General features: G+C 38.1%; 6 protein-coding genes, 4 non-coding genes and 1 pseudogene across 13 annotated transcripts; 4 read left to right on the forward strand and 7 right to left on the reverse strand.

Annotated features, from left to right (window-relative positions):
- The first annotated feature begins 10,330 nt into the window (after positions 1 to 10,330).
- LOC149817932 (NAC domain-containing protein 45-like) lies at positions 10,331 to 12,633 on the forward strand. Its single transcript, XM_089986121.1, has 3 exons — positions 10,331 to 10,487; positions 10,838 to 11,115; positions 12,367 to 12,633. Exons 1-3 carry the CDS (start codon positions 10,331 to 10,333, stop codon positions 12,631 to 12,633), a joined length of 702 nt encoding a protein of 233 aa, XP_089842247.1.
- Positions 12,634 to 16,887: 4,254 nt separating this feature from the next.
- On the reverse strand, positions 16,888 to 16,968 carry TRNAL-AAG (transfer RNA leucine (anticodon AAG)). The gene has a single exon. It is a non-coding gene; the product is annotated as a tRNA-Leu (tRNA).
- Positions 16,969 to 17,055: 87 nt separating this feature from the next.
- Positions 17,056 to 17,136, reverse strand: TRNAL-AAG (transfer RNA leucine (anticodon AAG)). The gene has a single exon. It is a non-coding gene; the product is annotated as a tRNA-Leu (tRNA).
- Positions 17,137 to 17,199: 63 nt separating this feature from the next.
- On the reverse strand, positions 17,200 to 17,280 carry TRNAL-AAG (transfer RNA leucine (anticodon AAG)). The gene has a single exon. It is a non-coding gene; the product is annotated as a tRNA-Leu (tRNA).
- Positions 17,281 to 25,569: 8,289 nt separating this feature from the next.
- Positions 25,570 to 25,650, reverse strand: TRNAL-AAG (transfer RNA leucine (anticodon AAG)). Its single transcript has one exon. It is a non-coding gene; the product is annotated as a tRNA-Leu (tRNA).
- Positions 25,651 to 26,113: 463 nt separating this feature from the next.
- On the reverse strand, positions 26,114 to 28,452 carry LOC149817937 (expansin-A13 pseudogene; annotated as a pseudogene).
- A 1,228-nt stretch (positions 28,453 to 29,680) lies between these two features.
- LOC149817938 (autophagy protein 5-like) lies at positions 29,681 to 122,783 on the forward strand. Of its 3 annotated transcripts, XM_089984592.1 has the most exons (10): positions 29,681 to 29,722; positions 30,147 to 30,323; positions 31,800 to 31,924; positions 58,949 to 59,015; positions 74,317 to 74,406; positions 75,265 to 75,352; positions 75,724 to 75,861; positions 121,065 to 121,196; positions 121,683 to 122,099; positions 122,251 to 122,783. In XM_089984592.1, the coding sequence occupies exons 2-9, from the start codon at positions 30,216 to 30,218 to the stop codon at positions 122,048 to 122,050; spliced, it is 1,116 nt and encodes a 371-aa protein (XP_089840718.1). In that variant the 5' UTR covers positions 29,681 to 29,722; positions 30,147 to 30,215; the 3' UTR covers positions 122,051 to 122,099; positions 122,251 to 122,783. The 3 variants fall into 3 exon arrangements, with proteins under 3 accessions (XP_089840718.1, XP_089840716.1, XP_089840717.1); XM_089984590.1 differs by lacking the exon at positions 122,251 to 122,783 and having other exon boundaries at positions 121,683 to 122,159; XM_089984591.1 differs by lacking the exon at positions 122,251 to 122,783 and having other exon boundaries at positions 29,717 to 29,776; positions 121,683 to 122,159.
- LOC149817939 (putative transcriptional regulator tpeD) lies at positions 62,162 to 64,541 on the reverse strand. The gene is made up of 2 exons (XM_089984958.1): positions 62,479 to 64,541; positions 62,162 to 62,380 (listed from the first exon to the last, which is right to left on the reverse strand). The coding sequence occupies exons 1-2, from the start codon at positions 64,488 to 64,490 to the stop codon at positions 62,236 to 62,238; spliced, it is 2,157 nt and encodes a 718-aa protein (XP_089841084.1). The 5' UTR covers positions 64,491 to 64,541; the 3' UTR covers positions 62,162 to 62,235.
- Positions 122,784 to 144,246: 21,463 nt separating the features above from the next.
- On the forward strand, positions 144,247 to 152,494 carry LOC149817940 (PH, RCC1 and FYVE domains-containing protein 1-like). Its single transcript, XM_089986122.1, has 8 exons — positions 144,247 to 144,342; positions 144,395 to 144,478; positions 144,602 to 144,688; positions 148,749 to 148,943; positions 149,033 to 151,144; positions 151,416 to 151,562; positions 151,633 to 151,697; positions 152,416 to 152,494. The coding sequence occupies exons 1-8, from the start codon at positions 144,247 to 144,249 to the stop codon at positions 152,492 to 152,494; spliced, it is 2,865 nt and encodes a 954-aa protein (XP_089842248.1).
- Positions 152,495 to 152,535: 41 nt separating this feature from the next.
- On the forward strand, positions 152,536 to 153,581 carry LOC149817941 (uncharacterized). The gene is made up of 2 exons (XM_089984593.1): positions 152,536 to 152,927; positions 153,104 to 153,581. The coding sequence occupies exons 1-2, from the start codon at positions 152,539 to 152,541 to the stop codon at positions 153,201 to 153,203; spliced, it is 489 nt and encodes a 162-aa protein (XP_089840719.1). The 5' UTR covers positions 152,536 to 152,538; the 3' UTR covers positions 153,204 to 153,581.
- Positions 153,582 to 196,316: 42,735 nt separating this feature from the next.
- LOC149817942 (uncharacterized) lies at positions 196,317 to 200,711 on the reverse strand. 2 transcript variants are annotated; one of them, XM_089984502.1, is made up of 7 exons: positions 200,534 to 200,711; positions 199,311 to 199,793; positions 198,716 to 198,853; positions 198,495 to 198,606; positions 198,365 to 198,426; positions 197,687 to 198,166; positions 196,317 to 197,583 (listed from the first exon to the last, which is right to left on the reverse strand). In XM_089984502.1, the coding sequence occupies exons 2-7, from the start codon at positions 199,323 to 199,325 to the stop codon at positions 196,711 to 196,713; spliced, it is 1,680 nt and encodes a 559-aa protein (XP_089840628.1). In that variant the 5' UTR covers positions 199,326 to 199,793; positions 200,534 to 200,711; the 3' UTR covers positions 196,317 to 196,710. The 2 variants fall into 2 exon arrangements, with proteins under 2 accessions (XP_089840628.1, XP_089840627.1); XM_089984501.1 differs by having other exon boundaries at positions 196,317 to 197,592; positions 200,534 to 200,710.
- Between the last annotated feature and the right edge of the window lie 30,301 nt (positions 200,712 to 231,012).

The raw sequence follows: 231,012 nt of genomic DNA on the forward strand, positions 1-231,012 counted from the left end.
AAAACAATAGAGTTCGTGAACTTGGTCATGTTTACCTTGACGCCAAACGCACTTACGAGACAGTGGCTCACGTACCACTGCTTTCAGAGAGTCGGTTTGTTTCTTCTAAGTATATATATGGATTTATGATTTTCGGGGCGAGAATGGATCAGGTTTGTCGGTTCCCCACTAGACCAGTTGGAAGCATACTTGAAATGGGTCACAGGTAGGCTTGAATGAAACTACAGGTTTAGGTTTATTTGGGCTTGGGTTGGACAGAGGTGCGCTCTTGAACCATCCAATCTCATGTTATAGTGACAAATATAGCGAGATTTATGAAAATCTTGCGATAATATAGAAAGAAATTGCCTGAAAGTTTAAAACTGCAATTTCTCGGGAGATTTTCAAAATATCATGAGATTTATGAAAAAAACATAAATACAGCAATTTAAATGCGATATTTATGTTTTAAACGGCTATTTATCATGAAAAATCATGTATTTTTATTTTTTAATATTTGTTATTAATATAATTTTATAAAAATAGTTTTTATATTTTTTAATTAATTTTTTATTGCTGAGATTTTGCTAAAAAATGAGAGATTTATGAAAAAAATTCAAATTCTCGTGAGTTTTCAAAAAACTAGATTTTTGTCATTTTTAACATTTGTCACTATGATCTCAATTAGATTATATATATATATATATATATATATCTATATATATAGATAGATAGATAGATAGATAGAGAGAGAGAGAGAGAGAGAGAGAGAGAGAGATTGGTTGCTCCTAATGGTAAGAGGGTGCACAGTCTTCAATTTCAACTTTGAGTTCTTTTTTTAAAATCTGGCCTACTAGATTATGATCTACATGGTACGTTTAGTATAAATAGGCTTTTATGATATGTGGGTAGACTTTATAAGACTTCAAAAATTCATGGCTTCGAATTTTTATAAATTTAATGAATCATAAAAAATCATATTTTTCATCAAAAAATATGATTCAACAGTCAGATTCCTAGAAAATGCAACACATTGAACAAAATTGCACATTAGGATTTGCCAAACATGGCTTAAAAAATTGAAAATTAGCACTATCCACACAATATATAGACAATTAGGAGGAACCAATTCTCTCTCTCTCTCTCTCTCTCTCTCTCTCTCTCTCTATATATATATATATATATATATATATATATATATATATATATATATATATATATATATATATATATGCAGGGTCAGCTGAACTCTTTGATACTTTAGGCCACCATCTAGGGCCTCAAATGCAAAAAATATATAAGGCTTATATTTCACATGATGAAGGCCTTCAATGAAACATGGCCTTCAATGAAAAAAAAAATACAGAAATATGCCTAGGGCCTCAACTTCTCTTGCGCTGCCCTGCCGGAACTTCTCTTGAGATGCCCCTTATATACGGAAGAAATTATATGATGGTTTTGTACCACGATACCAAACGGTGGTACACACTTATTTGCATAAATTTAACCACCAAATGATAAATCTAACTGCATAGATGTGATTAGCATGATTATTAAGTATATTAGAAGGTTTTAACATAGTTAATACACCATAAAATTTTATTTTGAAAATCAACTTCTCACAATTTATAAAAATAAGGGTGGTTTAAAATTGGTATAAAATATTATATTTGAGTCAACTTTAACACACAGTACAAGAAAAACTTTAATTAGTGACAGAAAATTATGATCAAACTTTTTCGTCGTAAATTTGCGACGGATTAGCTAGAGAAAACTATATGTCGCTAACATTCGAATTATTTGCAGAATTAGCGACGGAAAAAATTCCGTCGCAAATTAGTGATAGATTCGCAATAGAACAATTATGTTTCAAACTTCATCGCAAAATCGCGATGGCTCAACAGCAGAAATTTTCTGTCGCTACTCCGTCACACATTTGCGATGGTGTTTGTGACAGGATATTACCGTCGCTAATCCGTCATTAAATTTCTCGTAAATCCCTAAAGCGAGCCTCTTTTCCCTTCCTGTTTCATCAGTCGCCCGCCCACCCGCCCGTCGCCCGCGCACCCGCCCACCTCCCGACGACCTCTCATCGCCCGCCCGCCGCCTATCGACCTCCTGGTGACCTCCTCTCTCTTTCTCCTCTCGTTCTCTTTCTCTCGTTTCACCCCCTCTGTGTTTTCCAGCGAGCCCCCTTCCAGGTACACCCTCCATCTCTCAGGTCTTCTTCCTCCCTAAGACTGGCAGACTCCCCAATGACCCCCCTTTCATCGTGTTCGGCAACCCCTTCATCCCCTTCCTTTTTCTTTTTCGGCAGCCCTTGTCGTCGGTGCTCCTCTTATAGAGGGTTGGCAGGGGCAAGACCCTACCGTCGGCTGGCTCGAGCAGGACGACAGGGGCCAAGCCTCTGCTGCCCCCTCTCCTTTCTAGCAGGCGGCAAGGCTGTCGCCTGCGTTGCCTCTTCTATCAGGTAGAGGACTCCCAGGGGAGGGGCTGCTCGTGCCTTGGTCGGTAGGGTGGCTGGGCCCCCTGCCTGCCTCTTGTTCAGGCAGGTTGGCAGGGGCTGAGCCCCTGCCACCTTCCTTTTTCTCGGTAGATTGGCAGGGGTCGAGCCCCTGCCACCTCCTTGTGTCAGTGAGCAATGGCAGGGGCTGAGCCTTGTGGTTGTCTCCCTCTCTTTTTTCTCTTTTGGTGGACAGGGATCGAGCCCTGACACATCCTCAGGTTTTTTCGGTGAGTCGGCAGGACGCAGCTAAGCCATGTCGCCTCCTTGTTTGCCTGGGTAGGTCGGTAGGGGTCAAGCTCTGCCAACTTTGACCATTTTTTTTGACAGGTTGGCTGGGGTAAGGCCCTTGCCGCCTTTAGTTTTGGGGCTCGTTTCCGACAGGGGGCGTTACCCTCATTGTCATCGGGTAATAAACTTCATTTTAACACAGTGTCTCTTGCAGATTTCTCAACGAATCCCGCTTGTGGCCCGCCACCTGTGGTAAGTAAGTGACAAAAGCAATGCAAATTGGGTAAATACTCGTGGTGTGTAAGTGATGCATGTGCATCACAGGTTATTTAATTTCTTGGATGCAACATTTTTCTGTTTTCACACTCACTTAGTTGTGGATATGTAGGACTACTTTGATGGAGTTCGGAGATCATGCTAAGCATGATTTTAATGTATAAAAATAGAAGTATTTATATTTTTGGAGTTCGGATTTCATGCTAGTCATGGTAGTAGTTAGCGGGATATTGGAGTGTGTTTGTTGCAGGTACATGTTTGACATTGTTTTGATATGAATGATTTGAATGTATTGCAATGTTTGATGTGATTGTATCCATGCTTACATGAAGTTACTTTCAATTTGATTATGACTTTCATGTAAAATTGTATCATGAAAACATGCTTCAAATGAATGTATCGTGTTATGAATGTTTGCACATGAAAATGAATGATAAGTTATCAATGCTTCAAACATACTTCAAATGAATGGTTTTGCACATGAAAATATTAAGTTATCAATGCATGCATCATAGTTCTTGTGATTGTATGACATTATATATATATATATATGTGTGTGTGTGTGTGTGATATATATCAAATCATTACATCTACCACGAATGCATGATGAATTTGACATTTTCTTCATCATAGCATTCTGATGATTCTCTTTTAACTAGTTAGGATAATATCCGTAACATCATACGATAAAATGACTGCAAACCGTGTATTCCATGACGTTTTTTATTCTTTGATTATATATCTTCGATATGTATAGAGTTATGATTTGAATGTATTGTAACGTGTTTGAATGATTTGAATGTATTGCAATATTTGATGTGAATGATTTGAATTATTTGAATGTATTGAAATGTATTGCAATGGTTTGAATGATTTGAAGGTATTGCAATGTTTGAGTGTATTGCATGATATTTTTTATTCTTTGATTATGTATCTTCGATACGTATAGAGTTATGATTTGAATATATTGTAACATGTTTGAATGATTTGAATATATTACAATATTTGATGTGAATGATTTGAATTATTTAAATATATTGCAATGGTTTGAATGATTTGAAGGTATTGCAATGTTTGAATGTATTGCATGACATTTTTTATTCTTTGATTATGTATCTTCTATACGTATAGAGTTATGATTTGAATGTATTGTAACGTGTTTGAATGATTTGAATGTATTACAATATTTGTTTTGAATTATTTGAATATATTGAAATGTATTATAATGATTTGAATGATTTAAGGTATTGTAATGTTTAAATGTATTGCACGACATTTTTTATTTGTTAGAATATGCTTCGTGGAGGTTACAGTGGTCGATCACCAAGTGGTAACCAGTCTCAACCTTTATCTTCACGGGCTGCTTCGATAGGTATATCATTTAACTAATTGTATACTTAATTAGTTTAAATGCGCATTGTGTGAATTTTTAACTCATTTTTTTACAGATGATGTTTTGCCTGCACATGACTCACCTACACCAGCTGTTTATACAAGTCATGAGACAATGCTGGATGCAGGGTCTTCTTAGTCTGACATAAGAAGACTCATTCAAATAATGTATATCGATAATCGACCGTAAGTATTTCATTTTCACTTATCCTAACTTATAACTATTGTATATTGATAGTTAATGTGTATCAATTCATGTGCAGTGCGAGGTTCGAGCCACAAGAAGTAATACGAGAGATTAAACATTTACTAGTTCAACATCTACCAGGACCAGTTGTTCAATGGAAAGAGTACCCGAAGGAGATGTTGGACAGATTGTGGTCTTCATTCATGGTATATAATTGTTTCTCATAGTTAATGTGTTTCATATTTAATTTTTTATTATAGTCATGTCTACTAACTTTCTGAAAGTATTTGTAGGCTTCAAATCGCTTTGCGACTACGATGGAGAAGAAGGATACGAAGAAAGTGTGGCAGAATGTGGTTGTCAGTCGATTTGCAGACATGTTAAACAATATGATGACTGCAGCAAGAAAAGTATCTGACGGGATAGATAATCCACTGCAGTGGAAGGGCCATGGACCACCTACTATCAGGTCAGATGTTTGGGATGCAATGTGAGACAAGTGGGCGGAGCATGAATTTTGAAACCGTTCAGTAAAGGCTGCACAAAACTAAGCGAAGATGCTCGATGCCCATCTACACACAAGTGGATCTATAACTTTTGGGAGCCACCTGAAGAAAATGGTAGCTCATCAATTTATATATTGTCAATTTTATAAGTATTGTTGCATACCTGTTAAATAAAATTTTTATTATTTAACTTGACAAGAAGCAGAAAAATGCGGCATTGTGTCATACAAGGACGTGTTTGTTGAAACACATAAACATAAGACCACGGGAGAGTTTCTATCAGAGAAGGCAAGAATGACAACGGTATGTATTTATTATATTAATAAACATTATAATATACAAGTTATCATAAACATTGTAATTCTTAATTATTAATTCATACTGTAATCATTACTTTATAGGAGTCATATGAGCAACAGATGGTAGAGCGATATGGCGATGACTCCACTCAGCATCCACCTTTTAATCCTGCAGCATGGGTGACTGCAGCAGGTGAACCCAAAAAGGGTCGTGTGTTCGGGTTTGGGAGTAATATGAACACCTTACCAGTAGTTGCCTCCTCCAGTCACGGCTCACAGAGTTCTCCCGCCAGCATCAGTTCCAAGCATCCGACTGACCCGTCTAATTCTTGGGATGGTGTCCGCCAGCTTGTTAAAGACACAATGTGTGACTATTTACATGAAGCAATTTTCGACGTTGTTCGTAATGAGTTGTGCAACTTTTTTCAGAACAGAGGAACTTCGTCTGCAGGTGCCTCTCGGGTATGAAAGTTTCATGTCGTTAGATTTCAAGCTAGTATATGCATGATTAGAACACATATTTGCATGATTGAATCATTATGAATTTTTTATGTCAGCCTTAGAACACACCTAAATTCTGTTAATATCCTTCACTTTATTGCTAGCTAAATTATGTGTAATTCACTCATGTTACTTTGATTGTCTTAACTTAGGTGCATTGCATATAATTTATTTCATTATATTTTGTATCAATACTAACCTTTTTTTTTCTCTTGTAGGATGCTCGAGATAATCAGCGTAGAGGAGCTGAAGGGGCAGATCGAGACAATGAAGAAGATGACTCATAGAATCTTGGCGATGATTAGATTCATGTGTTGAATTTGTTGTACCTTCTTGTTGTTTCAAAATAAAATCTTTGTAAATGTTCACTTGTAAATAATTAGAACTTGGTGAGGATTATAGTGGATCGATAAATTGTTTTAGTTGCTTTTTATATATATATTTTATATGTATTTTATTTTTTATACACAGGAAATATAAATTGTATCACGAGAAATTTTTCTCGGTATTTATGTTTTGAACAATTTTTTAATTTTTTTTTTATTGTTTGCGATGGATTAGCGACGGGTATTATCTATCGCTATTTACTATCGATGTCCAATTTAGCGATGAATTAGGGCTGAATATTTATATGTCGCAAAAGTGAATCGGCCAATGTTTTTGCGATGAATTTTAATTCGTCGCTACAATAGCGACAGAATTAGCGACGAATTTTAATCCGTCGCCAAACCAAATCTCTGCATATTAACGATGGCCTTCCGCCGAATCATGGCATTCGCTAATTCATCATAAATTAGTGACAGAACTTGCGACAGATAGTTTCCATCGTTAATTAGTGACTAGAATTTGACGATAAAAGTTATCCATCGCTAAGTCAATGCTAATTTGTCGTTAAACTGTTTAACGATGGATTAACGGTGGATTAAGGTCGTCGCTAATCCACAAATTTCTTGTAGTGACATGAAATGATAAATAGAATGTGCTAAACAATATATATCTGATGGTTAGATTTTGCTTTTGGAACTTAGATTTATGTAAATCAAGTGTATACCACCATAGAAGCAACGCATATGCATATAGAGTAGAAGGCAGCTGCCTACACTGATTCGTGCCTATTGCAGCCTACGGGCTTTTAACAGATTAATTTTCAGGTTTTTCTCGAATCTGATCATATAGATGCATTATACACATAATTGATTTTATAGGAATTGACTTGCATCATCCAATTCCGACACATGGGTAGGATTTTTGAGGTTTGAAAATCAATGATGTATAATTTTTATAAATACCATAATATTTGAGGCTCAAAATTTATTTATTTTTTTATCAAAAAACATGATCCACGTATAGTTTTCTAGCAAATCAAGCATGTCGAACATATCTGCAGGGTTAGATTTTCAAAAAAACAACCTAAAAACTCTTCATTTGCTCACGGAAGACTAGGGTAGGCACATAATAAAGTAGGCAGCTGCCCTCTCTCTCTCTAGAGAGAGAGAGAGAGAGAGAGACTGGGGCACGTTAGATGCTAAATGAGCGTTCTCAATGGGGTTTTCAGTTTTTTTTTTCAATTTATTTATAAACTCTGACCGTGCAGCTGTGATCTATGTACTTGATTTTATAGGGATCAGCGTTTGAAGCGTTTAATTCCGTCGGTGAGTTTTTGCAAAGTTCAAAAAATTATCGGTCTAAAATCTTTGTAAATTTTTGAAACTCTAAATATCATTTTTTTTATCAAAAACACATGATCCAGGTGTGAATTCCTCTTAAATCAACCATGCCCAACACATTTATGGGGTCGAACTGTGAAAAAAAATATCGAAAAACCCATTTAGTAACCAACTTTCCAATGTATGTGACATCTCTCTCTCTCTAAAATGTCATGGCTTCTTGAGGAAATATTAGAAAAAACTAAAAAGTCGGAGTTGATGTTTTCACTTCACCACGAATACAACATTTGCATAATTTTTAAAATAAAAAGGTAGTAAACAAAATTACCTGCTTGTCCCTATTGTCTTTACCACTACCTCTGATTATCGTGTGCCTGGCCTCACTTTTGAGAAAAGCGACCCTCTTTCGACCTGTAAAAAGGAAACAAACCAGACTTATTAGAGTTAAGATGCAGATCTTGAACGTTATTTTTTTGTTTGTTAGAATTGTTTTTTGCATAATAACAATTTAAAACCTGTAATTATTACGCAGAGAAAAATGAGAAAAGAAAAAGTTTGGATTCAAAAGAAAAGTGACCAAATCTCATCATGCTTCTCTTCTCAATGAAGAGTTCATCTTTATAACCAGAAACGGCGTCTTTGAGCGCTTTTCTATACAGTGTCTTTATAACCCAGAAACATAAGCTGATTTAGAAGCAACGTTACAAAATACAGAGATATTTTAAAAAATTACTTGGTTTACATGCGGTGTATTTTTTAAAGTTTTATAGTCTCAAAAAGCATAATATTTACATATATAGTATCACTTATTTTGAAAATATCATATTTTCATCTAAATATGAACTCAATAAAACAAGTTTTAATATTTTTATGTAATCTTAATACTTTTCTGACAGGTTTATACACATTTTACGTCTTTATATATATATATATATATATATACGGATATTTTTTCTTGATTTACCCAACAAGAGCAAAAAAATTTAAATTATCATGAGATTTTTTCAAGAACGATATATGTGACACTGTTTAGGACTTATTATGGGACCAATCTCTTAATTAGTTGTAGGTTTTCAGACGAGAACAGTGAAGGATGGAAAAACCACCACCACCACCAGAATCAGAAACCTAGTCGCTGGTTAAGCTTGCCATACTTACGGTCGCTGTGTCGAGGGTGCAAACCCATGGTGCACCCCTTGCCTCCAGAGAGCTTCAACTGAGCAAGGTCTTATCCCTTGCCCTCATTAATGCAAGGAGCTAACACTCACGAAAATGAAACCCTAACCACACATCTAGCTAGTGGCCAACTCCCCTTCCACTGTACTGCCAAACCCCCAGGGACAATTGAATCAAACAAAACGATGAGTGTTTAAAATGGGTAAAAGCTCTTTCCTTAAAAAAAGAAAAGAAAATAGCTCTTAGAACCCGCTTCTTTGATTTCAGCGAGTAGCAATTCACTGGACATCTAGGGATAAAGCACTGTTTCGGTGTGGGCCGCGAAAGGGATAGTCCCAACTCAAAGAGTGATCCAACTGTTGTTTTTCTCTTAGTCTTAAAATATAACAATTTATCTAGACTCTCTGACATGTCATGTGGCATGGCTATGGATCCAAACTCTTGAGGGAAAATCAACTTTCACATGCTACCAAATTTTCAATACATGTATGGGGAAGGTGGTATGCTTTCAAAGTTTCAATACATGGTTGAGACAGTAAGTTTCTTACCTTTTCTTTTATTACAAATTTCTTACTTCATTGTCTACTTTTGCAAAGTAAGGCAGTGCTTTGTGTTCTACAGAGTTAGTTGAACAAAGGAAGGCTACTCGGTACTATTGGCCACTGCCACCACTGAGTTTTCTTAGTATAATCTGCTGTAGCTGTATTTTGGAAAAGAGAAAAAGGGGTCCCCCTCAAGGAGCCCTTTGCTCTTACTCAGTACCATTGGCCCTAAAAAGTTTATCATGGTAGGAGATAATAAAGAAATCGTATGTAAGACAAGGTAGTTGTTCGAATGAGACAAGGGTGGACATCCATCTATGGGGCCCACAAGAGCTCTGGTTTTGTCTTCTGTCACCCCGTTTTGACCTCATATGGGGGATCGTTTTGCTTTGCATACCAAAGTATCTTTCACAGTACGTTTTAAGCCCTGCAATAAGACGTTTCCTTTCTTTAGCCCCATAAATTAAAAAAAAAAATTAAAGCAAAAGATTGCACAAAATAACAATAGTCACCTTTAAGATTTTGCATCTGATCTTCACAAACTTTTTCCTTTAAAAATCACCTCCCGGTTTGCTGTACATTGCTGTTTCAACAACTTTGGCCAACCAAAATTCTAAAATATTATAACCCAAGTAAAATGGATATGATTAACATTATGAAAAATCTTGTTGGACTTGTCTGCCACATATTCAACCTCCAGCACTGTGTTGGAAATTTGAAGTTAAATTCTCATAAGTTTTAAGATCTAAATTGTAAGCAATCTACACACACAGATATGATTAATTGCAATGAATTTCTAGCTTGCTTATCGTACTTTCTGATAAAAAATCACCTTTCTTCAATGTAGAGAGAGAGAGAGAGAGAGAGAGAGACCACATGAACCAACTTAGCACAAGCTTGCGTATAACGTTTCTTGGAGAATCTGCAAAAGGAAAAAGCAGAAGGGCTTCCCAATATCGCTCAGACACACTACTCTGATGCTTTTCTATATCTCTCTCTCTCTCTCACACACACACACATTCTCTCTCTCTCTCTCTCTCTCTCTCTCTCTCTCTCTCTCTCTCTCTCTCGATGGCTCCCATTGGGTTGCCTCCTGGCTTTAGGTTCCATCCTACAGACGAGGAGCTCGTGAATTACTATCTCAAGAGGAAAATCCACGGCATCAAAATCGATCTTGACATCATTCCTGAAGTTGATCTCTACAAATGCGAGCCTTGGGAGCTATCAGGTCTATCTCTTTCTTCTCTACTATCAAAACCCTTCCAACTAAGATCCTGAATTCAATAATCTTGGACAAACAAGGACCATGGTCGAGCCACTTCTTGGCATATATGCTTCCTAGCTTTGAATTGGTCCAATTCACCTGGACGAGCCCAACGAGCTACTTGGCTCACCAGCTCGACCCAAATGAAATCAATACATGAGCTGGTGGCCCAGGTCTGCATCATCATGTTCATAGGGATCATGATACCAATGCCATATTATTTATTTTCCCTCAAAAAAAAAAAAGTCCATATTATTGGAACCATAATTTTCTAGATATGCGATTAGTGTACTAACATTGAAATTAATATGCAGAGAAATCGTTCCTGCCGAGTAGGGACCCGGAATGGTACTTCTTCGGGCCGAGAGACCGGAAATATCCGAATGGATTCAGAACGAACCGGGCAACGAGAGCCGGGTATTGGAAATCCACGGGTAAGGACCGGCGGGTCCGCTACCAGAACCGTGAGATCGGGATGAAGAAGACGCTTGTCTACTACAAGGGGCGGGCCCCTCAGGGGGTCCGTACGGGCTGGGTCATGCACGAGTACCGTCTCGATGAGACAGAGTGCGAGGACACGCCCGGCATCCAGGTCTCTCCCCTCACCGTTCCCTCCTCTTTGTTCATTTTGTATGGTATTTCGAAAACATTGTTTTTATCACGATATTAACACGATAAATACAATTTTTTTGCACTGAATAAATTTTTATTACACATATTTATATCTTTTATGTATTTTTATGTTTTTATATATACCAATATTTCCATGAGATTTTTTCAGCAAATATCATAATTTCTAAAATACCGCGATATTTTCCCGATAAAAGGATAATGATATTGGTTCAAGGACTTCAATTTGTGATTACGTCCAGGTGAGCCATGAGCATGAACAGGCTGTAAGAGAAATATTTTATTAGTTTTGGTAATATTTGATATTAGTCAAGGATCATGAACTAAAGGTATCCAAGTTCATGAATTTCAACACTGGCATTGGCAGTAATTAATGCAGAAAAGTTCATGAACTTGGTCATGTTTGGCATGGTACTAGACAATGCTGGCCGGGGCCCTGGTGGAGCTCTCAACGGGTCTGATATCCAAACCATTCACCGGAATCCACCAAGATGACATTTAGCTTGCTTCACGGTCATTTCGGGCCAAAACAATGGGACCGGATCGACCCAACTGTATAACTCAAGAACTGTTTAAAATATGCATTATTGGTTCACACATAAAATAGTGAGGCTAGCATCGGGTTAGGTGGAATATCTGACAAAATTCATAGCTCAAATCAGACCTTAATATTATTCAAGTGCTATGCCAAAATATAGAGACCGGATTTGGATCTCAGGTATCCAACATCGATCCAACCCAATGCATCCCTAGTTGTTGTTCACCTGCTTTTACTACTTGTAGTGATGGAATTGTCATTTTGAACGGCAATGATATTAAGAAAAAAATGTTTATTCTTTCTATTCATGACCTGGGGTATATCGGGTCAAAAAATGAATTTCAAGCTTGATATATTTACACTGAAAATAGATGCACAATACTAAAATCAACCGGGTCGGATAGAATATTCAACCAAATTTTTATCCAAAATCTGACCCACTTGTTACTTTAATAGGGTTTGGATTTAACACAAATGATTTTTAGATCAGCATTTTTTATTCCCATACCAGAATATTTGAGTTGGGGCCAAAACATTTGGATTTCTTTGCAGTAAGCATGTAAACCTTTAGCTGATTAAAAATCTGACAAGTAATTAAGGATAAGATAAGATCCTGTTGGTTTGATGCTGGAGAAAAACTAATTGACGGTGGTGATTTACTGTTGTATTTTGAAGGACTCTTACGCATTGTGTAGAGTATTCAAGAAGAATGCAGCATGCATGGACATGGAAGATCAAGGGCAATGCAGCATACAATATTTTTTGGACAACCCTCAAGATCAAGGCATCGTAATTACAACAGAGAATGAGACCATGTCGCCTGAGATTCCAGAAGCATCATCATGCGTTGATGTGGATGATGATGATGATGCATGGATGGGGTTCATCGTGGACGATGCATTGTGTTCTTCTTGTGTAAAGACAAGCGAGCTTGATGCTTAAGACAGACAAGATCTCTATTCAAAGAGCAGTCCCATGGTTTATATACATGTAAATGAAGTCATTCTTGTTTTATGTGCTTTGGTTTTCAAGGGTGATCCATTTTTTTTGGATGGTTTTGTGTATTATGGCCTATTTTTAAGTATTTTGTGAGCGTATTTATCTGCCTCTTCTCCTATAATTATGATACTGTACCTCTATTACATACAAACAGGGGAAAACAACATCTCTCTCTCTCTCTCTCTCTCTCTCTCTCTCTCTCTCTCTCTCTCTCTCTCTCTCACACACACACACACACACACACACACACACAGTTACATTGTCTTTGCCTGGTGTTAAGTGAGGAGCAACATGACAAGCATGCTACTATAATTTTCCTGTCCCAAGAACGAAATGAAGAACATGTAATTCTTTTCCTTTCCACGGGGACAAGGAGATTGGATCTAGCCATAAAATGAATGCTTGGTATAAATAACTCCCTTGTTGGTATTTAGCTCCCTCACTCACTACAAGGGTCTCTGATCAGTGCAATGGGATGTGTTTATTAATAATAAAAAGATGATTATGAATTAGATCATGAAGATGAAGCATCGAACAGCAAAGATTCAAAGAAAACCTTTTCTGTATATAAATCACAATGCCAATACTTTACATGGAAAATACTAGGAGTAATTGATGGGGAAAAGAATAACTACTTTTCGTGTCAACTTGTGCAGTTTTATTTGAAGACTAAAGTGGTGTGGATGATTGCTTTGGAGTTTGGTCTAATGCAGAACTAGTAACTAGTTCTCAAGTTTTGGATGTAATACAAACAATTAAACAATGGTTTAACATGCCAAATTTGATTTGATACTTTAACTAAAATTACGCAATTGAGGATAAGTATTTGCTAATCTTTTTTTTTGTTTTGTTGTATATAGGATTAGTAATTCTTCTATCTTGCAATCTTAATAAAATATTAACTTAGGATATTTTGTATTGTTTTACAACAATTTATCTTGAGCTTTTAAAAAATTCAACAATACCACTACGTTCCCTGGCTAATCAAAGTTGAAATATTAATCTTAATCTAAACAGCTATTTACTCACACTAACGATTTTGTGTCGAAGAATGAAAGCAGTTACATCTTGCATAAATGTAATACTTTCAAAAGGTTCTTAGAAAATCAAGATTCTTTCCTTGATTCTTTAGGTTACAAATTTTGTACGAAGAGAAAGTTCTAATGTCTAACCCCCATTGTTTAACACGTAAGGATCAAGCAATTTCCTTTTCAATAATTCTACGTTCAATTTTTGCATTGAATACACCTAATTAATCATTTCTGACACACACACACACACACACACACACACACACACACACACACACACACACACACACACACACACACATATATATATATATATAGGGGAATAAAAACCTACCCAATAAGAAACATTTATCATATTTGCGGTGTTTTTTCAAAATTCTGTCCTTAGAGATGTTATCTATGCGCTTGTTTTTATAGGAATCAATTCTTGGAGCATTTGATTCCGATGCATGGATATGTTTTTACAAGGTTTCAAAAATCAACGGCCTATAATTTCATAAAATTTTTAGGCTTCAAATACCATTATTTCCATCCAAAATGCATGATCCAAACATAGCAACAAATATCACGAGATTTATGAAAATCTCACGATAATATCGCGAGAAATTGACTGAAAGTTTAAAACGGCAATTTCTTGCAAGATTTTCAAAATATCGCGAGATTTATGGAAAAACATAAATATTGTGATTTAAACGCGATATTTACATTTTAAATGGCTATTTATCACAAAAAAAATGTGTATTTTTATTTTTAAATATTTTTTATTAATATTTTCTTATAAAAATATATTTTTATTTTTTATTTTATTTTTTTATTGTAGAGATTTTGCCAAAAAATGCGAGATTTATGAAAAAAATTTAATTTCTTGTTAGTTTTTGAAAAATGAGAAATTATCGTTTAAAACGTTTGTCACTATGGATCCAAGTATTGATTATAGTAAATCAATCATACTGAATATATATGTAAAGTCAAAATTTTGAAAAAACACCAAAAATCCGATAAAATGTTTCTTATTGGGTAGGTTTGGGAGGTTTTCTATTGGATACGTTTTCATTAATATATATATATATATATAGAGTCAAATTGACTGAATGTTCTATTCAATAAAAACTACTAATTTTCTCACAATTTTTGTTTTGATTACCACCTGAGGCTCAAAGACTTAACCGTGTTGGCTCTGCCTGCCATACTTACAATCACTGTCGTGGCAGCGTAAAACTCTATAGGCTTACCCTTTGCCCCAAGGGAGTAGCCATACTTTGGCTTACGCAAGGGATAACACCTATGGGATTTGAACCTAGACCATGGCTTAGGTCCCATCCCACTATCCCAAACCCCTTTGGGGCAATTTTCTTACGTTTTGAAATGCCTTTATGGATCAAATCCTAAAGATATGGTGTACAAAGTTTGTTTAATAGAAAGCATGCATTGGATCATGTAATTGTGACTTTTTTTTAATGACGATCATGTAATTGTGACTTCTACACAATTTTTTTTTTACAAGAGCTTGAAAACTAACGGTCCACAACAAAACAAAACTTCACAATTTTTTTTAAAAAATACACCCAAACAACATAATACAAATTGTGATTCCCATGGAGCAGTTTTGAACTGCCGCTGTAGATACCCTATAGCACCTTTTCGATCAACAGTGGCAATTTCCCAAATTGCCACTGTTTCCTTCTTTTGTTGTAGTGCCAATAAGCATGTATAACATGTTGAACGCATCTATAGGTACGTCTAAAGGTAGGGGTGGCTACAGGTTGGACCATCAACAGACTCAAGCAGGTCCAGATCCGGATCTGACTCTGAGGTGCTGATACGAGTTTGAGCCCAGGTCCCGAGCAGACCAACCATATGAAAAACCATACCCAGTAAAATAATATATTTTATGTTTTTTCACATTGAAGTGGATCTCAATTGGAACTTAGGCCGGGTCTGAAATGAAATTTCATAAACCATACCCTGGTTCATATACAGATCATACGCTATGTTTCTGATCCAAATTTTTAATTAAATTTCGTTTTTGTTATCAAAACTAGATCGTATTGGATCCAGTACAAGTTCAAATCGGGGTCATACCAGACCCATTGACACCCCTAATCTCAAGTAGTTATGTTAGGAGTAACGAGCCAAGTTTGAATCAAATGAAGATCATCACAACTGATTCACAAGCAATAGCAAGCCAATATGGCGTTCACATCATGTCATCATCTCAATTTGTGCAAGGTCTTTCAAGGCATTGCTGGGCACATTGATGTACAAAGAAGACCAATAATCAATATTTTGATAAACCCATGCTTGCATCCACATGTAAGGAATTGCTAACCCTAAAAATCTGGGAGCAAGGAAAAGGAAAAATGATGTGATAAGAAGGTGAATTTGAAAAACAAGCCTCAATTAGAAGACATCGACATTTTATCTAAATTTTTCTCACTAAATTCTCCTTCACCATTTTTTGTTTTTAAATTGGGATTATACATTTTTTTCTTGTGCTATGAGGTACAAACGCCTTGTAAAAGGATGCGGATCAGGTCATTCGTGGAGTGAGTTTCTTACTCATTCGAAGATCCTGACTTCCCACCCAAGCAAAAGGTGACCTTGTCACGCCGTTGCGTTTAATTAAAAAAAAACAATAAAAAGGGAAACAAATGAAATATAAAAGAAATCTCTCTCTCTCTCTCTCTATATATATATATATATATATATATATATATATATATATATATATATATATATATATATATATGATAGGGTTCTCCCAAAGCACCTACTCCCACCTAATAAGAAGCTTCAATTCTTTTAAAAATTTTGAGCATTGTTGTTCATCAAACCTTGTAGATATAGATATGATATACGTGGAAAATAAGTTTTGAATTATGTCGTTATATCATACATGCAGGTTTTTTAAGATATTCAAAAATTGATGATTAAAGATAACGCAAGATTTTGGTTTTTATATAATTTCATGGTTAAGACGCGGAGACGAAAAAGTAAAAACGATATCAATGTTGAGAGTAGGAATTGAACCACACGCCTTTTGGAACAGATGCTTAAACTGACGCCTTCGACCAACTCGGGTATCTGAACTTGATAAATTATATGACTGATTTATTATGAAGAAAAAAACATGATGGACGTCAGAGAAAAAATTTGCAAAAATGCGTGTTGAGAGTGGGATTTGAACCCACGCCCTTTCGGACCAGAACCTTAATCTGGCGCCTTAGACCAACTCGGCCATCTCAACATATTTGACAATATGTGCCTGATTTTTTATTTTCATAGCAAAAAAAAAAAGAGAGACGGACGTCGGAGACAAAATTGAACGAATAACTGTTGAGAGTGGGATTTGAACCCACGCCCTTTCGGACCAGAACCTTAATCTGGCGCCTTAGACCAACTCGGCCATCTCAACCTATTTGACAATAAGTGCCTGATGTTTTACGTTCATAGCAAACAAAAAAATTGAACGAATAACTGTTGAGAGTGGGATTTGAACCCACGCCCTTTCGGACCAGAACCTTAATCTGGCGCCTTAGACCAACTCGGCCATCTCAACTTATTTGACAACATGTGCCTAATTTTTTATATTTATAGCAAACAAAAAGAAAAAGAGACGGACGTGGGAGACAAAATTGAACGAATAACTGATGAGAGCGGGATTTGAACCCACGCCCTCTCTGGCGCCTTAGACCAACTCGGCCATCTCAACCTATTTGACAATAAGTGCCTGATTTTTTACCTTCATAGCAAACAAAAAAAGAGAGAGACGGACGTCGGAGACAAAATTGAACGAATAACTGATGAGAATGGGATTTGAACCCACGCCCTTTCGGACCATAACCTTAATCTGGCGCCTTAGACTAACTCGGCCATCTCAACCTATTTGACAATATGTGCCTAATTTCTTACTTTCATGGCAACACAAAAAAAAAAGACGGATGTCATAGACAAAATCGTACGATTGCGTGTTGAGAGAGGGCTTTGAACACATGCCCTTTCGGACCAGAACCTTAATTTGGTGCCTTAGACCAACTCGGTTATCTCAACCAAGGTTGTTAAATGCAATGAGGCGAAGCGAGGCGTTGAGCCGAGGCATTAGCCTTGAGCCATTGAAGCGTAAGCTTCGTGATCAAAATAATAAAATATATAATATTAATAAAATAATACAAATTTTAAATAAGAACTACTAATAAACGATAGTATAAAATAAATACTACTTTCCTATAATTAACTCGTATTATTCATTTTCTTATATCCATGCACATGTAAACCACAATTAATTTAGACTCATAGTGCAAGATAAAACAAGTTATATCTACAATCATGAAAACATATTGAATACATGTGGGGCCATCTCCAAATCGACCTGTTCTAGAAATACCTTGTATGCACAAAATTTTTGTTGTAATAATAGAGTTCAAATGCACAATTAATATAAAATAAGTTAATTCCTCCACTATTGTACAAAACTAACATTCACAGAATCACAAATGAATAAATAAAATTAAAAATATCTCTTCAAATATTTAACAAAAGTAAACAAGATACCTTTTCAAGTCAAATAACATCAAATATTTAACAAGTCATAAGTCTTAAATGTCTCCTTAAAGGCAAATAACATAAAGTCAAGTATTTTCAATGTCACAAGTCTTAAATAATATCAAATATTTAACAAGTCATAAGCCTTAAATAATATCAAATATTTTCAACAAAATTATCTTCACTAGGACTTGACAGCTCATCTTCATTTGAATCATCCATATATGGGATAGTTTCTTCTTCATCTTCATCTTCAGTTTCTTCATTATTCACTCTCATTTTTTGAATCTTCTACTTGTTTTCTTTTAACTTCATCCCAAAATATTAACAAAATTAATATTTAAAATTACAAAAGTATAAGATTTATATAATACAAGACATATCTTTATTAGCATGCATCTTGTATGAAGATGAATCCTTTTTACGTTTCTTAGTTAAGCTTGATGAAGTCTCAAAATGAGTAACATTTATATCATCCAAATTAAAAGCTAGATCCAACCAAGAATCTTCTAATGCATTTTGTGGCAAAACTGGATTTTCTTTTTCTATAATTCACTCGTCATCAGAATCAATATTTTCAAGACACAAAGGATCCTCAACTGTCTTCCTTCTTATATCTTCTTTCAACTTCACATTGTACAAGATAAACACCAAAGCATTGAGTTTTTCTTGCTCAAGGTGATTTCGCCTTTTTGTATGTACCTATAAATTAAAATTTTATATAATTACAAATCTACAATATATTATGCAACAATGAACAATCAATAATATGAAAATATCTTTATTTACCAAAGAAAAAGTGCTCCAATTACACTCACATCCTAATGCACTACATGTGAGATTCAGCACTCGCATTGCAAAGTTTTTCAATTCTTTTGTTTCATCACCAAATGTATTCCACCAATCAGCTCAGAAAATAAAATAAAAAATAATGTTAGTAAGAAAAAAAATAGATCAATTAGAATTGAAATTAAGACAATATAAAGAAAAATACATACCTGGATTTTTTCTCTTTCTTATGCCAATTGCCTCTGGTCTACCAAACAAACCAATTGCATTTTCATATGTATCAAGCTGAATCAAAATCTCACAATGTTATTCTATATTGGGAACTATCTTTTTCTAAACATTCCATAAACCCAGTTTTAATTTTTTTATCTTTTACACAATCATCATCATAATGAAAGTGTGGGTTTAGAAAATACCCTGCAGAATGTAAGCAATGATGCATTTGATTATCCTACCTCTTGTCAATAATATCCCAAATTTTTATATAGCTGCTCTTATCATTGCCTACATTATGAGATATTTCTTACTTTGCCTTTCTCATATCATTAAACAAAAATTTCATAACTGGTTTATCATCTGAATCAACCCTTCTCAATACTTTCACCAAAGGTAATGTGACGTTGATAATATAAACAATTGCTTTCCAAATTTTTTTATCTTCAATGACAATGTGTGTTACTTCTTTACCTTTTGGATTTTTGATATAATACTCACTATCTTAAAATTCTGGAGATAAGAACATATTCTTTAATGCCTTTTTGTTTACACCAATACTTTGAAGAGTAAGATAAGAAGTTTCAAAATGAGTAATAGCTGGACATAAGAGATCTTTACCATTTGTATATATTCTCATCAAATTTAAAAGTCATGCATGTCCATATATAAATATAGTTGCAATCTTTGCTTTTTCCATTACTCGTTTATGCAAATGTATCTTACCAATGTCTTCAAGTATCAAATTTATACAATGCGCTGCATAAGGTATCCAAAAAATATGTTGAAAAGCTTCAATATCTTTTAACTTCAAACTTGCAGCCTAGTAATTTGTTGCATTATCTGTAACTACTTGTACTATGTTATATTCTCCGACTTCTTTAATAACTTCACTAAATAACTTTACCACATTATCAACTGTCTTTCTTATTCCACTAATATCACAAGACTTCAAAAAGATTGTACTTGAAGGATTGTTCACAAGAAAAATAATCAAATTTCTACTTTTACCATCTACCATTATAGTACAACTAGTTCTTGCCCATGTTTTTTTGTAGTCCTCCAACATAATTTGAGTTTTATCTACTTCATATTTTAAAATCCAAGTTCTCATCTCATGATAACTTGGTGGTTTAAATCCTCAACCATAATTAGCAATAGTTTCACACATGGATTCAAAATATCGACTATTGCACAAATTAAATGATAACACATTTGCAAAAAAAATTGCCCAATAGCATAACATATTTTTTTTCTTTCTTCTTTTTTAAATGCATTATTTATCGTTGTCTGACGAGCTTCTGAACTCACAAATTGATCCATAGGGCCTCTTGTTTGTGAACTTCCAACTCTACTAGTAGTTGGAGAAGAAAGTTCACCACTCATTAGTCCCTGAGTAAAGTTTTCATTCATACCACTTTGTAATATATTTTTTTCTTGTTGTTTTTCTTCTTTCTTCTTTTGCAAGTATTTTGCAAAAAATTGTGTCACCTCATTTGGTGCACGATCACATGGTTTAGCACCCCTGTGAGTTTCAGTTAGATGTTCTTTTATTCTTGCTATACCACCTTTATAAACTACCTTACAATACTTATATACCAAATTTCCTCTTTTTTCCTTATCATTCAAATCTTCTTCAAAACAATGCTTCCAAGCTGGATATGTCCTTGTCATTGTTTTTAAGATAAACAACCACCTGCACAAAATTAGATTTTTTTTTAAACAATACAATCCACAATCAAGAAAACATATATTTAAAAGCATCTCTATCATCCAATCCAAATAGTACTCATGTATAATAATAATAAAAAAATATAAAATCACGCTCAATACGGGACTATTCTTAAGTTTCCCAAAATTTTTCATAAGAGTATTCTTAAAACATACTCTTATAAGGCAGTGGATTTCATTCAAACATTCGACGCACTAGTTCCTTTTCTTTTTCATCTCATTTCCAAATATTCTTGATTATTGAAGACTTTGGTTGAATATATGCTTAAAGGTACACCCTTTTTCTTTTTTAGCAATAATCAAGCTTTAAAAACCAACAAAATGATGTGTTAGCATCTCATCCATTAGCTAGTATTGTGGTCCCTCGCCAACAAGCCCAACTCTCCTTCCTAATCATTGGTGCTCCTCATGCGCCAAGTCTACACATTCTCACGGCCATCCACTAAGCAAAAGAACCAAACATCCATGAAATGACATCTCAAAAGATTGACTAACTAGCATTCCTACACAGTCCCATGTTAAATAATTGCCTCTTTTCCTTCTCTCGCATGCAGTCATTTACCGTCCTTTTTAGCTTTAAAAATAATTTCCTTTATATAGAAGAAAGAAGCTATCATTGGGGGCCAAGATGGTGACTGAAACTTCATCACCATAATCATAACCGTCTTGAGGTTGTGTCCTATCTCCCATGAATTAGCTAAACAATAATGCCAATTCATTTATGTCAACCACCAAAAGGAGAGTAGAAATCCCATCCAACCCAACCTTTTTGTCATAACTAACCTTGGAGCTATTGGGGTTTAGTAGCAAGGTTATATGGGTAGCTTCCCTTTCATGTGTACCCACGTTGTGGTGAATTCTACAAGCACCAAGCATGGCTGCCCAAACACCAGCTTCAGGCTGTATTGGCATTTTCTCGATGAAATCATATGCTTTAACCAGTCGACCAACACGACCAAGAAGGTCCACTATACATGTGTAGTGCTCAAGATCAGGTACAAGGCCGTGATCTCTTCTCATGCTATCAAAATGCTTTCATCCTTCTTTCACAAGACGTGCATGATTGCAAGCAGTTAAAATGATCGTGAAAGTAAAAGCATTTGTGGTGTAGAGCATCCTGAAGATCCGAGCTTTGAAGACGAATTGGATCCAAATCCAATTCTCAAGATCCAATCCAGGATGCGATTCAGAGCAGATCCAATCGAGCAGGACTATCAGAGTCTAATTGGATCTTTGACAACCCAGACCCATTTTAATTATCGTGCTATAATATCTCAGATATTTTGCATCTTTCTCAGAGATTGTATTTTTATTATTCGATTACATTTTGGCATATGAGGAATTGCATTAAATATGTTTTTATTTGTAATCTTTTTTTATTTTTTTAGGAGCCAGATTCTACAGATCTGGATAGTTCTGGTGCCCTGTAGGATCTTTTTTGTGGTACTAGAGGGTGTATGAGGAATGCGGGTAGTTTTTATTTTTTTCGCATTTGCATTTTTTAATGTGTTTTGTGCAGGATCCAGTTTGCTGCATATTTGGATCTGGATCAAGATCTGTTTCCAAAATGGGTCCTAGTTGCGCCCTTTTAGAGTGGTCCATCTTGGACCTCATTCAAAATCCATCCATGACTAGTCCAATTCAAATATGGATGTTGGTCCCTTAATAGCCTTAGCCAAAAATAGTCCAGTCAAATATTTTTTTTTAGAGCATGGCTTGAGAAGGCCAATTGTCTCTTTAATGTGGCTCTTCCACATGCTCCAGAACCTTTATGAGTGGAGGTCGACCAAGGGAGAGGGGGAGGCTTCTTCATTTTTGAAATTTGTTGTGTGACTGGTTTTAGAGAGAGGAAAAAATGTATTTTGGTGTGACTGGTTCTAGAAAGAAGACATTTTTTGTGAAAGAAGAACCAAACTTCATTTTTGGCGTTGAAGGTGCTCTTGTGAAGATCACCATTGGCGTGTTGGCACTTGGGTTCGTGGTTGCTATTTGTTTGGTCTACTGTTCGTGAATCCCCATTGGTGTCGGTTCCTTCCCAACAACACCCATTACCATATTCATCCAGATATTATTCACTGGTTCATGTGTTTTCATTTTTGTTATTTTGATCATATGTGATTTGTGTTTCTCGTTGAAGATTGCATGAAAGTTGCAATAGGTTATGTGTTGTTTTTTTAGTGAATGAATAGAAGTCTTTTATATTATGGAGTGATTCTATTGTTCACAAATATCCAATTTTATTGGTTATTATATAACTCAGATTTTTTCTGTCAAAACCCAGATTCTCGAATCTTGAGTTGTCACAAATAACTCCAAAAAATTGATCGTATCAGCCTCGATACTAGTCTGTTTCTGGCGTTCTTTAGCTTTTCGGAAAGCTAAGATATTTTCCTATAACTTTGTAGTTGAAATAATTTCATGAATCGACAATTTGAGTCCCTGAAAAGTGCTGTCAAAGTCTCAAACTGACAAAAATCCATTGTCATTTATTTGTTTCAGAACACTCCTAGTGGTATTCGGTAATTTTTAATTATCTGGAGATTCCCTATATGAAAATTTATTTTGTTTGATTTTGTAGAAAGCTAGAATCTAAATCTAAAATTTTCATGTTTTGAGTTTTAATTGATTTTTCGTTTAGATGCCTCAAAAATATCAAACTTTGTTGCTATCAAATAGTGGAATTTCTAGTTCTTTTATCAATAATTCACACCATTTTCAGAATTCAAAAATTCGTAGTGGCTCATAGAAAACTCAAAAAAATTCAAGTTTTAGTTCGTTAGAAAGGTCTGGATCTGACCTTCGATTTCTCAGTTTGAAGTTTTCATAAACTCTATTGTTTGCAGGGTCGAAAATCCCATCGAACAGACTGTTCACAGAATCCAGAAGTCTATCAAAGCCTTGTTCGTCAGTCCCAGTTTCGAGTCTGTAGAACGGTCATCGCTGATTCGAATCCAGTGATTGCAGATTCGTTGAAAAGCTGTGCAAGTTGCACAAAACTTTAATTTGGACCACATTTGTCAAAACTGAGTGTTCGGGGTCCAAAATTCTATTATCCCAGAGTCTTGTTCAGATTTATTATCGAATAAGCTTCAGCATGTGTCAAGATCCGATTGGATCTTGGGTCGTGGATCGGTGCATACCGAGTCTACATCGTGTTATTGCATCAATTTGGCTTCACTCCTTGGTTCTGCATGTCATCAAAGAGCAAAAGGCCATCCCTACCATGTCCATGTGCTCCATATGCCCCAATCATAACACTCCAAGATACAATACTTTTATGATTTAAATTATCAAATGCTTTATGTGCCAATTCTACACTACCACATTTTGCATACATGTCAAGAAGTGCATGACTAATTGAGGGGTTGGAATCAAATCCCTTCATTCCTACTAACTCATGCATCTGTCTCCCTGTGTTTAGAGCCCCTAACCTAGCACATGCGACAATTACACTAACCATTGTTATGTAATCACACTCAACACCCTCAGTCTGCATTCGTCTGAATAGCCTGATAGCTTTCCTGCCCTCATCATTGTTTTTATAAGCAGCGATTATGGCATTCCAAGAAACTAAGTTTCTAACATGCATCCTATCAAACAAAGACCTAGCAATATCAACATTCTTGCATTTTGAATACATCGAGATCAAAGCATTCACCAAAGAAATTTCTGAATCCAATCCTAACTTAAATGCATAAGCATGAATCAACATTCCTTGGTAGAGTTGATCCAAATTTGCACAGCCAGGAAGAACGCTCACCAATGTAATCGAATTTGGCCTTACTTATGATTCCAAAATTTGACTGAAAGCCTCTAAAGCATCATTAAAAAATACGTTTTGAACATAACCAGCAACCATAGCTGCCAGGATCCCATAAGCTGTAGGGAGCAAGCCCCTGCCTGCCAAAAACAGAAAGGGAGATAGAGGTGAAAGGCACGATAGGGGGCCATTGACCTCCTGCTGCCCCCCCCCCCGACGTATGCAGAGAGAGAGGGGAGGTGTGGCAGGGGGCCACAAGCCCTTTGTTGGCCTCCCAACGAACATAGAAGAAAGGGGGGAGAAGGAGAAGAAGTAGACAAAGGTAGAGAGGGTGCGTACCTTAGAGGTCGCCAGCGACAGTGTTGATCGAAACACGAGGGAGGAGGAGGCATCGACTCCCATGAGAGGCGTCGAATGCGAGGTCATCAACGCTGGGAGCGAGAGACGAGGAGAGGAGAGAAGGAGGGAGGTGCATGCTGAGAAAGCCCTCCCTCCCCTCTGCGATTTTTAAAGAGGGTTGGGGGAGGCACGAAAAGGGAAAGGGGGGGGGGGGGAATGAAGGTTTAAAAGAACCCCCTCCCTGTGTTTTTTATTTTCGTGGGTTGTACATGATGCGCACGCCTTAGAAGTGAGGCGTGCGCTTCGAGCATGCAAACGCCTCACTAGAACGCCTCAATTCTTTGAGCTTGCGCTTCACCTGTGAGGCGTACGCTTTAGGTCCTCAGGCGTTCGCCTCTCACAACACTGATCTCAACTTATATGGCAATATGTGCCTGATCTCTTACTTTCATAGCAAACGATTGATCGATTACGTGTTGAGAGTGGGATTTGAACCCATGCCCTTTCAGACCAGAACCTTAATCTGGCGCCTTAGACCAACTCGGCCATCTCAACTTATTTGGCAACATATGCCTCTGATTTATTGCTTTCATAGCAAATGCAAAAAAAAGACGGACGCTGGAGACAAAATTGTACGAATGAGTGTTGAAAGTGTAATTTGAACCCGCGCCCTATCGGACCAGAACCTTAATCTGGCGCCTTAGACCAACTCGAACATCACAAATTGCGTGTAGACTAACTCCTGGAACTTATTTATACATGTCGCTTTCCTCGTTTGGGATCTGAGAGCGAGCGAGAGAGATCATTAGGCTCGTAAAGTAACGAAAAGTGGGAGAAAGCTTAGAGTAGGCGCCACATAAAAAGATATTCCTTTCATATTAATTACTCAACATCCACCACGACAGCATGTTACACAACCTTTCTTACCCCTTTTATCTTTCTTCCATAACTAACCCTATCACCCGTAATAACGGCCACAAAAGTAAAGAAAAAAAAAAGACTACAAACATGAGATTTTTCATGAAGGGAACTGCTTCCCTTCAAACGTCTGACCAAACTCCCAAGTGGATGGCGCAACGTTATAAGAGGCAAGGGTCTTCCCATCACTAGTGGTGACCTCGAATGAGAGTGCCTGATGCTTGAGGTCCGCGTTACAATGCCAGTTTTGCCCCCAGTTCCTCCCCATGGGCAACCACCCTGTGTTGGAGCCCTTTATCTTCATGGCGACGACGTCTCAGGCACCGGCGACATTGGTGATGAGGACAGAGTAGAAGAAACCGAAGCCGTTAATGGTGAAGCGAATCCCTCCTGCCTTCACACACTTGACCCTGTTTGACATCATTCATGGCAAGGAAATTAGTCACTTTCTCACATACGCATTCTAGCATCCACACCAGGTTTTTAGCCAAAGGGCATGTTGGTCATTTAACAGGAAAATTAAAGTTATCATTGTCAAATATCTGTTTAAAGTCACAAAGACATGCATGTGCATACTCGTGTAGTTGTGTTCTTAAACTTTTTTAGTGTATTTTCTGCTTGTTAGTTGGGTAAGAACTGCGTTTTTAAGTAAGCTCACTAGGAAATTCCTGAACGCTCCGACTTTTGTCCGACTTTATTTGGAACATTTGTTAACGGTCCAAGTAACTAAGGTAGGTCCCATACATAAATGTTTGCCATTTGTCAGTCTAATCAATGGCACCTAACATTCTGGACCCATAAACATCACGATCAAAATTTTGGTTGTATTATTATAACATTTTCTTAAAAAACAAGATATTCTAAAGTAACACTATTTCGAAGATACCATCTTTTTCATGTTCGCTTCATAGTTTTAATATATATAGTTTTTAACTTTTTATATATGCAGATATTTTCCTGAGATTTTCTTGAGAAGCGCAAAAGGTTTTAATTTATCGTGACAATATCGCTTATTCAGTTTTGTCGGCATTGAGATTTGCAGCATTCGTTTAGCTTCTATAATTGTGTTAAAAATAAAAAAATTCACCTTAGAAAGTCGTCAAATCATTGATCATGAGGGTTTTGCTCATTTGATAGGGGTGACTTGTGAATCGTCACCAAGTTAAGGGGATGTCACCAACTCCAAACTCAGGGATGCACATCTTTTGCCGCCAGGCTGAAGCTGGGTGTACTATCTAATGAACAAGAACCTAGGGTTTTATGCCAATAAAATCAATAAAAAATGGTTTTTTTTATTATTCAAAAAATGGTGAAATTGTTTCCTACTATTTCTCTGTTTTTTAGCAACAATGTGAGCAGACATGGTGTCCAATCTTCATGGCAGATCATTGTAGAGAGAGTGATTGCAAATGGCACAATCAGTGTCACCACCGAGGTGGTATCCCATGTGGTAAGCGGGGTCTTGTGCCAAGCTGAAGGCTCAGGTTAGAATCCCTTTGTTACATGGGGTTTAAGAGATATCTGGTAGGGGTCTGCCTAACCCCAGCTTGCCTTTCAAAAGAAAGAGTGATTGGTCAAGAAACCCTTTTAAAAATTAGGGCACATTTATTCACTTAATAGCAAATGATCATAAATTAAAAAACAACAACCAATCATTCAAAAAATAACCGCCCGAAAATCACCACCATTCCATTTCACTCACAAAGGAGACGACAAAAGGACGTAAACATTTAGAGAGAGAGAGTTATTGGGGACAGAGCATGATTTTTTGGGGTTACCTCCGGTAGATGACGGGCATGTTTCCGGCCTTCCAGATGGCGATCTTCTGGAAGGCAGCGATGGGCATGACGAAGTGATTGTTGGGTGGGTTGCACCATCCGCCGGAGTCGACAGGCAGCGCGTAGTTGGGCGGGCAGAAGTTGGTGGCCGTCACCACGATGGACGTCCCCGGGATGCACCATTGGAGGTCCTCCACGCACCTCACCTGGTAGCAGCCCCCGCACCCTTCCCCCTTCCCGAATAGAGATCCGCTCAGCGCCACCGTGCTCAATCCGTACCCGTTCTTCCCAAGATCGCCGTACCCGCACGCGCCCTCTGCTCTTCCCGTGATTCCATTCCACAACGGCATGATCGATCGATCGATCGGTACGGTACATGTAAAGAGATGAAAAAATTAATCAGAGATTTATATTCGTTTGTGGGTAGACTCCAGAAAAAGAATCAAAAGGGGAACAGAAAACGAATCCTAATCTTTAGAGAGGGAAAGAAGAGATGGGGAGAGAGACTACCAAGGGTGTCGAGGGGATCGTTGGCCGCGTAGTACGTCGCACGTGCGTACTTCCATTCTTCCGTGTCGAGAGAGACAGAGGAGACGAGAGGAGAATATGGTGATGGGAAGAAGACGAGGAGGAGAAGTAGGGGCAAGGAGAAGAACGGCATCTCTCTCTCTCTGAGAAGTGGAGAGCAGCAGAACAGAGGAAGTGTGGGTTTTTCTCTATTTTGTTTCTTTCCCGCTTTACCGTTTGTTTAGTGGAAATTATAGAATTGCCCTTACCTTTAAAACACTGATGCTTTTGCGGTACGCATGGTGTAAACAAAGTACCTAGGCCATCAAAAACTCGGGTGTGCCATCCACCCTAAAGATGGATCTGCCATTTTGGGTCGGCATCGGGTCACCTACCCATGAGTAGTTGGGTACTCTGACAGGGTGCAATCGGGCTGCCTTGTTGACTCCAACTCAGCCCAGCTAGTAAACTGCCCAGGTCCGAGCAGGACCAAAATTAAATTGCAATGGAAACTGTCCTGACCTGAACCGTTTACTAGTCAGGGATAGAGGGCTCAAACCAGCCCAGCTGAAAATCAGCCCGAAAGATCAGTGTCTCGGCCAAACCCGATCCGCGTCTAGTCAGGCTTTTGGCATTCCTAAGTGTGGGTCGGGCTTTTGGCATGCCTGGGTCTGGGTGGGGCTTGTTGGGCCTTAATGAGCCCTGGGTCAGGCCGGTCAAATGTCAACCATTTGAACATTGGGTTGGGTATCGGATGGGTAATGGGACAAACAGCTTGATGTGAGTAGGCCCAGGCTGCATATTGCAGACCCAACCTTATAGTATTCGGGTCGGGTCCGGGCCTGCTCGACTACTAATTCGGCCTTAAACAAGTTCCAGCTCAAATATAAAAATGAATGTGCTCGAAGTGGCCCAAACCGATAAGGACCAGGTAGCCCGAGTCTGGCCCGAACCTGATAATAAGTGGGCTGGGCTTATGTCGAACTTGGGTTTGAGTGGCCCCTTATTCAAGTCTGCTCGACCCAATTTCCACCCCTACCTTCTAATTTTGACCTGTGCTAAGCAAGGTCGGGCGTAGACTTGCAGGTTGCTGCTGTTCTCGCCCGATGCAAACGAGGGACCTCTGGAACTCCTGGAACATGGAACACAGCTTCTCGCTCGTCAAACGGTATACCTTTTGAGTGTCCCGCGGTGTTCCATAGTGGTTTCTGCAACACCCGGGATGAAAACTAGACTCTTGTAGAACACTTCTAGCAATGTGCAGACAGGACGCAACCAAGGTCGTGTTCGGACCTGAACCGACTTAAGTCTGCCCGAGTCCGACTCATTGACAACCCAAGAATCCAGAACTCTCTCTCTCTTTTCTGATTCCAGATCTTATTCTTCCCTCTTATTCCTTCGAATCCAGACACCTATCGAAAAAGGTCCGCTCTCTCTCCGGTTTGCATCACCCTCGGAAAAATTGACCAACTCTTCTGGTGTTTGCCAAACTCTTTACGTTCTTGTTTTCTGAGTCGTGGGATTGGGATGCGGCCTATAATTTCTTTCCTTATTCGAAATAGTTTTGGACGATTGTATAATTTCGTCTAATTCGGAGTTATGTTTTTGGTCCAAGTGTACTCTTTATTTTCTTGGTGGTTACTACAGAGACCCTTTTCCTGGTTAGATTGCTTCTGTGATGGGATTGTTGGTTGTTTTGTGTAGTCTATTTAGTTTGGAACTTGGGTTTTCTTTGATTATTTCACTGAGAATGGAGATGGTTTTTTGTTAAACTTGTGTAGACTCTTGAGGGGACTACGTTTGCAAGAAAAGATTCTCATTCGTTTGAACTCTTTTGGTTAGCTGCAGTTCAGTTGGGGAGAGAACATGATTGGTTGTATGAGGGATCTGTTCATGAGGTCGCGTTAGGTAGGAGCCATGGATTGCAAAGAAGCCCAAAACTACGTGTGGAAAGGGGCGATTCCTCTTCAGATTCATCTCCATGAGTCTGAAGTCACGACGCTTCCGGTTCCTCCTCCTGCATTGGTATATGCCTCTGTAATCGCTTCTATCTTGATTCGCTCGCTTTGTTTTCTCCATGATTTTAGCGTATGTGCTGTTTTATTGCCTAAATTTGAACACCCAAATGACTTTTCTCTTGGTGAATGCCTTGTAGTTTTTATATACAATTAGTGGTATCGAATCATCTAGGCATCTTTTTTAAACATCCTATAGCTGGTTCTGCTGCTTGGAGTTCTAGGTTTCTGTGATTTTGTTGTAATTGTGACATATTGATATTATCGGAAATTGCTGCTCCAGTTAAAATTTTGGTGCGTTTTCTGATTGCTTCACAATTTGGGCATCATTAAGCTCATTGGATCCTATATTAGGCCTACAACATTTTTCTTGATTGTGAAGCACACTATTGTGTTCAAATTTGGGTATATTAGTGGTCTTTATTATAATTTTTTTGGTTAGAGTTTCTGTACGGTTTTCTTGTTCCCCCGTATCCATTTTTTCTGTGTTGGATTAATTTGATTTTATTTATTTTGTTTGTCTTGTATATGGTTTTCTACTTTTCCAGTAACTTGACTCAACCCACTGATGCTCAACATCTTTGCTGTTGTCTTCAATAACTTGAGATATAGATACATTGCCGACACAAGATATACTGCATTGATCAACATGGTGTCCTTGGATCCGGGACCAGGAAATATTTCACCATGTAAATTTTGGTGGATCCAGTTTGTGCCCTATGCTGTCACTGTGATCACATTCTCCAAATAAAGAGTGTTTTTTTTAAACAAGAACGCTCGGGTTTACCCCGATTTTATATTAAAAAATAAAAAAATTACAAAAGATCACCCTCGGGGGTAGCCAATCCGGCGGCTTATCTTTCCATAGCAAATTATTGCAACAGCGAAGCAAGAAAAGAGCATAACCCATGACCATCAAAGGCCCCTTACAAAAAACATCCTCACATATAAAAAGATTTGTCAGAGTAAACGCTGAATTTGAAGATCGGCATCCTTGAACAACATCCCTCACGGTTCTACACCACCGCTTGTTATTTGAAATCACACATACATGTGTACCTTGCTGAAGGGACGACAGCAGGTGCAGACACTCACCTTCAACAAAATTCGAGTGGTTGTAATCCATTTTCTGGCATTTCATGTTGCAAAAGTGCTTCCTTGAGTGTGTCCCCTTTTCTGTTGACACTTGAACCTACATAAAAATGCGGAAGCCTTCTGGCTTTCGATCCATTAGCAGACAAAAATTGGCAAGACCAAGTGCCAACACAGAAAATCCTAGCCTAATCTAAACTAAAAAAAAAACTTTATCCCACCAAGGGCTTACTTTTGTCAGATCTTTTCTCTGCTCAAAAGAGTATTATGGTAGCTCGATTTTGTATGCACTTGTGAAGATTTCTTCTGTGAACATGTTCTTCTTTTTCTTCTTGATCAATTTCTGTCTTATGCATCTTTCTGCTTCAATTATTTCCATCAATATGCTTAACAGGTGTTAGGTCCTCGAAATGGATACCTTCCTCTGTTACTGCCTCTTGTAAAGCCTCATTTCAGCAATGCTCTCCCTCCTGGTGATGATAGCATTTGGTTTGACTATAAAGGATTGCCATTGAAATGGTATGCCATATTGATTTTATATTGTTCTTTATCTTTTCTGTGCTTTTCTGTACTTATTTATATTAGACATATGTCTAATATAATTCTTATCAAAAGAATAATAACAAATATGGTTTCTTGTCACACTCCAGATGATCCTCTTGAAGATATTTTTCATGAGCTCCTGCTAAACTTTAGTTGAATGTTTAAGCTTTCATCAAGTTTTTATGGTGATGCTGTTTCCTCCTTCCACTTTCCAGATGACTTTTAGAGTCGCATTTAACCCTATCAACATGGGTCTAACTAGTTTATCATGATTATGGTGGTGTTCTCTAATTCTTGTCCAACCTATTAGAGGAGATCATATTATTGTTATTTACTTCTATGTTCTTGAGCTATTTAAATTATGCCATTTTAAATATTTTTTAATGCTTGGTGGTTATGCTTTACCATGAGTGGAACAAAGAAGTGTGCTACTAATCTTATTTGAATGGATTGGATAGACATGAAAACCTCACCAATCTTATGGGGCTTTGGGATCTTGGCCAAAGTAAATAGATAGGCAAATAGGCAGATAAAATGCACATGGTGCCAGCAGGTGATGCCAGAGACAGTAGCAGTACAATAAAATATGCTTTACCATGTTATCATATCTTTGCCAAACTTGCAAATAGCCAACAACAGGAGTCTAACCTGAGTCCTCTCAGTTAAGGTCTATGTAACATGGACACTTCTAACTGGGCAGCACACCCATGTAGCACCTGCACTGATGTAGATGTGACAGTTGGTCCTGACTTCCTTTGTGTTGGGTGAAGTCAACCGCACTGAGTTCCATTTCTGTCTAAAAGTAGATTTGGTTAACTCTAACCAAGTCCAGTTTCATTTATGTTGTATACATAATTGCACACACACACACACATATATCCGCACCCCTGCACCCAAGTTTTTTTAAATTGCCATGTCACAGCCTCCACACCTGCACCTATGTGACATAGGTTAAGGTAGCACAGCTCCTCTGATGCAGCTGTCTCATCGAACCATGACATGATATTTTATCAAAAACATAGTCAAAACCTTATTATCACATTGGAATAGCAACTATATGAAATATGAACATTCAGACAAAATAGCAACATATGAAATTGTGTTCTGGACTACTGCCGTTGTCATCATTCCATACTCACCCTCAATTCAAGATGAACAATTGCTTACTAAAGTGATGAATGCATTAGAAGAAGGCAAATAGATGTAAATCCTGCCTCTTTACCAGCCAAAAAGAAAATTATTACAAGGATTGAGAAAACTGAAAGTTGCTGATTATAAGGTACCACCAACAAATATACACATAATATGTGGCATAACTGAACAGTTTCAAACCTTTTACATATAAAAGATCCAGATTTCACTTGTTAAGATAAAATCCAAGATACATCTAGGATAAACATCTTTTCCAAACAGAAAAAGACAAATTAGTTTGAGCCATTGTTAGTAGAAGCTTATTCAGATCCTTATGCCATGATTATTAGAATCCTTTACATGCTATCGAAACTTGAAAGCCAATAGGGAAGCTAGAAACTACGTGTTTCTGAAGCTTGCTTCCCTGTCATGAGAACCACCCAAGGTTGCCAGACTAGGAAGCAGAAGCAGGAAACGATACGGGAAGCGGAAGCGGGGCATTTTAAAATTTATAGGAAGCGAGAAGCGAAGTATCAATTTCAAAGCGAAACATGAATAAAAAACTAAGTAATATGAGAACTGAATAGAAATCGAGCAAGAAGCAAATAAAAACTAAAATAAAATTGATTATTCTTATATTTCATGATTTTTCACTAAAAAAATAATTTTTTATTCAAATCTAACAATCATTACCAATCTAGAGAAAGCACATGGGGAGTGGAAGCATGAGAGAAAGCACATGGAAAACATGAAAATAAATGTGAGAAAAGCATATAGGAAACATGAACAATGCATTTGGGAAGCATAAAAGAAGTGTGGGGGGAATCGAGATTCTCATGAAGTTTCAGAAGTGAGGAGCATCGCACTTCTGAAGCGAGTTTCTGGGAAGCATGCTTCTCACCTACCTAAGAAGCTTCCGGTAACTCTGGATTCTGGAACCACCCTTCCAAGAACATGATAATTGTACTTCCATTAAACACCAACACATTTTTGCAACTAAAAAATTGCTTCATTTTAAAAATTAATGTAATGGCACAATTTTTGTTAGATTTAAATGATAATGACAACCCACATGATTTTTTATATCATAAAAAAGATTTCTTTTGAAAGGTCTTGGACAATACCTTGAAAGGGAAAATTAAAATGTTAAAAAATTTTCTTCTCATTGTGAGAACATGCACAACATTACACTCAAGTATATAATTCATAGATTTTTGTGCTAAAGTTCATTTATTATTGCCTAGATACTAGTTATTATGGTACTAATGAACAATACCTCACCACAGAAATGCCAGGTTGGTTTCGTAGGAAGGAGAATGTAGTTGGTCAATTTCTATTTTGAGTAAAGATGTTCATACAAGCTTTTGTCTTTGTATCACCTACATGCATACTAATCTATGACTATGCATCTAGAGAAAATAAGAAGTTGCTTTTAGATTCTGTTGGTGTAATATTAACATATACTCTATGTTTCTGAAGATAAAGAATTTAGTTGGTTAATATAATTATGGTTTCATACAATTTAACATTTTTGAATCCTTTTATTTCTAAATGTTTGTAATTTTGTAATTTTCTTTCTAAATGCTTACACATCAATTCTTACTTCCCACATGGCATGGACCTAAAAAACCCTCCCTTTGTGCTTTCAGTTTCCACATTGCTTCTGTAAAACCCATGAATTTTAAGAAATTTTCAATGAAATAAAAACGTGTGTTTATGTGAAATAATATGGTTTATGAAATATTCAATATGATTTTGAGGTTTGCGGGCCAGTAGAGCAAACCTGGTAATGAATACTAGAAAGGGTACTTGGATCCGAACTTTAGCGAGATCCGATGATCCGACCCGGTTCACGAGGCCAAGTGGAGAAATCCGATGGTTTCGAGATAATAGCGTGAGATCTGAAGCACATTTATGGTGAGAGAGTGCAAGTTTAGAACCAACGGGTGAAAAACCCACTTGAAAATGGAAGAAATCCATCAACAAGGTAAAACGTCCAAATATGACATTAAAGGAAATTTCCTGCAAAAGTAAACACTAAGTGATGGTGTGGTGTAGTGGTAGGGCACATGATTGTTTGGAGTCACATCTCAAGTTCAAAACTCACGGTGCGCTCACATAGAAGTGAAAAACATTACTTTTTTTATGAAATCCAGAACAAAATTGAAAGGGTTATATATAATTTAATTCACACCCTTTGCAATGAAAACAACATAGCACAAGTGGTGGGGCTCATTACCCCTTAGGTTGAAGACCCCAATTCAAAACCCCCTGTGCACAGATTTTTCCTTTTTGCACAAGAAAAGTGATAATTTTTACTTTAGTGGAAAAAAAAATGATAAATAAATAAAGAAGAGGGTAAAAACGTGGGATCTTAACCAATCCTACTACTTAGGCTTCTTCATTCCACGTTTCCACATTTGTAGTGGAATTCCACCAAATGGGATGAAGGGGTACCCATAAAGCAACATTGAAAATCAGTTTGCTAAAGAGGTAAAGGGGGGGGGCAATATTGGAAATTTATAAACAAACCACACAAAACGTGGGCTGGAGATTAGTTCTCTTTTTGAAAATCAAAACCTTCCCTAAGTAGGGAAGGAAATTAAATGGGGGAAAAAGGGAAAAACGGCTGGACTTCCCTCTCTCTTCTCTCTCTCTCTCTCTACGTGTTCTTCCTCTTTCTCCTTCTCTCCCACCATAGTGGTCGACCTCCATAGCCGAACGCGACGGTCTTCTCCCTTGTGACGAAGTGGGCTCCAACGTAAATGAAAGAGAACCACCATTATCGCCGGCAAGAAGCTCCGAAGAGGTAAGGGGTATTGCTTTTATATGTGAGTGTTTAATGCCCTGGGATATGGGTATGTTGCATCCCACTTTCTGCACTCTAGTGGAAAAAAACTTGTCTACTACGGTGGTCACGACCATTGATAGCGTTGGGTCAAATCCCCATTATGTGGCCTATTTGGAACCTTTCGTAAATGGGTTTTCGGCTTGAACCTACAGATGTTAATATGAATCCAGCCAACCACCCAGAATTTTCCCACCACACGCAGTGGATGGTGCCTACCCGTAGGTGTAAAATATGGTAGGTTACAGTCATTGTTTTAGTGTTTAGCATGAGGTTAATACACATTTCAAGTATTTGTACATTGAGTGAAGCATAGGAAAATTTTGGGGAATGACGTTACATGGTGCATGCACGGATGGGTTGCTTACATTAAGATTGCAAGTTTAAAATTTCTGTTCATGTAGTATGGTTAGCTTGCTAATTACACATACGTGTTCAGCTGTCTTATCAAATCACTGTAAAAAAAAAAATCTAGAAGGATGAAACCAAAATCGGGATTGACGGGTTCAGTTTGGACTGAACCTCAAACCGATAGGGGTTCTTATTATTATTAGGTGTATATCCTAGATGTTAAAGAAATTAGATTTTTGGTTTTTTCCTACCTTTGCATGTGTCGTTAAACATGGAGTTACACCTACATAGGTTGTTGAACATTAAACTGCAGAACAAACTAATATATTGGTTGTCTTGCATAGGTACATGCTATTAATCGTGAACCTACATCTTAGTGGTAAGTTCAAAAAAAAAAGTGGGACCTTGAATTTACGTTCTAATGGAAGTGTAAACCTTATTGACAGGTTTAGTTTATTCCATAACTAATATTGGAATTATGTTGACTGATATAAACTGCTACTTGTTGTGTCTCTTTAAAATTTTGAAAATAGATGTATGCTAGGGACCTTGAATTTAAGTCTAATGGAAGTTTAAACCTTAATGACAGATTTAGATTATTCCAGAATTAATATTGGAATTATGTTGTGACTGATATAAACTACTTCTTCCTGTGATTTCGTTGTGTATTCTGAAATGAGGATGCAAAATTTGAAACAAAATGGAAACCGTGTATTGCGTGACTCATGTTCTTGTAAGATATAATAAATGTTGATAATTGTACTCAACCTAGTACCCATTGCCTACCTTAGGTTCTTCATCAGACAGGAAGAACTTTGATAAAGCATATTTAGGTGAGTATGCAAACCGTGAACAACAAGTAGTGGCGTTAGAAACAGAAATTCATAACGAATTGTACTGTGAATATATATATATATATATATATATATATATTAATTAAGAAAAAGGGAAAACTAATGGGGCTCTGCTGGGCCAATTTGTTGCTTAGTAGCCATTCACAAGGTCTATGCAGACCTTGTTATCAACTAGTCTTAACCCGATCTGGTGGGTTCGGGTGTCGGATATCAGATCCAGGATTGTAACCTTTTTGCTGGGCAGCATATACTGTTCCCAGTGGTGCTGTAGACATCACGCATGCCAGGGGCACCGGGGCTATGTTAGGCTGGAGTTGTGGTGCGTAGCGTGTTTGCCGGCAGGGCCTGTTAATTAATCGAGTGACCTTCGCAGTTTCGACAACATGCTAGTGGTGTGGGCGCTGACGTTTTTATGTTGTTGAAGGTAACGAAGACCAACCAAACTGGGTTACCAACCTTCAAGTGCAAAGGCATGGGCAAGGGTCGGCTGGACCCAACTTGATTTTTCTATTATGATAAACTCCTAATGGATCGATCACACCTAAACTGCGTGTCACGGGTTATTGGTGATGTTGCAGCGGTGGTGGAAGCCACAGTTTGGGTCGGATGGTGGACCCATAGGGTCTGTCATGACCTGAAGGACCCGATGGTGACTGTGTACTACTGACTCAGGTTCAACATCGATAACAAAAAAAACCTTTTCAGGTGCTAGTGGGTCCCTGTTCACATGGGTACGGCAGGCAGGACCAGTGACTTGACTCTAATTGTAAAGTCTGGTGACAAGACAAGAACTACATTAATGGCCTGACTCAATATTGGGAACAAAGTGGTCGTGATTGCGTAAGGACTCGGGAAGTCGTCATGATGTGATAGGTCACTATGATTGTAGACGAAGATACGCGACAAATATACATATACATATGTATATATAAATATACATATATATAATAATAAGTGAATTAAGCCACAAGACTGGCATAGCTCATGGGTTGCGGAGGTGTACACCCTAGCTAGAGTTTAGAATATTGATTATGGCTCTAGGGTTGAGCTGAGTCCTGTGTAATATCAATTTTCGATGGTGCTATGGCACCTTGACTTGAAAGTGCATACAAGTCGTGTGAATCCAATGGCGGGTTCAGGACTTTGGGAAATCCCTATGGTGTGATGGCTCACACGGGAAAATAAACAAAAATAAAAGTGTATGCAACATCATAAAGTTTTAAGGCTCTGGGTATACCTGAAAGACGGTGTATGTTACCAGACTCCTCGTTGTGCGATGACTCACACCTGGTTTTAAAGAAATGTTAAATGTATACATAAATATAAAAACCTTTGAGAGTCTGGGCACACCTGGAAGAAGGTGTATGTTACTAGATTCTTCGGGCTCTGGGTACGCCTGAGAGAACGGTGTATGTTACCGGACCCATGATCTACCTTGGAGAGGGTCGGATACGATGTCGAATGCCTATGTGTATCTATAGGGAAATGGAAAGTTAAACATAAAAAGTTTACATTGTTTTCGTAGATGTTTGTGAGTATTTTATGTTCTAATCCATGTAGTGGATCTTGTAAATGCTAAAAACATATAATGCGTGTAATAATGAACACACACCTGGTATTTTCTTGTTTCATAGCAAAGTAGAAAGCATGCCTATTTCAGTGGAATTTTCCTTCTTAGCAAGTTATATTGCCTAGAACTTTACAATTATGATATCTGCAAATGTTGCACATATTTGTACACAGGACACTGAGCACAACATATAAATATAATACTTCTTACGCAGACAGGGGAGTCTGACCCTTCTGCATTAAAATTTTTCAGGTAATGCATAGTTGGAGCATCGTGGCGTCGTATTTGGAAGTAGTCAAGAGATCTCAGTTTTTCAGTGTTTCCTGTTTAAACTCTGAATAGTTAGATTTGTATTTCCATTAATGAGATGTACTTAATGCTTTAATAAATGAATGAAATGATTTTAGTACCTCTCTGGCTTACCTGTAACTCGCCCGACGCTTGGACTTGTCACTTCCGCTATTAAAAAAAAATTACTCCAAAATTTTTACTATAAAAAGTTGGGGCGTTACAGCTTCCTTATTCCACTTCCCTCTCTGGCAGCCTGTGTAACCATGACATAGCAGTTCGGTTGCCGTATCCGTGTCGACAGGCATTGACACAGGTATGGGTACCAAGCGCACTGCAGGTACACTATACGCCGTGGGTTGGGTCCCGCACTGCGCTGGGCAGTGTTGTGAGAGGCTTATGCCTCAGTACCTGAAGCGTACGCCTCAGAGGCGAAGCGCAAGCTCAAGGTACTGAGGCGTTTGCAGGCTTGAAGCGCACGCCTCGCATCGAGGCACACTTCGCTTCTAAGGCGTGCGCTTCAAGGTCAGACCACCGCTGCGAGGTCATCCAGTCGACGAAGATGTTGATGAGGCTGGCGAGGTCGAGCGTCTGCGAGAACGCCTGGATCCGCCCCGACAGCGTCTGGTCGATGAGTCCCAGAGGGACCAACGATTGGGACAGGAGGGTGTCCGGGTGGGGGCTGCACCAGTTCTCCTGGTACAAAGGGCTGCCTGTTGATGGGTTCAGTGAGAAAGGCATTGTTGTTGTTGTTGGTTCTTGGAGTTGCGGCTCTTGAAGGAAGAATGGGGTGGTGGTGATCCTTCTGCAGGTGGTGGTGATGATGGTGGTGTGGCTGAGGGTCTTGAGGATGAGGTGGGTTTTGGTAGCCATTCTTTTTTATGGTTTTGGTTGGTGGTGGTGTGAGGGGTTTTGGTTCAGGGGAGTTGCATAATTGGGCAAATGGGGTGGGGCTGTTTGGATGGTGAGGATTAGGGTTTTGAGGTTTGCTTGGGGTATGGGTGAAAGGCGTTTTGGGGGGCTTTTGGTGTTTGGGGTCTTGACTATTTGAGTGGTGGTTGGGGACTTGGGGGAGTATCAAGTTTGCAAATCAGGTAGTGAACTCTAGACATATTGAGGGAACTCAGAGTTGGCTCAGTTGCCAAAGAAATTGCATTGTTTCAAGACTTTAAGCAATAGGATTTGAACTTGTTGGGATGTAAAATATATTTAAGATACAATCTTTATTATTCAAGTAGCATGTAAGAGCCGAATTGAGTTCAACACCTGCTGTTCGTGTTCGGCTCACCAAACCCATTTTACTAGTTCAAACGAACTCTTTAAGAACTGAACATAAGCCCAACCACCGGTCACTAGATGTGTTAATGGAATTAGTTTCCTTCAGCTTTCATTTGGTGGCACTTGATCTTTACCACGAATTGTTGGATAAATGAGTATACGTGTGTGTGCATGTTGGAATTACACAACATTCCATTAGGTTTTGATCTCTCAACGTATTAACACATGGTGACGTGAACTAACAACTCCTACCATACGAGCGGAGCCCTCGTTGTATTCAATATGATTTCGTGATTGTAGATATAACTTGTTTTATCTTGCACTATGAGTCTAACTTAATTGTGGTTTACATGTGCATGCATATAAGAAAATGAATAATACGAGTTAATTATAGCAAAGTAGTATTTATTTTATACTGCCGTTTATTAGTAGTTTTTATTTAAATTTTTTTATTCTTTTATTAATATTATATATTTTATTATTTTGATCATGAAGCTTACGCTTCAATGCCTCGAGGCTTACGCCTCGCTTCATAACAGGCTCAACGCCTCGCTTTGCCTCATCGCATTTAACAACCTTGGCACCGGGTCCCCCCCCCCCCCCCCCCGATGCTCTCTCTCCCCCTGGTCTCGCTTCTGAAACCCTCGACTCTCTGGTCTCGCTCTTCTCCCCTCTTTGGCTCTCGTCTTTCTCTCTCTCTCTCTCTCACTCACATTTCCCCGTCTCTATCTCAACGACTGCAAGAGAGAGAGAGAGAGAGAGAGAGAGAGAGAGAGAGAGAGAGAGAGAGAGAGATTACCTACCTTGTATGGGGTCCTCCTTATTAAGTGTCGTGAAATGGGCTGGACCAGTTTGGGTCTGATCCAGACCCAAACTGGGATTGCGTGCTTGACGTGCTTACTAGGGCACGATTGTAATATTATGTTTGTTGTAGGACAATCATGCCCATAACCAAATTATTTTGTAACCTAATACATAAATATAAAGAATCAGGTCACGTATGCATTAAGAAAGTTGTGAACTTGTGCATCCCCAAAACGACTAAACGTCTTCTTCTTCTACTTTTTTCTTCTCACTTTTTCGTCCTGTTGCAGATCAGGGTGAAAACTCAAGTTTTAACATGGTATCAAAGCCAGGTTGGATCTAGGGCTCGGTATTGCTTCCAAAAGGTATGACCATAGAGAATATCTGATTTCGGTCAGTAAAATATTCTTCTCTCTCTGTTTTTTTATCTTTCCTCTCTTCCACAATCCGTGTTATCGTATTTTCTCCCAAAAGTACAATTTCTTCTTCTCGTCCCTATTTTTTCTTGAAAGTACTTTCGTGTTTTCATCTGAAACACGTCTTTTCTTCTTAAAAGTCTGTTATCTATTGCATTCTCATTTTGAAACCCTTTCTTGAAACTCGTGAATTCTGTGTTTAAATTCTCATTGTGACCCATCTTCTTGAATCACTACTATAATCCAAGCAAAACTCGTGATTTTTTTTATCCTAGAATCTGTTTTCTTATTCTTATCTGAAAACTGATCGTTGATTAATCTGAAAACACGATTTATCGTGATCATGGAATAACGATTTTTTTAGCCTATTAATGCTAATCGAACATGGCATGTTCAGGTGGCTTGATTCATGAATATTGAATTGATAATTTGAATATTCACGTGATCTGATATCTGTTAAAAAAAAAAGACAGCAGATCCGAATTCTGTTATAACCAGTTCACTTCTGGACTAAATTTAAACAGTCACATTATCTTGAAGTTTTAGTCATTCGATTGCTCCTTAGAGTATTTTCCACTTTCTATTCACGTATCTCATAATCATGGATTCTTCTTCAACCCAGTTTAGTTTGTCTTCAAACTTCCTTAGCCAACTTGTCTCTGAGAAATTAAATAATTCCAATTTCCTGACTTGGAAGAGACAGATAGTTCCTTTTATCAGGAGCCAAGATCTCTTTAGTCATTTGAATGGATCAATTCCAGCTCCACCAGAGTTCATCGCAAAGAAGGAAACAGATGCACAAGGGGCTGCATCTACTAAGCTTGTTTGCAACTCGGATTATGTCTCTTGGATGAGAAAAGATCAGGCATTAATTGCCTACATCACATCTACATTGTCTCAGGAAATATTAGTTGCTATTCCCGACGACTGCACAACGATGAAATTGTGGAACAGGTTGACACATACATACCCTTAGATATCTGAAGCCTGAGTTTTGTTCCTCAAGCGTGAATTCCAGTTTCTCAAGAAAGGCAACCTATCTATCATGGATTATTTGAATAAGGTGAAGACTATTACATATCAACTAGCCATTATTGGATGTGAAGTGCCAGACAAGGATAAAGTGCAACAAACATTGAATGGTTTGAGCCCAGATTATCATGTATTGGTGACATCATTGTTGTGCTTGCCCATGCTTTCCACATTTGAGGACCTCCGGGCAAAACTTGTACAATACAAAATGTCGTTGAAAGGCATTGCTGAAGATTCTAGTGCTCAATCTGATTCCCAAGATGTTTTAGTTACTGGGTTCTCCTTCGATCGTGGTCGTGGTAGATTTGCAGGTCCAGGTTTGCTTCCCACACCCAATATGCCATTCAACTTCAATGAGAAGAACCAAAATCAAAGAGCTGTCCTAACATGTTACCTGTGCAATAAAAATGGGCATATTAAGGCAAATTGCTGGTTTAATCCTCAAAATAAAGGAAAGTTGCAAAAGACTGAGAGCAAGAAGAAAGATAATGTTACCAAAATTGATGGGGAGGCGAAACAACTTTTGCTGGCAGCATTGTCTGGAAGCAGAATGATTAAGGATTATGGTATGTTGATTCAGGAGCAACGACTCATGTTACGGGGGATGTTGGTAAGCTCTCGAACTCGGTTCCTTACTTTGGTAAAAATAGTATTGTTACTGGAGATGGATCTCACCATCATATTTCTCATATTGGTGATGCAATCATTCCTTTGTCAAAATCTTCTCTCAATTTGTCAATTGTCATTCATGCTCCTAGTATAAAAAAGAACATTATTTCTGTGTTCAAACTTGTTGATGATACACATTCTTATGTTGAATTTGTTAAATTATGTATATATAAATATATATATATACATATACTTATATATATACATTCGTATATATATATATATATATATATATATATATATAAGTATATATACGTATATATGTATATATACATAATAATATAGCTTTTTCCTGTTTTGTATAAACCAAAAACCCGATAGGGGTGTTTTGGTAATTCCACATGTACTTTTTTCTTTTTTACCTTTTTTCCTTTTTCCCCTTTTTCTTTTTCCTTTTTTATTTTTCTGTTTTTACTTTTTGGAACCATAAAGGGGCCCCACCTATCTAGTCGTTGGGGCCCCAACAGTCATATTTATGACCGTTGGGGCTCCCAACGACTAGAAGGGAGCCCCCTTTATGGTCCTCCTTTAATGCTTTCCTCCTCTATATAAAGAGGAGGTTCTCCCTTGTAAAAGTATGGGTTTTTCACCCTTCTCTTCTTTTCTTCAATAATATCCAACTTATGACTTTAAGTCATTTTCTATTTTTGAGAGTTTTGTGTGTGCACATTTGATGTTTGTGTGCTTGGCTCTAGTGGTCACTCTTAAAGAGTGCCTTTTGCTCTATTGGTGCTTCCGCCTCTTTTCATTACATGGTATCAGAGCTCGGTTGGTGATTGGGCTTTTCTTTTGTCACCTTGGAACGCGTGCCTCTCAAAGTTTTGAAGAAAGAAAGTATATTTGGTGCTGATGGAACGTGACTCTAAAGTGGAGCTTTCTTTTAAGCTAAATGGGTCCAACTATCTCATGTGGGCCTCCGCTATGGAAAATCATCTAAGAGGTAAGAAACTTTGGGGTTTTGTTATGGGAACTACTCCCGAACCCTCTCTTGTTCTCACCAAAATCGAAAATGAGGTTGAAAAAGCTTTAGATGGCGATGAGCGCATCAAAGCCATTAATGACCATCAATCCAAAATTGAGGATTGGGAAAGTAACCATGCCAAAATTTTGGCATGGTTTATGAACAATGTTGACCTTAAAAATTGTGCGAATATTGCCAAATTTAGAAGGGCCAATGAGGCTTGGTTTTTCCTTAAGGGTATGTATACCCAAAAGGATCTTGCTCGACAATTTTTTTGTCAAGAAAAAATCCGTTCCACTAAACAAATGGATACGAGTGTTCGGGGCTATTTTAGCTCTCTAACCCCTCTTTGGGATGAGCTTGCCCTTCTTGAGCCTAAATGGGTTGCTCGGCAAGATATTGAGCTAAGAAGGGAACAAATTGAAAAGGAGCACTTTTTTCAATTCCTTCATGGTCTTCGCCCGGAATTTGAACAAGTTAGGGCATCTCTTCTCCATAGAAGCAAAGCCCTACCTATTGAAGATGCCCTCGCCGAGATATGTCAAGAAGAAACTCGACTTGGCTTAAGCATTAAGAGTGATGATGTTTTGGCCGTTACGAGGCCCGGATCAAATGTTAAAGCATATAGATCTCCCCACTTTAACAAAAATAATAATGGGCCTAGAAAGGGAATTATATGCCATTATTGTAATGAACTGGGGCATATTAGACCAGTTTGTCCAAAACTTAAAGGAAAGGTTGCCGCGGTTGGAGAAAATTCTCCAAAGAAGGAAGAAAGTACCAAAGAGGGAGATATCAAAGAAACTCTTAATCATATCTCTGAAGTTCTCCAACACCTTCTCAAGACTTCTCCTTCAACATCCGGAGCCGCCATCGCCTACTCTTCATCACCTCCAGGTATATGGATACTAGACTCCGGTGCTTCTTTTCATATGACATCTCATAAAAACTCTCTTTCAAATGTTTTTTCCGAACCCATGTCCTCCTATGTTTCAACGGCCGATGGAACATCATTGAAAATTGAAAGTATTGGAACACTTGACTTCAAAAATTCTCAAAACTTTTTCGTTCCTAAAGTAAGAATCGTTCCAAAAATTAATTTAAATCTTTTTTCCGTTTCCCAAATCACCGTTCATGGATGCCAAGTCTCTTTCTCACCTAAAGATTGCACCGTGCAGGATCTCCAGTCAGGGAAGCTGATTGGGCAAGGCCATAGAAGGGGTGATCTCTATTTTATGGATTTTTTGACGCTTCCATCTAAGTCATCTTGCAATCTTGTAAAAGACAAAAGTATTGGAATTTGGCATGAGAGACTTGGTCATCCAAATTTTGTAAAAATGTCTCTTTTTCCTTTTTTGAACAATACTTGTAAAGACAATCACATGACTTGTAAAGATTGCATTTTTGGGAAATCTAAAGCTACTCCATTTCCTTAAAGAAGTTACTTTACCACTCGGCCATTTGAACTTGTTCATTCCGATGTGTGGGGACCCTCCCCTATTTTATCTAAAAGAGGTTTTTCGTATTATGTGGTCTTTATTGATGACTTCACTCGATTTACGTGGATATACTTCCTAAGTCGCAAATTCGAAGTCTTCTCCTTCTTTAAAGAATTTCATGCAATGGTTAAAAATCAATTTTTGGGAAATCTGTCTATTCTTAGGTCCGATTCGGGAGGTGAATATATGTCTAATGATTTTCAAAGCTACTTAAAAGAAAATGGTATTTGTCATCAACGTTCTTGTCCCAACACTCCGCAACAAAATGGTCTTGCGGAAAGAAAGCATAGGCACATAATAGAAACTACAAGAACGTTATTGATTTCAAAAAATATCCCAAAATCCTTTTGGGCCGAAGCGGTTCTAACCTCAACATATCTCATCAATAGAATCCCTTCATCCTCTTTGAAAAATCTTTCTCCATTTGAAAAACTTTACAATATGTCTCTCGATTATAAAAGATTAAGAATTTTTGGATGTAAATGTGAAAGTATCTCCAATAAGATACTAATATCAAGACCTTAATATTCTTGATAATAAACCCACCACGAATGCACAATAAGAACACTTTAGAACACTTGTGCACAAAGGCACAACTCACAAATAACTCACAAATGCACAAAGGCATAAAAACAATGGAATCGATTTATTGAGAACTTGAGCTTTGACTCAAAGCCATGAGAAATACAAGGGGGTGAAACCCCTATTTATAACAACACAAGAGGAGCCTTGGAGGGGCTCCACTCATAGACGTTGAAGCCCCTCCAACGGTCACAAATGTGACCGTTGGAGAGGGCCCAACGTCTATGTTAGTGGGCCCCCCAAGGTACCTTTTGGTACTTTACAAAAAGAAAATAAAAAAATAAAAGAAAAAGAAAACTAAAACAAATTACAATCACATTCATAAGGTGAATGTGCGTAAAATAGAGAAAAAGACTAATCTACCCCTACGGCTAAACAAAACAGAAATATATATTTTATATATATAATAAGTAGATACATATACACATATATTAATATATGTATATGTATTACCTTATATATATAAAATATATATATATTACATTGAATGATTAGGTATATAATTTAACACCCCCCCTCAAACTTAGGGCAGGATGACCGAGAGTTTGCTAAGAAGAAAGTTGAAACGCGGAGCAAGCAAGGCTTTAGTGAAGAAGTCCGCCAATTGATATTCGGACGTGACATATGGAAGGTCAATGATTCCTTTGAGGTACGCCTCCCGAACGTAGTGACAATCCATCTCTATGTGTTTGGTCCGCTCATGAAAAGTGTGATTTTTAGCAATATAAATCGCACTTTTGTTGTCACAGCAAAGCTTGGTAGGCCCTTCAATAGTGATCCCCATGTCTTCCAACAACTGATGAATCCAAAAAATTTCCATGGTAGTAGTCGCCATGACACGATATTCCGCTTTAGTTGATGATAGAGACACCTTTTGCTGCTTCTTACATCTCCATGAGATTAATGAGTCTCCTAAGAATACACAAAAACCAGTGGTGGAGTGACGGTTATTTGGGTCACCTCCCCAATCAGAGTCAGTATAAGCAATTAATCTTAACTCAGAAGAAGAAGACAGAAAAACTCCCTTATTAATAGTGTGCTTTAGGTATCTTACGACACGTAAGATAGCACCCATGTGAACAGAAGTTGGTGCATGCTGAAACTGACTTGCTGTATGCACCGCATGTGAGATATATCTGGTCTGGTGATACTTAGGTACATCAACGATCCTACTAGTTGCCTGTAGGGAGTAGGATCAGAGAGAGGAACACCATCATCAATCTTCATTTTAGCTCCTACTATAGCAGGAGTTTCACAAATTTTATCATCTGTAATACCTGACCTGTCAATAATCTCAGATGCAAGCTTAGTTTGAGACAAAAAATATCCTTTATGAGAGTAAGCTACCTCAATACCCAAAAAATAAGTTAAGAAGCCTAAGTCAGACATTTCAAACTTATCCTTTAAAATGGATTTTATGCTTTTAATCCCTTTAGAATCGCTCCCAGTTATAAGCATGTCATCCACATAAAGTAGTAGAATAACAATCCCTGCATTAGATTTTCTAACAAACAAAGCAGTATCAGTAAAGCAGGATGAGAAATCATTTTCTAACATTACGGAGTTAAACCTATCATACCAAGCCTTGGGAGCTTGTTTTAAACCATAAAGTGCTTTCCGAAGACGAAACACTTTTCCTTTAGGATACTCCATTCCAGGAGGAGCATCCATATATACTTCTTTGTTTAGATCTTCGTTTAAAAACGCATTCTTAACATCCATCTGATAGATGTTCCATTTATTGATTGAAGCAACGGTTATAAGACATCGGACGGTGACCATTCGAGCAACGAGGGCAAAAGTCTCCTCATAATCAATCCCATATTTTTGACCATATCCTTTTGCAACTAAGCGGGCCTTATATCTCTCAAGAGACCCATCACTCTTAGTTTTGACTTTAAATACCCATCTACACCCTATTGCTTTCTTGTCTTTAGGAAGGTCTTGAAACTCCCAGGTCTTTGCTTTCTTTAGGGCTTCAAGTTCATTATTCATAGCGACTATCCATTCCGGGCATTTTCGTGCTTCCTCGAAATCCCTAGGTTCTGTGTACGAGTGAATGGCGCTTAGACAGACTCTATATTTTGGTAAAAAGGACTCATATGAGATGAACCTAGAAGGGGGTCTTCTTGATCTTTCGGTCCTACGAAGATTTCCTTCACTTGAAGGGGTAGACTCACTATCATATCTTTCGAGGGCACTTCTAAAAGTATTCCTATCTCTATGAGAGTAGGTTATAGGATCTCTATGTGGTTCTTCATTGATGTGTTGATCAGAATGAGTTTCATTATTATTCAAGTCATTTTGATTTGTTTCATCATCACTAGTATCATCATCTTCAGTTAATAAATCAAACAGAAAAGAATAGTCTATATTCTCGTCATTAGTTTCAAGTTTTTCGAAACCACTAATATTTTCCAAGAAGCTTACATTTCTGGAAACATATAGTTTATCACTTTTAACATCATAACAACGAAAGCCTTTATGAGTTTCAGAATAACCAAGAAAGGCACAAAGAATGGCCTTAGGGGAGAGTTTGTCATTTTTATCAGTAAGGACAAAACATTTACATCCAAAAACCCTTAACCTGCTATAATCAGGTTCTTTTTCGTATAATTTTTCAAATGGGGAAATCTTGTTCAAGTTTTTAGATGGAAGTCTATTTATGAGATAGACAAAAGTAAGAGCGGCCTCCGCCCAAAGTTTTTTCGGAATATTTTTGGGAAATGAGCAAAGTTCGTGTGGTTTCAATAATATGCCTATGTTTTCGTTCAGCCAACCCATTTTGTTGGGGGGTTTTAGGACAAGACTTTTGATGGAGAATTCCATAATTTTCAAGATAGCTTTTGAATTCATTGGAAAGGTATTCGCCACCCGAATCGGTTCTAAGAATTTTTAAATTTCGATTGAATTGATTTAAAACCATCATATGAAATGTTTTAAAAGTTGAAAAAACTTCATGTTTATGTTTAAGAAAATATATCCAACTAAACCTAGTGAAGTCGTCCACAAAGATAACATAGTAAGAGAAACCTCCCTTGGATATCACCGGAGCCGGACCCCATACATCGGAGTGAACGATTTCAAAAGGTTTTGTTGTAAACATGGATCTTTGAGGAAAAGGAAGACTTCTCATTTTTCCAAGAATACATTCATTACAAACAAAATTTTCATTACAAAGATGCTTAATAAAAGGCAAATAAGAGATTTTAACAATGTTGGGATGACCCAATCTCTTATGCCATACATGAATATCTTTGTTTTGAGCAACATTACAAAATTGATTCTTGGGAATTTTAAGAAAATCAACATAGTAGAGGTCTCCTCTCCTAGAGCCTTCCCCAATCAACTTCCTGGACTGGCAATCCTGTATCCAACATTTATCAAAAGAGAATTTTATATCGCAACCACAGTCCGAGAGTTGAGAAACGGAAAGTAAATTTAAGTTTAGTTTTGGTATAAGACGAATTTTTGGGATAAAGAAGTCTTGTTTTTCAAAATTGCCCATTCCTTTAATTTCAAGAGGTGTTCCATCCGTCGTTGAGACAAAAGATGGAAGACAATTTTTAGAATAATCAGAAAGAAAACAATGGCTTAGAGTCATATGAAACGAAGCACCGGAATCAAGTAGCCAAAATGTCTTACCAAGAGAGGAAGAGGATGACATAGCGGCTCCAGAAATGCCTCCTTTGAGAAGAGGTTGAAGAGCATCCATAATTTGATGAAGCGAAAGAGGTTCATTTGATGTCGAAGGCCGTTCTTCCGATTGGGATGCTAAAGCCGTGGCAAGAAATTTCTTCCATTTGGGACAATTGGGTTTGATATGTCCCGGTTCTTTACAAAAATGACAAGTTAATTTGCTATAATCTCTCTTGCCATATCGATCATTTTGCCCTTGATTTTTGAAATGGGGCGGTTTGTAGGTCTTCAAATTATTTCCGGGTCTTGACACAACATTAACCACTTCATAATCACTTTGAGAAGGTGTAGCAAGGATGCTTGGGTTATTTTTATTGATCCCCATACTTGTTTCCTCACCACTTAGCTTGGTGATGACATCTTCAATAGAGGGGGATGTGAAAGCGGATAGAAGAGAGGACCGAATTTGCTCAAATTCGGGTCTAAGACCATTTAGGAAGTTGAAAAATCGATCTTCCTCTAGTTGTTTGTGCCTTAATTCAATAGCTTCTCCGCTCCATTTTGGTTCGAGCATGGCAAGCTCGTCCCAAATAGATGATAATTCGGCAAAATATTCCCGAATAGATAAATCATTTTGTTGAAGAGTCAAGGCTTTCTTTTGGAGATAGTATTTGTGAGACAAGTCCCTTGAAGTATACATTTTTTCAAGGTACAACCAAGCTTCGGAGGCCCTTTTAAACTTAATGATGTTGGCATTGATCTTGGTTTCGACGGATGAAAAAATCCAAGACAATATTTTGAAGTTCTTCATTTCCCACTCATCATGCTTTTTGGAATATTCTTCTAAGGCCTTTTGTCTATCTTCTCCTTCAAGAATCTTAATTTCCCCTTTCTCTATAATAGAAAGTTTGGGTTCGGGTTCCGATATGGAACCTTGAACGTAACCCCAAAGGCCTTTCCCTTTGATATGGGCTTCCATATTGCCGGCCCAAACATGGTAGTTCGAACCACTAAGTTTAAACCCAAGGGAGAAGTGAGAGTCTTTTTCACCCATTAGAGAGAAGAAAAGATGGAAAATAATGCGTACCTTAACAGTTTTTCAAACTTTTCTTGACAAAAGTTGCTTCTAAAATATTGCCCGAAGTAAATGCTTTACTCCAAAACTTCACTAGCTTGAGGGCATGTTTTTCGAGGTACTTCACAAGAGACGAGATGCGCGATCCTCCTCCTTCCAACGAGGCTCTGATACCATGTGAAAGTATATCCAATAAGATACTAATATCAAGACCTTAATATTCTTGATAATAAACCCACCACGAATGCACAATAAGAACACTTTAGAACACTTGTGCACAAAGGCACAACTCACAAATAACTCACAAATGCACAAAGGCATAAAAACAATGGAATCGATTTATTGAGAACTTGGGCTTTGACTCAAAGCCATGAGAAATACAAGGGGGTGAAACCGTGTTTATAACAACACAAGAGGAGCCTTGGAGGGGCTCCACTCATAGACATTGGAGCCCCTCCAACGGTCACAAATGTGACCGTTGGAGAGGGCCCAACGTCTATGTTAGTGGGCCCCCCAAGGTACCTTTTGGTACTTTACAAAAAGAAAATAAAAAAATAAAAGAAAAAGAAAACTAAAACAAATTACAATCACATTCATAAGGTGAATGTGCGTAAAATAGAGGAAAAGACTAATCTACCCCTACGGCTAAACAAAACAGAAATATATATTATATATATATAATAAGTAGATACATATACATATATATTAATATATGTATATGTATTACCTTATATATATATAAAATATATATATTACATTGAATGATTAGGTATATAATTTAACAATAAATGCTTTGTTTTAACTCGCAAAATTCTCTCAAAGTGAGTCCATAGAAGAGACCTCTCAAAGAAGATCAAATCGTATTCCCAAGATTTGATTTGTTTCTTATGACTCTTTTTCTCCTAACTTTCGAGCATGCCTACTTGCTCTTCACTCCTTTCATGAACCATCTCATTACAATGATGCTAAACAATATGCTCATTGGAATGAAGCTATGAAACTTGAACTTAATGCCCTTAAAAAGGCGCAAACTTGGCAAATCATTGATTCTCCCAATGGCAAGAAACCCATTGGATGTAGATGGGTATTTAAGGTAAAAACTAAGAGTGATGGTTCATTAGAAAGATATAAGGCTAGGTTGGTAGCCAAAGGATATGCCCAAGAGTATGGGGTAGATTATGATGAAACTTTTGCCCCAGTTGCTCGAATGACTAGTGTTCGAGCCCTTATTGCTATAGCCTCTGTTAAAAAATGGCCAATCTTTCAACTTGATGTTAAAAATGCCTTTTTGAATGGTAATTTAAATGAAGAAGTTTATATGGAACCGCTTCCAGGTATGAATTTAGATGGAAAAGTTTTAAAATTAAAAAAGGCTTTATATGGACTTAAGCAAGTTCCTAAAGTTTGGTATGACAAGTTTAGTAATGTATTAATCAAATTAGGTTTTTCTTCTTGCTATACTGACACTACTCTTTTTGTTAAAAGGACAAGTGACTCCATTATTATGCTTCTGCTGTATGTTGATGATATGATCATCACTGAGAATGACAAAAAGGGAGTAAATGATGTTAAGTCTATGTTAAAAGATACTTTTGATATGTCTGATCTTGGTTATTTGAGATATTTTTTAGGAATTGAAGTGGCTTATTCTGCGCGAGGATACATCTTATCTCAAATGAAGTTAGCTGCAGAAATTTATACCAAATCAGGAATATCTGATGAAAAGAAAGTTGAGACTCCCGAAGTTATCAATTCGAAACTAAGACTTGAAGATGATGTTCTTCTTGAAGATCCAACCCCCTACCGTCAATTAATTGGATCCCTCACCTATCTATCCATCACACGTCCAGACATAGCTCATGCAGTTCATGTAGCGAGCCAGTTTTAGCACGCACCTACTACGGTTCATATGGCGGCCGTAATGAGAATTGTGCGATATATCAAAAATACCATCTCTAAGGGACTCTTCTTATCCTCTTCCTCATCTCTTGAATTGACTGCTTTTATTGATGCTGACTGGGGAGGAAATCCCAATGATCGTATCTCAATTACGGGTCTTTGCATTTTTTTAGGAGAATCTCTCATCTCGTGGAGATGCAAGAAGCAGCAGAAGGTCTCATTATCATCTACTGAAGCTGAATATCGAGCTATGGCGATGACAACTATGGAAATTGTGTGGCTCAGAAGTCTCCTTGGTGACATGGGCGTTCCCATTTCCACTCCCACCAAGCTCTGTTGTGATAACAAGAGTGCGATATACATTGCCAGCAATCACACATTTCATGAGCGGACCAAGCATATCGAAATGGATTGCCATTATGTTCGAGACAAATATCTCAAAGGGACCATCACATTGCCATATGTCACTTCAGAGTATCAACTGCCTGACTTCTTCACCAAGGCGCTCCCAACTCCACGATTCATGTTTCTTCTTGGCAAACTTTCGGTCTTCTCCCCGTAAAGTTTGAGGGGGCATGTTAAATTATTATATATAAATATATATATATATACATATACTTATATATATATACATTCGTATATATATATAAGTATATATACGTATATATGTATATATACATAATAATATAGCTTTTTCCTGTTTTGTATAAACCAAAAACCCGATAGGGATGTTTTGGTAATTCCACATGTACTTTTTTCTTTTTTACCTTTTTTCCTTTTTCCCCTTTTTCTTTTTCCTTTTTTATTTTTCTGTTTTTACTTTTTGGAACCATAAAGGGGCCCCACCTATCTAGTCGTTGGGGCCCCAACAGTCATATTTATGACCGTTGGGGCTCCCAACGACTAGAAGGGAGCCCCCTTTATGGTCCTCCTTTAATGCTTTCCTCCTCTATATAAAGAGGAGGTTCTCCCTTGTAAAAGTATGGGTTTTTCACCCTTCTCTTCTTTTCTTCAATAATATCCAACTTATGACTTTAAGTCATTTTCTATTTTTGAGAGTTTTGTGTGTGCACATTTGGTGTTTGTGTGCTTGGCTCTAGTGGTCACTGTTAAAGAGTGCCTTTTGCTCTATTGGTGCTTCCGCCTCTTTTCATTACAGAATTCACTCCCTCTTCTGTGTATGTCAAGGATCTTCAAACGAGGGAGACATTTGCTGAAGGGGAGCGAAAAAGAAATATGTACATCTTCAAGGAAGATCCATTTGTGCATACTAGTTCCGTCTTGAAGCCCTTATTGAAGTCTAAGTCTTTTCAGTCTAAGTTATCTATGTCAGGTCCTGAGTCTGTTTTTAGCCTTTCTAAATGTAATAAGCCAAGCTATGTCACATGGGTGCGGGTGCGGCGCAATTTCAAAAACTTTGGACATGGGGACTCAACTGTATATATAATTTTATTTTAAAAATATATATAATTATATATATAACAATAAATTAATAAGATAGCACTGAGAACAATCAAAGTAATAAGATAGCACAGTCTGTGACTGTGTACACAGTCTGGTTATATATATATATATTTAAAAAAAACATATAAAAAATTGATTCTTTTAGGTTTTTGCCCTAAAAAATGGATGAATATAGACTCGGTCAAAGTTGACGGAGTCTATAAAGTGGACGAACTCGGCTCAGGTGCGTTGATGAGTCCGACACCTGTTGACCGAGTCCGCCCCGTATTCGAAGCCGCACCCGTGTCCGCACCCGTGTCGGGGCGTGTCGATGCTGGTGCGTCGACCCCCTAGCCGAGTCCGTGTGACATAGAAGCCAAGTCTTTAGCATATTCGTCTTGGTCACTGCAGTTATTCTTTTCTTGAGAAACTTGTATCAAGCAAATTAATCCCTAAATCAAGTTTAACTCTTGAGGAAAGTAATAAAAAGTGCTCCAGTTGTCAAATGCGTAAGAGTCATGTATTTCATTTTGATTCTATAAATAAATGAGCTTCAAGACCTTTTGAAATTATTTATTCAGATGTTTGGGGTCCTGCGCCCATCTATTCTTCTTCTGGCAGCAGATATCATCTCATCTTTATTGACAGTTATTCTCTTGGATATTCTTTATGAAGCATAAGTCTGAAACTTTTCACATATTTTGCAACTTTCATGCCTTTGTTCGAAATCATTTCTCTACCAATATTCTGTATTTTCATTATGATGGAGGTGATGAGTATACATCGAAGGATTTTACTGATTTTCTCCAAAGTAATGGAATAAAGTGTAGAGTGTCTTGTCCATATACACCACAACAAAATGGGATTGCTGAGAGAAAGCATAGGCATATTGTTGAAACGGCCATGAGCATTATGCATGATAGTAATCTTCCCATTAGTCTATGAACAAAAGCATTCCATTCAACAGTCTATATTATAAATCGTCTGCCTATGACAGTTTTACAAAATAGTTCACCATGCTTTTCTCTTTTCGGCATTCAACCTGATTATGATGCTCTACGTGTGTTTGGATGCACTTGCTATGTTCATATTGATGATTCTCTCATGAATAAATTCCAACCAAAGGCTTCCAAGTGTAGATTCGTGGGATATGCCGATGATTACAAAGGTTATCGGTGTTATGATCCTATGACTAAACGTGTTAAAATTTTCAGGAATGTTGTGTTTGATGAGAACAATCTTGGAGATGTATCGTTTAATACCTATCAAAGAATTCCCAGAGAAGAGGTTTATCATCCATGGATGAGTGCAGAATTATGTGCAGGTGTTTATGGTGATTGCTCACCTCAGTGTACTCAGGAAACACAGTCGGTTGACAAAGATGACATTGACTCAGGCCAAGCATGCTTACCTCAATCTGGTGATCAGGTCGGTGGAGCTTCATATGCTGAAGAAGGGGCAGACCCACAACCTCATCCTATTGATAAATTTAAAGGGTACGTGTATGTGCGAAGAGAAAAAGGCGCTCCTCCTATTCCTCACATTGAACCAGATACTTATGTGCCTGTTGGAAACCTGAGGAGTTCAAATAGAATCAGACACCCTATTGACAGGTGGGTCAACTACAACAAATTTTCTATGGATCTTCAACTCTTTTTATCTCAGGTTGATAAGCATGATGAACCCATAGGGTTTCATCAAGCCGTGAAATCAAATAAATGGATTGAGGCCATGAATGAAGAAGTGGAAGCGCTTCATGAATGCCAGACGTGGGAAATTGTTTCCAGACCTCGTAACAAAAGTGTTGTTGATTCCAAGTGAGTTTATAAAATTAAGTACAAACTCGATGGCACCATAGAACGATACAAAGCAAGACTTGTTGCAAATGGGTTTACATAGGAATATGGCCAGGATTATGATGAGACTTTTAGTCTCGTGGTCAAAATGGGGACAATAAGAGTTATATTGTCTTTAGTTGTCAAACATGAATGGATATTAAGTCAGTTAGATGTCAAAAATGCATTCCTTCATGGAGACTTGAAGGAAGAAGTTTACATGAAACAACCTCCAGGATATGCTGAGGGAGACCCAAGCACAGATGTATGCAGACTAAAAAGAGCCATATATGGTTTAAAACAGGCTTCACGCTCGTGGTTTAAAAGTTTCTCCTTAGAAATACAAAAACATGAGTTCTGTCGATCTCTCTTGGACCACTCATTGTTTATATTAAAAGGTAAAGGCATCATCACTATGTTGTTGATATATGTTGATGATATTATTGTTACAGGGAACTCGATGAGCCACATTGAAGAAATAAAGAGACTCTTAAGTCAAAGGTTTAAGATGAAAGACTCACAGGAAGGATGGTTGCCTGACATTGACACAACATAAATACACATTAGATTTATTGAAGAAATTTGGTATGCAAGATTGCAAGCCTTTGTCTACACCGAGTGTCTTACATCAAAAGCTTAGTTCACAGGATGGAGATTTGTACCCAGATCCTACAAGATATCAAAGTGTAGTCGGTATGCTTTAATATCTTACCTTTACTCGCCTTGACATTGTTTATTCTGCCAATCAAGTGTCACAGTTCATGCATGAGCCACAAACAGGACACATGGATGCAGTCAAGAGAGTGTTGAGGTATTTAAAAAGTACCATTGGAGATGGGTTGGTATATAATAAAAGTTGGAAAAGAGGAGGTATGCATGATGTCACGGTCTACAGTGATGCGGATTGGGCAGAAGATCCTGATGAAAGGAGGTCGGTTTCTGGGTATTGCATCTTTCTTGGGGAAAACCTAGTATCCTGGAACAGTAGAAAACAAAAGGCAATAGCTAGATCAAGTACTGAGGCTGAATACCGATCAATGGCTGCTGCAACTGTTGAAGCTATTTGGACAAGGCATTTGTTGAATGAATTGGAGGAACGGATATCAAAATCTATCTTATTGTGTGATAATCAAAGTGCCATCAAAACATAGTGAGATAGATCAACACTTCATTCGACAGAAGGTTGAAGACAAAGAGATTGAGCCTCATTTCATCCCTACGGAAGACCAGGTAGCAGATTAATTTATAAAGGGTTTGACAAAAAATAGATTCTGGTTCTTGAAGAACAAGTTGTCCATGGTACAACTTGAGGGAGGGTATTAAGTGTCGTGAAATGGGCTGGACCAGTTTGGGTCTGATCCAGACTCAAACTGGGATTGCTTGATTGACGTGCTTACTAGGGCACGTTTGTAATATTATGTTTGTTGTAGGATAGTCATGTCCATAACCAAATTACTTTGTAACCTAATACATAAATATAAAGAATTAGGTCACGTATGCATTAAGAAAGTCGTGAACCTCTGCAGCCCCAAAACGACTCAACGTCTTCTTCTTCTTCTACCTTTTTCTTCTCACTTTTTCCTCGTGTTGCAGATCAGGTTTGGTGAAAACTCAAGTTTTAACACTCCTCCTTCGTATCTCGATTGATCGAGAGAGAGAGAGAGATGGTGGGAATGGGGTTAAATAACCCCTTCCCTTTTATATTTTTCCAAACACACACACACACATTTTTAAAACACCCTTTTATTTTTAAAAATATTCATTTTACCCATTCTTCCTCTTTTACATTTAAAATGTTATTATTTTTTTCTTTCATTTAAAAATATTATTATATATATATATATATGTGTGTGTGTGTATGTATGTATGTATCTATGTATAGCCGTGTCCTCATACCCACATTTTTCAAACTTTATGTGTTGTACCCTCCGTACTCGCACCCGCACCCGCACCCATACCCAGATGACATAGCTGGCAGCCTTGGGCTGAGTCACTACATGGATAGCTGTCATATAAGAGATCTTCACTTCCTGATCGTTCAAACGTGTGGAGTTCTATCCATCAATATAAGAAGTCAATCTTAAATACAAGTTCCAAACAAAGAATGACATTTTACATCTCACCAAGGCTGCATCCATCAGCAAAAAGATCATGTTATGTTATAATTATACCCTGACCTCCTAGTTGGATAAAATATATAATGCCTAAAAGAATTGTATCATCCATGCATGTGATACCATATTTTCAAGTTTTCTTGTCATAATAAAACACACGTCTGACCAATGGAACTAATATGCTCAATCCAGATGAGCATAAAATTGATGACAACATAATCCTAAAGACAGAGAGCTCCTCAACATATTGAATTTCCCCAAAGTCCTCCAATCATCCTCAGAGACAGGTCTGACCTAGAACTGTATGAGCACATGAACTACATTTTCGTAGTGATTTTATTAAATGTAGCTATTTGTTATTGGCCGGTATAAATAGATTGAGTTCTTCAACAACCATAGTAGATGTAATTATTAGCTCATTTTCTGTTAGAGCATGCATATTATTTACATTATCTGGTATTAGATGTTCTTTAGTCAATCTTCTATAATTGTTTTCTAGTGTGTGTTGTTTCTTGTGAATGGTGTATTTCGGTTCCTAACTTTCTATTGCTAAAATCGTATTCTTATTGCAAGATCTAGTCTTATACTTTTCCTTTTCTGTTTATGTTGCACGTTCTTTTCCTTTGAGACGGGCTTTACAATAATATTCTATTTCGTCTTCCACCATAAATATATATGCAAGATTACCTACCCTATATTTCATATTTTTCAGGTATGTACCACTGGGAGTTCTTTTTGATCTTCTCTGTGCAATACCAGAAAGACCTTGGAACTTGACAGTAAGATTCCTCCATTCAATTTCTTAATGGTTCCTGAACTTGGCATAGTATTGTAATGAGATGGATTCAACCCAATATGCAAGAACACACTTCAATTAAGTAGAATACTTGACTGAATAATCAAATCACCCACACAAGGGTCAAATAACTTTGTTATTGCATAGAGACTCTCTTAAATGAGATAAGAATACAAGGCCACAAAGGGCCTATTTATAATACACATGGAGGCAAAAGGGTGCAGCTCCATATGGCTGTTGGGGCTGCACCCAACGGTCACATTTGTGACCGTTGGGGCAGTTCCAACAGCTATATGTAGCTGTCCCATCATGTCTTGAAAAAAGACAATAAAAAAGGTAAAAGAGAAAATAAAATACAAAAAGATAAAAGAAAAATATCAGCCCTTAATGGACTGATGCCTATTGTAGTGAAAAGACCGAAATACCCCTAATGGGTATTTCGGTTTATATATATATATATATATGAATATATATCTTAACAAGTATATGTCGCTATGGTCATGCCATGTTTCAAAGTGAGTTGAACACAGTATATCAAATTACAAAGCCTTGGGAATCACTCCTAACCAGAGTTACCGGAAGCTTCTTAGGTAGGTGGGAAGCTCGCTTCCCGGAAACTCGCTTCGGAAGCACGATACTCCTCGCTTCCGAAACTTCATGGGAAGCTCGATTCCCCCCACGCTTCTTCTATGCTTCTCATACACATGGTCTATGCATACTATATGCTTTTTTCACATTTCTTTTCATCTTTTTCATGTATTTTCTCTCATGCTTCACTCACTTTCCATGTACTTTCTTTAAATTGGTAACCATCATTGTTAGTAGGGGTGGCAAAACCTGACACGACCCGCCAACCCGCCTCTTAGGCGGGTTCGGGTTGGGCTTAAGCCAACCCGTTTAATAAACGGGTCGACCCGCATAACCCGTTTATTAAACAGGTCGGGTTCGGGTTGGAGGTATGCCAACCCGCCAACCCGGCTGACCCGTTTAATAAACGGGTTAGGCGGGTGGGTCAACCCGCCAACCCACCGACCCGTCAACCCGCCAACCAGACCCGTCAACCCGACCCACGAACCTGAGAACCCGTTTACCCGACCCAACCCATTTATTAAATGGGTTGGCGGGTCGTGTCGGGTTACCCGTTTATTAAACGGGTCGGGTTGAGGTATGCTGACCCGCCAACCCGTCGAGTCGACCTGCCAACCCGACACGATTGCCACCCCTAATTGTTAGATTTTAACAAAAATTTAACTCTTTTATAGAAAAATCATGAAATATAAGAATAATCAATTTTATTTTAGTTTTTATTTGTTTCTTGTTTGATTCCATATTGCTTCATTTTTTATTCATATTTCGCTTTTAAATTGAAACTTCGCTTCTCGCTTCGTATAAATTTTAAAATGCCTCGCTTCTCGCTTCCGCTTCCCGTATCGTTTCCCGCATCCGCTTCCTAGTTTGACAACCTTGCTCCTAACGAAGTCATCCTCAAAACCATATGCAACTTCTGGTGTTCCAAATGTAAATCCGCTGAGGAGCTTATTGTCTACCTTAAGAAATTGGTACCTTATTATTCCTCTGCTTCAGCCGAAGTCTTCCATTTACAAGCTGAGCACTAAAAGTTTAGCCTTATCATACAATTCTTCTTTAAGTCAATCCTTGTGACAAGTTCAGGAGAAATGATGAAGTCTATGTCACAGGGATTCAGCCAGACAGGTGCCACACCCTCGTCGACGCGACGCGGGTGCGCGTGCGGCACCCGGTGCGGCCAACCCGACCTTGGGTGCGGTCAACGCACCCAGGGTCATTTTGGTCCATTTTTTTGGATTTTTTTTTTGCCGCACCCCCGCACCCAAGGTTTTTGAAAGTGCCGTACCCCCGCACCTGCACCTGCACCCATGTGACATAGGATGAAGTATAGATCTGAAACCTTCTATGCAAGAATAGTCAGAATATTTAGACTCGAAGAGTAACACATTTCTAGTATAACTATAAGAAGGGTGATGAATGTGACTTCTGTTGGGTTCTTATGTAGTTTTAGTGCATGTTTATAGTTATCTCATTTCCTTTGAAATCCCCTTGAGCTGAAACATTTGCTTGGTTTCTTCGTGTTAAGAAGCTCAATATAACAACCTCCAAATTAAGGTGTTCAAGTGGCCACTAAGCTATGTAGTGAAAGGGATAGGTGGTATTAACTGAGTGCCCAGGGGCATTTCTATCATGTCACATGCCCTTAGACCATGGGTTACAAGTCTGGCAGTATTTTGCTATGTCACCTGGGTATGGGTACGGGTACGGGTATGGGTATGGAGGGTACGACACGGCAATTTAAAAAAATGAGGGTACAGGGACACAGCGATATATATATATATATATATATATATATATATATATATATATATATATATATATATATATATAGTGTAGGTCCAATGCAAGATCCATATATTGGTTTGTAGGTCCAATACAGTTTTTAGTAAAGAAGGGTCAAGTTTAGTAAAAAGAGGGAGTTGTGGGATGATATTTTGAATAAAAGAGGGGGTGTAGGTAAAAAATGAATAAAGGGTGTCCTGAAGTGACATTTTAAACAAATAAGGGGGTCTAATTAAAAAATGAATAAAGGGGTGGGGTGGGGTGTTCAAAAACTTTAAAAGATGAAATACGGAGGAAAGGTCTCCTCTCACCCACCGCCTCACCGCTTCTCTCTCTAGGGAAAAAGGAGAAGACGAAGAAGAAGACGGAGGAGGTAGGTACCTCTCTCTCTCTCTATATATATATTGTCGTTGTTGTCGATTTAGGGTTTTCTGATCGGGATGGCGCCGAAGGAGCAGAAGGGTTTTTTCCTATGTCACATGGGTGCGGGTGCGGGAGCGGGTGCGGGTGCGGGTGCGGGGATTCGGCACTTCCAAAAAACCCGGGTGCGGGGGTGCGGCAGGGGCAAAAATGTAAAAAAAAAATTTATATATATATATATATAATTTTGAAGTTTTAACAGTTTTAACATTTAACAGTAAACATTGTCATAAACTCATAATATGATTTATCATGCATGTAGTATATCAACCTAAATATCAAATTACCTAAATATCAAATTATCAATCAAATAAGTAAAGCAATTACATAAATCGACCTAAATATCAATCAAATAAGTATGCATAAAAGAACTAAATTACATACCAAAGTATATCCTGATGAAGTAATGAATGCTAATAATTTTCTTCTTCATCATCAAATGCATCATTAGAAGGAATACTGGGCTCAGCTAAATCCATGTTTGTTACGTTGAATTCATGTTCTCCCTCGAAGTCACACTCTTCTGGGTTTACATCCCAAAATTTGGATGTTCCTTGTCTGCATTATAAACCCAAATTGAAAATGATAAATACAATACAAATATATTTAAATGAAAACTAAGAAATAATCAAATAACTAAGAGAGCAAATTAGTACCTGTATTCATCATTGCTTCGCGAAAGTAATCGAAGATTTGAATGAATATATACTAAATCCTCTGCACGCTTGCTGGTGAGTTTATTTCTCTTCATGTTGTGGATTTGAGAATATGTGCTCCAATTTCTTTCACAACAAGATGAACTAGCAGGCTGCGATAGCAATCTTAATGCAAGACGTTGCAGAAGAGGTGTTTCCGATCCAAATGTTGACCACCATGTGATAGGATCTATATTATCTTCTTCTCTCGCGAATAATGCCGGTGCATATAATCTCGAAGATGAAAATTTTCCAAACTCTTGTGTGACTTGATGTAGAAGATGTGCTTCTGGAAAAAGTCTTGTCATACACATATTTCTATGTCTTGATAGCTCTGGGTCTAAATTTGGAGGGACACGACCAATACCACCAGCCCGCCACTTATTTGCATAATATTTTGGATTAAGAGAATGTGCCATGCAATGCAAAGGAGTGTTGCTCTTATCCCATCTTCTGACTAAAATTGAATGAATATGATTAAAAAAATCTGAATCATCCAATGCAGGATTTTTTTCTTCATGCATGAAAACTATAGCTTGTATTTTTTCAATCATATTATCCCACATTTCATAAACTCTGTGAAGCATGGGCTCATCCTTATCAACTTCTCTTAACATTTCCCAAATAGGTTGCGTAAATTGAAGGAAGTATACCACTCTGTCCCAAAACTCATCATCAAGAATGAATTTCTTAATTTCTTGAGCCTTCATATCATCATCAACACGATAGAATGTCCAATTTTCATCAGTCACCATGTTAATCAAAGCATTCTTCACTCTTTTAATCCTCTTCATCATCACAATGATGGACGCAAAACGTGTTTCAGCGACCTTCAACAATTTCAAATCAGAATGCCTATTAAATATAGCATTAGCACGATGGTGGTTAACAACAAAATTCCTAATGCTTTTGACATTTCTTTCTAAATCTTCAATCCATGAACATAAAGCATATGCTTGTGAATTTTCTTCTTCTTTGGGGTTGCATATGCTCTTTAGGGCTAGATTTAAGCTGTGTGCTACACAGGGAGTCCAAAAAATATGAGGGTACTCACTCTCCAAACTCAACGCTGCACTTTTACAAACCGGAGCGTTGTCTGTAATGATTTGTACCACTTTCTGATCACCCACTTCTTTTATCACTTCTATAAACAATCCCTTCAAATACTCTGCATTTTTATATTCCCCAGATGCATCAACTGCTTTCAAGAATATTGGGCCACTAAGCGAACAAGCAATGAAATTGATTAATGGACGCCTTTGAATATCTGTCCATCCATCAGACACAATGGAAACTCCATTTTGCTCCCATGAATATTTTTTAATTTCTAGCAACCTCTCCACGTTTGCCCTCTCTTCTGCAAGAAGTGTGGTTCGTATTTTTTCTGAACTTGGAGGCACATAACCACTCAAATTACAATTTGCCAAGGATGTTACTAAATCCTTCCAATAAGGATTTCTAGCCGCATTAAATGGGAGTGAACCAGAATAAAAATACCTCCCAACTTTTCTATCCAACTCTTCTCTTCCATATGTATTGAATGCTGCTTGTATCGTTCCTCTACCTCCTAGATTGACTTTTCTTTTTTTTTCAGCATCTTCTTGATGGCTTGCAAATGGCACACTGACTGCAGAAGAATCGGCCATTGCCTTTCTCTTCTCATATTCTTCTTGTATTTTCTTGTATTGCCTTCGCATTGACTCATCAACTTTTCTGCAAGCTGAAATGCCATGTCCTGGTATCTTCAACAAATGAGCCTTCACTCTTGTGTAAGACCCAACAAAATCTTTTTCGCAGAGCTTGCATCGAAATCTTTTGTTCCCACCACCTCCTTCTCCAGTTTTTGCAAGTTTATCTACATGTATCCATAGTGGCCCCACATCATCAATCCCACTGCAACTATCAGCAAAACTAGCAGCAGAACTCACATGTTGGGATGAGGATGACGCAAGTCCTTTCCCTTTATCCGTCATTTTTATCCTGAAAACACAAAAAAAAAATACATTACAATTTTCAATTCAATTCAAAAAAAAAAAACAGATGGGGGAGGGGCTCAGCCCCTCCCCTGTCGACCCAAAAAAAAAAACTGATGGGGGAGGGGCTCGGCCCCTCCCCTGTCGACCCCCAAAAAAAAAAGATGGGGGAGGGGCTCAGCCCCTCCCCTGTCGACCCAAAAAAAAAAAAAAACAGATGGGGGAGGGGCTCGGCCCCTCCCCTGTCAACCCAAAAAAAAAAAAACTGATGGGGGAGGGGCTCGGCCCCTCCCCTGTCGACCCCCAAAAAAAAAAGATGGGGGAGGGGCTCAGCCCCTCCCCTGTCGACCCAAAAAAAAAAAAAAACAGATGGGGGAGGGGCTCGGCCCCTCCCCTGTCAACCCAAAAAAAAAAAAGCTGATGGGGGAGGGGCTCGGCCCCTCCCCTGTCGACCCAAAAAAAAAAAAGATGGGGGAAGGGCTCGGCCCCTCCCCTGTCGACCCAAAAAAAAAAAAAACTGATGGGGGAGGGGCTCGGCCCCTCCCCTGTCGACCCCCAAAAAAAAAAGATGGGGGAGGGGCTCGGCCCCTCCCCTGTCGACCCAAACAAAAAAAAAAGATGGGGGAGGGGCTCGGCCCCTCCCCTGTCGACCCAAAAAAAAAAACTGATGGGGGAGGGGCTCGGCCCCTCCCCTGTCGACCCAAAAAAAAAAAGATGGGGGAGGGGCTCGGCCCCTCCCCTGTCGACCCAAAAAAAAAATGATGGGGGAGGGGCTCGGCCCCTCCCCTGTCGACCCCAAAAAAAAAAAGATGGGGGAGGGGTTCGGCCCCTCCCCTGTCGACCCAAAAAAAAAAAAAAGATGGGGGAGGGGCTCGGCCCCTCCCCTGTCGACCCAAAAAAAAAAAGGATGGGGGAGGGGCTCGGCCCCTCCTGTGCCGAAAAATGAGGGAGCAGGGGAGGCTCAGCCCCTCCCCTGCCGACCCAACAAGAGACCGAGAGAGGGGGGGGGGGGGGTGCTCGGCCCCTCCCCAGCCGACCCAAGAAGACGAGAGACATACCTGCGAGCCGAGAGGAGGAGCCGAGAGGAGGAGTCTGGGAGGCGGAGCTGGGGGCGGCGGCGCTGGGGGCGGCGACGCTGGGGGCGGCGGAGCTGGGGCGGCGATGGGAGAGCTCAAGCTCAGGGGGAGAGAGAGGAGAGATTAGGGCAAAAAATTTTTTTTGCCCTAATCCTCCTCCTTTTCATCGGGGTGGGGGAAAAAAAAATTCGCCCAAAAATTTGGACAAAAATGACCCTGGGTGCGTTGACCGCACCCAGGGTCGTGTTGACCGCACCCGCACGCGATCCCGCGTCGCGTCGCGTCGACGCGGGTGCGGCACCTGTTTTGCCGAGTCCCTGTGACATAGGTTTTTTCGCGTCTAGCCTTTCCAATTTTGGCAACACGATGCACAAATCCGGGTACACACTCACAACCCTCTTTCTCCTTCTTATTCTTCTTCGCTTTACTATCGAGGGTGGGAAGGGGAGGTCTGCGAACATAGATGAGAGCCAGAGGGGGAGGAGGGGAATTGAGAGTCAAAGAGAGAGATAAGGAGGGGTTTCAGGGAGAGTAGAAAGAGAGTGTCGAGAGTGAGGATTTCATGAGAGAGGGAGGAAGGGCGGGGTCGTATTAGGATTTTGGGTCTACACTGGACCCGAAACCGCGGTGTAGTGCAGGACCCGACCTGCAGCGTACCTGCACTATGCCCAGTACCCATGCCCGTGTCTACACGGGTAAGGCGACGCTTTCGCCGTGTCGTGGTTACATAGGTATTTTGATTGTTTATCTTTCATTTGATGTAAAATTGTCATTATGTATATGAGAAACCGAGAAACCATCATATAGTGGCATTGTTATTTAATGTAATCTCTTCATAGCATTTATAAACAGCCCATTGGGCGTCCCATTTAATAGTGTGTTAACCCCGCAAAAGTGAAGGACTTTGGGGCTTTTCAACTCCTACCTTCGTCCTCTTTCTCCTTCAAGTTATTAGGTGGCACCCATGCATCTCCTAGAAAGTAGAGGCCCAAATGAAACAAACTGAAAATTAGAAAAATCTAAATTTAGCAATACAAAGTTATGATCTTTTAGAATAACGAGAAGTACCTGGCTTTCTTCTTTTTCATTTTTTTCATGTTTTCTTCATTTGAGGGAGTGTGAGAGGGGATGGAACACACAAGATTTCCTTCTTTTGGTTGAACATTAAAAGCAAAATATTTTAAAAGGAAAGGGTGCCCCCCCCCTCTTTACTAGGTGAGCATTTAGGTAGAGTTCGCCTAACTAGCCTAGGTTGGGGCACCAAGGGTTGGCCACTCCAAGGTGATGAGCTGGCATCTTGGCTACATAGCAGCCAACTGCACATTATGTTTGCATAAATGTGGTTTGATTATGTCTTCTAATTTAATTTTATTGTTAATACTGGCATGGTCTATTGAATAGAATTATTTGTTCGCAGCTTTCTAGTGGCACTGATTGTGGAGTAAGTCTTTGATAGCTAAATGGATACCAAAGAGGGACATGTCAATGGTTGAAGTCACGTGGTCATATCTGTGGTTGAAGAGAAATGTGATATTGAAGATGGTACATCCTCAATACTTAGGGCTTGTTCGGTTCGTTCCAACAGAATCACTTTCTCAGGGGAACCTGAGAAACCGATTCTAAAAGCCCTGAAATCTCATGTTCTTCCGAACATGAGATTTCAGGCAGCCGTGATTTCGATTCATTCTGATTTGAAATCACGGCAACCCGCGAGATTTCAAATCTCACAGGTTTCCCTGATTCCAAATCCCGTGCGAGTTGAGGCACCTGAACGTACCCTTAATGTTCATTCTTGCATTCACAGGGTTAAATATTTCATGAACATTATATGGGTGGGCACCAATGCAGAGTGCCCTGAGTTTAGTGTTTGGGAATAGAATCTCCTCACTTATTTATAGACGATCCTCATATTATTCCCTTGTTGATCTTGGGCTTAGTGTGGGCTGATCTTGTCATCTGCCATAGGCATTGCACCCCGTTTTAAAAAATACACTGTTTGGGAGCTTTGCCATTCCATCTATAAGGACTGCTAAGAACTGAATAGTCTTTGTGATGCAACCCGATTGTAGGGCCCTTGTGGGTTGGTCGGATTGATTGTGTTTTGTTCTTGGTGGTACATCGGAAACATGATGTGTGTGGAAACGGTATAGCCGAGCGCAACAAGCAGGAACACGCAAGGGCAAAGACGCGACGCAAGGGGCTGCAGCACCCTCGGATCAGCGCTTGGATGGTCTGATTTGCAGTGGGGATGACTTACATGCTGATGGTGCAAATCGGAACCCCCAATATGAATATGGGCTACTGACACTCTCTAGACACAAGGCAGAGGTCTGATAGGCTTAGGGAAGCCTTGGGGACGTGCACAACCCTCACGACACCCTTGGGAACGTCCAATGGGGACACTTCTACCATGGTTGAAGAGAGAACATAAGAGGGAGAGAGATGATGAAGATGTGAGAGACAAGAGAGAGAGGAAGACATTAGAGAGGGAGAAGAGAGAGATGCGAGAGAGAGGCTCTATTACTAAAAAGGCATCAATTCCTTTATGCCATAGCATATCCAACATCTAGGGTTCTCTCTTGAATTTATAGAGAGAACCTTTACTAGATCCATAACCCATTATTTCCCCCCTACTAACCTATCTCAAAGGAAATGAAAAACTTGCTAAAGAGGTTCCCCTATTGGCCTATCTCAAAGGTAGGAATAAAATCCTAAATTGGCTACTTCCATTTCATGTTAGATGGGCTCCTTTCCTACCTAAGTGGCTTGCCCAAGCTAACCTCTAATTTCCATAATATTCCTAGCTACCATAAGTCAACCCCCTACCCACTTTTATTCCCCACCATGCCCCTTACAATTCAATTAATTCCCTTCCAATCCCTTAATGCCCAAAACATGAGATGCTCTCTTGCATAACCTAACCCATCCTTTTCAACGTCTTCTTCATTTTCCTTCACATATGACAACATGAACATTGAGATAAGTGAGGGCTCAAGTGACTAGCCGGGTGTGGGGACGCCTATGGGCTACGCAAAGGTGAATCCTCATGGGCCGCATCAATTCCACCATGCTTCTGCGAATCTTGTCCTCAAGGTAGGAATGGTAAAGTGTGGGAGTCGATCCCGTTTTCTCTATTGGAATCCCATGGTGGCTTCCAAATCGGATAACCATGCCATTGACTCACGATCTCTGACCACCAAATATGCAACATACACATATAGGTATGGGGATGTGTCACCACAAGTAGAAGGTAAGCTCGCTCAGGTGCCTATGTATGCCTAGAAAAGTAGCGGGGCACGCAATCATGAGCGCACTAGCAGCATGTACACGTGTAGTAGATGATGCACAAATAACAAATGTGCTCGTACGTGAAACTGTTGCGGATGAAGAATACCCACACTGAACTAGAGGCAAAAGTCAACATGAGATGTGCGATAACAACCACTTCGTTGCACTCGGTAGGATGTGCATAGAAGGAAATGTCAATGGGCTGTTCACCACTTGGATAAAAAACTGCAAATTGTTCACCATAGGGCCCATGTGGGTTGGTCGGATCGATCTTGTTCCGTTCTTGATGGTTCATTGGAAGCGTGATGTGTGCAGAGACAATATGAGCCAAGCATGCAGGCTGTTTAGTCACCTTAACGATGGCACATTTGAACTTCTCGTGCTGCTCCCTGTTATCCAGGAACCTTTCTATGGTGGGTGACAATGCGTGCAACATCAAGGCAGCGTGCGATGTGCACAATGGGCTGTAGCAAGGTTCCTGCATGTGCTGCGTGTGAAGAGACAAGCCATGGCTAAGGCAAGTCAAAACAAGGTATAGACAGTTTCTGGGGCCATTTTCCAGCTGTTGTATCTCCTTGCTCGAGATGATTCTCTTGCTGTGCTTTGGGGATTTGGGAGTCCATATGTGGAGGAAGGCATGGACAAAATTGCAGCTTTAACTCCCAGGCCAGTTGGGCGTTGTGCATGCACGAACAGAGCCTCGGAACAAGCCTGTGTACTATGCAGAAACAAGGCAGACTCTGACACTTGCCGGAAAATGGGCCGAAATAGAGCCTCGTCGTTCTATGTACATGCATGTATCGTCCATCAATGCATGCATCTCGCTAATCATCCAAACCAAGGTATCATAATCAGAAGAGGGGTTACCTTGGCATGCCAAACACCTCGTGTTGGCACTCCATTGGCTCCTGTGTGCACACAAACAATCAGGTGGCACTCAGTGGAAATAACAATGTGCGGTGGGCTGCAGCCAACAATGTTGCAATTGATCAAAGCCTATTTTCGGAGATGACTTTGAGGCTCCAATTCTCCCAGCATAGGTCGAATTCGACAGTGGGCCTTGGGAGTTTGGAAGCCCCAACGAAGGTGAATACACGACCAAAATCTTGGTTTTAGAGGACGAGCTGTCTGTGCGCAAGACGTGCGCCAAGTCGGGCCCAAAACAAGACTAGGTCCCCCTGTTTCGTGAAGAACATGACCTGTTGCAGTTTTGGTTGGTCTGCTGTGCTTCTGCTATGAAGAATCTGGAGAAGAGCGTTTGGGATTTTGATGAGGGCCAGGAGTGATAGAGGATCCCAAAAGCACGTCCCGAGAGCATGCTCCAATCATTCGTTAGAGTTTCCAAAGTGGGCCTGACGATCACAAATGCAACAGATGTTCAGTGTTGTATATGCACATGAAACTTACACACGAAATCGAGGAATGTCGTTTCTGATACCAAACTGATGCGACCCGACCGTAGGGCCCTTGTGGGTTGGTCAGATCGATCATGTTCCGTTCTTGGTGGTTCGTCAGAAGCATGACGTGTGTGGAGACAATATAACCGAGCACAACAAGTGGGAATGCGCATGGGCAAAGGCGCGACAACGAGGGGCTGAAGCATACTTAGATCAGTGCTTGGGTGGTCTGAGACTCTGATCTGCAGTGGGGATGACTTCCTACGCACTAATGGTGCAGCTCAGAACACCTAATACTAATATGGGTTGTGGTAGGCCAAGGGCCGTCTATCGACACTCTACGCACAAGGCGGTGGTCCGGTAGGCTTAGTTTAGCCTTGGGGATGTGTTCAACCCTCACAACACACCCCTGGGAGCATCCAATGGGGACTTTGCTACCAGGGTTGAAGAGAGAAGAACGTAAGAGGAAGACATTAGAGAGGGAGAAGAGAGAGAGAGAGAGACATGAGAGAGGGAGAGAGCGAGGCGCGCCTTTTGCGCCTCAAGGCACCAACCTGAGACGAAAAAAAAAAACAGAAAGAAGAAGAAGAAGGTTAATCTCATATTTTTTAGATACTTATTTGAGATTTTCTATTGCTTATTGGTTGTTACATAAGACATTATATTTTTCAATTATATAATTAGTTTTCCAGTTATGTAACAGTTTCTTAGTTAATTTGAATTAATTAGTTTATTTTACTTTTATTTTTAATTAGTTTATTTTGCTTTTTATATGTTAATCACATATTTTTTAGTACTTATTTGAGATTTTCTATTGCTTATTGGTTGTTGCTTTATAGGACATTATATTTTTTAATTATATAATTAGTTTTCCAGTTATGTAATCAGTTTTTTAGTTACTTTTATATGTTAATCTTATATTTTTTAGTATTGATTTGAGATTTTCTATTTCTTATTGGTTGTTACTTCATCCATAAAGAATTTCTTTATTTATTTGTATTTTTAGATATTTTTTTATAATTTTTTTTAAGTTTTAAAAAAAAAAATTTGAGGCTTACATTTTATGCCTCGAGACTTATGCCTCACCTCAGTTTTTGGTGGAGCGCCTCGCTACGCCTCAACGCTTTTCACAACACTGCTCTATACTAAAAAGGCATCCATTCCATTATTCCATATCATATCCAACATCTATGGTTCTCTCTTGAATTTATAGAGAGAGCCCTTACTAGATCCATAACCCATTATTTTCCCCTACTAACCAGAGTCACCGATATATTGAAAATATCACAATATTTTCATATATTTCTTGCGATAATATCGCTACAGAAAACTACATCTGTTTTCAGATTTTGCTATTTTAAAAAAGCCTCAAGTTTATTAAAGATAAAAATTTGGAAAAATCACTATAATTTAACAAAAAAAATCAACCTTGGCCTCAAAATTTGGTTTGATTTGGTCCAAAAACCAAATTAAATCGTTGAGTTTTGCACATGTCGTGATTTTTTTTTTCAAAAGATTTTGTTTTCAAAATATATGAAAAATGGAAGATTTAAAAAAAGTACTATTAATTTTTATTAATAAAAACAGAATGATTTCCAAAAAATCTCGACTATTGGGTGAGATTTGAGAAAATCCCTAAATCCCAAAATGGAGAATTTTTATTTAGTTTTTTATATATTGTCGAGATATCCCCAAGATTTATCAACTTTTGAAAATCTCTCCAAGAAATACCCTCGCCGAGAAATTACCTTCAACGATACAGGTGACTATGCTACTAACCTATCTCAAAGGAAATAAAAAACTTGCTGAAGAGGTTCCCCTTATTGGCCTATCTCAAAGGTAGGAATAAAATACTAAATTGGCTCCTTCCATTTCATGTTAGATGAGCTCCTTTCCTATCTAAGTGGCTTGCCAAGCTAACTTTCACTTTCCATAATATTCCTAGCTACAATAAGTCAACCACTACCTACTTTTATTTTCCCACCATATCCCTTACAATTCAATTAATTCCTTTCCAATCCCTTGAAGCCCAAAATGTGAGATGCTCTCTTGCATAGCCTAACCCATCATTTTCAACTCTTCATTTCCCTTCACATATGACAATATGAATGCTGAGATAGGTGAGGGCTTAAGTGACTAGCTGGGTGTGGGCACGCCTATGGGCCACACATGGGTGAATCCTCACGGGCCGCATCACTTCGTGTACAAGAGCAAAGTCCTAGCTTCTAGGTATTTATTGGGGATAAAGGGAAACCTCACGATTTCTGTAGTTAACAGAATATCCTCTTACTAAAAAAATTTGCATTGTTGTCGGCATGAAAAGGTAGAATGGGCCTCCATCTTTATTCTCGTTCGATCAGTCCCCAGCCTCATGCTCTGGAATGAATGACATCTAGGAACAAGAAGAGGGTCTGCAGTATTTGTGGTTTGTTCCGTTTTAGTTCCTAGAAAGGGTATGAGTTAGGTAGAAAGAACCACTCTATAGAAGGAGAGTCAGAACATCTTAATTACTGACTGTTCAACCTTCTTTTAGCTAATTAAGAAGCAGATGATTGCTCCATTGATGAAGGGATAAAAAACACTCGATGAAAGAATAAGATGAAGTACCCCATTGATTGAAGCATCCCTCCTTCGGCCCTAGAACAAGCCCTAGTGTCACTATTCCTTAGTGCCTTTTCTAAAAAAGATAATAAAAGTCCTAACACCTTTAGAGAATGCTGGAGATCCATTCTTTGCGCCATTGTCAGGACATAAGTTTGGGCACATTTGTTACAAGAAATAGTGTGGAACATTGTATCTTGCCTAGAAAAGGTTTATGTCGAGTTACAAATGGACTAGGAAAATGTTCAAGGCTATAGAGGAGTAGGAACCATCAACCAAAGACCCTGAGTGGAGGTCCTTCTTGGGCTTAGTAAATTCTTTTTGATCGAAGGGACCACCTTGCTATGGTGGTGGTGCCAAGACATTGTCATCAAGGTGAGGTCCCTTGACCGACCTTTTGAAGGACGTTGGTGCTACTGGACTGGCAAGTGCCAATAAGTCAGATCTAAGTAGGCAGTTGCCCAGGAGCTTGTTCTATGATTGCCAAACTATGCCAAGACCTTTGAAGTCCATACTGTTGCAACTTTTCTGTAGGAAGTGTCTTGATTCAAGCTTCTTTGTTTTGGTCATGACCTTGTGACCCCTGAATCAACCCTACCCGATATAATCTTTTCTCTATAATTCAAATGATTGCCCCCTCATGATGCTGGTGACTGCTTCATTGCCCTTGAGGTGAAATAGTTTAGTTTTATGCTCCACCGTTATATAATGTTAAATGTTTTTGTCATATCAGAACTGAGTGGGTATTTAGAGTTCATTTAAACTACCATACATTGCTATTAACTTACATTTTCCCTATCATTTCCATCTTTTATAGCTGCTCTTCTGTGCTTGCCATCAAAGGGTTGTTGCGTCCTTGGTTTTTATTCAACTTGCCTAGAAGTTGCTAGGTTTCTGTGTGAATTTAAAGGTTTCTTGAGTAAACTTTACTTCTCTGCTGATCAAGAGCTTTATTCTTGAAAAATGATCCTGAATAACATCATAAAATAAGCAAAAGAAAACCATTCAGATTTACTACTGGAACTTAACCATCTAAAGGATGGGCATATGGTGGCCTCTTAACTGCATAAATATTTTACTTTGCATGTATAGTGGACCTATTTCTTGATTGCAATCCATAAATATCTTTATTCTTTTTACTAAAAGGTAGAAGGACATCCGAATTGTTCCTTTTTAAGAAATGGAATTATGACAAATGAATGACAGATTCTTTGAATAGTGTTGACATTAGAATCTAGTTTCTTTAAAAATGAAAAAGGATAAAGTATTTTAAACTATGGGATGGTGACTGCCTCTCATAATGTGGTCCTGTTACACTGCTGGTGTGAATAGATATTTTCATTCTCTTTTAATTGTTACTATTAATTTTTTGATGGGCATAACCTAGATACTTATAACCATTAATTTTCTTAGCCTTTTGTATTTTTTTTTAAAAGATATACTAATGAGTTTTGGATGTTACAGGTTCATTTTCGTGGGTATCCTCAGGAGCTGTTCAGCCCCTGTGAGGGGGAAGAGAATGTTAAGCATAGCTTCATGAATTCATTGAAGGAGGTTAAGTAAATACAGTTTGGCTGCATTTATCACTCCTGAAATCGTTAATTGTTGAATTTCCATTAATTTAACTTTTGAAGCATGCTATTATATTTTGTTGTGGCTCGTCTAGTTTCCCAGTCTTAATCACAATGTTAGTTTTGAACTTATGAAATAAATTTCCAGTGGATGTTGTTAATGTCCACGTATGTCTGTAGATGTTAACAGCTCCCATATATGTCTGTAGGCGAATCAACAAATCCAAACCTAATTAAAACCTTTATTTCTTGAAAGGACATCACATGAGGGGGGTAGATGTTAACCAGATCTCAAGTTGAACCAATCCAATTTGTAAACACCCAAACCATGTTTGGATCCACTCAATAACCAAACCCTGTAGACCTAACTTGATTATTTTATTGGACTTATCATTGTAGGTTCAAGTACAGCTATTAGGTCCACTCCAGTTCTAGTTGTCCTAATATGGGGCAAATTCAAGCACTCAGATACATACGGTAGAAAATAACTAACTAGAAGTGGTAATTTTCTTAAGCCTTTAATTTTACCCTACAGAGATTAACAAATTTCATAAGATAGTAACTTTTGACTTTCCTATTTTAAGGGGTACTAAGTTTTCAAATGACATTATTTTAGGGGCCAAGAATGCCCATTAGCTATATATGACTATGATTATGAAAGAGAACCAATTTCTGTAGCATCATTCGTGATCTATTAGTAGGTGTTGCCAGCTTATTGCTATGTGATTCTTATGGATTCCACTTCACTTGTATTTATAAAATATTGTCACATTTAGGCAAATCTGAAGTATTGGTGTCTTGGATTTTATAGTTTCACTTGTTAGTCTGGATTTGGCTGCAGGCAGCCTATATAATTAATGGCAACATCAAAGTCATTATGAACATGTCTCAATTTGATCGAGAAGAGCTTTGGCGTTGCATTCTGAAAGGTTTGTGTAATATGTAATGGCTATTTATATTATTTTTATCTCTAATTTCATGCTTCCTTGTTCTCACCAACTTCCAAATAAAAAAAAGCCGCTTCCATATCATTATTGGTATCACATCTTGGAAATAGTTATTTTCTGTGTTATCTTTGAAGGTGATAAAAAGGAAGTTCTTATTAAAATCTAATCTAGGTTATACAGGGTTGACCCTGTGGGTAATAATAATACATAACTTTTATGCAAAATGGCAGTTAAGAGTTTCCCTGGCCATTTTTCATTATTTAAGTTCTCAATGTATTGCTGTGAGTAATGCATGGTCTTAGGGAATAGGAGTGTTCAAGTTGTATCACTTGGAACTTTTTCCATTGTAACAGGTGAAATGGAAGGCTATTACCAGGTTTCTTCCAAACTGAAGCTTGGGGCAGTTGGAGAATGGTGTAGAATAAGAACAATTGCTAGCTTGGAAGAGCCTCGACAACCTTATGGTGAAAGCATTGGAAGAAACCGTATAGGTACCGTCCCCTCTTAATAGTGAGTATTACATGTCTGGAAACTTATTCATATGGTGCATCTATTCTGTTCTTTTGTCTTGGCTGCATTTATGTTTCTCTAAAACATTTTGTCATTTTCAACATGGTTAGAATCCCCTTAAGGCAGGCTTAGTGTCTGATATGAAAATTGTGAATGCATGGCTAAGGTTTATTTCAGAATGCAGTTAGACTTTTTTATCTTTTGATTTAGACTTCCACTGAGACTTGGTTATAAATACTTTAACAAATATCCATCACTACATATTTTCTTGAATCTTACATATTTTCTTGAATCTTTGACATCCCTCTATGCTATGACATCGCCTATTCATGTCAAATCTGAAGTCATGTGGGCCTCAATAAAATTACGGCCTTATGAAGATTGATGTTGCAGCTTGTAACTTGCAAATTTGCACTGCACATATTCTCTTTTTGTTCTTTGACTCCTAACATCTTGGCTCATGATTTTCCAATTTGCAGTCTAGCTAATAAGCATTATACCATGTGTGGAGAACATACACCATGGGGCCCCTTTTTGTATAGGAGATGTCACCTCACCTGTAGTTAATACAAATATGAGTTTAAAAACATGTTCTTGATATCGTCTGACCTTAAGCAATAATTTTCATCCAAACCGTAGTTACCACACATTGCCAAAAAAGCAATATAAATAATGATTCATTTGAAAACAAAGTTTGGATGGTTGAACCCAGGGTTACCAGAAACTCTACTTGCAAGTGGGAAACCCATTTCTTGGGAAACCATTTTCAAATCATGAACCTTGATGTTTGGTAGCCAATCATGGTGGAGAAGGTGGAAATGGGGTGGAATTATAAAGATGGGTCAGCTAGAGAGGAAGAGGGGAGTCAACTAAGGCGGGGAGAGTGAGATGATGGTGGAATTTTTACTAGGAAACCCTAGTGAGCCTATCTCAAGCCTTGAAGACAAGAGCCAAATTCACTCTACAAGGAGAGAGGCCAAAGAGAAGTAATTATCATTAGAAAAGTAGGACAATTCTAACGTGCAAACCCTACCATGGGTATATATAGACCCCATGCAACCCAAAAGACTTAAATAGTTCTCACTAATCCCATGTAACCCCATGCACCCTCCATTGATCCTTGAATCCAAATACAAAGAATTGGGAGGCTATATGAGACCTGCCTCATACAAGAGACCCAAAAAACAAAAAACAGTTAAGGAAAATGGTATGCTATAAATCTCACCTTCTTTAAAATGACCTTGTCCTCAAGGCCGGAGCTCAGGGAACCTCTCCAAGAGTTGGTACTCAATCTCCCAAGTGGCATCAGCTGGTCCAAACTTGCTACATTGGACAAGGATTTCGGTGGTAAGGCACTCATCAATGTGCCTTTGCCTCTTCTCAATTACATGCCACCCGGTATGGAACCGATTGGGTGATCTCTCCCAAGTCGCGGAAGGTAGTAGGCTCGGATGGGGGAGTCATGTAAGGCTTAAGCCTCAAAACATGAAATACATGATGCACCTTAGTGTTCAGAGGAAGTTGTAGCTTGTGAGCTACCTTGCTGGTGCTCTCAATGACGAGGTATGACCCATAGTACCTTGGGACCAACTTGTGATCACGGGCCCGCCTCAAAGTGAGTTGGCGGTGGGTGGAGGCTTCAATAACACACATTCTTTCACTTGGAACTCTCTATCATGCCAAGCTTATTATGTTGTTACATCCAGTGTTGAGCTCCTTGGAGATGCAATCTAATCCTTCTCAAGAGTTGGTCCCTCTCAAGAAGCAAAGCATCAACCGATTTGATCCTCGTGGAACCATCCACATAGTACACTATAGAAGGGGGTTGACATCCATACAAGGCCTCAAATGCCATCATCCGGATGGAGGAGTGATGGCTGGTGTTGTAAGACCACTCAACCCATGGTAGAAGTCTCACCTAATGCCTTGGTCAGTCATCCACATAAGATCACAAGTAGTTCTTAAGGCATTGATTAAATACCTCGATTTGGTTGTTCGTTTGTGGGTGGTAGGAAGTGCTCATGGAAAATGTAGTGCCCAGTAGTTTTAAGAACTCCATCCAAAATAAGCTCAAGAAAGTAGAATCACGGTCACTCACAATGATCTTGGGCATGCCGTGAAGCTTGAACACATGCTTCACAAAAGCTTCGACCACTGCCTTGGCTGTGTAGGGGTGCATCAACGGAATGAAATGCCCATATTTGGCGAGTCAACCGACCATTACAAGAATAGTAGTATAACCAGCAACGAGAGGCAAACCATCAATGAAGTCCATGGAGTTCTCTTTCCACACTTGCATGAGAATCGGGAGTGGCTAAAGCAAGCCGGCAGGTAAAGCGGTCTCATACTTGACAAATTGGCAGGTTTCACATTGGCTCACAAACTCTCTAACGTCCTTTGTAACAATCCAATAGAATTTTCTATTAACCCTAAAGTAAGTCTTCTCATATCCCTCATGACCACTGGTAAGAGAGCTATGGAAGTGTTCCATTAGCTTGGGGATGAATATAGACTCTTTGGGTAGGAGAATCTTGCCCTTGTAGAGCATAGGCACCCCGTAACTCGTAGTTCTTCTTGGGTTGATGCTCAAGCTGGACTTTGAGCTTCATAATGGCCTCATTGAGCTGATACTCATGTATTAACTCCTCTAAGAAAGGAAATAGCACAACTGAAAGCACATTCATTTCGACATTTTGTTGATCTCTATGTGATAGGGCACTGTCTCTGTCACACAGACTCTTCTAACAGGGCACCGCACTCGCACCCAGGCGGGTGCGACACTTGGACACAACTTCCTTTGTGTTAGGTGAAGTCAACCACACTGAGGTCCATTTATATCCAAAATTAGATTCAGTTAACCCTAATCAAGTCCATTTATATATATATATATATATATATATATATATATATATATATATATATATATATATATATATATATATATATATATATATCCTCCCCGCACCTCTGCACCCAAGTTTTTTTAAAGTGTCGCATCCGCATCTATGTGACATAGGGCACTGGCTACACTGTTTAAAACCCCTTTACGGTATTAGATCTCAAAATCGTATCCCATCAACTTGGTCACTCACTTATGCTAAATAGGAGTAAACATCCTTTGATCCAACGTAAACTTGAGGCTCTTGTGATCAGTCCTCGCAATGAAATGTCGACCCAAGAACTACGGTTTCCACTTGGTCACCGATGATTGTTAACAACTCCTCATAAGTAGACATCCCATGCTTCTTCTCGGCTATGACCTTGCCAAAGTAGGGAAGCGGATGCCCACCTTGTGTCAAAGCAGCCCCAACTCCATTGTCGGAGGTATCCGTGTTCACCACAAACATTTATTGGAAATCCAAAAGGGCTAGAAGAGGTACTTATGGCCTTTAAGGCCTCAAAGGCTATAGTAACATCATCATCTCAAGAGAAGGCAGAAGATTGGTCAACAGTTGGCCAATTTGAGCATAGTGCTTCATGAACTTCTGATAATATCTCATTAGACCCAAGAAATCTCTCAAATCCTTGAGAGTATGTGAAATAAACCAAGCCATCATGGCCTCTACCTAGGCGGGATTAGTCGGCCTAGGTGGGAACAAAAGAAATAAATGTTGAAAAAAGTAAAATGTCACAATAAATTGTTTTAAGTAATGAACTTATGATTGTGACTATGAATGAAGATTAAGTGTGTACTTCAACATAATATAATTACAGAACATTGAACATAAACAAACATAATTTGAATATCTATATCTATATCTATATATATATGTATGTATGTTTTTTTCACAAACATATATTATGTAATATATAGTCAATGTTTATATATATTTATATAATATATATATATATATATATATATATATAAACATTGATTATATATTATATAATATATGCCTGTGAAAAACAGTCATTTATATATATAAATAAAACTGAATGGAGGGGTGAGAGGAGGGAGAAGAAAAAGGGAAGAAAAAAAGAAAAGGGAAGAAGGAAAAAAAAGGAAAAAGTGGAAAAGTGGAAAGGGAAGAAAAGAAGAGGGTGGAGGGTGTGAGGTTAGAGGAGGAAGAAAAAAAAAGAAAAGGGAAGAAGGGAAAAAGAAGAGGGTAGAGGACATGAGGTCATTGGAGGAAGAAAAGGAAGAGGAGAAAACAAAACCAAGAAAAAGGAGGACGAAGAAGATGGTGGGAAAAGAGGAAAAGAAGAATAAGAAAAACACAAGAGCAGGAGGAAGAAGAAATAAAGAAGAGAAAAAAAATGAAGGAAGAAAAAAAAAAACCTAGTCTTCTTCTTCTCACAAAGTGAGAGAGAGAGAGAGCGAGCAAAATGGGGGAAGGGTTCTTCTTCGCATGCATGAGAGAGAGAGAGAGAGAGAGAGAGAGAGAGAGAGAGAGAGAGAGAGAGGGGGGGGGGGGGGAGGGCTAATAGGGGTGAAAACGGGTAAGACTCAAACCAAATCCAATTCTGAAAAAAATATGGATTCAAATTTGGATCGAATATTCCGACCTATCTGATCATTTTTCAGCCCAACAAAATTTTAAAAAATGACATATGTATCCCCACAACCTGGGTGGGGATAACTTAGGTGTTGCCTAGTCGGCGTCTAGGCATCACTTTGAAAAGAAGTTACCATTCACGACTGGGTTTGGATCTTATCCAAACCCAATTCAAGTTTATTTAATTACACATTGAAGCACATGTTCATTAATGGCATATTGTAAATTTCTCTTGTTGTGTAATGGGTATTTTCGTACCCTAGTAATTGTAACAACATATACTTAATGAGAAGCCATATACCGCAACCTCTGATTGAGGATTATGCAGCTCTCACGTATTCTCCCTTCACCCTGTGCTCAGTCTTGTGTATGAGAGAAGGAACCCACGATTTCTATCATGGTATCAGAGCAGCAGATCCAACCTTAAGGATTGCGATCTTCTTATGAACGGTAAAGCTTCTTCATCTCCTAGATCTTCTTCTTTCTTCTACAGATCTTCTTCTTTCTTCTACCCCTTTTTCTTATTGCTCTTACTGATTTCCTCCTTTATTCTTCTTGTCTTCAATTTCAATCCTCCTTACAAAATCCAGCGTGTTTCTCTTCCAAAACTTAGATTCTCTGTTTGCTGATTCCCTGTTCATGTTTTCGTATTGTCATATTGCTGCACGTGATATATTAATAGCTTAAATAATCTTGCAAGATCAGATTTGACTCATTTGATCTTTGCGTGATTTCAAAGCTTGAATAGGATCACGTTATATCCTTTTACACGTTGACATACATCAGATTCAGATCCGGAAGTGATCCCACATCATTTGATCTTTGCGTGATATCATATTTAGACTCATTCCCTATATCTTTCTCTATTTTGCACTGCTTGTCTATATTCTCTCATATTCTGAAAGAAAACACGTTTTCAAAGTAATGTGCCCCTTTGATTGAATTTTAATTCAGAACAGACTCTTACTGCGTAGCTCTGGTTTTCTGCCTCAGGTTTACCATACCAATCGTTAAAAAAAAGGACGGTGGCAACAAAATTCTCTGATATTAAGTTTCTGTTCTGAATTTCATTAGAATTCAATAGTAATTGGGTCTTTTTCGTAAAACTATGTTATTTATTTATTCATTCCATTTTTTGGTTTCGATAGAATATGGACTCATTTTCTCACTCTTAGTCTGGTCTTTCCTCGAACTTTCTTAGTCAACTTGCGTCTGAGAAACTGAACAATTCCAATTTCCTAACTTGGAAGCGATAAATCATACCATTCATAAGAAGTCAAGACCTTTCTGGACATTTGGATGGTTCTGTTCCTGTTCCTCCAGAGTTCATACCACAAGAAGAAAAGAATGGTGAGGGAGATCTTTCTATTACCTATGTTAGAAATCCAGAGTACGTATCCTGGATAAAGCGAGATCAGGCGTTGGTTGCCTATATCACTTCTACATTGTCACAAAAAGTGTTTGTGGCAATTCCAGATGACTGCTCTGCAATGCAATTATGGCACCAATTGGTTCAAACATATTCTCAAGTTTCTCAAAGTATTATTTTTAAAGAAAGAGTTTCAAATGTTCAGGAAGGACTCTATGACTATCATGGAGTACTTGAACAAAATGAAGACCATTACAGATCAGTTGGCCATCGTGGGATGCACAGTTAGTGACAAAGATATGGTGCAACAAACTTTGAGTGGGCTGTGTAAAACCCAGTTAAGAAAAAAAAAGAGATCGGACCCGGACCCGGATCCAACCCGTGCCCAGCCCCTCGAAAAAGGGTTTTCGGAGGGACTGGCAGCCCACAGAGGGGGGGGGGGGGGGGAGGGGGGATCGCCGTCGACACAGGGGGCGGGCCCTGTGTGCGCCCCCTCCTTATAAAAGGGCGAGAGGGGAGGGCTTACGAGCCTCTCCCCCGATCCTCCGACTCTCTCTCATCTCTCGTCCCTCCCCCTCTGTCTCTGCTCTCTCTCCCCCCCGACTCCATATCTCTCTCTCATTGCCGACGTCGGCGAGCCCCTCTTCGGCAACCACTCTCCGACGAGCTCCCTTCACGACAACCACTCCCCGACGACCTCCCTTCTCTCCGACAGCCTCAGGTGAGTCCCCTCCCTCTCACTGTCTCCTCTCCCGATAACGGTAGACAGGGGCCAAAGGCCCCTGCGACTCTCTCTCTCTCTCTGTTTACCTTCCGGCAGGGGGCCATCGGCCCCTGCCCCTCTTCTTTTCAAAAATCCAGCAGGGGCCGATGGCCCCTGCCTCCTCTTTGAAAGCCGTAGGGGGCCTTTGGCCCCTGCGCTCCCTCTCTCTCTGCTCGTTTCCTTGGCAGGGGCCATCGGCCCCTGCCCCTTTCTTTTAAAACCTGGCAGGAGCCGAAGGCTCCTGCCCCTCCTTTCTTTAAAACCCAGCAAGGGCCTCCTAAGGCCCTTGCCCCTCTTTTTGAAGACCCAGCAGGGGCCGATGGCCCCTGCCCCTCTCTAAACCGACAGGGGCCTCTGGCCCCTGTCCCATTTTCTGTCGAGCAAAGCTCGGCAGGGGCCATTTGGCCCCTGCCTCATCTTCCGAGGGCCGCAGGTGGTCATTTGGCCCTGCGACCCCCCTCTCTCTCTCGTTTTGCCTTCCGACAAGCCAACGGAAGGGGGTGGGAAGCCCCCTTCCATTCGAGGTAGGACTGCCGGCAAGGGCCTTTGGCCCTTGCCTCATGATTCTTCAGGACTCGGCAGGGGCCCTTGGCCCCTGCCTCATTCTTTTAGAAAGCCGACAGGGGCCAAAGACCCCTGTCTTGTCTTTTGGGAAACTAGCAGGGGCCTTTGGCCCCTGCCGCCCGATTATGTTCGACAGTCAGTGGAAATAAGCCCCTGCCCGAGCTTTGTTCCGTTTTCAATTAAGATCCATGCTAATATCGTACTCTTGCAGTGTTACGCAACGGAGCCCGTTCGCTCCCCGCGAACTAAAGCAACGATCACCTACGCTCGTAGACGACTTCTTCCTCGCAATACCCCAAGGTAGGAGAAGTTGCACAAGGACTTAAATAATTAAATCGAGCTTAAATAATTAAAGATTGAAAGGACTTAATTACATATTTATATACATATACGTATATAAGTACATTTTTAATTCAAGGACGCAGTTTCACGATCCTTGTCCTTTGCTTTCGCATTTCCTGTTTCTGTTTGCCGTCGCGCTTTGTGTCCAAGCTTTTGCTTTCGTATTTACTACTTACTGTCTTTTAATTCAAGGACGTGGTTTCGCGATCCTTGTCCTTTGCTTTCGCATTTCCTGTTTTTGTTTGCCGTCGCGCTTTGCGCCCAGGCTTTTGCTTTCGTATTTACTACTTACTGTTTTTTAATTCAAGGACGCGGTTTCGCGATCCTTGTCCTTTGCTTTCGCATTTCCTGTTTCTGTTTGCCGTCGCGCTTTGCGCCCAGGCTTTTGCTTTCTTATTTACTACTTACTGTCTTTTAATTCAAGGATGCGGTTTCGCAATACTTGTTCTTTGCTTTCGCATTTCTTGTTTCTGTTTGCCGTCGCGCTTCACGCCCAGGCTCTTGCTTTTCGCATTATTGTCTTTCGTTTTTGCCTTGCCATTGACTCAGCGTATTCGGGAGGAATACCTTTTCCACTATTTTACCCGATATGTTTTTGGGAAAATCCTTGATCAGGGACAAGATCAAGTTGTTGGGCGATGAGTTCTTTTGCAAAGCCCATTTACCAAGACCAGTGTCAAGACGTACATAGCACCCAGACACTGCGTCATCAGATGCGAGATTCGAGAAAATCATATGCCATATGTAGGTAAGTTGTTGATCGTTTCGAAAGATTTAGAATGTTAAAATAACTTTTTAAAACATTATATCTTTGCGAAACACACTCCTGAGGCTCCTATTGAGGACCTATATCTCTTTCCTCGTAGTGTACTCTTGAACATGCGAGGCATGCTAGTACTACAACGATTGGATGAGATGGACTTATGACTTCGATTAGTGCTTTATGCACATTGTTGAAAACACATATAAAAAAATGGGATCGCCTTCATAGGCAAGATGCTTGATTTGGCCTAATGGACCATAGCATGAAGAATGAGGCAACGGCTAAGAAACCCCGTCGCACTCGATTCAACCTGGCTTCATCAAGAGAGAGGACGAAGGGTACCAACTCCGATGGACAGACCATTTATGACTTTTTACGGGCAAAAGACCCGTCTTCCTTAGTCATCGGAGGTTAGGGGGGATAGGGGCTGCATAAGTTAGCCTAACACTTATGCAGAAGTTGGATGCTTGCTTTAATCGTGGTTTTGAATTTCTAAGGAAAAACTTTCAAACCATGATCTGGATGCTTGCTTTAATCCATATAATGCTCTGGTTAATTTGCATACATATTTCTTTGGGTCTCCTTCTGCATAACCTTGAGGCTGCTCCATGTAAACTTCTTCCTTTAAATTTCCATGCAGGAATGCATTTTTAACATCAAGCTGACTAAGAGTCCACCCATGTTCAATTGCCAGGCCAAGAATAATACAAATAGTTCCCATTTTTACACTGGGCTAAAAGTTTCCTCATAATGTTGACCATATTCTTGAGTAAAACCTCTAGCAACAAGACGCGCTTTGTATCGTTCAATGCTACCATCTAGTTTATATTTAATCTTATAAACCCATTTTGAGCCAACAACATTCTTATCTGGAGGACGTTCAACTATCTCCCATGTTTGACACTCATGAAGTGCCTCAATTTCCTCATTCATCGCTTCAATCCATTTGTTAGAATGAATAGCTTGACAAAAACCAAGTGGTTCTTCGTGTTTTTCAATCTTGGATAGAAAGACCTGAAAATCTATTGAAAAACTATCATAACTAACCCACTTTTCAATGGGATGCCTTATCCTGCCCGATCTTCTTGGTGTCTCTGTTATTTGGCAATGCTACGCGTCCTCCAACAAACACATTTGTTCGCTCTTTGAGTTTTCTGATATAGACATTCCCTTTGTATCTCAAACATTCTGTTTTCGATGCCTCTTCTGAAACCGTCTCATCATTTGTGCTTTCAGGAACCAAAGTAGTGCAATCTCCAGCCTGTGAAATGAGTTCAACGCTGAGCCATGGATCATACCAATTATCATTGGTGTCAATATGGTCACAATTGTGATATGCTTTATTCCCAAGAAAACTATTTTAATCAAAAACAACATTTTCTGATCCTTCTATTTACAGAATCATAGCACCTGTAACCCTTGTGTTCATCTGCATAACCTACAAACTGACATATAGAGGCTTTGTTCTGAAATTTAGTTCTCATGGATCTATCAATATGCACATAACATGTGCATTCAAAAACTCGTAACTCATCATAATCAGGATGTACACCAAAGAGAACATAATAGGGATACTGATTTTCAAGAATAAGCATAGGAAGACGGTTTATCACATGAGTGGAAGTATAAAAGGCTTCTGTCCAAAGACTAATAGGCACATTAGACCCCACACATCAGAATATATTATCTCAAAAGGCATGGAGGTTCTTTTATTTATTTGATGAATAGGAAGTACATGACTTTTGTAAACCTGACAACTGAAACACATTTTATTCTTCAACGAAGGAGAAACAAACTCTAAAAGAAATCCATTGGACACTAGTTTTTCAATAAAAACCTGACTACAATGACCAAGACGGGAATGCCAAAGTTCTGGCTTATTACATTGGGATATACTTAGAATACTTTTAGAAGTATAATCGGACTTGGGAGGCTTCAGAACACTGGAGGCTGGATCTTCATTGAAGATATACATGTTTCCTCGTCGCTCTCCTTTAGCGAACATCTTCTTCGTTTGAAGGTCCTTGACAAAGACAAAAGTAGGAGTGAATTCAACAGAAGAATTGGTAGAATCAACAAGCTTAGAAACAGAAACAATATTTTTCTTTATATTTGGTGTATGAACAACATTAGATAAAGGAATGGATGAAGATTCAGACAAAGGGATGAGAACATTGCCTACGTTTAAAATAGGGTGGTGAGTCCCATCTCCAGTTACAATATTAGATTTACCAAAATAAGGGATCAAAGTAGAGAACTTACCTGCATTGCTAGTGACATGAGCTGCTGCCCCAGAGTCTACCTACCATATGCCATCATCATTCTGTTTCAGGTTCAAGTCAGCCATAGCAGACAAGAGAAGATCCTTAGCGTCATCACTGACCCGAAAGGTACCCGCAGATCCTGATGTGGTAACATTTCTATTGTTGTGCATTCTGTTGCGGTTTTGAGGATTGAACCAACAGTTGGCTTTGATATGACCACGTTTGTTGCACTGGTAACATGTGGGAACATTCCTTGACGGGCTGGGTGTAAGCAGCAAACCACATCCACCCTAGATTTGTGCTCCCCTGCCTCTGCCACGCCCTCCTCGTGCACGATCAGCAGCCATCCCTGTGGCAAGAACACCATGTATAGATGATTTCCCTGCTGGGGCATCAGAAAAGCTTTTCAAGGACATCTCGTACTGAAACAGTTTGACACGTAAATCTTCAAAACTAGGTAACATCGGCAAACACAATAAAGAGGTCACAAGAACATGATACTCTGATCCCAGGGCACTGAGTGTCTGCTGCACCTTTTCTTTATCTGACACTGGATATCCAACTATGGCTAATTGGTCTGTAATGCTTTTGACTTGATTTAAAAATTCAATGATGGTCATTTTTCTTTTTCCTAAGGACTGAAATTCACGCTTGAGAAACAACACTTTAGCCTCTGATATCTGAGAGTAGGTTTGGACTAGAGTCTCCCACAAGACTTTAGCTGTGCAATCATCAGGAATAGAGACTAATACTTCTTGTGATAATGTAGAGGTGATGTACGCAACCAGAGCCTGATCGCGCTTCATCCAAGTAACAAAAGTAGGGTTACGAATAATGTTTGGTCCATCTCCATCTTCTTTCGCTTCTTGTGTGATAAATTCTGGAGGCATTGGAATAGAGCCATCCAGGTGACCTGAAAGATCTTGACTTCGGATGAAGGGAATAATCTGCCGTTTCCAAGTCAAATAATTATTTGTACTCAGTTTTTTAGAAACTAGCTGCCCAAGGAAGTTGGAGGAAAGGCCCGAGTTGGCTGAATTATCCATTTGCTGATTTATGATAGAAAACAACTTTACGACAAAAATTGAATTTATATCCTAAAACTGCAGTTGTATGACAGATTTTGGCAAGAAGTACGTCATGACAGGGCTTTAAAACTGGTAGGAATCTGAACAGATCAATGGACAGACTGTAATAGGTCTGTTTGGGACTGAATGAGGATCACGTGACCAGACGTGATTTTGGTGTGGGCAGCCAAATGGACAGACTGAACAGATGATAGGGGGTTCAGTAAATGAGAAGAAAATAGAGACTTCTGTTTTGTGCGATAAGAAGAAATAAAAGAAACTCGAGGCTCGGGAAATGAGAAGAAAAGAAATGAGTGGCTGGGTACAGCTTCTGCACAAGGTGCAGCTTTTGATTGCAGGAAACTCGACCTGACAGGAGGAGGCTGGGGCAGCTTTTGCAGCAGGAAACTCGACCTGACAGGAGGAGGCTGGGGACAGCTTTTGCAGCAGGAAACTGTTCACCTTTTGCAGCAGGAAAAAGGATCTGACAGGAGGAGGCTGGGGACAACTTTTGCAGCAGGAAAAAGGATCTGACAGGAGGAGGCTGGGCAACTTTTGCAGCAAGGAACTATTCACGCGACCTGCTTTTGCAGCAGGAAACTCGACCTGATAGGAGGAGGCTGGGCAACTTTTGCAGTAGGATACTGTTCACGAGACTTGACAGGAGAAGGTTGGGGACCACTTTTGCAGTAGAAAACTGTTCACCTTTTGCAGCAGGAAAAAGGATCTGACAGGAGGAGGCAAAAAGGATCTGACAAAAGGAGGTTGGGGACAACTTTTGCAGCAGGGAACTATTCACGAGACCTGCTTTTGCAGCAGGAAACTCGACCTGATAGGAGGAGGCTGGGCAACTTTTGCAGTAGGATACTGTTCACGAGACCTGATGATGTGCTTTCTTACTCCCAGATGTTAAAACTGCTCTTTTAATGTGAATAAAGAGAAGAAGGAGAGGAGGAAGAGAGGAGAGAGGAGAGGGAATTTTTCTTGGAATCGGCAGCCACACGTTATTTTATGTGTGACTGCACTAAACATCATTAAGGTAAATAGGTTTACAAAGTCTTTTTACAATGGCAGGATTACCCCTAGTTAGTAATGAATATTACATTATAATGTAGCATACACGTGGCCTATATGGGTATGGATCCTCTACTGGATCCATATCCGATCTGGATTCTAATACCCTCCCTCAAGTTGTGCATGGGATTGGACCATGTGCAACTTGTTCTTCAGATACCAAAAGCGGTTACTTGTGAGACCTTTGGTGAACATATCGGCAACTTGGTCTTCTGAAGACACATAAACCGGTTCAATCTCTTTATCTGCTACCTTTTGTGTGATGAAATGTTGGTCAATCTCAATATGTTTGGTCCGACCGTGATGAACAGGATTGAACACAATTTGTATTGCACTTCTATTATCACACATGAGGACTGAACTGGAGATACTCTCTCCCATCTCTGTAAGAAGATGCCTAATCCAGGTTACTTCTGCTGTGGTAGCTGCCATAGATTTATATTCTGCCTCTGTGATAGATCTTGCCACAACTTTCTGTTTTCTGCTACTCCATGAGATAAGATTACTTCCAATGAAAATACAGTATCCTGAAACAGACCTCCTTTCATCTGGGTTCTCTGCCCAGTCTGCATCTGTATAGGCCAATATGTCATGTTTCAGTGTTACCCATGAAGATTGAGCATATTTGAGTCCATCACCCACCGTGCCTTTTAGATATCGGAGAATACGTTTGAGTGCATCCATATGACCAATCTTTGGTTCATGTATAAACTGAGATACTTGATTTACAGAATATACAATATCTGGTCTAGTAAAAGTAAGATACTGTAACATGCCCACTAAACTGCGATACTTGCTTGCATCAGGGTAAAACTCGCCATCACAAATGTTGAGTTTTTGATTGATAACACTGGGTGTAGGCACAAGTTTGCAATCTGTCATTTCTGCTTTGGCCAAAAGATCAAGAGTGTATTTGTGTTGAGTTGATGACATTTCTCCATCATGTCTGTCTACCTGTACACCAAGAAAATATCTTAGCCTCCCAAGATCTTTCATCTTGAATCGCATACTCAACAAACCTTTAATTTGCTGAATATGCTCTGGAGCATTACCAATGACCACTATATCATCAACATATATAAGTAAGAAAATCACAGTGGTTCCATCCCTGTATATGAATAAAGAATGACCTAGTTGGGAACGAATAAAACCGTGGTTTTGAATCTCTGATGAGAAGCTTTCAAACCATGACCTGGAGGCTTGCTTTAAACCATACAATGCTCTGGTTAATTTACGTACATATTCTTTTGGGTCTCCCTCTGCATAACCTTGAGGTTGCTCCATATAGACCTCTTCTTTTAAATCCACATGAAGAAAAACATTTTTAACATCAAGCTGACTAAGGCTCCACCCATGTTCAATGGCCAAGCCAAGGATAATATGAATGGTTCCCATTTTCACTACTGGGCTGAAGGTGTCATCATAGTCTTCACCATATTCTTGGGTGAAACCTTTGGCAACAAGACGTGCCTTGTATCGTTCAATGCTCCAATCCGGTTTGTATTTAATCTTATACACCCATTTTGAGCCAACAACATTTTTATCTGGGGGGCGGCCAACTATCTCCCATGTTCAACACTCATGAAGTGCCTCTATCTCCTCATTCATCGCTTCAATCTATTTGTGAGATTGAACAGCTTGACAAAACCCAGGTGGTTCCTCATGTTTTTCAATCTTAGATAGAAAGATCTGAAAATCCATAGAGAAGTTATCATAACTTACCCATTTTTCAATTGGATGCCTTATCCTGCTTGATCTTCTTGGTGCCTCTCTGTTACTGGGTAATGTCATCTGTTCTCCAACAGGAGCATCTGTTTGCTCTCTGGGTCTTCTGGTATAGACATTCTCTTTGTATCTTTGACATTCTGTTTCCGATACCTTATCTGAAACCGTCTCATCATGTATGTTTTCAGGAGCCAAAGTGGTACATTTAGCAGCATGTGAAATAAGTTAAGCACTGAGCCATGGATCATACCAATTATCAGTCATATCACCATGTTCACGATCATTGCTGGTTTTATTTTCCAGAAAGCTATTTTCATCAAAGACAACATTTCTGGAAATTTTGATCTTCTTATTGATAGGGTCATAACACTTGTACCCCTTGTGTTCATCTGCATAACCTACAAATTGGCATATAGAGGCTTTGTCTTGAAATTTGTTTCTCATGGATTTGTCAACATGTACATAACATGTGCATCCAAATACTCGTAACTCATTATAATTAGGATGTATACCAAAAAGAACATAATAGGGAGACTGATTTTCAAGGATAGGCATAGGAAGCCGATTTATCACATGAGTGGCAGTGTGAAAGGCTTCTGTCCAAAGGTTGATGGGCACATTACAATCATGCATCATACTTATTGCACTTTCCACAATATGTCTGTGTTTACGTTCAACAATTCCATTTTGTTGTGGAGTATACGGGCAAGAAACTCTACGATGTATCCCATTATCTTGGAGGAAATCTAAAAACTCTTTGGAGGAATACTCACCACCTCCATCATATTGGAGAATTTAAATATTTTGGGAGAATTGATTTTTAACATAGGCACGAAAGTGACGAAAAATAAGAAAGACCTCTGATTTGTGTTTCATGAAGAATATCCAGGTAAAACGAGAGAAACTGTCAATAAAGGATACATAATATTTACTTCCAGAAGAAGAAGGATTGGGAGCTGGACCCCAAACATCAGAACATATTATTTCAAAAGGAATAGAAGCTCTTTTATTTATTTGATGAAAATGAAGTACATGACTCTTGCAAACTTGACAACTGGGACACATTTTATTCTTTAATGAAAGTGAAACAGACTCTGAAAGAAAACCATTGGACACTAACTTTTCAATAAAGACTTGACTACAATGACCAAGACGAGAATGCCAGAGATCTGGCTTATTATATTTGGATAAACTTAGGACGTTTTTAGGGACATGATCAGACTTGAGCTTCAAGATACTGGAGGCTGGATCTTCATTGAAGACATACATGTTTCCACATCGCTCTCCTTTAGCGAACATCTCCTTCGTTTGAAGATCCTTGACAAAGACAGAAGTAGGAGTAAATTCCACAGATGAATTGGTAGAATCAACAAGTTTAGATACAGAGACAATGTTTTTCTTTATATTTGGTGCACGAACAACATCAGATAAAGGAATAGATGACTCAGACAAAGGAATAAGGACATTGCTTATGTTTGAAATAGGGTGGTGAGTCCCATCTCCAGTTACAATATTAGATTTTCCAAAATAGGGAACCAAAGTAGAGAATTTACCTGCATTCCCAGTGACATGAGCCGTTGCCCCTGAGTCTACGTACCATATTCCATCATCATTCTGTTTCAGGTTCAGGTTAGCCATAGCAGACAAGAGAAGATCCTTAGCATCATCACTGACCCGAAAGGTACCTGCAGTTCCTGCTGTAGCAATGTTTTTATTATTCTGCGCTCTGTTTCGATTCTGCGGGTTGAACCAACAGTTGGCTTTGATGTGACCTCGTTTATTACACTGATAGCATGTGGAAACATTCCTTGAAAAACTGGCTGTGGAATTTGGTGTAGGTAGTAATCCACGTCCACCCTGAATGGCAGATCCCCTGCCTCTGCCACGTCCTCCACGTGCACGATCAACTATTATCCCTGTGACAAGAACCTCATGTTTAGATGATTGTCCAGCTGAAGCATCAAACATGCTCTTCAGAGTCATTTCGTACTGAAGGAGTTTGGCACGTAATTCCTCAAAACTGAGTAATGTAGGTAAGCATAATAAAGAGCTTACAAGGACATGATATTCTGAACCCAGGGCATTCAATGTCTGTTGCACCTTTTCCTTATCTGATACTGGACATCCAACCATGGCTAGCTGGTATGTAATGCTTTTAACTTGATTTAAGAATTCAATAATGCTCATTGCCCCCTTTCTTAACATCTGAAATTCGCGTTTGAGAAACAACACTTTAGCCTCTGATATTTGAGAATATGTCTAAGCTAAAACCTCCCACAAAACTTTGGATGTGCAATCATCAGGAATGAAAATCAATATCTCTTGTGATAGTGTGGAAGTGATGTATGCAACAAGGGCCTGATCGCGCTTCTGTTAAAATATGATGTATATTTATATATATATCTATATATATCGATTACGACACATATACATATATATGATATATATATATATGTCTACGTGTCTATCTATATATATAAATATATATATATATATATTGTAAAACCCCACAGGGGTATTTCTGTCATTTCACCTGTACACGCATATCCTTGATATGCTTTTTCCTTTCTTTCTTTTTCCTTTTTTCTTTTTCCTTTTTGTATTTTTTACTTTTTCCTTTTTTACATTAGAGAGGGGTCCACATAGAGTCGTTGGACCCCTCCAACGGTCATAAATATGACCGTTGGAGGGGCTCCAACGACTCTATGGGAGCCCCTCCTTGGGTCCCTTGCTGTGTATAAATAAGGGGCTCAGCCCCATGTATTCCTTAAGCTTCTTTTGAAGCATTCTATGAAGTGAGATATATTTTTTTATCTTCTTTTTGTGCTTGACCACTTTTGTGGTTTATTTTGCCCTTTAGTGGCATCTTGTGTATGTGTGTGCTTCCGTGCTTTCACTTGGAGACGTTGCTCTTTTCATTTGGCACTTCATTACATGGTATCAGAGCCTTGGCTAAGAAGGCTTCATTGGATCCTCCATTGACAAGTAATACCTCTCCTCTCTCTTGTCTTATAAATTTTTCTTCTAATGGCCAACAAAGATGCAAAAATCGATCTCTCATTCAAATTGGATGGGACCAATTATCGTATGTGGGCGGCCGCTATGGAGAATAATCTCAAAGGTAAAAGGCTTTGGGGTTATGTATGTGGAACCATTCCGGAACCACAACTTAAGTTAACTAAATTTGAAGGAGGTGAAGAAAAGGCCTTAAATGAAGAAGAAAAAGAAAAGGCTATTCTTGATTACTCTTCTAAAATGGAAGATTGGGAAAGTGAACATGCTAAAATCTTAGCGTGGTTCATGAATAACGTCGAATTGAAGATTTGTGCAAATCTTGCTAAATTCAAGAAGGCTAATGAAGCATGGTTTTTCATGAAAGGTATGTACACTCAAAGAGACCTTGCTAGGCATTTTTTTCTTCAAGAAAAGGTAAGAGCTACCAAGCAAGGTGATATGAGCATTAGAGACTACTATAGTGCTCTATCCTCTTTATGGGATGAACTTGTCCTTCTCGAACCTCAATGGGAAGGAAGTGCTATTGCTATGAGACAAGAGCAAATGGAAAAAGAGAGGTTCTTTCAATTTATTCATGGGCTTCGTCCCGAATTTGAACAACTTAGAGGATCTCTACTTCATAGAGCCTCTACTCCTCTAAGTGATATTTTGGCCGATTTATGTCAAGAAGAAACCCGTTTGGCCTTAAAAAGGGATGTTGATGAAGTACATGCCGTGTCTAGACCCGGCAACAATGTAAGATCATATAAACCACCACATTTTTGGAAGAACAATGGTGGAGGAAGGAAAATCATTTGTCATAATTGTAATGAACCGGGCCATATTCGTCCCGATTGCCCTAAATTCAAGAAGAAGGTAGCTTCTGTGGGAGAAACTCCTTCAAACATCAATGAAGATTCAAAGAAGGATGGTGACATAAAGGATTCCATCGCTCATCTAACCGAAACTCTCCAACAATTTATGAAGATGAACGCCTCTACATCATCATCCTCACCTTCTACTTCCGGTGCCGCCATCTCTTCTTTTCCAGGTATGTCTTCTTGGATTCTTGATTCGGGTGCCTCTTTCCATATGACTCCAAATGCATCACTTTTGTCAAAACCAAGTCTCAATAAGTTTAAATCATATGTATCCACCGCCGATGGAACTTCTTTAAATGTTGAGGGTATTGGAAACCTTGAGAAAATTTATGACCAAAACAAAGAATTTTTTGTTCCCAAAATCCGAATCATCCCAAAACTTAATCTAAATCTTTTCTCCGTCTCTCAAATCACCGATTTTGAGTGTAATGTCTCTTTTTCACCAACCCATTGCTATGTGCAGGATCTCCGGTCCGGGAAGCGGATTGGGCAAGGCCATAGAAGAGGGGACCTTTACTATATGGATTTTTTGTCTTTGCCATCCAAATCATTTTGTAATCATGTTCAATCCAAAGATATTGAGACTTGGCATAAGAGACTTGGGCACCCTAGTATTTCCAAATTGTACCTTTTTCCATTTTTGGAAAAATTTTGTAATACAAATACATTTACATGCAATGATTGTATTCTTGGGAAAATTCACTCTCTTCCATATTCTCATAGCAATTTTGTGTCAAAAAGGCCTTTTGAACTTGTGCATTCCGATGTATGGGGACCGGCACCCATTATGTCCAAAGGAGGCTTCTCTTATTATGTTTCTTTTATTGATGATTTTACTAGATACACATGGGTTTATATTATCAAGAATAAATCTGATGTCTTCACTAATTTTAAAGAGTTTCACGCTCTTGTTCAAAATCAATTCCAACACAATATAGCCATTTTTAGATCCGACTCAGGAGGAGAATACATGTCTAAAGACTTCCAAAATTATTTTAAAACAAATGGAATTTTGCACCAAAGATCTTGTCCTAAAACTCCGCAACAAAATGGTCTTGCGGAAAGGAAACATAGGCATTTAATTGAAACCACAAGAACTCTTCTTGTGTCTAAATGTGTTCCTAAAAACTTTTGGGCCGAAGCTCTTCTTACCGCAACATATCTTGTGAATCGTATGCCCTCTTCCTCTTTGAAAAATGTTTCGCCCTTTGAAAAATTATTTAAAATTACTCCCGATTTTAATAGATTAAGAATCTTTGGATGCAAATGTTTTGTACTTAGTTTAGGACAAGATAAGTTGTCACCTAAAGCTATTGAATGTGTATTCATTGGCTATGGTGAGAATCAAAAAGGCTATAGATGTTTTGATATTCGAAACAATAAATTATATGTGTCGAGAAATGTAAACTTTATTGAAGAACAAAATAGTTTCGATATCCACACATCTAAGGAAGACATCGATTATTCTTTTCTATTTGACTTAGCTCCTAGATTTGAGTCTCCTGAGGCTATTTCTTGTGATACTAGTTGTGATGGAATTTCACATTATAATATACAACAACATGACAATACCTCCCAAAATGAAAACCTTAATGATATAAATGTTTATACCCGACGGATAGGAAATGAACATCAACCTGCTATTGACAGATACTCTCAAGACTTCTCTTTAGAAGAATCTACTAACAACAATCTACCTAGGAGATCTTCTCGTACCAGTAGGCCACCACAAAAGTTTGTGTCCTATGAATCTTTTTCTCCAAATTATAGGGCCTGTCTTATGTTAATACATTCGTATCACGAACCTACATCTTTCAAGGAAGCTAAAGATCACCCACATTGGATTGAAGCCATGAAAATCGAATTAGAGGCTCTTAACAAGGCCCAAACCTGGAGCATTATTCCTCAACCTTTAGGGAAGAAGGCAATTGGGTGTAGATGGGTATATAAAGTCAAAACTAAAAGTGATGGGTCTCTTGAAAGATACAAAGCTCGTTTGGTAGCAAAAGGCTATGCCCAAGAATATGGGATTGATTATGAAGAAACTTTTGCTCCCGTGGCCAGAATGACTAGTGTACGAACCTTAATTGCTTTAGCATCCATCAAACAATGGCCTATATACCAACTTGATGTTAAAAATGCTTTCTTAAATGGAACTTTATGTGAAGAAGTTCTTATGGATCCTCCGCCGGGTCTTGAAATTGGGAAAGGCAATATTCTAAAATTAAACAAAGCTCTTTATGGGTTAAAACAAGCGCCAAAAGCGTGGTATGATCTCTTTAGCAAAGTAGTTCTTGATAATGGTTTTTCCTCATGTTACACTGATACTGCTTTGTTTGTTAAATCCTCTAATGAATACATAACCATTTTGTTATTATATGTTGATGATATGATTATCACAGGTAATGATAAGAAAGGTATTGATCTTATTAAAAATATTCTTAAGAAAAATTTTGATATGTCTGATCTGGGTTTTTTGAGGTATTTCTTAGGAATTGAAGTTGCATACTCACCCAAGGGGTATGTCCTATCTCAGATGAAGCTTGCCTCTGATATTATTGCTAGGTCTGGGCTAACAGATGACAAAAGGGTGGAGACTCCAGAAGTGATCAATGCCAAGATGAGAGCCAATGATGGCACTCCTTTAGCAGATCCCACGCCTTATCGTCAATTGATTGGATCATTAACATATTTATCTATTACCAGGCCTGACATTTCCCATGCAGTTCATAGTGCAAGCCAATTTCAGACTGCTCCTACCACCACTCACATGGCAGCAGTGATGAGGATTATCAGATATCTAAAAGATTCCATAACTAAGGGAGTATTCTTATCCTCTTCTTCACCTCTTACTTTACTTGCGTATACTGACTCTGATTGGGGGGGTAACCCCGATGATCGTATTTCTACCACAGGTTATTGTGTGTTTCTTGGGGAGTCACTTATCTCCTGGAGGTGTAAAAAGCAGCGTAAAGTTTCTCTCTCATCTACTGAAGCTGAATATCGTGCGATGGCCACCACCACAACTGAGATTATATGGTTAAGAAGCTTACTTAAAGATATGGGTGTCTCATTCTCAACTCCCTCAAAGCTATGCTGTGACAACAAGAGCTCCATTTATATCGCTAGCAATCACACTTTTCACGAACGAACGAAGCATATTGAGATGGACTGTCATTATGTTCGAGATGAGTTCCTACGTGGCACCATTCAACTCCCATATGTTCCTACCGAATATCAGTTGGCGGACTTCTTCACCAAAGCCTTGCCTTCGCCTCACTTCTATTTCCTCCTTAGCAAACTCTCGGTGATTTCACCGTGTGTTTGAGGGGGGGTGTTAAAATATGATGTATATTTATATATATATATCTATATATATCGATTACGACACATATACATATATATGATATATATATATGTCTACGTGTCTATCTATATATATAAATATATATATATATATATATATATATATATATTGTAAAACCCCACAGGGGTATTTCTGTCATTTCACCTGTACACGCATATCCTTGATATGCTTTTTCCTTTCTTTCTTTTTCCTTTTTTCTTTTTCCTTTTTGTATTTTTTACTTTTTCCTTTTTTACATTAGAGAGGGGTCCACATAGAGTCGTTGGACCCCTCCAACGGTCATAAATATGACCGTTGGAGGGGCTCCAACGACTCTATGGGAGCCCCTCCTTGGGTCCCTTGCTGTGTATAAATAAGGGGCTCAGCCCCATGTATTCCTTAAGCTTCTTTTGAAGCATTCTATGAAGTGAGATATATTTTTTTATCTTCTTTTTGTGCTTGACCACTTTTGTGGTTTATTTTGCCCTTTAGTGGCATCTTGTGTATGTGTGTGCTTCCGTGCTTTCACTTGGAGACGTTGCTCTTTTCATTTGGCACTTCATTACAGCTTCATCCAAGAAACGAATGCAGGATTGCGAATAGTACTCGGTAATCCTCCATCTTCTTTGGCTTCGGTTATGATAAATTCTGGAGGTATTGGAGTAGAACCATCCAAGTGGCCTGAAAGGTCTTGACTTCGAATAAAAGAAGCAATTTGTCTCTTCCAAGTCAAATAATTGTTGGTGTTTAGCTTTTCAGAAACTAGCTGCCCCAGAAAGTTGGAGGAAAGGCCTTGATTAGCTGAAGTATCCATTCGCAATTTTTGTGCAAGCGAACGAGAAGAATTCGGCTGGTATTAAAAGAAGGAAGAGGCGTGGGCAGATCCACGAACGGGAAGGACTCGGCTGGTATTATGCTAGGGAAAAAATGTGGTATGAGACTAGAGAAATGTGGATCAAGGGACTCGACTAGTAAAAAGTAGCAACTGACTTTGAAGTGGTAGGGAATAACAACAGACTTTGAATAGTAGCAGTAGCGAATACCAAGATGAGAGAATCGGAAGATCGTGTAAAATCATGTATGAAGAAAACAAAATAAGAAACTTGAATCGTGAAACAAGAAATAAGAAGGAATCGACCTGCTTAGAGGAGAACACGACCTTTGGGTTCAGCCTGTCATGAGTAGGAAGATGTACTCGGTTGAAGGATGAGGAGGAGGACTCAACGACTCATGAGAGATCAACCTGCTTAGGGGAGAACTCAACTGAAAAGGAAAAAGATCGAAAACAGACGTGACTTGTCTGTGATCACGACTGAAGAGGAGAAATAGCAGGCTTGGCTCGTCTGATTGGAAAGGAACAGGCGTGACTGAAGGTGGAGCAGGCGCGATAGGTCGTGGAATAGGCCCTTTCACGTTCCCTGATGAAGAAACAGGCTCGGTTCTGGGTGGAGAAGACTCAATCAGACTCGACAGATCATGGCTGAAGAAACAGGCTCGGTTCTGGGTGGAGAAGACTCGATCAGACTCGATAGATCGTGGCTAGGGCCCCTTCACGTTCCTTGATGAATGCACTTTTACGCCCAGATCAATCACTGCTCTGATACCATGTTAAAACTGCTCTTTTAATGTGAATATCGAGAAGAAGGAGAACATGAAGAGAGGAGAGAGGAGAGGGAATTTTTCTTGGAATCGGCAGCCACACGTTATTTTATGTGTGACTGCACTAAACATCATTAAGGTAAATAGGTTTACAAAGTCTTTTTACAATGGCAGGATTACCCCTAGTTAGTAATGAATATTACATTATAATATAGCATACACGTGGCCTATATGGGTATGGATCCTCTACTGGATCCATATCCGATCTGGATTCTAATACCAGATACGTTGCTGCTCTGATGCCATGAAAGAACTCCTAAAAGAATAAAGGAATCGGTGAGAGAGAGAGAGAGGGGAGAGAGAGAAAAGAAAGAATTCGATATTTGGGAATCGACGGTCACTCTAATGCATTGACCGCCTGCACTAATCCTTCATTAATATTAATAGGGTTACAAATAAAATACATGGACAAAACTGCCCTATACAAGTATTGCATATTACACAGACATAAGAGGCTGTATCAGATATGGATTCGACTAGATCCATATCTGATCCATATTCTAATAATGTACATGGAGCAGCCCACTGGGTATGCAGAAGAGAACTCCAAAGAATATGTGTGTAGATTAAAGAGAGCTATATATGGTTTGAAGCAAGCCTCTCGATCTTGGTTTGACAGTTTTTCTCTTGAAATAGAGAAATATGGTTTAGTCGATCTCTTCTTAATCATTCTCTTTTCATATTCAAATGTAAAGACACAATTACCTTGTTATTGATATATATAGATGTCATAATCATTACAGGTAATTCTAATGAACATATTGAGCAGGTCAAAGAACTCCTGAACCACAGGTTCAAGATGAAGGACCTTGGTCAATTGTGATATTTTCTTGGAGTAGAAGTTGACAGAACTATTGAAGGCATGACACTTACCCAATATAAGTATATTATTGATGTTCTCAGCAAGGCAGGTATGAAAGATTGCAAGCCTCTAAGCACGCCCCGTGTACTTCATCAGAAACTCAGTTCTCAAGATGGAGATTTGTATAAAGATCCTACAGGATATCACAGGATAGTAGGGATGCTTTAATATCTCACCTTTACTCGCCCTGATATTGTCTATTCAATCAATCAGGTATCTCCGTTCATGCATGAACTGCACATTTGACATATGAAAGCTGTTAAACGCATTCTCCGATATTTGAAGGAAACTATTGGGGATGGTCTTTTGTACAGAACGAGTATGAATGAACGTCACATGCATGAACTTCTTGTTTATACAGATGCAGACTGGGCAGGAGATCCAGATGAGCGTAGGTCAGTCTCAGGATACTGTGTTTTCGTTGGCCTGAATCTTGTCTCTTAGAGCAGTAGGAAACAAAGGGCTATTGCGAGATCGAGCACCGAAGCTGAATATAGATCGATGGCATCTGCTACAGCTGAAGTAACATGGATCAGACATCTGTTGACAGAAGTAAGAGAATCAATATCTAAATGTATTCTCTTATGTGATAATCAAAGTGCCATCAACATGTCATTTAATCCTATTTACCAAGGTCGTGTCAAGCATATTGAAATTGATCAACATTTTGTAAGGCAGAAAGTCGAAGAGAAGGAAATTGAACCAAAATTTGTTCGGACTGCTGATGAAGTTGCTGACTTGTTTACCAAAGGGCTTATCAAGGACAAATTTTGGATGTTGAAAGGCAAGTTGTTCATGGTTCAAAACAATGTACAACTTGAGGGAGGATGAAAAGAAGTCACCATTCACAATTGGGTTTGGATCTTATCCAAACCCAATTCAAGTTTATTTAATTGCACATTTAAGCACATGTTCATTAATGGCATATTATAAATTTCTCTTGTTGTGTAATGGGTATTTTCGTACCCTAGTAATTGTAACAACATATACTTAATGGGAAGCCATATACCGCAGCCTTTGATTGAGGATTATGCAGCTCTCACGTATTCTCCCTTCACCCTGTGCTCAGTCTTGTGTATGAGAGAAGGAACCCACGATTTCTATCACACTTTTGACAACTAAGCCTAAATAGATGCACCTTGGTTTGCCTAAAACAACATTTGCTCTTCTTGGCATAGAACTTGTGTTCTCTTAAGAGTGTCCTGACCACTCAAATGTGCTCAAGGTGTTCCTCCCGTGTCCAGCTATAGATGAGGGTGCCATAAAAAATAACCCAACATGAACCGTCTCAAGTAGGGTTTAAACACCGCATTCAGGACACTTTGGAAAGTAGTCAGAGCGTTGGTAAGCCCAAATGGCATAACCATACCCTCATAGTGCCCATTGTGTGTTTGAAACGCTGTCTTGTGCACATCCTCGTGAGCAACCCAAATTTGGTGATAGCTGAACCTTAAGTCCAACTTGGTAAAGTAGGATGCTCCATGGAGTTCATCTGACAACTCCTCAATCACGGGGATGGGGATACTTATCTTTGATGGTGATGGCATTCAAGAATCTATAGTTGATATAAAACCACCAAGACCCATTTTTTTTCTTTATTAAGAGCACTAGAGAGGAGAATGGACCCTTGCTTGGTTGAATCACCCCAGAGTTTAGCATCTTTCTCACTTGCTTCTCAATCTCATTCTTTTGTACTTGGGCATAATGATAAGGCCTCACATTGGCTGGTTCTTGTGACTGCATAAGATGGGGCTCTTTAGGCTCTTGGAAGACCTCCTCAAACATAATTAAAATGTCATCCAAATATGGAGCAATGGGCTTTTGGGAACCCCCATCAAAAGCATGTAGAACACACATTTGGGACCCATGAAGCATAGCCTTCAACATAGGCTTGGAATCCATCAACTCGGGGAGAGACCAGTGGGCCACGATCTCAACTTGCTTACTGCCACGTTAAAAAATCATTTCATCACTTTGAAATCCCATATGATGATGCCTAAGGTTTTCAACCATTGCATTCCTAAGACAAGGTCAACTCATTTCATTGGGAACACAGAGGCATCCAAGAGGAAGGTAGTGCCTTGAATCTCAACCTCCATGTTAGATGACCTAGCTTGCCACCTCAACTTGCTGTCGTTTCCCACAATCACATCAAATGAGGCATGAACTTGGGCTGGGCACTTAATCATTTTGGAGGTTCGGGCGCAAATAAAGTTGTGTATTTCCCGTGTCATTGAGGATGGCAATGGGAAAGCCCTTGAGTGTGCCTTGCACTCATTGTTTGGGGCACATTTATGTCGGCAAATTCATGAAATGAGATTTTCATCACTTCTTCTTGTGGTTCTTCATCCTTATTTTCTTCTTCTACCTCTTCTTCTTTTTCACTATCCATCTTGGTTACATAGTACATGTGCATGCTCTTGCTCTTGCTCTTGCTCTTGTGGCCCGATTCCCGAACACGAAACCTTGTCACAACAAAGGCCTTTCTTATGCCTTTCCACCATAGCATCATTGACAACCTCTTTACATTTAATTTTATATTCTTAGAACCTCTATTATAAGACACTTTGGGTCCATCTCCAGCTGGTTCGGACTTTGGATCTGCCTTGCACAAACTTTGATGGAGCTCTTGAAGTGGACTGCATGACTTTGGAGGTTGATGCAGTGCAGTTGCTCTTCATGGCTTGCTTGTGGAGTCTCTTCTCGACCATCCTAGCTTGCTGGTAACACTCCATGATGCTTGTTGGTCTACTTGCTTGGACCTCCACTTGAAGGTCATACTTCAACCCGGCTATGAAAGTCCCAATCAACGTGTATTGTGACCAATCCTTCACAAGATTGCTAAGTTTATCGAAATCAGCTTGGTACTCCATCACGTTGCCCACTTGTTTGATCTTAGACAAGGTCACATGTGGTTCACAAAAGATGATGATTCAAATCTAAGAATGTGATCCTTAGAGAAAGACTCCCAACACGGCACACCAAGGTTGGTCTCGAACCAATGGTATCATCTAACTGCATCTTCTTCTAAACGAATGGAGGTGACATGCACCTTCTTGGTTTTTGGAGTTTGCATAATTCAGAAGTAATGCTCAACCTTAGTCCTTAAACACACAACTTGTGGGGTCTCTCCCATTAAAAGTAGGGAATTTCAGTCTTGGTTGCTTCATTTGGCTAGGCCTTAACTTGCTACTGGAACGAACTTCCCGGTTCTCTTGTTCTTAGGAGGTGGAAGCTCTCATGCACGCTTCCGGTGTACCACCATTGTTCTTAGCCATGAACTCCCTTATCATCTCAGTTATAACTTCCATTTTTTCATCCATTCTCTTCATCTTGTGGTTGAGATCACTGTTGTGCTGCTGAGTCTCCACTAAGAGACCATCCATTAATTCTCGATCTCTTGTCGTCATCCTTGATAAGAGTGAATTCTCGAATTTTACAGCAGGAAACCACTTTTGCTGCTAGCTCAAGAGTTATGGTCAAATTTGAGCTTGGTCTCAATGGTAGGCTATGTCACATGGGTGCGGGTGCGGGCGTGGGTGCGGGCGCGGGTGCGGGTGCGGGGATTCGGCACTTCCAAAAAACCCGGGTGCGGGGGTGCGGCAGGGGCAAAAATGTAATATATATATATATATATATATATATATATATATATATATATATATATATATATATATATATATATATATATATATATATATATAAAGGGGAGAGAGAAAATCCTTTACGCAAAAAAGGATTTGAAAAGCTCCTGCCAGGAGCTGTCAGCTGCTGACAGCTCCTGCCAGGACTGGCAGCAGCTGACAGGAGCTGCCAGCTGCTGACAGCTCCTGCCAGGACTGACAGGAGCTGCCAGCTGCTGACAGCTCCTGCCAGGACTGACAGGAGCTGCCTTTTCAAATCCGATTTTCTCTGCTGACAGCTCCTGTCAGCAGCTGACAGGAGCTGTCAGCAGATTTTTTTTTTAAAAAAAAATCGCAGGAGCTGCCTTTTCAAATCCGATTTTCTCTGCTGACAGCTCCTGTCAGCAGCTGTCAGCAGATTTTTTTTTTTTTAAAAATTCGCAGCCCATCAACAGCTGTCAGCTGATTTTTTTTAAAAAAAATTTCGCAGCCCATTTTAGAGGGCAAATTTTTAAAAAAAAAAATCCAAAAAAAAGGACCTAAATGATCCTGGGTGCGGTCAACGCACCCAGGATCGGGTTGACCGCACCCGGTGCCGCACCCACACCCGCACCCGCGTCGAGTCGCGTCGACGCGGGTGCGGCACCCTGCTAGCCGAATCCCTGTGACATAGATGGTAGGTAAGTTTGTTAGATTTTGGTATTTTTTGATTAATTATGGTGAGGTTTAAGTTGGTGCAATTAGGTATAAATTACAAGTATGTTCTGTGACATAAGTGAGTACCTACAGTTACAAAATGTAGGGTTTGATAAAATGACTATAAGTCAAGGTAGGGAATGAATTCTGAGATAAGGTAGATTTTGTTAGGTTAAGGACACGTAAGGCTTATTGAGAGAAATAAACAACTTATTGAGAGAAATAGAGAGAGGAACAAAGATTTGCATATGGTTTTATTGATTTGGAGAAGGCATACGATAAAGTACCTAGGGACGTTCTCTGGTGGACAATGATGAAGAAAAGTGTTTCTCTCAAGTACATTAGTATAATTAAAGATATGTATGAAGAAGTAGTAACCAATGCCCGCACTTGTGGAGGGGTGACAACCAATTTTCCTATAACGGTTGGGTTACATCAAGGATCTGCTTTAAGCCCTTTCCTATTTGCTATAGTGATGGATGAGCTTACGAGATCAATTCAAGAAAATGTGCCGTGGTGTATGTTGTGTGCTGATGATATTGTTTTGATTGATGAGTCTAGAGCTGGGGTTAATGCTAAGTTAGAATTATGGAGAGAGACATTGGAAGCATGAGGTTTTAAGTTGAGTAAGAGTAAGATAAAATATATGGAATGTCGGTTTAGTAAGCAACAAAGTAGTGATGAGAGTGTAGTGAAGCTTGGTGAGCAAGAAATACCGGTGGATGATTGTTTCAAATATTTGGGATCTATCATTCAAAAGTATGGAGAAATTGATGGAGATGTATCCTTAGATTTTTTAGCTTTCTTCTTTGCTATCATATACTTCTCCAAATTCTCATTATCACGACTCTTACTTAGATTTCTATAACACTCTCTTTTAACCTTAATAGCTAATTTGACATCCTTGTTCCACCATGATGTATCCTTACCTAGCGGTGCACTGCCTTTAGACTCACCCAATACCTCCTTAGCCACCTTTCTCATGCCACCCGCTATCTTATTCTACATTGATTCTGAATCCTCCTAGAGACACCAATCAGCTTCCTTAACTACCTGCTCTACAAACATTCCTTGTTTAGCTCCTTTCAGTGCCCACCACTTAATTCTAGGATCTATCCTATGTCTATCCCTTTTGCGGCATTTTCTAATTCTAAGATCTAAAATTAAGACTCTATGTTGTGTAGCTACACTTTCTCCCGGTATAACCTTACAATCGATGCAACAACCCCTATCTCTCTTTCTAAGTAGGAAAAAATCTATCTGATTCGTATTAACCACACTTTTAAATGTTACTAGGTGAGACTCCCTCTTCCTAAACCAAGTGTTTACTAAGATCATATCATAGGACAAACCAAAATCTAAAATCCTTTCTCCACTTTCGTTTCTTTCTCCTATACCATAGCCTCCATGGATACTCTCAAATCTATCCCTACTAATGCCTACATGTCCATTAAGGTCACCGCCGATGAAAAGCTTTTCTCCATAAGATATCCCTTGTACTACTCCATCTAAATCTTCCCAAAATTCACGCTTAATAGAATCATCTAAACCTACTTGAGGTGCATAAACACTAATAATATTAATAATATCCGTACATAATACTAATTTAATAAGTAAAATCCTATCACCCTTCCTACGTACCTCAACTACATTATCTATAAACTCACGACTAATAACAATCCCTACTCCACTCCATTTCTATTCCTATTTATTCCTGTATACCAAATCTTATATCCCCAAGGTTCTATCACTTTTGCTTTCTCACTTACCCATTTGGTCTCTTGTAGACATAAAATATTCATCTTTCTCCTACACATAACATCTACTAACTCTACCAACTTACCAGTTAAATTGGGGTGAAATTGAATTTGGTATATTGATTTTCATGTTGGGGGCCGTTCCTCACGTCAATTTTCTTCTCTAATCGCTAGATCTGATGATGGAAGCTTCAAATCTGATCTCCTCACGAATTGGGGTGGTCCACACGAATCCATTGCTGTAAACATGATCTACTCGATGCTCCACTCTGTTTTCATGTTTTCTCATGAAAATTGCCAATCGGTTAGCCCGTATTTCATGCTAATGTTGAAATTCCTCCTCGAACTCGATCACAAACATTTTTTTTTTGGACTTCTTAATTTGATGGAAATCTAATCATGCTCTGATGCCAGAAATAATAGCCGATCATGTTGAATAAGGTGAAAATGGGGTGGAATTGGAGGGAAGATGGGTTGGTTAGAGAAGAAGAGATGAGGTCCGATAAGATGGAGAGGGTGACATGATGGTGATGAAGGGAGAATTTGCACTAGAAAACCCTAATGAGCCTATCTCAAGCCTCGAAGGCAAGAGCCAAATCCACTCTATAAGTATAGCCAAAGAGAAGTAATTCTCATTAGAAAGGTAGGATAATAATAACATGCAAACCCTATCATGGGTATATATAAACCCCATGCAGCTCAAAAGACTAAAATAGCCCTCACTAATCCCATGTAACCCCATATATCCTGCATGGATCCTTGGATCCAAATACAAAGATGTGAGAGGCTATACAAGACCTGCCCCATACAAGAGAAAAAACAAAAAACCCACAAGGAAAATGATGTGCTATCAATGTTATTGAAACTTCTGAGGAACTTGTATGGAATGCATGGAAAACACGTTTCCTTTCATATGGGAAACCTATCTACCTTATGTGGAAATATGATTCTCTTATTTGGGAAACAGTTTTCTCATGCATTTGGCATGTATTTCTCTTAAATAATAGTTAAAAAAATGTTGCCATGTTTTATTTAAAATTTTTAATTACTAGTTTTTGGAAATACCTTATACTTTTTTATATTTTTTTAATATTAAGTTGGATGTAATTATTGGAACATGAAGACTTGGAGATTCAGTTCTGGATCCAGTTGAGCCCAGACCCAAATCACGTCAAAAATGGGTCTTTATATTGTAATCTTTATATTATTTTGTACGCTCCCTTTTTGTCCTCTGTTTGTGTCATCTTAGAGATAAAGGTTGCAGGGCAATACTGTAAAATATCAATAGCTATCCTTACAAAAGGATCAGGCACACGTTTTCCTCATGAGAGGAATGTTTCAAAAAATTCCTGTCCATCTTCTTCTTCTCTTCTTTTGTGTTCTGCGGTAAACTTGGGATAAATCGTGAACCATATTCTAACATGGTAACAGAGCAGGGTCGGTCAATCGGATTCCTTTCAGGTATGTCTTCATAGATTTCGATCTGCCTTTTGGGTAACCCTTTTCCAAATCTCTTTCTTCCTATCTCTCATCTTCTTTTGGAACTCTGATCTGACGTTAATCAGATCTGATCTCTAATCTGACATTGAGCAGATTGCATCTCTTTATTTTTCCAGATCACTTTCCTTTATTTCTCAAATCTCTTTTTTTCTCTATCTATCTTTTGATATTTCTTTTTAGATCTCTGATCTGACGTTAATCAGATCTGATCTCTGATCTGACGTTGATCAAATCTGATCAGATTTCATCTCTTTCTAGATTCTGATTATCAGATCTGACATTAATCAGATCTGATCAGATTCTGGTACCAGATCTGATCAGATTCTGGTACCAGATCTGACACAAAGCCTGTTTCTCTCTTGTTGATATTAGATTTGATCAGTTCTGAATACTGCAAGTTTTCCTAGGCTCTCAATCAATTTTCTTATTCATCTATATATCAGTCCTCTTATCTTTGTTATATATATATTGTCTCCTGTTTTGACCTATTTTGAGATATATTTATCATCTGTTCAAGGCTTCATTTGACAGCAAAAGAATAACCTTTTATACTCTGTCTTACTCGATCCCCCCCCCCAAAAAAACAGGATCTTGTCTGTGCCTTGATATGTGTTTAAAGCAGAGTTACCGGAAGCGCTTAGGCATATGGGGAAGCGCACTTCCCCGATACGCGCTTCGGAAGCGCGAAACGTCGTGCTTCCGAAACGCATGGGGAAGCGTCCCCCTTTTTTGGGAAGCGCGCTTCTCCCACGCTTCCCCGTTTTTTCATTTTTTTCGCTTCCCCCTCGCTTCCGACTCGCTTTCGAGACGGTTCGTAATTTTCTTCTAAGTGGTCCCCCGCTTCCTAAATTTTTGAAAGTGCCTCGCTTCCCGCTCCCGCTTCCTCGACTGGTAACTCTGGTTTAAAGTAGGTCGTTTGTCTGATTTTCTTTTGCATTATATTCCTTATTATTGTTTCAATTCTACCTTATTGTTAAAAAAAAGTCGCTTATAATGGATTTGAGCTCTTCTTTCTCTCCAATTTTGTTCTCCAATTTTCTTCTGCGGCTTGTGTCTGAAAAACTCAATAATTTCAATTTTCTGATTTGGAAAAGACAAATTACTCCCTTTATAAAAAGAATGAGAAAAGATAGGTCATTTCTTCATCTTAGATAAGGAATCCGGAGTTTGTCAATTGGATGTGTGCGTATATTACTTCAACCCTTTCACAGGTAGTTTTGATTGGCATTCCAGATGATTGTCCGGCTAAGCACTTATGGATGTATTTGGCGAGAACTTATTCTCAGATATCAGAGTTCAAGGTAATGTTTTTGAAGCGTGAATTTCAAAATTTAAAGGACAACAATACCTCTATCATGAACTATCTTAATAAGATTAAGAGTATAACAAATTAGTTGACTCTAATCGGATATGAGGTATCTGATAAAGACAAAGTACAACAAACCTTAAATGGCAAGAGTATCATGTATTTTCTACCACTTTGGAGTGTCTTGAAGCTCTTCCCACTTTTAAACATTTAAGACCTAAACTTCTTACTTGAGATGTCTCTTAAAGCTCTATTAGACAATATGAGCAGAGGACATAGAGGTTTCCATGATGTTCTTTATACTGAATCTTTTTGTGGGAGAGGCCGTGGATTCTGTGGAGGTAGAGGATGTGGCAAAAATAGTGCAGCAGAGCGAGGGTTGTTGCCTACCCCGAATATGCTTTTTTAAGCCCTTTCCTATTTGCTATAGTGATGGATGAGCTTACGAGATCAATTCAAGAAAATGTGCCGTGGTGTATATTGTTTGCTGATGATATTGTTTTGATTGATGAGTCTAGAGCTGGGGTTAATGCTAAGTTAGAATTATGGAGACAGACATTGGAAGCAAGAGATTTTAAGTTGAGTAAGAGTAAGACAGAATATATGGAATGTCGGTTTAGTAAGCAACGAAGTAGTGATGGGAGTGTAGTGAAGCTTGGTGAGCAAGAAATACCGGTGGATGACTGTTTCAAATATTTGGGATCTATCATTCAAAAGTATGGAGAAATTGATGGAGATGTAAATCATAGGATAAAGGTTGGGTGGATGAAATGGAAAAGTGCAACTGGAGTGTTGTGCGATCGTAGAATGCCATTGCGGTTGAAGGGAAAGTTTTATAGAACGACAATTAGGCCCGCTTTACTATATGGTACGAAATGTTGGGCTGCCAAGAGACATCATATTAAAAAAATGAGTGTAGCTGAGATGCGTATGCTTAGATGAATGTGTGGAAATACAATAAAAGATAAGATTCGAAACGAGGAGATACGTAAGAAGGTAGGCATTGCATCCATTGAAAATAAGATGAGAGAGAATCGTTTATGGTGGTTTGGACATATTCGGCGAAGGCCTAATGATGCTCTAGTTAGAAGGATGGAGAAATGGGAAAATATATTAGTTAAAAGAGGTCGGGGTAGGCCTAAGAAGACTTGGATGGAGATGATAGGAAATGATATGAATGCTTTGAACCTCACCGAGGACATGACATTGGATAAAAATGATTAGAGGAGAAGGATTCATGTGGAAGACCTAGAATGATTTTCTTTTTTGGTTCATATCGCTGACCCCAATTGTTTTGGGATGAAGGCGTAGTTGTTGTTGTTGAAGCAGGAAGAGGCCTAAGAAGACTTGGATGGAGATGATAGGAAAGGATATGAATGCTTTGAACCTCACCGAGGACATGACATTGGATAAAAATGATTAGAGGAGAAGGATTCATGTGGAAGACCTAGAATGATTTTCTTTTTTGGTTCATATCGCTGACCCCAATTGTTTTGGGATGAAGGCGTAGTTGTTGTTGTTGAAGCAGGAAGAGGCATCCCTACCTGTTATGTGTGCAAGAAACCTGAGCACATAAAAGTGAATTGTTGGTTCAAGGATGATTCAAAGTATAATACTCAGGTGAACATGGTTCAAAACAAGTTAGATGGTAAAAATTCAGGACAACAACAAAAGGCACAATCCAGTGAGATCAGCGATGCCACGTTGGATAAAAATGCATTATTAGCAGCTCTCAGTGGTCTCAACCTGAAGCAAAATGATCAAGGGATATGGTACATTGACTCTGGGGCATCCAACTATACATCAGTGGTGGTATGGGTAAGTTTTATGACTTAATTCCTTATCATGACAAAAACAATGTTATTATTGGAGATGAAACTCATCACCCCGTATCTCACGTTGGTCAAGTGTCTGTTCCTATTTATGGTTCCAAAATCATTTCTTTATCCAATGTTCTTTATGTTCTCAATATCAAGAAAAACTTGATTTTTGTTTCTAAACTTATTGATGATACAAATTCAAGCATCTCATTTACCCCTGATTCTGTTTATGTTAAAGATCTTTTCATGAAGAAGACATTCGCTGAAGGGGAGAGATGCGGGAATATGTATATCTTTAATGAAAATCAAGCAGGAAAAACCACCGCCTCTAAAGTGTTGTACAAATTGAAGTTGTTACCATTTTCATCATCTTCTTTCATTTATGTTTGCAATGTTGATGAGTCAAATAAGCTTGAAATATGGCACAGTTGTTTTGTTCATTGTAATAAGTTCTTTATTGAGGAATTTGTCTCTAATCATCTTATCCCTAGTTTCAGTTTATATTAAATGTTTTGCCTTTTTTTCCTTCTAGTAATGATACTTTCAAACCTTTTGAAGTTATTCATTATGATGTCTTGGGTCCTCCACCCAAGAATTCATTATCTGGAAGTGGATATTATGTCATATTTATTGATGACTTCACTCATTATACCTGGATATTTTTTTATAAAGCGTTAATCAGAAGTATTCAACATATTTCGTAAGTTCCATTTGTTTGTGAAGAATCATTTTCCTAATCCTATTCTTAGTTTTTATTGTGATGGGGGTGGAAAATTCTGTTCAAAGGAATTCATTGACTATTTGAATGATAACAAAATTAATCGTAGAATATCTTGCCAATATACACCTCAACATAATAGCGTTGTTGAAAAGAAACATCGTCATATTGTAGAGAGTAGTCTTGCTATGATTCATGCCAGCAATATGCCTATATTTTTATGGACAAAGGCTTTTTATTCTGTTGTTTTTGTGATAAATAGGTTGCCGATAAAAAGGTTGAAAAATAAATCTCTATCCTATAAGTTGTACGAGAAAAGCGCAAATTATGATGACTTGAAGGCATGGGTCTGCACATGTTATGTGCACATAGTCAAGTCTCATAGGACCAAATGTGATAAAAGAACTTACGTATGCAGGCTTATTGGGTATGCAAATGATTACAAAGGGTACTGTTATGACCCTGTTGCAAAGTGCATTAGAATATTCCAAAATGTGATATTTGATGAGCTATTATTTCAAGACGTTACTAAAGATAAATCTGTCCAGAATACGCTTGAATCTGCTCCGCATACAGAGTATTATCAACCGTGGTTGAATGCTGAACTTTTTGTTTTTCCCAACCTTAAATATAATTCACAAGAATGTACCAAGTCCAACTTGAATGTTGAAGAGATGCAACCTAATGTACCAGACAACCTTAATGATGGACAACCACCAGCTGATTTTCAAAGATACAAAGGTGTTGTATATACTAGAAGACCAAGAGAATCAAGCACAAAATTAGCCTTAGGAGAAGGCCCATATGTTAGCCGTGGAGATCAACAAGGATTCATCATCCAGTTGAAAGATGGGTAAGCTATGACAGTTTCTCTGCAGAGCATTAATTATTTTTGACTGAAATAGTTAAACATGATACTCCAAAATCTTTTGATCAAGCAGTCAAACACAAAAGATGGGTAGAGGCTATGAATGAGGAGATGAAGGCCTTACAAGAGTGTTAAACATGGGGTGTAGTACCAAGACCAAATGATAAAAACATTGTTGGTTCAAAATGGGTGTACAAAATAAAGTATAAGCCTGATGGTACTATAGAAAGATACAAAGCCTGGTTGGTTGCAAAGAGTTATACATAGGAATATAGTTTGAACTACGATGAGACCTTTACTCTTGTTGTTAAAATGTGCACTATTCGATTGATTTTGTCCCTTGTCATTGATCATAAATGCCCTCTGAATCAGTTAGATGTAAAAAATACATTTTTATTTGAATAAAAAAGTTTATATGGAGCAACCAATAGGTTATGATGTTATGAATCCACATACTCATGTTTGTAGATTAAAAATGGCTATATATGGATCAAGATCCTGGTTTAAAAGTTTTTCTTTAGAAGTCCAGAGACATGGTTTTCGAAAATCTTCCTTGGATCATTTTCAAGAAAGAGATGGGATAATCACTCTCCTACTTATTTATGTTGATGACATTATAATTACAGGGAATTTAGAAAGTCATGTCAAGAACATCAGGCTTCTTTTGAGCGTGCTGTTTCACATGAAGGATTTTGGAAAATTGAAATACTTTTTGGGGATTGAGGTGGACAGAACAAATGTTGGTGGTCTTATTCTGACTTAGGATAAAAACATCATGGATCTTCTTAGCAAGATGGGAATGAAAAACTGCAAGCCAATATCAACTCCAAGCCCCATACATCAAAGATTGAGTAGTGCAAATGGAGTTATACAGAGATCTCACTGAATATAGAAGTTTAGTAGGTATGCTTCAATACCTTACTTTTACTCATCTTGATATCACATATGTAGTCAATCAATTGTCTCAATTCATGCATGAGCCAAAGGTTATCATATGGATGAGCCAAAGGTTACTCATATGGATGCAGTAAAACACATATTAAGGTATTTGAAAAGTACAATGGGTGATGATTTGGTGTATAAAAGAAGATTGAAAGGAGAAACTATGTTGTCATTATTAGCATTCTCTGATGCTGATTGGGCTGGAGACCCAGATAAAAGAATATTTATTTCTGGTTATTGTGTGTTTATTGGCAGTAATGTGATATCATGGGGTAGTTGAAAACAAAAGGCAAATTGTCAGGTCAAGCACCAAAGTTGAATATAGAGCTATGGTTTGACATGGATCAGATTTCTCCTGATAGAGTTGGGAGAAAAAAATTTGTAGATCCGTTCTATTTTGCGATAATCAAAGTACAATCCAAATATCGATAAATTCAATCCAACACAGCAGAACCAAACATATTGAGATTGACCAACATTTCATTAGACAAAAGATTGAAGAAAAGGAGTTGGAGACTAGATCGTTGGAACTAAAGATCAGATTACAAATATATTTACAAAGGGTCGGATGGTTCAGAGATTTTGGTACTTGGAGAACAAGTTGTTCATGGTGAATACCATGTACAACTTGAGGGAGGCTATTGGAAGATGAAGACCAGAAGATTCAGATCTGGATCTAGTTGGAGTTGGATTCAGTTGAGCCCAGACCCAAATCAAGTAAAAAATGGGTCTTTAGATTGTGATCTTTATATTATTTTGTATGTTCCCTTTTTGTCCTCTGTTTGTATCATCTTAGAGATAAAGGTTGCTGGGAAATACTGTAAAATATCAATAGATGTTATTATAAAAGGATCAGCCACACGTTTTCCTCAAGATGAGAGGAACATTTCAGAAAATTCCTGTCCATCATCTTCTCTTCTTGTTCAGTGGTAGACCTGGGATAAATTGTGAACCATATTCTAACAGTAATGGTACTAAATGAAATGAAAAAATTTCATTATTTTATGTAACCACACATTTATCTTATTTCTTAAATCTATTCTATCTAAACCCCAAATCACTATGTTGCATTTTAAACTTCTTGTTTACAATGTTAATTATTTTATTTAAAAGTAGCCCAAGTGTACACTTGTATGATCGGTGTCTAGTTTTCTTTGAGAGGTATGATTGTTGTCTAGTTGTAATCATATATTCATATATTTTACGAAAGAAACAAATTTATTAGCTATAGTAATTATCATGGTGCTGGTAAACGAACAAAGCTTATGTAAACTTATAATATTTTTCATATACATTACCAGATTTGCACCTTGTGTGTGTGTGTGCGCTACTATTTTCTCAAAAGAACATGGTTCTAGGTGGATGACTGGATTTGAATTTTGGTAATCATGGATTTATTACTTCAAAATTTTGATCAACTTCTTTGGTTGATGATAAAAATGCGTAGGCTTTAGGATGTGAAAGTATCTTCAACAAGACACTAAGATCAAGATTACAATATTCTTGATAATGAACATGTGCACATACGCACAAACAAGAACACTTGAAACACTTGTGCACAAAAGCACAATACAAAACTCACAAATGCACAAAGGCATACAAATGAATCATAAATATAAAAAGTAGCTTGGGCTTAGTCCCCAAAGCCTTAGGAAATACATGAGAGAATGCCCATATTTATAGGGCTTAGTGGGCCTTGGAAGGGGCTCCACACATAGTCGTTGGAGCCCCTCCAACGGTCACAAATGTGGCCGTTGGAGGGGTCCAACGACTAGTGTGTTGGCCCCTCCCAAGGTAAGTACACCATTAAATGCAAAAAAGAAAAAACGAATTTAAGAAAGGAAAAGAAAAAAGAATTACAAGCATATTCACGAAAAAGAGTATGCATAAAATGACTAAACTACCCCTACAACTAACAATAGGAATATATATATATTATATATATAATGAGTAGATACATATACATATATATAGTATATATATATGTATTACCTTATATATATAAAATATATATTAGATTACATGGTTGATTATACATAATTTAATACCCCCCCTCAAACTTAGGGCAAGATGACCGAGAGTTTGCCAAGGAGGAAGTTGAATCGCGGAGCACACAAAGCTTTAGTGAAGAAATCTGCCAACTGATATTCTGACGTGACATATGAAAGGTCAATGACTCCTTTGAGATACTCCTCACGAACATAGTGACAGTCCATCTCTATGTGTTTAGTTCGCTCATGAAAAGTGTGATTTTTTTGCAATATAAATTGCACTTTTGTTGTCACGGCACAGCTTGGTGGGCCCTTCTATTGTGATCCCCATGTTTTCTAGCAGCTGATGGATCCATACAATTTCCATGGTAGTAGTCGCCATGACACGATATTCGGCTTCAGTTGAGGATAAAGATACTTTTTGCTGCTTCTTACATCTCCACGAAATCAGTGAATCTCTTAAGAACACACAAAAACCAGTGGTGGAGTGACAATTATTTGGGTCACCTCCCCAATCAGAGTCAGTATAAGCAATTAGTTTTAAATCATGAGAAGAGGACAAAAAAACTCCCTTGTTTAGAGTACCCTTTATGTATCGTACGACTCGCAAGATGATGCTCATGTAGACTGATGTTGGTGCATGGTGAAACTGGCTTGCAGTATGAAATGCATGAGCGATATCTGATGTGGTAATACTCAGATACATCAACGATCCTACAAGCTGTCTGTAGGAAGTAGGATCTGAAAGGGAAACACCATCATCAATCTTCATTTTAACTCCTACTATAGCAGGAGTGTCGCAAACCTTTTCATCTGTAATACCTGACCTGCCAATGACCTCAGAAGCAATCTTAGTTTGAGATAAGAAATACCCTCTATGAGAGTATACTACTTCAATACCCAAAAAGTAAGAAAATCCAAATCAGACATTTTAAATTTATCTTTCAAAATTGATTTTATGCTCTTAACTCCATTAGAATCACTACCAGTTATGAGCATATCATCCACATACAACAACAAGATCACAATCCCTGCATTGGATTTTCTAACAAGCAAAACAGTGTCAGGAAAACAGGATGAAAAACTATTTTCTAACATTACAAAATTAAACCTATCATACCAAGCTTTGGGTGTTTGTTTCAAACCATAAAGTGCTTTCCGAAGGCGAAACACTTTCTCTTTAGGAGCATCCATTCCCGGTGGAGCATCCATATAAACTTCTTCATTCAGATCGCCATTTAGAAAGGCATTTTTAACGTCCATTTGATAGATGTTCCACTTGTTGATTGAGGCAACATTTATGAGACATCGAACAATGACCATTCGAGCCACAAATGCAAGGGTTTCCTCATAGTCAATCCCATATTCTTGACTATACCCCTTTGCAACTAATTGAGCCTTATATCTCTCAAGAGATTCATCACTCTTAGTTTTAACATTAAATACCTATCTACACCCTATCGTTTTCTTACCCTTAGCAGGGTCTTGAAATTCTCATGTCTTGGCTCTTTTTAGAGCTCTGAGTTCATTTTCATCACAACTATCCATTCAGGACATTTTCGTGCTTCCTCAAAGTTTCTAGGTTCTACGTAAGAGTGGATGGCACTAAGTCAGGCTCTATATTTGGGTGAAAAAGAGTCATACGAGATGAACCTAGAGGGAGCTTTTCTATGTCTTTCGGTCCTACAAAGGTTCTCCTCACTTTGAGAAACAGTCTGACTAGCATCATCATATCTTTCAAGAGCATTTTCGAAGGTGTTTCTATCTCTATGAACATAGGTGATGGGATCTCTAGATAGGCCCTCATCGATATGTTGATGAGAAGATGAGAGTAGGGGAATAATTTCTTCAATTTCATTATCACTTGAGTCATTCTGATTTGACTCATCATCACTAGTATCATCATCTTTGGCTAATAGTTCAAATAGAAAAGAATAGTCTACATCCTCGTTATGTGATTCTGGACTTTCAAAACCACTAAGATTTTTCAAAAAACTCACATTTCTGGAAACATACAATTTGTCGTTTTTAACGCATAACATCGAAAACCCTTTTGGGTTTTCGAATAACCAAGAAAGGCACAAAGAATGGCCTTTGGGGAAAGCTTATCATTTTTATCCGTAAGGACAAAACATTTACATCCAAAAACCCTTAACCTGCTATAATCAAGTTCTTTTTCATATAACTTTTTAAAGGGAGAAATTTTATTCAAAATTTTTGATGGAATTCTATTTATGAGATAGACTGAAGTAAGGGTTGCCTCAACCCAGAGTTTTTTTAGAATGTTCTGCAAAATGAGCAAGGTTCTAGTAGTTTCAATAATATGCCTATGCTTTCGTTCGGGTAACCCATTCTGTTGTGGGGATTTTGGACAAGATTTTTGATGGAGAATACCATAACTTTCAAGATAACTCTTGAATTCATTTGAAAGGTATTCACCTCCAAAGTCGGATCTAAGAATTTTTAAACTTCCATTGAATTGATTTGAAATCATCATATGAAATGTTTTAAACGTTGAAAAAACTTCGTGTTTATGCTTAAAAAAATATATCCAACAAAACCTAGTATAGTCATCCACGAAAATCACATAATATGAGAATCCTCCTTTAGATATCACAGGAGTCAGACCCCATACATCGGAATAAATAATTTCAAAGGATTTTGTCGAAAACATGGATCTTTGAGAAAAAGGTAGACTTTTCATCTTCCCAAGAATACATTCATTACATACAAAATTTCCTTTACAAAGATGTTTAATAAAAGGCAAATAAGAGATTTTAACAATGTTGGGATGTCCCAGTCTCTTATGCCATACATGAATATCTTTGTTTTGAATAACATTACAAAATTGATTTTTGGGAACTTAGAGAAAATCAACGTAGTAGAGGTCTCCTCTCCTAGAGCCTTCTTCAATCAACCTCCCGGACCGACGATCCTGTATCCAACATTTATTAAAAAAAAAATTTATATCGCAACCATGGTCCGAGAGTTGAGAGACCGAAAATAAATTTAGTTTTGGTATAAGACGATTTTTTGGAATAAAAAAATCTTGTCTTTCAAAATTGCCTATTCCCTTAATTTCAAGACGTGTTCCATCCGCCGTTGAGACAAAAGATGAAAGAGAGTTTTTAGAAAATTCGGAAAGAGAACAAGCACTTGGGGTCATATAAAAAGATGCACCAGAATCTAAAAGCCAAGATGTCTTACTGGGAGGAGAGGAGGTTGACATAGTGGCTCCATAAATGCCTCCCTTGAGAAGAGGTTGTAAAGCTTCCACTATTTGTTGAAGAGAAAGAGACCCATTTAAAGATGATGGCCGTTCCTTCGATTGGGATTTCATAGCCATTGCAAGTAATTTCTTTCATTTTGGGCAAATGAGCTTGATATGCTCCGGTTCTTTACAAAAATGACAATTTAACTTGCTATAGTCTCTTTTTCCATATCGATCATTTCCTCCTTGACCTTGATTCTTGAAATAAGGAGGTTTGTAGGCCTTTACATTATTCTCCGGTCTCAACACGGCATTCACCCCTTCACAATCTTCTTGAGTAGAAGAGGTAGCAAGTATGCTAGGATTACTCTTACTAATCCCCATACGGGTTTCCTCCCCACTTAATTTAGTGATAACATCTTCAATTGAGGGAGATGTGAAAGCGGAGAGAAGAGATGACCGAATTTGTTCAAATTTGGGTCTAAGTCTATTTAGGAAATTGAAGAAACGATCTTCCTCTAGTTGTTTATGTCTTAATTCAATCGCTTCACCACTCTACTTTGGTTCAAGCATAGTTAACTCGTCCCATATGAAAGATAATTCGGCAAAGTATTCCCGAATAGTCCTCATTTTGTTGGAGGGTCAATGCCCTCTTTTAGAGATAATATTTGTGTGACAAATCTTTTGAAATATACATTTTTTCAAGATATACCCAAGCTTCAGAAGCTTTTTTGAACTTAATAATGTTGGCATTGATCTTGGTTTCAACGGATGAAAAAATCCAAGACAAGATCTTGAAGTTCTTCATCTCCCATTCGTCATGCTTTCTTGAATAATCTTCAAGAGTCATTTGTCTTTCTTCCCCTTCAAGAATCTTAATATCTCCCTTTTCAATGATTGTAATTTTAGGTTCGGGTTTCGGTATCGAACTTTGAACATACCCCCAAAGCCCCTTTCCTTTAATATGGGCTTCCATATTACTGGCCCAAACATGAAAATTTGAACCATTAAGTTTAAACCCAAGGGAGAAGTTGGAGTCCTTTTCGCCCATTAAAGATGATAGAAGTTGAAAAATAACACGTACCTCAAAAGATTTTCAAGTCTTTCTTGACAAAAGCGGCTTCTAAAAAATTGCCCGAAGAAGATGATCCACTTCAAACTCTAATAGCTTGAAGTCATGTTTTTCGAGGCACTCAAAAAAATGAAGAAACACACGATCCTCCTTCTCCAACGAGACTCTGATACCATGTGAAAGTATCTTCAATAAGATACTAAGATCAAGATTACAATATTCTTGATAATGAACACGTGCAGATACACACAAACAAGAACACTTGAAACACTTGTGCACAAAAGCACAATACAAAACTCATAAATGTACAAAGGCATACAAATGAATCATAAATCTAAAAACTAGCTTGGGCTTAGTCCCCAAAGCCTTAGGAAATACATGAGAGAAAGCCCATGTTTATAGGACTTAGTTGGCCTTGGAAGGGGCTCCACACATAGTCGTTGGAGCCCCTCCAACGGTCACAAATGTGGCCGTTGGAGGGGTCCAACGACTAGTGTGTTGGCCCCTCCCAAGGTAAGTGCACCATTAAATGCAAAAAAGAAAAAACGAATTTAAGAAAGGAAAAGAAAAAAGAATTACACCCCTAGTTGGTAAGATAATAAGTAGCTTGCGTGATTTTTTTTTATTGGTAATAGGTTTGCTAAGGAGTGGGAGTCTTTTTCCACGACATAGTTCAAGGTGGGTGTACTCTCTTAAACATTGTTTCTTTCATGCAACTTACATGGAAAGTGACCCAAGGGGTTTGGCGTATTGGGATGGGGCCTAGACAGTTTGATCGGCAGTCTAGGTTCAAATCCTAAGGGCGTCAACCCCTGTGTAAACCGAAGCTTTGGCGACTTCCTGGAGTCAAGGGGTAAGCCATCGGAGTTTTAGGCTAACATAGACAGAGACCATAAGAATGGCAGGTTGAGCCAGTGCGGCTAGCGTAAAAAGACTAAACTACCCCTACGACTAACAATAGGAAAATATATATTTTTTATATATAATGAGTAGATACATATACATATATATAGTATATGTATATGTATTACCTTATCTATATAAAATATATATATTAGATTACATGGTTGATTATACATAATTTAACATAGGTATGTCAGGGATGATTGTTAACATCTTAATGCTCCCTAGCTGGAGTAAGATTATAATGCTCCTTAATGAATCTTACTAAGCCCAAGACATCAGAAAGGAAAAATCCAAGTTAGAGCTTTAAGTGTATAAGCTGTATGATAAGGCTTTGATATTTGTCTTATTTTCCTTGGGGCGTTGAATGGGCTCAATGATCTTGGTTGAATTCGAAGCACGCTGCTTCGATTATAGCTGTCAATGCTTGGGTGCGTTTAATCCTAGTCATCTTGGATGTGTGGATATTCAAATGCTTGTTTCTGCTACGTCATATTTCAAAAAAATTAAGCTTTTCTATTTTCTTCAATTTTTTTAGTTTCTTTTCCTTTTACATCTGGTGAGCACTTTGATAATCATTGGGCATATCACAAATGTTTTCTGGTTAGGCCGAATTCCTGTTCGTTTGTATCTAAGGAAGGTTAACATGCCAATTGATGATTTGGAAGATTTGCCTGCAATAGGTAGTTGGGAAGAGATCACTTACATAAACAAGCCAGTTGAAATCCAAAAGTATGAAGGTATGCTTGGAAATGTTTTTTTTTTTAAATCTTGTAAAATGATCATTTAGACTCCTTGCTTTGTAACATTTCTAATCGAGGGATTGGTTTTATGGCTTCTTACTTGACCATTTGCAAGTTGGGGTCCCTATCTATTTGCTGTTCTCTGGTCATCAGTAGACTGCAATTTTAGTCTCAAATTTTGGGTAACTACAAGCATCTTCAGATAGTCATACCTTTGTAGACCTTTTTCTTCTGAGACAGTCTGTTCTAGTTTTGCCTGTGAGTTGGCATGATCAACGATTGAAGTCGGTTTTGGCACTTCTTTTGTTTCATTTCACCTGATGATCAAGTTTATACTTGAGATTTCAAGTTGAGGCTGTCTTGACCCTATTCCGAGGAAAGTAGTAATTTCTTAGGTGTAGATGTATTTTGTTACATTGATCTTATGGTCTCTTCATAATGATTACAAGTTTGATGGATCTTCAACTACTCATGATATTGCAGGCGAGTACTTCTCGATATGCGATATGGTGGGAACTCTACTACCTGGGTTATTCCCTGACAAGTCTCATATTGATGATCAACAATTGAGTCCTGAACCTGGAAATGAGTCAACGGTAGGTGATATCGAATTGAGTTTAGAGTCAGCATCAGCATCCCACTCAAAGGGAGAGGAGGTAGAAGCATCATCATCTAAAAGTTTATCAGATATACAGATGAGAAAGAAGGCAAAGATTGAGCTTATTCGCATCCAAGGAATAGAACCCAGATTGGATTTGCCTTTTGCTTGGGCCTATCACAATCTTATGTACCCTGAACACTTTCTTCATGTATGTCTGTATATCTCAGGTTTTGATGGACCACAAAGCTGACAGACTGGAAAACACCCTTCCATTGGGTCAAATAAGATAGCTGATCCGGGTAGGGTTAGATTTTTTCAAGCGAGGTATTTTAAGGTTTTAATCCAATGTGGTCTATCCCTCATCTTGTTTTATGGAGAAAACCCCTTCCAATCTTTTTCTCACCTATCGACAGACATTCAAATTCATTTAATCTTTTGGGGGATCTGCAGTTTCTTTTCTACCTTGAAACTCATTTGCTTTTCATCACACCTCTGATGCATCGATTAAGTCAACAAGGCGCTTTACTGTGACTTTTGCTCTGGCAACTTGACCTTCAACTTGATCATAGCTGGACCTGGGTAAGCTAACATGTTAAACATTCTTTTGTTTTCATTCCTTTTACAGGATTGTTCTTGCACTTGTAATTGCAGACAGCTGTTCTTTCTGTGGACAAGGCTGTTTCTAAATTTTGTGATGTACAAAATAACTTGATTATCCTCCCTTAACATGAGAACTGGGCTGACATGGTTATAGCCTGCGTTGAGCTATCATGAAATTGGTTGTGGGAGATGGATATACCATGGAAGACTTTGTTATGGACTCAACCAAATATGATCTGACTCTCTATTTGAGTTGCCAATCCTCCTGAGCTCATAGTAAATCATGGAAAAGAGAAACATAAATATTGCACTTCCTTCCATGTAAAGAATAATGGTGTTTTAAGAGATTCTGCAATCTATTGATTCACTTTATTGTTGCCAAAGGCATCTCCTAGTTGGAATTTCACTACCGATATAGAAAGCTTTATCTTTATGGAGCCGTTTGATTACTTTGGCTTCTTTTTTTGTTTCATATGGACAGCAATTTTCTTTGTTTGATGTGCAAAAGGATAGGCCTCTCTCTCTCTCTCTCTCTCTCTCTCTCTCTCTCTCTTCCTTAGCAGTCAAGGCAATTTTACCTCCAACCTTTGAGAAGGTTGTCAGCGAAGTTCACGAAAACTTTTTTCTTGTGAATGAAGTTCATCTCTCTAAATTATACAGGTAGGGTAGGCATGCTTGTTATTAGTGGATGTCAAAGGAATACCCTATGGGCCACTGGGTATTGTCTGGGATGGGCTGGCTTGGCTGCATATGAAGCTAGAAATATGGTTAGACCTGGCTCCAGCTCAGCTTGATAACAAATCTTGTTATTGGGGAGGGCTCATGAAATTCTATTTTTTTTTTGTTTTTTAGGAAAATATCAGTATGTATAAAATATATGAAAAATATAAATGATGGACATGTACCAGGAAAGCTGCTTTTATCATGTTAATTAATGCTGTGATAAAAACACGATATTTTTAGAATAGGCAATAATTTTAAAATGTAGTGTTTTTTGGGTATTATGTGGCCTATAATAATATAATGATAAATTTGCAACGTATTATGTGGCAATGTAAACCTCTTGAATACTCCTTCCCCCCCACCAGGGATCTCGTTGACTTTGGGCTTGCACCAAGGGATGTACACCCATCGAACTTGTAACATCCTTCAACTTGAACACTTCAGCTGACCCACCTAGCCAGGTGTGCCGAGCCCTTGTGAGCTCCTTCATAGAATGTTCAAATAAGATATTCAACTTGACCTATTATTGGGCTAATTGGAGGGCCATGTGTTTCACAGTTAGTCTGTCATATAATACGAAATCAATTTGTAGAGAGAAGCCACCAAGCTTAGATTAGTGTTGTACAAAAATGCCAAAAACACATGCAATAGGGCTTAGCAGTTAATCAAGTCGATTTGAGGTCAATTCCCCTTTGGGTCGTTCACATGACAGTTTGTAGGAGTGTTTCAACCAAAATAGACAGAATATCATCTCAGTTAATGTCATGTCTGCATCAGAGAGTTCCTTTTAGATTCACAAGTTTACATCCAAGGGCCATCTACCAACCAAGGGAAGGCCCAAGGGCACCCAAACCTTCACTCCGCATCCCTTGTCCACACCAATGCAACCCCATAGAAACCGTTCAATTATCTGCCATTAGCTATCCCACAAGTTATTTTTAGGTTCACGTGTAACCATGTTCCACCACATGATTTGAGGTCTAAGAGAGCACAAATAGTTGCTAACATTGTATTTGAGAAAACGCTACCACATTGTTCTGTACGTACACAAATAAATAGATAATGAGCTTATGAGAACAGAAATATTAATAAAGGTGGTCAGTTATATCATTTATGAGCTCATTTTGCTTCTATGTCGGTATACTTGATTTACATAGATCTAAGCTCCAAAAGCAAGATCCAACTCCCCAACTCATGTTGTTCTCTCTCTCTCTCTCTCTCTCTCTCTATATATATATATATATATATATATATATATATAGAGAGAGAGAGAGAGAGAGAGAGAGAGAGAGAGAGAGAGACCTTTTTTCATTAGGTCACCATTAGGACCCTCCAAAATCATGGTTTTATGTGTTTATGTTTGATCTGAATTAGATGTGTTTATCATTACTTATTTATTATGAAACAAGTTTGTTTCAAATTGATTTCATGTAAAAATGTAAATATTTTATCATGAAATTTTAGTACAATGTTAACTGTTGTGCCTTGCTGCTTTGTGGGCCCTTGTCACCTTCCTTAACAAGCCATCCCTCTAGACTCCTTTGCGCCGCCTTACTCGTAGAAATTGCCGGGTTGACCCTGAAGGCCAAATTCGATGGTAGAGTATACTGTAGTAATGGGGCCACGAGAGACCGTATTATGGAAAAACAAAGTGCAGGTTAAAGCAAGGGCAAAGCTCTAGTTTGAGTGGTCTATTCTCACTATGGAGAAATGGCCAATTCAATGTCACCGTTATCCTGTTTAGTGTTTAGCATTGGAGGGGCCGGGGAGAACTATCATCGTTTGCATTGCTGTCGCATCCGATAAAGAAGAAAGGGTCCCCCCTCCAATGTGGAGTGTGTGTGTGTATAGTTTCATTAATACAAATATATTTCTTAATATGCATTATCATTTTTTCACTATATATTGAAAGTATGTATGGCTTTTATTGTTATTTAAAAAATATTTAACTTTATATTATTATCTATGTATAAATATATATGTTCATATCTTCCTTTGCAAGAAATACCCTTGTTTTCATATCTTTTTTAATATTTTTCATAAAATATATAGTTGAGCTATTTAACACCTACGAAAGAGTTTCAGTTTCTTTTTTTCAATTCTGGCTTTTCCACAAATACAAGAATAGGTCCTAGATCCGTGCCACTTACTACTAGATTTAGATTTTGTTGAGCCGGGGTGGAAGTTTTAGCCTCATGTCATTCATTATTTTGATTGACCTTAATTAGAACCGTGTTAGGGTAAATCTTGGGCGAACCACCAAGTTTCACCCATTTTACACCGACTTTAGATCTAGAAAGAGTTTTCCTGACTCGTTGACCCGTTTGATGCATGACTGAGGCTGAGTTACCGAACTGCCGAGTCAACTCGGCATCTCGGCCGAGTTTACTAACAATGCATTAAACTTAGAACAGCTTGAAGCAAACAGGATTTGGATCTAGTTGGTATTGCCTATAATTGGTCCAATCAGATCCCACTTATGCCACATCCAATTACTTCCAAATAGAGCACTGGGGAGCCCCCCAACTTTAGTAGTGCATCATCCCATTATTTAGTTGCATATGACTATATCTCTTCAATGGGGAACATGAAAACTCTGCTCCACAACCTTACACATGATAGTCTTACGAATGGCACGCAATCGCATGAGACAAACGAATGCATAGAGACGAATGCTGGTTGTAAAGTTGGGGAACAGCTTTTTGTGTGTGTGTGTGACTTGTCAAGTTCATGTCTGATGCATCTATGTCTTTAGATGATACAATATACATCTATATCTTGAGAAACCACTATTATGGTTCGGACGTTTCAATATAGGCGAGAAGTGCCATGTTGACTGTGGTCCTGTTTCGGTGTCCATGGTGTAAAACTCCGCGAGTACTCCCTCCTGCCTACTGGGATAGTTTTTTTTTTTGAAAGGCAAGCTGGGATTAGGAAGACCCCTACCAGTAATACAACTATACCATTGGGTTTTGGACCTGCAATGTCCCAACACAAAGTGACGTGCACTAGCTGCTCCTACTGGACAAGCGGAGCCCCAGTTGGTCTGCCTACCGGGATAGTGTGGAGCCCTTGTGGGCCTAGTTATTTTTCTATGCATTGAGATATCTTCTATGCTTTTGTTATTCGTCCATAAGCTGTGTTCAATGACTTGGAATCTTGTTTGTGTCCTTTATGTTTGATTTCTAAAGAACACTTTATGTTTGATTTGTTTCAATTGGGAAACTCTAACCACAATGCAACAAATCAGTTTTCAATTCCTGACTGCCTCAAGTAGTATGCGTTCCTGGATTGGAATAGAAAGTGGGTCCTCTTTTTATTATTATTATTATTATTATTTCTGATGTTTTGATCTTTATGTCGATTCCTTCAAGATAGTTGATCAAGAATGTGGAGTTGCGTCTGATTTGAACTTTGAACATGGTCACGTTTGGGTTTGAGAAAAGTGATCGAGTTTATCCACGTACAGCATGATTATCCACAACAGTTTTATTGGTTCAAGGCTGAAAAAACAACGAGCTTGAGCCCTTAACCTCTGCCGCAAGTCATTGGCAATTTTCTGCAGAAATTAATCAAGTGTCTTGATATTTCTGTCCTCAGACAATTTTTAAAGTGTATTAAGTCACAATTATGATCTCTCTCTCTCTCTCTCTGTACGTACCCATATTGTGAATGTACCATTGCCATTAACAATTTGGCTTTTGACTTTCTTGCTTTTACAAGTCTTAATGTACCAAATGAGATAGGTTTGCCGACATGCCCAACAGATGGTTGGTGATCAGGTACAGCAGTATGCTGTAAAACTTAAAGTGTGCAATCACATTTGCTGATTTTGGCATTGCTTAGTTATATAATATAAGAGATGTTTATCATCTTTTCTTTGAGATCAAACCTGCAACAGGTATGGAACACTGGAAGGCCAGTTCATTCTCCCAGGGTTTACCAGGTGCAATCACATTGCACAAATGCAATGTGCTGCTGCACCTAATCGCCCTTCATCTGCTATTGGGCCCCACTTTGACAGGCTGCATAACAGCAGATGGAGGGAGATCAGGTACAGCAGCACATTGCATTTACATGGCAATTGTGCAATGTAATTGCACCTGATCCGGCGTCAAGACCAAGTATGGCTCCAACTTGGGGTGTTCCTCTCCACACAAAAAAAAGGCAATAAAAACCTATTTAGAAGTCAAGTCAAATAAAATAAAATGCAAACCCTCATTTACGTACACTTGATTTGAACCATGACCCTGGCCATATTCTGTAGTCTACCTTTATGTGTGAAAACCATTAAATCATGAAAACATAAATCTTTTGGTAGTATGTGGGCCCTATAGCATCGGATTTAGAACCTAATCAATCTAAACTGGAAAGGGCTAAGTTGTAGAGACGGAGTTGGTTACCTGCCCCCAACCATATCCATTTTGCAGAATATGGATTATCATACTATTTAATATGTATATAAAAAGTAGGTAAGATACGGAGGAGTCTGATTTGGACATGGACATGGACATTGATATGGTTCATGAAAGTGCTAGCCAAAGGTAATGGGTCGGATAGGGATTGATCTAGTTGGATATGGAACCCATCTTATATGAATAGAGAAATGATCTGACCCCAAACTAACTCCCTTGAGCCTTATCTGTGGTTTCCAGATGTTGGACACTAGCTAGCTTGGACCTATATGGATCTAACCTTAGTTGAGAGGTTGCTGCCCCTTATTCCCAATCTCCACATAACCTACGAGTGAAGAAAGCTAGCAAATGTTCTACAACTGTACATTGCTAGAAAGAATTGCTTTATTTGTTACACGTGTGCACGTGTGTGTGTGTGTGTGTGTGTGTGAGAGAGAGAGAGAGAGAGAGAGAGAGAGAGAGAGAGAGCTTCTTCATGGTAGATCACGCTTCACCTTATAGAACTGGTGAACAATATCATGAAAAAGACGAGGCTACTGAAAGAGCATTTAAAACCCCATCTAAGCTAGAAAGTAGCCCGCAATTATATTGTAAATTATTGCTTGAAAGCCTGTTCTAAACTTACTTTAATAATTAATCAACCAACAAAAGTGCACATATGAACCACAACACTTGAAGCCCCCATACACTTTTTTATATCGAATATACACCACAAAAGACTACTTTCCCATCACTTTTTACAACCTGTATATCTTTATACACTAACTTGAAAGAAGAAAATGCGTAATCCCAAGCACAATCACCAGAAGTCTTTGTCAAGCTAGAGGGTACCCTACAATCATGCCCTTAGATTATTTTGTGGTAGGTTAGGCTTATCTTTCTAGGACAATATGTCACATGTTAACTTAGATAGATAAAATATCAGTTCTTGGTAAAACTGTTGATTGATGTGCATGTGCATGTTGCCTCAACCGTGCAAGAAGGAATCAACATATGATGAATAATTTGTCTTCAATAAAGTGAGCAGTGGATATATAGCCAAGCTATAGGGGTTGGCTCACCTTGTCCCACGTAAATTATTTAATCTGAAACTTGCTGACTTATCTCGAATAATAGTATTTCCATTTCCAATACTCACAAACAACTACCAAGATCTCAAAATCGTATGTTTATTCATCACAATTGTTTGTTTTTTTATATATATTTACAAGGAGAAACCATCCCTAGGATCAGAGACCTACCCTTCACCTAGACTTGGCCAAAATGCACTTAGTCTTGGGAAGTCAACTGATCAACAAGATGAACTAAGATGGTCTCAGTCAAGGTTTTTCATCTCTAGTTGGTGTGTTGTTATTCATGGCAATTCCTAGATTTCAAGTAAAAGCTCTCCCTCTAAGTAGCCAATGAGTCTTACCCAATCTACGTCATTTATCTTTGAACTTTGTGTCAGCCTAATTGGATGGAGAACAAAGACATACCGGAAGTGGCCATCCTTGGTTCGGACAAAGCTTGCATTGACGCGGGTGGTCGACATTCTCCTCAGCCTATTGACACCCATGATGAGCACAAATCGTTAGGTTAAAAGGTGAGCAAGTATGCTAAGATGATAATGTAGCATTAGGTCATTTTACACAGCCAATGCAGAAAGTAATGCTACAGTGACGTTGGGTGATACAAATATAATGGACATGGTGTGATTCAACTACAGCTAACAGTGGAGATACAGAGGAATGCAGTGAAAGTGTAACAGAGTGCCACAGTGTGTGTATGCATCAGCTCCATCATTCTTCAAATGCTTACAAGCTAACCCAAATATTAGCAACACCAGGTAATTGTGTGTTGTTATACATCAGAAAGAATCAAACAAACCCATCCCCATTACATGTTGGTAATATAATCCTGGTGTTAACCCTTTAGTAAGGGGATACACAGTCATTTTCTTTATACTGATTGTATCAATATACACTAAATGATTCTCAGTTTTTTCTTTAACAATAAAGAACTTTAACTCCATACATCGACACGAGATTGAGCTCATGTTATTAAAAAAGGACATGATAACTTTATTATCACAAAAGATCTTTAGTGGACTTTCAATAGAGTCCATAATCTCAAAACCATTAATGAAGTTTATTATTCAAATAGCTTGAGATGAAGTCTCGTATAGAGCAATAAATTCTGCCATCATGGTATGAGTTGTAGTTGTAAACTGCTTTCTACTTCTCCATGAGACAACTTGACTTGCCAGTAGTAGATTTTTTTTACTGTAGAGACATCCTCCTAAGTTTGCATCAAAGTATCTAATGAGCTCTAGGTGGTCAACCTTTTTGTAGGTCAACATATAATCTTTCGTTCATTGCAAATAACATATGACCTTCTTCACTGCCTTTCAGTACACATTGCCTGGATTAAACTAATATCTACCAAGCATTCTCACAATAAATGTGATATCTGGTCGTGTGCAACTCTGTGCGTATTGCAAACTCTTAATTGCCAAAGCATACATGACAGTTGTCATCTGAGCATTTTTATTATCATCCTAAGTACAATCCTTTAGGCTCAATTTATCCTCTTTCACTATAGATGTCAATACAGAAGAACGATTCTCTATCCCATATCTTTTAAGAAACTTAAAGATATAGGATTTCTAAGAGCGGCCAAAGACAACTTTAGTTTTATCACAACGAATCTCAATTCTAAGGACATATACAACCTCACCTATGTCATTCATATCAAAATAAAAGAAAAGAAAATCATTTGTCTCATATAGCATACTCAAATCATTAGTCGCAAGAAGAATATCATCAACATACAAAACCAAAATTATGATCTTATTTTCACTAGCCTTAAGGTATGTGCACTGATCAACAATGTTTTTAGTGAATCCAAAGTTTAAAATCACTTGATTAAACTTTTTATACCACTGGAGGAAGGCTTGTTTAAGTCCATAGATTGATTTTTTTAATTTACAACTCAATTATTTGAGTCATCTACACTGAAACCATGAGGTTATTGCATATATACCTCCTCTTTCATATCCCTATTCAGAAAAATCATTTTCACATCCATTTGATGTAGTTGTAAATAAAAATGAGCTTTGACGGTCATGATTATTCTTAATGATTCCTTAGTTAAGATAAGAGAAAAGTCTCATTATAATCAATGCCCTTCATCTGTGTGAATCTCTTTGCAACGAGCATAGACTTATACCTCTCCACTCGCTCTTTAGAGTCTGTTTTGGTCTTAAAGACCTACTTACAACTAACAAATGTTACTCTATCAAGTTAACGTAAAATATCTCACACTTGGTTCTTTGCCATAGAGTCAAGCTCTTTTTTCATGGCATTGATCAAATGTATTGATCTTTCACTTTCAATAGATTCTAAAAAAGTTAAGGGATCACCATCAATGTCGATGAAATCATTGAGCTCTTATAAATAGGTCTCATAGTCCAGATAGATAACAGATTTTCTAGTCCTCGTGAACCTCCATACTGGTGCTATAGGTGGTTCAAAATGAACTTCTGCATCTTGTTATTGTTGCATATCATCATCAACAACTTGATCTACTTGGGATTGATATTCATTAACCAGATTTTTCCTAGCATTATCCAAAAGGACAATGATCGAAAAAACTTTGCATTTATTCTTTGCAGGTATAGAAAGTGAATCTTATAATTCCTCAAATTCAAAACTTTGAGATGCATCTATCCCAATAGAATTATTTTTAAAAAAACTTATTTTATCTAATTTTATTATCTATAGTATATGAGATGAACAATAAAACATAAAGTCCTTTGATCTTTATAGATAACCAATGAAAAATCCACTAGTCATCTTAGAATCAACGACTTTTATACATGGGTTATACAACTTAGCTTCAACTGAACATCCTCATATGCACATATATGACAATGAAGGTTTTCTATCATTCTATAGCTCATAGGGAGTCTTTTGGACAGTTTTCGTAGAAACCTTGTTCAATATGTGTATTTTTGTCCTAAGAGCATCACTCCATAAGGTCAAAGAAAGGTTTGAATGATACAACATCACTTGAATAATTTTCTTAAGGATATGATTTTTCTTTTTAGTTACATCATTCTAATAAGCACTACCAAACATGGTGTATTGAGGTACAATACATTTCTCTTTCAGAAACCACGCTAATGACCATTTCTTTTATCCCATCTCAGTGAAATAACTATAATATTCACTAATTTTATCATACCTAACCACTTTAATAACTTTATCAGTCTATTTTTCTACTTCTTTTTTGAAGTCTTTAAAAACCCAAAAGACTTTAGATTTTTTAAATAATAAGTAAAGATAAATATACCGTAAGTAATCGTCTATAAAGGTGACACAATATTTTTTACCTGTGCAACACGAGAAAAAAGACCCGCAAACATTTGTATGCATAATCTCTAATTTTTTATTATTGTGTTTGACATATTTCTTATATGTATTAGACTACTTAGACTTTATGTAGTAAACACATGGTTCAATATCCGTAAAATCAAGGGATCCAAGAATCTCTTCTTTCACAAGTCTTTGGACAATCTCTTTCAAGATGTATCCTAAAAGCAAATATGATTGATCATTCTTTATACCACATTAATTGTCAATTATTGTATTATCAACAAAGCAATATTCTTGAATTTAAAAATTAATTTTTAAATGATACAAACCATCACACACATATACAGAACCTACAAGAATAGAATTTTTGACAATAATAAGCTTGGAGTTTTTAAACTTATAAGCAAAACCAAACTTATCAAGTTTTGAAATAGAAATGAGGTTTCGACTATAGAATGAAATATAAAAAGTACCAACCAAATCTAAAATAAATCCATACTCTAACATAACTCTAAAGGTCCCAACATTCCTGACATGTGAACATATTTTATTTTCTGAGATGATGCTTCTTTCATGTTCTGTTGATTCTCTTTTATTCATAAATGCCTGTAAAGAGTTGAAAATATGCATCGTGGCACCAAAATCAATCCATCAACTATGTAATAAAATATGAATTAAATTGCACTCATAAGAAACAAATGACTCATTACCTCTATTCTCGAGTCATTTCTTATACTTTAGACAATCCATCTTCTTTATATTTTTTCTTCTTGTAGAAGAAACACTTTATAGAGGAACCTCCTTCCTAGGATTTGGCTTTCGCCTGCAAACGCATCTTGTTTTCTGAGATGATGCTTCTTTCATGATTTGTTGATTCCCTTTTGTTTAGAAATGCCTGCAAAAAGTTGGTAATATGTACCATGGCACCAAAATCAATCCATCAACTATACAATGAAACATGGATTAAATTGCACTCATGAGCAATGAATGACTCGTTACCTCTATTCTCGAGCAATTTCATATGCTTCAGGCAGTCTACCTTCTTATATATTTTCTTCTTACAGAAGAAACACTTTATAGAAGAACCTTCTGCCTAGGAATTGACTTTTGGCTGAAAGTTAAAATTCTCCCCAAAGGTTTTCTTCTTGTTCTTCTTCTTAAAAGAACCATTATTTGTCCCCAACCTATATATTTTCTGATGAGAAGCCATATGTGTATTCGACATCTTCTCACCTTTCAATCTTTTTTCCTCTTCAACACACTTGCTCAAGAGGTTATTAAAAGATCACTCATTATTATGTGTGTTGTAAGAGATCTTAAAGGGTTCGTATTTAATAGGCAACGAGTTCAAAATCAAATGAACTAGAAAAGAGTCTAAAATGGTGAACTTCATATCATTCAATTGAAATACAATATTTCTCATTTTCAATATGTTGTCAGATGTGACTATTACCAAAATATTTTATAGACACCAACTTGGATATCAGGGTACTGACCCTAGCCTTATTAGAATTGACAAAGTGAGTCTCAATGGCTTCAAGAAATTCCTTCACTATCCTATAGTAAGAGATAACGCCTCGAATGTTCTTAGTCACTCTTGATTGCAAAAAAAATAGGCTAAGTCTATTTGAGTGCTCTCACTTTTTCAAAGATAACCTTTTGTTTAGTTGTACACTACTTTATAAGAGCGGGAGATTCTTCAATTATAAGAGCCAAATCTAGGTCCATGTAACTTAGAATGAATAACACTATTTTATTCTAATAAAAAAAATTGGATCCGTCTAAGATAGGGATATTATTAGAACCGTCAATGATCAAATAACTTGATACTACAAGAACAAAAGTAAAAAATATATAAATGCTCAAATATGACTCATATTGAAAAGATAAAAAAATGAGATTCTTTATTATTCATATTTTCTAAGACAAGCATAATAGGGTCATTATTATTCTACTTTGATGAAAACAATAATACTCAAAGTTGTTTTGTCTTTTCAATAATCAAGGAATTGACTCGAATTGATAAAACTAGAAGATCAAGTAACAAGAGGCAATTCAACATTATACATTTGGGTATAAACATGCTTCATAGACTAGTATACACACCTACTATTGTACCCTATGTGAATTTGGAACACAATAACCTTCCTTTGAGTAGAGTCATTGTTTTATAAAGTCATACACAATTATAACACTAAATCTTAATATGGTTCAAAGAATCCTCAATCAACACAACTCAAATCACTTTGGTAATCGCATGAGTCAGTTAATCAAGATATTTTACTGCAAAAATATTTGTATTATAGAGCATGCTCATGCACACATGATAATGCATATATATATATTCATGATAAACTATATATTATAACATCAAAAACATAAATTCATGCTTCATCTCATATGCATAAATAAAATTTTGATGAAACACATCACATATATCATGAATTTAGTCATAATTTATGCTTAAATATCATGAATAAATAAAAACAACATAAAATGCATACATGAGTCATGCAAAAATCATGCATCCATGATAATAAATATACATAAAACATGAGAAAATGATAAAAACATGCTTTTACAGGTAATACTTGAGGTCCCTATGCTGAAACTGGCCAAAAAGTACTTTAAACCAATCAAAAACAACTTACAAGTGGTCAGCCAAGGCCGTGAACTGGTCTCAGAATAACCAAACTGGTCTGAAACATGTACTAAAGCCTATAAACCCATAAAACTGAATTAGAAAACCCTTGTTCCTTCACTGATTAATGAAAATTCGGTCTCTACTTGTAGGAACTGGTGAAAAACCTTATGGAACCAGTAAAAAAGGGTTTTGAACCAATCACGAAACACTCTGTAATGGTTATAAAATAGGTTTAGCTCTTTAAAAGAGGTAAATAGTGTCTGGACCCAATTTTGGACCTGATCAGATCCGGTTCAGATCTAGTCTCAATGGATCTTGAGCCAGATATCACAGTCTCGACTCGATAAAAACTGGGTCGTGGGTTGGATCCCATAATCCAAACCTAGTCCAAACAGGATCTCGAGTTGGATCTCACGACCCTAACCTGATCTGAATCCAGACCTGATAAAATATGGGTCATGGGTTGGATCCTACGATCTAGATCCAGTTTGGATCCAAACCCAGTCTCGGGTTGGATCTCACGACCCCAACTTGATCTAGATTCAAACCTGATCCAAACCGGATATTGGGTCATATACAGATCCTAGACCGAATCTGGATCACACCAGTTTGATTTCAAACCTAGACCCGAAACCCTCAACGAGTTTGGGTCTGATACTGGCGGGGCAGGCAATCACCCAATCCAACTGAACCCACCCTTTTCTCTTTAATGGGTCTGAATCTACCCCAGGTCAGATCCTTCACTGTAGCTTAAAAGCTATAGTGAAAACTCAACGTTTTATGTCGTGAAACGTTGGGTTTTGCCAGCGGCCACCTTCAGTGGTTGGTTGCGGATGCCACTGGCGACAACCAGCCGTCAGCGCCCTGGGTCAACCACTGACGACTGTGGCGATGGAAGGGCAGTTATTTATGGGTTCCCCTCACCCCCTTCTATGGCTCCTCCATTTAGACACTGTTAGTTGTAGCCGCCTTTGGCAGCCGACCCTAGGCGACGTCGACAATGGTCAGTCGTCGACACTTGGGTTGTTCGATGGTGACAACAAAGGAGGAAACCTCTTGAATAAGATATGATTGACCCCCTCCCACCTGCAACCAAACAACAATCATCGGCGACGACTGGCTTCCACTACCAACGGCAAGGGCCGACCTTCAACGACCTGTTGCTGACCATTTGTTGGTTGTGATAGCTAGCAAAGTGGTTGACAGTATGGTGGCCGGGGCTAAAAAAACATGACAAAAAACTGAGATTTTGATGAATGCTACATGAACGTCGACACACCCTCACACACAGCAGAAGCATCATGGGCCCATAACCCAATGTTGGCATAACTGGATGAAGAACACAAACATATAGGAAGCAACCATCCTTGGTCTAAACAAAGCTTGCATTGACGTTGGTGGTCGACATTCTCCTCAACCTATTGACACCCACAATAAGCCCAGGCCGTCAGGTCAAATGGTGAACAAAACCCTTGAACACAATGTGTGATTGCACTCATCAAGCAGCCATCTCTCTATTTATATAGGAGAGAATGACATTCATGTATGTGAACCCTTCACATGCCCATATTGAATGTGAACTATTCATATTCACTTAACTCTTCCGGCTTCTCCTTATCGGTTAAACCCAATAACACTTTGGACTTCTTTCAAACTATGAGATTTTTAAATGACTACTTAAATAGGAAGAAAGACTGCACTCATGAAGTGCTTTTTTACAACCAACATTTCCCATGTTTGTTTACCTCAAGAATTTCTTTATCTCCAACTTGACTGCCAGTCGCACTTCTCACCATGGGGAAGGGTTTTTACATGAAACTATTGGCATGGCACGGCTTCTCATGCCTGTGGCTGAAACAAAAAGGCCCTTAGGATGAGTAATAAAAAATAAAGAACTTTTATAAGTAAATTTTCTCATAGGCGAAGATATGATATTCATTTGGGTCATTTAATCATGAAAAAATAAATCACATGTTTGCAAAGTCTTCGTTTTATTAAAGGCACATGTTTGCAAAGTTATGAAAAATTTTCACCTAAAATTTCAGAGCTTAGTTTCCAGTTGGTAAAGTGTTCACAGGTTTGCAAACATGCACACAACCCTTCCCTAACCATTTATGAGAGACGGATGGCAACAAAACAAGAGCACTACACCTGTATTCCACAACATTACCGTTGCATCGAAATATTTATTTCAGTTTACTTTTTCCATAAATAAGATCCTAAACACCAATAAATTGCAAAAGCTAGAAGGAATAAATTGCCCCACAGTTTCTCCAGTATTTAAGGACAAGACGTTACGGTTGGGACAGGTCTAAAGAGGAATTTACCAAAACAGGCTTTCAGTCCTGGTCAAGTACTGGAACGACACCTAGTGGAAAAAGGGAGTGATATTCTCTTTTGACCCCCAATCATGACAAACATCCCCTTTACCTGTAAGACTTGTACTAGGGGAATCTCTCAAAACCGCTAAAGCAGTCTAGGGGTGTTTTTGCGATAGTGAAAGTCAAAAGTTAAGACAGTCCTTTTCTGAAAAGGGATACAGAAGCCCTATCCAAGTTTCCCCTAGGGTCTAAGGATCCAAAGAGTGAGTGCAGAGGGACATGTGACCAATGGGCAAGAGCAAGATGTCAAACCAGAAGGGCCCCATGTTGTCCTGGACAGCTGACTTTTTTGGGTTGTTTGTGTATTTTGGTATCTCTCACTATTTGAATTAAAATTACACTTTTGTCATCTGAATGAAAAGTAGACGAAATTATGCTTTGACTGGATTTTGGTGCCATGGACTTTCTCATTTTCATCATGACCATTATGCCCTCATATTCTTTGTGAGGGTGGCCGATATTTTGGAGTTTTTTTTTTTTTTGATATTTACACGAAAAAATTGCCCCCAAGACCAGAGACCTAACCACGCTGGCTCTGTTTTGGAGATTCATTGACATGTACTGATACAAGTGGGTGCATAAGCATGAATCATGACAACAAAGGGATCATGACCTTATACTTCCAATAAAACTTGAATAATTGGGCTTGGGGACTCTTGAGGAACTAATTGAGTCTAATGAGGCTTAATGAGTGACTTTAAATTATCATACAAATGGCGAAAAAACATGACTGAAATTATAAGCCTTGATTGAATGGGTAAATCATTATAATTATTAGGGTGACAGGTACCATACTAAAGCCACATAATTATCATCATCATGCATTATTCAAACTTATGATTCTCTTTCATTTTCTATCAATAACTATAGTCTATCTTTTTTGTCACTTTCTATTGCCTGCTTCCAAGTTTTCATGGCACTAATTATTTCTATATTTATTCTTTTAGTTGCATTAATGTCCTTGATTGAATGGGTAAATCACTATTATTATTAGGGTGACAGGTACCATACTAAAGCCACATAATTGTCATCATCATGCATTATTCAAACTTATGATTCTCTTTCATTTTCTATCAATAACTACAGTCTATCTTTTATATCACTTTCTATTGCCTGCTTCCAAGTTTTCATGGCACTAATTCTTTCTATATTTATTCTTTTAGTTGCTTTAATGTCAACTTCTAAGTATTTAATGGTCTTCCCTATTTTCTAAATTCTTTTTATTTACCTTGTGTTAAATTTTCTTAATGGTGATATAATAGGTCTTCATGCAACATGTTCAAACAATATTAATGACATTCTCTTATTCTTTTATTGGTAATAATATTAAATGGTTTTTTATATAATTATTTTTTAATCTTATCATTCTTTGCAACTCATGTATTCATCCTAGCATACATATTTCTGGAACATGTACATTATCTTTCTAGCAATTTTTAGTTGTCCACTACTTAACACTATATAAGAATTCTACCAAAAGGGGCTTTGCTTGTCTGGTAGGAGTAGTTAGTGCACGTCACCTTATGTTGACGTTGCAAGTTCAAATCCCAATGGTATGGTTGTACCATATATATATATATATATTAGTGGTGTCTGCCTATTACTTTTCTAGCGTATTAGACTTTTGAAGGGTATTTTCATTTTTCTTTTAAATCTGATCATACAAATGTATTATAAATGCTTGATTTTATAGAAATTTACTCTTTGATCATCCGATATTCCAACACGAAGGTGCATCTTTATATGGTTTAAAAAATCAATGGTCTAAGATTTCATAAATATTCAAGGTCTAAAAAATTTTGTTTTTATCAAAACATAAACCAAGTATCGTTCCTTAGCAAATCAACTATGTTCACATCTACGGGGTCAGATTTATAAAAAACAACCTGAAAATACTTGTTTGCTCAGCTACTACTTTTCTTATATATATAAACACTTATGTAATGCATAATGTTCGATTAGGTTTTCTTCACATTATCCGAAGAATGAAAATCTTCATGCTAGTGATTCATTAAATCTGCCGTACAAATGTATCATATCATGCATCTTAAGTATCATTATGCCCTTAACCTGTAAGATCTTGCATCTCGTTTATGATGCTTTTCTTATTTTGTTACTAAATTTTCATTCTATATATTTTGTTTTAGTCATATTAATTTTTTAACCATTATCCTCTTATACATTTTCAATATTTTATTTTGTCAAACAAATATTATTCTACTACGTGAGCTTTCTTAATGTTTAAACCAATGCCTCTACCATCTAAACAACACAAAACAAAAGGGTTTATTTACTAAAGAATATATATAAATATTTATGTGTTACATAAAGAAACTGCATGGGACATCCAAAGAGAGAAACCTGCCGTACTAAAATTTTTTGTTGAGCTACAGTGGCTTCATTGCCAATGAATGCACGTGAAGACCGAAACAGTTTGAGTAAGGCAGTTGAGCCATGGGTGGTGTTAGAATACCATACCCAAATCCAAACAATGGGGTCCGAATTGTCTCCGGCCATGTTATTTTGGTGAGAGTTCTTTTTCTTTCCAACCTCGTCAACAACCTTCTTTAACCAAACCAATGCTTAGAGTAGAGACTTCTTTTTCTCTTACCCATCTCCCTCCCTCCCTCCCTTTCAACTATCTCACTTAAGTCCCCTGTTTCTTCAACTCCTTCTGGTATGTCGCCCATATTGTTTGCCTCCTCCAGTCCTTCTCCACCTCTTTTATTTCTTGTCAAGCAGACCACTACCTCAATCGCACCTGCAGGCCCAATTTCTCCCCCTCCTACAACACACTCATCACGATCACTCATGCATAAGATAGAACACTTAAGCCCAAACTATTTCAAACAATCAAACACCCTCTACTTGTTGCTCTTCTCTCTAAACTTTTCACCAACATTGAGCCCACTACTTTTAAACAAGCTTAAACCCAATCCCATTGGCGTGATGCTATACAAACTGAGTTCTTTGCCCTTTAAAAAAAATAAGTTTTGGAATCTTGTTCTACCTTATCCGTCCCAAAATCTTATTGGATGTAATGAGATCTATTGCATCAAACAAAAGGCCAATGTATCTCTTGAGCGATATAAAGATCGCTTGGTAGTCAAGGGCTTTTTTTAAAAATAAGATATTAATTATTTTGAGTAATTTAGTCCTATTATCAAGCTTCTTATTATTCGTGCAATTCTTGGATTTCGGATTAGCGTTGGCATGTTCATCAACTTGATGTGCACAATGTGTTCATTCATGGTTCTTTTAATGAGAATGTCTATATGGAACAACCATCATGATTTCAGGATCATTACTTTTCTCATTATGTGTGTAAGCATAATCGAGCTCTCTATGACCTTAAGCAGGCGCCTCAGGCATGGTATTCTATTTATTTTGCGCAAACCTCATTTGATTGTTTACATCTTGTTTTATGTTGATGATATTTTAGTGACAAGCAGCTCTCTCATATTTAGCTCTCTCATATTTGTTCGATCCTTAATTACACACCTAAGTCAGGGTTTTGTGTTCAAGGATCTTGACCCTCTATATTATTTTTGGGAGATTGAAGCAATTCACATTGCAGATGGTCTCTGTCTTTCATAATGCAAATATGTTTGGGACATCCTACAACAGACATCCATGCTTGGAGAAAAACTGATTAACACACCTATAGCTCCATCTGCATGGCTAACATGGGTCATCCTTTCATGATCCTATATTCTATTGCAGTGTGGTGGGTGCACTACAATATGTGACTCTTAACCATCCTGATCTTCTCAGTCAACCGCGAATGTTAGTACATGCACCAAGCTTCAGTTGATCACTGAAATGCAGTAAAACAAGTTTTGTGATATCTCAAAGAGAGTCCATCATGGTCTTCTGGTAAGGCCATCTACCTCAGTTTCATTTTCAATCTTTTTAGACGTTGTTGGGTTGGTTTCCCAGATAATCGAAAATCTAGTTCTGTGTATGCTGTGTATCTTGGTCCCACATTATTTTCTGGAGTTCAAAGAAACATATGGTTGCCCGTTTTAGCACAAAGGCCAAGTATAGAGCTGTCACAAATGCATCAACCGAAATTTCTTGGGTTCATGCTCTGTTTCGAGAACTGCACGTTCTTATCCATTCGTTGCCTACTCTCTGGTGCGATAATGTCTTTGCACCTATCTAGCTGTGAACCCTGTTCTTCAGGGTTGCAGCAAGCCACATTGAAATTCATGTTCACTTTATTTGGGACTACATTACCAAAGGTAAGCTCAGGGCGTCTCACATTTCTTCGTTCTATCAAACTGCAAATATTTTCAACAAAGCTCTACCGGTTTCAGTTTTTACGATCTAAACTCAACATTTATTTTGGACCATTGCGTTTGTAGGGAGTTGTTAGAATTTCATACCTAAATCCAATAACCCGGTCTGGATCTAGTACAAAAAATGTTCAAGAAGACTCAAGAAGTCCATAGGAATCAAGAAGCCTTCTCAATCAAGGAGTCCAAGAAAGGCAAACCAACTCAAGATTTTACTGTACATCTCTCATGTAACTAAGACTCCTGGCATGAGAAACCGTCCAAGTGTCTCAATGAAACTCTTTCAAACCGTGAACTCTTTTAAGCCATGTAACTTGATTACCTTGCTATTGTACTACATATACACGTTAATTGAGTTCAACTCTTACAAAGAGAAAATTTGTTGAGGTAAAAGGTAGGATCATTAAAATCTGAACCACTTTAAATTGTGTGCAGTATGTGATTGATCTCCTGCTTTAGGGGTTTGAGAAAGTCCAATGTTAAGATGGGAAGCCAATGGTTTGGGATGGTGGGAGGTTGGGGGGGAGTGGAGACAAAACAGAAAAAGTCAAGGAGCATAAGGGTGGTGCTGGTGGGTGGGGTGGTTGTTGACGTGTGCTTAAGGGTAGGGGGAGCAAGAGCGTTTAGGGAGTCCCTCAAAGAGTCCAGATGCCAATGGAGAGCCGACGATCCCATGTGCACCACACGTGCAGCAGTGCTTCTGGGGTCTTGAGTTCTACTCCCACTTAAACACCAATAACTCTCTCTCTCTCTCTCTCTCTACAAGCTCGCTGTTCAAAGAGAACAGTAGAAGCATGGAATACTAAAGCTCATCTCTCTCTCAAGCACGCTGTTGAAAACTTCAAATAGAATCGTAGAAGCCATTCAAATACTAAACTTCCATCTCTTTCTCTCTCAAGCACGCTGTTCAAAGAGAATAGTAGAAGCCATCCAAATACTATACTTCTCTCTGTAGCACTTACACGTGGATTCATTTAGACTGCTTCACCGGGTGCAAACCACATTGTGCAAATCTCTCTCCCTCTCTCTCTCTCTCTCAGATTGGAAATCTGCATCTGTGCACGACGGAGTTTCCATGTTGGGAAACAATCGCCATTCATTCTGCTGTATGTCGGTCTGAGAGAGGAGGAGAAGGAATAAAATATAGGGAGGAAGGGGCAGTGGAATGAGGAAAGCAGATGGGTAGCGGTGAATTGGGAAGGACGACCCCTCTGATCAGAGACATCGAACAGGTCCCTGTACGTTAAATACTCCACTCTTCTTGTTCTTTGTACTTCTTACTTTTTCTGTGTTGCAAGTGAGAAGCTTGGATGGAATGAGATATTTACTTCATTGCTCGATTGACGGGCTTGCTTTTTTTTTTTTATGTTCATTGGTACTTGAGAAAATGGACATTTTTCATCAATTTTTGAGATTTTGGGATGAAAATATCCAAGTGGGCAAGTTAGGCTTTTGAGTATAAAGCAGGGTGAATGTCACATGTCTGGACTCTGGAGTCCGGGCAAACTGAAGCAGAAGTCTGAGGGATTCAGGCTTTAAAAGGGAGATGTTTTCAGGTTTTTATATGCTTTTTTATCAAATTTTGTTCTTTTTCTTATTGGTATGGATGTGAAAGAAGATGCTTCAGTTTTGCCTATAACCTGGAGACAAAGTATGACCATTAGTTAAGAAACTAGTGGTAGTTAGGATGTTGGAGTTTGTACAGGAGACCTTCCACTACTATTTTTCAGAAGTGCCTCTCTTGAGGGCATGGGCCTTATTTGATGGTTTTCAATGACCACTTATTAAGTTTTGCTGTAATACCTTTTACTTTATTCCGTGAAAAACGTGGAAAGATTTTCTGCTCAACTGATGTTATGAAATGGGTGGAAGCACCTTCAAGAGATGTTACTGAAAGTGAATTTTGCTTCAAATGAAAAATTCCATGGTTCCCATTTTGTTAAAATTTGAGTTGGATTTTTTATGGTTGCCAATAAGAGTAAGAACTTGCACCTGGTGTATGATCAGAGAAAGAAGTTTGATTCTCAATAATACTTCACTGATAATAAATTAGTATAGCAAAAAACAAAACAACTATATGACTAGTAGTCCATTACAAAAATATATAGATATATTCATGCACAGTGTTAGTTGCCTCAGTGTAGTGCATATTTGGTTTGCATCTAAACCATGGTAATCAAAGTTGTTAGTTTTAATGGTTTCATTCTGCATATGTTCTAGTTGTAAGTGCAGTTGATGCAAGCTACAGGAAGATCATTCTTCCTGTTGCCGTCTATCTTTCCTGTTTCTGAATTTAAATGTATTGATTTGAGACCTGAACTAATAAAGAGTTCTGTGTGGTGCAGGCCATCATTGCCTTGAAGAAAGGTGCACATCTTCTGAAGTATGGAAGAAGAGGGAAGCCTAAATTATGTCATTTCAGGCTATCCGTGGTAGGCTTCATCTTAACATTCCGTTATCTTGGCTTATTGATGATGTAATACACATATTTATGCACACATTAGTAGATACTTCACTGCATCTGATCAAGTTGAGCATTTGTTGCATATTTCATGGAAAACTAAAGAAAGATCATGTTAAAATGTACTTTGAGTGTCCACTGACTTTAGCTTAAGTTCCTTAATGGCTGGAAAGATAGTCATTTTCTTTTGGTATGTTTCTGTCTCTAGTATACCTATTTTGACTTTGACATAGAATTAAACAGGCTTTATCCAAGTTTGGCTGATACTGAGTGCCCAAAAACTTTGTGCTGCTTGTTGAATCAGACTATTTTTAGGTTGTTTTATTATAAATTTGAAATCTTCATTCGATATTAAAGTTGGTGTTGAGGGATCCGGTAACTCACACACAATCTAAATGTTGGCTCCTATGTTTATATTTTATACAGCAAGAAGAATCTCATGATTGAACTTTTAATGGAACATTTCTACCATTCCTTTCATCATCAACTTCTTTATTACAGTGCCAAAAAGGCTGGATCTTCAGAGTGTTTCCACTTTCTGAGAGTGACAAGATTTATAGATTAAAATGAGCTCTCTCATCATAATTTGTTCTATTGATGGTGACCCATGCCCAACTGTTTGTCTTGTTTTTTTGGCATCCTCCGAGTATTTACTTAGAAAGGTTTGTATTCCTTGTGAACGAAAGACCAACTTTTTTTCATTTTTATTTCAAGGATGAAAGGTACCTGATATGGTTCTCTGGCAATGAGGAAAAAAATCTCAAAATAAGCTCTATTATAAAGATTATTCCAGGACAGGTAAGCAACTTTAGCTGAAATCTACGTATATGAGTTAAATGAAGAATTTGACTTGTTGCTAGTACAAAATTAACTTAAAGTGTTTCATCCATCAGTACTTAAGATGTATGCTCTACCCTATAGGTAAACTTTCAGCAACAAGCTCCTTCAGAAAATTTCTACCAGTCCTTTTCATTGGTCTACAGGAATGGTGAGAAGTCCCTTGATCTGGTATGCTTTTTATCTTATACTCACAATCTTACCTTCAAAAGGATTTTCCATACAAGGAAGCTCATTTCTTTATAAGAATTTATTTTTTTGTTCTCCTTGGGAATGAATTTTATCAGTTTGATACATGTAAGAAAACTAGCTCATATATACATGGATGAATGATTCATATGTGATGTAAACATGTTTAGAGAACAAAAACATGCACCTGTGTGTTTCAAAACATTGGGTTAGCTTTTTCATAAGTTAGTTCAATACCATAGAGAAACCTACAAGATCTAGTTTACATTTTCCATCGATAAGGTTAGCTTTATAATTTTTTGTTGCAACTTTTTGTTAATGCATAAAAAATTGACCTCCGCCTGTGTAGTTATACACTGCCGGTCCCAAGCCCGGATAAAGGAGGAGGGTTGCAGTAGGCCTGTGACAGCCAGCATAAAAACTTTGTCATATCCTATGAAAATGAACCAATATGAGAATTTCGTTGGGGCGTTCCCTACTGAGCGACGCGCTGTACTCTCTAGGCCCGGAGGCAGTGATAAATGTGCAAGGGTTGCTAGGTCGTCGCCCAGAAGCGACGCGTCACACCGGCGCCCGGGTGTGGTGTCAAATAGGCAAGGGTTCCCTCACTTTGTTGGACGGGTGGGGGTAAAGAAGTTAGTCCAAGACCATAAAATTAGGTTAGCCACTTGGAACATAGGGTCTTTAACTGGTAAGTTGGTAGAGTTAGTAGATGTTATGTGTAGGAGAAAGATTGATATTTTATGTCTTCAAGAGACCAAATGGGTAGGTGAGAAAGCTAAAGTGATAGAACCTTGGGGATATAAGATTTGGTATACAGGAATAAATAGGAATAGGAATGGAGTAGGGATTGTTATGAGTCGTCAGTTTATAGATAATGTAGTTGAGGTCCGTAGGAAGGGTGATAGAATTTTACTTATTAAATTAGTATTAGGTACGGATATTATTAATATTATTAGTGTTTATGCACCTCAAGTAGGTTTAGATGATTCCATTAAGCATCAATTTTGGGAAGATTTAGATGGAGTAGTACAAGAGACATCTTATGGAGAAAAGCTTTTCATCGGCGGTGACCTTAATGGACATGTAGGCATTAGTAGGGAGGGATTTGAGAATATCCATGGAGGCTATGGTATAGGAGAAAGAAATGAAAGTGGAGAAAGGATTTTAGATTTTTGTTTGTCCTATGATATGATCTTAGCAAACACTTGGTTTAGGAAGAGGGAGTCTCACCTAGTAACATTTAAAAGTGGGGTTAATACGAGTCAGATAGATTTTTTCCTACTTAGAAAGAGAGATAGGGGTTGTTGCATCGATTGTAAGGTTATACCAGGAGAAAGTGTAGCTACACAACATAGAGTCTTAATTTTAGATCTTAGAATTAGACAATGCCGCAAAAGGGATAGACATAGGATAGATCCTAGAATTAAGTGGTGGGCACTGAAAGGAGCTAAACAAGGAATGTTTGTAGAGCAGGTAGTTAAGGAAGTTGATTGGTGTCTCGAGGAGGATTCAGAATCAATGTGGAACAAGATAGCGGGTGGTATGAGAAAAGTAGCTAAGGAGGTATTGGGTGAGTCTAAAGGCGGTGCACCACTAGGTAAGGATACATCATGGTGGAACGAGGATGTCAAATTAGCTATTAAGGTTAAAAGAGAGTGTTATAGAAATCTAAGTAAGAGTCGTGATAATGAGAATTTGGAGAAGTATATGATAGCAAAGAAGGAAGCTAAAAAAGTTGTTCGAAACGCGAGGGCTAAGGTATATAAGGAGGTTTATGACAAGTTGGATACCAAAGAAGGCGAGAAGGATATTTATAGGCTTGCAAAGATGAGAGATAGGAAATCGAAGGATTTGGGTATGGTTAGATGTATCAAAGATGAAACGCAAAAGGTTTTAGTCAAAGATGAGGAGATTAAGGAGAGATGGAAAGATTATTTTGATAAGCTATTTAATGATAGTCATGCTCAAGATCTTGGAGACTTCTCCATTCCTTTTCATGAGATAAATCGTGACTTCATGCGCAAGATTCAAAAGAAAGAAATTGCAGAGGCTTTGAAGAAAATGAAATCAAGAAGGGCAGTTGGCCCAGATGGTATACCTATCGAGGCTTGGAAATGCTTGGGAGAGAAAGGTTTAGAATGGTTGACAAATCTTTTTAACTTGATTTGGCGAACAAATAAGATGCCTAATGAGTGGAGGAAGAGTACTTTGGTGCCTTTATATAAGAATAAGGGTGATATACAAGATTGCACAAACTATCGTGGTATAAAACTCATGAGTCATACTATGAAACTTTGGGAGAGGGTGATTGAGTCTAGGTTGAGGAAGGTTGTCATGATATCGGAGAATCAATTTGGTTTTATGCCTGGAAGATCAACTATGGAAGCTATACATCTTCTTAGACAACTTATTGAAAGATATAGAGAGAGGAACAAAGATTTGCATATGGTTTTTATTGATTTAGAGAAGGCATACGATAAAGTACCTAGGGACGTTCTCTGGTGGACAATGATGAAGAAAGGTGTTTCTCTCAAGTACATTAGTATAATTAAAGATATGTATGAAGGAGTAGTAACCAATGTCCGCACTTGTGGAGGGGTGACAACCAATTTTCCGATAACGGTTGGGTTACATCAAGGATCTGCTTTAAGCCCTTTCCTATTTGCGATAGTGATGGATGAGCTTACGAGATCAATTCAAGAAAATGTACTGTGGTGTATGTTGTTTGCTGATGATATTGTTTTGATTGATGAGTCTAGAGCTGGGGTTAATGCTAAGTTAGAATTATGGAGACAGACATTGGAAGCTAGAGGTTTTAAGTTGAGTAAGAGTAAGACTGAATATATGAAATGTCAGTTTAGTAAGCAACGAAGTAGTGATGGGAGTGTAGTGAAGCTTGGTGAGCAAGATATACCGGTGAATGATTATTTCAAATATTTGGGATCCATCATTCAAAAGTATAGAGAAATTGATGGAGATGTAAATCATAGGATAAAGGTTGGGTGGATGAAATGGAAAAGTGCTACTGGAGTGCTGTGCGATCGTAGAATGTCATTGCGGTTGAAGGGAAAGTTTTATAGGACGACTATTAGACCCGCTTTACTATATGGTACGGAATGTTGGGCTGCCAAGAGACATCATATTCAAAAAATGAGTGTAGCTGAGATGCGGATGCTTAGATGGATGTGTGGAAATACAATAAAAGATAAGATTCGGAACGAAGATATACGTAAGAAGGTAGGTGTTGCACCCATTGAAAATAAGATGCGAGAGAATCGTTTACGGTGGTTTGGACATATTCGGCGAAGGCCTAATGATGCTCCAGTTAGAAGGTTGGAGAAATAGGAAAATATATTAGTTAAAAGAGGTCGGGGTAGGCCTAGGAAGACTTGGATGGAGATGATAGGAAAGGATATGAATGCTTTGAACCTCACCGAGGACATGGCGTTGGATAGAAATGATTGGAGGAAAATGATTCATGTGGAAGACCCAAAATGAATTTCTTTTTTGGTTCATATCGCTGACCCCAATTGTTTTGGGATGAAGGCGTAGTTGTTGTTGTTGTTTGTTGTTGTATAAAAAATTGACCTCTCATAGTTGGATAATGCTAGTCTCGATGTTAAACTAATCACTCAATCTAGTATTCTGTAATTAAGATATCCTTTCAAACACAATTTGGATTATCCTCTTAGTAGCCTTAACAATTTTCTCTTCTCTCAAAAAAGTAATGAAGACAAAGGCCTGAAAAAAAATTTCTCAGAACCAAACAAAATTTATTTGAACAATGATGTTTAAACATGAACTATCCTAGTCGATTTTATAAAAAATTCTAAAAGAGTTCTTTAGGGCCTCTGATTGTTATGAATTTAAGATTTATTTCCTCACAAATCACATTTAAATATTTTAAATCTTTGGCGAAGATAACTTCTTAAGCATATGAAGGGCCTCATGGAAACTATTCTATAGCATCTATCATTCAGTATCAGTTTTATGCATACATAGAATTCATTACAGTGTGTGCCCTCTCTTCTTTTTCTAGATATGTAAGGACAAGGAACAAGCAGAATCTTGGTATCTGGGTCTGAAGTCACTTGTATCTCGTTCACACCATTGGAAAGTTTCCTCAGTTTCGAGAAATGATGGAGGTGCACATTCTTATGCCAATAGTCCAGTTAGCTATGCCCAAAGGAAGCACATCCCAGAACTTCTTGAAGGATCAGCAAAACTTTCACAGGTTCATTGCTGCTACTAAAGAGAGTGATTAATAGCAGTCTCCCTGTCGTTATTATTACAATTCTAGCACTCATATTGATCATTGTGCAGGACATTGGACACCCACTTAAGGTGCATAGCTTATCTGCATTAGCAAAGAAGTGCTCCTCTGATGGTCTTCTGTTATCTCCCAAAATCTGGTCTTTGTCAGAAGAAACTTCCTTATCAGGCAAGGGATCTGTAGTTGATTGCACACTTCCCCCTTCTCCTTTAGCAAAATCAGGCTGTTATGCAGAACAAATAATGGAAAGTACGAACAATGAAGGGTGTCGGATCAGCTTGTCTAGTGTAATTAGCTCTGGTAGCAACGGGTGTCTGCTTGATGACAATGACACTTTGAATGATGTACTGTTATGGGGAGAAGGGATAGAGGGATCCATCTTAGGAGGTAGAATTGATCAATCTTCTGGTTTACAAGCTGATTCATTATTTCCCAAATTACTAGAATCAGCCATAGCATTGGATGTCTCTAGTATTTCTTGTGGTGGAAAGCATGCAGCAATAGTTACCAAAAAGGGAGAAGTTTTCTGTTGGGGGAAAGAGAGTAGTGGCACATTGGGCCACAAAATTAATATGGACGTGCCTTATCCAAAGATTGTTGAATCCCTTTCTGATGTGAATGTAGAACTGGTAAAGTGTGGAGAATTGCATACTTGTGCATTGTCAAATACTGGTGAAATTTACATGTTGGGTGGCAGTAGTCATGGATTTGATTCTTTAGCTAATGGAAGCAGAAAGAGTTTGTGGCTGCCCCATAAGATATCATTGGAGGGCATCCGGATCTCAAGCATTGCTTGTGGAGCCTGGCATACTGCCCTTATTTCTTCTTGCGGGAAGTTGTTTACATTTGGTGAGGGTATGTTTGGAGCTCTTGGGCATGGTAATCTTGAAGGCAGTCTCCAACCCAGAGAAGTGGAATCTTTGAAGGCCTTAAAGGTAAAATCAGTGGCTTGTGGTCCATGGCATACAGCTGCTATAGTAGAAATGTCGATTAGGCATTCAAATGGTAAGTCTCCTGGTTGGAAATTGTTCACTTGGGGCGATGGAGATAAAGGCAAACTTGGGCATGCTGACAAAGAGAGGAAGCTTGTGCCTACTTTTGTTGCATCACTTGCAGAAAATGATTTTTTGCAAGTTTCTTGTGGACAGATGATGACCGTTGCACTAACTGTTTCAGGTACTGTGTTCACTATGGGAAGCTTATTTCATGGAAAACTAGGGAATCCCCATGCTAAAGATGGAGCTATTTCAGTTGTTGAGGGTGCACTAAAATGTGAGTATGTCAAAGAGATTTCATCTGGTTCATGGCATGTTGCAGTTTTGACATCAAAGGGTAATGTCTATACTTGGGGAAAGGGTGCAAATGGAAGGCTAGGGCTGGGTGATGTTGAGGACAGGAACTCACCATCTTTAGTGGAGGGACTTGAAGATAGGCATGTTACAAGTGTCACTTGCGGGTCAAGTTTCACAGCAGTGATTTGTCGCCATAAAACAATCTCAAGCACTGACCGGTCATTTTGCTCTGGGTGTAGAATGGGCTTTGGTTTTACCAGGAAGAAGCATCATTGCTACAACTGTGGTTTCACATTTTGTCATGCATGTAGCAGCAAGAAATCTATGAATGCCTCTTTAGCACCGAACAAAAACAAGCATCATCGTGTATGTGATCAATGTTTTGTTCAATTAAGAAACTCTGAGAATTTTGTAGCCGGTCAGGAAACCCCTAGCTCCAGACACCATTCAGTGATGTATAAGTTATCCATTTCTAATTTGAAACATCATAAGCCGGAACCTGAATCTTTGGTATCACAGATCTTCTCTCCTAAACTATGTGATCACGAGGAGCTGAAATACTGTGAAGGGAAGAACTCTAGGCATGGAAGAGACATGAAATCGTTAAATCCCCTTAGATCATTCTCTTTTGAACCACAACGATGGGGACAGGTGGAATGCCCTAAGCATTTCAATGAATTCAGAAGTATTTCTGCCTTTTCAGTTGTGCGTTCGAAGAAAGAAGCTATTGCAGCCCCTCCTACACGTAAGCCTGGATGGCAGGGCACATTCCCAGGTCCTGCAAATCCAAACTTCCATGGGTTTGAAGATGTAAAAAGAACAGCATCCACATCCGAGCTTATTGAGGAAATACAAAGATTGAGAGTTGAGGTATCATTTCTTTGCTTAGTGGCTTGAAACAAGTTACTTTCTTATCTTGGTTCTTGTCAGATTGTTAGGCATCTTTTATAAGCACTGTTCTTGTTTTTGAGTCATGCTTTTCTTGTAGTTTACTGAATTTGTCTTGTCTATGTTTTCTTTTCATTGTGAGATGTACCTGACACTATCTGCATGCTTGTTTACAACACCTGTAATTGATCTCTTGTTTACTTATTCGACTAAATTTTTGTCTTTCTTCTCAACATGTTTGATATTGAAATAGGCCAAGAACCTTGAGGAACAGTGTAAAATGAAGGAGGAGAAGATTCAGCATTATAAAGAAGGCATTAAAGAAACTTGGTCACTTGCAAGTGAGGAAGTTGCCAAGTGTAAAGCAGCAAAGGATGTCATAAAAGTCTTGGCAGCTCGGGTATGACTTTTACCATGCAACATTTTAGCATTATCTTCATTTGACTTGATTTTTTTTGGTGTTATCCTAGGCATTCAAACATAACCATTCTATTACAATATGCTTCTCTGCAAGTGTGATGAAATTAGTTATCAGGTTAACGGTCTGTTTACTTATTTATGTAAATTTCTAAGAAAGGTTGGAATAGTTTTGTTCTTATCCCTTGTGTATATGCTTTTTCTTCAATCACCATCATCATGCCATCTCCCATCTACATGCACACGAGTTTGCAGGTTCAACTTCTCCATGTATTCCTATTGAATGTATAACCTTTTGGTGCTTTAGATTCTTTCATTTCCCCCATTAACTTTATGCCATGGCACTTTTACATGCTTGTTCTGTTTCACATCTTTGTATGACACACGAAACCATCTCTTAGAGCATGCACTATTTCCTTTTTAGTTTTATTTTACCTTGAAAACTAATGATATTCATCTTCTTTTATCCTTAATTCACTGTTGATTTAAAATGCTGATATTTTTCATGTACATTTGCATTTTGAAATTTGAATACACAAAATATTCACTACTATTGTACTTTTTCTCTACACTGAGAAGAGAATAAAATAAGAAAAACAACTTGATATGAATAGTATCTTTAGACTGATGCCAACATAGCAGCTATCCAGCAAAAGTGCAGTGAAAGTGATGGTAGGACTAAACACTTCCTAAAAGCATTTATAAGCCATTTAAAGTTCATAGAAATGTGTGTTTCTGTTTCCATTTATTTTCTCTGAAGTTGAAATTTGATCTCCAATGCATTTTATCTGTAACTATTGACTTGATTCTTTAAGACTATTTAATGTGATTTGCAGTGCAATACATTTGAGGAAAATTGCTAGACCTGATGCTTTTTCATGTCTGAAGTCTTTCATCTTTAAGCTTGGAAAGTGATTCTAATAATTGTGTGAATGCTTCTTCATTTACAGCTGAAGGAAATGTCTGAGAAATTTGTAACTGAAAAAGAAAAGGCCGTGAGTAAGAGAATTGTAGCCCATATGGAATCTCCAGAGATTGGGGATGCACAAGTGCTCGAGGATAACTTACAGATGACTTCCAATCAGGATGGTTCATGCAGCCCAATTCATTCATCAAACGATTCACTGATTGGTGCATGTAGGAAAGGTGTAGATCACAATGTCACTGCTTTGGTTAATGATACAAAGCCTGAAGCCAAGGATCATAGTCAGAATCATGGTAAAGTATTGACACCAGAAGATGTGCATCCACCTTTCTCAGAATGGGTGGAGCAAGATGAGCCTGGTGTATATATCACATTCATGGCTTTACCAAATGGCCAAAAGGAACTCAAGCGTGTGAGATTCAGGTATTCCATCTTCTGGGTATCCAGCTATCTTTAGTTACAAGTATATCTTTAGGTTTTTTTAATGGAAAATAAACCAGTGGAATATTTTGGTCTTCCTTCCAGCATGACTTCCCATTAGACTAAAATTAGTTTTTCTTTGTTCTTGATGGTGTTGGTATTGTGCTTTTGTATTACAGCCGAAAGCGATTTAGTGAAAAGGAAGCAGAGACTTGGTGGGCAGATAATCGGTTAAGAGTGCATTACAAGTACAATGTTATAGGAACTGTAAATACATGAAAACACATACATCTTATTCTTGACATGGCTGTTCAGAAGAAGCAATCATATTCACAATGGTACAAGAAGGTGATTCAGGCACTTCAAACTATTATCTATTAAAACAGAGTATAAAAGATAATGCTTGCTCATATATAGCAAGCATAGATGCCTTCAACAGCCAGTTTTGGCTGTTCTGATATGGGAAGCAACTGGAACTGCGGCCCAAGTTGGTGCGTCACATTAGATTGTCAAAGAGCTACTGACCAATTGTCCTTTTTTTTGGCATTTCTGCTTAATGTAACGTGGATCGAGCTTCTGATATGTATAGCATGAGTTCATCCTTGTATATTCAATAAAAACAATCAGCAAAAATGAAAGCTTGTCCCATTTCTTTCCTTGATTAGTATTCTATTTGTTAAAAAACTCAGCTACAAGGAGCTTTCTTTTGCAAATTTGTTTCCTGATTTTTGCTGGAGCTTTTGGTTAACAGCAGCACTCCAGGGATAATATTTTAACCCAGGCTGATTGGCAATAAATTCTTCAGTTACAGATGAATAAAGAAATGGAAAGAGGATTCGAATTCCTTAACTAGTGGACTAATATACAATGTAATTCAGCTAGAATCCCAAAAAGTTTTGGAGCATATAAGTTGCTACACCTCTCTGCCTTGAACACAAAGACCCTGCTTTGTCAAAAGGCAACATGGCTACTGTCTACCAGAGTCCCTTGCCTATGTTGTGCTTGTTGACATGTGTATTTACTTTTTGTAGGAAAAACGAGATTGAGAAATATAGGAATCAGTTGAATTATTGCTCACTGAATTGAATTTACAACCTGTTACAATCGATGTATGTATAGAGGAACAAGTACAACGATAATCCCATTATCTTCTCATGATAAACTCAACTTCCTTATCTTCAAGTTTGATCGGAACTCTTGAATCTCATGCTTGACCAGGACTTGTGAATAGTCCTTAAAGTTATGCATTGTGAGAGTCTTCAGTGAGAGAGTCCTTGATAATGTCGATAATCAAGGACTCTAAGTGTCCTTAAGAGTAATGTCGATAATCAAGGATATGGTTATCCTTGATTATCAATCTCATGATCTTCACATTGATCGTGTAAAGCTTTTACTCTCCCTCAAGTTGGGGCGTGGGAATTGAGCACACCCAACTTGGACTTAAGACGAGAAAAATGTTCAGTGGCTAGCGTTTTAGTAAAAAGGTCCGCAAGCTGACAATGCAAAGGAATAAAATGTGTTGCAATGAGACCACTTTGAATCTTTTCATGCATGAGATGACAGTCGATCTCGATATGTTTAGTGCGCTCATGATAAACGAGATTGGCAGCAATGTAGATGGCAACTTGATTATCGCAATGCAGTAGAATTGGTTGAGGGTGATTAATACCAAAGTCCAACAACAAATATTTCATCCACGTGAGTTCACAACAAGCGAGGGCCATTGAACAATATTCGGCTTCAGTCGAGGACCGTGAGATAGTGGATTGCTTTTTGGTCTTCCAAGAAACTAAATTGTCTTCGATCATGACACAATAGCTCGATGTAGAGCGGCGAGTGATGGAGCAAGAGGCTCGGTTGGAGCCACAATAACCAACCAGTTGGAGCTGTCTGGCAGAGGACATTAGAATACCTTTTCCTGAACAACTTTTGAGATATCGAAGGACCCGAAGGGCGGCATCCATATGAGGTTGTTATGGCTGATTACTAAACTGACTGAGAATGTTGACGGCGAAGATGATGTCAGGGCGGGTTACGGTAAGATATAACAACGGACCCACTAGGCGTCTATATATCCCTGGATCTTCGAGTAAAACACCATCGTCATTGTTGAGTTTGACGTATGGCTCCATGGAAAACTGGTTGGGCTTGGCTCTAAGGAGGCCCATATCTTGCAAAATATCAAGAGCATATTTGCATTGGGATAAGAAAATACCGGCTTTGGATCATGCAACTTCAATGCTGAGAAAGTATTTCAGGCGACCAAGGTCTTTCAATCAAAACTACTGATGTATGTTAGACTTAAGTTGCTCGATGTATTGAATATCATCGCCTGCAATGACGATATCATCCACATAAACTAAACAAATATATGCGCCCCATTAGGGATCTTGAAGAAAAGAGAGTAATCGGCCTTAGATTGTGTAAAACCTTCATGAAGCAGATAATGTGAGAGCTTGACAAACCAGCTTCTAGATGATTGTTTAAGGCCGTACAATGACTTGTGTAGTCTACAAACCTTACGCTCCCCCTGAACCGAAAAATCAGGTGGTAATGTTATATACACTTCTTCAATGAGATCCCCATAAAGAAAAACATTATTAACGTCTACTTTGAATAGATGCCAATTGTGGACCGCGGCAAGGGCTAGCAAACATCGCACAATGACTAACTTGGCGACAAGAGCAAAGGTTTCATTATAACCCAAGCCTTCAATCTGGGTGTAGCCCTTGGCCACGAGTCGGGCTTTGTATCTTTCAATGGAACCATCAGAACGATATTTGAGTTTGTAAATCAAATTGCAACCAACTGGGTGTTTTCCCACAGGCAAGTCCACAATCGACCAAGTGTGATTGTCTTCCAATGCCTGAATTTCTGTAGTCATAGTCTCACGTCAGTCCTCGGACTTCATGGCATGGGAAAAGGTTTTGGGCTATGTGGTTTGGGAGATGACACTTAAGAAGATATGGTGGTCCAATAAAAAATGGTCATACCTTAGAAATTGAGAGAGCTCATAATAGGTGGTGGGGATCACCTCTCGTGTCTCGGTCGACTGGAGTATGGGGGAAATCGTGTAACAACTGTAGTCCTTGAGATGAACTGACGGTTGTCAACTTCTTTCAGATCGGTGGGGATGGGTGGGAACAAGCTCAATGGATTCAGAATTTGGATCTGGAGGAATAGTGGGAGCTTCAGGGACTCGGTTGGCCGAAGAATCTTGAGTTTCATAGGATTGGGGCTCAAAAATGGGAATGGGTAGGATGCACCCCTCTTCTTCATCCAAAGTGTTATGATCTTGAAAAGGAAAAATATTTTCATAAAACTTAACGTCTCGACTGACAAATATCTTGTTTGCTTCAAGATCAGAAACCTGGTATCCCACTTGACCATATGGATATCCGACAAACACTCCCTTACGTGCACGATTGTCAAATTTATAAGAGTAATGTATGTTGTGAGCTTAACATAGACATCCAAAAATGCGAAAGTGTTCATAAGTCAGGTTCTTCTTATGAAATAAATCGTAAGGAGTTATGCCCATTAATGGTTTGGAAGGAATGTGGTTGATGATATAGGCAACAGTTAGAATGCCTTTTCCCTAAAACTTGATGGGTAAAGAAGCTTGAAATCTCAAAGCTCTAGCAACATTTAGCAGATCTCTATGTTTACGTTCAACAATACCATTTTATTGAGGGGTTGCAACACAACTATGCTGATGCTCAACACCCTTATTTTAAAAAAATGCATATCATTTAAAAAAAACTCAGTTCCACTGTCAGATCTGAAACTTAAAATTTTGCTGTTGTATTGGTTTTCAATAAGCGAGAATTTTTTTTTGATCTGAGCAATGGCTTCAGATTTGTGCCGCAGAAGGTGAACCTATGTGGCTCTAGAATAGTCGTCTACTATGGTTAAGAAATATTGCGCTCTGGATAATGAAGTGGTTTGATATCCTCTCCATATATCGCAATGTATGAGTTGAAACGGTTTTGTCGAGGAAACAGACCCGCTGAGGAAGGGAAAATGAGTTTGCTTGGCCATGTGGCAAATATCACAATGATCGTGAGGAACACAACCATGTTGTTTATTATTATCAATAAGGGTTTGTAATAAAAAAATTGAAAGGTGTCAAGTCTTAAATGCCAAATACTAGAATCAAAAGAAGAACTGTTTAATGAAAAAATATCACTAATCTCAAGAACATAGAGTTCTCCACGCAGCTTACCCACTCCAATCTTTCGCTTCGAGAGATGATCCTATAAAACACAATGATCATGATAAAAACAGACATCACAATTTAGATCTTGGATCAATTTATTCACAGAAATGAGATTAAACTTAAAATTTGGAACAAAAAGAATATTTGAAAGGTTGAGGTTTGGTCATAGTTGAGCACTGTCAGTGTGGGTTGCTTGCGCAGAAGACCCATTTGGCAAGCCAATAGGAGGGAAAACGATGAGTTTAGGAAGCATTAAATTTGATAAGGAATTAATAATATGATCTATATCACCTGTATCTATGATCAAGTTTTCAGGCGCCAAAGAACAAGCAAGGGAGACATCAAGATTACCTGTTAGGTTGGCGGCAGGTGTTGGTTTGGTATTACCTAGATTAATTGCGGCTAATATCTGATTGAGTTGCTCTGGGGTGAAGTGTTGAGGATTTTGGACGGGCATGGGGTGAAGTGTTGCCTTCAGAAGTCACAAAAATTGCATTGGCCTGACTCGATTATCGGGCATTGGTAGGAGCACCAGATCGATTCAAAAAGCCGTGAAGATGAAAACACTTGGCCTTTACGTGGTCAAATTTTTCGTAGTGGTCACACTTTGGGTAGACATGATTCTACCGATTTCTGTTAGGATCTGCACTGGTTTGAGCATTGAAACCTTTTACACTTGCCGCAACCGGTTCCTGAATGGATGTGATTCTAAGGTCACGTTGCCTTTCCTCTTGCACGAGTAGTGCAAAGGCCTTGAAAATAGTTGGCAATGGTGTCATTAAGAGCAACTGGCTTCTTATGGAATTGTAACTCTCATTTAGCCCCATTAAAAACTGTATTAGCCTTTCTTGATCTTGTTGTTCGTGAATGGCATTTGTCGTGCCTCATGTACATGGCTGAAGAGTAATATATGTGGACATCTCATCCCAGAGACCTTTTATCTTTGTATAATAGGTTGCCATAGAAGTTTGCATCTGTTTAAGATTAATGATCTCTTACTAGATCTGGTATATGCACGAAGCATTCGATTGGGAGAATCGCTCGCGAAGTTTGGCCCATACTTCGAGTGCAGTCTCAACGTAGATGACACTTGATGATAAATCTGAATGCAATGAATTGAGAAGCCATGATAGTACCATGTTATTGCATCATTCCCATGCAGTGATAGATTTTGTGGGAGACGGCAGTTTTTTGATAGATCCTTCTATAAATCCAAATTTATTTTCACAGATAGTACCATAGTCATTGTACGACACCATCTGGTGTAGTTATCGTCGGTCAATGGTTGTGATACCGGTGCCATGTCGGGATTGTTTGAATGATGGAGGAAAAGGGGGCTCTCCATTTCTTTAGAATTCATAATTGATGTACTTTCGACTCCACAATCCATCTATGCACAGAAAGAAAAGAAGAAAACCTAGGCAGTAGATGCGCAGTCGATTAAATGCCTATTCGGTCTTGCAGGGCTGAATATGGTGCTTGAATTAAAACTATAACCTATGCTCAGATACCATGTAGGAAAAACGAGATCGAGAAATATAGGAATCGGTTGAATTATTGCTCACTGAATTGAATTTACAACCCGATGTATATATAGAGGAACAAGTACAACGATAATCCCATTATCTTCTCATGATAAACTCAACTTTCTTATCTTCAAGTTTGACCGAAACTCTCGAATTGACCGGGACTCTTGAATCTCACACTTGACCAGGACTTATGAATAGTCCTTAACGTTTTGCATTGTGAGAGCCTTGCAGTGAGAGAGTCCTTGATAATGTCGATAATCAAGGACTATAAGCATCCTTGAGAGTAATGTCGATAAAGGATATGGTTATCCTTGATTATCGATCTCATGATCTTCACATTAAGATCATGCAAAGCTTTTACTTTTCTCACTAAGTACTACACCCAGCTTCTTTATGGCAAGAGATGCGCGGGTTTCAAACTTGTGATGTCTTATAGAGCCGCCCTACTAGATCAACATAGCCATCATTGGTCCATCGTAATGACCTAGCAACACACACTTCGTCCCTCCATCCAGGACCAAGTCGGTTCAGTCTATGTTGAGTCACACCGCTCTTGAGCGCCACACTAATCCTGAAAAGGCCCAGGTGACAGATAAACATGGTGGTCAAACCATATCGGGTACCTGACCTGACCCGAACACGAATATACCCAGAGGTGGGCATCAAAAGTGTTGACCTGAAAAATACTAAGGTCCACCTGAACCAAACCGGATGAGTCGGATTTGGGTTATGATTTTTATCGGATATCCAAACTGGCTTGGCTTTATCCAAGTATTTCACATGTATTCTTCACGAATATAACTATATAAGCTCTTTATATAGATCTAGGTTTGGGCTTTCATTTTTCTTAGCTGACAAAACCCAACCTGGAGCCCAAATCAGGCAACTAGTTATTTGGGTGGGTTTGTGTACACCTTGATGGTTCGGATACCCGACTCATTGACATCTCTATAAGTAAAACAAAAAGGGAGAACTCTTCTATAATTTGGTAAAAAAAAGACAAAAAAAAAAGATAAAATGACTGCCACTTGTTCGGTGAAAAATGAGAATCAACATTATTTTTGCACTCCAAAACTATATCACGGAACACTTTGGATAGGCCCCGTGTCTAGGGGACACGATATACGGCACAGTATAATGCTCCCAACCTTATTCTATAATTTTAATAATATAATCAACATAAATGTCTTTTTACATATTAAAACAGCAAAAAAATATTTTTATCAATTAATACAATTTTTATATCACTGTGTCTTAGTTTTCAAAATAAATGAGGGTTGTAAATTTAGGGCTGTCAACCAGTCGGGTTTGCATTGGGTAATACCCTGCCCAAACCCAATCAACTGGGTATGGTCATACTAATGTTAACCTGAATGTTATTTATATAAAGCCAAACCTAACTAGGGTAATATCTGGGTTGGACTTGAGCTTTGATATTTGTTGTCTGACTTGACCCGAGTATTTTATATATATTTTTAAGTCAGCTATTTCATTAAAATCTTGGCAAATTTTATATATATATATTTCAAAAATAAAATTCTTAATATTAAAATCCATGTTAAATTTCTTGATAATATTATAGTAAAATCATGAAAATTTAGAGTATTTGTGATTGCAATTAGGAAATATGAATCCATGCACCTCCAATCTCTCTCACAAAAAGGGTTGGATGTGATGCCTCTGCCTGGAAACGTCTGTCCTAAGAGTGTATCAGTTTCTACACTTGCTGAGAGAGAGAATATGATTCAACTTTTTTCCAGTTTAGTTTAAATAAGGCCTGGCCATTGGATCAACCAGGTTCCAATTGACATCTATGTAAAAAGGGATATTCCAATGCACTCCTCGCGCCATGTCTTCTTATATGCTGTTCTTAATAGGGCTGGTAAAACAGTTGGATGATTCAAGCCTAAAGTGTTCAAGCTTGGCTCATTCTAGTAGCCAGCTATGCCAAGTTTGAGCTCATAATGAGCCTGAGTTAAATAAATTGAGTTTCAACTGGTTTATTTATAGAAAAAATACATTAATTTAGACCTAGAAGAAATAAGATTACAAAAAAGTATATGTAAATTGTATGTAAAATATATTGATCATGCATATATTTTGCATTTTATTCATCCATATTTATGCATGATTCATGAAAAAATCGTGTTAAAAACTCATTTTTATAGTTGCTTTCGAGAAACCACATTGAAATTAAAAAATATTGAAAATTTGCCAATTTCAAAGTTTGCCCTTTAATTTAAGAGTTTTTAATTTGTAGTCTAATTAGATTAGGAGAGTAGTTACTAATTTTAATTAGTTTAGGAAAAACCTTTTTTGAAAAATACATTTTTGAGGAAGACTTTTTTGGAATTTTTGAAAAAATTTTAAACTTTCACATAATATCATGTTTTGACCTAATTTTTTATTATGAATAATTTTTTTCCAGCAGCAGCCCATATTTTTCCTCCTCTGTAGCCTGCGCCCCCTCTCTCTCTTCTCTGCCTCCCCTTCTTTCTTTCTCTACCTTTTTTGATTGACCGGTTGCCTACCTCTTTCTTTTTGCTTCTTATGCTTTTCAATCTTTCTTCTAATCTTCATTGTCGCTGGTTTCTCGCATTTCCTCTGTCGAAGAAAGAGCAGAGTTCGTTTGATTACAGCGGAAAAGACCATCTTCTTCTTCTCAACCCTTTTGTCGGAAGGTAAGCCGTCAGGTTTGCGTCTTCTTTTTCTTTTCCGTAGTTTAGGATCAGAGCATCACATGCATCGTAGTTAATTAGTTTTTATTTTCATCACATATGACATGATTTAATCTTGTTTTATTTTCAGCATATTGCATCTTAGATAATTTCTTGTTTATCATTTCTGAAAATAATAATAATAATAATAATCGATAGTTTTTAGTTCTGCGTGCATTTGATCGTTAAACCGGTAGTTTGTTGATTAATAGAAAGATTGAATAGGTTTAGTGTGTGACGCTGTCAAAGAACCAGCGTGCTAACGTTGATTTTTTTTAATGTTGATATTGATTTTTGTTGAAGCTGAGCTAACGTTTTCAGTAGGTTAGTTATTAGTTTATTTCATATAGGCTAGTTGATTTACATCATATAAGTTAGTTGTTAATTTATTTTATAGAGGTTAGTTTTTGTTTTTTATATAATCTAAACTTCAAACACGCTTTGCGTGATTGACGCTGTTTGAAGTCCAATAGTGTATTAGTCATGATTTATTTCATTAGTTATAGGTTTTGGTTATTTATTTTATTAGCTGTGAATTGTTTGTTTTAGTTATTGTTTGCTTTGTTTATTTATTTGATGGTGGCATTGACTTATTTCATTAGTCGTTATTTGTTTTAGTTATTGTTTATTTTGATTAGTTATTTCATTAGTTCATGTCACGTTAATGTTTTAGTTAGTTATTTCATTAGTCGTAGTTCAGCATTAGCTATTTGTTTTAGCATTTTAGTCCATTAGGCAACATATTTGATTTAGCTTAATCGTAGTTAATCTATGTTAGTGTTTTAGCAATAAGGTGTGTTATTTTCTGTTATTTTTAATTCGTGTAATCTAAAATAATAGTCTGATTAAATTTTCAGTTTAGTTTTCTTCTCACTATTGCGTCAGGTTTTTCTTGTTTGAATTTAGTTAGTGTTTTTAGTTATTTCATGATGAGTTAGTTCTTTCTTCATCTAAATTAGTGTGCTAGTAGTTATGTATTTCATTTTTTTTAGTGTAGTTAGTGGTTCAATGTAGTTTGATTTTTTGCTGATTTTCAAGCTTATAATTGGTTTAGTCCTATTGGTAATTTTTGTGCTTGTATTTTTTATTCTTGCAGAAATGTGATCGGACGTGCGATGAGACCTTTTTCGTACCCCTAAGAGCCCTATGAGGTCCTGAAAAGGCCCTTTAGGCCCTTCTGAAGGCGAATCATTTCAATATATAGCTCTTATCATTTGAGAAAAAAATAAAAGAGAAACAAAACATCAAGGTGACTAAAGACTCGAAGCACTGAAGACAGTATCTTTTATTTTTAGCTTAGGATTTATTTTATTTTATTAATTAGGTTTGTAATAAGGTACTATTATTTTATTTGTTTCAGCCCTTCGCAGAGAGTCGTACTCTCTTAGTTATTTATTTAATTAATTATTTTTATTTTTGACAATAAAAAGTAATTAACTATTTGCTTGAATACAAAGTATTTTCTCGTTTCCTGAGATCGACACAAACTCCACCACTTGTGCAAGTCGGTTTTTATGGTTTGATGCACGATTTGCACAAATATTTTTATTAAAAATATTATTTTAAAATATTTTATTAAAAAAGTTGCATCATATATCTAAAACATATTTTTAGTACTTAATGAGCTTATATGAGTGAAGTCGAACACTACAAGAAAAATGCGGATTAGCGACAGACGCTATTCGTCGCTAAAGTGTTTAGTGACAGATAGCGTCTGTCACATATTCTTGATCGCTAATCAGCGACAAAACTTATCTGTCGCTAATTCATCGCTAATTAACAACACATCATGTCTGTCACGAGTCCGTCGCTAAATAAGCACAAATTTAGTTTTTTGTCAGAATATAATTCATTGCTAATCTAGCGACGGATTACATTCCATCGCAAAACTAAATATTAGCGACCACTACAAGAAAATCTTTAATTAGCGACAAAAATTTATGATGGATTTTTTTTGTCGCAAATTTGAGACGGATTAGCGAGAGAAAACTATCTATCGCTAACATTCAAATTTTTTGCGAAAGTAGCGACGAAAAATATGTCGTCGTTAATCCGTCGCTAATTGGCGATGGATTCACTACGAAAACATTTTGTCTCAAACTCCGTCACAACTTAGCGACGGATCAACGACAAAAATTTTTCGTCGCTACTTGTCGACGGATTCGTGACAAAATTTTTCTGTCGCTAAGTTTCCCCATAAATCCCTAATGTCAGCCCCTTTCTTTCTATTTCATCCCTCGCTCGTCGCTCATCGGCCTTTGCCCGTCGTCTGTCGTCCCTTCTGACCTCATCCCGCCGCCCATCGTCCCTTTCGCCAGCGAGCCCCGCCGCCTGTCGTCCCTTCCGACCTCACTCCATCGCCCGTCGTCCCTTCCGCCAGCGAGCCTCGCCGCTCGTCATCATTTTTTACCTCACCCCGTCGCCCGTCGTCCCTTTCGCCAGCGAGCCTCACCACCCGTCATCCCTTCCGACCTCACCCCGCCGCCCGTCGTCCCTTCCGCCATCGAGCCTTGTCGCCCGTCATCCCTTTCGACCTCACCTCGCCGCCCTTCGACCCTTCCGCCAGCGAGCTCCGTCCGACAACCCCCTTCTGACCTCACCCTGTCTCCCTCTCCCGACTCTGGTCTCTCTCGTCTGCCAACACCAACGCCGGGAGATTTCAGGTAACCCTCAACTCCCCTCTCTCTTTCCTTTTTTGTCAACCGGTGCGCCTCTTTCCCTCCGTTTCCTTTTTCACCAAGGAGGGGCCAAGCCCCCTCCCTGTCTCTCGGTCTTACGGGATGCGAGGGAGGGGCTCAACCCCCTCCCTATTTTTTTTCTCTAGGGAGGGTCGAGCCCCCTCCCTGTCTCCTTGTCTTACGAGATGTGAGGGAGGGGCTTGGCCCCCTTCCTGTACTTTTTTTGCCAGGGAGGGGCCGAGCCCCCTCCCTGTAATTTTTTCGCCAGGGAGGGGCCAAGCCCCTTCCTTATCTCCTTGTCTTACGAGATGCAAGGGAGGGGCTCGGCCCCCTCCCTGTTCTTTTTTCGCCAGGGAGGAGCCGAGCCCCCTCCCTGTCTCCCTGTCATACGGGATGCGAGGGAGGGGCTCGGCACCCTCCCTGTTTTTTTCGTTAGGGAGGGGCCAAGCCCCCTCCCTGTCTCCCTGTCTTACGGGATGCGAGGAAAGGGCTTGACCCCCTCCCTGAACCTACCTCACTAGCGAGGCGGAGAGTTCGTATATATATATATATATATATATATATATATATATATATATATATATATATATATATATATATATATATGTGTGTGTGTGTGTGTGTGTGTGTGTATGTGTGTGTGTGTGATATCAAATCATTACATCTACCACGAATGCATGATAAATTGATATTTTCTTCATCATATTATTCTGATGATTCTCTTTTAACTGGTTAGGATAATATTCGTAACATCATATGACAAAATGACTGCAAACCATGAATGAATATATCGTAGGATAGTTGACAATGAGGTATCGCTTGAATATATGGATGGTGTTGACAGTTTTATTGAATTTGCAACAGAAAGTGTCAGTACAGTGGATCCTATAGGTCGGATTAGGTGCCCATACAAGATTTGTAAGAACAATCAATTTGTAGAACCTCATGGCGTTAGACATCACCTATACATGAAGGGTTTTGTGAGTGATTAACAGAATTGGATGTTTCATGATGAAGAATTTAAGAACAATTTCGATGCACGGGTGGATGTGGTGTACGATAATCCATATGTGGGTTTGATATTTGATGCTACAGGACCAGAACTGGGTTCTGCTATGGGTCCTAGTGATATACCAATTGAAGTAGAGGAAGAAGCACAAAACGATGCAACTAGTAGATTTTATGATTTACTTAGAGATGTTGATGAGCCACTTTTAAATGGTTGCGAGAGTCACACTATCTTGTCTGCAGTTCTTCAACTACTGAATTTGAAGTTCGAGTTTAATTTGAGTTAATCATGTTTTGACTGTTTGTACTCTATTGTGAAGAGTATGTTGCCTAAAGATGAGAAATTGCCACAAAATTTTTATCGTGCGAAGGTTATGGTCAACGCTCTAGGTATGGGGTATCAAAAGATAGATGCTTGTCTAAATCACTGCATGTTGTATTTCAAAGATTAGGAAAATAGCAGATCATGTCCGTCATGTGGGCATCCTCGGTTCAAGCCAAAGACAAAAGGCAATGGTAGCACGACGTCAAAAGAAGTGTCATACAAGTCACTCCGCTACTTCTTTCTCACCCCTAGATTGCAACCATTGTATATGTATTCAAGGATAACTAAACACATGAGATGACATTCAAATAAAGTTCGACATGATGAAGACAAGATCATGCATCCTATTGACGTGGAAGCTTGGAAGCACTTTGATCGTACTCATCAGACCTTCGCAATAAAAGTGAAAAATGTTAGGCTCGGTTTATGTACAAATAAATTTAATCCATTTGGGGGTAGATCAACTCCATACTCGTGTTGGCCAGTATTTGTAACCCCATACAACCTTCCTTCAAGCTTGTGTATGAAGCGTCAAAATCTTTTTTTGTCTCTATTGATCCCTGGTCCGACCTCTCCGGGCCAAAATCTTGATGTATATTTAAGGCCATTGATTGATGAACTGAAAGTACTATGAGATAACAGTGTTCTCACGTACGATGTCCACAAAAAACAAAACTTTAATATGTAGGTTATTGTTCTATGGATAATCACTGACTTTCCTGCATATGATATGTTATCTGGTTGGAGCACACATGGGAGATTGGCATGTCCGTACTGCATGGAGGATACAAAATCTTTTAGATTGACGCATGAAAGGAAGCCATGCTGGTTTGATTGTCATCGTCGATTTCTACCCAACGAACATCCGTTCCGACGATAAAAGAATGTGTTTCGAGCATACACAACTGAAATGGAAGGTCCACCCATAAGGTTGTCTGACATAGAGATTTTAAGATGATTGTGATACTTTTCATATGAACTGACAGATGTCGGTAGCCCGACGCTCTTCCTTGGAGTTGTGAAGGATCACAATTAGATAAAGAAATCTATATTTTGGGAACTTCCATATTGGCCGACCTTATTGATACGACATAATTTGGATGTGATACATGTGAAAAAAATGTGTTTGATAATATGTTCAATACAGTAATGAATGTGAAAGAAAAAACAAAGGATAATCCGAAGGCTCGTATAGATTTAAAAGTACTATGTAAAAGACCAGAATTAGAACTCAAAGAGTACAATGACAAAGTACTGAAACCAAAGGCAAGGTACGTGCTTAGACTAGATCAAGTAAAGCAGATATGTTAATGGTTGAGACAGTTGAGATTTCCAGATAGATACGTCTCTAACATTGCTTGGGCTGTGAAGATAGACGAGGGACAATTATATGGGTTGAAGAGTCATGATTGTCATGTCATTATGCAACGGTTGATACCCCTAGCATTCCATGATATGTTAGACAAACCTGTATGAGGGGTATTGTTCGAGTTGAGTAGATTTTTTAGAACATTATGCACATCGGAAGTCGTAGTATCTGAGGTAAAGAATCTCAATGATTCATTCATCACTACTATTTGTTAGTTAGAGAAAATATTTCTGTCAACATTTTTCGATGTTATGGAACATGTGATCATACATTTGCCATATGAACTAAGGGTTGGTGGTTCTGTGCAATATCGATAGATGTACTCATTTGAAAGACATATTTTTTTATATTTTTCTCTTCAATGCTATTGAAAAATTTATTGTAATCCGAGATGTATATTGTTGACAGATGCATGTTTGACCTAAAAAAAAAAGGTTCGGAATAAAGCAAGAATAGAGGGCTCTATTTGTGAGACGTACACTTTCGAAGAGATTTCAAATTTCTCATCTATGTACTTTAAACCTCACATTCCAACGCATTACACATGCCTACCTCGTAATGATGATGGAGAACAATTTATTGTAGCTGACAAACTGTCGATATTTCAACCACTTGGTCATGCCTTTGGCAGTTGCCGGTCAAGACTCTTAAAAGACCGAGAGCAAGATGCAACACAAATCTATATCCTTTTTAATTGCTCAACAATCGACCCATACATCGAGTAAGTATACTTAATATGTAACACTAAGTTCTATACGTGCGTACATGGTTCAGTAATATAAGTATTTGTTAAGTACAAATGATTTGATCTGCAGTTGCAAAAAGAACTTTTACATCTCACTGATGTAGAATTACAGAAAGAACGTGAAAATAAGTTTGTGACATGGTTGAAAGAGTTGGTAAGAACGATGACATACATTCTTTCTGTGTAAACAACAATAAGTTACTTATTTGGTTGTGATCACAGTCATTTTTTATGCTTGTAGGTCTGCCATGGTGATGTTAGAGATAAAGGAATATGTGATTTACAAAATGGTCCGACCAAAGTTGTACAATGTTGAAATTCCACTAAAGGGGGGCGAATAGTGAAATTCGTTGCAGATCGATAATATAAAAAATAAGATAATTAGGCACAATATAATAAACACAAGATTTATACTGGTTCAGCAATTAGGCAAAAGACATTCAATCCTCAAGTAAAAAACTTGAGCCTTTCACTATAAAATCCGTGTTACGGGATAAATAATACAACACCCTCTTGCTCAGAAGTCTACTTCTCTCAACAGAGATGGAAAATACCCTCTTCCGCAGAGGTCTACTTCTCTCAACAGAGAAGGGAAACACCCTCTTCTTCAAAGGTCTACTTCTCTCAACAGAGAAGGGATACAATAGATAACAGAAAGTTACAACACTTTCCTATAGAACCTTAAGAATGATATACAAAGTATGAATGCACGTAAGAAGATTCTCACAGAATGTTCTCTCTTTTGAAAATAGGCAGAATAATCTTTCAGGAGAACATAATGTTCTTTTTCTCTTTTTCTTTAGACACACACTTGATTCTTTTGTCAAAAAGATTTTGTTGTCTTTTTCTGTTTCTTTTTCTAAGCTCTTTTTCAGTGTGTCGAGTAAGAATATTTCTCTTTGAAAGCTCACATGCGTATATATGAAATATTATTTTGTCTGTATATATATATACCTTAAAAAAGTAGTTGTTATTTTTTGAAATACTTTGAAATAATTGTCCTTTTGTAATGTGAGATGCTAGGACATCTAACAACTTTTGTAAGAAAGGTGTGAAATAATGTATGTACTATATTGCTTTTTCAAAAAACCGTCATTCCATAAATTAAATAACTGTTAAGTAATAAATTTTTGGTGTATTTAAATAATGATGGTTTCTTCAAGTCGTCATTTCTAAATTAAATATTTTGAGGTAAAATATATGTTGGTGTAATTAAAAATGAGATTTAATTTGTAATGGGTCTTTTCTCAAATAAATGTTTTGTAGTACATTGAACGTTGAAGTATTTTATATTGTAATTTGTCTTTACTCAATTAAATGATTTATAGTACATTAATTATTTTATTACAAATCATCACTTCTTTGTTTAAATGCATGTAACTACAATAAATGCTTGTTTAGTACTTTATTTTATAAATGGTCATTTTTTGAGTAAATGCTTTTGAAGTACCATTTAATGCTTACTAAAAGAATGATAACTTCAAATATAAGTTGTCACTTTTTGAGTGAGTGTTTTTGAAATTATATTTAATACTTAAAATAAAATAAATACAAATGGTCATTTTTTTAAATAAATGTTTTGTTCAACAATAAATGTTTGTGTTATAAAAGTAATGTTTATTTTCTCAAATCGTCATTTCTAAAATGAATGATTTGAAGTACAATAAATGCTTGAGTAATACATATATTACAAATAGTTATTTCTTAAATAAATGCTTGTGTATTATGAACCAATACATCTTTTCACAATTTGTTTTTTCTTATATAAATGTTTATTTATTATGAACCATAATTTCTTACGTAAATGTTTGTGTATTATGAACCAATGCATTTTATCTTTTCTTACATAAATGCTTTTGAAATCATGAGCTTTTATATCTTGTCAAAAATGTTTTTTTCATAAATGCTTGTAGAAAGTACATTGATTTGTTTCAAAAAGGTGTTTTTGAAATACTACAATGTACATAACGTATCTTTTTAGGAAAGCTTGTCTTTTTGTAAATGAATGACTTGTATGATTTTAAAGCATATAGGTTAATTTGAAATATGCATGCTTTTGAAGGTTTTGTTACATATAACTCTAAAGAAGAAAAATTCTTCATCTTGAAGTAGCCGATCTTTTTGGATAATCTTTAATGCATCTCTTTGGCTCATCAAGCTTTTTCTTCAGAGTAGTATGATTGCATCAAATTGTTGCACTTGATCAAGTTGTCTTCACTCTTCTTAAGTGAAATAACCTTACATCAAATACACGTTAAATATATAGCACATCATATCCAGTCATAATATAACATATTCAGTTTCATATATGAAAGCATATCATATTTATCATATCTTATGAAAGCATATCATTTTTATCATGTATCATATATATGCATTATGAAAGCATATCATATTTATCACGTATCATCAAAACATAGTTTCTCAACATTCTCCCCCTTTTGATGATTTCAATATATGCTCCCCCTGTCAGTAAGCCATATATTATGATGATTTAAATATGATATCAAATAGGAAATATGCATTTTATGAAAAAAATAGCAGTTATAAATAAAATAAAACAAAATAATAAACAATGTATGTATCATTTTCTCCTACATAGGAGAGGTGGTAGGTTTTCTCTCCCCCTTTGTCATTGACAAAAGGAGGGATCAGAGTAGGTAAGTTTAATATTATAGACAAAAAAAAAATTACTCTGAATTGGACGAGGAATGCAGTTGTCGAAGGAGAGCAACTTGGCCAATCTTTAGAGATTGAAATGCTGACATAAGTGAGGCCTGATTCTGCATTAGAAGATCCTGCGTAGCTTGGACATCTACCAGAATAGAGAACATGTCGGTCTGAGATGTGCTATCAACTTCTTCATCAAATTCTTGATCGTCCGCTGGTTGCTGGGAATTGCAAACATGAGAGATGGTGCAGGCATTGATGACTTGAGTGGAGAAGGCCACGTTCTCATTGTGTAGAGGAACATTGAAATAGGTAAAAATACGTGATATGTAATAGCCAAAAGGAAGAATGCGGAAGACTCTAAAATTGATTAAATTTTCAAAAATAATTGATGACCAATTTATAGGAAGAGTACAAAATATGGCATACAAGAGAAGAGAGATCTCATTTGCCACGAACCCCCTTGAGTTTTTTTTGAGAAAAACGTTGTGGGAGAGGATCTTTGCGAGAAGTCTCGCAGGTGGTTTGAGATTTTTTGAGTGCCATGGAAATTTGGTCGTACGAGTGGAGTTCAGAATTTTTGAAAGAACTGTTCGGTCTATAGGTACTATGTTGGAAAGTTCTACGTCGTAAGAGGGTAGATTGAGAATAAGCTCTAGAGTGTGATAGTCGAACGAGATGTGATGGCCACGGATCATGGTAGAGATGTCCTGACGATTGTCATCTATTGAAAGATTAGTATAAAATAGTCGGATAAGACCTGGATGGTAGGAAACTTGGTTTGATGATCCTAGAATGTGGGTAAAGTCGGAAAGAGAGGTCTCGAGGTCGAACAGGGTGAAGTCCTTGAAGTGCACTAACCTACCTGGTTGGATGGGAAGTGAACTTATATAGTTATAGTGGTGAATTAGATCTGGATATCGCAGATCTGAAGAATCAATCATGTCGGAGTCATCAGAGTAGGATTTAGAAGAGGAGACCATTTGAGAATTGAAGAAGTGGATAATGAAGAACAAGCATGATACCAAGAGATAGGAAATGCAAGAGATAAAAACTTGCGAAGGTATGATGAATTTTTCAAGTGATAGAGGTATGAATGCAAGAGTTCATTAAATAGAGGGGTTATTTCTTTAATGAAAAGAAATAAAGCTAGTGAATGTATGGTCAGATCAAATTTTGGAAGGTAGTTTAATGTGATATTGAGTATATGTGGGCTGATCCACAAGATAGAGGCAAACAAGAAGACACAAGAGTGGTTTGAATTCTCGTGTGAGAATATAATGTAAAAAAAATATAGTTTTAAACATAAAGGAAATTCGATATGGGAGAGTATTGTTTTTAGAGAAAAAGTAGACTGAGAGACATGGTTTTTGAGATAAAGTGACAACAACAATACCTTTTACGTGTGAGAATAAGGACATAAGGTCCAATTTAGGACAAGCTCTGTATGAATGATTGACAAGCATAGACAAGACATAAAGGAAGGATGAATAGTGACAAAACAAATCATATAGCAAGATGTTAAAAAAATGAATCATGAATTTTTAAAGAATTCGGTCATAGGAGTGATGAGACATAATAATTTTTGAAAAGAGCAAGGACAAAAAAAAATGGCGTGAAAAGGTGTTATGAAATAAAGTATTATTTGAATGTACGAATGTTGTAGAGTGAGTGACATGGGTGATATGATAGTGTGAATAAAAAATGTTCAATAATGACCTAATAAAACAAATAAAAAGTTGGTATTTTAAAATACAAGACATGGGTCAAAATATTTGATTTGAGACAACACAAAGGAGATAGGCTCAATTTTCATAAGGGAGGTTTTGAGAAAAAGACAAAAGTAATGAGATGAATGACATGAAGGAATGTCATGATAGCTTATTTAATGTAAATAGTTTTTATGGATAGCGTGAAAGGAGATAGGTCATAGGGTAATCAAGTGATGTGTACTTGAAAGATATGACATATTTGAAAGAAATGAATGACATAAAGAATTTGTCATGATTAATGAGTTTTAATATTTATATCTTTTATACTCATACGTGAATATGAGAAGGACATATTTTGACTTTGAATAGTGTTAAGAGAGAGAGATAAAAAAAAGGCGTGTAAAGATGATGAGACATGAAGAGAAAGCTGTATTTTTTTAAAAATGGTAAGAAAAGATAAAGTAAATTTTGATAAGTAGCTTTAAAAAACTGTAATATGCATGAATAATAAACTATATAATAGTACAAACTAGTGATGTGTAAAAATGTCATATGATATTACAAAGTTTTATCTGTGTAAAAATACAATTGAGTATGATAAATTAATTATATGTCACTTAGTTTACAGATTCTTAATTCTCTTCTAATTTGTTCAAAGTCTTCATGTTTTAAAGGTTTAGTGAAAATGTCTGCTAATTGTTGATTAGTGGGTATGAATTCAAGTTTAATTATGTTGTTTAAAACTTGTTCTCTTAAAAAGTGGTGTCGAATTTGTACGTGAGTGAAGAATATGATTTTTAGGTAAATTAATTGCACTTGTATTATCACATAAAATAGTTGTATTTTTGAATTTTAAACCAAAATCATTTAAGGTTTGTTTCATCCAGATGACTTGTGTACATGCCAGGCTTGCAGCAATATATTCAGCTTGAGTAGTTGATAATGATACACAATTTTATTTCTTATTGAACCATGAAACTAATGAGTGCCCTACCATATAACATGTTTCACTTGTGCTTTTTCTATCGGATTTACTACCAGCAAAATCAGCATTACTGTATGAGATTAAATCAAATATAGATGATTTTGAATAAAATAACCCAAAATCAACAATTCCTTTTAGATATCTCATTATTCTTTTTACAACTTTAAGATGTGATTCTTTTAGATTTGATTGAAATCTAGCACACAAGCACACACTGAACATAATATCTGGACGGCTAACAGTTAAATATAGTAGTGATCCTATCATACCTCTGAGTAATTTTGTATCAACGGTCTTACCATCTTCATCTTTGTCCAATACAGTGGTTGTGCTCATAAGTGTATTCTTTGAAGCTTTTGAGTTCATGTTGAACCTTTTTAGAAGTTCATGAGCATATTTTGACTGATTGATGAAGACTCCATCCTTGGTTTGCTTAATATGCAGTCCAAGAAAGTAGGTGAGTTCTCCCAGCATACTCATTTCAAATTCTTTCTGTATAGACTTAGAAAAATCTTGACAAAGACCATTGTTAGTAGATCCAAAGATGATATCGTTCACATATATTTGAACGATTAAGGTATGAGCATCCACTATTTTTATAAATAAAGTTAAGTCTGCTTTGCCTACAGAAAATCCAATTTTTAATAAAAAAAGTTTTAAGTCTATCGTACCAAGCACAAGGTGCTTGTTTTAATCCATATAAAGCACGTTTTAGTTTAAAAACATGATCAGTAAATTGTTCATTTTTAAAACTTGGAGGTTGTTTTACATATACTTCTTCATTTATAAAACCATTAGAAAAACACTTTTAACATCCATTTGATATAGTTTAAAATCCATATAGCTTGCATATGCCAAAAACATTCTTATGGATTCAAGTCTAGCAACAGGAGCAAATGCTTCATCAAAGTCAATACCTTCCTCTTGATTGTATCCTTGAGCCACTAGCCTTGCCTTGTTTCTTATAATATTACCTGATTCATCCAGCTTGTTTCTGAAGATCCATCTTGTCCTAATGATTTGATGGTCTTTTGGTTTTGATACAAGATCTCACACATCATTTCTTTGAATCTGGTTAAGTTCTTCAGTCATTGTCAGCATCCAGAACTCATCTATAATGGCTTCATCAATCTTTTTAGGTTCAAGTTGAGAAATGAGCCATATTTGCAATACGTTCCAACTGAGCTCTTGTTTGAAACCCCTTGGTCAGGCCTCCCAAAATTCGCTTTTGTGGATGATCTCTGATTTCAGCAAATGTTCTTTGATGATCATCTTCATTAGATTCAACTGTGTTATCTAAAAGAAAATATGTACTTTCAAGATCATCATCATTAGTCTTATTATAAACAGATTGACCGATAGATTCATTAAAACTGACATGCATAGATTCTTCAATAGTATTAGTACTCTTATTAAAAACTTGGTATTCTTTACTATGACTTGAATATTCTAGGAATATGCCTTCAACAAATTTAGCATCAAATTTATCAAGGCTATCTTTTGTGTTCAGGATAAAGCATTTACACTCAAAGACTTTAAAGTAGTTTATTCTTGAAATTTTGTCATAGAATAATTCATAGGGAGTTTTATTCAACAAAGGTCTAATAAGTACTCTATTTGAAATATAGCATGCAGTATTAACATCTTCAGCCAAAAAATATTTAGCAAGATTGTTATGTTGAAGCATAGTTCTGGTAGATTTTTAATGGGTTCTATTCTTTCTTTCTACTACACCATTTTGAGGTGCAACTCTAGGAAAGACAAAGTTATGTGAAATACCATGCAAGTTACAAAAATTTACAAAAAGATTATTATCAAATTCTCCTTTATGGTCACTACGAATTTTAACAATTGTAGAGGATTTTTCATTTTGTATTTTTTTACATAAAATCTTAAATTCACAAAACGTATTAGTTTTATTTTTCAAAAATATTACCCAAGTGAATCTTGAGTAATCATCAATAATGACAAAAGCATATTTATTATGATTAAGACTAGCTACCATAGAAAGATCAAAAAGATCCAGGTGGAGAAGCTCTAAAGGTCCTTTACTTGACACAACATTTTTTGATTTGAAAGATGATTTTGCCAATTTTCCTAATTGACAAGCATCACAAAAATAGTCCTTTTTAAAAGGTATTTTAGGTAACCCACGAACCAAGTTATTTTTATCCAGTTTAGAGATATATTTAAAGTTAACATGCCCCATTCTCATATGCCATACATTTTCAGAGTCATTATTTGCTATGAGACAATGTTCAAAGATATTATCTAAGTATAATTCATATACATTATTTTTTCTTATACCTTTTAAAACAATATTTTCGTTTGTGTCCACTATGAGGCATGCATCATGTTTAAAACTGACATTATATCCTATGTCACACATTTGCCTGATGCTTAAGAGATTGTGTTTTAAACCTTTAACAAGGAGAACGTCTTTAATAAGAGGTTTATCGATATTACCAATATTGCCAATACCAATTATTAAACCTTTGTTGTTATCTCCAAAGGTAACGGTTCCTCATTCTTTATGATAAAGAACAACAAAAAGATCTGGATGTCCTGTCATATGTTTTGAACATCCACTGTCTAATATCCATCTGTTCTTCTTTTTCAATGCCTACAACAGATCAAGTAAAAACTCTTTTTGGTACCCGATCGGGTCCCTTTTTGTTAGATTTTGGAACTCATATCCATTTTGATTTGGGTTTATCTGTAATCTTAGAGGAGTACATGGAATTAAAATTAAAATTATAATACTCTTGTTTAGGTTTCGCAGAACCTTTGACAAAAGTGGTCTTTTGATTCGTACAAAAAGGTTTACTATAATGAGAGTAACCAATATCATTCTTGTAAAAATAGAATTTTTGAGAGGATAGGAGTTTGTCCAGGTTCTCTTTTCCTTTGGTAAACTTGAAAACCGTTTTCATAAAGTTTTCAGTTTTACCTTTTAATTCTGAAATTTCTACTTGAAGATTTTTAGTCTTGGAGCTAGTAGACGAGATTTCAGAAGTAAGCATGAAATTTTTCTCTTTCAACTCAGAATTTTCAATAATGAGTTTTTCATTTTTCTGAGAAAGCTCTGAATTCTTAGATTTTAAAACTTTATTTTTTAGACTCATTTTTCTAGATTCTTCAAATAGTTCTTGAAAAGCATCTAGAAGTTCTTCAAAGAAAAAGTTAGAGGTTTTACTTATAAACCTTTCTTCTGTCATGAAACATATGTTTGCAGTTTCGGCTTCATCATCACTTGACTCTTCACTGGTGGATGGTTCTGAATCATCACATTGAGCATGGATAGCCTTTTTCTTGAAGAACCTTTTCTTTGGTTCATCGACTTTGGGTCTTCTTTTTAGAAGAAAACAATTATGTCTTACGTGACCTAACTTATTGCATTGATAGCACATGATATCTTCTTTAGAATCTTTCTTTTCTTTGTGCTTTTTGGATAACCTATTCTTTCTCATGAAGGGCTGAAATTTTCAAGTAAGTAGCGTAATTTCAGATTCTTTTTCTGAGTCCTGATTCTCAGAGATAGCTGGGAAGGCTAGATTTTTCTTTGGAGGTTGTTCTTCTTCCCTTCTTTCCTTCATATGGACTTCATAGGTCATAAGATTGCCTATTAAGTCATCAAGAGTAAGCTTGGATAGATCTTGAGCTTCTTCAATAGTTGTGATCTTTTTCTCTCAGTCAGTTGTAAGAGATCTCAAGATCTTTATCACCTTATTGGTCTGGGAATAGGTTTTTTCCAGAGATTTAAGATCATTGGTGATATTGGTGAATCTGAAAAACATCTCTGTGATGGATTCATCTTTATTCATTTTGAATAGCTCGTATTTCTGAACTAAAAATGAAATCTTTACTTCTTTTACTATGTTAGTTCCTTCGTGGATAACCTCCAGAGAATGACATATATCATAGGCGGATTCACAGACTGATATTCTATTAAACTCATTTTGATCAATAGCGCAATATAATGCATTCATAGCTTTTGCATTTAGGCTTGCCATCTTCTTTTCTTCATCAGACCATGAAGCATAGTCTGAAGTTGGAGATGTGTATGGATATTCTACAATGTTCCATACCGCAAAGTGTATAGACTTTAGGAATATGGTCATTCTGCACTTCCAATATCAATAGTTTGTGCCATTGAAAAAAAGAGAGCGAGATGAGTGTTGACCTTCAATGTCACTAGCATAAGAGGTTGATGCCATTTTTGTGCCGGAAGTCTTGTTATGTCAAAACTAGTAGAATCTGCTCTGATACCAAATAAAATTCCACCTAGAGGGGGGTGAATAATGAAATTCGTTGCAGATCGATAATACAAAAAGTAAGATAATTAGGCACAACACAATAAACACAAGATTTATACTGGTTCGACCGAGTTACTGACCTACATTTAGTCCCCAAGTAAAACACTCGATCTATTCACTATAAAATTCGTGTTACGGGGTAAATAGTACAACACCCTCTTCCTCAGAGGTCTACTTCTCTTAACAGAGAAGGGAAACACTATCTTCCTTAGAGGTCTATTTCTCTCAACAGAGAAGGGATACAACAACTAACATAAAGTTACAACACTTTCCTATAGAACCTTCAAAATGATATGCAGAGTATGAATGCACGTAAGAAGATTCTCTCAGAATGTTCTCTTTTTTTAAAATAAGCAGAATAATCTTTCAGAAGAACATAATGTTCTTTTTCTTTTTTTCTTCAGACACACACTTGATTCTTTTGTCAAAGAGCTTTTCTTATCTTTTTCTCTTTCTTTTTCTCTTTTTTTTTCTAAGCTCTTTTTTAGTGTGTCGAGTAAGAATATTTCTCTTTGAAAGCTCACATGTGTATATATGAAATATTATTTTGTCTGTATATATATAGACCTTAAAAAAGTAGTTGTTGCTTTTTGAAATGCTTTGAAATAATTGTCCTTTTGTGATGTGAGATGTCAGGATATCTCAAAAACAACTTTTGTAAGAAAGGTGTGAAATAATGTATGTACTATATTGCTTTTTCAAAAAACCGTCATTCCATAAATTAAATAACTGTTAAGTAATAAATTTTTAATGTATTTAAATAATGATGGTTTCTTCAAGTCGTCATTTCTAAATTAAATATTTTGAGGTACAATATACGTTGGTGTAATTAAAAATGAGATTTAATTTGTAATGGGTCTTTTCTTAAATAAATGTTTTGTAGTACATTGAACGTTGAAGTATTTTATATTGTAATTTGTCTTTACTCAATTAAATGATTTATAGTACATTAATTATTTTATTACAAATCGTCACTTCTTTGTTTAAATGCATGTAAGTACAATAAATGCTTGTTTAGTACTTTATTTTATAAATGGTCATTTTTGAGTAAATGCTTTTGAAGTACCATTTAATGCTTACTAAAATAATGATAACTTCAAATATAAGTTGTCACTTTTTGAGTGAGTGTTTTTGAAATTATATTTAATACTTAAAATAAAATAAATACAAATGGTCATTTTTTTAAATAAATGTTTTGTTCAACAATAAATGTTTGTGTTATAAAAGTAATGTTTATTTTCTTAAATCGTCATTTCTAAAATGAATGATTTGAAGTACAATAAATGCTTGAGTAATACATATATTACAAATAGTTATTTCTTAAATAAATGCTTGTGTATTATGAACCAATACATCTTTTCACAATTTGTTTTTTCTTATATAAATGTTTATGTATTATGAACCAAAATTTCTTACGTAAATGTTTGTGTATTATGAACTAATGCATTTTATCTTTTCTTACATAAATGCTTTTGAAATCATGAACTTTTATATCTTGTCAAAAATGTTTTTTTCATAAATGCTTGTAGGAAGTACAATGATTTGTTTCAAAAAGGTGTTTTTGAAATACTATAATATACATAACTTATCTTTTTAGGAAAGCTTGTCTTTTTGTAAATGAATGGCTTGTATGATTTTAAAGTATATATGCTAATATGAAATATGCATGCTTCTGAAGGTTCTATTATATATGACTCTAAAGAAGAAAAAATCTGCATCTTGAAGTAGCTGATCTTCTTGGATAATCTTTAATACATCTCTTTGGCTCATCTAGCTTTTTCTTCAAAGTAGTATGATTGCATCAAATTGTTGCACTTGATCAAGTTGTATTCACTCTTTTTAAGTGAAATAACCTTGCATCAAATACATGTTAAATACATAGCACATCATATCTAGTCATAATATAACATATTCAGTTTCATATATGAAAGCATATCATATTTATCATATCTTATGAATGCATATCATTTTTATCATGTATCATATATATGCATTATGAAAGCACATCATATTTATCGTGCATCATCAAAACATAGTTTCTCAACAAATGTTACAACGGGTACATCGTAAATGGTTATCGATTTCATACAAAAGACTACGGTGTAAACAAGTCAACGATGAATAGTGACATGTGCATCAAGGGTAGCAGTTACGGTGAAAATAAACATGACTACTACGGTGTTATAGAAGAAATAATGGAGTTGACTTACTTAGGCATAAATAATAGGGTAACTTTATTCAAGTGTCATTGGTTTGATCCCACAATAATAAGAGTAGACAAAGCCTCAGACATTGTGGAGGTGAATCATAAATCAAGGTTTGGAACATATGAATCATTCATATTAGCCTCGCAAGCTCAACAAGTTTACTATACTTCATATCCGAGTACAAGGAAATCATATAGAAATGAATGGCGGTCAGTTTGCAAGGTGAAGTCTAAACTATACCCCGAGTATGATCAATTACAGGAAGACAAGTTAACTGAAGATAGTGATTACTATCAATAAGATGATATGTATGACTTCTCTTATGGTCACGATGTCACGCATGGTATGCATGTCATATCTCTATTGGCCGATGGCACATGCATGAAATAATGTGATCCAAATGATATACCAAGTGGATGGACACCCAATGAAGAAGAAGAAGAAGATAACGAAGAGGAGGAGAAAGAAGAAGAATATGAAAGTCAAACACGTGATGAGGAAGAATTCTTGAGCTAGTGAAATATATCTTGTAATACATACCTCTATTTGATGTGGATGATTTGAATGTATTGAAATGTATTGCAATGACTTGAATTATTTGAATGTATTGCATGAAGTTAATTTCGATTTGATTATGTATCTTCGATAGGTATAGAGTTATGATTTGAATGTATTGAAATGTATTGCAATGACTTGAATGATTTGAATGTATAGCAATGTTTAAATGTATTGCATAAAGTTAATTTCGATTTGATTATGTATCTTCGATAGGTATAAAGTTATGATTTGAATGTATTAAAATGTATTGCAATGACTTGAATGTATTGAAATATTTGAATGTCTTGCATGAAGTTATTTTTTATTTGATTATGTATCCATGATGATATAGAGTTGTGTAACTGATCAAATTGTATTGCAAGTTAAGAATAAGTTATCTATGATTAGCAAATGATGTTATATCTTATGTTTTAATGTATTGCAATATTGGACGTGAATGATTTGAATGTATTGAAATGTATTGCAATGACTTGAATGATTTGAAGATATTGCAATGTTTGAAGGTATTGCATGAAGTTATTTTCGATTTGATTATGTATCTTCGATAGATATAGAGTTATGATTTGAATGTATTGAAATGTATTGCAATGACTTGAATGATTTGAATGTATTGCAATGTTTGAATGTCTTGTATGAAGTTATTTTTTATTTGATTATGTATCCATGATGATATAGAGTTGTGTAACTGATCAAATTGTATTACAAGTTAAAAATAAGTTATCCATGATTAGCAAGTGATGTCATATCTTATGTTTTAATGTATTGCAATATTTGATGTAAATGATTTGAATGATTTAAATGTATTGAAATGTATTACAATGATTTGAAGGTATTACAATGTTTGAATGTATTGCATGCTATTTTTTATTTGTTAGAATATGGTGTGTGGAGGTTACAGTGGTCGAGCACCCAGTGGTAGCCCATCTCAGCCTTCAGTTTCATGGGCTGCTTCGATAGGTATATCATTTAACTAATTGTATACTTGATTAGTTTAAATGCGCATTATGTAAATTTTTAACTCATTTTTCTATAGATGATGCTTTGCCTGCACATGACCCACCTACACCAACGTCACGAGACAATGCTGGATGCACGGTTTTCTCAGTCTAACACACGATGACTCATTCAAATATTGTATATCGATAATCGATCGTAAGCATTTCATTTTCACTTATCTTATACTTATTTTATAAATATTATATATTGATAGTTAATGTGTACCAATTCATGTACAACGCGAGGTTCGAGCCACAAAAGGTAATATGAGAGATTAGGCATTCACTAGTTCAATATCTATCAGTATCGGTCGCTCAATGGAAAGAGTACCCAAAGGAGGTGTTGGACAGATTGTGGTCCTCATTCATGGAATACAATCGTTTCTCATAGTTAATGTGTTTCATATTTAATTTTTTATTATAGTCATGTATACTAACTTTCTGAAATTATTTATAGGTTTCAAATCGCTTCTCGACTACGATGGAGGAGAAGGACACAAGGAAGGTGTGGCAGAAGGTGGCTGCCAGTCGATTTGTAGACATGCTGCACAATATGAAGACTGCAACATGAAAAGTATCTGGCAGGATAGATGATCCACTGTAGTGGAAGGGCTATGACCCTCTTACTATCAGGTCAGATGTTTGGGATGCAATGTGCGACAAGTGGGCGGGGCATGAATTTTGAAACCGCTCAGCGAAGGCTACACAAAACCGAGCAAAGATGCTCGATGCCCATCTACACACAGGTGGATCTAGGACTTTTGGGAGCCACCTGAAGAAAATGGTAACTCATCAATATATATATATTGTCAATTTTATAAGTATTGTTGCATACTTATTAAATAAATTTTTTATCATTTAACTTCGCAAGAATCAGAAAAAAGAGGCATTGTGCCATACAAAGATATGTTTGTTGAAACACATAAACGTAAGACCACGGGAGAGTTCATATAAGAGAAGGCAAGAATGACAACGGTATGTCTTTATTATATTAATAAATATTGTAATATATATACAAGTTATAATAAATATTGTAATATATATACAAGTTATAATAAATATTGTAATTCTTAATTATTAATCCATATTATAATCATTACTTTGTAGGAGTCATACGAGCAACAGATGGTAGAGCAATATGGCGATGACTCCATTCAGCATTCGCCTTTTGATCTTGCAGCATAGGTGACTGCAACAGGTGAACCCAAAAAGGGTTGTGTTTTCGGGTTTTGGAGTAATATGAACACCTCACCAGTCGTTGCCTCCAGTCACGACTCTCAGACTTCTCCCATCAGCATCAGCTCTAAGCATTCGACTGACTTGCCTAATTCTTGGGATGGTGTCTGCCAACTTGTTAAGAACACAATGCGTGACTATTTACATGAAATAATTTCCGACGTTGTCCGTAATGAGTTGTGCAGTTTTTTTTGGGACAGGGAAAATTCGTCAGCAGGTACCTCTCAGGTATGAAAGTTTCATGTTGTTAGATTTCAAGTTAGTATATGCATGATTAGAACGCATATTTTCATGATTGAATTATTATAAATTTTTTATGTCAGCCTTAGAACACATCTGAATTCTGTTAATATCCTTCACTTTATTGCTAGCTAGATTATGTGTAATTCATTCATGTTACTTTGATTGCCTTAATATAGGTGCATCGCATATAATTTCTTTCATTATATTTTGTTTATCAATACTAACCTTTCTTTTCTCTTGTAGGATACTAGAGATAATCAACGTAGAGGAGCTGGAGGGGCAGATCGAGACAATGAAGAAGATGACGCACAAAATCTTGGCAATGATTAGATTCATGTGTTGAATTTGTTGTACCTTCTTGTTGTTTCAAAAGAAAATCTTTGTAAATGTTCACTTGTAAATAATTAGAACTTGGCGAGGATTATAGTGGATCGATAAATTATTTTAGTTGCTTTTTATATGTATTTTTTATGTGTACTTTGTTTTTTATACACAGAAAATATAAATTGTACAAGAAATATAAATTGTATCACAAGAATTTTTTCTCAATATTTATGTTTTAAACAATTTTTTAAATTTTTTTTTATTGTTTACGATGGATATTATCCATCGCTATTTAGTATCGCCATCTAATTTAGCGACGGATTATGGACGAATATTTATCCATCACAAAAGTGAATCGGGCAATGTTTTTGTGATGAATTTTAATCTGTCGCCAAGCCAAATCTCCACATATTAACGACAACCTTGCGACGAATCATGACATTCGCTAATTTGCGATAAATTAGCGACGAAACTTACGACAGATAGTTTCCGTCGCTAATTAGCGACTAGAATTTTACGATGGAAGTTATCCATCGCTAAACTGTTTAGCGACGGATTGAGGTCGTTGCTAATCCATAGATTTCTTATAGTGGACGAATAATATCCGTCGTTAGTCCATCGCACAATTTAAAAAAAAATAAAAAAAATTAAAATATAATCCATCATAATCTATGATATAATGCATATGCAGGATCATATGACAATGAATTCTTGTCTAATTAAATGTGAAGGAGGTGAAATAATCAAACCTACAAACAAATATAGTGTCTTCAGTGGAAAGTTTTGTATGTCTTTGTTGAATGGCATTTAGAGCAATATGACCTTCCCGTATGCTCTCATGAGTTGTACAACTGCAAAATCAATTAAAAAGTTCAAAATCAAAAGCAATAGATTGTCAAGAGTATTTATTGCAGGACTTATAATAATTGTAGTGGCTCAAGATGTATCCAGTGCATAACTATAATAGGTCTGAAAATAGATAGTTAGGAAGCAAGAAAGTGCCACCAACTATTTGAAAATAGAAATGACAACTCACAGAAAAATAATACAAATAATGACTCACATGTGCATTATCACATAAACAGACAAGTTTTGCATGCATGAAACCCTAACAAGTGCCAAATGGTAGCCAATCAGGGTTAGGATGGGCAATCAGGCTTTTGGATCTCTTAATCAATTCACCGAAATGAGATACTAATACATTTTCTATTAAAAATACCAACAAAAATTTGTTCAACTGATAATAGCAGTAATCACATAACTTATGGATATGTCATGTCTGGTATCTCAAATAGATAAATCAATTGTTGTGTAGATCAAACAAGTAATGTGCTTCACGCAAGCACTTCTGACAAAGTGGTTATGGAGCTTCACGACATAGAGGAATTTGTGGCAAAAAATTCCATTAATTTAAAAAAATGCTCTAGCTCTTGAGAGATGATCTCTAGACAATGAACGAGTTCATGAATCTATGCACATGGAATGCAGATGCTGTATCAAGTTATCCACACATCTTAACTTACAAATAAGAATATTCTCATCATTAAATTTTTTAATAGTGAAACATTACTGTTATAAAGAGCAATTGTATAGAGAAAATGCTTAAATCCTTTATTTGTAAGGCCTTTCTTCCACGAGAGGAAAGACAATAACTAAGCCAATACAAACAAGTAAAAGGTACATCCTTAAAGCTTTTTGAGTTGTAAGAACTATATATTTTTGTGTGTAAAACATATGGTCACAGAAGCCACCTAAATTTATTCACATGTCAGGCATTGCACAAACATTAGCTATCAGTTCTGACCATCCAAAATCACCAACTTTGGGCTTCAGAGTTTTTTCAGTGAGAGCATCACTTTTGAAACAATACTATAATTTATAATGTCTAAGGTGGCACGACAACAATCAACTTTTCTTAAATAATCCAAGCTTTCAAATCAGAATGTAATGGCTTTGGTTTATCAACGGATTTTTGTAGCAACTAAAACTTGTAACAAAAGAATTGTTATCAAAATACTATCTAAGGAATTCAGAAGTTTCTCCTCTAAATCATTGGACTAGCAAAGGAGAATGGTTCATTAGCTGTAGAATATCCATGAAAAAGAAAATAGAAATGAAGCTTGAACTAACCACCATAGCTACAATTGAATCATCTCATATGTGACCGTTTCAATGAAACATATGACTCCTAAACTGCAAGCATCATAATTTACAAGTCACTGCCAGGAAGTGCCAGCTTCAAGTTCTCAACAAGTGAGAACTACCTTGGTTCTTAAACAAAACCAAGCTTACATATATGTGGGAGCGTACTTCATCAAGTTCAATCTAAGAATGTGCATAAAAAAGAATTAAGTGCACTAACACCAAACATGTTTTGGCAACACTGAGCATAGTACCTCAATATAGTCAGGCCCCAGCAACTTCAAGATGAAAGCCCTCTCATCTTTTTTAGCAGTATCATCACCCGCAACCTGTGAAACAAAAAGAAAAACGGAAAAGAAAAGGAAAAAAATTTAAGGCATTCAAAGTATTAATAAACAATAAGCATAATAAAATATGCCAAAGGTTGTTCTCATAATTTTAGTAGCCACAAAGCAAAGTATGCCTACTTACACCAATTAGAATGGAAATGAAAGGATTTGAAGAGGGTTGTCGTGCAACATAAGCCTGTTGGAGAATTGTGAATGCAACTAAACATTGGGCAGTTTTAGGCATCTTTTTGTCCTGAGTTGGACATAAATTTAGTAATAGTAGTCATCAATCTTTGTAGCTTAATCGGCAATTTCCAACATAAGACAATGCTAGATTGATGAGATATTGATGCCAACAAAAATAGTTCTAAACAAACTCGACAAAACCATATTGCTTCACCATTGTGAACAAAAATACAACGTGGTTGGAGATTCTACCATTAAAAAAAACTCCTTTCTTTCTGCTAGCATGTGCTCAATCTATTAGAGGCAAGACTAACGAAAACAACACACCAGATCAATCAAAAGAAGAGGACCCAAACCCTAACTTTAACTCTAATCGAAGCAAATTAAGCACAGAGAAGCCAAATTGCTAGAACCTGAGACCTCCCAGAAACTAGAGAATAAACAAAACGGAAACATAACCAGATCGAAGAGTAAGAGAAAAGCCCTCACCTTCATGGACCTCCTCTCCAGCTGTTCGCTCGCCAAAATGCTATCTTGGAACCTTTGGTTCAAGGTAACATGAAAACTCATAGACTCCACCACCAAATCTTAATCCTCAAAATCCAATTTCTTCATAACACCATCTATAAACTTCAATGAACAAAATCACCAAGAAAAAAAAAGAAACCCTCCAATATCAAATTCTTCACATTCTACCACAAACAAATCCTCAAAGCCAACAAACAGAGAAGGTATAGGAAAAAAGAAGTGGGTACCTTGAATACAATATCACTAGGGAACATCGCCAAACCAGCACCTATCGATTCAAAAGCTCCTCTACTATATAATAAACTCTTGGGTTGTACCCGAGAAGGGAGAGGTGGGCAGTGTCGCTTCTGCAGGCCAAGACGGGCTCAACAGGGTCCATTAATCCATTGACCCTAGCAGAGGCGATGGCATCCAAATGGGGGGAGTGCATGCCTCTTCAAGCGGGGTCTTGTAACCGAGCATGGGCAAGGAGACATCCCCAAGACCGTCAATCAATACAAAGGCGACCCTCTTTCTCTTTCCCTCCATAAAATTCTTCTCTGCTCTCACTACACTGGGTGCTAATGGGTTATCTTCGCTCGATCAAAATGAGAGAAGCAAATGATTTCGGGTTTGAGGGAAAATTTTGAGAGATAAGAGAGAATGTTATTGTTGGGGGTAATCAGAGAGAGAGAGAGAGAGCGAGGGAGGGGAAATTTGGCGCCCTAGATGAGCCAGTTTAAATCGAAAAATAGCAATGAAAATTTTTCATCGCAAAATTCATCTCTAATTAGCGACGGATTCACAATAGAAAGATTTTGTCACTAATTCTATCGCTACTTCTAATTTTGGCGATGTCTAGTTTTCTCTAGCTAATCCGTCGCAAATTTGCGATGAAAAAAATCTCTCATAAATTTCCGTCGCTAATTAACATTTTTCTTGCAGTGGAACTGAGCACCTAATGTTCATATTCAGCAGCTTATTGTACGACTTCAAATGAGCTCTTTAGAAACCAAAGATGAGCCGAGCCACGAGCGGCTTGGCTTATTTCCCAACCCTAATTCCTAGTAAATTATTGTACAAAAATAACGTGTCCCTTATTTTTTTGTCGTGTCCTTGTGTCATCCAGTTGAACCAGCTTTTGTCTTGTTTGAGTGGTTCATCCTGCTGGCCCAGTCATGTTTTATGAAGAAATATTTTTTTGGCTACAAACAAAAGCTTTTGTTGCATTATGGCAGACTGCAGTCAAATGTCATTGTATAAGGATTTAAAGTATCCCATGGTGTGTTTTTTAGCCAGCTTTAAATGGAAAGATTGTATCAGTGAGAATTATACAAGATTTTTATTATTTAGACTTCTTTATGACACTACAAGCAAAAGCCTAATCAATAATCGAAAAGGCATCGATGGCATCAAGGGCACGTTTGAAAGAGAGAAAAACTCTTATAGGAAAAGAAAGTTTTGCCTATGAGAGTTTTTGATACGTGAAGTTTTACGAAAAAAAGTTTTCGCTTGTTTGTGTAGCAGGAGAAAAACAGAGTGGAAAATGTAAAAAAATGAGAGAGGAGGAGGTTGGTGTTGGGATGGATGGTGATGGTGGGTGGTTGTGGTGGTGAGACATGGTAAGATGAGTGGTGAGGAGTGTAAAAATAAATTCTCTTGGTAGGAAACATTCCTCCATCCTCATGAAAAAATATTTTTATAAAAAAAATATACTTTTTAGAAAAAGTCTACAATTTGGAAGGATTGAAAAATCTGTACAAATTTTTCATTTTGTATCCTTTTTCTACATGCTTCTCACTTCCAAACGTGCTCCAAAGTCACTGATTTTCTTCTTAGCAGAAATATGCTACACCATTAAAATATCTGGACCTAAAAAAATATGGGAGTTGATAGAAATGCTCTAGGATATATCCTAATAATTGTCTCGATGCATACGTTTTTTTTTTTCAGAAAATAAATGTAGAAGATATTTTTTGAGTAATTTACAAACATCTGTCTTAACTTATTAGCTCTTTATAAAAAGCTGCCCAGTGTTCGAGTTTTACATTCAACCACCTACTTTATGTGAATGCAATTCAAATACCCAACTGAGGTATAAAATGACACTTTTGGTTTCTTTTTTAGAACTCACTTTATGTCATTTTCTGGGATTTTTTATCAAATAAACTGACAATGAGAGCATTTTAGTTCACTTAGTTTGATTAAACAAAGGTCAAGTGAAGCGTTTTGTCCGTGTAAAAATAAAAAATATATAAAATTTAAAAGCAGGCACCTGAATATAATTATTATGCTTTTTTTCTAAACAAGAGAAAAACCAGACTGAGTCAGAGACTAAATTCGAACCCAGTTTGGTACCTGTAAAAACCCTTGTACAACTCTTCGCATCCTCAAAAGATATCTGCTTACTTCAACCGAGGTAAGGATGCCTCCCCGCCAGTGGCTTTCAATCTTTGGCTCTCTTGTAACAGTTGACTGGTCAGGTGAATGTTTTATTTTATTTTATTTTTCTACTAGATCAAGAAAAAAACTCTATCACTGATCGGACATTGAGTGGTTTCCAGTTGGTAAAGCCCTTGAAGCCTCCTGACTGACACATGATTAGAATAGTTTTCATGTTTTATCAACGAGGGGTCTTGAGAGAGTGTTGCCTGTTCTTCTAGAAACATGCACTGTAGCTACAATGCATTTCTGGGGTCCCGACTGAGTGTTGTGTGGTGCTCAGTCGGGTGTATGGGTGTACCATACATCGCCGTACATCCAGCAAGCAGGTGTACGGCGGTGTACAATATACTCAACTGAGCACCATGCGACGCTCAGTCGGGACCCCGGAACATGCACTGTAGCTACAGTGCGTGTTCCGGGGGGACATATAACCTGCCCCCGTCTGCCTAACCCCGGCTTCACTAAAAAAAAGCCCTTGAAGCCCCTTTCTTGCCTATTAAGGTTGGAAAACTACATGTGCTACTCATGGCTTGTTCGTGTTTGTCTCTTAAAGAACTTGTAAAATAGGCTCAAGAAGCTTGGTGCTTGAACAACCAATGTTGTCTCAGCTTAGCTTGTATAGGCTCAATATGTATATTGAGAGAGAGAGAGAGAGTAATGCGCTGCTTCTACCCAGGTTTCACATGAGCCATCCAATGAGCATTGATCCTGCTTGGACGAGATCCTGCTTTGTACAAAAACAACAAAAAGTAATGCTCAAAAGTTAAAAAACAAACACAAGAGCACCACCCAATGCCTCCCCAACTCATCCACCACCTCTCCCTCATTGTTCTGCCCCTCCTCCCTTCCTCCTCTTCCATTCTCTCCCAGCCGGCGAACAACAAAAGGCCTGTGCTCGAGGGCAACCTGTTTTACCTGCCGGCGACCTCTGAACACAAACTCTCCTCTGACCCAATTGTCCCTCGTCCATTCCTCTTCTTCCTCTCTGTCCCTCGTTCATTCCTCGTCCTCTTCCTTTCTCACCAGACCGGCGACCCACAATTCTGGCATTTTACCTACTAAACAATATCCTGCTGCAATATGCTCATTTCTGGTGTGTTGATCATGCAAACTTCTCGTGTCCTATCGCAGGTTGTGCGAGCTTCACATGCTCGAAGACACGTGGAGTCTATGGCGAAGGGCTTGGAAATAGAGACCATTTAACAACACTATATTAATGTACTGTTTAAGCAACCGATTTTGTGAAGTTGGTAGCGAGATGGAGGCAAGGGAAGGAGGAAAATGTGAATTGTTGTTGTTTTTTTGGACCTAACTTAAATGGTGTAGGTGGAGAAATAAACAACTAATCTCTATGTATTAGTGTTTTATGAGGTCGTGTGAAGAAGGCTAGATAAATGGGGTTTCGCCATTATTGAAATATTCTTTTGCTTTTTAGTAATAGCTTTATCTTGCTGTTTTATTTTTGTATAAAAGAAAGTAATTTACTATATTCTTTGGCTTGTTTTGAATAAATCATGCACCATATGAAAAAAACTTTTAGGGTACAATGAAAGTATGAAAATTGTTTTAAAGGTTTCAAGACAAGTTATAAGACATGCTTATCCTGAGTAAATTCAATGAAATCCTTCATTTTTCAGTAGGCATGAAATTTACCAACCCTACTATCTAACTATCTTGTCTTATTAATGGAGTGGCAAACAAAAGTAACACAGACAATCTAGTATAGTGACCTCCAGTGATCCCTGGAGGCCATTTCCAATGCTTTTCATCATGAGTGTTAATCTTACAATCTTAAAGGGACGGTGCAAGTGACATGAGAACTAAACTCTTTTCTTTCTTGTGAACCTAAAACCATTTGCAACCAAGTCTTGTTTTCTCTTTTACAGAGACGAGACAAAATCTTGAAAGAACTTGGCACTTTACAGGATTTAAACAGGGAGTATACAGGTCTTAGCCTTGTTTGACTCTAAACAATGAAGATGATGATTGGTGGAGGTTAAAGAACTAGGTGAGATATGCACAATGATCATATACTGGTTTTTCCATAATCAACGAACTTTTCTAAGAAGCAATATGCTCTGTACCAAGAACTAATCTCTAGTTGAGGTAAATAAGAATCTTATCTCAAGATCATTTTATGTAATATATTTTACAAGAGATGATATATACATTTATCTTTCACAATTTATGAGTGAGACCCATAAGGTTTCTTAACAATTTCTTTAACTTTGTGGTGGCTTTACTATAATCTTGTTTCTTAACTTGCCCTTTGTAGGAGATTTTCAATTACTGACAAGGTCTCATGAGAGTCAATTAGGAGTGTTAGGCAAAGTGCTGCATTGAACAAGACCAGGCTGTTTACTAAAAAATTTCACATTTTAATAAGGTGCGCTTGACAATTAAAAAATGTCAAAAAGCCACCAAAGCTGAGGTGTAGTGCAACAACTCCACTGCAGATCTGATAGGCCCCCTCAAATGATGCTTCCATAGCAACACACATCATAGACTACAATTCAAACATGATAAAAACATCAGATTTCTAATGGCATGCAGAAATACTTCATCTTTTTCAATTTGCAAATAAAATGCATGAATTTTTTGGGTGAAAAAAGTCACAACTAATTGTGGGACATTGATCTTCAACTGAAAGCTTCTTGATCTATTTTGGTAAACTATCCTGACATGGTTGGTCTTCGATACAAACACATTCCAAGAAATCATCTGCAAGATTTTTATTCTAAACACAGCCAACTATTGCACTTATTGAGATGTATTTATCTACAAACCAATATATAACTGAACGTGCAGCAAATGCTATTTGGTTTTGTCATCAAATGAGAAAAGTTAAAGTTGAAAGCGTGTGAGAGCATGGAGGCAAAGAAGCCAGCAGTGCTCAACATAAAATGCAGCAAGCAGAGAATATGCTTGACTAATTTTTTTTTCATCCTCCTTAATAATCTTGTAGTCCTCGTTTGATCAGCCTGTCTTGCAAGCACTGGCTGATGTATGTATCAAAAGAACAATAAACAATAAAGAGAGAGAAGTAAGACATTGTTTAGTAGGTAAAATGCCAGAATTGTGGGTCGTCGGTCTGGTGAAAAAGGAAGAGGACAAGGAATGGATGAGGGGCAGACAGGACGGAGAGGAATGGATGAGGGACAGTTGGGGCAGAGAGAAGTTTGTATTCAAAGGTGGCTGGCAGGTAAAACAGGTAAAATAAACAGTTATTTATTTTGTAAATGAGCTAGTTTGAGCTTGGCTTAGTAGGTTTAGGGCTCAATTCTATTGTTTTTAACTTCTAAAAAATATATCTTTTTGTAAATGAGCTTGCTCGTGCTCAGCTTGTTTAGATCAGACTTTTCATAACTTCAAGCTAGGCTTGACATAAGAAACAAACCAAGCTTGAACACCCTCTATTCCGTTGGTTCAGCTCCTTTACCAGTCCTACTGCCTACCCAACTTTCACCTATCTTGCCATTCTATGCAAGGGCAAGTATCATCCTATACAATAAAAGAGCCACCACAGAGGTGGGGTGAAAAGATGCAGCTAAAAAAAAAGAATTATTGTACTTGCAGTGGCCAAACAAAAGCAGGAATTATTGTACTTGCAGTGGGCAAATAACATTTTGATGAGGGTTCCAGAGAACAAACCACTACCATCAGTGTCATCATTATTGTCATTGTCATTGAGCCTAATGCCTTATGCACGTAGATGGCACAGCAATCTCTTTTCCAAACTTAGCAAATGTCATAGTCAACATATATATATATATATATATATATATATATATATATATATATATATATATATATATATATATATATATATATAAGGAAATGAAAACTCCCCCAATGGAAAAACCCTCTCAAACCTTTCTAATGGATTTAATGGATTTTTGGTATTTTTTTTCAAAATTCTGATCATACAGATGCGATCTATATGCTTGGATAGGTTTTTATAAGTTTCAAAATCAACAACCTACAATTTTCTTAAATTTTTGAAGTTTCAAATATCATTTTTTCTATCCAAAATTCATGATCTAAGTATTGATTTATAGTAAATCAATCGTGCTGAATTTTTGAAAAACACACCAAAACAATTCTATTGGGGAGACTTGGGAGGGTTTTCATTGGGAAGGTTTTCATTCCCTATATATATAAGAGAGTATAATGATGCTTTCAGATCACTTAATGCCACCTACTAGAAATCATAGTTTTATGTTGCATCTTCTCAATTAGAACTTATGGATGTATTTAGCACATGCTATTTGATAGGAATTCATGTTTTGGATCATGCTTTGTGGACACACACACACACACACACACACACACACACATATATATATATATATATATATATATATGACCTTGAATTATAGCAACTAAGGGTGTATTTGATTGCACCATCGGATTTATGATCTCTAGTCCGACCCATCACCATCACCATCGGTCCATAAATCTTAGATTTCTGTAAGGTTTTGGAGATGCAAGAGTGAGGGTTGGATATGAGACAAGCCGCATGCCCAATCCAACCTCGATCATGTTGTCTGGGATATTTAAGTGGTACAATGATGCAAATTGAAGGGCTCAATTTCCATTAAAATCTACTAAACTATGATTATCTAAAAAAAATGAAAAATAATTAGAAAATACAAAAGAACAACTGAAAAAAAAAAAAAAAAAAACTGAATTTCATATTCTAATAAACTCTACTATCCATCTACGGAGATCCCTCGTCTATAACTAAATGAGTTTTCCTAATTCTAATCCCAGTAAGTTTCCTACCCTGATAACTCTTTTAAAAGATAAAACTTATCATAATCTAAAAATATCTGGAATTTGGCTTTAATGAATAAATCCAACATTCGTTACAAATGAATCAAAACACAAAAATGATTCAAATTCTAACATATCCAAATGATAAAATTCAAACTATAAAATAGATCCCAATGAATCCTTAAAGACCCAAATCTTTTGCTCCACTCCTGACACAACAATTAAGATTTCGCAATAACTTTCATATCAAGAAGGGAAATGGTTCGCCCCTGTGGGGTTAATTCACCTCATCACTTTCACCAGTCAATCCTCATAAGGCATAGGAATTGATGGACTACCCCATGTTTTACTTTGTAGGGGCCGGGCTCATTAAGTGACCATGTCTTTAAGAAGGTTCCTCATCATAAAATAGTTTAAAATGAAAAATCACAATTTTCATTTTTTTTAACTGCTAATTACAGTTTACTCCTCAATTTACTGCAGACATGAAACTAAACCAAATTACCAATTCTCCAACGGTACATCCAGAAACCCGCATCGGCCCAAATCCAAGATGCAGTCTTTGAAGCACTCGGTCTCAGCCCCGAGTTTTATGGTGCAGTTAAATGTCCCAACGATCTGGTCTTGACATTCATTTATTAAAGATACAACAAGTATCTCTAACCCTAACAACCTTTTTCTCCTAGGTGTATAAATATCGAGATTTCAACCAAAACAAGAACCTCAAATCTTTCTTTTGAGATAGATCAAATGATCTGAGATTCAGTGTTTGAATACCTGGAAGTCCTAACTCAAAACGAATTCCTCGAATCTGAGATCCGAGCAATCAAACACACACTTACTGCCTATCATTTTACTTTTGGTCCCCTAATCCCTTTTGTCTCAATATTAGGGCAGGGTGGCTGGCCCATTAAGTGATCCGGTTCTCGGTGAGGGTTTTTCTTCGTCATTAAAAAAAAGAAAAGAAAAGAAAAATAAGGCTGGCCACTTGTGTGGCATAGGTGGCACCTCGCATTCTGGGGCCCACCCATGTGATGGAAACGTCTCACTCAGCCACAAAATGCTTTGTTGGTGTATGTGGACACCACCACACGCTGGGGAGAGCTCTGGTGACAGTGGCCCCACCTCTGCACACATGCCAACGTGTGAAAGTGTCCAAATGGGGCATTATGGCTGACATGGTATATGCAAGTAAGTGTGAACCAAGTTGGTTGGCAACGATCAAACCACAGCACGGGAAGCGTATCAGGAAAGAACCGAACAAAGTCTTGAACAGGAAAGCAGGACAGTCCACGTCTCCCCCACCTCAGCAAAGCCTTTCCTGCTGGTGGGACCATGGGAGACATAGTGCAACCCATTGCTAGAGATGCATACCCCCACATTGGAATTCACAAGAGGGCACATCATATGGAACACCCTCGACCTCAAGATCCAACTTCTTCATTGAACAAGCCCATTTATGCAACCCCTTCTTGACAAGGGCAAGGGTGTACTTGAACGCCTCAGATTTCATATGCAAGGATTCGATTTCGCGTAGAGCCGATACCAATTTCAGAATTTTTGAAAACACGGATCGGAAAATATTCTCAGATTCGTGAATCTCTGTCCTGAAGAGGGAGAAATTAGACGATGCAAGTGGTGGAGACTGATCTGGAAGACATGGTTGCTTACTACTTGGTGGTTTGTTTGGATGGCACGCAATGATGCTACTTTCTGTCAAATTCGGATCATTGTTAATAATCTTGTCCATAAAATCCTGGTTGATGTATATGCGATTCTACGTATGCATCTTAGAGACCTCTCCTTCCGTCTGAACAACGTTCACTCATCGGTGGTTTCTTCTAATCCAGAGGATCCTGGTTGAGCTTGGCTTTGTTGTTTATTTCCAGCTGACTGTAGTTTCTTTTTCTTTAGCTTTTGTTTTTCTATATTTTAGCTTTGTTTTCTATTTTGTTCGGTTCATGGGTTCAACATTTTGTTGATCTTCATGAGTGATAATGTTGATCCTCTTTCGTCTCTCTCTCTCTCTCTCTCTCTCATCAAACACAGTATTTCTATCCAGCTTGGAATCGTAGAATTGACCTTGAATGTGGAATCAATTGACCTTGAATGTGGAATCAAGTATGCAAATGGAGCATCTGTGGAAAACAAACCGCTCAACTAAGGAATAGCAATGGTCTACTCCACAAGTTAAGAAAGACTTTCTCGGCCGCGGTGGTTACCCATGTGGTCAGCGGGGTCCTGTATCAAGCTTGAAGGTCCAAGATTGAATTCCGCTGGCACATGGGGGCTTTTGTTGCTTTATCATGATTGGGACACATAAAGCTGGGTGGTCGTGTTCTCGATCCGAAGTTTTACCTTGTAGGGAGGCGGGCCCATTAAGTGACTCGGTTCTTGGTGAGGGTTCCTTCATCGTCAAAAGAATAAGGTTAAGGACTACTTCTAGGATGAGGTTGAATTCCTCAGATCTGATATGCACCCAATATACAAATTCCTGACCCCACGTTCCTTGTTAATCGTTTTACATGCCTGGGTGCATATAGTCTATATAGGACTGGATGCATTTCCAACTCTGTCATTCTTCTGCTTGCATGCACCAAAATTACCAGGACAAACAGGGAACTCAGTTCATCCTGATTTATGGAACATTTCTCAGATACCCCACCTCCCTGCAATCCCGGACAAAATAACTTTCCAAGTGGAAACATGCCTGAGCTGGCAAGGGGGTAGGGCACCTGACTTTCTTTTTAGGTTTTGGAAGTTAGTTCTCACATGCTTTTCATTCCCACTGGCTCACAAAAAATCTGCAGTGTCCGCATTAACAGTACTTTAGGACCAATGGTTCCCCTTTCCAGACACAACAACTAGTGGTCCACCAAATAACAACCAACCACCTTCCTGCCGAGGGACCAAAACTAGTCAGGGAGTGAGATCTTGGGGCTCATGGTTTAGTATAGGTCAGTCCAGAAGAGCCCACAAGCGCTATTTCAACGCCAATGTAAAACCGAATCCTGATGCTTCAAAAAATATCATAAGATACAAACTTGCATGGAAAGCAAGGAAGAAGAGATTGAATATGAAAGAAAATTGACACCTCTTATTAAGGCCTTTGGCCATTGGAGCTGTTCGCTTTTCTTCGAGAGAGAGAGAGAGAGAGCAGTAATTACAAGGTTACACACAAAGGCATGATTCGTTCCTCAAATTTGAAATATTAAAATATATGACAAGAGGATGGATGATTACAACATTACATAGCTAGGCCGAGGGCAAAAGCATATGTGAATAACATCAAGAAAATTACAATGAATTACTAAATTAAAGACTTTGAACACAGGTAGTCAATGGCAGAGCAGCAGCAACAGTAGAAAAAGAACATAATTGCCTCCAACTGAAGCAGCCAATGGCTCAACAGGTCATCAATCCCTTCCATTTAGAAGAATGTGATTGACCAGTTAGTTTGTCAAGTAGAATTCTCTACTCATGCGTCCCACTAATCGCTGCCCCTGCTTGTAACAAAATTAGCTTCACTGCAGATATGGGAACCAGAGGGACAAGAATGACCTTGCTACAAGCACAATCTGATTCTTTTCTCTTCCCTATTGTTATCCAAGGCCAGAGATTGCATTTGTTCGCTGTTTGTATCTGACATGCATCTTCTGTATGGCACAAACCCCTTTCCGCTACTTCTTAGAGCTGCCCTTCTATTAAACAAACCCGAATTTCTGCAGTCCTTAACTCTCCCATCCCCAGTAAAATTGAAACGGTCCTTCTCTGCGGCACCATTTTCGCTAAATGACACAGTCTCGGACCCTGTTGGAGAACCTCTGTCCTTATCATCCTCAACATGCATTGCCAAATAACAGGAGTCGCTGCTTAAATTAAGGGTAGCATCACCTCCAGTTCTACACTCCATTCCTGTATTGTTTGGATTGCTGGGATCATTTTGAGTAGGCACAAAGAAGGGCATATTTCTATATATAGCCCACCATGGTGGAATAGCCATTCCATCAAGATTCAAATCCTTTTGTGGATATTGCAAGCAGTAAAGCATTGGTGGAACGGCAGAAGGGCATAAATTCCAAGCGCTTTTGCACAAAGAATCTTTCAAAGCATCAGGCAGTGATGATATTTCCAGGGGAGCTTGAGGCAGGCAACTGAAAAGGGTTTCCATCTGGACTGAGTCATTCTCATCCTTTGCCAAATTCTCTGAAGAATCTTCTTTCTCAGGAAAAGGAAACGATGATTTCCAGTTTTCTGTCGTGCTTGGTGTGACAGCAGTAGCAGATGGCCGATTACAATCAGTAACCAAGACTGTCCTGCCAAAAAGCTTAAGACTCATTGTAGCAGTTTCCCCTGACAAATCTTTGCTAGAACAGCCGTAATCAATTTCTTCTGAGTGCAGCCTCTCTCTTGCATTAGAAGTGCTTGAATCCACATTCTGGAAATTCTGAACCAGAGGAAAAGAATTTTTTTTTATCAGGTTAAAATATGACCACAAGTTGAACAAGAAAGGATAAGATAAACAAACATGTGATAACTACCGTGGAAGGTTGATCCTGCCAGCATGATCCATTAGATTTGAAGGCTAGTGAAGAAGATATGCTGTTTTCTCCAGAAACAGATAGCCCCAAAGGACTAAAATTGGCAGACGATGAAGATGGTGAAGGAAAGCCAGTGTCTTGTTCAGAAAGTCCCGAGCATTGCGGGTTTGAACCATCAACAGATGAAACAGGTGACTGACAATTCACTTGGTTAGGTTCAATTAGGTCAAAACCAGTTGCAGACACTGATGGTGGAGACCTGTTTTCTTGTTGGGTGACCGATGAAACCATTGCACTTGACCCCATGGCTGACGGAACTGATGGAGACCTGTTCTCTGGTTGGAAAACTGGTGTCTCCTTCTTGCATGTATTTGTCAATTTACGAGGATATGGGTGTGCTGGCTTTCTTTTTGGGCGGGGAGGGGGAATCTCTACACCATTGGAAGAGCCTGCTCCGTTACTTGCTGTTTCTCGAACCACCTATAGTCGTGGAGAGAATATGACTTGAGAACAGTCTAATACAATGATGTTTACTCACAAAAATCACAAACACAGCACAGGGACCCCTTCTTGTTCATTTTCATCAAATCTTAGACCTAGTTTGGAAAGGATCAAGAAGATCATCCATGTACATGTCACGGTACTATGAAGCAGATAATAACTGTTAGGGCATTAGACCTTAGTGAAGAATTTCTGAGCATGGCTTCGAATTTGAACAGCTGTCTTTGTTCCGATGTGCTCTGCAATTGTATCTTTCTATTTAAAAATGCACAAGAAAACCACAACAGCCAAAAGTCTGAGAAAGTACCTTCTATTTTTCGCCAAGCCCGACCATACAACTTTAAAGCCTCTACGAACTTATTATGCTCATCCTCTGTCCATCTCTCGCGTTGTTTAGTTATTGTGTAAGGCTTTCTCACCTGACCATTCAAATGATAGAGACTCATATAAAAAGAAGACTCCTAGGTGGAGCAGCTTGATGATGAAACAGCAAAGAGTTCATCATCAGAAAATTGCAATGACACGTACCTTAGGTATCTGGTCATCCCCTGACGAATAGAGCTCCGTTGACTGAACCACATTCGTCGATGGTGGCACGCTAACTTCAGAAAATACACATTTGCTAGGGATGCCACTTGATACTGAGCATATGCCAAAACTTTTGCCCTGCATTAAGACATGAAGTTGCGATCGAATCCCATACACATAATTCCTAGCATCTATTCAACCAAAACCGCTGGTCTGATCCCCGTTCAAGATAGACTACCAACTTCAATTTGGATCAATCGTATGCTCTCCTTCAGGTCTCAGGCAAACCAAAAAGACCAGGCATTCTGCCAGTTTATGGCGTGCTGGCCAACTTGACAGAGCGATCTGAGACCACTCACTGAGACAGAACGAGTTAGGCCAGTAACAGATGAATCCCCATGAGCTCAAAACATTTCAGCCATTGGATGAACCAAGTTTTGGGACTCAATGACTCAAGGGCCATATTACTCCTTTGTCTCGACGATTTGAAATTTCAACAAAAGCCTCAACATCCAATTGTTTCACAACTTATATTCTTTAAAACACAAAAAATCAATGAGCAGCATACAAATGGTAAAGGACAAGGAGTGCATACCTCCTGGATTCCCATTGTTGCAGACCCAAACCTTAATCTCTTTCACAAAGCTCCAAACTACCGAACTCGTTGATCCTTCTTCTACTTAAAAATGTAAATCGCAGTATAAAAAATTCACCATCAGAACATCAACCCGGATATCAACTCCACAGCCATATCTCCAGGCGAAAACTTTCAATACAGGCCTCAGTAGCCAAATTCAAACCTTGCATAGATTGATTTTCCTCCAGAATGGACCATTAGAAGACAACCACCACACAAAATAAAATTTCTCAGTTTCAACTGAATATCTGGTCAGATCTCCACTTCTTCTGATTTCGCTAAAATCCCTATGCTCAGAACCAACTTCCACTCAAGCCATTCGGTAAAGCTTCAAAATCAAGAATGAGGAACACGGGCAATATCTGTGAATCAAACACCAGTTCTGCAGCACTTTTCCTTCTTGCAACAATCGGATCACAAGAATGCCACAGTAATGACAACCTGTACAGAAGAACCGTTATTTTTCTTTTTCTTCAGCAAACAACTCAACAAAAACAAAGAACCCCCAAAAAAAGAGGCGAAATAAAAGTGGTAAATTCTCGCTGAAAATCACAATGTTCATCTAGAATCACTTGTAATCCACCGGAAAGAAACGTCTGAGCCACAGATTCCCCACAAACACACCTCCATAAAAAATTTCAAACTACATGCAGCAAAAAAAAAAAACAATAAAAAGATAAATAACCCCAAGTAATCCACCAGAATGCAAGTTCTGAGCCACAGATTCCACAAAAAAAATGCCCCTCCGTAAAAATTTCAAACTACATGCAGCGAAAAAAAAAAGCCAAAAGCGCACAAAACCGCTAAAGAATCCCAATAACTAAGTTCTCAAACGAGCAAAATCTCTGCAAAACACCTCCTTTCACCAGAAAGAAGGCACAAACTCAAAAAGATTCACAAACACCCAAACAATCAGCAAAATCTCCACCAAAATCGCACTAAATCAAACTGAATAATACCTCCGATCCACAGGAAAAAACGATCCAGCGAATAAACCACCTCAGACGATCATTAAAGAAAAGCCAAAGCTCCAGGCCTAGGGATCTCCCGGATGACACCTCCGAAGTTCCCAGAACCAAAACCACAAAAAAAGCTACAGATTTTCCGCGGAAAATTTTTCCTCGGGGGAAATAAATGCTCGAGAGAGGGACTGTACCAGTTAAGGAGAGAAAGAACAGTACCTCAAACGGGCTGTGCAACGAGAAACAGCTTCAGACGCTGCGGAAAACGTCAGGAAAAGACTATTCACGTCTCCGATCGCCGGAAAAAGAGCATCACCGGATAAGAGGAAAACGGGTGGAAAAGAGAGAGCTTGGAAGGCAAAGAGAAGAAGAAGCGAGAATGAGGCTTTTGCTGCTGAAGGAGAGAGAGAGAGAGGGAGGGATAGATGCGGATGAGAAAGGAGTGCGCCACGTCGACAGACCCTTTTTTTCGTCTTTTGAGAGAATTCAGCCCATCTTGTGGCTGCCGTTCGAGAAGGGCATCGACACGTGGCGCCCCCTCTTCGATACCGCCTTCGGCCAATCCCAGCACCCGTTATTTTGTGGGCGCAAACGACGTGAGAGACCACCGGAAGACAAGGGAGTAGAAATTAGAGAGAAACAAACGACAGACCGGTCAAACGGGTTGGATCTCCTCTAGTACTCGGATCCATCTGTTACCTTCTTCGGATCTGATCCGCTCAGTACATCAAGTCCATATCCAAATCCATCATTAGATGCATTGAATTGCTACTGTACCTCGATCACCTTTTGGTTGATTTTGACTCCTTACCATCTCATGCTGCAACGAGATATAATATGGCTGTACACTTTTAGTGTGCTGCTGCACCAGATCACCTTTCATTTCTGAGATACAATCCGAATAAAAGTTACGTGTCACTTGGTCAGAGATGATAGAAGATAAGATGAAATGTTATTGTACACTTTTAACTTTTAGCGTGTTGTTGCACTTTATCACCCTCTCTATCTTTATGACAGTCTGTCAGCTTTAGGGCTTAACAACAGACGGTTGGTGATCAGCAACATAACGAAAGTGTGCAATGATTTCGCACCTGATCTTTACTGGTCTTTAATTCAGTGATACACAGCTCTCATTTAGTTGGATCCAAGGGAGCTGCCATGGAGAAGGAAATATCCAGTGGTGGGGGGAGGGGGAGGGAGAGAAATAGGGGTGTCATATGGTTGAGTTTACTTGGACCCAACCAATACCAAACCTTATAAGGTCCGGGTATGGTGATAAATATGAAGACCTGGTTCAGACTTGGGTTCAGACTCGAAGGGTCTGATTAATACATAGAGCTGGGTATAGTCTGTGAAATTTTATATCAGATCTGGGCCCAACCCGAGTTCTGATTAAGACCCATAATTTTTCAATGTAAAAATAATAAAAAATATTATTTTACAAGGTATGATGTGCGTCTGGTTCATGTAGTTTCTATCGGGTCTGGATGTGGTTTCTCTTATAGTGAGTTTGATTAAAATCGGGTCTGAACTCGATACCATATCCAAAAGTAAAGCTCAGATCTGGTTTCACCTGAGTTTGGACTAAACCCGACCCGTTGACACCAGAGATGGGAGGGAGAATCGCAGCCAGGAGGTTTGGATCAAAAGGGCGAGGGGGCGGGGGCAAACTTTCTGCACTTTTTGCCACGTCAGCGAAAGCCCACGGGATTTAAAAAATAATAATAATCTAAGCGCCCGAAAAAGCAAACGAAGGCGAGCGAAGGAATATTCCTTCGGCTCTTTTCGTTTAATTTTATGGCTAGTTTTCTTTTTCTTTTTCTTTTCTAAAATTTTGTTTTTTCTGGAGTTGTTGAGGGCGGAGAAACGGTATCCACAAGTTTCTTGACAGCTGTCAAGGAAAATGAAATGACTTTTTTGTCCTTATTTGGTCTCTTCTTGGAAACGGTAGACATGCGGCTGTGATGACTCATCGCCATTACGCAACTTTGGTCCACCAGAGTTAGGTACGTGGCCGGGCTCGTCCCTAGTACTGTAAACGGATCGGACCTAAATCCGATCCGGAGAGTTCGTAACCCGATTCGGTAATGCAATGTACCGGGTCCCAAACCTGGCCTAGACGGTACCGGGTACGTGTCCGGACTTGGATATTAAGAACCGTACCTGGTAAAACATGCAGTCTTTTAAGTATTTATATCGTTGATGCGGAGTCCTATTTGGATGTGAGGTTGGATCTCGGATCTGGGTTAGCTTATAAACTAATTGTGGGTCCGTAGACTAACCTCACTACATATCAGACTCGTTTTGTTTAACCCGAACCAGGATCCTATAAGATCGAATCCGAGTTCATGTCAGGTCATACCCGGCTCATTGACATGCATCTCGGGGGTCAAAAATCAAGATCGGCCATAAATGGATCTGGTTTCTTCTCCACCGTACGATATTCCTTCCGACGAGAAACTAGAGTAGGATGAGAAGTAGGGCTTAGGTAGAACAATTGTGCCAAGAAGTCCAAGTCTGTCCACCTTTTGAAGTTGGATTTGCATTGGCATTACATGTGGATCCGGATATGGATCTGGCCTAGATATTAGCATAATGGATTCAGATCTTCATCAATCTGGACTTGGTAACACTAAATCTAGTAAGATAGGTCAAACACGTATAAGATACAAGTGACTTCTAAGTAGGGAAACAAAATGGTTAGAGCTCTGGCCCTGTTTCAAACTAGATCTGCCCCATATTTCAGATCTTAATAATATACAGCTGAACCTGGGTTGGGTTCATAACGATTCTGGCTAGGTCAGAATTGAGTAAATGAATGCATTCAGAACCAAGCCGGAGCCGGGTCTAACAAGAGCTAAAACATTAACCAATCTCCTCCTCGACTCTTTAACTGGTGGCCAATAATTTGTGATTTGTTTGACTAATCACCAATTGCAACTTCTATAACTACTACATCTCCTTGCATTTATAAGTCACTAGCTGCCGTCTAAAGTTTTGGATCAATCATATAATCCCAAGTAGGGGTGTCAACGGGTCCGGCTTACCTGCACCAAACCCTATAGGGTTCAGGTATGGTGACAAATAAGAAAAAACGATTAAGACCCGGGTCTGGACTCAAAGTTTGGATTAATACATGGACCCAGGTATAGTTTGTGAAATTTTATACCAGACGCGGGCCCGACCCGAGTTCTGATTAAGATCTGCAATTTTTCAATGTAACAATGATAAAAAATATTATTTTACTGGGTATGCTCCCGGTCTAGTTCATGTAGTTCTTATTGGGTCCAGGTATGGTTTCTCTTATAATAGACCCGATTAGACTTGAGTTCGGACTCAATACCATACCTGAAAATCTGATCCAAGTCTGGTTTTACTTGGGTATGAACCAAACCCAACCCGTTGACACCCCTAACCCCAACAAAGATTTATGTTTCAAGAACATTGAGACAGGGTCTTGTCTAAACCTTATGCAAGTCTTGGTATTACTTTAAGACCCTTTTGTCTAAGATAGTGCAATCCTATCAGCACTAAGAAGTCATGTTTTGTGGACACATGATAATGCTTTGAACTTGAGAAACTTTGGACCCGAGTGCAATTCTATTGACCCCAAGAACCACAATCAACCTTATGATGCATCATTTTTTCTCCACACAGTAAATTCTAAGGAGGCCACAGAATCTTTTCCAACCCACATGGTTATGCCTGCCCAACTTGGTTCTGTGCCTGCGAGAAGCCAGGCACATGGCACACTTTACTTTGATTATACCGATGCACTTGGTGTCCTTCATCTTTGGCTGACAGTCAGTCAATTGTGGGGCTCAAAAGCAGATGGAGGGCAGCCAGGTGCAAAGGCACACTCAAAGTGTTCCATGTGATGGCACCTGATCCTGGCTCGCCTGCAAGTAAAAGATTGTATGATACACGTGTACGTTCTATCAGGGATCAAATGTGAAGGATCAACTGTGAAGATTATATCGATAATCTCTATCAAGGATCAAAACGGTTATTGATATTCAAGGGTCAAGACTATTAAAAGATAAATCAAGGATCAAATGTGAAGATAATGATATCAAGGATCAAATGTGAAGATAATAGGACACGGTTATCCTTATTATTGATAAAGATAACGATGAGTAGTGCGTTTTAGTTGTAAACATTTTTTTCTAAGTTGTGTCTACCCGGTTAATTAAGTGTGTTCAATAATACATTGTTAATTTTTTTTGTTATTAATCTTATTCTCTTTTATAGTATCATAGCACTCAGGTGATGCCTTGGCATGATGGATAGCGAAATTGAAAGTGCATAGAGTCATAATTCTAAAAAATAGATAACTTATTTTTTCTTCATCATTCATACAATCTTGGCATGACGCTAGTATCGCAACTATTGATTGATGACAACTATACCAGATGGTGTCATGCCATGACTATGGTACTATTGAAGAAAAACAAGTTTGGATTCGTAGATGGATTCATCGAAAAACCAATTTCTCCCGCAAAACCTGTTGCCATCTGGGCAATGATGCAATAAAATGGTACTATCATGGCTACTCAACTTACTGCATCATGATTTATCTTCAAGTGTTATCTATGCTAAAATTGTAACTAAAGTATGAACTGAATTCTGTGAGCGATTTTCTCACTCGAATGCTCCGCGCATGTACCAAATTCAACAAGAAATCATAAATCTCAAATAGATGCAAACCTGTGTGGCAGCCTACTACACAAAGATGAAAGGTCTATGAGACGAGTTGTCCACATACATGACTATTATGTTGTGTACATGCGAAACATCAAAAGCTATTTATGAACAACAAAACCAAAAAAGACTTATGTAGTTTCTAATGAGATTGAATAAAAGCTACACTGCCATAAGGAGCCAATTGCTCTTGATAACACTATTGCCGAATATATCTAAAGCCTTCGCACTACTTGTGCAAAAAGAGAGACAACGTGACCTTAGGGTCATGGCTAATCAAGAACCGATGGCGGCAATCATAAATGGGTCCAATGTTCAAACCAACGCAGATCCAAATAAAAATTGACAAAATTGTGTCCACCCAAAGTGCTATCAATGCGAAAAACTTGGCCATGTAAAGGCCAAATGCTTTCACCTTCATGGTTTTTTGAATCAACCTGGTACCATGTCAATGCTCGTAAATAGAGGTCAGGCCAACATACATTTTGTGACTTTCGAAGGCAACAAGTCAATGTTTGTCGAAAGCCCCTAACGACTTACTCATAAACAACTTAACCAAATATTAGCTGCGATAAATTTAGGTAATCTCAAACCAACATCTGTGGTCAACCTAACAGGTAATCTCGATGCTTCCTTTGTTTTTTGCTCCATATCGCCCGAAAATCAGATCATAGACACGGGCGCAACAAACCATATTACTAATTCCTTGTCAAACTTAATGCTCCCAAAGCCCACCATTTTCCCTCCTATTAGATTACCAAATAGATCTTCTACACATGCAACTCACATTGGGTAGTGTCTGATTGGCACCAAAATTTAGCCTCTCAAATGTTCTTTTTGTTCCAGAATTCAAATTTAATCTTATTTATGTGAACAAATTGATCCAAGATCTGAAATATGATATTTTCTTTTATCATGATCATTGTGTTTTTCAAAACCATTTCTCGAAGAGGAAGATTAGAGTGGGTAAGCGACATGGTGGACTTTATGGTTTTGAGATCGGTGATAATTTTTTCTTGAATAGTTCTTTCTTTAATTCCAACATCTGTCACTTAAAACTTGAGTATCTTTCAAATACTAGATTGCAAACTCTTATAAATGATAATAAATTACATGATTGTGTTCCTCACAATCATTATAATATCTGTCATATGGCCAAGCAAACTCGTTTTTCTTTTCCCGCTGGTCGGTTTTCTTGTCAAACCTTTTTAACTAGTCCATTGCGACATATGGGGAGGATATCAAATAACATCGTTATTCGGAGCACAATATTTTTTTACCATAGTGGACGATTATTCCAAAACTACATGGGTTCACCTTATTTGGCACAAATCAGAAGCCATAGTACAGATCAAAAATTTCTTTTTAATTGTTGAAAATCAATTCGACAACAAGATTTTGAGTCTCGGATCTGACAATGGAACTGATTTTTTCTTGAATGACATGCAAATTTTTTTAAAGGAAAAGGGTGTTGAACACCAACATAGTTGTGTTACCACACTCCAACAAAACGGTGTGGTTGAGCCCAAGCATAAAGATCTTCTCAATGTTGCGAGAGCCTTGAGATTTCAAGCCCCTTTACCCATTAAATTTTGGGGAGAATGTGTTTTAACAATTGCTTATATCATTAATCGCATTCCTTTCAAACCGTTAATGGGCAAAACACCTTACGAGTTACTTCATGGAAAGAACCTGATTTATGACCACCTTTGTGTTTTCAGATGTCTATGCTATGCCCACAACATACATCACTCTCATAAGTTTGATAATCATGTACGCAAAGGAGTTTTCATAGGATATCCATATGGTCAAGTAGGATAGCGTGTGTATGCTTTTGAAACAAAAAAAAATTGTAAGTTAGGATGTAAAGTTTTATGAAAATGTATTTTTCTTTCAAGATCACAACACTCTAGATGAAGGGGAGGGGCGTATCCTACCCATTCGCATATTTGAGCCTCAGACTTATGAGATTCAAGAATCCAGTGGCAGTCCAGTCAATGAGATCTCTAACTCCATTCACTTTAATCCAAATTCTGAACCTTCCAATCATGCAGCCATTGAACCTACTCAAGTTTATCTTCGAAGATCTGAAAGAACTCGTCAACCGCCACTGCATCTCAAAGACTACAGTTGTTACACAATTGCTCCTATACTCTAATTGACCGACACGAGAGAGGAGATTCGCAACCCGAATCATGAGTTGTCAAAAGTCATAAGATATGATCATTTTTCCAAAGGACACCGTGTTTTCTTAAGTGCCATTTCTCAACACCCCAAACCCAAAACCTTTTCCCATGACATGAAGTTTCAGTATTGGCGTGATGCTATGACTTCAAAGATAAGGGCATTGAAAGAAAACCATACTTGATCGATTATGGATTTACCCATGGACAAACACCTAGTTGGTTGCAAGTGAGTGTATAAAATTAAATATCACTCTAATGGCTCCAACGAAAGGTATAAAGCTTGACTCGTGGCCAGAGGCTATACCTAAATTGAAGGTTTAGATTATAATGAAACTTTTGCCTCTGTCGCCAAGTTGATAACAATGTTATGCTTGATAGCAATTGCAACAATAAAGAATTGACATCTCTATCAAATAGATGTTAATAATGCATTTCTCTAAGAGGACCTTGACTAAGAGGTGTACATAGACTTGCCACCGGGTTTTTTTGTTCAAGGGAGTGTAAGGTTTGCAAGTTGCACAAGTCTCTATACGAACTCAAACAATATTTTAGAAACTGGTTTGCCAAGCTCTCATATTATCTACTTCAAGAAGGTTTCGCCCAATCTAAAGCTGATTATTCTTTTTTTTCAAAGGCTACTAATGAGGCACACATTTGTGTTCTAGTTTATGTAGATGACATCATCATTGCAGGAGATGATATTACATACATCGAGCAACTTAAATTTCACATCAATCAGCAATTCTGATTGAAAGATCTTGGACGACTAAAATATTTTCTCGGTATTGAAGTTGCAAGATTTAAACATGGTATTTTCTTATCTCTGCAAAAATATGCTCTTGATATTCTGCAGGACATGAGTTTCCTTAGAGAAAAGCCAAGTCAATTTTCTATGGAACCGCATCGCAAACTTAGTAATGAAGATAGTGCTTTGTTGGAGGATTCAAGGTTGTATAGGTGCCTAGTGGGTCGATTGTTATATCTTACTATAACCCGACCCGATATCATTTTCGCGGTCAATATTCTAAGTCAATTCAGTAGTCTGTCGTGATAGTCTCATATGGATGTTGTCATGCAGGTCTTTTGATATATCAAAAGTTTCCCATGACAAGAAATTCTAATGTCATCCACTAGCAAGATTCAAGTGGTTGGTTATTGTGATTTAGACTGGGCCTCCTGCCCAATGACTCGCAGATCTACATCTGATTATTGTATCATGATTGGGGACAACCCGATTTATTGGAAGACTAAAAAGCATACCACTGTGTTACGATTATCAAACGAAGCCGGATACTGATCCATATCCCTAGCATGTTGCAAACTCACATAGATCAAGTACCTGTTGATGGACTTCGGCATTAACTAATCATTCTCAACCCATAATGTTGCATAGTGATAACCAAGCAACTCTTTACATTGCAACAAATCCAGTTTATCACGAGCGCACTAAACATATAGAGATTGTTTGCCACTTCGTGCTGGAGAAAATCTAAAGTGGTCTAATTCAAACATGATTTATTCTCATGCATTCTCAGTATACAGATCTTTTCACCAAGGCGCTCGGCATAAATCATTTCTCTCGTCTCAAAACCAAGTTGGGCGTCCTCAATCCGCACGCTCTAACTTGAGGGAGAGTAAAAGATTTTATGATACACATATCAATGATCAAATGTGAAGATAATATCGATAATCTCTATCAAGGATCAAAACGGTTATCGATATTCAAGGGTCAAGACTATCGAAAGATAACGATGAGTAGTGTGTTTTAGTTGTAAACTTTTTTTCTAAGTTGTGTGTAATATATATATATATATATATATATATATATATATATATATATATATATATATATATATATATATATCGACTGTACCCGACTAATTAAGTGTGTTCAACAATACATGATAATTTTCTTGTATTTTTAATCTTATTCTCTTTCAACGAGTCTCACTTCTTAGTGCACCAACCCAAGGCATTCCACCGTCTTCACAACCCACAACATGCGGCATCCCATACAATGTGCTCCAAAAGCCGTCTTTGACATTCTCCCCTACTCACCACCGTGGGATAGCCCGCGTGGTCAGAGGGGTAGTTATGAGGATGCTGAGACGAAGGCACCAGATCAAACCCTACTAACGCACAGATGTGTCTCTAGCTTTTAGAGATGAGCCACGTAAGGTTGGGTGGTCGTGGGGCCACACGGGTTTTTTCTCGCTTTGACAAGGGTTCTTCATCATAAAAAAAAAACATTTTCCCCTACTCAAACATTATAGTCCTTGTTCTTTCATTGGGTCATCTTTTGGCTCGCAACTGATCTGGTCTATGTGTGCCTCGTTCTTTTTTTCTTTATAAAATGTTTGTTTTTTAACGTGCTTGGACCTTTCTTCGTTACGAGGGCTTCCTTGTCTTTATAGAATGTTTATTTTTCACTATATCATTTTTTTCATAAAAGTCATGACAACGATTGATAAAATCTTCAAGAGGATCTCTACTTACGAATTCAAGGCTCCAAAATTCTTATATAAAAGAATACAAATTAAATATAAATGCTATGTAATATAGTATTGAACTTGTACCCTTTCGTTGAATCCAAACTTTAGCAATGAGTACATGGATGCGCTTCCTTGTATTTCAAGTTGAATTTTTGAAAAAATGGTTTATACAAGGTTGGTCAACAAGATCATATCAAAGGAGGGAAGGAGTTTAACACATAATTATGTGAACATAAATTAAAATCAACAGTAAAGATTAAAGCTCTTTTTCAAAATCCGATTATTGCAATTAATTGGTCTCATTATCTTATACGCCCACTCAAGTGAAGTTGTTTTTTTATTCATAATAAACTTATAGGAATCATTGGGTATTAGTACATCTCTCATATCAAGATATCATATGAAGAGCGCTAATGTTTTTAACAACTATATTCTATTAAAAATAAAAGAATCAAATATGACTTTTATATAAAATATGTATAAATAAATTCTAGTACAATATTAATTGTATATGAATTATAAATATATGAATTGATAATACTTGTAACTTCTTTAATTACTTGTCATATAATTTCTTTCCTTAAATTGCAAATCAATTCTTACTATATCATTTTTTATTTAATCAAATATTATATTTAATTTCTTAAAAGATATACATTATTTATTTTATTAAAAATGCATATACACAGACATTAGAAATGTGAAGATGGTAAAATATTGTTGTAAATTCTTTTTTTATTAAATATTATGAGTTGCAAAAACTTGCCCAATGACCCGTCACTCAATTTTAGGTTATTGTACCATGTTGGGTGATAGTATGATTTCATGGAAAACCAATAAATAAACCACTCTATCACGGTCATCAGCAGAGACAAAATATTGATCAATGGCTTCTGATAGTTGTGAACTCACTTGGATCTTATAGCTTTTATGTGATCTCAAAATTCAACTTCCTCAACCAATCACTCCATATTGTGGCTAGGGATGGCAGTGGACAGGAGGCGAGGCGGGGGACAAGGTCTCCACCCCCGCCCCATCTCAAAATTCCACCCTCCATCCCCGTTTCATGTCCTCCATCCCCAATTCATATGGGGCGAGGTAGGGCAAGGCCCCGTTTCTCCCCTGTCCATTGCCATCCCTAAATGCATTTTATTTATTTTACTAATGGGAATTGGGATTGGGGACGGGGCGGGACAGGGGAAAGTGTAAGTCCATCCCCACACGGGTTTTGATTTTAACCTTCATCCCTGCCTCCATCCCTATTTCATGTCCTCCATCCCCGGTCCGAACATGGCGAGGTGGAGTGGGGGCCCGTTTTCCCCCGGTCGACTGCCATCCCTAATTATGGCAATCAATTGGTTTTTACATAATCTAACCTATCCTATTTTTCATGAATACGCCAAACATAGTGTCATGTGGTGCAGGATAAAATTCAAAGTGGATTCCTTCGAAATCTGCTAACATGTTCATGAAGGCATTATAAAGGGATCAATTTGATCGTTTAAAAAAATAAGTTGGGCATGATAGAATCTACATGCTCCAACTTGAGGGGCAGTATTACAAAACGCATGTACACATACATTAGAAAATGTGAATATTGTAACTTCTCTTTCCTTAAACATTAAGATACACATTAAGAGGGTAAGTATCTTTCTATATAGGAGTAGGCTGATTTTAAGAAATGGTGTTCATGGTAATGACCATTTTTGTGGGGTACAATTTGTATTGAGATTAATATATGATTTCTTGTATTTATTTTGTTGTACTTATGCATTAAATAAGAAAGTAAAAATACTCTTAGCTTCTTGCCTTTCTTGTTGCTTTCTACCTTTGGATTGTGCTCTCTTATCATATTTCATGTGCATTTTGTTCTATTTTCATATATCGTTTTGAGCATGCAAATAAAATAATGGATATAAAAATCATAGAAAATAAAAACCAATGAGCGACAAAATAACTTTATATATAGATATGTATGACCAACCAACTCACGCACTTCTTTAAAAGTTTATAAAGATTTGACTTGTTTAATTTTTCATAACATTATTTTTTTCCAGACATAATTCATGACAATTGATAAAATATTTAAGAGGTTATCCACTTGCAAATTCACAGTTTTAAAGTTTTTATACGAAAGAATACATACATAAAGTAGAGATACTACACAATATAGTATTAGGGTGCATTTGAAAATGGGAGAGAAGTTTTGTTGGGGGGACTTCCCCCAGTTTTCAGTGGAGCCCACACCCCCATCAAACACGAGAAAACTTTCCCCCACTCTTTTGCCACTTTGAGAGGAAGTTTTCCCTAAAAAAATGAGAAGGAAAAAGTTGCGAGACCCCCTGAGGGACAACAAACATGCCCTTAGAGTTGTATTATCTTATTTAATCCACACTTCAAGTATATCAATACATGAATGTCTATCATTACATATTTAAGTTGCATTTTGTTGATTAATCATTGGCTCTATCATATTTTTTATGTATTCTAAATAAGAACAAAAAAAATTAATGAAAGCTACTTGAGGAGTACATTATAATGCTCACATTGGCTACACTTTAATATACTTTTTATATGAAAACTCTGTAAATGCAAGCTTCATTTGAGCAACTTGGCTCGTAAATGTATTCAACACGGTATATTTACTAGGAAATGTACTTTAGATTAAGTAGTTTCGATGTTGTTAACAAAAAAAATTATTATAAAATAAATTGGACACTAACTTGGATTATGCAAAACCCTTTTCAAATTCATTTAAAAGATATGAGATGCCCGTTTCAAGTTTCAATCATCCTTCTCCATGAAAAGGTAAAGTAGAATCAGGTTTTGATCTCCATGACTCGAAGCTCACAATCAAGAAAGTCTGGATTCAAGATTTTAACTTCTTGAAAAATGAGATAAGCAATGAACATCAAGTATATAAATGAATATAGAAACTAAAATAATTGAATAAACAAGCAGATTGATCTAAAAATTACATTTCTTTGAACATTAAAGTTGGTTTGTCTTTTATGCTCTATTGACTTTTCTCCATTAGTAGCACCTCTGTGTAGGGTACAACAATTTGATAGAGAGGGGCAGAGTGAGGGCAAGACTAGGGCTCATTCTCTTTAGGGCCAATACTCAAATATGAGATTTCCATATGATTCCTTATTTGTACAAATCATGGATGAGTTATAAATCAAAAGTTTTCTTGATTCGAATCCAACTCAAATGCATCCATGCTTATCCCAACGAGGGATAAGGCTTATCCATGAAGAGTCTTTTTTGAAAACTCTGATCTTAACTGGGACATGCCTCTTTAAAGCTTATCTTCATGCTTGATGGGATGGACGACAAAGTTGTTTGTCGCCCCATGAATGGATGACACACTACAATGTCATCCCACCGTCGGACGACAAACCGGTTGTCGTCCCTTAACAAGATGGCAAATTGGTTTGTCATCGTCTGAATGCAAACTGGTTTGCCATCCAAATGTGGAACGATTGTCATCCCTAATGCAGTGTCCTCAATCCAGACAACAAACTCCCAAGAAAAAAGTGAGAAATTATTTTTTCTTTTCCTTTCAAGTCTTCACTCTAAAACTTGAGAGCACTATTTGGGCATAAAAAAAAATTGGGTGTCCATATATGTAAAAACATGATTTTATCAATTTAATGCATTATGGACTATTACAATTTGAAGTTCTTAAAAAATCTTATCATATAAAGTGAACGGAATGTCTAAAACTTGTCTTTTCTAAACAAAACACATAAATCATATCCATAAGGCTTGATTTAAAAAAAAACTTGAAAAAGTGAAGAAAAAACTATATATATAAAACAAATGCCCCTTTCTTTTATTTTTAATTTTTATTTTTTTTTCATGAAACCAACCTTGCAAATGCATGTGATCTACATGTTTCACTTAGTGAGAATCAACTTTTAAATCATCTGATTATTTTTATAAGGTTTCAAAAACCAATGGCCTACATTGTGCGACGTTTTGGGTTATAAATCATGTTTTTTCATCGAAAATACAGAATCCAAAAGTAGGATCCCACTTTTAAACATGCAAAATTTGTTCATGAGGTCAGATTGGATAAAAACAACTTGTGCACAGGAGATCCAGTGTTTATAGGTAATGGCGCCATTGTATACTCCTAGCCCATAGCAAGTCGGGCTACACCGACCCATGGGCAGCATGTCTGGCTGCCCACCCCTACTTTCAAAGATATTTGTTGATCGAGATTTGGACTCAAGTTAAGCAGTGACGGAGCCAGGGGTGGGCCACTACAAGAAAATTGTTAATTAGCGACGGAAATTTGCGACGGATTTTTTCAATCGCTAATTAGCGACAGATTAGCTAGAGAAAACTTTCTTCATAAATCAGTCGCTAATTAGCGACAGATTAGCGATGAAAGTTGTTTCATCGTTAATCCGTCGCTAATTAGCGACATATTAACGACAACAATTTTTCATCGCTAATTCTCAATACAAGAAAACCATTTTAGCGAGGGATTTAGCGAGGGAATTTTTCCGTCGCTAATTAGCGACGGATTAGCGACGGAAAAATTCCCTCGCTAAATCCCTCGCTAATTTTCGATTTAAACCGAGCGCGAAATTTTCCCTCTCTCTCCATTCGAAATTTAAATCCACCGCGCACGATTTAAATCGCTATCTCCCCGTCGAAGAGCGCGCTGGAGAGCATGACGACGATGAGGCAGTTTCACGGAGGACGGCGACGCCGGAGGACGGCGACGCCGGAGGACGGCGACGGCGGAGGATGGCGACGACTTCGGAGGACGCAGTTTCATGGAGCACAGCGACGGCGGAGGATGGCGACGACTTCGGAGGACGCAGTTTCATGGAGGATGGCGACGACGGAGGACGGCGACGATGGAGGACGGCGACGACTTTAGAGGACGCAATTTCACGGAGGACGGCGACGCCGGAGGACGGCGACGCCGGAGGACGGCGACGCCGGAGGACGGCGATGACTTCGGAGGACACAGTTTCACGGAGGACGGCGACGACGATGCCAGAGGACGGTGATGACTTCGGAGGACGCTGTTTCACGGAGGATGGCGACGAGGTTGGGCGATCGCTGGAGGACAGCGACACCGGTTCACGGAGGACGGCGACGTCGGAGAGCACCGGTTCACGGAGGACGATACAAGTCCGGCGACGAGGCAGAGCAATCGTTCTGTGCAATGCCTATCGGGTGCGGTATAAGTCCGGCTTATTGCTGCCGGAATACCGCCCGACAGAGATCAAATTTTTTTTTTTAAATTTAGCGACGGATAATGTCTGTCGCAAATTAGCGACGGAATTAACGATAGATAAGTTTTTCGCTAATTAGCGAGCAAAAATTCACGATGGCCTCTATTCATCGTTAATCCGTCGCTAAACAGTTTAGCGACGGCTTAGCGACATATTAGTGATGGATAGAGGCCGTCGCTAATCCATAATTTTCTTGTAGTGGGCGGTCACCCACCCCAGAATTAGAAACCGAGTCGGAAAAAAATTGGACACGTGTCAGACACGCCAACCATCGATGACCATCTCCAGCCGTCGATGACCATCTCCAGCCATCGATCGTCGCAGGTAACCTCCCACGCTCCCCCCCCCCTCTCTTGATTTTCTATTTGATCGGCAGGGGCTGAAGCCCTTGCCTGTCGCTCCATTTTTCGACAGGGCGCGGTCTGTCGATGGGTGTGGTCGGCAGGGGCCCCTGCCTCTTGATGTTGTTCGGCAGGGGGCTTCGCTCCCCCTGCCTTGTGTTGTTTTCCGACAGGGGGCTCCGCCCCCTGTCTCCTTGTTTCCTGACGAGGAGCGAGCTCCCCCACCCCCCTTCCCTCTTATGTTTTTCGGTAGGAGGCTCTGCCCCCTGCCTCCTTGATGTTTTTCCAGTAGGGGGGCGAAGCCTCCCCTGCCCTCTTCCTGGTTCCCGACAAGGGGTGACCCCCCCCCCCTCTTCTATTGTTTCCTAGCAGGGGGGCGGTCCCCCTGCCTTTGCTGGTGTTTTCAGGAGAGGGCTTCACCCCCCTTGCCTCTGCGAGCCCTTTCTGACAGGGGCCTTTGCCCCCCCCTGTCCCTCGATTGTTGACAGGGGCTTTGCTTCACATGCTTCCTCTAATTGCCAGCAGGGGGCTTCGCCCCCCTGCCTTGTTCTTGTTGCTGGTAGGGTTGGAGCCCCTACCGACCAAGACGTAAGTTTGAAAAGATCACCACATTGTATCATTATCGTATTGATGTGTTTTATGCTATTATTGATTTGCAACTTCAAGAGTTGAATGACCGTTTCACTGAAGCAAATACATAACTCCTCCTTTCAATGGAATGCTTGAGTCCAAAGAATTCTTTTTCTGCTTTTGATAAAGATAAGTTGATTCATCTTGCTGAGCTTTACCTTAAGAACTTTTCTAGAGTAAACATAATTAGACTTGAAAATCAATTATATATATATATATATATATATATATATATATATATATATATATATATATATATATTGCAGAAATGTGAAACAGTGATCCGTTTTCAAGTTTAAAATCTTTAGCAGAGCTAGCAGAGATGATGGTAGCAACTCAAAAGTACATCGTATTTTCTCATGTGTATATATTGATTAAGTTAGCATTAACTTTACCAGTTGCAACAACAAGTGTTGAAAGAGCATTTTCAGCTATGAACAATATCAAAAGTCGTTCACGTAATAGAATGGGAGATGAATGGATCAATGATGCTTTGGTTACTTATATAGAGAATGAGACATTTGATACCATCAGTGATGATGCAATTATGAATTATTTTCAAAATATGAAAAATAGAAGATGCCAATTGTAAAAATTTCATGAATTTAGTTATTTGTATTTCTTAAGTGAACAATCTTTATTTTAGTTTAAAAGTATAATTTAAGGTTTTATCTTATTATGTTCATAAATTTAGTTGGTTGTGTTTGTAGTAATTGTTATTTTAATTCAAAGGCTTATTTAAGTTTATCTCTCCACGAACAATTGTTCCTCCAGCAAAAAAATTCTGGCTTAAATGGATCGTCCTTCAAGACCATAGCATTGTCCCCGAGACCCGAAGTATGCCCACCCAACGAAAAACTTCTGGCTCCGCCACTGGACTCAAGTAAGTACCATGGAATCTTGACTCCATACACGGGCACACCTATATACTAGGCCCAACTGAGGTCATTACCTAACGCACAGAACCACAATAGAGATCTGCATATTTCCATGGGCTTACAAATGTAATGTGGAGATCAGAGGATTGGATTTAGATCTCAATCACACGCATGTTATAAGTTCTAATTAGAGCTGGTTAATTTGCATGAATATGAAAGTTACTGCAAGCTTCTTGTAGCATCAAGAGCTCGTTTTATAGGCCCACAAGGGCTTTACTCATCCTATAGGAGCGACTTGTGAATGTCACCAAGTTGACAGGATGTCATAAGTTGGAAACCCATGAGTGGCATCCCTTGCCATAAAGTTAAAGCTGGGCAGAAAGGACCTCAAGAGTTTTACCAACAAGCGGCCAGCAGTTGGTGATTTGAGAGGGGGCGCGGGTCACGGTGTTTTCCTTGGATTATCTAAAAAAAGAGTTAGTTTTAGAGTGAAAATTATAAGCATATTTCATGCTTTCGAGCTTTATGAGAAGTTTTCTGAATATGAGATCAAAATTTCTTGATATTGAAAATGCTTTTTCATGTTAGAAGAATTGTACTTTTATTTTAAAAAATCATATTTTTGTTATAAAATGCACACAAATGATGTGTAATTTTGCTGAATATGCACTTGAGTAAAATCACAACTTTTTGTTGCTTCTTAGTGCTTTTCCTTTACACCATGTTACTCAATTCCCCTTGGAAAGCCGTTACAGTCATTATATATATATATATATATTATTCAATCCTCATCACACATCTCACTTAGAATATATGAGTAGGCACGCATACACTTTCATCAAGCGAGATGGGTGGTGGTGATGAAATATGATTCACGCTGCATCAAGACACTACTTAAACGTGTACTTCTGACTTCATGCTTCATGCATCGCTTATCTCACCAGTTTATTTTTTACATTTTATATTTACATGGATAAACCACTCTCAGAATCAGAGACCTAGCTGTGCTGACTTTGCCTCTTTTGTCAGCGTAAAGCTCCGTGCGCTTACCCCTTGCCTCCAGGGAGTCGCCACGCTTCGGCTTGCACAAGGGCTCATGGGATTTGAGCCTAGACCACCTGCCTAGCGGCCTATGTCCCATCTCACTGAGCCAAAGGCCTTTGGGGCTATCTCACCAGTTTATTTATTTAGTAAATATGTTCACCACCTGCAAAGATATTGGGGTGGGTTTTTAAAGTTTAAACTAGAATTTGCCTTCATTCATCTTGACAAGATTCATGATCTGAAATATTTCTATTCTAGAGATGACACTAACTTGAGCTCTTTTTTTCATTTGTAATCTGAAAAACCACAACCTGTAAGAAGACCTGATAGCGCTGGCCCAGTTTGCCATACTTTGGCAGCCTAAAACTCCTAAGGCTAGGACCTATGCTGGGCATCAGTTTGCACAAAGGATGAACACCCATGAAAATCAAACCTTGACCGCCCATCTAGTGGCCACGGCCCCATCCTACTATGCCAAACCCCCCCTTGAGAGAACACTAACAAATTGGTAGGCTCTGCTAGGTTTTACCGGTCAAAAAAACAGGTTAGGGCAGACCTACCACGAGGATGGACAGCCCATTTACCTAACATGCAGTAAAAATCTGTATGTCACTAGGGATGGCAGTGGACCCGGGCGGTGGCGGGGGACAAGGTCTTCACCCTCGCCCCATCTCAAAATCCTGCGCTTCATCCCCACACGGGTTTTGATTTTAACCTCCATCCCCGTTTCATGTCCTCCAAGGGTCCAAACGGGGCAAGGCGGGGCAGGGCCCCATTTTCTCTCGGTCCACTGCCATCCCTAAATAAGGATTAGAGATGGGGCAAGGTGGGGATCGGGATGGGGGCATGGTGGGGGAAAGCGTAAGTCCATCCCCGTCTCCATCCCTGCGCGGGTTTTGATTTAAACCTCCACCCCTGTTTCATGTCCTTCATTCCCGGTTCAAACGGGGCGAAGTGGGGCGGAGCCCCATTTTCCAGGGTCTACTGCCATCCCTATCTGTCACAAATCTAGTTCTCAGTATCTTCTAGGCAAAGGAAAATCTAGTGATAAATTAAATTTTTTTTCTCCAACAAATCTGGTGAAAATATAGGTATATTTAAATTTGTTAAGGTAAATCCAAATTCAAGACTCATGAGAGTCAAACCCTGATATCTGATAAAATCGGATTGGTGCTTGAGTTTCTTTGTAAAAATTTGTTTTTTCTAATATAAACTTTCACATTCTAAATATTGCTCTCAAAGGAACAATTGTTTTGAAGATGTTTTGGAAACGATGGAGCGTCATCTGTTTGTATGGTTTTCAAAGGCTATGTCAGTCCAAGTTCAGGCTAGTTTTCAAACATAGCCTTAATTTTAGTCATGTTTGAAATAACTGGATCTGGGTTCCGGTCAATTCATGTACAAGTTACCTAAATCCATTTGAGTCGGGTACAATAGTGCAGACTATATTTTTACCTAAAAATCTGTTTGTTTGTGAGATGGGTCTAGATTTCATACCCCACCCAGATCTACAGGTCTATTTTGATTGGGTCCGTTGGGTTTAACCAGTTTGGGGCATTGGTTTTGGTTTGGGTATACCAAACCCAGGGGTTGGGGGAAGTTTAGGGAACCATCACAATCACTTCGGGTCCCAATTATAAAAGGTGCTAGGATCCGAAATTACGAGGGGTTGGTGGCTGGGCCATGTCAAATCCAATCTTAAGATCTCACACGATCATACCCAAGAAATTCAAACTTACCCTTATGGATTTAGTTAGGTGCCAACATAATCTGGCCTGTTCATAAACCAGCTGAAGAAGTTAGCCTGGTAGGGTGGACATTGGGTAGGATATAGGGATGGCAGTTGACCCGGGGACAACGGGGCCCCGCCCTGCTTTGCCCCATTTGGACCGGGGATGAAGGGCATGAAACGGGGATGGAGGCGGGGATGAAGGTTAAAATCTATCCCCGTAAGGGATGAAGGCGGGGATGGACTTCTGCTTTTCCCCGCCTCGCCCCAATCCCCGCCTAGCCCTGTCCCCAATCCTTTAAGGGATGACTATAGACTAAGGGGAAACGGGGCCCGCCTTACCCCCGTTTGGACCGGGGATGGAGGACATGAAATGGAGATGGAGGCGGGGGTGGAGGTTAAAATCCATCCCCCTGCGGGGATGAAGGTTCGATTTTGAAACGGGGCGGGGGTGGAGACCTTGTCCCCTGCCGCTGCCCCGGTCCACTGCCATCCCTAGTTGGGTACCCTATCATATGTCAGGCCAACGCCCGATTAGAAAAGGGGCAATGCAGGTTCTAAGTAGGCTGAAACATTATTTGGTGCAGGTGGGACTTATGTTGGATCTGCTTATCACATACCATTAGGGGTGTCAACAGGTCGGGTGTAGATCGGACCCAGGTAGAACCAAACCCAGATGTGATTTGAGATGATGGTATCGGGTCCAGACCTAGTTCTAATCGGGTTCACCATAAGAGAAACCATACCCAAATCCTATAAGGATTCCATAAACCAGACCCGGACCATAGCCGGTAAAATAATATTTTTTATCTTTTCTACATTGAAAATTTGCGGATCTTAGTCGGAACTCGGGTCGGGCCCGGGTCTGGTATGAAATTTCACAAACCATACCTGACTCCATATATTAATCGGACCCTTCGGGTCTGACCCAGATTCTAATCAAAGTTTCTTGTTTATCACCATACTCTGACCCTATAGGGTATGATGCGGGTAGGGTTCGGGTCAAACCTGACCCGTTGACACCACTACGTACCATCATAATGAAATTCACTTTCCCGCAAAAAAACAAAAACTAATATTGATGTAAGTGCAGCCATTTTTGGGTGTAGATTTTAGAAAAGGTCGCTTTGAAGACATGAGCTTTCTGGAGTGGTTTCCTTGCAAATCAGGTACGAGACCCGATCTAGATTGAATATCGGTTTGTATTCAAGTTTAGCTTGTATTTTATTTGGATCTTGATCTACTCTCTGGTAGATCGGCCAATGAAATAGCTCCAACTAAATTTGTCTAGAGCTCACAAGATCCAGCTAACATATGGACCCAAGTCTGATTTGTAGAATTTCAAACTACACCTGGCTACGACCCAGTTCTGATTAAGTTATGCTATTTTTTAACATATTAAAATTTGATATTTTAATGCTCCTTTTATACACTATCTATGTCTGGACTCGGTTCTGGTTCTTCACATGTTAGGTCTGGTAAGACCTGGATCTGGACCCAGGACCAGCAGCTGAAAGTTGGATCCAAGTCAGGAGGTCCGACCTATTGACAGGCCAACCAGTAACAACCACCCTCCAACCCAAGGGTCTTTCTCTCTAGCCCTCCCTTATTGTTATTTTATTTTAGTAGAGTGGGTCCCACCAAGCTCCATGAGCTTGAGTCCAGTAAAGGGAGTAAGTAGTTGGATCGTTTAGTATGGGGCTTGGTAAGAAAGCCTTGGTCCAGTTGGCCCTGCCCCAGCCAAAACCCAAATTGGAAAGCTTTGGACCAAAATTTGGTTTTTACCAACTGGACCTGACCCAAATAGTTACTTGGGGCTATGGGATCGACTCACTCGGTTGCAGGCCAGAGCCCGAGGCCAAGTTGGGTCTAGGGGTAGATGAGAAAATCCGAACTATCTTTCCCGTTTGGTTCATTCAGCTCATTTAGCAGGTTGAAGGCCCAAGTAATTCTGAATATCTAAAGTTTGAAAAAATGCAAATTTAAGAGTAAAATGGAGAGAAGAAAGGAGATTACCTGACATATTGCCCATTGGTTGAGAGTTACCTGAGGAGATCAAAGAAAGCAATTGATTGTATTGGTCCAGAGCGAACAATGGTACCACATTAACTGAAGAGCTTCTCCCTTCTGGTTGAGCTTGTCTTTGAGAAAATCTATGAAGGAAAGAACACCAGTTCTTGCAATGGTCACACTTGGGTCTCTCTCGACGGTTCTTTTCCTTTTCACGTTCATGTCCGATTTGATACCGTGGTGGACAATTTTAAGTATCCAATCCATCAACCATGTTGTGCTCTAAACTTGGTACTAAATGCATGATTCTCTATCTTTTTTTATTCGAGAAACAAAATTATAGGCTTTATTCACCGTAGGCATGGGTTCCATGATAAGAATTTGACTACTAACAATAACAATAACAATAGCAATTACATAAACCAAGAGGGCTCAATTTGCGAGAAAACTATGTTAGGGTACTCTTATGCACGAGAATCTAAAAAAACATAAAAAAAAAATGAGAAATTCAAGAAAATTATTAAAAAATAACAATTTCAATATTTTCATAAACTCTGAGTTCCATGTAGAGCTCTCATCCTTTTATAGATGAGGTATCCAAAATCCTAATCCAAGTAGACGGCCTAATTTGATAAACTCCTAAAAACTTATCTTAATTAAGATATAAATCAAGCATAAAGATTCAATATCCATTACCAAACGACCTAAATACGAAAAATGATCCAAATAATAAAATTTCTAAAAACATCAAAATGGATTCAAACGAATCCTTATGGACCCGAGTCTTCTATTATGCTCCTGCATCATTCTACCTGAGTTAAAAAAAACTTGGCCCTCAAGTCTGGATCTCACTTGCACTTTTTTCAATCTTGTTCTACGTTGTGGGTTATGGGTCCACAATATAAGATTGAATCTATGTACCTCACCACAAACTGAGTGGACCGAGATGAATCTACTCCAATATGTATCTTCAACCTTGAAACATTCTTCTGAAACCATTCATAGACTAATCTGGATCAAATAGCCCCAATATAGGCTTGATCCAACTTTAAAAATCATTGAATATAGGATCTGAACCACTCGCTTTGTCTACCCATAATCACAACATTGGTTTATAATATGGCTTTGGACCTAGAAACTTGAAGAAATCAAGAAACTCGAGTCAACTGAAAAATGAATTGGGGTCTGAAGGCCCGAACCGATGTGCACGACCTTCAACCTGGCCCGACGGGGAACCAAACCGGTCTAAATCTGCCTAGAATCAGTTTGGTATCGATAAAAAATCGATTCTATCAGCGTAACAAGGCCGAACCAGTTCGGTCTGTTAGAGGGTCGAGAAATCACCCTACTGAGTTTTGATCGTAGGTGGAGGCGCCCTCCACCGTTTAATTCTAGGTGGGTTGAGCCCGTGCCTCCTCCGGCAGGTAGGCGGGGGCATCGGCCAGTGGGATCCATCTTGCAGACATTCGTCAGCAGGGATCCCATCGGCGGTGCATTCTTTGTCGATGGGGAACTCCACGCCGAGGTCGATGGTGGAGGCTCACTCCACCACCTATGTGCCATCATCTCCGGCGTTGCCTCCGATCGGCAGGGGGTCATCGGTCGGCCAGATCCAGCTAGCAGAAATACGTCGGTCGGTTCCCTACCGGTGATGGGTCTCTGCTTCGCCGACTCTCCATCCATGATGGGGGAATACCAGGGAAGAGCTTGGGGCCCGGCGACCCATCTGCTAGTGGTGCGGGGTCCGACAGGTTGAATTTGGTCGCTGAAAGATCGCTAGTCAGGTTCTCATCGATTGCGAGGCTATTGTTGTCATTGAGCTCCACGGACGAGAGGAACGACGACAATCGTCTGCGAAGGCAAGGGAGTCAGGCGGCCCCTTTGTTGGTAGGGCAGGGTCTGGCCCACGAAAGATCGATTGCCAGGTTTTCCCTGGCTACGAGCTCGTCGTTGATCAGCAGCATCCCGAATTCCTCCATCTCTGTTTTTTCGATGGTCACAATCTCGTTGTTGAGCGTGCTCACGTTGTGCCACTCTTGTGGCAGTGAATCCTTCATCTGAAAGTGTTCTGATGGCGAATGGTGATTAGCGAGCAATAGTGGAGTGTTCCCAATGGTCATCCCCGTCATCTCTTGGGTATCTTCTCACAAATCTCATTTGATTGTTGCGTGATCTTTTCCCTCAAATGAAGCTAACATTTTCAATCTTTGAGTCATTCTTTTTATCGTCTTCCTGATGTTTGATCCAACTCTTGAATCATACTACACATATTATTACTTCTCATCTGGCTCAAAGAAGTTATGATGGAAGCTTTTTGGGCTTTTTTGTCAAGTCACCCAGTGAACTTCGCAGCATCGTTGCATGAGAGAGGGCTTACTCTGATACTAAGTTCAGGACTTTCCCTCTGATACCAAATTGATATAAAATCGAGCTAGCTTCACTTACTAGAAAAATAAGCTAGGCTACTCTTATGCATGAGAATCTAGAAAAGCAAGAAATTCAAGATTTTTTTTGAAAATTGCAGAAACTTGACAGAAACAAGAAATAACTGGAATAACTAAAAAACAGCTGACTTCAATATTTTCATAAACTCTGAATTTTACATAGGGTTCTTATCCTTTTTATAGATGACGTCTCTCAAATTCTAATCTAAGCGGACTACCTAATTTGATAAAACTCCTAAAAAGATAAAACTTATCTTAATTAACATATAAATCAAGCATAAGGATCCAATGTCTATTATAAAATAACCTTAAAAATAATCCAAATAATAAAAATATCTAAATTTTTTAAAATAAATCCAAATGGATCCTTATAGACCCGCTTCTGCATCAATATGTCTCATTCAATCCCATTAATAGCTTAATAAGACGTCCTAGAGGTACAATTCAGAAAACGCCCTTGTTGCTCTGCACTCACACATTGACTGCGTGATCCGGATAGAAAGGTCATCCCAAAGAGTTTTCATTTTTGTGTAATAGGCTACAAGGGACTTATTTTCTTGTTGTAAAGTGATTATGGACCTTTGGATTTCGAAAATTCATGGTCCATTCTTCTCAGAGAAGTGTTCTCTCACATCACTCTATACAACAACAATGGCTTCACCATAGATAATGTTCCTGAACAAATCATGAGATAAAGAGTATAAGATCCATAAAAGTATCATATTATTGCATTGTAAACATATTGCTAGCAGGGAAAAATGTTGATTCAGGCTTCAATACGAATCCATCAACAAAACTCATCTTGTTTTTTTTGTTGACAAAGCAACTGTCATGGCGCGACTCTAGGATGGATAGTTGTTGTTGGTGAGTAGGTTAGTGACTTGTCCCGGGTTGTCTTCTGAATGATAGAGGTAGTATGGGTCACCATTGAAGTCACTGTTTTCTTGAGCTTCAGGTAAAGAGGATGAGAGATTCAATTCACGTGAAGGCTTAGCACATGCTTTGATACCATATGAAAAGGAAAGCATTCACGTGAAATGTGAAAATTGGTAGTAATTGGTCGGTTTAGTAAATGGTACAGTTATATATTTACATAGTGAGGTGTGATCCCATATTTTGTGAGACTAGAAAAAATCGAAAATAAGAAAGCGGCTACAAAAAAAACGTAGCATACAAAAACAAGAAATGTGAACATGGCCAATTTGAATTTCTTTCCAAGTTCTGGTTCTTGATTGGCTTTATCTTCAACCCAGCTGGTCCATATGATAGTCGATTTTTCATCTCTTTCCAATCTCATCTTCTCACCTTCCCAACTTTTCAAACTTACTGATTTACTTTCATAACTTATCAATCATACAATCCCTTGATTGTCGACATTTCCTCTTATCCTTACCAAATGGGATACCCTTCAGCATCGGGATCATCCAACAAAGTGGATTTTCAAGTCAATGAAGTTTTTATGATGGAAGGCAATGCTTTTCTTCTTTTTTGTATCGATAGGCAAGCTAGGGGTAAGGCTGACCCCTATATACATACCCCCCTGGGTGTCAATGTTGATGATAGATTAAAATACACTCCTAATTAAACAAACATTATTTATTTACACTTTTATTTTTTTGAAAAATGATTTTATTGTAGGACAAAAATGATGCATTTTTTGAAATGCCCTACAAATTTCAAAATCTGCCTAATATTAAAAAAATTATAATATTTTTTTGCTGTTAAAAGACCTTTTTACCCTTCTCATAAGCAAATTTTCTTCAGATATGTGAACTTCCTTCCAAATATCCAAATATGTGAATTTCTTCTCACATATGTGAATTTTCTTTCAAATATGAGAATATGTGATTTTTCTCTTAAATATATGATTTTTTTTCTAAAGGCTTTAGTAGTACTTTTGAAGCATTGGTAAAGGTTTTAGCGATGCTTTTAAAGCATCGTTAAAGGCACTAGCAACACTTCAAAAGTGTCGTTAAAGGCTTTAGTAGCATATTTGCAAATACCAGAAGGCCCTTTGCCTGTTCACAAATACATTACAACATTCGCAAGTATGAGTTGCAAAAGTCCCAAAAATGTGTGAACTGTTGGAAGAGTGTGGAGCTTGATTTCTTCCCTCATATGAATGAATTCTTAATTTTCACAATAGAGGTGAAAATTTTTAGAGGATATTTATTTAAAAAAATGTGCTTACATTTTAATTGGGGACCTTTGCAACTTATGGCTGTGAATGTCCCCAAAATTTTGACTCATTTTAATAAAATTGCATAAGGAGCGCATGCAAGCGAACATTCATAAATGTGAGGAAATTCACATAGTTAGAAGAAAATTCACATATTTGTGAGAAAAATCGTATATTTGGATATTTGAGAAAAAGTTCGCATACCTCAAGGAAATTCGGTTGTGAGAAGGATAAAAATATCCTTTTGCAACCGACTATTTGCGAGTTTGAACATCGGGCTGATTTTAAAAATTCTAAGACATTTCGAAAAACACTACGATCAATTTTCATTTATTTTTTTCCTTTTCTACATAGAAAATGTCAAAATATTTATAGAGAATGGAAAGTTTTTCACTTACACTGAAATCTCCAAGTCTTCTCTTAATCTGATTGAGGCATTTCTAATTTTGGTATGGGGCAAAATCATAAGAAATTTCTTGCAGATGTAGTAGGTGTAATCGTCCAAGCACTCATTGTGTTCACCATCTTGGTAAAGACAACGAGCAGCATTTGATTCCATTTGATAATGCAGCAGGCTATATATACATAAACCATGATTTCACACACTCAATGCTAAAGTTCATATGTAAATGGAAAGCAAAGCAAACACAAACATGCAAATATGAATCTTAACAAATTGACCCCTTTTAGTTTGGGAGCAGGTGTTAGAGATGAAAATGAGTAATGAGGGCTAGATATGAAAAATGAGTAATGAAAGTGAGAATTGTCAACTACATTCTTGTGAGGATACATCTCCAATTCCATCTTGTGAATCCGGGCTTCCAAACAACAGCAGGGGTAGGGGATTCAATGAATTTCCATCTTCCTCCCCTCCAGGCTTTCAACAGGAGAAAAAAAACCACTGAAGAGCACACAGAAGTTTTGTTTCTCGATTCCAAATCTTGTTCTTTTACAATGCCAAACGTATTTTACAATGCAAAATATTTAGGTGGAACAAGATGGCTGTGCAGAAGGAAGAGAACAAAAAAAATTGGGGATAAGAGTTGATGTGTCCATATCCTACTGAATGGTCAATGTGTGGACGAGAAGTACAACCCTTTTCCTAGACTTTGCAATCTCAAACATGTGGATTCTGACAACTTACAGAGATGATATCAAATGCCATTCTTTCCTCTTTTTCATTGTCTGAATTTTCAGGAGATAAAACCAATGGGAATTCTCCTTTTCCCCCATGCACAAACTGAACCATGAACTGAGATATCACAGAGACATGACAAGATACAGAAAGTCCTGTATCACATTTGTTTTTTTAGATACAGAAACACCCCTAACACTACTACACAGTTTTTTTTCTTTTTTCCTTTTTTTTTTTTGCAGAATTCCTTCCAAAAATAATGACTATGATTTATATCTGAGGTATGAAGAAGCTTGTTTTGGAAACTAACTTGGGGTTTTGAAATTCTTCCTTTTTAGTGTTTGGTGGTAGACTAAACTTGTTGATCATTTTTTTTTTGATAATCAGAGAAAAACCACCTTGCTCATCAAGTTCATTAGGGTAAAACCCCAAGTCTCCCCTTGCCCACCAAGATGTAGACCCAACTTCTGACTGGAAACAAAAGAGGTGCGTCCATTGGCTTCTAACTAATTGATAATTACAAGTTAATCAAAAGATATAATGGTATAAGTATCGACCTTAAGTACATATATTGTGGACAGTTGGCTGTTACGCGAGGACACTGTTTTTTTATATGATCTTAATGGTTGCACCTCATGTGATTTGAAATCACGTTAGATTGAATCAAATGTGATTTGAAGTCGAAGTCATATGATTTCAAATCACATATTCCACCATGTGATTTGAAATCACATCGCTTTAAAGGTGATTTCAAATGACATTCCTTCTCTTATTTGCATGAGATTCCAAATCACATGTTTGATTATCTGTGCAAATATTCATTCTCTCGTTTTCATGGAATTTCAAATCACATGATTGGTTTAGTTGTGCAAATGACATTCATTCTCTAGTTTGCATGAGATTTTAAATCACATTTGAATGCAACCAACCATACTGATTGGTTACTTTGATCAACTTTTGTCTGTGGGTTCAAAACTTCAATACCATTTGCTAAGAGTTGGGACCCACTAGCTTAGAATAATATATTGAGAACTTAACCCGTACTGAAAGCCCAGGTTCGAATCCCTCTGACACATGGGGCTTAAGAGATATCTGATAGGGGTCTGCCTAACCCCAACTTGCCTATTAAAAGAAAAAAACGTTTGTTTTATCTCGTAGTGACAAATCATAACACTTGCTCCCCATGCTTTTATGTAATAAACTAAAATAATATCTGTGTGCTCTCAAACGGAGGTGGTTTTTGACATTTTGCCACAGGCCTGTTTGGAATCTGGTAGCTGGGATGGGCGTTTATGCATTTGGTGTTCTCGAGGTAGAATCTTGGTCAAACTATCTTGGTGGTATGTTCAGAATCTCGTAGCTGGGATCAGCGTTTATGCATTTAGGATGAAAAGTGAGGCCCTTTCTCCTTTTACACTGAAGAATGGATTTGGCAGCTGCCACTAATTCAAATGCATGAACTCACATGATTCCATCCCCACCTACCAGATTTCAAACAGGGCCTAACACCAAGATACTTTTATGCTGGATGATGTGGGAAGAGAACATAACCTTTCTAACTTTTTGAATTTATAATCTGAAAAAATCGCACCCGACACGAAGATCTGGTCATGCTGGCTCAGCCTGCCATACCTACTGTCATCGTGCCAGCAGCGTAAAACTTCGAAGCTAAGATCCCTGTTTCTGAAGCCTATGCTACGCATTGGCTTGCGCAGAGGGGAGACACCCATGAGAATCAAACCCTGACTACCTATCTAGCAGCCAAGGGTGCACCTCACTACGCAACCGCCCTTGGGGCATGTAACCTTTCTAACTGATAAAAAAAAATCATACGAAAATGAAAGGTTGCATAACACCACAGGGTTGCCCCCATGGTCAGCAGGTTGGTTATGAGGGTGCTAAGACAAAGGCACCAGATCAAACTCTACTGTTGCACAGGTGTATCCATATAGCTTTTAGAGGTAAGCATTGAGGCAGAGTGGTCGTCGGGCTCCACCCAGGGTTTTACTTGCTTCGAGGAGGGTTCCTCATCATTAAAAAAAAAAAAAAGTTGCATGCTGAAACATTACACAGTAGACAGGTTGACTAGAAAAATTAAAATCATGAAGTTTGTCATATTTTAATGAATAAGCCTGTCATGATAACAATTTGTTGGTGCAAAATTAAAATCAGATACGCTTTGCTAAATCGTTTACTTCATATATCGTTTACCATGTTTATATATGTTTTTGAATTCATATTAATATTCATGGATGATTTTTCATGGTCAAACCAAATCAAGTTAGTTATAGCTGACCAGTCAATATTGTCCTTCACCATACCCTGGGGCACCTTTTGTTACAAGGTCATGCCCTTTAGTTTCAAAAATGCTGGGACAACCTATCAATGAGTCATGATTGTTATTTTTCACGACCAATTTCATAATTGCATAAAAGTCTATGTAGATGATATCTTGATTAAGTTTAGGTCTAGAGTCAGCCATCTTGATTCATCAAAAAGAGTCTTCGATCTTTTGAAAAAATATAAACTCAAGATAAATCCTTAAAAGTGTGTCTTTGATGTCAAGTAAGGTAAACTCTTTGGTTTCATCATGAGCAAACATGGCATCAAAATAGATTCTATCAAGATCAAAGTCATCATTGACATGCCTCTACCCGCCAACCTTAAGCAATTGAGGATGCTTTCAATAAAAAATCTAGGGAATTAGAAGATTCATATCCAACGTATACACTAGGGGTGGCAATCGGGTCGGGTTGGCGGGACGGGTTGGCGGGTCGGCATACCTCAACCCGAACCCGACCCGTTTAATAAACGGGTAACCCGACACGACCCGCCAACCCATTTAATAAATGGGTTGGGTCGGGTAAACGGGTTTTCAGGTTCGCGGGTCAGGTTTGCGGGTCGGGTTGGCAGGTTGGCGGGTTGACGGGTCAGGCAGGCAGGTTGGCGGGTCGGGTTGGTGGGTTGGCGGGTTGACCCACCCACCTAACCCGTTTATTAAACGGGTCAGCCGGGTTGGCGGGTTGGCATACCCCCAACCCGAACCCGACCTGTTTAATAAACGGGTTACGCGGGTCGACCCGTTTATTAAACGGGTTGGCTTAAGCCCAACCCGAACCCGCCTAAGAGGCGGGTTGGCGGGTCGTGTCAGAAATTGCCACTCCTAGTATACACTATGTGTGAACCCTTCAAGAGGCTCTTGAGAAAAGACGTCTAGTTTGTTGTCTAGTTTGTTTGGGATGAAAATTGCCAAAAATCTTTTAATAGACTCAAATAATATCTTCTCAACCCATCTATTTTGAAACCTTCAGTCATAGGAAAACCCCTAGTTCTATACCTATTTGTCAATTATGTGGCCCTAAGATGCCTATTTGCCAATATGAGAATGATAAAAAAAATAAAATTAAAATCAGATAAGCTTTGCTAAATCGTTTACTTCATATATCCTGTTTACCATGTTTATATATGTTTTTTAATTCATATTAATATTCATTGCCGATTAAGGGACCAATATATGAGAGCTAAAGTTGGTCGACATGATCATTGAAATAGAGAACTTTTTATAATTAAGCTGACATTCTTTCATAATGACTTCATCCCAAACGCAACATGCCATGAACTCGAATAATTTTGGCGTTGAACCCCTTTAATTTATATCCAACAACAAG

The sequence above is a fragment of the Nuphar pumila genome, chromosome 13 (assembly GCF_984573655.1).
Source record: "Nuphar pumila chromosome 13, dmNupPumi1.hap1.1, whole genome shotgun sequence".
Lineage (NCBI taxonomy): Eukaryota > Viridiplantae > Streptophyta > Magnoliopsida > Nymphaeales > Nymphaeaceae > Nuphar > Nuphar pumila.

What these genes read in the sequence shown, in the direction of transcription:
- LOC149817938 (XM_089984592.1), top strand. Translation starts at nt 30,216, where the DNA reads ATGGATTGCAAAGAAGCCCAAAACTACGTGTGGAAAGGGGCGATTCCT. An exon ending in CGGTTCCTCCTCCTGCATTG is followed by an intron (nt 30,324 to 31,799) that starts GTATATGCCTCT and finishes TATGCTTAACAG; the next exon opens with GTGTTAGGTCCTCGAAATGG. An exon ending in TGAAATCCAAAAGTATGAAG is followed by an intron (nt 121,197 to 121,682) that starts GTATGCTTGGAA and finishes ATGATATTGCAG; the next exon opens with GCGAGTACTTCTCGATATGC.
- LOC149817939 (XM_089984958.1), bottom strand. Translation starts at nt 64,490, where the DNA reads ATGACGGATAAAGGGAAAGGACTTGCGTCATCCTCATCCCAACATGTG. An exon ending in CGAAGCAATGATGAATACAG is followed by an intron (nt 62,381 to 62,478) that starts GTACTAATTTGC and finishes TTTATAATGCAG; the next exon opens with ACAAGGAACATCCAAATTTT.
- LOC149817940 (XM_089986122.1), top strand. Translation starts at nt 144,247, where the DNA reads ATGAGCTCTCTCATCATAATTTGTTCTATTGATGGTGACCCATGCCCA. An exon ending in CCGAGTATTTACTTAGAAAG is followed by an intron (nt 144,343 to 144,394) that starts GTTTGTATTCCT and finishes TTTTATTTCAAG; the next exon opens with GATGAAAGGTACCTGATATG. An exon ending in GTGATGAAATTAGTTATCAG is followed by an intron (nt 151,698 to 152,415) that starts GTTAACGGTCTG and finishes TGTGATTTGCAG; the next exon opens with TGCAATACATTTGAGGAAAA.
- LOC149817941 (XM_089984593.1), top strand. Translation starts at nt 152,539, where the DNA reads ATGTCTGAGAAATTTGTAACTGAAAAAGAAAAGGCCGTGAGTAAGAGA. An exon ending in CTCAAGCGTGTGAGATTCAG is followed by an intron (nt 152,928 to 153,103) that starts GTATTCCATCTT and finishes TTTGTATTACAG; the next exon opens with CCGAAAGCGATTTAGTGAAA.
- LOC149817932 (XM_089986121.1), top strand. Translation starts at nt 10,331, where the DNA reads ATGGCTCCCATTGGGTTGCCTCCTGGCTTTAGGTTCCATCCTACAGAC. An exon ending in CGAGCCTTGGGAGCTATCAG is followed by an intron (nt 10,488 to 10,837) that starts GTCTATCTCTTT and finishes ATTAATATGCAG; the next exon opens with AGAAATCGTTCCTGCCGAGT. An exon ending in AGGACACGCCCGGCATCCAG is followed by an intron (nt 11,116 to 12,366) that starts GTCTCTCCCCTC and finishes TGTATTTTGAAG; the next exon opens with GACTCTTACGCATTGTGTAG.
- LOC149817942 (XM_089984501.1), bottom strand. An exon ending in CTCAGAAATTCTTCACTAAG is followed by an intron (nt 198,167 to 198,364) that starts GTCTAATGCCCT and finishes CCACGACTATAG; the next exon opens with GTGGTTCGAGAAACAGCAAG. An exon ending in GGCAGGATCAACCTTCCACG is followed by an intron (nt 197,593 to 197,686) that starts GTAGTTATCACA and finishes CCTCTGGTTCAG; the next exon opens with AATTTCCAGAATGTGGATTC.